This window comes from Lemur catta, chromosome 5 (genome assembly GCF_020740605.2).
Source record: "Lemur catta isolate mLemCat1 chromosome 5, mLemCat1.pri, whole genome shotgun sequence".
NCBI classification, from domain to species: Eukaryota; Metazoa; Chordata; class Mammalia; order Primates; family Lemuridae; genus Lemur; species Lemur catta.
Genome location: NC_059132.1, coordinates 50,813,836 through 51,102,193, shown reverse-complemented (window position 1 = coordinate 51,102,193; position 288,358 = coordinate 50,813,836). Strand labels below are relative to the sequence as shown.

The window sequence follows — 288,358 nt, the reverse complement described above, 5'->3', positions numbered from 1 at the left end:
AAGTCTGCCATACGGGAGACCATGGTCCATTTTGCAGCAAGTCTAGACTTTTAGTGTTGTCAGTGTTGGCGAAGTGTGGCCCAAGGTCCATTCGTATTAGCATCACTGCGGTGCATGTCACAAAAACAAATTAGTGGCTGCCTCTCAGCCTGGAGACCCTAATCTCTAGGAGAATGACCTGGTGATCTCAGTTTTAATAAACTCCCAAGTGATTCGTGTGCACAGTAAAGTTTGAAAACTCCTACCCTAGTTTTTTTAATCTATCAGCAGTGGCAACATGAAAATTACCTCTGCGATAGTTTTCTATCACTGTGAAAAATCCATTCCCGTAATTTATGGGTAATGTAGCTGCTTTTAAATGTAAAAGTTATGTAAGTAATTACAGTAATGGGAGAATTTTAACTAGTTGGAGTTGAATGCGATATAGGGAAAATTGAAGGAATTTCAAACATACTTTGTACCTAATCATTCATTTTGAATGTCTTTCTTTATTTAAATCAGTTGTTCTTAACCTTGGCTTCATGACAGCTTTTTAAAAGGCTGCTGTTAGGCCACACTCCAGAAAGATGAATTCAGAATCTCCGAGGATGGGACTTGGACATTAGTATTGGAGGAACTGTGGCTAGCCCATGGGTATGAGCTGGCTAGACAAAGGCCATAAAGAAAATTATTCTCAAGACTGTAGATGCAAAGCTAATTCTTAAGAAGATGCCAGACCTGAAAATAACCCAAAAGAAGACAAAAATCCATTGAACTGGAGATCCTAGTCTATCTCCCTTACTGTAATCCCTTCCATGTTCTCCAAAATATCTCTATGCTTCTGTATGCCTTTTCAAACCCTGTTTTTATGAGACTATTAAGGTAGATTTCATAGCTAGTTAACACATCAATTTCCCAAGGCCATAATCGAATCAGGACAAATTTGTTTTTTTGTGATTTACTATTCCCTTATCCAATTACATTCATATTGCAGAAATATACAGTTGACCCTTGAACAACACAGGGCTTAGGAGCACTGACCCCTGTAGCCAAAAGTCTGCCTACAACTTTGGACTCCCCAAAAACTTAACTACATATGGCCTACTGTGGACCGGAAGCCTTACTGATGATAACATAAACTGTGGATTAACACATACATTGTATATGTATTATATACTGTATTCTTGCAGTAAAGTAATCTAGAGAAAAGAAAATGTGATGAAAATAATAAAGAAAAGAAAATATATTTATTATCCATTAAGTGGAAGTGGATCATCATAAAGTCTTCATCCTCCTCGTCTTCACGTTGAGTCGGCTGAGCAGGAAGAGGAGGAGGAAGAGGAGGGGTTGGTCTTGCTGTCTCAGGGCAGCAGCAGAAAAATATCCGTGTATAAGTGGACTTGCACAGTTCATATCTGTGTTGTTCAGGGTCAACTGTATATCTAGACAGTCCCCAACTTACAATGATTTGACTTATGATTGTTCAACTTTTATAATGGTGCAAAAGCAATACACCTTCAGTAGAAACTGTACTTCAAGTACCCATACAACCATTCTGGTTTTTACTTTCAGTACAGTATTCAATAAATTGCATGAAATATTCAACATTTTATTTAAAAATAGGCTTTGTGTTAGATGATTTTGCCAAACTGTAGGCTAATATAAGTGTCTGAGCATGTTTAAGGTAGGCTAGACTGAGCTATGGTGTTCAGTAGGTTAGGTATATTAAATACAGTTTCAACTTAGGATATTTTCAATTTATGATAGGTATATTGGGACATAATCCCATCATAAGTCAAGGATCATCTGTATTTTTTAATTCACAATACCTACTTTAGCAAGCCAAAACCAGAGGAAAAGAACCAGCCTTTCTTGTATCCATTTTGGGAAGCTGAAGTTGTTACACAGATAAGATTCCTATCAAGGACCTAATGGCCTTAATGAGCTCAGCAGTGTGAAACTATGTGGGCAAAAATTGCACAGAATACACAAGTAGTTCCTTTTTCCTTGTATCAGAATATTGCAGCATTATAGCTGAGCTGTGGCTTGATTAATCAATTCAGAATGATACCTGGTGAACAATTGTCTTCTCTAAGGGAATGCCAATGCAATCTACTAATAACTGTCCCTTTATATCAAGTGTGAATTATGCTGTATAATGGGTTCAGGTGCTCATGCAAATTGACTGTCATAAAATCTTTTTGTGTGATGTTTCAGTGAAATCGTTTCATTCAGATGATGAAAACAAAGGAACAGAATAGTGGCATGAATATAAATGTGTTAACCACCCAACTGTTGACGAAAAAAAAAAAACAGTATCTAAAAACTGGTACTGATTTATAGTTCACCTAGCTCAGGAATTAGCAACCTTACCACCCAAATAATATTGGACACAGTGATGATGTTATGAGAAAAGAAAGGATAGAAAACTCTCATGCACTATTTGTCTGAATTGGTTACAACTAATGTCAATATGTATCAAAATATATATCAAGGTGTAGTATTGTGTATAACCTTTGAGCCAGTAATTTCCACTTCTAGGAATTTACTCCAAGGACATAATATCACAACTGCAAAAAATTATATGCATATGAGTCTTATAGTATTGTTTAGATTAGTACAAATTGAGAAACAACATAAATGTTTACAACAAAGTATTATATACAGAATATACGTATCATGATATGAAAACATTAAAAATGATGATGAATATCTGGTAAATGTATTGACATGAAAAGATGTACATTTAACTGACCACAAATACTATTTATAGAACAGTGTATATAGTTATGCTTCATTTATGTAAAATTACATGCCCCTATCTACATGTGTATGTAAAGTAGAGAAATGTCTAGAAGAGTGTTCGTTGAAATTTTAATGATAGAGTCTAGGGCAATTTTTTACTTCCTTTGTTATACTTTTCTAGGTTGCTTGAATTTTTACAATGAACATTCAGCAATTTTATAAAAACAACAAAGCTATTTAAAAAGAAATGAATATGATAAGAAACCTCATGTGAGTACAAATGAGGCTGAGGAATTTGAAAAATTTCTTAAGATTACACCTCCATTCAGAGAGGATGATAATGATGATGATGGGTGAATTGCATAATGATTATGTATGATAGCAAAAACATTAATTTACAATTTATTGGGGATAGCGATATGCACTCAGCACTGTAGAAACAATAGTAATAAATGGACTTGAAATTAAATAAACAAGCACAGAAGCATTTGCAAGCAGATTACATGGGGAGACTGAGGCCATTTTGTGGGGAAAATAGTACAAAACATCTGAGAACTGCAGTGTTGGAGTAACTAGCAGGGTTTAACCCAATTCCAGGGAGTTTATCTTGGCTTAGGAAGAGCTTTTGGGAGGCAATGAATGTGAGAGGTGAATATGAAAGTGTGAGGTAGATAGCTTTTGGAGAGGAAGGCAAACAGAATATTTCACAGAGCCCAAAGTAAGGAAGAAGAATGATTTTGCCTAGGGATTTCCAAAGAATAAATGTGAAATGTGTCCCCATTCTGTGGTTACTGCCAAAGTCTGCAGCCTAGTTCTGTCGGGTAGTCATACTTCCCTCAAAATGCTTTGGCAGGTGCATTGTGTAGAAACTGCCGCAGAGCCCCAGAAAAATCGCACGAGCAAATCCTTTGGGAAGCCCATGTTATCGCTTTCAGACCACGGAGATATTACGGAACGTGTAGCCGAAGCACTAAAGGAATGCTTTGCGTTACCATACAACAGTGTCACAAGCAGGCTTCACCCCGTCTGCTTATATGATGCTATTTTGACATGTCAACCAGTTCTTCCCATCCCCATCTGTCATCTGCTAGCACCTGAAATTCCTTTAAATATCCCTCTTTCTGTGTGTGTGATATTATTGCTTCTCTTGACAACGGTCAACAAAACAGTTCTTTATAGCCAATAATGACTCAACACACTTTCCTTTGCGAGATAATCAGTAGTCCTCCCTTATCCATGGTTTCACTTTCTGTGGTTTCAGGTACCTGGGGTCATCCGTGGTCTGAAACATTAAATGGAAAATTCCAGAAATAAACAATTCATTAGTTTTAAGTTCCACGTTGCTCTGAGTAGCATGATGAAGTCTTGCTGTGGGCTGCCCAGGACATGAATCAACAGTGGGTCCGCGCTGTACATGCCACCTGCCACCCGCCCATGCGTCTCTTAGCAGCTGTATAGGTGATCAGATTGAAAACACATAATAGATTTAGGATTTGGGACTATCCACAGTTTCAGGCATCCACAGGGGGTCTTGGAACACATCTCCTCAGATAAGGGAGGATACTGAATCAGAGGAATTGGGATACAAGAAACATACTTTGGTGGAGATGGAGGAAAATGGCCAGTCCTTTGAGTGCTGCCTGGCTAGGCCTGTACAGGGAACTATAGTGGGAGGTAAGTGTAGTTTTTTTAAATATATAATGTTTAAATATATAAAATATATTTTTAAATGTTACATGTATATAATATAATTTTTTCAAACGTCAAAAATGGACAAATTAGTTTAGCATCTCATATCCTATCCAGACACAACACTCACCATAGTTTGTAGCTACGTATTTTTATATGATGATAGCTGTGGTTATTTGTCCTCTGCCTTCCCCTGCAGTCAGTAAGCTCCACACAGGCTGCACCACACCCGCCTCGCTCACCTCCACACCCCCTGCAGAGTGCACGTGGCACACAGTAGGTGCTCAGTAACATGCAGGGAGTGACAGTAGAACGAATGAGACGTTGGGCAAAGAAGAGAAGAAATATTCAGGAAGTGAGAGAAGTTGAGAGAAAAACAGTTGGTGGAAAGAGAGACCCCAAAGTAAAATGACCTACTTTTGGGTTTAACCTACCTTACATTACATATATATGATATATATGTATATATTACATACATATATATGTGATATATATATATATATATATGTATCTCTCATCCTGGTGGTTTTTTTTTTTTTTTTTGAGACAGAATCTCACTCTTTTGCCCAGTCTAGAGTGCCCTGGCATCAGCCTAGCTCACAACAACCTCAAACTCCTGGGCTCAAGTGATCCTCTCACTTCAGCCTCCCAGAATGCTAGGGTTACAGGTGTGAGCCACTGCGCCCAGCCTTCATCCTGATCTTTTAAAGAGAAAATCTCTTTCTCTTCTTGTATTACTCCTAGTTTTCCTACCATGCAACTTCGAAATGACAATTGTACTTCCCCTACAAAAAGCCCAGTGAATTAAATTTACAGAGTAGAATTATAATAGGTCAAGGTCAAAGAAAATATGAGGCTACTCAACAATGGTAGTTCTTAACTTTTATTTATTTAATTTTTATTTTATTTTTTAATTTACTTATTCATTTTGAGACAGGGTCTCACTGTGTTGCCTGGGCTAGAGTACAGTGGCATCATCACTATGTAGCTCAGGCTAGTCTCAAACTCCTGGCCTTAAGCAATCCTCCTGCCTTGACCTCTCAAAACGCTAGGATTACAGGCATGGGCCTCCATGCTCGGCCTTAACTTCCCTTTCAGATTTGTGTTAGCTGTATATAAGTTTCAAAAGTATTCCTCTTCTTTCTTATATTTTAGATCAAAATTTTGTTAAAGTAAATATTTAACAGTTTATTTCCTGTATGTTAAGAATATGGATATCAGCTTTTTCTATGTTTTAAGTACTCCATCAGTATCAAAAATAATTATTTCTATTTTCCTATAGCATACCTTTATTCCCTGCTATATTACCTGCAAAATGGTGTGTGGGGGCGGGTAGGGGGTATGGGAAGGGAGCTATGGCAGTGCTATCCTTGTTACCCCTCCCCAAAATACAGAGATTCATTATTTAACAAGTTTTCATTAAGTGTCTACTATGTGCTGGGTCTTGGCTCTTGGCACTTAGGGACACAGCTGGGAACAAAGTCCCTGAGAGCTAACATCCCAATCCACTTGGAGCTAGTTTTCTCAGGACTGAGATTTATTTCTTATATAAAAGTTTGCTAAAATATGACATTCACTTATGCATAGTACGGTTGTGTTTCATGTACATTTGCTAATGCAGAGATTAAAACAATACAACAAAACCCTGTCATCAGCATCACACGCCTAAGTTATTAGTCACCATCTTCGGGATGGGACACGCATTTTTTGTCCAAGAGACGGATAAGAGCAGTATTTGTAGTGAATCTCCCCAGCCTCTTTGTGGAGAGCAACTCACAGTGCTGTCTCCAAGGTGGGGGCGTTCAAGAGGATGTGCCCAGCATTCCAGTTCCCAGGGTGCCGTCCAGGGGAGAAAAGGAGACTCAGGAGGCATTCCTTCCCTGACATTCCTCACCCCCAGCCACTGAGTTTACCCTGAGGGCTGTAAAGTTGGGAAAAAAGAGCAAGTTGTTCTGTTTCTCTCCTCTGCCCCCTAGTCCCACACACAGCTTTCAACTGACCAGAACTATGAGTGCTTCTCATTTATGCCTTAAATATCCTTAATCCCCAGTGTCTAGGCTTGAGCTTCCCCGGAAGCAGACCCTGAGAAAAAGAGGTTTATTTGGGAGGTGATCTCAAGGAACGTGGCTAAGGGAGGGAGGAAGTGAGACGGGAGTGGCAGAAGTCAGTGGGTTCCCCTCCTGCTTCCGCTGTGGAGTCAGTGCACACAGTAGGCCCCTGAAAGGAGTCCGACCTCATGGTCGAGGGAGCTAGACATCGATACCCCGTGGAAGGTGGTCTCCACATGTGACAGCCACGATTCCTCCCGGCCTGTATGCACGGGCCTGCCGTTCCTCGCCACAAGAAATGGAGTCTGTGACATGCTTTTAACCACAGAAGGTGGCAAAAGATCCGGGCCCATTCTAAGTCAGGAAGACACCTGGAGGCTTCCACTTTCACGCTCCATGGAAAGGCCAGCTGTCATCTTGTTAAGAACGTATACTCATCTACTAAAAAATAAGACATCAAGTAGAAAGAAAGAGACCACTTAGAGGAACACCCAAGTGCTGAACATGTGTACGAAGCCTTCTTGGGCCCTCCAGTCCCCCTGGTGCCGACTGAATGCAAAGAGCCCCCAAGTCACATAAAACTGAAGCCGACCCAGGTGAGCCCTGCCCACATTTCTGACCCAGAGAATCATGAGAAATAATAAGCTGTTGTTGTTTTACAAAGTCACTGTGCATTTTTTTTAGAAAGCCTAGATATCTGATACACGTACCAACGGTCAGCCATTGGTTGAGAGTGGATCCCAGGAGTGTTAATTTCCTGGAACTTGTGGCCTGATTCACAGGTGGGCAAAGCAGCTTTCACTACTCAGAGAAAGATTTAGGCAAAGAAAGGAAGATTCTCTGGCCCTCAGAGGGAGGGCTGGTGTGCATTATGGAGGCAAAGACGCAGGGATGCAGGTGGGTTCCGGAAAGCCAGAGATCTCTACAGCTTCTGTTGTCAAAACTTATCTTTTCCAATTGGCCAACTACACTGTCAGTGTTCCAAAGCAAATTCTTGCTTCCCTAGAGACAAAAATGTGCCTTCTCCCTACACCTGATCCCTTGAAGCTTTTAAGCTGTCCATGTTTTCTTGAAACATTTAACATTTCTATGCCAATCGGTTTAAAGAAAAACAAATCCTAATTCAGCATAAAGAAGTGTATTAGGTAATGTGGAATGTGTGTGCATGTGTGTGTGTTGGAAGAGCAGAGAATTCCAAAGAAAAAAATACCATCTCTTTCCTAAAGCAGTTCGAATTCTACAAAGAGACAGAAGCCAATCCAGAAGCAGTTATCATCCAGCCACGTTATCAAGACAGAGTCACTCCATAAATGTGCTGTCTTCATAGATAAAAAGCAATGCTCCATCTAAGACAGAACGCCTGCTATTTTCCTTGTTTTTCTGTTGCTGGTGATGAGGTCACCCAGAGGACCCAGTCTCTCCCCTCGTTGCCCTGGTAATCAAAAGCATGTAATTAAAAGCTGGCTGGTGAGAGCAACGAATGTGATTCTGTGACCCAAGAACAGCTTTTTCCTAAGCAAAGCTCATTAGACCACATTAAATTCACAATAGGTTTAAATTCACAAAGTGTATGCTAGAATGATCATAAGCAGGGGGTTTTAACTAGAGAATTCCCTAAACACAGAGGAGGCTGTTTTTCATAAATGTGAGGAACCTGTGCAGAGGTCGGCCTCCTCTAGCACTTATGGGGGACAGGAATGGGGACCCTTGCAGGGACACCTACTATCTGAGGCTGGAGATGGGGGTGAGGAGGAGAGAGGCGGGACAAGAGACTGTTAGCTGTCCTTGCTGAGAGGATCCACAGTGAGGGGACATCTGGCAGGTGACACAATGAGTCTGGACTGAAAATGACTTATTCTTATGTCACCTTTGTGTCTAGATGACCAGGTCAAATCACAGTTAATTTAGTATTTTTCTATCACCTAAACAGCTGGTTCAGGCCACTGAGCCCAAGGATGGGATATATGTGATGTTTTTAAAAATGGCTCTGAAATGTCAGTGCTAGCCATCCACTTCTGTCACTGAGACAGTAGCCCCCATCTTTTGTTGTAGTGCAGGTTGAGCATCTCTAATCCAAAACTTCAAAATCCTAAGTGCTCCAAAATCCAAAACTGTTTGAGCACCAATATGGCACCACAAGTGGAAAATCCCACACCAGACCTCACGTGGTGAGTCGTGGTCAACATGCAAGCACATAAACACACGGTTTATTCAGCATCCCCAAGGGAAAAATAAAATTATTAATACTTGCAGGCTTTGTGTACATGAGGTGATATGAAACATAAATGAATTTCCTCTTTAGACGTGGGTCCCATCCCCAAGATATCTTATGTTATATACATATGCAAATATTCCAAAAATCCCCACCAAAACACAAAATCTGAATCTGAACACTTCTGGTCTCAAGCATTTCAAATAAGGGATAATTCACATCAAGTTGTTTTGAAGGAAAATTTTGAGGGGAAAGAGGCTGTGTAAATTCCACATGCTTTCTAAGTGGATCCAAACTCTTCTGTGTGAACCAGGTTTTGGAGATCTCTCTAATCATTTTCCTAAATGCTCCCCAAAACTAACACCCTCAAACAGCCCCTGGATTTTCTCTTCACCAGATGTTTGTCTAGAGGGCAGAAAAGTAGGACGGTGAGTGGGCTGGGCGGATGTTGCAGCCTGCTGCCGCTAAACCTAGTGCTGTAACCGAACCTTCAAAGGGACCCTGGTGGCCTCCTCACGGAAGTCAGTGGATAATAAGGCAGCTTTGTACCCTCCTGGGTTTGAAACTGCTTTATTTTGAGCCAGTCATTTACTCTCTCTCAGCTTCCGTGGTCCCACCTGCAAAAAGGGGTCGATAACAACACTGCCTCACAGAGGTGTTGTCAAAGTTCCTTGCACGGTGCCTGCCACATAGCAAGCACTTGCTGAATGCTGCCTGCTGTTGTCACAGTCTGCACCAGCAGTATGGGGTTCATGTCATCATGTGCTCTGAGAGGTGCAGGGAAATTTCCAGGCAGCCTGTTCGCAATGCCTGAAGTCCCTTATTAGAGAAGGTCCCTGGCTTCCTAAACATTGTTCCTTATTTTATTTAAAATGCAACTTAGCCCTTCCAGAAGTGCCTTGTAGTGCTCCCCTCCCCATGAATGAGTGTGTTGTGTCCCACCCTGGGTGAGTGTCCCGTGCTCTTCAGGATACATGCTTCCTTGTCAGGGCATGTGTGCACACGTGGTTTTGGTAGGGCCCCGACCTGCATGTAGAGATCAGTGCATAAGCATAGTGTGACACAGAGGTGCTTAACCTGTGGGTCCAAAAATAGGGCACCAGGAACTCTATGCGTCCCTGAAATTAGATCCAAAATTGCCTTGGTGCATTTGTATCCTTTCAAGTCTAGAAAATCTTAGCTTTTATTGGATTCTCAAGAGGCTCAATGGTTAAAGAGCCACTATAATGGGACAGCTACCTGGAACCAGCCCTCCCCAGCCTCTTTCAGATATAGTGGGTTTGCTGAGGGCCTGGAAAGATCTTGGGGTATATTCCAGCTTGGGAGGAGGGAGAGATGGGTGGAGAACCAAAATGATGAGATCAGTGGCAGATAAGCCCAGTGGCCCTGGGTGCCCTGGTGTGTCATTGTGAGAGAGCAGAAACACGTGCACAGCCAGACCAAACCCTGCTGACTCACGTCTTTCCTCTGGAAGCTGCCCTGGGGGGAGCATAGACAGACGCTCCCAACAGCCAGAGGGGGAACAAGCGCTTTCTCAGCAGGCAAGGGCTGGCCTGGGTGGAGGGCAGAGCTTTGGGCCTCTGGACCTCCGTGATCTTAGGCCTCAGGAACACTGAGTTCCAGGCCCAGCTGTCTGTCCAATCTCAGGCCAGTTCCTCCATCTACAAATGAGGGGGCTGGGGGATTACACTACAGGTTCCTTAAAGTTTCTTCCAATTCTAAAAGAATTATTCTAATGATTCTTTAAGTTTCCTCATTGGATACTTCTCCTTGCACAAGAGGAAAACCTGGTAGATTTGGTTTTCGTGGAGCCTAAAACATATATAATTTGGGGATAGGGTTACTGGAGAAATTCCTGATGCCCAGTTAAATTTGAATTTCAGCCAAACAATGAGTAAATTTTTATTATACGTGTGTCCCAAATGTTGCAGGGGACATGCCTATACTAAAAGATTATTTGCCGTTTATCTGAAATTCACATTTAACTGGGAGTCTTGTACTTTTATTTGCTAATTCTGGCAACTTTACTTGGAAAGCACTCTAAGTAAAAAAAAAAAAAAAAAAAGGATTACAGAATTAAGCACAAACGTGAAGATTTATACTTATTTGGGCAATTTGAATGTCTTACAACTCCTGGAACTCACAGGGATCCCCAAGTGAGGGGCCCTCAAGCGTAAGGTTTATATGCCTCACAGCCAATTCAATCTGCTGACATGTTTATGTCTTTTCTAAAGCCTTCTCTTTATTTCCCTGGTTCCGCTTGGTTTTCGTGGCAGTCTCTCAAATTATACAATTGGGTATTTTTGTAACTCCATCTCTTCATCTTTCATTTTTTATCTCTTTTCTCTCTTCTGGGGATTGGATTTTTATCTCCTCCATTTCATGGAATAACAAATCTTAAATATTGTTTATAAAACAGTATAAGCTTTTTAGTTTAGACTATTTTGGAAACATCATATTATTATATTAATTATATGGGTAATTTTAGTAACTTCTATTTTCTACATTTTAGGAAGTCTGAAAAGAGAAGGAATGATAAATTTTTCTTTCACATAAAAACTCTTTTATAGAAACATTTAATTTTGACTGTAGCTCGCAGCTATATAAAGATACGCGTATATAAATACTTATGCATATGTATATGTTTCTGAATGCTACACAGAATTATCCTAAAAGCATTACTAAGTCCACCAAAATGATTGACCAGTAGGAAATTAGTCAATGTAGATAAAATTGTTCTGTCAGAACCATACGTAAATTTTTTTGTGAATAAAATGTATGTATGTTTTAAATATCATATATAAAGCACCAAAGGAATACATCTTGTTTTTCATGTTAAATTTAAACTACTAGGTTCAATTTTTCTCTTACTGAAAGAAGGTATTTTGAGGATTATTACACAGATTTCACATTATTATAGCACATAATATTTTTGACCTTGAAAATTCTTAATCGCTTCCTAATAGTGCTAGAAATTGACTTCAAATGTAATATGATAGAAAATTAAAATGATTATAAAAGAAAGTAAAAGTAATTTAAGATGGATAAAACAAGCCATAAGGGAAGAAGAATGCAGAACAAGATAAGCAGAAAGAAATCAGATGAAATATCAAGAAGTGAAATCTATTTTGCAATTAAAAATAATGGTTTGAAATAAGCTGTGTAACGTACGGATGGATTGACAATGGTAATCGAATAAACTAGCTCACGATTCTGGATGTACCAGTCTCACGGTGTGATAATTTGCGCAGCTTTTTGCTTGCTTTTCCTCTCTGAAATATTTGAGGAGTATGAGTGTATGTGTACAGAAGCGTGTGATGACGGTGGTCACAGTGCTGCAGTGTGTGCCTTGCATGTGTGTGTGCAAACATGTGGTGGCAGTGATGGTAGCGACCGTGCATGTGTGTCTCTGTGTGCTCATAGTAATCGTGCTGGGGTGGCAGGGCTAGTGGTGAATACCATATGACTGCTACAACTACTTCATCATATGCATCTCACCTTTTATTGTATAAATTAATAATTATAGGTAAGAATTACTAAGGCTTTCTTTTCCCAAAATATTTAATAAGGACTAGGATTACATTACAGTTTAATCTTTAAATCTGCCTTTCTTTTTGAGAAGGGTTAATTAAATGCCCAGTAGTTATTTATACTATTTTAAGGTTTCCACTTTTTCTTCCTGCTTTAAATTAGCTTATTTCTTGTGGAGGCAATTGTTTGGGTATCTTCTATTCATGTATATGTAATGCTTGGGAATTTTTTTTTCTTGAAATTAAATATGTAACTGCTGATGACATTTTTATACATGTCTACAGCCTTGGCTAGAGGGAAAGTAAATAACACATATGGCCTGTCCAAAGGTCCTTTTCCTTATTGTCTGACACAAAGATTATTCTACAGCTTAAAAGTTACTGGAAATAGCCCCATCTTCTTTTAGGAATATTGTCTCTTTACTTGCTATGCTGCTAATATATTTGTTCATTTTCTGAGTGTATCTACCCCAAATTCACTTGGTTATTATTTAATAGCCCCTTATAGTTTGAGGGAACTGTATTTTCAAACTCATCCTAATTACAGTTATTCAACTTTCCACAGAACAGACTTCTAGATATCCTATTCTCCAACTTTGCACAGTAAATCCTGGAATAAATTAGCTGCAATAAATTATGCTTCACAGAAAGGCTCATACATATATTTAACTGAAGGCAGTGATTGCAAAATACACTTTCTATCTTTTGGAAATATGCAAAAGTCTAATTGGAAGGTAACTATTTACACCCACAAAGATATGTTGTTTCAATAATTGGTCAATAAAGAAAGCATTATGCAGCATTTGAAAACGACAATGAACATTACATTTAGCAGTAAGAGAAAGTGTGCATCACTCTTGAAAACATAATGTTTTTTATTTGCCATTGATTTTTTTTCAGGTGCAAGAAAACTTTTTTGAATGGATGAAAGCTACTTGAAGGTGCAGGAAAGAACAGTTAAAGAAATTGACAGTTTTTTATGGCCATCAGATTGGTGCAATGTTAACATGTAACCATTCTAATCTCAAGAGGACTCTCATCCATTGCTGGTGGGAATGTAACTAGAACAATTACTTTAGGGATAATTTGACAATTATTTAACCAATAATTACCAAATCAAGTTGAAGATGCACGAATCCTAGGGCCCAGCCATACTACTGCTAGGTATGCCCTAGAGCAGCTGTCCCCAACATTTTTGGCACCAACGACCAGTTTCATGTAAGACAATTTTTCCACAGACTGGTTGGGCAGGGCGGGATGGCTTGGGATGATTCAAGCACATTACAGTTATTGTGCAGTCAGACCTCTCTGCTAATGATAATCTGTATTTGCAGCCACTCCTTAGCGCCAGCCTCACTGCCTCAGCTCCACCTCAGGTCATCAGGCATTAGATTCTCATAAGGAACACACAACCTAGATCTCTAGCAGTTTACAGTAGGACTCATGCTCCTACGAAAATCTAATGTCACCGCAGATCTGACAGGAGGCAGAGCTTATGCAGTGATGCCAGCGATGAGGAGTGGATGTAAATACAGATGAAGCTTTGCTGGCTCAACTGCTGCTCACCTCCTGCTGTGTGGCCTGGTTCCTAACAGGCCATGGGCTGGTACAGGTCCTGTGGCCTGGGCGTTGGGGACCACATCCCTAGAGAAACTGTGTGCTCAGGGAGATAAAATATTCATTACAGCTATTTTGGTAATGTTCAAATAGCTACTTTTACTGTTTTTAAATAGCAAATTTGAAATGGATACTGAAATTAGATGTACAAGGATATTTAGTATATCCATATAATGGAATAGTACACAGCAGTTCATATGAATAAACTACATGCATTACTACATTGGAAATGTAATATTCAGGAAGAAAAGCAAGTTACAGAAGGCTCAGCTCCATGTGATAGCGGTTATATAAAGTTTAAATCAGCAAAACCAGTATTGGGTGTACATACATACAAGGACTTGTAGTTAAAGTATAAGCATGTGCAAGGGAAATAAAAACACAAAATTATAGTTATTCCTGGAGAAGAAAGGAAGGACATAGGATCAGGTACATGGGGTGTGTTAACTGGATCTGTGATATATGATTTCTTTTTTTGATAAAGAATATCTGACCATTGGTCAGAGGGGGAAAAATTGAAATGGTCTCCTTATTGCAGATGAATGAATGAATAATAAATAAGTTAAAAAATAAATACAGATAAAAGCAGAAATCATTGATAGAGATATATAACAATTCTCATACACTTAATACAACAGAGATAAAGGTGAATATTGCTCAGCCTGCTAAAAATGACGATTCTTTATTCACTTGATTTAACCTGACAGGCTGCATGCATTCAGTTGTGAAGGAGACAAAAAAAAAAGAGAATGACATGCTGGAAATATATTATCAAGCATTGTATCTAAAAGGTAAGAGATATTAAGGACTTTTTAAAATTGAATTTTCTTTGCATAATACTTTCCTGTTAACATGTAAATCTGTGGTTTGACTTTAACATGTTTGATTTTTTCAGATCTGTTTTCAGGTAACCTTTATGTCAGGAAAGTTTGCTTGCTCCCCAAAACGTTATTTTATTGGGAATCTTAATAAATACAACAAAATAATGATCGTCCTCCCCTCCCCCACCCTCAGCACTATTTCTCCTCCTTTTTTCCTGCCTCATCCTGTTACCTGGTTGGTATTTGCCCAGCCCCCCACCACCACTTCCCCTGGCCTCTGGGTGGCATTCCACAGCCATCCCAAAGATTTTGCCCCCTGGATCTGCCACTCCTTTCACCACAGCTCTCTCCCTTGAGGCACCAGCAGTGCTTGGTCACTTGCAGTAGAAGCCTCAGGAGGCTGGCCACACCTTGGGGCTCCTCCCCACTTGCCTCCCACACTAAGCCCGGTGGCTCCCTGCTGTGCTGTTTTGGGTCCCCCACTCCATCACACCGCACTGTGTCCTCTGTCTTTCCTCTCCCCTGGACCTGCGCTCCCTGAGGGCAGGAGTACCGTCTGAGACACCTTTGTCCCCATGTCTAATGCCTTGCAGGGAACACGTAGTGGGTGCTCGACAAGCTGAACTGAAGCATGATCCATAACCAAGATTTGGTACAAATTGTTACATTTTTTTAAATGTTGTGCCGTGCTCCTGGCAAAATCCTGAAGTGATCAAGCCTCCAGCTGGGTCCTGACTGCATCCTCCTCATTTTCTGTTGTCATTTTGGCTCCCTGTCATCTGGGATTCCCTCTGTTTTCTTTCTCTGGTCCACCCTCTACACTCATCTGGACTGAAACCATCATTTCCTTGTATCTGTGCTGAGAAAATAATTGCAAAGATTTTTCACACAATTAACTTGAGGAGTAGAGTTAACTGAGTATTGTGCTGGATTTTCCATAGCACCACGTACTGCTAAGTCTAATTTGCAACTACACAAATCCACAACATGTTGGAATTTGAGGAGATCCTTTAGCCTACAATGTTTACTCTGCAAAATGTTTGCTGGAATTGAAAAAATAAACTTCTCTGAGTCACAAAAATTATTGATTCCCTTTATGTTGTTTTAGGGCTATATCATCATATATATTCCCCTACTTTCAGTGTGGGAACCTGGAATTTCAGTTGTTTAATCCTTTCCAGATATTTATGAGTGGACTACAGTGGGGCAGACTTATCTGCAGACAGGTTACACAAAGATGTAACCTATGTGTGTCATGTTGGAAGGTCTTACTATCTGGCAGGACTTACTTTGGTTCCTGCCCCATTGCTTTGTCTATTCCCAAGAAATCTCTTTGGAAATGGAAAAATATATATGGAAGTGAAACTGCAGAATGCCACCGGTGTACCTATCGTTTGGAAGTCAGGGATGGACTGACTTTCCTGCTACCAGGAAAGCAGATTGCATTGCACCACAAAAATGATGCATCCTAACCCAAGGCACACACACACACAAGCACACACATGTTCTACAGGATGCATGCCAACCCTCCATCCATCCCTCCCATGCTTGTACACGGGTCTTGGAAGTGAGCCCGGGAGGAGATTTTTTGGGGGGTGTAGGGGGATTAAGAGTTAGGATCAGGCTCTGACAAGGGATGAAAAAAGATGAACAGAGACTAGTGATGAAATAGAACAATGGCAGAAAAGGAATCTGTTGAGTATGTGAGCAGAAGCACCAGGAAGTGTAAGAATGAAGGGGTACATAGGTGTCCGGGGGTCCTAACATAGCCACAGCAAGGAGATGCTCAGAGCTTCCATGGCCAGAGTTCCAACGTCAGTATTCTTATTTAAGAATGTATAAGGTTATTGAGATAATATATTATTATGGAACTAATAGTTGTGACATTTAATACTTCTGTTAAAATAATAATCAAGTCTCTGCATAATAATACATGAAGTAAATTTTTTAAAAAATCAAAGGCATTATTTTCAGTTAGGCTTTAAAATCAAAATGGAGAATTGTAGTCATTAACTATAAAGACATGGGCTGGGCACAGTGGCTCACGTCCGTAGTCCCAGCTACTTGGGAGACTGAGGCAGGAAGATTGCTTGAGCTCAGGAGTTCAAGGTTATAGTAAGCTATGATTATACCACAGCCGAGTGAGACCCTGTCTCTAAAAAACAAAACAAAATAAAAAAAATAACAATAAAGACATGAAGAAGGACCAACACTTCAAAATCTAAAACAAAAAAAAATCTTAATTTCACTTAATGTGTTAGAATATTCACATTCGGATTAGTTTCTGTCTACAAGTAAGTGAATTAGTTTTTAAATGTCGACACAGGTAAAATGAAAAGGTAAGCTTTTTATTACAGTTGTGTAACTAGAGAATGGTTGACTGAATCTAAACATCCGGGTATTTGTACGCGCACATTCACAATCAGGATGTGTTTGCCGTTGATATTGATTGAGGGACGGCTGTGCGCAGTGCCAAGACCCAGTTCTAACATGTACTTCATATTGCAATTCCCATTAAACCAGAGCACTGAGAATAAGACAACCTGACACAGAGAAACTTGTTTTTAATTGGAAAGGTAACTACAACCAAGAACTCTATACACGAGTATAGAGAGAGGAGGCAAGTTATTCCTAGGTTTGCCATTAGCATGTTACTAAGACTGAAGGGTTTTTGTGGGTTTTTTTGCCTTTTATTTTATTTTTTATTTTTATAAATTTATGAAGTACATGTGCAATTTTGTCACATGCATAGATTGTGTAATGGTGAAGTCAGAGCTTTCAGGGTATCCACCCAAATAACAAATACTGTAGTAAGTAATTAAGTAATTTCTCATCCTTCACGCCACTCCCAACTCCTTACCTTTCCAAATCTCCATTGTCTAGCATTCCACTCTCTATGTCCATGCATACACATATTTTAGCACCCACTGATGAGTGAGAACATGTGATATTTTTCTATGTCTGGCTTGTTTCACCTAAGATAACAGCCTCCAGTTCCATCCATGTCACTGTAGAAGACATGATTTTTGTTCCTTTATGGCTGAGTAGTATTCTGTTGTGTACATATACCACATTTTCTTTATTCGATTATCCATTGATGGACACTTAGATTGATTCCATATTTTTGATATTGTGAATAGTGCTGTGATAAACACAGGAGTGCAGGTATCTTTTTGACGTACTGATTTCTTTTCCTCTGGGAAGATACCCAGTAGTGAGATTTCAGGATCAAGTGGTAGGTCTACTTTTAGTTCTTTGAGAACTCTCCATACTGTCCATACAGGATGTACTAATTTACATTCCCACAAACAATGTATAAGTGTTCCCTTTTCCCTGCATCCTCGCCAACATAGAATAAACTATATTTTCCATATAACCATTGTGTTTATATCATAAATATGTATATATACATTACAATCTGGGAACCACTGCATCACACCCCTCAACACACACACACACACACACACACACACCATGCACACACCATCTATTCTCACATAGTCATTATATTAGCCACAAGGTCCATGACAGAATTCTGTTACCACTTTAGTCTTAATCTTCGGTGGACACTGTGTAAGGTATGTCCATCCACATCTGGCATTTATTTGATAAGCAAAATCCAGCTGCTGTTCCATGACACACCGTTTCAGCAATTCATCAAACTGCCCATTTCCAGAGTGAACTGTGTCCCCAGGAAGTCAAGTGGGTCTCACATTCCACCATCACTTGTACCAATTTCTAGATTCCTTATATTTCCAGAAAGTGCAGGCTTTTGGGAGTAGAAGATTGTTCTTGAAAGAATCAACATGAGATTAAATTTGACTCATGAAGATTATTCAACACATAAACATTTACAAAAGAAGACTATTCTCATGCTGCTTCGATGATGTATTTCTTTTAGAACATTCTTAAAAGTATTATTAAGAGCTACTATTGGTATGTTGTGTTCACGGAAGAAAAATATTCCACTATATCTGTACATAAAATCCTGTCCACGTAAGAACCAAAAAACAAGACAGGAAGGGAAGGAAGAGCTATCCTGGGGTTCTCAAAGTGGATGTGCCAAGGATCCCCATGACCTTGGAGAGGGTCCACAAGGTCAAAACTGTTTGATAATAATGCCAAGATGTTATTCACCTTTGCAAATGTCATTATCCCACAAGTATGTAATGATACTTCCCAAAGCCTACATGAAGTGCAGTATCACAACCAGTCAACTGCCTGAATATGGAAACAGATATAAGAATCAAGCTTTCTTCTCTTAAGTGAGACATTAAAGAGATATGTAGAAATGTAAAACAATGTCATTCTTCTCCTTCATTATTTTTGTCTTGGAATATACACATTTTTCGTAAAAATGTGTTATGGATGTTAATGTAATGGTTTATTATTATTATTTTAAATGGATGCATAAATAACTATTGAAAATACTTCTCAGTTTTAATTTCTAATACTGTAAATATTGATATATACAACCTGTGTTTTAAAAAGCTCTCTGGGGTTGTCAATCATTTTTAAGAGCATAGATTTCCTGAGACCAAAAAGTCTGAGGATGGCTGAACTACACAAATGGCTGGGTACATTACTGTCAATTCAGAAACATTGTCCCCTAAAAAATAATTTTTTCACAACAGTATTTTTAAAAAATGTGTTCTGTGGCTCAGAGGGGAGTTTTCTCTATATAGGCCTCTTGATTGGCTATCAGTCGGCTGCACCTGGGTGAGTTTCCACTCAGCCTTATCTGTAACATCCTCTGTGGCTCCTGCAGGCAAACAAAGCAGAAGGGCATTGGGGGAGGGGGGTCCCGGGCCAACAACATGTTATTCTTGGATAAGACTTGCCCTGGGTCCTGGGCCTCCTCGGAGCTTAATCAGTTTAAGCAAATGCTTCCAAAAAGGTCCCACCTTCTCTACCTGCCTATCTAAAATTCATCATATTTGAGCTCTCCTTGGAGTAAGAGCAGCCATTGGAAAATATATATCTGATTTCTGATTGCATAAGAATTACCTGGGACACTTTTTAAATACAAAGGTTCCCAGGCCCCACCCCAGACCTAAGGACTCAATAGCACAGGGCTGAAAGGAGCATGTTTGTTGTCCATCACGAGCTCCCCTCATGAGCCTAGATGCACGCTGTCTCTGGGAGGCCATGCTCTGCCTGGAGATTGAGGGAGGCCCCAGCACCTACCAGCCAAGTCAGGCCTGGGGGGAGCCCAAGCACACAGGAGCCCGTGCAAGGAGAGGTGGGCCAGATGCTGTAGTGCCTTGGAGGGTCTTTGATTAGGAATAGTGACTAATGGAAGGGAAGAGAAGGAAAAGGGGAATAAGATGGGAGAAATATCAGAAGTGAGGGCTCAAGAGTACTAAACTTGGAACCTTTCCCACCTCCAGTTTTGCTAAGAGCCAGCCCTAAGCCTTGATGTAGTGAAGGCTCGATGCAGATTTGATAAGTACCCAAAAGTCCAGCTCTGATGAAGATGCTCAGGAAATATAAATAGAGAACTGTTTAAAAGCCAGAGTGCTCACATAAATACGACCTAGAATGATTACCTAAATAAACATGGAAGTGGGCATGGAGAAAATCAGATAGAAGATCTAAAGTCAACAACATTTCCACCTAACACAGTGTGTTTGGAGGAAGTGTGTTTGGTGCCATGGATTAGTCAACGACACATTAATACAAAGTAGTTTAAGGCCCCAGCAGGGTCTAAATCCAAGGCTTCTCCCAATCTTTTCCATTGTCCTCAACTGCAAGTGTCTTTCAAAGAAGGCTTTGATGTGGAAGCTCTTGCCTTGGTTCCTTCTGTTCCTGAGCAGAATGTAAACATTTAGGCCATTCACATACTGATGGTCTTTAAGCCAAAACTATTGCATTTCAGCAAAGACCTAATGGATTTGGAATAGATGGCAAATAGGGTAAAATGTATTGGCATGATTTTGGCTTGCCAGAATGCTTTCAACCTTCACTTATTTTTATTGCACAAACAAGATTGGACTGCTCTAGCAAGTCTTACTCAGGTTTTGCAACACATTTACAAGTACACATCTGTGTGACAAAGAGCACAGTACCACGGGCAGCTGTGATAACAAGCAGAGGGAAGAGGAACTCAATTTAGCCCAATCTCTAGTGCCTTTGCAAAGGTCTTTGCTCTCTTTGCCTTAACCTTCCCCATTCTCAAAGATAAGGTAGGAAAAGGAAGAAATAGTTGCCTTGCACAGGCCTTTCCAAAGACAGGCTGCAGGATTACAGGATGCCTAGTGAGATGTACAATTCCTTTCTCATTGGCTTGCTGCTCATTTTTGGAAGATATAAGATGCTTTTGACTATGTCAAATCTATTTAATAAATGACCTTTTCAGGGCTTTCAGCAGTAGATTCTCTGAAAGCAGTACAGGACGTGTTCAATAAACCTTTTTTTCCTCTCCAAATCAGCTTTTAGTGTACTTTACATATTGGTAAGACAACACTAGCTTCATAAAAGTATGCAACACCAGTAATCCAGTTGGTTAGAGCCATCATATCTCACTTTAGGATGATTTTTTCCCCTTTTCTTCCTTTTTATTCCCTACTTTAAAGGATCTTTCGGAAAATAGGCACTTATTGAACAGCGTGGAACCCTGGAGCATCAAGAAGGAGACGGCATTTCCCAGCTGCTCTGCCCCTGAAACGGTGGGATGGGGAGGAACTGAATGCCATGTTCTGTCTCTTTTGAGATCACTCTAGAATTAGCTATATCATTCCTCCGATTTTGCACATGTAACGTTTTCCATGAAATTTTATTTCTGTTATTATGTATTTATATTTATATTTTATAACTTTTTAGCCAGGCATGAATTTATTCATCCACTCAACAAATATCTATTGTGCACCTGCCCTGCTATGATGGGAGATCTATTAATTTCTTAACAACTAAAGGATATGTTTGATTCATGTGGCATTCTACACTCATGTTCGTATCTATGCATGTGCTATTTGTTTGTTTGCATATTTAGTTAGTTACTTAGTTCTCTCTTTGTGAATTCATAATTGGCTTGAGGGCAGAGGCTGTTGTTTTACCTATCTTTGTATCTCCAGACCTCCTAGATAGCAGGTGTTTCATAAATGTTGAAATGATGTTAAACAAATCACATCAACTTCCACAGTGGAATTACAATTACAAATTACAATTAAAATGTATACCTCATTGATTCAAAATTCAAAGTATCAGGAAAAATCTCACAGAAGAAATGGGGAATGGCATTCAGTGCAAAGTACGCTATAAATTAGACTCTGAGCTTCCTGATAGCCAGGAAAAAAGGGAAATTTGCCAAGGCACATTGAAAATAGGGATTCTGCATCCAGAGATGTTGGGTCCTGGATTTTAATACATTTAAGTTACTAATAAATATTTTATTATTTTATGTTTATTATTATTATTATAGGACTTTCCCCACTATAATTCATTACACATTTTTCTTGGTATAATTAATATTGGTTCCACATACAAATTACTTTTTGTTTTTATATATACAGGGTACTTAATTATAGTAAAATGAGAAGCATATCAAATAATCTTATGCAAAAATAAAAGTTAATCATTTTCAAAATAAAACTTCCTTAGCCTTTTCCATTTAGAAATAATCAGATTACTGTTTGAAATTATAAACTTTACACATAAAATGTGCCTAAAGTAAACCAAAAACCTACCCTAAACCCCTATCAATGAAACATCCCAAGAGCAAGATCAAAATACCTGGAATGGTCAGGTAGACTGATCCCTAGAATAAACACGGGCATTATATATGAGAAATTTTCCACACGCACTGATGTAAAGCAACTCCTAAGTCATGTAGAACCATTTGTGAACACTCAAGTGAGAAAAATATCCAAACATTTTAATGAACAAATAGCTCTGGTGGCTAATTAAGAACTGACAGTTTTTCCTGTTTTTTGAACCCCTTGAACATGTATTTGGCATTGGATTTGGGCCCCAAGATTGTGTAATGTCCAGGTGATCCTAGGGAGGTCACTAACCTTATGAAGCCTCAGTTTCTTAACCAGAGAAATGAGAATCATAATACCTACCTCATAAGAAATAAATGTAAATAAATGAGATTATGTATATGGACAAACTTTATAAACTATAAAGGTATAATTTTGGTTCTATATATTCTTGCATTGATGGCAGTTAAGTTTGAGTTGCCAAGTAGTGGATTTCTTACAACCACACATATGTGATTAGTCCAATTCATGTCAGTGTAACTGATTCCAACTGCTACTGAGATCCACTTAATATTTTTTATGCTCCATAAATGTATACAACTTAAAAATCTATTGAGTTCAGTAGCCCAAATAAATCTGTATTGCCATGCTTATGACACAACTTGATTTTATATTTCAAAAGCTTTTCTCCTAGTAAGAAGCATGAATTCACAGTCTATAGTTTTAATACCTATTTATGTGCTGTCATACAGGACAGTTCTATGTGTGATAAAGTTCTACTTCTTTTTGTGGAATATTCTTTTCTTGGTTTTATTGACCGTTGACCTGGGTGCGGACCTGCAGCCTCAAAGCCACATGTGGGCCTCCAGATCCCCAAGTGTGGCCCCTCGACCAAATCCAACCTTCATGGAACAAATCCCTTTATTAATAAAAGGATTTGTTCTGTAAAGTGTGGATTCAGTCAAAAGGCCACACGCAAGGATCTACAAGGCCACATGTGGCCCAAGGCCACAGGTTCCCCACCCCTGGATGGTTCAAGTGATTACACCATGGTTTTGAGGTTTTTTGAGGAAATTGGAGTATATAATTATACTTGCAAGCAAACTGGTTTGACCATTCTCAAAAGAAAACAAAAGAGAAACCCTGACTCTCACCAATTCTTTAAATGGCTACCCCAGCATGTTTAGAAGCAATCAATCAGCAACAATCACATGTCAGATAAACCTCAAGGCTAAGATGGCACCATGGTGATTGGAAGCAAATGATCAGCTTCAGTGGACGTGCAAAAACAAATCTCTTAAATGAAGACAAAGATCACAGGGCCGCTCACCCATCCCCTTGGGCTACACAGTGAAAGGAAGTGGTGAAATTTGGAGAAATTGTATAAGAGGAACCAAGCTTTCCTTCCCTTCCAGTCTGCCAGGCTGGCACCCACAGAGAGCAAAGAAGCAGCTGCCAACATGGTGTAGGCAGAGCATGGACTCAAGAGTGTCCAATGGCAGGAAGGCAGGGAAATGAGCAATTACCTCATCCTGACAACATCTGAACAGGCCCCACCACCACAGGAAGAACAAGCACAGCAGTCGTGGTGTCTGGGCACCATGGGCTGTACACCTTGCCCCAAGTGCTTTTCCTCCCAAGCATCCACTGACCTCTTTTCTTGACAACTTCCTCTATAAGGCAGGGTGTAGATAGAACAATACTTCCCTGAGCCCTCATTTCATTCCTTGATTCTCATTCAGCTAGGGAGTAACAGCTCGGATTGCAAAAGTTTATTTTTCGTATTTCATTTCCTTTTACCTACTTGCTTGTGTCCAGCCAAAAAAAAAAGAAAACCTACACACCTATATGAAAGAAACCTACATACGTAATATCTCTTTTTGCATATACAACTAAAGTATGTGACTTCTGAAGCCAGTTCCCTTTACATGTATGAAGAAGGCAGAGATTAATCATAATGCTTAAACATGTTTATAGCCTGGCACCATGGTGTATGTATTCAAATATTTATATTTCTTAATCGGACTTATTAATCTTAAGGTACCATAAGTCACAAAAGGTATTTCTTAAACCATCATTTATGATGTTTCCAAAATTTCCCAGCCTGAGCGAGAGTGAGACCCCGTCTCTTCTAAAAATAGAAAAAATTAGCTGGGCGTGGTGGCACATGCCTGTAGTCCCAGCTACTTGGGAGGTTGAGGTAGCAGGATTGCTTGAGCCCAGGAGTTTGAGGTTGTTGTGAGCTATGATGATGCCATGGTACTCCAGCCCAGACAACAAAGCAAGACTCTCTGTCTCAAAAAAAAAACCACAAAAAAAAAAAAAAAAAAACAACGAAATCCTACTATTTATAAAGGTCATAGGTTTATGAATGACTAAAAGATTCTTAAGAAATTACCTTATTATAAATAGTATTCACCTGTGACTCTTCAACAATATTATTAGAGAATATATTTTTGGTTCCAGAGGGCTTTGAAGTGCTAGTCTTATTAAGACTCACACTCCAACAACATAGAAGTATGGTGGAGCTAATAGTATTCATAAATATTCTATTTGGTCACCTGCTTAGTTAGAGTCACATGACTGTTTCTGGCCCATGGATATAAGAGGAAATGAAGTATGTCACTTCCAGGCAGGGGCATGAAAAAACCTGAGCAATTCTCTAGTCTCTCTAAATCTGCAAGGTTGACGGAAGCATATGAGATGATAGACACTTTAGACTAAGGCAGACTCCATTGCAAACCGCTGCACTGAGCAGTCTCCCAGACCCACAGTAGATATCACATGAGTGAGAAATAGGATTTTACTGTGTTAAAATGCTGACGCTTGGGAGATGTTTGTTACTGCAGCATAGCCTAGCCCATGCCAACTAACATAGATGCAAGAATGAATATCGGTCTTGAGAGCCAAACAAAAAAATCTACAGTTAGACTCTTATACATTTTCAGCCTTTTCATTAAAGGATTGGCAAACTCTTCCTGTAAAGGACCAGACAGTAAATATTTTAGGTTTTTGTGGGCCAGAAAGTCTCTGTGATAACTACTCAACTCTTCCATTAGAGCATGCAAGAAGCCATGATAATTCCTAAAGTAATGATCATGGTTATCATGCAATAATTTCATATTTATGAAAACAAGTAATGAGCAGGATTTGGTTCACCAGTCATAGTTCACAGACCCCTGTGACATAACATCTGCTGTTAAACATAGCAATGTTGAATGCCTGGTGTACTAGTTTCCCAGGGCTGTTGTAACAAAGTAACACTGGATAGCTTAAAACAACGTTTTTTGTAAAATATTCTCTCATAGTTCTGGAAGCTGGAAGTCCAAAATCAAGGGGTGGCAGGATTGATTCCCTTTGAGGGTTTTGAGAGAAAATCTGTTCATGCCTCTAGCCCAGCTTCTGAGTGTTACCAGCGATCCTTGGCTTGTGGGAGCATCACTCTGATCCCTGTCCTGCCTTCACACTGCCAGGTCCTCCCTGTGTCTCTCTATTCTTCTTATACCAAGACCAGTGATGTTCCATTAAGGGTCCACCTTACTCCAGTATGAGCTTATCTTAATTATATCTGTAATAACCCTATTTCCAAATGAGGTCACATTCTGAAGTATTGGGGGTTAAGATTTCAACAACTCGTAAGGGATACACAATTCAATGCATAACACTTGGTTTCTTGAAGCACACATTTCACTTAGTAAATTGACAACACAAGTAAATTTCAAATAAGCTCATAGGCCTTGGCTTTACTCAGAGATGTCAATTCATCAATTTTCTTGACAGAATTGAAATTTTATATATCTTACAGAGCAGTTAAAAGAAAAACTATACTTGTAATTAAAATAATAAATAGAACTCTGTAATGAACATTTACAATTAGTATTATTGTTCAGGCTTCTACCTTTTCCATATCATTGATTGATGCTTTAGATGAGAAAATTAGATTTGATTTACATAATTTAAGTTATTTCTTAAGACTGTTATTAAAGCATAGGATTGATGAAATGATTATTCCTTAGAGTCTGAATGCAGACATCTCTAAGAACTTATTGAAGAAAGAAACCACAATTTCCTTGACAGGTGTTGGAACCCTAAAATGTGAAAAAGCAGCACACAGATGAGCTTTAGACAGTACGTACAAGGAGTTCAGAGGAAGGAGAGAGCACCTCGGCCTAGTGAGGGCTCCTTCATGGAGGAAGAGGTACTTCAGCTGGGCTCAAAAGGTGGCCGTGGCTTGAATAGTCTGGCCAGAGAGCATCTGATACAAGCAAAGGCAGGAAATGATGTATGTTTATAGAGAGAATCAGCCTGATTTAAGACAGCAGGGACATGTGGGGAAAAAACAGGTGTTATAATTGCAGAGTGGGTGAAACTGACCTGAAAGACTTGAATGTCAGCCTGAGAAGAGTCCAGATGACATTCGTGAGCAGGAAGTGTCTGAGCAAATCGCACAATCAAAGCTGTGCAACACAGTATACACGATAAATAAGGCAATGAATGGATGAGGAGTTATCACAGTAGTCCAGGCATTACAGAAAAGAGATGGTGGACATGTGGCAGAGTGGTGGGGTGGAGTTAGACGATCAGGAAGGGATCAATGAATTTTGATGGGTCTTGATGATTAGAGTTTTGGGACAGAGAAAATCATGAAAGAGAAGAAGATATACCAATGCAATCCCAAGAGTGAGGGAAAAGAGGGAGGAAGCAGACAAAAACACAAGGAAAGATTGCACATCAAATTGCAGCTAATCACAATTAGAGTGAAAAAGACTAATTCATCAATTCTACTTGAATTAGTCAGATGGAATAATATAACCACAGTTACAAATAAACACCCATATTTCAATAGCTTAACATGACAAAGATTTATTTCATGTTCATGCTATATATTCAGTGCTTATTGGAAGGGGACTCTGTTCCACTGATTCATTCAGGTAACCAGGATAATGAGCATCCATTGTCTTGCGATGCTGCTATCTCAATCTACAGCTGCACAAGGGGAAGAAGAGGATGGACAACTCGCCCCACTCTTAACTGCCTCCAGCCCATTTGCCAGAACTAGTCACTGAGCCCAAACCCAATTGCAAGAGAGATAATTAGAAAATTGGTAAATGGAAAAGGTAGGGAAGCTCATGGACTATATCAGGGGTGGGGAACCTGCAGCCTGAAGGCCACATGTGGCCTTCTAGGTCCTTAAATGTGACCTTTTGACTGAATCCAAATTTTATAGAACAAATCCTTTTACTTTTATTAATACATTTTGTTCATCTTCTATATTTTTATTTTATTTTTAAAATTAACATATTTAATATACCAAAGAATATAATAAATTTCCACAAAAGAATCCTCCCAGATAGATCAGCATAATTAGAACATTAGTAAACCATAAGGGCCAAATTGACGGCTGCTGCGCTCATGATTTAGTTCTAACTTCTCCCGCCTGACTGGTGCCACTACCTCACAAGTCTGGTTGGTGAAAGTTTATGGGGGTCAAGTATTCCAGTCTGTTATTAGCTTTTGACAATGGTGCACTGTGTTTCTGTTTGAAGTGAAGGAATTTGTGAATAGTTGCACAGCTCGACAGTATTTTTTAATTCTGTCTTCTTAAAAGCCCATCATGTCAAAAAAGACCAACAAAACGCTGAAGGAAGAAAACAGATTTTCTAATGAGAATTGGGAATTGCAATATTATCTTGTTTCTGCTAAAGACAAGATGATTTTCTTGCTTTGTGATACTGCAATATCCACATTAAAGAAATGCTCATCAGCATTATAACACTCATAAGTACCACAGTATTTTAAATTAGAGGGAAAGGCACAAAGGGTTATATTGCAGAAATGAAAAGATGAAAAGCAAAAGCAAAGACCATTCTTTCAAGCAGCAATAAGACCTGGAAATAATGCCACCGAAGCAACTTATAGAGTAGCTTATATACTCAGAAAAAAGGAAAGCCATTCAGTGATGTAGAAATTGTGAAAGAGTGCATTGTTGAAGTTGTAGGATGCTTAGATTCTGATAATGTTTCAAAGTACAAACAACTGCCTCTTTCAAGGAGAACAATAGCTGATTGGCAGCATGATTAGCCTTCGACTTAACAGAACAACTTCATGCAATACTTCAAAAGGAAAATATATATTATTCAATCGCTTTGGATGAATCAACTGATAGTACTGATTCAGCTCAGTTTTTAGACTTCATTCGGGTCATAACAGAAGATTTTTTCTTACTACGAAGGGTTACTCACTTTGGGCACTCTTGCAAACAGATGAGCAGGATGATATATGTGAATCACTTGAAGAATACGCAGCTGTTATAGACCTACTAATTGGAGAATATAATGAAAGGTTCACTGACTTTGAGAATCATGACATCACACACAAATTAACATTTCAGCCTCACCTAGTTGTTATCACCAAGGTGCCTAAAGAACTGCAGATGGGATTAATTGGGCCCTCAGTAGATGACATTTTAAAGTCATTGTTTGATGCTAAGAAAGACCCAATTGAAATATGGAGAAATGCAGTAGAATATTCATACATATTTCAAGGTACAATACAACATACAATTCAATTCAACATATTTCAAGGTAAATGTCTTGAAGTTGGACTGAATTTAGTGAGTATATGTACAGATGGTGCACCTTCCATGACAGGAAAACATGAAGGGTTTACTGCACAGATAAAAAAAATATTAACAGATCCAGATGCTGTCATTTCTTTTCATTGTGTCTTGCATCAGAAAAATCTCTGTGCTATAGCTACTATTTTAAGTGACACTTTGTGACGAGTTATAAGTATTGCTAACTATATTCCTGTATATGCAACATAGCATCATCAGTTTTGTAACATGCTAAAGTTGAACATTGAGGTATTCAGTGTGAATTTGCCGTATCATTCTGCATCTCAGAGACAGGTGTCAGCCAAAATTTTATCTCTGGGAGAACAGATAGTTACATTTTATGAAGAACAGAATCAGCAATGTGAATTATTGAGAGAAAACTTCTGTAAGAATACAGCATTTCTGTGTGATAGCATGTCAAATCAAAATGACTTGAACATTTTTTTGCAAGGTAACACCAGGTCTATATATAATATGTAGCAAAAAAAAAAAAAAAAAAAAGAGAGAAAAATCCAAGCATTTCAAAAAAAAAAGCTAACTTTTTTCAAAATGAAGTTCTTCTTCAAAAGGAAATTTTGGATGACCATTTTTCCCAGTTAACAAAGGTCACTGATGAGCAGGATGATATATGTGAATCACTTGAAGAATACGCAGCTGTTATAGACCTACTAATTGGAGAATATAATGAAAGGTTCACTGACTTTGAGAATCATGACATCACACACAAATTAACATTTCAGCCTCACCTAGTTGTTATCACCAAGGTGCCTAAAGAACTGCAGATGGGATTAATTGGGCCCTCAGTAGATGACATTTTAAAGTCATTGTTTGATGCTAAGAAAGACCCAATTGAAATATGGAGAAATGCAGTAGAATACCCATGCCTTCGGCAACATGCCCCAAAAATGCTTTCTTGCTTTTCAATCACTTATTGCTGTGAATCTATGTCTCCTACCTAACTCAAATCAAAACATCCTTAAGGTCACAAATGACTGATACCCATCTAGAGCAGCAACTGAAACCATGGATCTCCATGCTGCAACCAAATATTCAAATGCTATCCAACAAAAAGCAGACACAACAAAGTCATTGAAAGGCTAGTAAACTTGAAAATTAACAAATAGTTTCCATTTTTTGAAATTATTAAGTACATAGCAGTTAGATTTTTACAAAATAACATACATCTTTAAGTATATCTAAGTGAAATTTCTTGAATGTGGCCTTTTTTGATTATAGCTAAATTAATGTGAGCTTCCAACATGAAAAGTTTCTCCACCCCTGGAATATACAGTCAATTAGACCTGGGGAGGAAGAGAAATTCCAAATTTGTTGAGTAATCAGATTTGAACTAGAGAAGGATGAAAAGTTTCAAATTGCTTGAGAACTTGGCATTTTGACATCATACTGGCCTGGATATTCTTCCATCTGAAAGAAACAGAGAACTTGTTATTATCTCAATAATAAGGTTTTAATTTCAGTACATGCCAATACTTTACTCAGGAGCACAAAGACACGGATCCATAGAGCAAGGTTTACAGAAGCAGTATTAAGAAAAAAAGTTCTTTTTTTTTGTACTCTATTAAGTCTATCTTGTTCAATAAACCTATACATATAAATATTTCTGTGACACTAATAAATGTGTCATGGGTTGCTAAATATATTTGTTAGTTTATATTATAAATTAAAAATTATAATAGAATAATGAATCCTTGTGAATTGTTTTCAAGAGTGATTGGTTGATAGGTGATTTTAGTTTTAGGAACTATAAATAATCAATAACCCATTAACTGAAAACTATTTAATTGAATACCCATAGTACCTCCAAGATACTGTAGGATATGCAACAGACACTCATGCTACTTTTTCAAGCCTTTTACATATTAGTGAAAGACACAGACAAATAAATTATCTTCAGACAGTATGATAAGTGCCATAAGAGAAGAACATAGATAGTAATATTAGCTCAGAGAGTAAGGATGCTTTACCTCTCTGGAAGGATCTAGAAAGCTTCCCTACAAGGTGATACATCTGACATTCAATCTTCTTATTTAACCATTAACCAGAATGGGTTGACAAAGAGTGGAGGTTATTCTTGGAAGCAAAACAGCTTAACCCAAGGCACACAAGAGAAGGACCCAGCTTGCTCAGAGAGCTGTAAAAGTTCCAGATTGATCATAGCACCAAGTCCTACCCAACAGTGGTGGGGAAAGAGCCTGGAGATATTCGGAGAATGGATTGGGAACAGGCCTGTATGACATGTTAAGGAATTTGGAGATATTGTTTAAGCCACTGAGAATAGCTAAAAGATTTTATTGCTCTTATATTTATATATGTGCTTTAAAAATTGTATAAGATTTTTTTAAAATATTCCATAATTTTACTACCCAGAGAGGATTACCAAATATATTCTGGAGTATTTTCTTCCATCATTTACATATTTATCAATTTTTTTAATCTTACTTCAATTTTGTATCCTGTATTTTTTACTAGTATTATATTGTATCTTCCAGTGTCATTGAATAATTTTTGTCAACATGATTTCTAATGAGTGACCAATATTACAACAACTGACCCTACTATTTTTTATTTAACCCATTCTTTTACTATTAACAATTGGATTGTTCCAAATTCTTTGCAATAAACATCCATACACATAAATATTTTATAAATAAAAGTAGATTTTTATGGCTTTAAGATAGAGTCCAATAAATTGGTCAAAAAGAATAAATTCTTCTGAAGCTATTATTTACACATTTCTAAATTTATTTCCACAAAAATTTTGCTGACTTACATCCTTCTCCCTTGCCCCAGCAGCAGTGTAAAATATTGTGTTTCTTTATAGGTTTGTCAGCAAGAGAAATCATTTGCTTTTATAAATAATCTTTGCTGGTTTTTTTAATAAAGTAAGTTTTTAGCAGACATTTTTATAAATAATCTTTGTTAAATAAACTTTGTTTAATTTTTTAAACTAAAAGTATTTTTTTAAAAAAACGTCCACTGAAGAAATATTGGGGAATATAGAAAAATGCAAAGAGGGAAGTTAAATAATTTTAATCCTATATCCTATAACTAAGGACAGGTAATATATTGGTATTTAGCATTCCAATCTTTAAGCTCTCTGTTTAAATACATTTAACAAAATTGAGACCTTACTGTATTTGCAAGTATATATTTCTCATATAATACTGTAGAGCAGGTGATGTATGAAATTATTAATTAGTCTTCAAGCCATGCCTTGTAAGAGCTGCACGTTTCCTTATATGAACGGCCCATTGTAAGTAACCATTCCCATATTAATGGATAGTTAGTTTGGTTCAAATTTTTCATCTTCACTTTAACATCCTTGTGCGTACCTCTAATTAATTTCTTGAGATAAATTGTTAATAATGGAAATGTTGAGTAAAAAGATTTGAATATTTTTATGACTTCCAATTCATTTTGCAAAATAGATTTATAAAATAAAAAAAAGTATCTGTGAGTAGAATAAGTTATTGCTTCACAACACTGAGAGATTGTTAATATTTTAAATGTTCCTACTTGACAGATCGCAATGTTTTTTTCTAATTTTCTTTTATTATTTATGATATTAAATATCATTTTATGTCATTAAATATCATTTTATGTCTTTATAAGCAATCTTCATTTTGTCATCTTTTGAGGATTCAATGCCATTTTTGTTGCTGTTCAAAGTCTTTTTGAAGACCACTAACATTATTAGCCATCTAGCAGTAATATTTATTCACACTGTGCTTTTCTACTGTGTTTCATATTGCTGAGTTATTGAATTTTACTTGTGTCTCAGGTGGTTATCATCTATCTCTGAGGAAGTTTTTCAGGAAGCATGCAGGGGTCCTCTCTGTTGCCATCGTATGTGAACGACATCTTTCGAGATACAGAATTCTTGGGCCACAGCCTTCTTCCTCACAATCTATAGCTATCGTGTTCAGACATACAGTGGAATGGAGAAAAAGTCTGAGGTTGGTCTTTGGTCTTTTAAAAGTTCATAAGGTAAAAACGTTATAGTAAACTAAGACTAATTTATTATGGAAAAAAGATAACTATTTTTTATAAATTTCATGTAGCCTAAGTGCACAGTGTTTATAAAGTCTACAGCAGTGCATAGTAATGTCCTAGGCCTTCACACTCACTCACCTCTCACTCACTCACTCAGCCAGAGCAACTTCCAGTCCTGCAAGTTCTATTTATTGTACGTTCCCTATACAGGTGTGCCATTTTTACCTTTTATACTGTATTTTTACTGTACCTTTTCTGTGTGCAAACATGTTTAGATACACAAATACCACTGTGTTACAATTGCCTGTGGTATTCAGTACAGTAACATGCTGTACAGGTTTGTAGCCTAGGAGCAATAGGTTCCAGTGGTCCCCAACGTTTTTGGCACCAGGGACCGGTTTTATGGAAGACAATTTTTCCATGGACTGAGATTGGGGGGAATGGTGAGCGATGAGGAGTGGCTGTAAACACAGATGAAGCTTTGCTCACCCGCCCACTGCTCAACTCCTGCTGTGCAGCCCCCTGGTTCATAACAGGCCACAAACCGGCACCAGTCTGTGGCCCAAGGGTTGGGGACCACAGGGTTATACCATATAGCCCAAGTGTGTGGTAGGCTATACCATCTAGGTTTGTGTAAGTGCACTCTGTGTTTGCACAAGGGTGAAATCACCTCATGACACATTTCTCAGAATGTATCCCCATCTGTTAGGCGATGCATAACTGTGTTTAAGTCCTCTTTACCCAGACTCGAGCACAGGAATTATCTTATATGGACCTCACACTTAGTAGGCTTTTGGTAGTGTTTGTTCTCAGAGTTAAATTGAAAATAAAATGTGATATGTACAATAGAATATTATTCGGCCTTTAAAAAGAAGGAAATCCTACCACTTGGAACAACATGAATGAACCTGAAGGACATTATGCTGAGTGAAATAAGCCAGACACAGAAAAACAAATACTTTCACAATCAAACTCATGCATGGACTCTGAAATGTCAAACTCACAAAAGCAGAATAGAATGGCGGTTGCCAGGGGCAGGGGGTTGGGAGAAATGGGGAGATAGTCAAAGGGTGTAAAGGTTTAGTTATGCAGGATGAATAAGTTCTGCAGGTCTAATAATGTATAGCATGATGACTATAGTTAATAATAACATATTTTGTACTTGAAGTTTGCTGAGAGTTCATCTCAAGTGTTCTCACCACCAAAAAGAAAAAGAAAATCATAACTATCTGAGGTGATGGATATGTTAATTATCCTGATTTGGTAATCATTTCACAATGTGTATCTATATCAAAACATCACGTACATTTTAAATATATGCAATTTTTACTTGTCAAGTATGCTTTAATCAAGATGGAAAAAAATAAATTGAAAAGACCCACAAATATTACTCAACTGCAAAAATACATAGTTGCATATTTTAAAACTACTACCCTCTTTGGATTACTGTTGACAATAATCAAATTCCAGTTTTAGGTTGACCATTAGGCTTTGTTCTTTAAAAAAATTTATATATGCAAATATATGTATGGACTTGTCATAGACAAGGAGACCACAAAAATTAAAACCTTACTGAAAAATGCACCTCTTCTAATGCAAATGTTTTCAAAGTGATTTTATTAGAGGTATAGGGAGCATACAATTGGTTCATTGCTACTAAAATTCCACAGTTTAATATTTCTGCATAATATTCATCTATGAATATTTAATAATACCTACTATGTGTCAGGCACTGCAGTCTATGCAATTTATCAGTAGTCACAGTCATACAGAGTTTTGAATTTATGGTACCAAACCATGCTACCTGCACAGTACACAATAAAAAACACATCTCCCTGAATTTAATTTAGTATTCTATCAGTCACAATAAAATTACTGCTCTATGTAAATGATACTGTGCTTTATGATTAGTAGATACTTAAGCAGCTACAATTACTATAACTCTTATTCATCCAAACCATATTTTGTAGCTCATCTTTTCTCATTTTATTAAGATTGTTTCCATACACTCATTTCTTATGTACAGTATAATCCACAGGTAGGTATGTGGTATGTGCACACATCCATTCATAACCACAGTTCCTGAAAAATAACCTGAAGTGCTACATAATTCAATAGGAAATTTTGGGAGCTCTTGCTCCTGGAACACAATGCCCCATGTTCTAGCAATGTCGGTTCTTAGTGTTCTCCTGTCTACTTAACTTATTTTCATCTATCCAGCTTCTACCTCACTCCTGAGAGCCTTTAAGCAGAATCTAGCTGTTTCCCACACATGTACTTTTATGCATCCATCAGTTACTCAACCAGTGAACAAATATTTCCCAGAAGCCATGCACCACAAAACTGGATTTAGAGAGATGAATAAGGCTTGATCCTCGCTCACTCACTCTCTCTCTAAAACATCATGGTTCGGTGCCATCCAGGAGGGTTGTTTTCCAGTTTCCGGCATGCTAGGGTCCGAATATTTGTGTCCTCCTGAAATTTACATGCTGAAAGCCAACTCCCCAAAGTTATGGTATTAAGAGGTGGGGCCTTTGAGAGGTGGGCCTTTCCCCTCACGTATGGAATTAATGTCCTTATAAAAGAGGCCTGAGGGAGCCTGTTCTCCCCTTCCACCATGTGAAGACACAGAGAAGACACCATCTATGAGCCATAGGCCCTCACCAGACAATAAATCTGCTGGCACCTTGATCTTGGACTTCCTAGCTTCCAGAACTCTGAGGAATACATTTCTATTGTTTCTAAATTGCCCAGTCAACAGTATTTTACCATAGCAGCCCAAACAGGCTAAGACATTGGGTATCAGTGGAGTTGAGGCAATAGATGATCCAATCACTGAAAAATGGCCTCTGGCATCTATAGCAATAACTTCATGCTGTAAAGAGAGAGGGGAGAGTGAATAATGGATTTTAATTGCCAGAATCTGAGCCTTAGGAGACAAACGAAGGAAAGAGCATAAAAGGAGGTGGCTGGTTCTATGCTTGGGGGTAAGAACAGGAGAAAATAAAATTGGTAGTGCAGGAAGATTTATACAACGTAAGGCACTCTCTTAGTCCTGAGGCCGGAACTACAAAATAAACAAACAGACAAAACATTGAGCAACACCTCAACACTCCGGTCATTCCTGTTAATAGGCTTACAGTAAATCCAACTGGACCAGCCCGAAGATTTTTCTTCTAGAAGGAGCAAGGATAGAGCTGCACGTGGAAACAGGCACCATTTCTTCTGACACTGCAGTCTCCACATCACTCGAAAATGACTCATCCATCAACCTGTAAGTCCTCCCTCTAAGTAAGAGTGGTGTGATTTCCAGGACAACAAAAGGTTAAACAACCCAGCTTTATTTGAAAAAAAAAAGTTATATCCACTCTATTGTTAGTCTTTCATTACAAATTAGGAGTTCAGAGACTCAAAGTGAGAACAGTGTTGGGAAGCTACCTGCACTTAGGTGGAAGTCGGCAGCAGACCCCTATTGGGTCTTCGCAGGGCTTGGAGGTGAGACACAAGGAACGCAAAAGGTTGAAGAACTTGGAGCTTTGTGGTTCCAAAAGCCAACTCCACCTGCATCACAGTTTGAACCCCACACTATGGACTGTAAATTGCATATGGACATGTAGAAGCTGCTTCAAAACTATTTTAAATCACATTGAGTTCTGGATGCTTATTGAAAATACTGTTGGATGACCAAAGAGGCAGTGGCCAAAAGGAAGTTTAACCCCTTTGTGACTTCTGACTGAAGCAAGACCTGCAAAAGTGATTTCCACACACCTTCCCACATTCATAGGAAGATCAAGTCTTCCTCTCTTTCCAAAAAGCTGAGACAGAAGTATGATGCTCCATCTATGCCCATTCTAGAGGATGGTGAAGTTCAGTTTGAGTGCGGACACTATAAAGGTCAGCAAATTGGCCAAGTTGTCCAGGCTTACAGGAAGAAGTGTGTCATCTACACTGAACAGGTGCAGTGGGAAAAGGGTAATGGCACAACTGTCCCTGTGGGCATCAGCCCAGCAGGGTGGTTATCACTAGGCTAACACTGGACAAAGACTGCAAAAAGATCCTTGAACTGAAAGCCGAATCTTGCCAAGTAGGAAGGGAGAAGGGCAAACATAAAGAGGGAACAAATGAGAAGATGCCGGAATAAAGAAATGTTATCTATGACTTTTATTAAAAACAGTTAAAATGAAGAAAAAATTCTAAAAAAGAAAATATTGCTAAAGAATTTATATTAGTCTGCTCAGGCTAACCAAGTACCATAGACTGGGTGATTTAACAGAAATTTATTTCTCATCTTTCTAGAGGCCAGAAGTTCATGATCAAGGTTCTGGCTGATTCGATTTCTGGTGTGGGCTCTGTTCCTGGCTTGCGAGTGGCCACCTTCTTGGTGAGTTCTCACATGGCAGAGAGAGAGAGATACATACCGCTTTCTTTTCCACTTCTCACAAGGCCACCAATCCTATCAGATTAGGGCCTCACCCTTATAAACTCATTTAACCTTATCTACCTCCTAAAAGCCCCATCTCCAAATTCAGTCCCACTGGGGGCTAGGACTTTGACATACGAATTTAGAAAGGGACACAATTCAGTCCACAGTTCAGGTTATATAATTCCTTACCAAAATTTTGTTTCTATAACTAGAGTACTCATGGTTTTCTTAAATCAGTTTCAAGTTTGCAAGAAAACTGATGTATGGCTACTTAATAGTACTGAGCAGTCAAAAGAACACTAAGTATCTTAGTTGCCAGCCTCATCAATGAATGTGCTCAGCAGCATCCATTTAACCTGATTCATTGAAATCCCCAGTCTAAGAATATGTCTCATTTTCTGAAGCTAATATGCAGTGTCTTGACAAAACTTTATAGCTCTTTTTACTTCAAAAATGTTCTTTTGGGAAGTTTCCATTGCCATGATTGATGGATTTGAAAACTTAACACTATGGCTATGCTCTTGCATATCCACTGGTATACACTGTGCAAGAAAGCCCTGCGGTATGAGATAACTACTTTTCTACACTCCTCCCACCAACCCTGCCTAAATAATTAGGATAGAAAGTAGCACACTGTAAACTGCTTGTTTTTCTAGACTGGCACGTCTGTGGAGCGTCTGTAGGAAAGCTCATTATTAAGAATGTGTGCACCCTCTAGGGAATGGTCATGCTTGAAGGTGCAGACCCGGGGCAGTGGGGGGGGGGGGTAGGGGATGGAGGTATGACTACATGATGAGTGCCAGGCGCACTGTCTGGAGAATGAGAATGGACACGCTTGGGACTCTGACTCGGGGGGATGGGCGGGACATGGACAATGTATATGACCTGAACTTATGTACCCCCATGATGAGCTGAAATAAAAAAAAAAAAAAAAAAAAAAAAGAATGTGTGCACACTGGAGACCTCTTCAGAGTTGAATAGTTTCTTGAACCAACATAACTTATGGGACGCCAATTCTCCTTAGGTATTAAGAAGACTCTGATAGTCTCAGTTTTGTGTTATCTCTTGTGTACAACTTGTGACTGATGGTCTAATATCCCATAACAGAGACTCAGAACCTCCAAAGGTAACTTGTTTCATAACAAATTGAGCTGTGACCCGTGTGCTTCAGCCTAGTTGGGAGTAGCAACTGCGCTGTTCTGTTACATGTGCGGATGCTGAAGTTCAGCTTCACAGGGGCCCAGAAGGCTGGGAAACCAAATGAAATAAAATCTAGTGGAGCCAAGTTGTCAGGCTACCTAAATAATGGAGGAGAGGGGAAATTATATCAAACTTAAGTAATATATTAATATATAGTCCTTTAAAAACCAAAACGCATACACTTCAGTATAGACTTATATTCTCTTCATTATGTTATCTAAATACTTACAGATATAAAAGTAGGTAAAAAACCCTAATCTTTATATCTTGAATTCATCTATAAAACTATAAAAAGATAATAAGTAAATGCAAACAAAAATACAATATCAATACAATGAAAATTAAAGTACTCTTGCCAGACTACATGCTATTCTGTTAAATCATTGCTGGTAGGTAACATGATTATATGACTAACCGAGACAGCACAGGATTGCTTTATTCCTCAATTACAAAGATTTTGATGGTTTTATATTTTATAATTAAATAGTAATAAATCATTTTATTATATTTGATATAATAAAAGTATGCATTTTATAACATATTTTAGGTAAGATTATATATAATTAAATATATTTATATTTTATTATATAAACTAAATTATCATAACATTTATATTTTATAATTAATTTTTTAAAATATAAATTACAAAGGACATAAAACCAATTACAATTTTCCGAACTTCTCATACTCAGAGATCAGCCCAGTGTAGTGTATTTCTTTTCTCTCTTTTTAAATGCATGGTTGTGGAAAGTAGAAATAGAAGGAGCAGGCCAATTTATGCATGAACTTTTGTATGCTTTCAGCCTGGGTGAGCAACTGTCTCAGTTTGCTTGCAACTGTGGGACTCACTAGGACGTGGGACTTTCAGCACTAAAAGCAGGACAGTCCCACATGAACCAAGATGGTTGATCACCATACCTTGTATCTTACTCTCAGCCTTCTTCATACCTAAAACTGCATGTATTTTAAACTGTAGCTTCTTCTGCTTTCCTTCATCAGTCAACATTTTTCAGTCAATTTTCCAAAATTTGTGGAAATATCTTAACTTCAATATTGCCCCTCTTGTTCTCTTTAATGTTCAAGGTTGAGAATCATGTCTTGTCAAAATCCATTACTGACATTTTAATGAGCTCTCAGGAGAGAGAGCTGACAAACAGGTGTGGTCTTTCTACCCTCCCTGAACCAGAAGCTGCAAGATTCTTTTGCGTTTCTCATGCCTGTACTCCTGGGGATCAGTGACGATTCAGGCCTAGCCTCACTTCTCAAGAAAACTTCCTGTGTACAGCCTGGACTTCACTTGCCCTGAATGCATCATCTACCACCTCTGTTCAGTTTTTATTAGTTTTTAACAATTAATGTAGAACTCCTTGGCTCCAACACAGTTCTAAATCAAACAAAAACCCTTTAATAGTGAATACATATGATGCTTGTTTTTCCATTCTTGTGATGCTTCACTTAGGCGAATGGTCTCCAATTTACAGTCCCACCAGCAATATATAAGCATTCCTTTCTCTCTGCATCCACACCAGCATCTATTGTTTTTGGACTTTTTAATGAAAACCATTCTAACAGGGTAAGGTGATATCTCACTGTGGTTTTAATTTGCATTTCCCTGATGATGAGTGTACTAATGGGTATTATGAACACTATTTGGGTGACAGGCACACCTATAGCTAGGACTCAAGCATTATAAACGTGATCCATGTAACCTAAAACATTTGTACTCCCTTAATATTTTGAAAAAAAAAAAACAAACAAAAATACTGAGTTCACATTATGATATTTGATCATAAAAAAGTCAACCAAATAGTATTGAATAGTCACTTTTTAGAATATCATTAAAATAAACATACATAAAATTTAATGTTCATTTAAAAAAAACTCTCTTATATCCCCCCAAATATATCTGCAGATTCAAGATTGACTTCTTATAGATTATTTTAGCCCTGCATATTTATTAATATTTATAGAGAGCACTGTTCTAAAACACAGAAGAAATCATGATAGTGAGTTAGATTTTACTTGAAATATGCTAGAATTTTAGCAAGTCCTTCTTAATATAAACTGTAGAAGGTTCAGTCACTTAGATTTATTTCAGAGAACAATTTTCTAAGAAACGTTCTAAATGAGATCATATGATAACAAAGTAAAATGTTCCCTTGACTTCTCATCCCCAGGACCTCAATGCCAAGGCAAAATCTTTTTCCTTTTAGAACTTGAAATATTATTCACATTCTCCTCCTGAATATTTTCAACTAATTGTATCCTACCAGCTCTAGCTTTTTCAAGCGTCTGTGCTTCCCATCAACAGGTAGACTGTTTTTACAAATTTTTTTTTTACCATAACTTGATTTATCATTTCAGATGTGAAGTGGATCAAAAATGAGATTAGGTAATGAAGTAAAATTTATAGGACCCATTTCAGAGCGTCATTTAAATACACTCTGGGGACTATTCTTCTCTCACCATGAGGCCCATTGATGTGAATGCGAGTGATGGAATCGATTTAAATATTCTGAATCCTTGTAAAATTTAAAGAGAAACTTTCATCTTAACAGATGTGAAAAGAGAAAAACACATAAAATATAACCTATTTGGAGAATAATTTTTTGTTTATTCCATTATCACTACAAATGTACGTGTTTAAGTCAGTTTTTTACAACCCCCCACAATTCCTCTTGGTGGATTCCTCAAAATAACTGTTTTTTGTCTCAGACTTGTTTCTTTCATTATAAACGTTTTTACTTTGTTGGATTGGAAGAAAAAAAGGTCCTCTGAGAAATATTTTTGCCCTTGATAAGTAAGAAAAAGTGTTCAGTAAAATACTAACAATAAAAAATTAGTATATTTTCTGAAAAAGATTTATTGTAATGTCTCCTGCAATATAAAGACCCTTTTTAAAGAGACTACTGCTTATTGAGTGGTAAGAATTTTTGTTTTATGATTATTTAAGCAATAAACCCTTCAATGTTTTGTGAGGTGGCAATTTTATAGATCTCCTCTCAATCAAACAACTCAGAAATGATTTCCAATTCCTTAAATCACACAAAGCAAGAGCATATTTTCCACATCTCTAGTTTTAATGTCCATAAATATCTTGAATCAGGATAAAGATTCATGACTAACTCATATCCCCAGACTGTAGTCTCAGTTACAATCATTTTATACACTCTTCGCCACTTGAATATTTGATTATAGATGATGTGAAGTTAAAATATATACCAAATGCAAATAGAAAGGGAAAAAATTTGGAAGGGTAACTATGCAAATGTGAAACTGGGGAAAAGTAGTTGCTCTAAAAATAACGAGGATGTTCTGTGAGATTACTGTAGATGTATGAGTGTTTTTTTCTTGGGAACACTTAGGCTCTTCTCCCCACAGGAGAATCAGGCATTACTTACCAGCTTTGCAGAACTTCTCGAAGCCCAAAGTAATTATCCAATTTGCCATTTCCTCGAATCTGCCCAGAGTACAATTTAAGATTTAGGAATTAACAAATTATAAATATAGTAGGATAAAATTGCTGAAATTTAATATACACATGAATTCAATAGGGTGTCATCAATTTACAAGTTGAATTTTAACTGGACTTCTTGGAAATATTTTCCCACAGAAATAGGATAGGTGGAATTTAGGTTTTAACCCACAACGTACATTGTGTCATTAACAGGTAGTGGAGCCTGACCATCACATGTAACATAGTTTTACAGAAAAACACACTTCACGTTTCAATTCCCAGATGCTGTGGGCACCTCTTTCCATAGCCGCCTTGTCTAGGAGGGCAAACCCCTTCTCTTCTCCAGTGTAGCCCTGGGCCACCTGAAGAAAATCAGGATCCGAAGGCATCATTAATACAGGATCCCAAATCTCCATAGCAGAGGGGACACGGAACACTGAAGGGGTTTAAAAATTGTGGTTTCAACATGTGACATATGATCGTCAATTTGCAAGCTGAAAAAATAGATGGCTTTCTGGGAGGCTTACTGTTCTGTTCAGCTCCACTTTAGAAAGTTCAGTCACTGTGACTGACATTTAGCCATGAACGACAAGATGTTGATGATAGTTATGAGAGAAAGAAGAAATAAAACGTCCATTTCATGTAACGAGATCTATAAACTTTAATGACCTCTGAGGATTTGACTGTGTCCGTAATTGTGGAAATTGGACACGGTCATGGAACACTTGGTTCTTCCATTTCCCGGAGGCTGTCTTAACGCCACATGAGTAGCATGTCTAGTTTTTCAGGCTTTTGGCCATATTATATACACAAGCCATGCTGACCAAATGCTTTACTTTTGTAACCAGCATGGCCTCACTTAGATAATGATAGCGAAGAAAAAAGATGAATTAATGCCTCTTCTCAGCAGTGACCTGACATTACATTTCCTGTCCTTTTTAAACACTCCTGTGAAATATACACAATATTAAAATTTAAAATCCTGACATTTGTAATTCTTTTCTTTTAGTAATTTGCTTCTTCCCTTTGGCAACTTAATCGCTGTGGGCCTGGATTTTCTCATTTGTAAAATAAAGAAATTACACCTAATAATATCCCAGGGTTTTTCTAACTGAAAATGTCCGTAGTACTACTTATGTTTATACTAGGGTTGACATCTTTGTAAATATATTGTGGATAACAAGAGTCAGGTTTTTTACTTTTGGAGAAAAAAAGTTACAAATACGGGAAGGAGGGAGAATAGAATTGAAGTCTGTGGTGTTGGATTAAAACTAAAGGTATTAGTATGAATTCATGGTTTTTAATATATATATACAGATGCATAGACAAAGACATATAGGTATGTGCATTTGCATGGATTAATATACATATTATTTTTTAGCTCTGTCTGCTGAGAAGACCTAAAAACAGTGACAACCCAGTAGCAATTAGCATATCTGGAGCCCAGATACTGGTTCTAAATACCATTCCCTGATAAAAGGAACCAAGGTTCCTTGGAGAAAGTGTCGATTCCAAAGCTGTGGCAGGGAACGTATAAGATGAGCCCAGAATATTTGGTGGTGCCAAACAGTAAAGGTGCGTTTGACAAATGATGGAGCTCTGTTGAAAGAACAGAGGAGCCAATTCAGAGGAGTTCCCAATGGCCAGAGTGGGAACACTTTGAGTGATAAAATAAATAATGATAGTATCAGATTATAACCCATTGAATAAAATAAATATCTATGAGTCCATACTTATATCAATCTATCAATCACTAGCAAAGAAAAATATACTATTCCTTACAATAGAATTTCAACTCATAAATATGGAAGAAATGAGGGAGATTGAAAATGATCGTTAGGCAAACACAAGAACAACCCAATAATGTGAAAATTAGTGAGCAAAACCATGAATAGAAACTGAGATGAATATTTGCAAAACCTTAAAATATCTCCCCACAAGATACTTATTAATTAAAAAGGGAAAGTCCTAATTTTACAGTGGAGAAACCCAGAAAACACTGTGTTAACCAAGAAATGAAAGTTAACATCATCAGTGATAAGACATACTCACAGCGTGTATCCTTTGATACCATGCACTAAGAAGGGAAAAAATTAAGTTCATTTATTTATTCAACAAACATTTAAATGGCCACATATTTTAGAAATAGGAATTAGATCTCTAACCAACTCCATGTACAAAAACAGATCTTCAATGTAATAAAGAGCTAAGTAGTTTTTTAATCTACAGCAAGTATTAGGATAAAACACGGGAGAATAGTTTTTATAATCTGTGGCTGGGAAAGATGTTTTCACTAGCGTAAAAAATCTACAAGCTATAAGGGGAATAATTAAAAGATTTAATTTTATAAAATTTTAAATTATTACATGATAAAATATACCACAAACAAACTAAAAGATGTATGACAGGCTGAAAAACATTTTAGGTGTGTATAAAAGATCAATTAAAATATAAAATAAACAAATAATTCCTATAAATAAAAAGACAACAGAAAAATGGGAAAATAATGTAAGTTGGCAATTTACAAAAAAGGGCAATGGCAAATATATATGTTCAACCCCTTAATAAAAAAATAAATACAAATTAAAACAATATTGGGTACTTTCACCAAAGTGGCAAAAATGTTTGAAGGTTATTAATATCCACTGTTGATTGTTGTATGGATGTGAATAACTTACACAGATTTTTGGTGTAATGAGATACACATAACTTTTGGCCAATTTAATTTCTATGAAACTATCAAAAATATTCAATTGTGTACACAAGAAGCATGTATAGGAAAGATCATTTCAATTGTCTGTAACAGTAAAATATCAGAAACAACCTCAATATCCCTTAAAAAGGGAATGGTTAAAAAAATTATAGAACATCCAATGAAATACTTTCCAATTATTAAAAAAGGTTGAAATAGTGTTACATGTATAAATATGGAAAGATCTTCAAGATATTTTGTTACGTTTGTAATTAGTTGCATGTCAATGGATAGAGTATAATTACATACCTATATCTGCACACATACATATGTATAGACAAAGGAGAACTTACATATTTTAGTCTATATTTGCTTCAAATAATTCTTGGTTTGAATTTTTACATTGAGAATATATTCATTTATGATACATGTAACTAAAAATATAAAGTGGGGGAAAAAGCTTCCATATAATTTAGAGCAGCTCTATGTAAATATAGCTATTATGTCCAACTTTTAAGGTCAAATTTAAAAGGGAAACAAATGGGCTAAAAATAGAATACACAACCAAAAATATGTATTATTTAAACTAAGCAATAGGTTCTCTTAGTAAAACTTGAAAATGTAAATGATTTCCTCTTAAACATGACTTATTGAGCTATATGTCAGGTAAATGGTTGGAAGGAATATCTATGCAACTTTATATTTGGAGGGTGAAGTGGGGAGGGAGGGGTCAAGGATCCACCCAGCTCCCGTTAATAACCTAGTTGTTGATACAGTATGTTCTGAGGACTCGCGCAACCTAACTCCCAGAGCTCAAAAAATTAGAATGGTAGCACAAAAATGTATTATCCAGTTGAATGTATTCTTGCATATAATGGAAATAAATGTTATAGGCTAAATTAAGAAGCAAAAGATAGAGGTTCTACAAAGCCATGTGTAAGGAAACTGTTAGATAAAATGAAAAGTAGCGAGTAAGACCACAGAACCAACACATAGCTAGAGGAGATGCTTGAGATGCAATTAATGAATCTTGAAGCTTTGGGTCACATCATTTTAAAGCAAGCATTTGAATTCTGTAAGAAAACTTATGGCAGAAATCCAGAAACTTAATTTTCCACCCATTGCTCAAACCAAAACCTGGGGGGTCATTTTTTGTTTTCCCTCCTCTCTCCTGCACATCTAATCCATCACTACAAGAAAAATGATTCCATCTATTTAACTTCCAAAATGTCTCTCAAATCTTTCCACTGATTTCTACCTTCAATGTGTGGTCCCGCCAACAATATGTCTCCCCAGGACAACCATGACAACCTCCTAAGCCTTCTCCCAGCCTTCCCTCCTGCCCCTCTAGCCCATCCACTTAGCAGCTAGGGGGATCTTTTAAAAATTTAAACTGTCCTGTCCCTTCCTGTTCAAGGGAACTGCACTGCCATGACCTTCAAGACAGCAGTTCTTGCCACGACACACCTTCACCTCTCTGTCCCCATTGGGAGTTCACTAAGCCAGCCTTGCTGCCTTTCTTTCCCTGCATCCCTCCTCAACATGGCAGAAACACAATGTGGCCACCATGTCTGCACCTCATGTATTGGGTCTAGCAATAATTTTATAAATGCATCCATGCTGATTAGCAACTGACTCATACTGAATAAACTCATGACAGATTCATGTATACATTACAATGTCAACTCATTAATTTATAATAAAAAATATAACTATCAAGTCAACCTGATCTTCAATCCTCAGCTCAATCATTCCCTATAGGAGAGAGACAGAGAGCTAATTATATCCATATGGTTAACTGCAGCTCGGAAAAGATTCCTGTGCCATTTAGATGCCATCACCTTATACTAAGCCACTATTGTCTGATGTTTGGATTATTGCCACGGCCTCCTAATTTTTCTCTGCACTTCACCCTCTCAGATCCATAAAGCACACAGCATCAAAAGTGTTCGTTTTAAAACATACATCCAATCGCACTTCCCCTCTATTCAAAGCCCTCCAGTGGTTCCCCATTATATTAAAAGGAGATGCAACACCCTGCTAGTGGTTTACAAGGTTCTGTGTGATCTGGGCCCTGACCCCTCCTCCCCGCAGGGTGCCCCTCTCCCAACACTCCAGATTCCCCAACACAGCAGTGTGCTTTCAGATTGAGAGACTGAGTTTACAAATAAAAAAACGGCCAGACCATTAAAAAAAACAAAAAAACACTCGGACCCACAACCTGCAGCAACCAGCCCATGAAACCAGCCCATTATCTAGAGGAACCAACTCCTCTTACCTAACCTGTCTATCTCTCTATCGACCTATATCCTGTTGGTTCTCTCTCTCTGGAGAGCCCCGACTAATACAGATTCTGTCACTTAGAAATACGCACTTAGGTTTCTTCCATGTCCTTTAGTGGCTTGATGGCTCATTTCTTTTTAGCTCTGAATTGTATTCCCTTGTCTGTATATACCACAGTTTATTTATCCATTTATCTACTGAAGGACACCTTGTTTGCTTCCAAGTTTTGGCAATTATGAATAAAGCTGCTATAAACATCCTGTGTAGTTGTTTTTTTAATTTTTATTTCAAAATATTAAAGGAGTAGATATGTTTTTGTTACACGGATACTTTGTACAATGCTTAAGTCTGGGCTTTTGGTGTACCCATCACCATAATAGTGTTCATTTAAGTTTTTACCCCTCACTTTCCTCCCCGCCCCGCTTCTTGGTTTGCAATGTCCTTTATGTCTCTTTGTGCCTATGTGTGCCCTTTTTCTTAGCTCTCAATTATTAGTGAGTATATGTGGTGTTTGTTTTTCCATTCCTGAGATACTTCCCTTAGGATAATGGTCTCCAGTTCCATCCAAGTTGCTGCAAAAGACATTATTTCCTTCCTTTTTGTGGCTGAATAGTACTCCATGATATACATATCTTATTTATATACCATATTTCTTTATCCACTCATGAATTGATGGGCACTTGGGTAGATTCCACATCTTTGCAATTGTGAATTGTGCTGCAAAAAACAATTGAGTGCAGGTGGCTTGTTGATGAAATGACTTCTTTTCCTTTGGGTAGGTATCTGGTAATGGGAGTGCTGGATTAAATGGTGAATCTACACTTATTTCTTTGAGGAATCTCCGTAATGTTTTCCATAGAGGTTGTACTAATTTTCTGTCCCACCAACAGTATATAAATGTTCCTTTCTCTCTGCATCCACACCAGCTTCTATTGTGTTTTGACTTTTAAATAATGGCCATTCTGACGGGGGTAAGGTATCTCATTGTGGTTTTAATTTGTATTTCCCTGATGATTAGTGATGTTGAGCATTTTTTCATGTTTGGTGGCCATTTGTCTATTTTCTTTTGTAAAAGTTCTGTTCATGTCTTTTACCCACTTTTTAATGGGGTTGTTTGGGTTTTTCTTACTTAGTTGTTTGAATTCTTTGTATATTCTGGATATTAGTGCTTTACTAAATGCAAATATTTTATCCCAATCTGTAAGTTGTCTATTTACTCTGTTGATTATTTCCTTTGCTGCACAGAAGCTTTTTAATTTAATTAAATCCCATTTATTTATTTTTGTTGTTGCTGTATTTGTTTTTGGGGTCTCAGTCATAAATTCTTTGCTGAAGCTGATGTCTAGGAAAGTTTTCCCTACATTTTCTTCTGGAATTTTTATGGTTTGATGCCTTACATTTAAGTCTTTTATCTTGAATTAATTTTTGTATATGGTGAAAGATAGGGGTCTTTTATCATTCTTCTGTGTGTGGCTATCCAGTTTTCCCAGCACCATTTATTGAATAGGGCTTCTTTTCCGCAATGTATGCTGTTATTTGCTTTGTCAAAGACCAGTTGGTTGTAAGTAGATCATTTTATTTCTGGGTTCTCTATTCTGTTCCATTGGTCTATGTCTCTACTTTTATACCAGTACCATGCCATTTTGGTCACTATAGCTTGGTAGCATAATTTGAAGTCAGGTAATGTGATGCCTACAGATTGTTCTTTTTACTTAAGATTGCTTTGGCTATTTGGGCTCTTTTTTGGTTTCAAATGAAGCTTAGAATTATTTTCTCTAGATCTGTGAAATATTATATTGGTATTTTGATGGGGATTACATTGAATCTTTAAATCACTTTGCAGTATGGACATTTTAATGATGTTGATTCTACCAATCAATGAGCATGGATGTTTTTACATTTACTTATGCCATCTATGATTTCTTTCATCAGTGTTTTATAGTTCTCCTTATAGAGATCTTCCACTTTCTTGGTTAAGTATATTCCTAGGTATTTTATTTTCTATGTAGCTATTATAAATGGTACTGAGTCCTTGATCTGACTCTCAGCTTGACTGTTATTAGTATACAAAAATGCCACTGATTTGTGTACATTGATTTTGTAACCTGAGACTTCGCTGAATTTAGTTATCAATTCTAGGAGTCTTTTGGGTTTTCTAGATACAAGATTATATCATTATATCAGCAAACAGGGATAATTTGACCTCTTTTCTGATTTGGATACCATTTATTTCATTCTTTTGCCTGATTTCTCTGGCTAGGACTTCTAGTACTACGTTTGATAGTAGTGGTGACAGTGGGCATTCTTGTCTTGTTCCAGTTCTTAGGGGGAATGCTTTCAACTTTTCCCCATTCAGTATGACGTTAGCTGTGTGTTTGTCATATATGGCTTTTATAATTTTGAGGTATGTTCCTTATATGCCTGGTTTGTTGAGGGTTTTTATCATGAAAGGGTGCTGGATTTTATTGAATGTTTTTTCTACTTCTGTCAAGATGATTTTTATGGTCTTGCTCTTGCTTCTGTTTATGTGGTAAATTATGTTTATTGGTTTGCATATGTTGAACCACCCTTGAATACCTGATAAAATCCATTTGATCATGGTGAATTATCTTTTTGATGTGCTATTGAATTCAGTTTGCTAGTATTTTGTTGAGGATGTTGACATCTATGTTCTGTGTAGGTTTTTGTGTGGATGTAAGTTTTCAACCCATTTGGATAGGTATCAAGGTGTGTGATTGATGGATTATACAGTAAGTGTATGTTTAGTTTTATAGAAAACTGCCACATTGTCCTCCAAATTCACCGTACCATTTTGGATTCCCATCAGCAATGAATAAGAGTTTCTGTTGGTGCACAATCTCTCTGTTGTTTGGTGTTTTCGGTGTTCTGGATTTTGGCCATTCCAATTAGGTATATAGTAGTAGCTCATTGTTGTTTTAACTTGCATTTTCCTAATGATATATGGTGTTGAACATCTTTTCATATGCTTATTTGTCATCTATATGTTTTCTTTGATAAGGTGTCCATTTGGCTCTTTTGCCCCATTTTTTAATCGGGTTGTGTTCTTATTGTTGAGTTTTAAGAGTTCTTTGCATATTTTAGAAAATGTTCCTTTATCAAACATGTCTTTTGCAAACATTTTCTCCCACTCTGTGGCCTATCTTAGTATTCTCTTGATCTGGAGACATTTTTAATTGGCACAACTTGAGGACTGCCACAGGCATCTTGGGGATAGAGTTTAGGGATGCTGCTAAACAGCCTGTGATGCACAAGACATCCTTCTACAACAAAGAATTATCCAGCCAAAAATGTGAATAATAGCGCTGAGGTGGAGCAACTCCAAACTTCATAATTTCTTGGTTGAGATGGATGACAACTATTGAAGTCACCACCCATAGTTTTGTGTTTTTCATCTCTATAACTCAACATTTATCTTAGTAGCATTTGATGAAGTGGTTGCAGGATTTTCGGTGGACAAAAAATATGAGCCAGCCTAGATTTTAAAGGATCACTCTAGCTGCTGGGTTGAGAAAAGACCCAGAGGGGCAAAAACAGAAGCAGTAAGACCTGTTTGGAGGCTATTAGAGAAATTTGGGCAAGAATTAACGATATGTTGACTTTGGTTGCAGCAATGCAGGTAGTGAGATGCAGTCAGAATCTAAATATGTTTATCTGAAGATAGAATCAAAAGTATCTTCTGAACAATCAGATGTGGGGAGTGAAAGAAATGAAATCTATTATCCATGAATTTGGGGAAGACTGAGACAGAGCCAGCTTTGTGGTGAAGATCAGGAATTTGGTTTGGGGCATGTTGATCTTGACATCCAAGTAGTGAAGTCAACAGCATATTTGTTATAAACAGTCTCTGGTGGGAGCCATTGGGTGTGTAGAGAGGGAAGCCATGAGATTGGATGGATCAACAAGGGAGTGAGTGTGGACAGGGGAGAGAGCCAACACTGAGCCAGCAGGAAGAGGTCTGAAAAGAGCAGGAGCCAACTAAGGAGAAGGCAAGGGAACAATCAGGAGGGCAAAGGAAGAAACAAGAGAGTAGGGAGCCCTTAGCATTGTATTTAGCAAGGTGGAGACCCCTGGTGACCCCAACAAGAGAGGGTTAGGGGTAAAGGTCTATTTGGATGGTATCTTAGTCTATTTTGTGTGGCTATAACAATGCCACAGACTGGTAATTTATCAAAAAAATTATTTTTCATAATTCTGGAAGCTAGGAAGTTCAATATCAAGGTACCAGCAGATGGAAAGGGCCTTCTTGCTGTGTCACCCCATGGTGGAAGGCATGAGGGAGAGAGAATGAGAGACAGAGAGAGAAGGAGAGAGAGAGGAAGATTGATTAAAACTGCAGCCTCAAGCCCTTCTATAATTGGCATTGGTCTATTCATGAGGGTAGGGCCCTCGTGACCCAGATGCCTCCCATTAGGCCCTACCTCTCAACACTGTTGCATTGGGGATTTGGGGGACACATTCAAGCCACAACAGTTGGGTTAAAGAAGGAACTAGAGTAGAGGAATGGAAGGTAGGGAGTGACAATACTCTTCTAAAGAGTTTTGCTGCCAAAGGCAGCAAACAAATGAGGCAAGAGATGGGAAGGGAGGCCAGGAGAAGGCTTTTGTTAGGCAGGAGGAATGATGCAGATTAACTCAGAAGAAGGGGGAAATGATGAAGGGGAGTGAGAAGGGAGAATTGCTGGGCAGGAGCAGAAGGGTCGTTGTTACCCAAGAGCTTGGCTAGTTCAGCTGTGGTAAAGGGCAGTCACAGCAGTCAGAAATGTGCTGTCTTAACACTTTACATGCTCACCTGACAGACTGCAAAAGAGCTGATGGCCTTCTAGGGGCCAGGGCAGCCAGAAGCAAATGTTACTTTGGGACTTGTCCCTTGGTAACATTAAATGTTTCTTTGTTAATGTGGTCAGGGACCTGTCCTGTAGGTGGCCCTAGCCTTCATGGGGAGGCAAAGGACACATGTGTTTCTCCCTCAACTCCTCCAGACAGACAGACACCACAGTGGCATTTGAGGCAATCCCCTTGACCCTCTCACTGTTTGGCTTCTAACCTACCCTATTCCATCTCATGCTGCAAAGCTCCTGCCCTTAACTTTCATCTCACATTTTGGTCCTTTTCCAGCCCCTTAGAATTGGTACTTGGATTCTGGTTTCCTGGTTGGATTTCAGTACTCCCTTGCTAACTTGGCCAGGACTCCTCCCCGAGCTCCTGGTGCCTTGAGCTGCACCACCTGCTCTATTTCCAGCTCTTTGGGGGCCAGTCTCTGACTGCGGCTTGCCTGGCTAATGCCCTGGCCTGGATCCTCCATCAGGCCTCAAAAGGGAGTTGATATGTTCAGTAACAGCTTGGATTTTGTGGTGAAACACAAACTCAAAATAGCAAATGAATTGCCACTGATTAAATACATTTTTTTTTTGCATAATGTAGCTCAGGTTCATACCTCAATAACAGTTGGGAGCTACCTATTGATGAAACATATGGTTTGGGATGCTATGATAGGCAGAAGGTTAAGATGATCCCCAAATTTCCTGACCCTCATCCCCCATGTACATCTCCTGTGTATTCCCTGGGACTGTAAACATGGTGGAATTTACTCCTGAGATTAGGTTATACTATATGGCACAATTGACTTTAAGAAAAATGATTGCCCAGGTGGCATTTACTTTGTCACATAAGTCCTTTAAAAGCTCAAGGTTTTCTCCAGTTTCCTCTCAGAAGAGGAAGCCAAAGATTGAAAACACGAGAAGGATTCCACGGACATATTGTTAGCTTAAGGAAAGGATAGAGGGGCTACGTCTCAGTAACCGGGTTGGGGGCAGTCAGGGGTTGTGTCTGACAGCCCCCATCTGACAGCCAGCAAGGAAATGGAGGCCTCAGTTCAACAACTACCAGAAACTGAATTTTGTCAACAATGAGAATGAGCGTGGAAGTAGATTTTTACCCAGCGCCTCGAGATGAGAACTCAATCTGGCTAACATCTTGATTTCAGCCTTGTGAGACCCTGAGTCTGCTATACTTTTGACCTAAAGAACTGTGAGTTAATAAATCGGTGTTTTTTTTAAGCCTCTGAGTGTGTGATCATTTGTTACACAACAATAGAAAACGAACACAGATGCCCGTGGCTGACAACAATGGTGCTTGGCAATTGGGCCGTAGAATTCCCTTCCAGGTAAGGTAGGTAGCCTGTAGAAAGTAGCTACAGAAGGTTCCCGCAGCCTCTGGGAAGGGCAGACTTTACTCCAAAACCTCTGTCTCTGTGGTCTTGTCCTAGTTCACACTCACCCTCTGCCCTAACTCCTCTGATTAACTGGGATGGATGTTTTATGTGTTTGGGCTTTGGCTTCTTACGTGGATACTGCTACCTCCTGGGTCATCCTTGATTCCCCACTTTCCACACAAGGAGCAGTCTAGCCCCTCATCCATAACCACTGTCTCCTGCTTTCCTGACCCGAGGGCCAGGCTGGTGTTTCTTGAACTCTGAATCTCAGTCTGGATTCAGCACCTTGAGTTCCCGTTTGTCTGGGGTTGGGGGAAGAGGTTGAGACTGGTCAAGGCTTACTTTTATGGAAGGAAAGCATTCATGCTTTGCTATTTGAAGTAGCCTCACCTCTTCCTTACTGTAGAGAAATTAATACCGATAGCATGGATGTGATAGCCTAAAATGAGGACATTGGATGTTCCAACTTCATCTTCCTTCTCTTTATCTTGGGTATCTTTAAACTGACATAGAAATTCTTAGAGTTCCAGCTCTAGAAATAGATCCTTAGATATTTATAAAACTCTGAAACTATAGGGTCTTTTTCTATTCCTTGGGCTGGGCTAGAACTGGCTTGTGGAGAAAAGTTGCATGTAGAGGCTGTACGTTCAGCGTTGACAGTGCCCATCTGTGGCTGTGGCACAGCAAGATACTTGCTACTGCCAGACTCAGCAAGGTACTGAAAAGGAGCAGGCAGAGTGTGGAGAGGAAACACCCCAAATTCCTAAGGAGGAAGGGCTCTATGTCTTCAAAATTTCTTCCAAATCTGACATTCTATGAGTAAGAGAGGCCAGTGCTGGATGGGGCAGGTAGGAGGACTACAAGTGGTGAGCTGCATTGGGATGCAATGCTACGAGCTACCGAGTTGACTTATCAGGGTACAGTAACAAGGGAATAGCAGAGCTGGAAAGATTAGAGACCATGGAACAGTTGAGGAAAACCACAGGAAGTTATGATTGGAAGCATATTTATTGATTTTCAACATCCTACTATGTGTCATCACAGGTTCTTTTCACATGCATTTGCTTCTCAACTACCTTATGAAATTAGACACTGTCATAGTTTGGATGTTTGTCGCCTCAAACCTCATGTTGACATTTGATCCCCATTGTTGGAGGTGGGACCAAATAGGAAGTATTTGTGTAATAGGGGCAGATTCCTCATGAATGGCGTGGTGCCCTACTGGTGGTGATGAGTGAGTTCTCGCTCTAGTACCTCCCATGAGAGCTGATTGTTTAAAAGAGGCTGACACGTCCCCCTCACCTTGCTTCCCCTCTCTACATGTGATCTCCACACGCACCAGCTCCCCTGCACCTTCTGACATGAGTGGAAGCAGCCGGAGGCTTTCACCAGATGCCCAATCCTCCAGCCAGCAGAACTGTGAGCCAAAAATGCCTTTGTTCTTTATAAATTATCCAGTTTCAGGTATTCCTCTATAGCAAGACAGACTACCACAGGTACTAGCCTCTCCATTTTACAAATGCAGATGGAGAAGATTCAGAATCTGATATCCATTTATCAGAATGGATAAATGACTTGCCGTGCATACCTAGCAAGGTGAGAGTTAGGATTAGAATGCAAGTGATTTCAATTGACGTCACCTGCCATGCTATTTCCTGATGGCTCCTCTTATTTAACAGAGACATGGCTGACTCCATAACAAGTATGCCAATTGTACTGAGTGAAAATGTCTTGAGTACCTACTGCATACAAGACAGTATTCCCAGCTATCTGCTTCTCTTCGCTCTACAGTTCATGTTCCAGTGGGAGCTCATTATACAGTAGCAGTAGTGGCCAGCAAGGATTTTTGTGAGCTCTATGAATATGGTAGCAGCAATCAAGACATATCAGGCATACTGAATGCCTACTATGCTCCAGGCACTGTGCTAAATGTCAGAAATGCTATAGGCAGCGAAACAGTATTTTTATTTTATGCCTATGCTAATTCTCTGGGAAAGCTTTGGTAAACTTCAAGAATGATCATAAATGGTGTCACTATCTTTAAGTGAGGTATCCTAAGGACTTATTCTTATTTAAAAGTGAAAGTAGACCAGTTGGCCCAAATGGGATCAGCAGAAAGAAGCCAAGAGATTTCCAGTAAATATATGGCTGGAGAGTTTGAGCCAGATCCAAGCCCAAAAGCCTGTCTCCATGTCATCCAAAGAAAGTAGGGGACAAATACAATTGTAACTAAGAAAGCTGGAGCCTAATGAGTATATCCTGTCTGGGCAAATGTGTTAAAAGAGAAATGGTCTCAGTAGAGCTTTGAAAAGGGGATATTATAGTGGAGATCAAGAATTTATTAGTGTTAATCTGATCCTGCCAGCTTAAACGAGATATTGAAGTCACTAGAGAGGCATAAGATGCTAAAAGATGAGGATAATTTTTTTCCAGGTTCAGGTTGGGGAGGGTGGCTCACGCCTATAATCCTAGCACTCTGGGAGGCTGAGGCAGGAGGATTGCTGAGGTCAGGAGTTCAAGACCAGCCTGAGCAAGAGCAAGACCCCATCTCTACTAAAAATAGAAAAATTAGCCAGGCAGGGTGGTATGCACCTATAGTTCTAGCTACTTGGGAAGCTGAGGCAGGAGGATCACTTGAGCCCTGGAGATGGAGGTTGCTGTAAGCTAGGCTGATGCCATGGCCTTCTAGCCTGGGCAACAGAGTGAGACTCTGTCTCAAAAAAAAAAACAATTCCTGGTTCATATCTGTCTCTCTTAAGATAATCCTGTTCTCTTTATTTCTAATTTCATAAATACATAAGCAGTCTTCCAATTAATATTTTGACTTTGGTATCAGAAATTGAGGTCTGGATTCCAGACAAATTGTTAAATTGTAAATCTAATGTAAAGATCAGTCTTTTATAAATTTAATTAACATAAATCAATCTTAGAGAAGCTGAATGATCATCTAGAAAAAAATCCTAAAAATGATAATATCCAGGCATGGTCATTTCCCAGGGCCTTGTCCTTAGATTTCAAAGAACCAGAAAGTAAAGAAATTGGAACCTGAAGCTAAGGAGCAGACCTGGGAAATGGGGCCATACCTAGGTATTAGCATCACAAAAGGCACTTTTCAGAGCCTTTTTGTGACATCCTTGTGACTTTGCTAATTGCAAAAATCTCTAAGAGAAAATTCTTTGAAAGTGGGATTACTAGTAAACAATGGGTCATGACTGAAATTTACTTCCTTCTTAACCACTTAGGTGGTTAAGGCTTCTCCTCCTGGGACCTACAGGCGGAATACAACTCGTGGGGCTTCGCTACCAGGACTGCTTTAGTAGTCCCGGACTTTATTCTGGTTGATTGCGTAGGACATCTTTTTTACAAGCGTCATTCTTCTTAAAGAATCAGCTTTCCACATCCTTGAATTTGCAGTCTGAAAATTGAATCTACCTCCATGGAGCTGAAAGCAGAGCTGTCTGTGTTGATATACAAACCCTCTGAATTGTGTTTTTCTTGTAGCTTCCCAACCCTGTTGGAAGCTTTCTGTTTAAGAGGCAATATTTATATTAGAAACACCTGTTTCGATTTCCGTGGCAGGGAGTAAAGCACTTTCACTAGCTAGGGTCTTTCCTTGGATGCCCAAAATGAATAATTTAAGTGGCATTTGGGGGACATGAATTCTACACTTAGGGTGATCTGAAATGCCTTCCAGATGTCAAGGTTGAAGTAAATGACTACAACATAAGAGCAATGTTTACAACATGCTGTGGATTCTATCAATATTTTCATTATTAATAGAATATTATTATTCTATTAATTCTATAATTATTATTTTTATTATTTTAATAGTTGATAAATATAATGTCTAATGATGACTGATGGGGTTTATCAATAATATGTTTTTTAAAATATTTTGTTTTTAATTGTGGTTAAAAAAAAAACCATAATGTAAAATTTACCATCTTACCCATTTGCAATGTACAGTTCAGTAGGGTTAATTATATTCACATTGTTGTGCAACTGAACTCCAGTACTTTTTCATGGTACGAAACCAAAACTCTGTACCCATGAAACAATAACTCTTCCTTCCCCTCTCCTCCCAGCCCCTGGCAACCACCATTCCACTTTCTGTTTCAATGAATTTGACTACTCTAAATATCTCATGTAAGTGGAATCAGGCAGTATTTGTCTTTTTCATGACTGGCTAAGAATACACTTTGACGGATAAAACCAGTTCTTCAACTGTACATCCTTTCAGCTGAGAAGCAGCAGCAGAGTTTACTATTAAGTATGAAATGTCTGATTTCCTTAAGTTCTAAGTTTGACAGTTGATATCTCTGACATTTCAGTTTGACACTTCTTGTTTTTTTGTTGTGAAGGTACATCTTCAGTCTTTCAAACACATGGCTTATGATTATCTGTCAATTTTTTTAGAGCAACTTTTGTGAAACCATAGATAAGTCAAAAATTTGTGTTATTTTCTAACATTAGTTCCATCGTGGAACCAATGCAGCCCAGACAGCTCGAAATGTCAATAAAGTGTTTGGGAAGGATGTGGCTAATGAATGCATAGTATGTCGATAGTTTGAGAAGTTCTGTTCTGGTGATTTTAATCTTGAAAATGAGCCACATGGGTGACCTGAGATGATGGTGGAAAATGATGAGCTTAAAGATGTAGTGGAAACGAATTCATCTCAACCTATGCTGAATTAGCAGCAAGGTTTGACATTACTATTCCAGCAATATTGGACCATTTGAAATAAATCGGCGGGTAAAGAAGCTGGATAGATGGGTTTCACATGAATTAAACAAGCGTCAGCCGAGAAATAGTCTTGAAGCTTGCGTTTCTTTACTGTCATGACATAAAGTTGAACCATTTCTACACTGTATTGTTATGTGTGATGGAAAATGAATTCTTTTTGACAATTGCAAGCATTTGGCACAATGGTTGCCAAAACTACAGTCCAATACCGAATAGTCACCAAAAAAAGCTAATGGTGTCTACTCGGTGGTCCAGCGCTGGTATTATTCACTATAGCTTCATGAAAACTGGTCAATTGATGACAGAAGATGTCTACTGCAACCAATTGGATGAAATGATGAGGATGCTTGCAATTTAGCACCTGAGATTGGTCAATACAGACAACACTCCACCACATGTTGCACAAACAACGCTGCTCAAACTACAGAGGCTGGACTTGGAAACTCTCTGTCATCTACCATATTCACCAGACCTTGCACCAACTGACTACCAGTTCTTCCAGGGTTTGGACCACTTCTTGCAAGGAAAAGTATTCAATTCTCAACAAGCTGTGGAAAATGCCTTTTGTGATTTCATGGCCACTCGATCTCCAGGCTTCTTTGCTGCTGGCATAAACAAGCTACCAGCTTAGTTAACAACACAAATGGCAAAACTGTGTCTATAGTTGAGGTGCATTCTTTGATTAATTGTACTGCTTCTTGTCTGATGTATAATAAACTACACTTCTCGTTTGAAATCAAACATTTCATATTTAATGACCTAATACATCACCATGATAATAGTTAACCTTTGCTTCAGTGTGCTGGTTGGTGTGCTAAGAGTTTCAAATTTAGGATCTTAACTGGCCTCACAATAATCTGAGAGGTAGACATTCTGATTAGCTCCACTTTACAGGTGAGGGCCCAGGACTAGAGAGTTGACATAACTGGCTTGTTGTCACACAGGTAGTTAGGGTTAAAATTGGCATTCACACCCAGGCAGTCAAGCCCCTGAGCCTATGTTCTTAATCACTAGACCACACTGCTTCTCACCACTGTCTGTAAGATAGACATTTCTCAGATGAGAACCCTGGCAAAGCTCACAACCGATTTTGCAATATGTTTGCAGCAGTCATCCTAAGAACAAGACTTACCCAGGTTTCTGCAAGGAAGCCTGATGCTATCTGTGTAGCAGACACTCCATGTCCTTGCCGGGCCTGAGCTCACCTGCACCTGCAGGGGGCAGTTCCTGGGCACCTGACAGCTTCTCCCTCAGTGGCTCTGCCTGAAACTTTCCCAGGTGCCCAAGCCGTGCCAGCTGGCCCAGCCAGCGTGCTAGGCAGCTGGGAATACTGGGGGTGTAACACTCCTGGGATGGAGTAGGGGGTAAATGCCCTTGCTATCCTGGGCATTACTCTTCCCTTTGCTCCTTCCTCACTGCCATCCATCTTTTCCCCCATGCCCTCATTTGTATTTCCTGGGATGACTCAGTAAACTACCTTTCTAAGTCCTTGTCTCAAGTGCACTGGGGAACCCCAAACAGACAATCAGCAAATGTGAACTTGAACTTGCAAGGCCAACTACTCCCCCAGTGGTTGTGGTTGTTGCTGTTGTTGTTGTTTTTAACAGAATTGCATCCTCAGACCAGATGTTTGTTGGAATGTCAAGGGACACACAGTCTTGACAGTGGCACATTGGGCAAAGTGACTCTGAGCTAAACACCTAATTTATCATAGTATGGGAGTACTAGAATTCTTAAGAAACTGGCCAGCCTTGTTCAACAGTCCCCTGGTAAACAGAACAGATACTGTGTCATTTTAAACAACAAACAGCATAAATTAAGTTTGAACTAAAGTGTATGTGTCGTTGTTGGCTCTTTACAAAATAAATTAAGTACAAGCTGAGCAAATCTAAAAGGCAAATCATTTCCTCTCTTTCTGAGGAAGCCACCTGTGGGTCTCTGTTCACTGGCTCTAAGCCTCACCCTCAGAGCACCCTAAGTGCCTACACAATGGGTCTCCATGTATTTCCCATTTATACTACTACTGAGATAAATGAAGCATTCAAGAGGAAATAAAACAGTAAATGCACACTACAAATCGATTTTATTAAAGAGACATTTCACTTCATCCAAAACAAAACAAAACCAAAAAAAAAAAAAAAAGGAACAACCACGTTGAACTCATTAGAAAGTGATAAAAACACCATTTTGTCACAGTCTTAAGCAGCTGGTTCTAGTTTAAGTGACTAAGTGGAAATTAATCAATCATAAACAATCACGCAAATACCCTGTTGCATATTTGCCTTTAATAAGCAGTAATTCACAGCTCACGCTACAGAAACATGGCAGCCCACACTTTACATAGTGTGGGAGAGAAGATGCTTTTGGGTTTCAGGAGACCTGTACATAAACGATGCTGAACACATGAAGCTTGGCTCAAGAAACTCACAAGCAAAGATCAACTACTCAAACCAAATGCAACAAAGTCATTCCAGAATGAAAATTAGTGCTTTCGGTTTCTCAAAATAAGTTTGTTTCAAGGGGGAAATGTAAACAATAGGAAGGAAGACAAAAAAAATTAAAACAGAGGATGGTTCTAAATTATAATGAAGCTTTAAAAAAAAATCTAAGTTAGATGGAAAATTACCACATCATCATTTGCACTGAGAAATGTCCCTTAATCTCCTCCTGCCATGACAACCATAGAAGAAAGAATGATAGAGGAAGAATGGGATTAATCAAAAGGTGAGATCAAAATAAATGATTCTCTTCCCTTCTGTTCAAAGAAAAGAAAAACAATGAGAAGAAAGCTTTGAGAAAAAAGAGAGCTAGGAATTTCTTAATTTAGTCTGGAATGTTTCCACTGGAATGAAGTCAGAAAGACTCATTCTGTTTGTCTACATTCTTATCTATTTCTAGGTGTGTCCATCTTTTCTATTTTTAGAATAGAAAATTTTTGAGGATGAGAATTATGATTTATTTATGTGTAATAAATAAAACTCGGTGGATAAATCTAGAAACAATTCTCTTTACATTAATCTGAAGAGTTATTGATTTTTATCCTCTTCTACACAGTGCCGTGTAATTACTGAAATGAGCGTGTTCAAGAATTGGATGGTCTGAACATATTCCAACTAGAGAGGGCACCATCCGTGGCCTTAGGTGACATTTTGAGCCAATACCTGCCAGTAAACGAGGACATCTGGCCTGCCCAAGAAGCAGAGGAGTCTACTAGAACTCTACTGTACACAGCCACCAGGGAACCAACCATCATATACATAGGCCAAGATTGTCACTCTCTGAGTATTAACATTTTAAATCCTTGACCTTAAAAAAAAAAAAACATGAAAATGCTTGCATACCTAAATAGATTATGTGGTATAAAATTAAACCTTTTTAGTGTATGAAAGTATTATTTCAGATCACAAAACATGTATTGTTTTGTGTTCAAGATAATACAGAAGCATTAGATGTACAAAAATGGGAAGAAGGCTTTTTCTCAGTGAGCTCACACTCTGATGAAATAGACATAGCAATTTTTTATTGAAAGTAGTAAATAAAAATAATGTAATCTGTAGGTTAAAGGTGCAAAAGAGAGAGATACCTAGAATGACTCGTGGGTTTCTGGTCCAAGTTACGGTATAGATTGTGGTGCCATTTGCTGTGCTGGAAATGGGAATGCCCCACAAGGAATAAAGATGAAGGGGATGATGAAGCGCTCATTTGTGAGTTGCTACAAATGATGATGAAGATGGTATGGGACACGTGGCCCCAAGAGTGGCCCTAAAATTGGCTTAATATAATAAAAGGTCATTTGCCAGGTATGGAGGCTCACACCTGTAATCCCAGCACTTTAGGAGGCCAAGGTGGGAGGATCACTCGAAGCTAAGAGTTCAAGACCAGCTTGGCCAACATAGCAAGACTCTATCTCCACAAAAATAATTTTTAAAAAATTAGCTGGGTGTGGTGGCATGCACCTGTAGTCTCAGGTACTAAGGAGGCTGAGGTGGGAGGATCGCTAGAACACAGGAGTTTCAGAGCAGCCTGACCCCATCTCTACAAAATATTTAAAAATTATCTGAATGTGGTGATGTGCACGTATAGTCCCAGCTCCTTGGGAGCCCAGGCATTTGAGGATGCAGTGAGCTATAATCGCGCCACCACACTCCAGCCTGGGCAACACAGCAAGACCCTGTGTCAAAAGAAAAGAAACAAAAAAGTCGCTGATGTCAGCATGCATGTTTAGCCTCTGGCTTACTATTGTAAAAATGGAATGAAGTCTTTCATACAGCACACACACACATACAGACATTCAAACATTCCTCACTGTATCTACAGTTTAGTGCAGGTGGCTGTTTGTTCGCTTAGCAAAGCAGCTGTTCTCACTTCCGTGTCTTTGCCTAAGGTTGTCATCTCCTCAGAGCACAGTCTAGTCACTGCTTCCTCCACCACATCCAGTGTGCCGCCAGGGCCAAAGTCACCACTTACACCTCCTCAGCCCTCTACCAAGTTATTCTTTTTTTTCTTGACCTGTTTCTAGCCAAATCTTTAATGTTTCTTGGCCACCAAGCTCACAGGCCAATAAAAACTGGTCTTTTCTCAACACCAACATCCACCACAGGGCTTCTTTTCTCAGAGGCCAAGGGACCTACCTCAGCAACAGGGCTGTCCCCTCCACGTTTATGTGCAGAGCTGTGAGATGCGAGTTGAGAGTTGTGAGTTGCGGGTACTCAGCCGCTGCTCTCTTGCCTGCAGAGAGGCAGGGCTGGGGGGTTCTTTTCTGGCCATTCCCAATTTCATTTCCTAAGTCTGAAGTGTTCAAGTGCCTCAACTTCTGAAAACTATAGTTTTATAACATGTTAATTCTGAGTTTGGTGTTTGTATTAAAGGCAAGCATATTCGAATATAAGAGAGATTTTTTTTTACCTTAGTTTCTGCCAAGAAGTTCTTGAAATGATGATTCTCATGCCATAATAAATTTGGAAAAATAGCAAATAGATATAAAATAGTTTCACATTATGAAGGGACCTGAATGTGCTGTTTGAGGGGCTGGACTATATTTAGAAGGCAAACAAAAGCCTCAGAAGGTTCTGGATAGAGAACAATAGGGATCTTCCTCTTTCCCTTCCTCCCCTCCCCCCACAATAAAAGAAGCCAGTGTAAGAAATTTCACCCTGAGAATGAAGCTCTGTGCTCTGTTTCCGTTGTTTCTCCGAAGGTGGCTTCAGTGTGCTGTTCATTTCTGCAGGATTCAAGAGCATGACGACTCCAGATGACAGGGGCATTAGCCCCTGATTCATTTCTTTTTTGCTTCTTCCACACCAGATCATGCCCTGAGTGCACTGCGATCAGCCACTTCTCCTTGTTTTCCTGATACTTCCACTTCCTGCATGGCCTTCTTCCTCCTAGTAGATGTGTGATGTCTTATTCTTTCGACTCAGCTCATCTATGCCCCTTTGGGGAGAATCATTGCTTCCCTCATCTGACTTGTCATATCACTGATTAGATGTCTCCATCCTAGTTATCACACAGTACTGTGGTTATTATTAATATATGTGACCATCACATGTCCAGGGAGACCTGCTCTATGTATCCCTGGGAATCAGCAAAGAACTTGACACTTCTTAGATTCAATGTGCACTTGTTGACTAGAATGGAACTAATGGAATTAAATAAGGATAACAGCTGGCATTTTTCTTTCTTTGAGCATTTCAACTGCTTGTTGGAAGAGGTGACATTATCAGCATGATCAGACCAGAAGAGATGATGGACAAAGAAATATGAGAGAAGCAAATTCCAACTCTTTAAATTTCAGCAGTTGTGCTCCCTGCGATACTAAATGAAATGTAGCAAAAAGAGAAAACCAAGGGAGGAATCAGGATGTACACAAAGCAAATATCAGGAAAAGGAGTAACTTAAATATCGATGAATGGAAAAAGAAAAGAATTAGCTGCATGCTACCATTCACCCCATCTCAGGGCCTGTCTTTTCCCAAAATTTGCCTTTTTGGGAATGAGGTTCCCAAAAGAATGACATTCTTTCTGACACAGATCACAGGACAACTTGTGGCTAGGCCTGTGCTCCCTCTGATGTCAGACCAACAGCTCTCTTGGCCAAGCTGAGACCAGCACAGCGACTAGTGTGGTTCCATGTGCTCCTCTTCCTTCAGTTCCCCAGCTCTGGTGGTCTTTTACTGCACGTTCCTGAAATGCATTTTCTATTAGTCATTCTCTGTGACTTTGCCAGTTTCCCCTCTCTTTTGATGTGTTGTTGTCCATGCAGTAATTTATCTTATTTCAAATTGGTTGGAAAACTCAGCATTATCTATACATCATTTTTGAACAATGGTTCAAAACCAATTATAGTCAGGTGTATCTATTACTTTACACATGTTGCTTAGAAAAATGCAAATTAGTAATTTCTCAAATAATTTTAAAGGCAACCATATCATCACTTCTTTTTTATAAATAATTGTATTTCATTGTGTACCAGAAGATCTTTTAAACTTTTCATATGTTTGCTCTCTCTATATACACACACACACACATCCCAAACTAGAGAATAAGAGCAAAATATGAAACTTAAAAAATCTGTATGAAGCAATTGTCCATTTTTAATTGATGTGCTTGCTTCTGAATTGTATTATTTATACTCATATTATTGATATGAATTATTATTTGTTATATATATGGCAAAAGCTTTCATTTGTCATTTGCTTCTTAACTATAAATGTCATACTTGAGTTTCAGCTGTTTATAGTGCTTATGTTATTTAATTGATCGATATTATTCTTTACCGGCTTGCCTTTATGTCTTGGAGAAAGATTTATGATGAAGCTTTAAGTTCTAGGGCTCCTTACTTATATGGGCCCTTTTCAGGGCTCTAGATGGGTCCTAGTAATGTGTTATCCTGGTCATAAAACTTTCGAAAGTCAGATATTTTAATCACATTTAGTTTCTTTTCACTCTTGCTCCCCCTCCATTATGCTAAACTTCCTGTCAAATGGTATCAGACGATATCCCTGTGGGGAATCTAACTACGGGAAGTTGAGTTCAAGATACATGGAGTTTAGTAGGATGCATTTACGCAGTTTGCTCTCATTTCTGAGTACAGCTTAGTTCTTGCTAGCTGTGTCTCTGTAGGAATGACTTCCAGGAATAGGTACAATATGCTTGAAATGTATAGAGCCAGGAGCTAGTCTGCAAAATTATAAGCACAGGGTTTGGTTCTCATCAATGCCTAGTCATAACAGAAATTTTCTCCTGTTAATGCATAAAAATAATTAAGACTTGATAATACAGTGTATATAATTTTTTAAACGTTCATACACAATAAAAGTATTTGTTATATATTTTTATATATCCATAGAAACCATTCTGTCATGAAAAACAAATTGAAGCAAAAAAAAAAAAAACCTCAACTAATACTGAAAACATGATTCATTAAAATAAAGAGATAAATTTCAAATAGAAGTAGTGAATAAGCCGTAGAACTGTTTGATTTTCCAGTTAATGAAGAGGCGGGTGAGTGTAACAAATTGGAAAAAAAATCACACTTTTTGCTGATTTCTCAGTTTGTTAAATGAGTGTAACCTTAGAACTTGAAGTGTCCCAAGGTCTTCCAATTCATATGTGAAAGAAACTTGCTAGAGGCTTTCCCAATTTGGCAATAATACTAAAAATTTACATTATGAATTGTGAAGCTGTAAGAAACTCTTTTCGTCTATTAATTTAAAGAAAGTGCTTGGATCAACCATGAAGCAAAGGGTTTATTGTTTTATTTTCTTATTAGAAAAAATTTAAAAATTATTGTCATATGAGGAGACAATTGAATATATGGCCAAAAAATGTAGGGAAAAAAAGATTGTAGAGTGTGTTAATAAAAATATTACTTTTCTGGGATTTTGTGACGTCTGTGTTATTTATCAGCTTCATTTTCTCATCCTAAGCAACTATTCACTTTTATTTCTAATTTTGCATTCACGTTTTTAATTTTGCTTAATGAAAGTTAACAAAATGTGGATTCAACCCTTGTCTCATGTTTAGAAAATGCACCTTCACTATAAAAATGATTCATTTTCTGTGTTCAAAATCGTTAACCTATCTGGAATTTATTTTAGATTATGGTATGGGATGGGAAATTTGCCTTCTTTTTCAAAGAAAGCCAATTGTTGTCACCATTATTAAATAATGTGCATTTTTCGTATTGCTAATAAAGGTCATTTTATCATATATTAAATTCTTAAGTATGCTTGACATCCTTCTAGAATTTTATTCTGTTTATTGTTCCATCTATTCTAGTACCAGTTTTAATCATTATATTTTGATAATATATTTTGAAAACCACTAAAACAAATCTCTTCTCATTCTTAGTTTTCAAAAATTTCTTTATTATTGCAGTCTGTTTATTTTTCTAGTTGAACCTCAAAATCACTCTGCTACATGTTGTAAAAAAAATCCCATTAGAATTCTGACAACTTGTAATGACTTTAGTAAGAATTGATATTTTAACAATGCTGAGTCCTCTTATCTGGCGGCATTATTATTTTTTTTTTTTTTGTAGTTGTGTATGTCCCTTGGAAAATGTTATAAATGTTGCTGTATAAATTCTGTGTATTTCTAAGTACATGTCTAGGCTGTTGATGTTTGTTGTTAGAAACCTGTTTTGTAATTAATTTCTGTGTGTTTTGTAAATGGCCATTTTACTGAACTTTATTAAAGAATTTAGTAACTGCAAACGCTGAAACTCTTTTCCATTTGAACATTTGGAAACTTACTTAGCTTTTCTCATTATATTGGCCAAGATTCACAAAACAGTAGTAACTGTTTACACCAAGTATTTATGACTTTGATAGGAATACCTCTGGCGGGGGGGGGGGGGTGGGCAGAGATTGCGTGAGCGCCCAGGCGACATCTTGGTACCTATGTATTGATCTGTGTATATAGGAAACGTTGAAGAAATATTCTTTCTTGTTTCCTTAAATTCTCTATCAAGCATGGCTGTTGAACAAAATTGGGTACTTTTAGAGGGTATCTATTGATATGAACATTTTAAAAAATCATTTGTATCTATTACATTAACAGATTTCTTTATACTAAACCATCTTTGATTCCAAGAATAAACTCTAATATGGGGGTAATTTGTTGCTCTTTTAATACATCTGGGTTGATGATTTTATTTAGGATTTTTTTCCTCTCTATAATCATAAGTAAAATTTAGCTGTAGTTTTGTTTCATTGTGATAATTTTATCAGGTTTTGGTATAAGGTTAAAATAAACTGGGAAGATTTCCATCTTTCTTTATGTTCTGGGACATTTTAAATTGCAAGAGAAATCTATAATTTCAGAGTCTAAAATAACATCCATAAAATCATCTGGTTTTGGCAAATTTGAAGGGATAATTATCATCTTTTTCAATTTTATTCATGGTAGATCTTCTACATATTGAGCCAATTTTGGTTATTTATATATTCCAGGCAGACAATCTATTTCATCAAGATATTCTAACTCAGTTGCATCAAGTTTTATAGAGAAGTAGCTCCCAATGTTTTATCCTTGCATCCCATCAGTTAAAAATGTTTGAGTAAGCACCCCAATTTACTTATTTAATAACTGCATATATTTACTACTATACTCACAGATTGCATAAATTATAAAACAAAGTTGGAAAAGAAAAATTTAAAAGAGCTAAAGATGAAATAATTTTAAAATAATTTTAAAACCTTTTTGCTTCTCTATAATAGTTGTAATATTTATATTTCAGTAAAAGTTATATGATTAAATAGGCTTTATCATTTTTTAAAATCTTGGTTTCATACTTGGTGATACAATGATCAAATAACTTTTTTCTAAATTTAATTTATCTTTATACTTCTTTTAAAAAGCTGCCCTAGTTAAAAAGATACCTCAAAAATACACATAGATCCAAATTGGAAAAAATAAATGCATCACTGGCAGCCTTACTAAATCATTATATTTATTCTTTTCAAGCCCATTCACCAGTTATGTAGATATTGGTTCAAATATTAGGAAATGTTTGCCTTTGCTTTTCGTAATGTCAATCAGTTAGTCTTTTTAAATAATCAGAGTGTTCAATTTTTATATTTTTAACAAATAACTTTGAAAACCACTGGGACTATATATTACAGGTTACAAAGCAGGTTAGATATTTTGTGTCCATGTTTTTAGAGTATGCAGATTAAAAGAAATTTTATAAGTGACAAATACTGCTTTCAGCAACAAAATCAAATTATGATGGGAACATTTCCAAACTGTGATTCTCAAAATGCTGTCTACATTGCAGAAGTTTCTTTTGAAAGCAGTTATTTTTTATTTCCTTATAAAAATATATTATTATTATTATTATTATTATTATTTTAGAGATGAGGTCTCACTATGTTGCCCAGGCTGGTCTCAAACTCCTTGTCTCAAGACATCCTCCCTTCTCAGCCTCCCAAATAGCTGAGAGTACAGGCTCAAGCCACCATGCCTGGCTACTAGTTTTATTTTGAGTGGAAAATTGTGCTAACATTTTTTCAGTGCCTGCTAGGTTAATACAACTGGTAACCATTTATGTTCACAGAAATGGTCAGCAAATTTGGAATACTTATCTCTATAAAGGAAACATACATAACTCACCAATAGCTTAAATCTTTAAACGTAAATTAAAATAGCTTAAAATATACTTGAATTAAATCTCAGATATCTTGTAAGAGGAAATAAAATTTCATGTACTTCTTTATTGATTTTTTAGGTTGACATCGCCTAATTTTTATCAGAAGTTTATAAGTTTGTGAAGATGTAACTGGTGGAATTTGGTAACTACTAACATTTAAAAATTAAAACTTAAATCCTGTCACATCCAATGGTATCCCAATACCATAGCAATTTGATATTCACCACCCTCCAATTACTCACCCACAAAAAACAATGGTGATATAGCACCTCTTGTAGTATCCTGGATAGAGCTGGAGCCCATTCTACTAAGTGAAGTATCACAAGAATGGAAAAACAAGCACCATATGTACTCACCATCAAATTGGTATTGACTGACTTAACTGACCAACACTTAAGTGCTCATATAGTAATAATGTTCATAGAGTGTCAGGCAGATGGGGTGGGGGGATGGGTATATTCACACCTAATGGGTGTGATGTGCACCATCTGGGGGATGGACATGCTTGAAGCTCTGACTCAGGTGGGGCAAAGGCAATATATCCAACCAAAACATTCGTACCCCTCCCTCATATGCCGAAAAACAAACAAACAAAAAAAACATGAATCAGCTTCTATTTAACAATGGAAAATAGTACTTTATCCCTTTTTTGCCCTGGACTTGTATTCCTATCCCACTTCAAACCCCAAGAATTTATTTTAGTATATAGTCATCTTGAAACTTTATGTTAATCACCACTATTTTCTACTATAAAAATATGCATATAAATTGAACATTTAATTTTTTTAATTACCTGTGAACACAAGGCTCTAAGTGTTAATTGCCTCTTGGATAGAGTTATCATTGCAATTGTTAGTAGTATATAATTAGTCAAAACAGCATAATGATATTAAAAATTTTCATAGATAATTATTAAACCAAAATTTGAAAATTATTGTAAATAAAGCTCTTAATGAGATGAATGGGGCCAGGTTATTTTCATGTGTCCGTGGATAAATATTGTTTATGATTTGAATGAGACAGGGCTCACATCACTTCTATTCATCCATTTCATATTTCTAGATGTAAACCCTGAGAACTCTTGTTCATGCAAATAGATAGAAATGGAGGTTTTTTTAGAGCAGTGCTGCTCAATTTGTTTAACCACTTCTGGATCATATGCCAAAAAGTCACCCACTGATGAAATTACTTTTAATGATCTATCTTTTGAAATTTCTACTTCATTCTTCAATTGTGTTGAAAGCAAAGAATTAATATGTTACACAGTCATTAGAGTTCATTCACTTAGGCTTTATTGAGATTTATCAAATGATTATTAGCCAACTTTTGCTGTGTAACCAATAAAACCTCAGTGGTGTATAACAAAAAGCAGCTATTTTTCTCCCTAGCAAGTATGTTTGTCAACTGGGGCAAACCTGGTCCAGGCTGTAGATCCATTCTGGTCTGTTCGATGTCTCATTCTGAGGTGCAGGATGAAGTCACAGTGGCTCCCTGGGCTGTGGTCTCCTCACGTCTGAGGTCAAAGCACGCGGTACATCTGAAAGCCTAGGCTCAGAATGGGCACACGACCGTTGGCCAAAGACAGTCGACTGTTGGCCAAAGAAAGTCAGATGACTAAGCCCAGCATCAAAGGACTAGGATGAATATTCTTATCATGAATGTGTGGGATGGGGTGGGAACATTTGCTGAATAATCTAATCAACTACACCTATTACCTGTTCTCCTTATTTATGTTGTTTTCTTTTCAATGTAATTTTTGTTTAGCAATAACTTGTTCAAAACAATAAACTAAAAAGAGCTGGCAGATTAAGAAGAGAGATGAAGAAGATCTCCAAGATGCTGATAATGTTCTTTTATTTTTTCTGCCACCTGGGTAGTAGATAGGAGGGTTCACCTGACGATAATTCAGTGAACTGTACATTGATAATCTATGCACTTTTTCAGCAAGTAATGTTATACTCCAAATAGAAGCTTATTCTTAAAAAAAAAAAAGACTTGAGGAAGTAAAATTTTTTATCAAAACTTTTTTTAATCCAATATTTGTATAGTGATTCTTTTTACCTTATTATATGCTTTAAATATGTATTTTATCAATCTATTAAAAACTATAGGTTTAAAGCATTCAATTTATGGAAAATGTCTGCTATGAAACCTAAGTAGCAAAGCTGTTTCTTATTTTCAAATCTATCAACTAAACCAGATTTACTTTGCATCAGAAAATCACTCACTGTTATAAATAACATATTCAAATAAACATGTTTATATTTATTTCAAGGAATGTTATAAAAACATTGTGAAATAAGTAACGAAATACATTTTGTAATACAGTTTACTAAAGGTGATTAAGATTTAAATTGTATAAGTTCGATATAATGAAATTATCCACTTTACAAGTTAAAAAGCAAGAATAAATCTGTACACTGTTTCTTACATCTTAATTTCTAATAATGCAGTGTAATATATAGATAAAATGATGTTATTATGAAGGGAGGAATATGATAAAAACATGATATTTATTAAGTGTGTGTGCATGCATGTTTTTAACTTTGATATTTGGCCTTTTGGAATAATTAACTAAAAATCATGTGTAAAAATCCATAAATAGCTCCATTAATTTTGTTCACACCAAGAGAAAACATTTTCTACATTTCATGAAAGAAGATTTTAAACACTGCTCAAAAATCAATTATTCTAGCAGCTACTGTATAATTTAAATTTTTAATAATAGGTAGAAAAATGTAAACAATTTAGAATATGAAATAAATATTTTAAGTTATGAATTGATAAAACATATTTTGACCAATAATTGAATAATATACAGCAAATCTAAAAAGCAAAAAAATTGGCATCACTTGAAACATTTGGACTTCAGTTACTTTTAAAGCAACCAGTATCACCAGTCTGCACTGCGTGTCCTTTGAGTATACCCTTCTTCCCAGTCAATGATACATCCTAGGGAGGAGGACAGAGAGTAGCTGAAGAAAATTGCTTACATTTAAATAAAGAAAACAAAAGAAATAGTCATTTTTGGCATCCCTATGTTTTACCAATATCACCTTCATTTTGCCCACACTAAACTCTCCCTCAGAGAGCAACGCGCTTTTGGACAATGTTTGAGAGGAGGAAGAGGCAAGGCTGTAAAAGACAACTGCCATCATTGCCCTCTCTGAAATGTCAGATTTCAGGATGATCCATCAAGGGCAAAAGACTCTGTTTCCAATACAATGCTATACCTTTAGAAGAAATACATATAAGAGAGGGAAAGACCAGAAACCTTGTGGACTTTTATTAATCCATGGACTAGTCATAAAAAGAAGCTTCCTAGAAAACAGTATTTCCAGAAGTCCCTTAGTTTTGTTCTCTGGAGGTGTCTCACGCTATGGGGCCATAAACCACCATTTTAAAATCCAGGAGGAGCCAGGGGTAAATCTTTCATGATCTCAATGCTGCTCATTGAACCCATTTGGGCTCTCTACTTCCCCACTCAGGGTCGGTTCCCTGAGGCCAAGGGACTGTGTTGTACAAAGGAAAGGTGTGTCCCCTCTCCAGGTTAGAATATTAAGTGCCACTGCAAGACCCTCCTCTGCAAAGTTTCCTCTTCCTTCTGCCGTGATGACTGACAACTTCCATCCAGCCACTAGCTGAGTCACGGAGTACAACACAACAGAAAGACTCAACGCTCCCCTGGGTGGAGGCAAGGCATAACTAAGAAATAAACATCTGTGTCTGAAGCACTGACATTCTGGGCTGGTTTGTGTCCCACAGCATCCTGAACAACTCAGTTTTCTTTTGTAAAGTGGGACAAGGCCTACTTTGAAAGAGGATATAAGAAAGAAGAAAGCCCACATCATACTAAGGAAGAGTACATACCAAAGTTGTGCTGTGCACATGGAGACCTTTACAGTCCCCATGTTGTACTCCTTTTTAAAAAGTCTCCACTTAGCCGAGTAAGATCACTGGTCTAGGGGGAAAAATTCTTTTAAATAGTTTGCAAAAAAAATAGCTGGGAAATCTCTGTGGAAAATAAAATATACTTGTGATAATTCCTCATCTCATTTCAGATAATTGTGAAGAGTCTGTTATTTTAAATAATCTAGTCTGAATACTATTTAGCTAAGTGCATATAAAACAAATATGTTCCAATACACTAAAGCACCAAAGGTACCAACGTCGACAACTCGGTGTGGGGAAACCCTCCCTTCCCCTCCCCTACCAAGGAGACATAGGCCTGGTCTATAGACCAAGTGAAGGTCTGCTGAGTAGCTCCAATACTAGGAAAGCTTATTTTCAATCTTTTAAATAAAAAAAATAAAACAGATGTTTCAATATTTTATTTACATACCATCATTTACATACCATCATTCCTTAAGGATACATCCATCTCACTTCAGAGAAAACAAAGAGAATACTGTCTTCTCAATTCGAATTAAACTTCCTTTAAATCTGTGGTTAAACATTCTTTATTATTCCTAATTTGAGGTATTTGTGGTTTGGTTTTTGTTTCTGGACAGGGTGTTGCTCTGTCACCCAGGCTAGAGCGCAGTGGCATCATCGTAGCTCACTGCAACCTCCTAAGTTCAAGGGATCCTCCTGCCTCACTCCTGAGTAACTGGGACTACAGGCACATGCCAGGACACCCGGATAATTTTTGTATTTTTTGAAGAGATGAGGTCTTGCTCTTGCTCAGACTGGTCTCCAACTCCTGGCCTCAAGTGATCCTCCCCCTTTGGCCTCTGAAAGTGCTAGGATTACAGGTGTGCGTCACCATCCCTCGCCTGGTTCTTGTTTTTCTTAATTGAATGTGGCAGATATTTATCAATTTTAAGAAGCGGTTTTTCATATTTATCAATTTTTCTATTTTAATATATTATTGCAGTTTTATATATAAAATTGTTTTCCTCTTTCTTTTCTTAGGTTTATTTTATTGTGATATCAATTGTGATACTAGCTTCTTGAGTTAAATACTGTTGTGTTTTTTAAATTTTATTCTTTCTGGTTTAGTGACAATAAAATATTTAAGATGCTTTTTTGTTAAGGTATATTGACAAATAAAAATCGTATATATTTACAGTGTACAATGTGATGTTTTTATACATATGTACATTGTGAAATGGTTAAGTCAAGCTAATGAACATATCTGCTACCTCACATACTTGCCATTTGCTGTGGTGAGAATATTTAAGAGCTACTCTCTCAGTAATTTTCAAGTACGCAAAACACTATTATTAACTACCATCATCATACTATACTAGATCTTCCAAATTTATTCACCTTGTCTAACTAAAACTTCATACACTTTGACCAGCATCTTAAGATGATCATTTTTTTCCTCAAAGTATAGCTTTTGTTGTATTGATAAGAAATGTTTTCCTTATGGCAATGTCTGAATATACTAATAATGTTTAATTCTGTAATTACATATTTGATTTCTTTTTTAACTCAAATCTTATTTAGGAAGATGTTTTAATATTTCTAAATAGTTGGATTTAGGAGAAGAAAGAAAGGTTTTGGAATTGTTTTCTAATTTTAAATCTTTGGTTGCATTTATAGCACAGTGATCAAAAAATATATACCATTTCTGATTTGGAGAGTTTATTAAAGTTTTCTCAGTTATTGATTTGGAAAATAGTTTGTCATGGGCTGTGTGGAAGGGTCCTGGTTTTCAAATTGAATCTCTAATACTTTCTCACTAGGACTAAGGAGTGGCATAATTCTTAACCAAAATAGCCTCTCATAACCATTATTAAATTAGCTTCACTATAATTTATTGAAACCACCCTCAAAGAAAACGTTCATCCCAGAGAGAGTAAAGGTTACAAAATTCGAAGTACCACAGTCAGCAATGGTGTGGATTATTCTGCTTCTTGGAACAGGATAAGATAGTCCGTGGTTTCCTTGGAATTGTCACTCTGGCTGACAAACCAAGAGCAATAGCAGTTTTGCTTCAGAGTGGGTGGGGAATGGAGGCATGGGGTAAAATATTGGTAACTAGTGCGAAAGAACTGACCGTACTAGTTAGTTATCTCACCTACCCGCGGCTGGCGCCTCCCCAGCTGTGACCCAGATTGTGGTGACCTGGCCTTGGAAGTGGCACATTCCACAACGAAGACTACACAGGACACGAATGTTCTCGAAAACAGCTCCACTAAAGGCAACAAATACACAGGCTCTCCAAAAACACCTGCTTAAAACGCTGTGAACTAACTATAAAAAACAACTTTCATTTTATTGTTTCATCTGTTTTGGGCCAGGAGGATGAAGGTCATGAGGCCATTCCTCACCCAATGCCCAGCCTGAAGGAAAGCGCGGTGGCTCACAAGCCCAGGGTTTCTCTCCAGCATATCAGAAGGGTGACCTTATTTACGTAACCGGTGTAAATAATCTGTGATTCTGCGCATCCTAGGAAAGAAGAGACTGTCCCTCTGTCTAAGGGACAAAGTTTTTATTTCTATCCATTAATCTATCATTACTGATATATAATTAGATCCTCCACATTCATGCTTGTGTATTGCCTGTTCGATGTTAATACTTGCCTCAACTTAAAGACAGAATTGAGGATTTTATTTGAATTACAAGAGTAATGAAGCTCATTGTAAAAGGTCAATGAAATAACAGAAAATTTAAACACCTTTGCCTCAGCCCCATCCAGTTCTCTCCTCCTGAAATACTAACTCAATGTGAGAAATTTTGGTGTGCATTCACACCTTCCCCTTTTAACAAACACAGACAAACAAATATTGAGGGGTTTTTTACTGCAATCATGTGATAGATATTAATTCCACAATTTTGTTTGAAAGATGAATATTTCTAATATTCTTTATCTATATATTTTATGCAGTGCTGTTTAGCTTATAACACTGACTGTAAAAGTTTTATTGTATCAGTATAAAATAATCTATTTGGGTCCCATTTTATGCTTATCATCTTAAATTGATGTTTTTGAAAACAGTTTCATTGAGATATAATTTACATATCATAAAGTTAACCTGTGTTAATTATATAATTAATGCATTTTAGTATGTTTACAGAGTTGTTCAACCATCAACAAAATGTAATTTTAAAACATTTCCATTGTCCTAAAAAAGAAATCTCATGCCATCATCATTCTCCATTCCCATTCCCAGCCTTAGACAACGACTAATGTAGTTTCTGTCTCTAATTATTTGCCTTTCTTTTGGGCATTTCATATAAATGAGATCATACATGTATGTTTGGCTTCTTCCACTGAGCATAATGTTTTTGAAGTTCATCCATATTGCAGTATTTATCAGTCCTTCATGCCTTTTTTCTTGCCAAATTACATTCCATAATCTTTACCTGGCATATATTTAGTCATTTTTTAAATTTTTACCCTTAATACATCATTATGTTTTAGGGGTCTTGTTAAACAGTAAAAGATTAAATTTTGTATTTAATCCAATTTGAGAACCTCTTTTTTCCTTTTTAACATTGTAATTTAATCCATTTACATTTTTGTTTTGATACTAATAAATTTTCCTTTGTTTCTGTTGTCTTGTTTTATGCTTTCTGCTTGATAGCTGATATTTATTATTTTTCTTTTTCTAGTATTTTCTTGCATTGAATAACATTTTTTCCCTTTTTCTAGAATTTCCCTATATTGGACAACTTTTTCTCTTTTTTTTCCTGCTAAATACTACAAAGTATATAGCTACTTTAATTCTATGAATACTTACCTTAAAGATGAATTTATATTTCTCTATGTTCATGAGCAAGATTGGACTATAATTTTTCCTCATATTTTCTTTGTTTTTTTTTTTTGTTGTTGTTGTTCTTGCTTTTTGTTTTTTGGACTGAGGTTTTTTTGGGCCTCATAAAATGAGGTCTTTTTTCTATTCTTGTTTAAGATTTGATTAAAAAATGTGTCATTATTTTCTTAAATGATTGGGAGTTTTCTTTATGGGAAGACTTTTTTTTTTTTTTTTTTTTTTTTTTTTTTTTTTTTTTTGAGACAGAGTCTCACTTTGTTGCCTGGGCTAGAGTGAGTGCCGTGGCATCAGCCTAGCTCACAGCAACCTCAGACTCCTGGGCTTAAGCGATCCTACTGCCTCAGCCTCCCGAGTAGCTGGGACTACAGGCATGAGCCACCATGCCCGGCTAATTTTTTTGTATATATATTTTTAGTTGGCCAGATAATTTCTTTCTATTTTTAGTAGAGACGGGGTCTCACTCTTGCTCAGGCTGGTCTCGAACTCCTGACCTCGAGCGATCCACCCGCCTCGGCCTCCCAGAGCTAGGATTACAGGCGTGAGCCACCGCGCCCGGCCAAGACTTTTAATTATGGATTCAATTTGTTTCATAGAAAAAGGATTACATAGATGTTCTATTTCTTTTTGTGTCTATTTTATCTTTTCTCTAGGAATTTGTCCATTTCATCCACATTTTCAAAAGTATTGGGATAATGTTTTTCTTAATGTTCCCATAATCACTGTCATTTTTCAAAGTTGAATTATGTTGCCTTTTTTCACTCTTGACAATGGTTATTACTGCCTTCTTTTATTCTTGATCAAAGAACAAACTCTTGGCTTTATTGATTTTCTTCACATTAATAGCATGGTTTTCTATGTTGTTCATATCTGCTGTTTCTTTTGTTATTTGAGAAACAAAAAATGTCAGAATCGTGTACCATTTCCAAGACCGTTGGAAGAGGTCTTATGCACTTTGATTTTTTCTCTTGAATTTGTCACAGCCACCAAATAAAAATCATGAAACCTCCCAATAAAAGAATAAAAAATATATATATGATAAACCTTCAGATGGTGATTTTTTGTGCTACAAGTACTTTCACCCTAAGTCATCCCTACAATGCAATACAGCAGAAAAGTCTGACAGCTAAAGGTTTGGAGCCTCTTACTCATCATATTTCACTGAGGGCTCACTATTTGTAAGCCGTTATAGGAGACATTAAAAAATCATAATGAATCAGAAGTAGGTGCTTTCCTCAAGGGACAAGTATACTAGTAGGGAGTAAAGCAAGTCTGTGAGTGATGGTGAAACATCTTCAAAAGTGATGGGTACCATCTGAAAGTGTGAACGAAATTCTACATGAGTTCAGAGGAGAGTGGGGTCAGGCAATGCTTCATCCAAGGGGATCTTGGGGCATCATCTGCTCTTCAAGGAAAGGCAGAATTTGGATAAGAAGAGACTCCTCTGGTAGGAGAAGATGGAGGCTATTTCAACTTGGGACACTGAGTCGGAGGCAGCAGATCTTTTCTTTAGGAGGCAACACGAAGGCTGAAAGAACACCAAGCTGCAAGTGGCTAACCAGCTGTGTGACCAAAGAAAGCCGCCCAGTCTTGGTCTCCATTTCCTCACCTGTTAAGTCCAGGTGTTAAACTCCATCATCTCTAAGGTTCCTGCCAGTTTTAAAATTCTGCAGGGCTTGGAACAAAATATGATAGTATTTTAAATCATTAAAGAGAGTTGTAGTTGTAGTTTCACTTTTACAGGATATTGTCAGCCATATCCTTCCTTTATTTAACATCAAGTCCTGGTTTGGGAATTCAATAGCTAATTATAACACTAAAGCTGCAGAAAAATAGGACTTATTTACAGCAATATTTTTGACAGAAGTTCTTGGAAGCCCTTGTGTAAACAAAACAGTGATTTTATGCATTAGTAATGTGTACAGTAGAAATTTGGAAGATACCCTAGGAGGAACCGAATTGTTAGATATATCTATAAAACAAGAATTAAAAGTTCTAGGAAACTGTGCTTACAACTATCAGGAAAAAATAAGGATTTAAAAAAATAAAGTGACACATTAAGTGTAAAAATAAGAGATTACAGAAAGAGGAATGAGAGAAAGAAATGAAATTTTTGTTGAAATTTGTCTGGTGGCTTGGTTCTGCTGAAAAAAGGAAGTTTCAGAGCTTGGTAGTCATCTTCAGTTGTGCCTGAATAAGAATAAAATCAGAAAGAAGTGAAACTTTGAAGTTGTCCTCAGTAAGAACTGAGGCCCACTTGTATGCATAATGATTTAATAGTCTGCCTTAACTGCAGTAGTCTATAAAACTACAAAAATATATTCAATCATTATTATTCCGTACAAATGATTTTAAATCTTTAGAAGTATTTTTTGCATTTAAATTCAAGTGCAAAAGTTTGTGGTTTAGCTAAAGCAGTGGTCATTACCAGGATTTTCTCCAGAGACTATATCTAGGTATATGTAAGTCCTCATGTATGTTAAAATAAAGTATGATATAATTTTACATATTCTTGAATTCCCTCCTGAACCCTGACTTTCTTCCAATTGACTAAGAAGTCTGTTGTTGTCATTTCACATTAAAATGTACTATTGATTTTCCTTATTTCTTCCCTCATTGTCACTGACCCATCTCCCGCAAGAGAGCAAAAGAGCTCTGACATCAGAAGGAGGGTAAGGATAATAGAAAATCACTATGTTTTGGAAATTTCTATGCTGAAAAAAATGGATTAACCAACATGTAATTGATTAAAGGATAAATTCCTAGACTAGATAAGCTAGCATTTTATTTCAGGCACAAGTAAAGCATTACACAAAGGGGGTGGACTCATTTTTTAAAAAATCAGACATAGTTTTCCTATCCTAAAGCATATTTGTGTCTGCTAGCAGACAAGTACAAGTAATTGCCTCCAGGTGTTTGCCTGCAGGAAGTCATTGAAATTCAGTGCTAGTAATGGCAGTTTTCTCAGCAGCAAAAACTCACCTGCAGGAAGCTCATAGGCACAGGTATATTTTAGAACAGCAACGCCAAATCAGCTGAAAGTTTATAGACCCAGACTGCCCAGTTTAATAGGGCACAGATTAAGTAAAACAAGAATGAGGACATATATTTAAACTAGTAACAAAAATTTAAGTTGAAAAAATTTTCATTGGCTTTTTAAAAATTATTTATTTTTCTTTATATTTTACTTATTCATGATCACTGTCTAGCAGGCACTTTTTTCCCTCCCAGACAAAATAGGAATTATAAGAATAGTTATACTTTTCTTAAAGTTCAGTTTTTATGGGACCTCATGTTTAAAAATAATTTATTATTAAACAATAATCCAGATCTTTTTTTGCACTGTTAATAGATACCCTAGGCCATTTAATTAAGAATGGTAGATTAACCATTAGTATTCAGCTCAATACTATCACTCAAATGACAATAATATTTTTGAAAGGCACAGCTTACAAAGACAAAATAAACAAGAACGGAGATAACAGCAACAGAAATTTGGAAGCTGTAAGCATGTCTGAGAAAGCTGAATACTCAGCCAACTGCAGAGAGAACTGAGAAGCAGTCTGATTTTTTTTTTTTTTTTGAAAAATTTCAGTTAAAAACCCAAGAACGTACATCATCAGATACCTCTGGAAGTTCTGTTGCAAATGGGGTTAAGAAGCAGCTGGACCTCTGTACCCCCCACCTATACACACACACTCCCTGCAACAGGTCAACTACCACCTTACCAGAAGACTTAATGGGGACAGGCACAAAGAAGGTACAGTACTATAAAAACAGGGGAATTGAGCATATGTATACTAAGTAATAAAATTCCCAGAATTTCTTGTCTTTTTCTGGTCTGGAACACCAGAAGCTACATACACCTACTTGTACCTGTACATGTGTGCATGCACACACACACACACACCAGGCAGACAATTAGCAGTCTTTTCTGGGGAATTTGACAACTGCAAGAGAAAAAAAATCTGAAAATACTGACAATGAAGGCTCCACAAGGAAGAACAAAGCCAGATCACCATGCAATGAAGTCCCTGGTCACTAAAAACTAGTTACATGCTCCTCTTTTAATCAGCTTTTAGTGTGCCATTCCCAGTAGGAATAGCCAGACAAAGATCACTAAGATCTGATTCTAATATGAGAGACATTGAAACAAATAATCAGGGGAAAAGCAATGGGAGAAAACAAAGACTTTAGGGGATAATAAAATTTAAAAACTATTATTAATGCACTCAGATAAGATATTGCACATTTAAGACAAGAAAGGAGTGCTATTTTAGAAAAAGAATATGTAGAGGGGAAAGAGCTTTAAAATAGTTAAAATAGAATTGTGAAAATTTTAAAAACTCAATAGAAGAGTGGTAAGATCAATCAGAGGAAATCTTCCAAAAGTGAAGCAAAAATAGAAAATAAGGGATAAAAGGTAAGGAAAAAAAGAGGACCCATCCAGGAGATACAACACCTGTATGATAGGAGTTCAGCAAAGGAGAACTTGGGAAACAGACAAGAGGAAATCATCAGTGAAACAACTCAAGAATATTTCCCCAAATGAAAGAACATGAATTTTTAGGTCAAAGTAAATCATAGAAAGCCCAGCACCAGAGATGATAAAAAACCAGCTTTAAGATACATCATGGGGAAATTTCCAAATTCTGGGATAAAGACAGTATGTTATGAGCTTCTAGAAAGAAGAGACTTCACAACAAGAATCCAGACTCAGAGTGGCCTGACATTTCTTAAACAGAAATGCTGGAAGCTAGAGGACAATGAATATAAATGTCCTCAAAAGTATGTGAAAAATTCTTTTCACCCTAGAATTTTCTATCCAGCCAAACTATAAATTAAATGTGAAGGTAGAATCAGATTTACAAGGACTCAAAGTTCCTTGTTTTCTGTGGATCCTTTCTTAGGAAACCCTGGGAGTATGGACACCCCCCAAATGAGGGAATAAACTTGGAATGGAAAGCAAGGGATCCCGGAAATTGTGTTCCATGTGAGAAACAGGAGAAGACAATTCCCAGGATGATGGTGAAGGGAATCCCATGAAAACTGGCCAGTTGGCCAAAGATATGAATTTCACGTTGAGAATACAGGTGGCAATGCTCTGGAAGAGAGCTGTTGGGTAAGATCCACTTACCACTATATTGGGAAAGTTTCAATGTACTGAGATGATATTTACCCGTTTTAGGTTGAATTAATAAGTGTAATTATGCATTGCTCAATGACAGAGATATGTTCTGGGAAATGTGTCATTAGGTGATTTTGTCTTTGTGTGAACATCATGACCGAGTGTACTTACACAATCCTACATGGTGCAGCCTACTGCATACCTAGGCTAGCCTATGGTTCCTGGGCTACAAACCCAAAGCATGTTTCTGAACCGAGTACTATAGGCAATTGGAACACAATGGTAAGTGTTTGTGTCTCTAAACATAATCAAACATAGAAAAGGTACAGTAAAAGTAAGTATAAAACATAAAAGATGATACAACAGTACAGGGCACTTATCATGAATGGAGCTTTCAGGACTGGAATTTCCTCTGGGTAAGCCAGTGAGTGAGAGGTGAGTGAATGTGAAGGCCTAGGACATTGCTGTGCACTGCTGTAGACTTTATAAACACTGCACACTTAGGCTACACGAAATTTATATTTTAAATGTCTTTTTTCAATGATAAATTAACCTTAGCTTACTGTAAATTTTGTACTTTGTAAACTTTTTAATTTTTTCAACTTTTTGATTCATAATAACACAGCTTAAAACACAAACACATTGTACAGATGTACAATAGTATTTTCTTTCTTTATATCTTTATTCTATAAGCTTTTTTTTCTACTTTTAAATTTTTATTTTTTTTACTTCTTAAACATTTTTGTTGAAAACTAAGACAAACACACATGCATTATCCTTGGCTACACAGGCTTGGCATCAAGACATCACTAGGCGACAGGAATTTGTTAGCTCCATTAAAACCTTATGGGACCACCATCGTATATGTGGTCTGTTGTTGACTGAAATTTTGTTAAATGACACATGACTATACACAGAAAGCCAAGCCAATACACAAACTAAGCAATTATTTTCTCCAGGGAAACACAAAAAAGGAAAAATGATCATAATATATTAATAGCTTAGCTGTGAATAGTGTTCATAATAACACACATGGTCATGTGACAATGTGTCTAGAAACGTTCACTGTTGACCCAACCAAAAATATAATCTGTGGGGCACCCAGAGGGGTGGACAATGTGACCATGTGTGCTGGGAACAGAGAGGGGGGACAGGAAAGAGAGCCAAAGCTCGGCAGTTCAGAGGGAGAGGGCAATAGATAGTGTCTAAAACTGAAAAGTCAAAAATTAGCAACACATTATTGAGAGATACAAATGTAAATGTTAAACAGTTGGCTCAAAGCCTTGCAAATATTTGTGTCTAAGAAGTGGGAAAAGGTGAGAGTGGAGATGGCAAGTAACAGTCTTTTTCCTAACAACCATCTGACTCTTTCAACTTTGATGGAAAATTATGCATTGATTTAAACAAAAAACAAAACAAAACAAAATGTCCAGGTTAAAAGACATACTCCTAAAATCTTTGGGTGAATTATTCTAGGTGATATGGCTAAGGGAGATAACTTATCTGACAATGATTATACCTTTCTATTTGTTAATTCATTCATATTGTCATGCTGTGAATAAACATTTATTAAATGCCTACTGCATGCAAAATTCCATGGAAAGAGTAAATAGGAATAAACCATGATTTTCTTCCTTATGTTGCTTGCAAACCAGCATGAAAAATGTTGAAAAATACAAAAATATGTTTTATGTTTCCTATATGTTTCCAAATATGTTTCCTATTTGAGGATAGGATTGTCATGGTTCTAATTTTGACAGCTGAGTTCAGGATAAATTGGAAACATGAGAGATGTCAGGTCAGTTAGGAGAAAATGAAACATAAAGGTCTGAATTTTATTCATTAGCTACTAAATTAGAAAAGAAGAAACATAATCCAGTTATTGCAGAAGCAAGCCACGATCTTAAGGAAATCTACTAAATTTGAAGTCAGAAAAATCTCAGTATAAATCCTGTCTCTGTCTCTTAGTGCTGCGGTCCCCAACTTATTGTGGGGGGGAAATTGTCTTCCATGAAACTCAGTAGTGGTGGACGCCCCCTACCCCACTTCCACCCGCATAGGAAGGGCAGCAGGCAGCAGATGACTGGACAAGCTGCATCTGCATTTACAGCTGCTCCCCTCCCCATTGCTCACATCACCGCCTGAGCTCCGCCACACTCCCCCGAGACCCCGGGCCCCAGTCCGTGGAAAAATTGTCTTCCATGAAACCGGTTGGACCCTGGTGTCAAAAAGGTTAGGGACCGCTGCAATGGTTGTAAAGGTCTGGACAAGTCATAGAACCTCCTTTATGCATATCAGTTTCTTTATTAGTAAAATCAGCAATTTCTTTTAATACCTCATCTATTGTCTAAAGCACATCAGATAACTCAAGGATATGTATCTTAAATACGTTAAGGCAGTATAAAGTGAAGTGAGGACAGAAGAAGAGAAAAATGCAAGAAGGGGACATAAAACATAGCTAGGAATGGAGCTAAAAATCCACTATAATACACAAAATTATGGGAAAGCATTTTGTAAGCTGTAAAGAGCTACACAAACGTTAGGTTTGGTTGACCTACGACATTTCTGATTTAGTGGAAGCTTGAAAGACATTACCACTGGGTAAGAGGAAAGGGCATTATGCCCATGCACAGGGAATGAGTGTAGTTTAGGCTTTTAAGAAGCTTAGGGGTCAAGAGATAACTGGAAACAGACTATTTAGTGGGCTGGGAAACTGAGTTCAAGAAAAGCTTTTCTGAATCTAGGAGATGTTTGAGCAGAAAGAAAGAAGAGTTCATGGAGTAGGAGAAAGAAGAGTTCATGGAGTAGGAAAGATACAGAATAAAGAGAGTGGGAAACTGGTGGCCAAAGACCTGGGAGAAATAAAAGGAAGCACAGTGGCGGGGGGTGGGGGTGGGGGTGGGAGTTGGCCTTCAGTGGAGAATAGATCCCACTTGCTCGAGAGCAGAGAGCAGAGGGGTGAATGTGGAAGTCACAAAGTAAGTGTGCAGTATCAGGGAGTTAAGGAATTTCTCATTTCAATAGTTTTAATTTTTTCAGCACGATTGTCCAGAGCTTCGCAAAGCAAGGTAAGCAGGTGAGTGAGGGAAGGAGTTAAGGATGTGAGGAGAGCACATGAGTTTCCAAGTCATTGGAGGGCAGGGACACAGAGCCAACTATGAGTGAGAAGGGCTGTCACTTATAAATTTACCCATGTTCGTTGAGAGCAAATATACATATTAATATATTGCAGTTATAATGTATACAACATATTACGCTTTTTGAACAGTTGTTTTTAAAAGCATATCATCTCACTAGTGTTCATGTTGCCACTATATTACATACAAGAAAATAGAGGCTGAGAGAGAAGTTCTTGCCCAAGATGATGGGGCAAGTAGGTGCTTGCCTCGCTTATGGGAATTTTAAGAATCATCTTTAGTCATTAGTGGGAGGAAATCATGTTATTTAAGTTGTGAAATAAGTATTCTTTCTTGGATAGTGCCTTGTTCAACAAAAAAATTGAAAACTTAATAGGGCTGAGATTAAGTCAAGATTGTCCAAAATATTTTTTGGGTTAGTATTACAGGATGTATGTTTTGCAATGCATGAACATAGACTTCTAACAATTGGATGGAAAAAGAATTTTTTTAAAGATCATACAAACACCAATTAAGTAATTAAGTATGTATTAGAGTTTCATGTTGGCACAAAAATCATATTGTCATCTTTTCTACTTTTCAGTGCTTTGATGGTTAATCATATCCTGAGGACAGGAGCTATTGAAAGCACAGGTGTTTAATGTTAACCTACTTGTAGGTGACACCTCAGAGTTAAACTGGAGTAAAGGGAGGTACATTTACAGTAAAACAAGTTTAGAAAGATTTACTACAAAATGAGGCATTTTCTCTTGGAGAATAGGAGGGCTGTTTTCAGTTGGGAGTAAAAAGTGAAAAACTGGGTAAAAGAATGAGATAGAGAAAAATAGTGTGCTCTAAGACATTACAGGATAAATTCCATTGAGAAGGCAACAGTTTTATAAATGGTATATATAACATAAATTGGAACCTATAGCTATTTTTAATAAATAGACTTTATTTTTGAGGGCAGTTTTAGGTTTATAGAACAGAGAGTTCCTATATAGTCCCCTCTTTCTGCTAGCTCTCATTTTCCCCTATTATTAACATTTTGGAGGCTGGGTGTGGTGGTTCACGCCTGTAATCCTAGCACTCTGGGAGGCCGAGGTGGGTGGATTGTTTGAGCTCAGGAGTTTGAGACCAGCCTGAGCAAGAGGGAGACCTCATCTCTACTAAAAAAAATAGAAAGAAATTATATGGACAACTAAAAATATATATAGAAAAAATTAGCCGGGCATGGTGGCATATGCCTGTAGTCCCAGCTACTTGGGAGACTGAGGCAGGAGGGTTGCTTGAGCCCAGGAATTTGAGGTTGCTATGAGCTAGGCTGATGCCACGACACTGTAGCCCAGGCAACAGAGTGAGACTCTGTCTTAAAAACAAAAACAAAAAAAAATTTGCATTGGTGTGGCACATTTGTTATAGTTGATGGATTAATATTGATTTACTATTATTACCTAAAGTCCATAGTTCCTAACAGGGCTCACTCTTTGTGCTGTACAATTCTATGCAACGCACTACTTTTAATCTAATATTTATGATTGTTATCATCTAGAAAATTAGTTTTGATTTATTAATTTGTGAGTTGAGGAGCACATTCAAAGGATTAAATAAACATTTAGATTTTGAAGGTGTGGTACCTTTTCTAGCCAGGATTTCAGAGCAGTCACATAGACAAGACCACTTTTTGCATTTTTATTCAAACTTTTAAAAATGTTCCAATAAATTTTTACTCCCAATTGAAAAAAGCCCGTCTGTTCTCCAAGAGGAAAATTCCTCATTTTGTAGTAAATAAGTAGTCTCTACTCATGCTTCAATATTCCCTTAGAAAAGTCATATAAGAGATTTTCTTAACTTTACTTTTTACTGAAATACAATAGGTTTGGGGAAATTATCACATAATTCTTGGAGGTATAACAAAATTTTACACTACAGAAGAAAAGCTGAAGTGAAGGCTTTGTTTAGGGAAGCCGCTGAAGATATTGCCGGGGTGATCACTTGGATGGTGTTGAGGTTTGATGCCAGCCAGGGAATATGGACTGTGTCTTGTAGTTAGAGGAAAGCTATTCAATTTCTTTTGTAAGGGAGTTACATGACCACAGCATTATTTTTAGGGATAATTAGGGTGGCGTGCCTTTTAAAAGCAGCTAGGAATGCTTGGACTCCAGCCCTATCTTTTCCAAGTTAACATCACGGTGGACAACTGCATTCTTTCCCCAGACACCCTGAGATGTTAATATTGGCAACACTAGAGTACCATTGGAATAATCTATTGAACAGTTTTCATGAAATGTAACAGGGATATACTTGCTTTTCATTTTTAGCAATTTGTTGAAGAAGAGTAATGAAAAAAATTTGACATGTATCCCATTGGACCTCTACATCTTAGGGTAATAGTAATACAAGCCCAAATCTTCTTAAGTCTGAGAAAAAAAGCAACGAATGGAGTGAGAAAATAGACAGCAGACAGACTCTTGGTTAAGAGAAAAACTGAGGGGATTAGAAAAATTATGTCAGAACTTTAGGTTATGGGTGGTTGTAAAGAGATAATTCTGATTTTAATTAATCAGAGAAGCTGTATTCAAGAAGCCAAGCGTCAGGGTGATACAAACTAGAAGAAAAGGAGATTATGTATTATAGTAGTTTTCATCCAAGAATTCAATGCACTTGTAACTATTACTAGAAGAAGTAATTGTAAGTGAATTTAAGAGAGCAGGTGTCCAATTCATCATCTTCACAGATCTAAAAAAAGTATCATCCCAGGCTTAACAATAAGTCATTCACTTCAAATTAAGAATCGAAGAAGGAAAAGAAAATAGAGCAGCAGAATGGCAAGTAGTTACAAGCATGGAAATAAATGCTTACCTAAAAAGGAATCCAATTACTACGTGAGGTAAGAAAGGAGAATATATGAGGAGACGCGGAAGAATAAGATCAAGGAAACATTACACATAGTGGAAGGATAGAGGAAAGGTGTTATTTAGTTAGATACTTATAAATGTAGATACTTCCAGATTACACAGTAAGCATTCATTCCTCTTCTGTAAAGCATCCCTAGGGATAGCCGGGCATGGTGGTGCATGCCTGTAGTCCCAGCCACTCGGGAGGCTGAGGCAGGAGGATTGCTTAAGCCCAGGAGTTTGAGGTTGCTGTGAGCTAGGCTGACGCCACGGCACTCACTCTAGCCCGGGCAACAAAGTGAGACTCTGTCTCAAAAAAAAAAAAAAAAGCATCCCTAGGGAATAGGTTATTATTACCCCATTTTACAGATGAGAACACTGTAAAATGTCCCTTTGTACTTTAGCATATTAAACTTAGGTTGCTAATTAGCAATATATGGGAGATAGAATTTGGCTGTGGTAAGAAACATTAACATTTCTTTCTTTTTTCCAGGACCTTTAGTTTAACCCAGCAGAATGATGCCTTTGACTTACCTGCCAAAACACTGGTCAATATCACATAATGGCTTCTCAATATTACCATCCATTTCTGATTACCAGAAAAAATGGAGCATGTTTCAAGGAGATTTTAGTAGCAAGAAATCTATACCAATCAACATCTGCTATTATTTCTGCAGCATCCCAGAATTTGTCACTTAAGTACTGCCCAATCTTATTCTGGCTTTCTTTGAATTTGTGAGAACAGATACAAAATATTTTGTCGTGATTTATCACAGAGTGGCAGTTTGGCCTTTTGGGAATATGAATCACAGGCCACTGTCATAAAATAACTTACGTTTGGAAACTTTTTTGAATAATAATTCATTTGGGACAGTCATTTTTTTCTTAATGAAAAAATAGGAGATTTCTTAATAAGATCTCATTAGAAATTTGAATTTTAAAATTGTGTGAATTTGTTTTAATTGCATCAAAATGGATATAAGATCATCAGCTGCTCACAATAGATATCCAAAAGAAATGATTGTTGAGACAGTAGAAAAATATTTTTGGAGAAAATCATTAACTATCCTCCTCCCCCAAATCAAACCTTAGGTAATAGAAAATTATGCTTTCATAATAATAAAAATAAGAGAAGAGCTACTGATTTACCTTTCTGGAAATTACTTTATTTTGTTCCAGAGGGGTGGACTATGGAACTCTCTGAGAGAACATGGTTACGAAACTGTTGTATGATCAGAGCTCAGGAGGGAGGGACTGTTTTGACTCTCTTGTTACTATGTGAGGGATGGAATTTTGCAACCAGAAGGTTCCACAACAGTTGGGAACAACAGTTGTGTGAGTAGCGAGGAGAAGACAAATGTGTGTGTCCTGTTACTCCTGCTCTGAGCACTACATATTGCCACTGTGCCAAGATTTCCTGCTTGCGTCAATATTTTTTATATTTACCAAACCTCATGTGCAAAATCCATTAATAGCAAAAAAAAAAAATCTTACAAATAATATCTACACTGTCTTTAGGTCAGCCAGCCATCTGGCTAGCTGATATTGCACCACACACACACACACACACACACACACACACACACACAGCCTTATTTAGATGCCTTATTGTAATAACTCTTGCTCCATTTTCAATCATCTACCATAAATCAAGCTCGACCTCCTCTTGCAGAAATTAAAATAGCTGAAATTTAAAAATTTCATTTAAAATTTAAAATTTGAAAATTAAATTTAATTTTGAAATTTAAAAAGCACTCAAAACATGCTAAAGCTTACCATGAGCTATTATCGTCCTGTTATTAGTGGCTTACTTTTATCTTCCATTCTCTTGCTCATCTCTCTTATTTGTGAATTAATGTTACTTTCATTTTTCTTAGCTTCTGGAAACTCCATTGTGACTATTGCTCTTTCTCCAGCTTTTCTCAAGCTGGACTTTAGACTCTTGGGTTCCTTTATATTGATACCCATAGACATTTTGGCACAATAGGAACTACTATGAAAAGAAGATGTCAATAAATTTAACCATGAGCTTTTACAAACAGAAAATTAGACAAAATAGCACAGAATAGTACAGCAGAGGGTTTAGGGAAAGGAAAAATGGGCGGTTTAAGAGTTGTTTACCAGAAGCAATTCAGTTACAAAATTTGTTTCAATGGTCAGGTATCTTCTGAAAGCTTCTTAGAGCCCAACAACATTTTTACGGAGTCAGGAACTGGTCAGTTTAGGATCTGACACTGTCTGGGACAAGAGAGACATTCATGTAGGAGGTAGACATTGGAAGTTGAGCTGTATTTGCAAAAATGGGGGACTTGTAAAGCTGGTGGAAGTGGAGTTGCAGGGTTGGCAGTTTATTAACAAGAAGGTAAGTTTACTTATAACCAATGATTTAGAAGAGAAACTTGAAATGCTTTAATGTTGTGTTGAATCCTGTGCTATAGCCTGGTCCACACCTAGTATAGTCATTTGCTGATGTTGAAATTCCATATAGATATATCTTATTAAAATGAAAATATACCAAAGAGGATATCTTCATTTTATATATATGTACATATGTATATATATATATGCATTTGTGCCTATGTGAGTGCATGTTTATATATATATATACTCACAATAATCACCTCTTATCTACAGGGGATACATTTCAAGATTCTTCCAGCAGATGCCTGAAATCTCACATGGTACCAAACCTTATATATGTTAATACTATGTTTTTTCCTATATATACATACCTATGGTAAAGCTTAACTTATAAATTAGGTACAGTTAGAGATTAGCAATAATTAATAATAAAATAAAACAATTGTAACAATATACTCTAATAAAATTTACATAAATAAGGTCTTTCTTCCTCTCTCTCAAAATGCTGTAATACTTTTGGACTACAGTTAACCATAGGTGACTGAAACCTCTGAAAGAAAACCGAGGTTAAGAGGGGACTACTGTATGTATATGCATACATATGTGTATATACATTTTCATATATATTAATATATAATTTTTAAAAACTGAAATCAGGTTTTACTAGAAAGGCCACCTAGGTGGAAATTAAATCTCAAAGAAGAGAAAGGGAGCTTGAAGAAAAACACTGTCTGCTTCATACCTGTGTTTAGGCTCCACCTGCTTTTCCAGACCCTGGCCTGCTGCCAATGAGAATGTAAAGGAGTGCTCAGATTCATTGGGAGGCAGGGCGGCCTAGGGGGTGAGGATGTGGTCTCCTCTGCAGACAGGGTCCTTCTGAGGACATGTCTGGTTGTACCTTGGCCATGAGACTTAACCTCTCTAAGCCTGAGCTCCTTAATCCGTAAAAGATGGGTAACAACATTACCTGTAGCAGGTTATGATTTTTTTAAAAGAATAAGCTTGATTTTGCAAAACTTTTAGATTTACAGAAAATTTGCCAAGATCATACAGAGAGCTCCCATGTGCCTGTTTGCCCCATTGCTAACATCTTACATTACCATGATACATTTGTCAAAAATAAGAAATTGACATTGTTATATTACTATTAACTAAACTCTAGACTTTATTTGGATGTCACCAGTTTTCCCATTAATGTCTTCTCTCTATTGCAGGATACATGGGGGTACCATGTTACATTTAGTTGTCAGATCTGCTTTGAATAAGTCTTCAGAGACTTATTTCAAGGTTTCAAACGTAACAAATGTAAAGGACACTCATCATAGTGGGGGATGCAATGAGGCGTTGGTCACCACTTGGAGGTACAGTTAAACTTTTGTGGCAGGCACTGTTTCAAGGACTTTAGAAATACTATCTCATGTAGTCTTCATAACAATTCTACGAAGACCCCAATGACATTCACTTTAGAGATGAGAAAACTGACTTGACGTACAAAAAGGTAAAATAAATCACCTAAAATTCTGCACTTGGCAGAGCTTGTGGCTCTGAGCCCATGCCTTTAATCACTATTGTAAATACTTAATACAAACTACTTATTAGAATAGACTCTGGAAAGGTTGAATTCTCTCCAGGGCAGTAGGAATATTACTAACTAGTTGTTTTCTTTCTCCTTCTTCACTAAGAATATGCCTGCTTTTTAGCCCTCTTTAATTTAACAATTATAGCAACCCAGAAAGAAAAGATAAGGAACGTGTATTGAATGAGCCAGCAGCACTTGGTGTATAGGTTTTCTTAGAAATCACTTTTTGAACTCTTAACCCTGCCAAAAAATTTAAAAATTTTATCCAGATACCTCTCTCTCCTTCCTTCATCCCTCCCTCCCTTCCTCCTCCATTCTATACAACATATTTAGGCCATGAAAACCTCTATCAAAACTGTAGCAGAAGAGAAACATTTTATTTTTTTTTTTAAATCTAGGAATGAAGCTTAAGAGCAAGCAAAAGGCAGTGAAGTTGCTGGTAAAAACTGGGGAGGGTATAAAAGGGAAAGGATTTGGGAGCAGGAAGAAGGGGAGAGGAGGATGGAGTGAGAGTTCTCCAGTCAAGCTCTGCTGGTAGCCAGCTGGTGACGTTGTACGTGTAATACACACCACCACTCAATATTTGTGCTTCCCTGTCCACAAAATGAGCAGATCCCCTTTAAGTACATTATATAATGTTGAGTCCAGAAATTTAAAACAAAAAGATGTTTAAAGAAAAATATAAAAGCCAGAAAAGAGAATAAGTTGAGATGAAAGGCTTAACAACTAAACTGGAAGATGAGCTGGCCTCAGACTACAAGATTCATTCGATCAACATGTATTTCAGCACTGCTCTCGGTGCCGGGAGTGCTGGGGATACAATGAAAAACAAAACAAGACCACTTTGCTCATAGCTCTAATATTCTAGTTTAGGATTGAGAGATAATCAACATGGAAACCAATAAGGTGATTTTACAGCATTAGAAATCATAAAGGAAATTAATGGAGTGATGAGATAGAGAGTAGGAGGTAGGGGAGAGGATTGCCACACTTTAGATATGACAGATCATATTTGATTTACAAATGTTCAGATTGTGAATACAATAGGGAAAATGAGACCCATACATCCTTCGGCAATTGATAAAATGGCTTTATTGGTAGCATAATACATGTGTGTAGCAAGACAGCCATCCATAGGAAGTTTGAGAAGATTTTTTTTTTTTTACCAAAAATGCTAAAGAGTACACAACAATGTTTTAAGAGTTATTTAAGAGTCAGCCTTCCTGGAATAAGAAAGACTAGAATTAAGTCCTTTGGTCTTCTTCAAGCACCTGACAAGCCCTTTTGGTAGGATGCCATTAATTCAATCTGCAAGTTCATGTAAATATAATCTTGGTGTCTCTATGGACTGAATTGTGTGCCCCCACCCCCCACCCCCAATTCATATGTTGACATGCTAACCCCCAATGTTGCTGTATCTGGAGATAGGATGTTTGGGAGATAATTAGGTTAAATGAGATCATAAGGGTGGGGCCCTGATCCAATAGCATTGGTGACCTATAAGAAGAGACATCTGAGCCTACCCTCTCTTTCTCTTTCTCTCTTTCTCTCTGGCCTCTCTCTTCCCTTCCCCTTCCTTCCCTTTCCATGTATAAGCACCACACCTAGGAGAGGCCATGTGAAGACAGAAGGCAGCAGTTTGCAGACCAGGAAGAGAGCCCTCACCAGAAACTGACCTAGCCAGCACCTTGACCTTGAACTTCTAGCCTCCAGAACTGTGAGGAAATAAATATCTGTTGTTTAAGCCCCTCAGGCTACAGTATTTTGTTATGGTGCCCGGGCTGACTAATACAGTGTCTATGTTGCACTTGTTTCCACATTAAATCACAGATAAGGTTGGGTTATTTTCATTGAATGCTGTTCTTCTCTTTCTAGTGTTCTTCAGTATGATACTTGTGGATACTGCTTATGATGCAAGTGTCGCTTCCATCAATCACATCTAATCTTCTTTCCCCAGATGTACACCAAATAATACCCATTAAACTGTCATTACCTGCCATTGAACTAGGGGGCTTTTCAATGAACTTAGAGACCACACTCCCTCTAATAGTGTATCCTGTAAGGTTGGCAGCATCAACATTGGTGTAAATGTGAATTAAATCATTCTTCTTAAAACTAGACATGGTTAAAATGAAACACATTTCCTCTTTTCTCCCTTAAGCATCACACCATCCCAACACCCCCATTTTTATGACACAATCTACCAAGTTCTCAAAACTTGAAACTATGAACTTCTAAAAAATTCCCTTACTTCTTTGCTCTACAGATACAGAATATTATAAAGTTATAATCTGTTCTCACAAAATACAATCTTTAAGCTTTAAGCATCTGAATATTCTCTGGATTCTAATCATGGATCTATCATTTACTAGGTCTGTGGCTTCAGGTAGATTACTTAGAATTTCTAATTCCATTTCTTCCTCTACAATGTGGGTTTATGATGGGGATTAAATGAGATCATACAAGGCAGCCTGGCAAGTCAGAAAATCTCACTAATTGTTAATCACTGCCACTATCACTACTACCACCACTACTACGACTACTACTACAAATATTACTGCAGTTTTTGTAACCAGCCTCCATATCTATCCTAAATCCATCAGTGACAATAACTTTCCTTGAAAAGACCATTCTCAGTCCAGATGTCTCCAAATGACTACCAACTGTTTGCAATATCATATCTTAATTCCTTCCAAATGATGACTGAGTAGGCTCCTTTGGTTGCCAGTTGCCTGCCCATTCTGTCTTCATAGCTTCTTACTATTATAGTAAATCCACCCTTCCCATTCGCCTGGGACAGTCCAGGTGTATGTCTTTCATCTGGGTATAATTATTAATAGCCTCCCTTTCACTCTCAAAAGTGTTCTGGTGTGGGTGTTACTTGTTTCACATTTGCTTGGACTTTCTATTCTCGGCAGAAAAATCATCACACACAGTTCACTTGCTCTTACCTTCAAGATGTTTCCCTCCCCTGGCATGTTGTTGTTATACTGTTGCCAAATTGTGAACTTTCTCTCCTTCAAAATCCTACTGAGAACTCACCCTCAGGATGGAACTTTCTCCGATAGTCCTGTCCTCCATCCAACCAGAAACCTCTCAGCAATCATGTAAATAACTCTGTATAACTTTAATTGGTTCTGTTTATAAGCTGCTGCTTCTATCTTTTTTTCCCTCTAGGTATTTTTCCATGTGTTTATCCTGTCTCCATTAATTTGTAAACTCCCAGAGGGCAAGGCTGGAACACAAACTGGTGTTGGCATAAAGCGGATGCTGGGTAAAGCTGAATGGTACCGAGTGAATATCCTTCTTTATTGCTAATCTGTTAAAAAGAAAAGAATAATCCTTTGTTAGTGATGGTCCTGAGACTGCTAACCTAATGTAGAAATATATCCAGTTTCTGTTAGTTTCCAGACAAACAAGATAAAATCAATAGTTACAAGCATTCCATAATGTAAGGGGGAGGGTGTGCGGATATTTTGACCTATAAGGGAATTTATGGTATATGTTAGGCATGTCATTATAGAGGTCTTTTGCTTTTAGAGGTTTATTCTTGTCTTTTTAAGTCTGCAGGACTACCTCAGAAAAGAAATAATATTTACTTTCAAAACTGAGATCTAAAAACCGAACAAAGACTCAGGAAACATACGATACCACTGTATTATAAGTTTGTGCTGTGAGTGCAGGGAAAATGAATCTAATTTAGGAGGCCTCCTCCTATGTGTCTAAGAGAAAATACCACATGGTCCAGCTTTCCAAGATCACTACATGGGTGGATTGTCCATTTCTGCCCAGGTGACAAAGAGAACTCCTTGCGAATACTCCTTTCTCACTGCGGGGGTAAGAAATGGGGATCCTGTACAGCGACCACCTGCTCCCCTCTCTTGGACCCAGCACAGCAAGTGCCAAATATCTGTATGTCATCCTCCGTGCAGAGCCCAAGGTATAACCAACGTAGGCGGTGCACTAGATAACATCAAAGCCCCAGGCCGGGGCCAGAAAAGGGGGGGCAAAAGCAGCCGAGGGAACGAAGCGCCTCCCCCTAGCATTTCCTCTCACGCCCACTTCCAACCTAGGAGGCTTTTGGTTTCTGCTTTTGTTGTTTTTAAAATTAAAAGTTAAACCCAGGAAGCTTTGGATCAGACTTTTGCGTTGCAGTTCGGGTAAGTTTTTCTCTCGGTTCTTTTGTCTGGCGCCTGGCTTGGGAAGAGCCTGGGCGTGGGGCACGGTTGGCACGGCGTGCGGGGAAGGTTTGGTCGCCGGGTCGCCCGGAGGAGGAGGGGATTCGGCCGGTGGACGGGAAAGCCCGGCGCGCGCCGAGGAGGAGGGCGGAGGGGAGGGACGGGCGGCGTGACCCGGCGGCCAGCGGGGAGGAACCTCCGGGATCTCCGCGTGGCGGTGGCGGTGGCGGTGGCGCTGCCCGGCGGCGCGCAGGGCGGAGGGCCGGGGCCGCGGGGCCGCGCCAGGGGGGAGCCCGAGCCGGGCTGGGCCGGTGGCCGCGTGGGAACCCGGGCCGGGGACGCGCGGGCAAGGGGGAACGGTGGCGCCGGCCCGGTGGGAGGCGGCTCCGGAGTGGACTTGTGCTTTCTCAAAACTGATCGGCAAGAAAAATGTGTGCAGAGCCTTTCAGTGACATTATCCTCCGTCGAACCTCACTTCCCCCAGTGGAGTTCCAGAAGCGTTCACGCGGCCAGGAGGGCTGGAGCCGAGAGAATTGGCCCCCTAGGAACCCCCATCAGTGGCTTTTTTTTTTTTTTGGCAGCGAATGGTCACCTGCTCCCCCATTGTTCCAGGATTTTTAACAGTTCAAACTGCAGTTTTCCAATCACATTTATCCTCTGGTTCAATGTTTTTCCCCCATGTTCCGTTTATTTGAAAAATTTTGAGAAACTATATTGAATTAGCCACAAAACAATTAAGGCGGCACAATCTACTTTATATCCTAGCTGGATTTCCCTGCCTTCTGATATTTGGAAGTTAGAAGTGTAGGCAGAATTAGGAAAAGAAATATTTAGAAAATTCGAAAACATACTAGGAAAACTGCTCTGTATTGAATATATTTCAAAGAAAAGTTTAATATCAGTTTGCTGCTCAAAAAAGCCAAATAGAAATGACAGATTTTACCTATTATAATTCAAAATTTCATGTATATTTTTCTACAAAGTTTATGGCAATGCTAAATCCTGAATAAATATTGTGTTGACAGTATATATTTCTGTTGTGCTCAACAACTATTGGGTTAAAAAGTATTAATTCAGTTAGCATTGTTGACTTCCCAAGTGACATAAACTCGACTCATTATCAAGGTACCTTCATCCTGACAGGTTATTAGGTATACTTTCACATTTAAATGCATGTTTATTTTTTGATTCAAATAACCCAGTTAGGAAGTTACACTATATACTTTTTATGATCGCAACCCATTGGATATCATTTCATTTCATAAGAGAGATGGTTATGTCACAATGAAAATAAAAATTGCACTATTCCATTGTGGGATTAGCATTAGTATCCTGGACATCATTTCAGATTTACACAGTTGGATGATCTTTGCTCTTATAACCAAATTTACTTTTTAGTAGGCATATTTACCCCTTTATATGACATTATTTTTGGCTACAAATTCGCCATTACTGAGTATTCCATTTTTAATCATTCTCATTTTGCTGCTTTCAGCTCTTCTTAGCTCAAATGAGCTAGAGGTAGGATTTTCTCTGGGGAATTTTAGGGGTCGACCCTAGCAGGAAAAACCTAGACGCCTTTATGGAAGCGCAAGGGAACAGAACAGTTCAAGTTTGCACAGATGGCCAGCTGTCTTAGTGGGTGTATAGTCGTTTAGCATTTTTATTCCTTAAAAGGGGAAAACAGTTTGGTTTTACCAGAGAATTTTTTTGCATTTCAATTTTTACCTATTCCTCCTAAGTTCTGGGTGTCCCATTAAACCAGCCACTTTTGCCTGCTTCTTTAGGGGTACGCGTGGAATTTCTAAGCCCCTAATTACTGACGTTCTTTAGGTCTAAGCCTGAAAACCTTCGTTATTCTGGTGCAGCCCCTCCTAATTTCTTTGCCACAGATTTCCAGTCCTTGCTTCCTCTACTGCTTTCTAGCAGCCGGGATCAAACTCGGGTTTATGGTAATTACTCCCTCTTCCCCTTTCACTCCTCCCTGGCCTCCCAGGAGCCTGGTCAGCTGCCCAGCCCCGCACCCCACTTTTCTGTCCCCGAAATCCCCTCCCGTTTGCCCCAAGCTGTCAGGCGGGCAGGCAGGGGTTAATTGCGCTCGCTGCTTCGGCTCTGGGAAGCACCAACCGGCTTTGGAGCGGCCTCTGGAATAACCTTGGCTTTCCTCGCTCTTTTAATAGAACATCCGCACCAAAAAGTGGTTTCAGTTCAGGGTTAATACGTTCTCGTCCACTCTCCAAACCAACACCCCGCCCCCCTCTGGTTTTTTTAAAAGTTGTTTTTCAAAGTTAATGAGTTTCAAGTTTCACAATGACTTTCCCCTTCCTTATACGCGTTGCTGAGGAAACCCCCTTGGGGTCCCCCCTCCCCTATGTCTCCCCCTCCCCCATCCGGCCCGGACTAGGGGCGGGGCTGGGAGACCCCATGACGTCACCAGGCCGGCCCACATCCTGCTTTAGAAAGTAAAGAGACGGTAGAGAAACTACGGCCCCGCCCGTCCCCGCCCCTCTTCCCGAACCAACCGCCCCCAACTGCGCGACCCGGCCAGGCCTTCCCCGGGCCGCGTGACCGGCCGGGCCCGCCCCTCCGCCCCCGCCCCGCGCGAGTATCCCGGGCTGCGCGACCCGGGCCGCCCACCCCGGCCTCCCCGCCCCTCCCCGTCGGGCAGCGCCACCGCCTCCTTCCGAGCCCCCCTCCAGTCCCTGCGGCGGCCGGGCGGGGCGGAGCGGCTGGTGGGTGGTGGGGCCTGGCGAGCTCCCGGGCCCGCCCCGCAGGGGAGACCCGGAGCCCCAGCTCCGCTTCGGTGCGGGACTGGGGCACCCTGCTCGCCCCTACCCCCCGGGGCAGAGCTGGCGGCCCCGCCCGCCCAGCTGGGCCCCAGCGCCCGAGTGGCCCCCGCCCCTCGCCCCCGCCGGGGGACGCCTCCTCCCCCGCCCGCACGTCGCAGCCCGCGGCCTCCCCGCCTCCCGCCCCCGGGGATCCCCTGCCGTCCCGCCCACCCGCGGGAAAGCCTCTGACCTTCGCCCTCCCTCCCCCGCGCCGCCCGGCCCGCGCTTCTCCCGCCGTCCCTAAAGACGCTAAACGTGCCCTACTCTGTCCCGGGGGAGAGGTAAAGCCCGCGTCTGCCCTCCTCGCCCCGGGCCCCGCTACCCCAGGGTCCCCCCGCCCCGCCGGGGTGCGCGGCCGGGCCCCGCCGCCCGGCCCCCCGACGCCCCCTGCCCGGCGGCCGCTACCATGCCGTGGTCCCGGGCGCCGGCGAGCGCCGCCGCCGCCTCCCCCTCCCGGCGCCTGCGGCCCCCGCCCGCGCGCCCCGCGCTCCCCCCCGCCCCCCGGCCCGCTCCCCTGTTTAATATTTCAGCGCTGGGTGGTGTGAGCGCCAGTTGCCGGCCTTTAGTGTGGCTGCTGCTGGGGCGGCGGCGGGAGGCGACGGAGCAGGGCGCCGGGCGAGCAGCCGCAGCAGGAGGAGGTTATGTTTGTGTTTGGGGTTGTCAAGTGAAGGAGGGATCCCAGGCGCCGCCGCCGCCGCCGCCGCCGCGCGGGGGTCGAGGAGATTCCGAGCTGCGGCCGCCGCCATCAGCAGCGCAGCTCCGGGGCGGGCTGCGGCGGCAGCGGCTCCGCCGGGCGTCCTGGCAGCAGGTTCGGCGCGGGCTCCGCGGCGGGGGCGCTGCAGCTGGGGAGGGCAGCGGGGCGGAGCGGGGGCGCAGGACCACATCCCCCTCGGCGGGCGGGGGGCGTGCGGGCGCGCGTGTGTGTGTGTGTGCGCGTGTGTGTGCAACCGCCGACCTTGCAGAGGGGATGGCTGCGTGCGGGAGACACTTGCCACTTCTGGGCGCCCTCGCTGCGCGCCAGCCGAGCAGGTACGGAGGGACCCAGCCTCCCCGGCCGCTTTCCACCCGCAGACGCATTTTGCAAGAGGGTGGGGGGTGAGGGAGACCAGGCCTCGGCTTCCCAACCTCCCGGCTTTGTGGCTTTCTTTCCCTTTCGTTCTTTGCTCTAAGTGCCTGTTTACTCCCGGCCACCTGGGTAGTTTCTTTCCGGGTTGGGAGTGCGCGCCCGCAGCAGTTGGGAAGGGGGCCACGGGCTGGGGCGCGGGTCGGATCGGGCTCGCCTTGGGGTCGGGCTCGGGAAGGAGTTGCTGGCTGCAGAGGGGAGGGGGCGGTGGCGGAGCTGGCGGCGAGGAGGAGTCTCAGGGCTGCCGCGCTCGCCTCATCTCGTCGTCGTCCTCCTCCTCCTACTCCTCCTCCTCTTCCTCCTCCTCCTCCGGCTCTCTCCGCATCCACTCCAGGCTCCTTCCTGAGCTGGCACTTCCATTCCCCCCTCCTCCTGGCATGCGAAGCGCTTTGTTCAGTGCAGCGTTGCAGAGGGGTTTTCCCAGGCTCCGCCCTCCACATTCATTCATGTTTTTTCTCCTTGCAACTGTCTTTACGCTTTTTGATCGTGTCATGTTTTTGCTCCATATGTAGTATTTATTTCTTTCCCGTAAATGAGCGGTTTATCACTCGTCCCAGTCGCTACATTGCTGCTGTCTTTGGAAATACCCACTTCCCCCACAAGGATTTAAACATGGGATGGACAGCTAGGGACAGTGGGTAGACAGCGAACGGGGTAGCAAGAAGCCTTTACAGATTGGGAATTTGCATATTTTACATTTATGCTCCAGATCCTGTGGGATCACGTGATTGGATTACGATCGGAGTTCAAGCTTTAAAAACTTCCAGATAACCTGATTATTTAAAAGCTTTAAGTTTAATAAGGAACGTCATCAAGCATTCATGCAATTTATTTGGCCCTAATGTGGCTAAATTCTTTATTGAATCAGAGCCTTCCTGAATCAGTGGATTTTTCTTTAGTGCAAGGAGTTGAGGAACCATATCTTTCATAGATCATTTAGCACAGTGGTAGATGAGATACGTAGTTGGATCATCATATTTTATATTCTTTCCCATGCAGTTAAAATATTGCAATAATTTTATGTTGTGTTGGCATATGGCCATATCAGGGATAAAATGCCGAACTTAACTGCAGCCTTACTTATTTACCTTCTAGTTATTTGCTATAATGAAACCACAGATTTCTAAAACCTTATACTAGTATATTAGACACATTTTTTCCTATATAGGCTTTCTGTGGGAGAATTAATATTTTGTCATTTTTGTGTGGCAGGCAAAACCTCTACATTGTTTAATTTAGTTCTTGTAACAACCTTATGAGGTGGATTATATTTCTTAGTTTTACAGTTGGGAAATCTGATCTTCAGAGAGGTTAAATAATTTGAACAAGGCCACACAGTAAGGGGTAAAGCCTAACTTTGAACCCAGTCTGATTTGACACCAAAATATGTAGTCATGACTTGATATGAAGTACAGCCTCTTGGAAAAAACCCTGAGAGTAGGTATTATCATCTTCGCTACAGAAATAAGCACTGGAAATAACTGAGTCATGTGGTGCCACATTTCTTAGTTGCTGATCTTGGGCAGGTTACTTAATTTCTCCTCTATTAGTTTTCTTTTCTGTAAAGTGGATAAATGATAGCTACCTTCTCAGTTATTTTTAGGATTAAATTAGGTAATGTGTGTAGAAAGTACATAGGTGCAGAGGAGGTGCTTAGTAAGTATTCTCTCATTCTGTGGTGCCACATAGAACAAAAGTGTTAAAGCGTTCCATTCTCTTGTCTTTGCTTAGTGATTAAACATTGTTTCATGTTTAACAGCAACATAATGGTCTTTGCTTATCAGATTTCTTGCAGGAAGTTAACACTAAAATTTTAACTCTAGGATCCTTGAGAATCTTGTGGAAGAGGAGTCTGAGGTAGCTGATTTGGGGAGATAGATGATTAGGTCTTGGTTATTACTACTGTCTCGGCACATTGTATTTCAGATCACTGTTTTTAAAAATGTGTAAGTCAGGACAGGCTAGGATATGCTGCAGTAAGAAATAACTCCCAAACCTAACTGACTTTAAAGATTGAAAATCTGTTTCCTGTTTAAGTTGCATGAACATGTCAGGTTAGTGGGAGCCCAGCTCTGTGTTGTTAGATTCACTATCTGGAACAGTTCTGGTCCCACGGCAGAGGGGAAAGAGCTCTGGAGGACCTTGCTTTGATACTTCAATTTTCAGCCAGGAAGAGAAGCATGTCTTATCCACTTGCAGGTCACTAGCTACAACAGGTGACACATTCCAGCCAAACACATGAGGCAAAAAATACAGTCTTACCATGAGCCTAGAAGGGAGGTCTGTAATAAATGGGAAGCAGCCATAACAGTAACTACATATATTAACTGAAGTTGTTAAATCTAAAACAAGATGAGCAAGACATGGTCCCTGCCCTTATGCATGGGCAAATGTACTACATACAACATAACCCTCTTGTAGCCTGATGATATACTTTAATTGTACCTGGTAATGTTATATTAAAACACAAAGTGAAATTTTTCCACTCTTGTTTGATAAAGGGATGCTGATTTTTTTTTTCCTGTTTCCTTCATGAGAAGACCCAGATATTGGCAAGATGTGATACATCTATGTTTAATTAAAAGTTAGTAATCTAATCTTTTGCAGCAGTGCTTAGCATGGTTACCTTTTCTTGAGTTGAGATTGTGCCATGCTAGGCGGTAACTTTTAAAGTGTCTTTTTCCTTTGAAGATAATAAAATGTGCTTCTTTTTTTCTTTTTCAGCACATGGATTAATTGATATACATTGAGTTTATGGAGCTACCTTTTTGTGACCTGCTCTTCCTACAGTTTTTAAGAAGAAAAAGAAGCCCCTGAATCAAAGAAGATGCCTCGAACTAAACAGATCCATCCGAGAAATCTAAGAGGTAAGGCTCTGCATTAAGTAGAAGTAAGGCTTAAGATAAATTTTTTAATAAAGTATCTCTTTGGTGACAGGAGTGGCGGTTTGTTAGATGTTGACCCTGCTGTTCAGCTAGCTCTATTTCTTTTGTTCATTTCCATTTGTCCTGCACAATTCTTGTCTCTCAGGAGATACTTAATAAATATCTGCTGATGAATTAATTGAATTTGACAACATTATAGTGCTTTTCCAACCATTAGATGTGGGTATTGAAGGCTGAGATTTTCTATTTCTTGACAGGAACCATATTTGGATCAAGGAATCTGAAATGAAGGGTTGAATATTTGCCAACTGGATCATCATGAATTTTTGCGTTTGTTTTTTTCACCCCTCCATACTACTTTTGAGATTTATTTCTGTACTGCTTTATAAGTTATATTAACAAGATAAAAAATGAAGAGAGTTGTAGTTGGCATTTACTTAGACCACTATTTGCAGAAGTCAGAGGCAAATTATTTTCCGCAGGGAAGCAGTGGGTCAAAAACGTGCGTATAATACACATTTCACACAAAGACTAAAAAATGTGTGTTTTCTCCTTAACTGTCAACAGATATTTTAATATTAGAAAAGTAAGCTTCTTCTAGCTTATTGTTTTAAAAGGTTTGTATTGTTCTAATGTGTTTCATCATTTGGGAATAGCAATTATCTTTTATATTAACATATTGACTGCTACACCAAAAAACCAGAAACTTTTCCTTGGGACCACAGTGTTTTATTATGAAAATAGAATAAAAACTTTGAGTGTAATTTACAGGTAAACATAAATAGAAAAATGAAATTTACTGACTTCTATTCATTTAATCCACATTTTTAGAATTGTCAATATTAATTGTAACAATAAGAACATCAACGAATAAGATTTTACATATTCTTCCCACAGCCCTGGGGTCAAAACTAGAGTGAGTTAAATACAACTCTCATGGCAGTTAATGTGTTAAACTGCACTAGATAAGAATGTAGCAGTATTCAGCAAAGAGTTATTAAAGCAAATAATTCCAAACTGAGTAAAGTATTTTATGAAATATTTACCATTACAGAAAAAATTCCCAAGCATATGCAAGGTAAGAAATGACTTAAATATCAAATATATTAATTGAAAGTGTTCCTTAGTGAAATAAATTTGGCTAGTCACCATAAGATGGTATTTGAAAATGTGGTCAATTTTGTGGCCTTTGTGAATCTGGAAATAGTGCTTGTTTCCTGCCTGAAAAAGTACTAGAACTCTCTGTTGGCATAGGTAGATGCCTTGGCCTAAGTTCAAGTTGATGATTATAGTACCAGTGTTTAATGGGGTGGAGATTTAGACGAGAACATTAAGTGTAGTGTGTCACGGTCTGATTTTTCAGAGTCTTATAGGAAATGTTGAAAATTGAATGTGTATTTGTCCGTCTCCCTCACTAGAGTCTGAACTTCCTAAAGTAGAAACTTTCTCTCATTTATAAATGTAAGAAAGGCGTCCACACCCAAGGGCATTTGGAGCCATGGGCCCTGCTTTTACAATTTATCTGTCCAGGGGGTACCCTCTTCCAGTCTGCGTGAAGGCAGCATATAGACTCGCAGCTGCCCCGGCCCCCAGCGAGTTCCTGACAGCTCATGGGAACCCAGATACTTGTTGAAGGACTGAATACATGATTGATCTGATGAAGGTATTATTCATTAGGTCATAAATATTAAACGGTTTTCATATTTAACACATTGAGTGCCACACTAGGAAAAAAATTTTTTTCCTTGGTGCCACGGTGTTTTATTACAAAAATAGAATAAAAACTTCAAAAATAAAATGATCCCTTCTCATTTCATGAAAAATTTATTTTTTATTGTTTTCCGTGCATGAGTTATATGCAGTTAAATTGTCCGGATTAATTGTAACAAGAACATCAACAAGTAAGGTTTTCATGAACAAACTGCAGGGTTTTGCCCGGGAGGCCACTTATCCCGTGACATGTATGTTATAGCATGGCAGCGTGAGTTTCCTGTGCACCACACTGCTCCCACGGTAAAGAGATGTGTGAGTTACATGGCCCCGGACTCAAAACTGGCATGAGTTAAATACAACTCACATGGAAGTTAATGTGTTAAAATATATACTAAGATTTTAGAAAAAATGGCTATCTTGAGAAATGCGGATTTTCAGACCATAGACACTTCCTTTCTGTATTAAATAAATGTTCAACTCAGCAGATGTTTGTTGAATGACTTCATGCACCACTGTTCTAGGTGGTAGGGGTAAAATGATGATAAAACTGAGACCCTGAAGGGAGTCTGGTATTGAAGGTGGGCCTAGGTAAACGTATAACTGTGGTGCTATGGTGAGGGCAGAGCAGAGGTCTGGAGATTGCAGAGATACAGGATCATAGTCTGTGCCTGTTGTAGGGGGTGGTTTGGGGTGAGGCAAGGCGGTGATTTAGGGAAGGAAAGTTAACGTCTGAACTGGGTTCTTAAGGCTGGCAACTTATCCAGGAAGCTGACAAGACAGAGTAAGTGGGGTAGGAGCTGGTGAAGTAACTTGGGGACTCCGAGGTGCTCTATTACTAGAGTGTAAGAAGAAGGAGGCAGAGAAGCAGGAGATTGGAGTGGGAGAATTAGGAGGAATCACATGATGAAAGTCCATCAAATGTGAGTCCAAATTTAGTAAGTAGAGCTAAAAATTTTAATGGGAAAACTTGTTTCTTTTCTGAAATTATGATATTTTTGGAGTTTTCAAAGACAACTTGAAATGAATTGGGTCTGACCCATCAGTTAGAGTCTAGAAAGTTAACTAACTAAGGTCCTTATGAACTCCTAGCCACTAAGGAAAAGATGGAAGTAGATTCGCACTAGACAGGATACTAAAGCTACGTCAGTGGGACCACTGGAGACTCCCAAGGCCCAGGGAGGAGGGACTTCTGATGGGGAACGGGGAGGACTTCATGGAAGACATGGTATCTGAGCCACCTTAGTTCACTCAGCAGCAGTGGATGAGAGTGAAGCTTCCGTTTCTGGCTGGGAAAACCTGAGTAAGCAAAGGTACGCAAGGGAAGGTACTAAGGTATCACACCTTAAAATTTTCACTTTCCTTCTCAGAATGTATCCGGGCTCTATCCCTGGAAAGAATTTGGGCAGGTAAACATTAGCTACTGAAATTAATTTTTTAGTCTATCTTTTATGTCATCACTGTGACAAGTTGGACTGTTATGTTTGCTTTGTTTTAGCTGTGACCCACTGCTTTGGCTTACAGAAAATACCTCTAATAGAATTAGATTTGAAATGGGGAGAGAGGACATTGGAAAACCAGTAAAGAAGTTGTGGCTCAGCTTGCTCATGCTGTTTCTACTTTTAGCTAAGGGGTTTTCACAAAACCTATCTCCTCTTTTTAGGCTTTCTTGGAAAATAGTCTATAATGTATTTGTCTTGGGCTTGGTAATTAAGTCAATATTAAAAGATATAGACCTTAAAGATTCTCAGATTATATGTTTACTACATTTCCATGGCAGTTTCAATTCTTATAATCTTTCTTTGATTTAGTCTTGGTTCTTCTACTGGGGTAGGTATATTCCTATGTATGTGCAAGGCAGCAGGATAACATGTGTGTCTTTCTGGAATGTGACTTTTACTTGGGGAGAGTATGTATACTTTGTGTGTATGTGTATTAAAGTATTAGACAAGCATTAAAAAGTACAAAACCAGGATCTGTCATGGAAGAATATACAAAATTTGCATGGATTTTAGATTAGGTATGCACAGGCTACCTCCCACAATGAGGTAGAGTTACACTTCTTTGCTCTTCAAGTTCTTTAGTAGAAAAGTATGAGAAAAAAATGTCATCTTACGGGCAGTAAACAAATTTGGGACATAAATGAGACAGACCTGATGGGTGATCTGTATACTTTTTAGGACTGTGGTTTTGTTGAATTTGATCTCTTTACCCTTGGCATATAAGCCAGATAGAACTTTTGTCTTTGATGTTTGTTTCCCATTTGCACAGTGCAGATGAGGAGAGTTTTAACATTGATCATTCCTTTGTGAGGCTGAAGAAGAATTTTGGAAGAGCATGAGAGGAGCACTTGGTGTTCAGAGGTGAGGCTTTGTATGTTGTCCTAGGTTCCCTGGAAAAGGGTGTCTGGACCATGGTGTGGCAAACTCCAAAGCCCGAGCTCCTCCACATGTGCTTGGTGAACTGAGTGCAGGGCAGTGCCACCTTGCCCTGCAGTTTTTCCTTAGTGATCACTCCTCAGTGGAGGAGGTTGTCCCCGCCACCTTCCTAAGTCTTTGCTTGGACTTCAGTGACATGGAGTGGAGGAACCAGTGCCTTGCTGGGGGTTCCACGCCAGTTCTGTTATGATAAAGGGGTGTGTTAACTGGTATGATAAAGGGCTGTGACTTTTGCTTCGCAATCACTATTGTTAATATGTTTCAAAACTTTGGCAAAGAGGAAAAGAGATGTTACCTATTTTAGTTGTATTTGGGCCTAGGGTTTCAAATCCTTGTCTACTTTAAGATTGGAAGTCAGTGTGGAAAATACTAAGTATTAACCTTTTGCAAAACATATTTTGAGAATTTAGTGTAGCTGTTTTTCATTTCTATTGGTTGAGTGCATTTGGCTCTGAACACATTATGAGATTGAGAACTTTTTCCTCTCTGAGAGCCAGCTTTATTATAATGTGAGAAGTAGCACGGAGGAAGGTAATCAGATCACGGCCACGATCCACACATGGGGTCTGGAGGGCCCTCACCTCACAAGAGGAGGGCCAATGTCCTGAGTGGCCAGGGCTTCCGGTTCTCCTGTATCTCGTGAATAGTCAAATGCCATTGCAGGAGCTCAATGTGCAAATCCAGCATTTCTGTGCTTGTTCTTCTTTCTGGAAGGTACCTCTTCTTCCTCTCCATTTCTGCTCTGTTTTCTTACTCTGTATGGGAGATGGTGTCTGCCAAAGAAGATTTCACCTCTTTGAGTTTTTTTCCCCTTTTCCCTTCACTTCTCCCCTTGTCAGAGTACTCCCCGCACCTTCACAAACATACTCTAGGCCTCCATTGTTTGTGTTTGTGTGGCTTATTGCACTTATGATGTTGCATCATAATTTTTCTTCTATAGATCTCTCATCTTAGATGGATTCTAAATATATCAGAAGAGACTATTTTGGTTATCTGGCTTAACAAAAGAGTATTTGGTTGTGTTAGCTTTTTAGCAAACTAAAGGGTTAAGATGATTTGTACTCATGAAGTTCATGTTTTTGAACCTTGAGTACAAACTGCCTCTTCCCATATTTGGTTGCCTCTGATTAAGAAACTTGTGATAATTTTAATTGCCTGAACAGATAAACCAAGTGGTTATGACTAACTTTTGTTTCACCATCAGATTCCTGGAGTTTATGGGTTCAGTACATGCAATTGGTGTAAAGGTAACAAGTTTGGTCCCATGCTATCACTGACTAGCTGTGTGGTCTTGGGCAAGCTCTGAGTGTTGATTTCCTCGTCTGTAAAATGGAGATAATGTGTGAAGATTAGAAGATATGGCAAATGTAAGCGTTTGCCACAGTGTCTGACACAGGAAAAACAGTCCAGAGAGCTATTACTTTCTATAAAAAGCTGGTTTATGTCAAACTCTTGGGTTGCATGTGCTTCATAAACAGAGGAAACAGGAATACCAACATAGAACCTTTAATCACATTTGATGCTGCGTACAGGAAGCCACCTCTGTGCCCAGCGTTGATCCCTGACATGTCCCCTTCTTGTCCTGACTGCTCAAGGTTTAACATCTGGAGGAGAGAGGTCAGCGCAGAAAATAATTTGGGAAGGGAAATTCTGACCCATTTTGCCACTTCCTCAGTTTTTCCACTTAAACTCACTGAAACCTTGTCTTGGTTTTTGACAGTGTTGAAATGAGGTGAAACGGAGTATGTATTTGTCTTCATCTAATTCTCAGGAAACTTATTTTATTCTGTTGAACTGTTTTTAACAATGTTGACATCACGGATCATGCAAGATTGAAGTGAAGTTCTCTCCTTAGGTTCTGAGATGGCAGCCATCTCTCTGTCCCCCGTTCTGCTTCTGTGTGAGACAAAAACCCAGCCGGGGTTTCAGGATTAATCTGATTAAGATGAATGTTTTCATTGGCTTTCAATATGTGGGCCTTCTCCAGTGGTTGTTTTATAAAGCCTTCTACTATGAATAAAATCTTATGTTTACTTGTTATGTAGGGATTATCTTGTTGAGTTTATAAGTGCAATAGGTTTAATTTTGATGATGTTCAGATGGAATTCCAGCTGTTCAAGCATTGTTTTTCCCATTTGAATGTGAGGTCAGCAGTTCCATGCTGACAGCCTTAAGATCTGAGAAGTCAGAAATCTTGTAGTGAAAACAACCCCATGGCTTATTTAAAAAACAGAAAAGAAATTCTGTATACGACTATAGCCAGAAAGGAAATAGGTAATAATTAAAAAAATAGTTTTTGCTGATGTAAGTGAAAAAGTTATTATGTAAATAGCTGACATGATTTAGTTTAAGTAGGATAAAAATATGAGAATAGATTTTATATGGCAAGCCTCCCATTTTTTTTTGTAGATAATTATTTTTCAGCTCATGTTGAGAGCTTATTTGATGCTTTTTGAGTGCTTATTAACATCAGCCAAATGCTTTTTTCTTTTTAAAAGAAAATACAAAATGTAATAATATGATTAACCAGAGTAATGATTTTATTTTAGAACATCTTTGCACAAGATATGTTCTGATGAGGTACAAGTTTATCTTATCATAGAAAAAAAAATGTGCATAAAATCTCCTATCATATAAAAACATTTTTAAGCTTCACATTTAGAAGACAATAATTTGAACAAGTCTGGGCTAAAGTTTGTTCTTGTGTTATGTGGAAAAATATTTTATAAATAAATTAAGTGCTTTACTTTTTTATTCATATATTTAATTCTTTTCAAACATTTTAAGAGTACTGTTCTGCGTATTAATAATATGCTCATTGCAAATGACGCTATGGTGTTCTTATAAAGCACTTGATTTTTGTAATACTATTAGCAGTTTATTATAGCTCAAAAGCTTACGATCAGGATCCTTTCTTCTCAACATTCAAGTCATTCTTTCAGAAAGAAGGCCCTTTTGACCAGTTGGGTATATTTAGTGCAGGATTGCATTAATTTTAATTTTTTATTTTTTTTACAACTTTAAAATGAAAATTTTCAGAAGGTTCTTAGAAATTTTCTATGGTGAGTTTTGTTCTAGAGAATATTCTAAAGTTGTTCTGTGGTGTAAAAGTATTCAAAAAATATGAAATGATCACAAATTAGCTGGCCACTTTGTAGTTAACTAGAATTTCCATGTGGCTGTATGAATTTAACCACGTATACTTACTGTTTGTATTTTGAAGTATGCTTGTGTGTGCTTATCTTCCAACTCTTTCAGATTTGTCAGTGAAGAGCAAGATCAGCCTGTAACTGCTTAATAGTTATGGTATCCAAATAGAAATAGATTAAACATACAACACAGGGCAGTATTTGATTGTTTAAAAGTAAATAAAAAAGAAAAATGAACTGAGCTGATACACAGGGGCCTGGAGGGTGGTTAAGCTGTACGGGCTGTACCAGGGTGCTTTCCCTTGTGTCTCTGGTTTTTTGTGTGCCTCTCTGCAAGAATTATACAAATTTTACAGCAGGAAAGATGGACCTTGGAGGTTATTTAGTTCAGCCTCCTCATTTTACAGATGAGAAGTAAAGGTGGCCAGAGAAATTTAAGTGGATAGACTTTGAGCAGCTTTTTTGTATCTTGCTTGAGATGATATTTGTGAAATATTCTTTAGAAATTTTTTTAACTGTATTACTTCCTATAGTTATGGTTTTCTATGGGCCAGTGGCAAGAGAGAGGCTGTTTTATGTAGTTTTTGTGGTGATAAAAAGAGCTAACCTTTCCACGGGCCTGTACTGTGCTCTGTTCAAAGTGCTTTTTTACATATTAGCTCATTTCATCCCTACAGCCATATGAGATACGTACTGTTAATATTATGACCCCATTTTACAGATGTGGGAATGAGGCAGATAGAGATTGCTGTGTGGCCAGGGGCACACAGCTAGGAGTCTCTGGTGCCTTCACCCCTAACCGTCATGTTTATACTCACTCATGTTGATAGTAGAAAGAGCTTTCCTGATTATTAAGAGTTTGAAAATGCTCTCCATCCCAGTTACGAAATAAAACTTGTTAAGCGTAGTACATAGAGGTTACTCAGGAGGTCAGAATTTGAAGGATTATTTTTTTTCCCCATCCAACTCTTTAATTGTTGAGAATCCATTTCAGAGTTATGTATGTATGCCTTACTCCAAGTTGATTTGCTATCACAAACAATCAAGGGAATTTCCAGGCACTTCAAGAAAGAATAGTTGTTTCATCAAAGATGTTTGCTTACATGATCTGCTTAGTTTTAGGTAGCTGAAAGTAGAGATGTCTTCCTTAAAGTGGAGAATGGCAATATTTAAATGGGATCCTCAGTATAACTGTTGAAATTTCAGACATGAAGACTTAGAAAATATTTTTGGGGAAACTAATGTGAAAACATTACAATTTTAAGCAAAATAATAGAAGATAACATTCTATAATTTGTCTTCAGTAGAATGTAGAGAAAGTATGCCATTTTAGATGTATGTGGACCCTCCCACATTGCAGATGTAAATAAAGGACAAATTAAAGAACCACTTTTAAGGGATCAGGGTTAGGAGATTATGTTAGTCTTCCATTTGAATAGGAACAGTGAAAATGTTAGTAGATTATGCCTAGACATGAAATCTTGCACCTGCTCTGTTAGAGTTCTTATTATAATATGTCTCCAAACACAGGAGGGAAGAAAGATCTAAGAGCAATATAAAGCAGCAATATGATTTCAGATTACTATGGTATGTGCAGTGTGGAATTTCCAAAGGGAAAATGGAGCAAAAAATAATCTATGTGGGATAAAGCAACTAGGAATACCTCTTGGAGAAGTCACCTTTTTTCTCAGGGAAAACTTGAATGGGTAGGAATTTTAAGAGGGGTTCTTAAAGAAAGGAAGGATATATTGGCAGAGAAAATAAGTTCTTTTTAGACTTTGGTGGAAGAAAGAACAGGGGACAAATCACGTAGAAGTGATCGTTGCTCTAGCTTGCTTGGTTAGAATGGAATTCTCAATGAACTTGAAACTCTAAGGAAGAAAAGAGGGAAGGAAGCTTCTTAGATTTGATGTGTATAGTTTCTGTTTATGGTAATTATAAAATTACTAGGTTAAGTTCTTTTATGCTGCCAGGTAGGTCTTAAGTGTTTAAAGAAGCTATAGCAGAGGCTGGGCACTATCTTATAATACTTTAGAGTGAAAAACAACATTCATGTAGGGTCAGTATGATTTGTTGACATCAGGAAAGAGAGTAACAGGTTAAAAGAATGAGGTAGCCTTTTTTTGTTGTTTTCCTTATTTCAGAAAATCATCATGCATTTGAATAAACCAGCAACAGAATAATGTTTGACCTTGAGCAAATAACTTTAGTTTCTTTGAGAACAAGGCATTGGAGGGAACAGGGCTTGGTGGGAGTGATGTTGCTCTTTTTACCTCTAAATAGCTGTTATTCTAGGGCAGGGGTCAGCGAACTATAGTCCATTGGTTAAATCCAGTCTTCTACCTGTTTTTGTAAATAAAATTTTATAGAAACATAGCCATGCCCATGTATTTATCTGATGTCTATCTGCTTTCATGCAGCAATGGCAAAGGCAAAGTTGAGTGGTTGCCTGTGGCTCATGAAGCCTAAACTGTGTACTATTTAACTCTTTACAGAAAAGTTGGCTGAACTCTCTCTAGGTAATAGAGGAGCATTGACTTCATTTGTAAACTCCTTTATGTTTGGGAATAAATAAGAATGCTCCATCTTTCTATTAGATATGTAGAAGACTGCTGCAGGAATGAATTTTAGGGGAATCTAGATCTACTGCTTTATGTGAGGGCCTGCTGTGCCAGCCATGATGAGGGAATTCACATATGTTTGGGAAGAAGTCCCTTTACTGGTGATTTTAAAATGAAGGGAGAGCCTTAGAGGTTGAGTTGTTCTTGTCAGAAAAATTCAATTGTTCTTGATCTGATACCGAGATCATGGGTCTCCACCCAGTAGGCCTAGGCCATTAGGGAGCCAACTGCCCTGTCAGATAGACTACTGTCCTTTTTCCAATTATGTTGTCTCCATTAGTCACCTCTATATTTAACTCAGAGTGGTAGAAACATATCAAAAGCAATCCATTTTAACGTGAAGGATTGTTCTTCAGCAGAATAGAGCTGCCTTCTGAATAATGAGTCCTGAGAGAAGCTCCTCCCCTCGCGAGCAGTGCTGGGCTGGGACTGGGCCATCTGGGTGGTGACGGCTGTCAACACATCAGCATTAGAATCTGTACTTAGGTTTTGGGGAACACAATTAAACTTCTGGTGTCTGAATTCTCAGTATTCCGTACAATACTTTCTTTAATATCCTAATAATTCTTAATTTCTGGTGGTTTTAGGGTAATGGGATGAGAGGAGGTAGGGAAAATGATATTTTTGTGTTGTAGTTTTGTTTTGCTTTATTTTGCTTAAGTTTAAATTTCAGGAAAGGCTCAGTTGAGTTCATGGTAGCTACTGAGTAGTTTGAGAAGTACTCTTGAAAGCAATGTTCATTCTCCACTGCCACGTTGGATTGTTAGCCTCTTTATTTTGGTACATGCCAATGTTAGCACATGACTCAAAAATAGAGAATTGGTACTGTTAACATGTTTCCTTTCTCAGCTCACTCTCCCGCTCTCACTCAGAGAGCGGTCGTGAAGTATGGTGGAAACAAGGGGCCCCTTGGGTGGCCGACACTCAGGAGCCTCTGTTGGGACTTGTGTGGCCCTGCTGTGATGAGGTGGACATGTCGTGAAGTTCAGCAACTCTGTTTTGTCTTCTAGGAAATTTATAGCTGAAGATGTAAAAAGACCATAATGGCTTATACCTGAAAGTCCAGGCAGCTTGGCAAATATTTGATGAGTGAACATTTAAGTATATATTCAATTACCATATATGAGGAGATGTCTGACTGCATAGCCAAGGGGGTAAATGCATTATTTGGCATTCTGTATGTTGATCGTTTAAGTGGACCTGCTGTGTTTTGACGGAATTAATGCCACATGTATGATGAGTTACGTGTTGAGCATTCACACTGACATCTTGGAGGAGCTAGAGTTTGCAGTAATTTTGTATTTGATGATTTGCTCTTTGATGGAAAGATTACCTTTTCCAGTCTCCAGATATAGTAGCTTACTGCCTCAGTCATACTACTGCATAGTGCATGTTTTCTTTTACAACTTTGTTAAGATATAACTTATGTGCAGTAAAATTCACTCATCATAAGTATACGATTCAATGATATTTAGTAAATTTATAGAATTGGGCAACCTTTACCATAGTGCAGTTTGGGAACACGTCTGTCACCTGCAGTATTTCCTTGTGCCTATTTGCAGTCAATCCTCATTCCCACTGTCGGCCCCACCAACTGCCGGGCTGTTTTCTGACTCTCTTCTGGACACTTAATAAATGGAATTGTACAATACAGGGTGTTTACATTTAGTGTTTTTCATTTGGCATAATGTGTTTGAGATTCATCTACATGATAGCATATATCAGGATCTTTGTTATCTTTTGTTACCAAGTAATATTCTCTTACATTTTATTGATCCATTCATCAGTTGACAGACATTTGGGTTGTTTTCAGTGTTTGGCTAGTATGAATAATGTTAACCATAAGGAGTCTTGTACAAATTTGAGTTAGGTGGAGTGTTCTATAAATCTCAGTTAGGTCAAGTTGATTGTTAACGTGTGTCTCACCTCCAGCTCTCTTAGAGTTACTATTTGCATGGCATATGTTTTCCTGCCCTTTTACTTTGAAGTTGTTGTTTCTTTGGAAATAGGGTATGTTTGTTGTGGGCAGCGTGTTGTTGCAATTGGTTTTATATCCATTCTGACAACCTACCATTTGGGTGTTCATTCCATCATGTTGATGTGATTATTGTTATTGTTGGATTTATGTCTGCCATTCTGCTATTTCTTTTCTGTTTGCTTCATAATTTTGTTCCTCTGTAAGTCCTTCATTGTCTTTTGTGTTAAATTTTTTTAGTGTAAGATTTGATTTCTTTTTATTTTTTAATATACTTTTGAGTAATTTCCTGGTGGCTGCTCTAGAGATTATAATATTTATCTCAATGTATCACTATCTACTTGAAAATAGTACTAAATGAACTGTGGTAAAATGTGGAAACTTTGTTCTAGTATCTCCTTTTCCTTCTCCTTTTATGCTATTAATTGTCATATATGTTTGATCCTTAAGTGTTATAAAGCCAGCTATACAGTGTTAAATCAATGCTTTATGCAATTTTGTTTTAAAACAATTTAAGATAAGAAATGAGAAAAAGAAAAAAGAAGGGAAAAAAAGAAAAGAAAAAAAAGAAATGAGAAAAAATACTAACGAGTTTTATATCTACCTACGTATTTATCATCTCCAGCATTCCTCAGTTTTCCCTGTGGATTCATGTTATCTCTTGTGTCACTTTTATTCAACCTGAAGGATTTCTTACAGCATTTTTTGTAAGGCAGATTTTCTAGTAACAAAGCCACTTTTAAAAAGTTCATGAAATGTCTTTATTTCAGTTTTGAAGAATAGTTTTCTGGATATAGAAATCTTGGTTGATAGGGTTTTTTAGATGGATGGAAAGTCCAGCGTGAGGAAGTAACCACTTGAGCTATTGCCGACCCATTATTGTTTTTCTTTCTGCGCTCTGAGTCTTCCTCTGGCCTCTGTTGTTTTTGATGAGAAATCAGCTGTTTATGTTAGTGTGGTGTGTGTGTGTTTGTTTGTTTTCCTGTGTGAGATGAATTGTTTTTTGCATGGTGCTTTCAAGGTTTTTCTCTTCATCTTTCAACAGTTTGAGTGTGATGGTTTAGTGTGGCTCTCACTGTTTGGTTGATTTCCAGAGCACTGACAGTGGTTGTTCTTGACAGTTTTGTCTGGCTTCATGGTTGTGTTTTGGGGACTTCTCGCCTCCTCACTTTGTCCTAGCTGTGTTTCCTATAAATGGGTACAGAGCATCCCCCTCCGGCACCCAAGAACATCAGGTTGCACAAATTAACAGGCTTGTCGCTTAAGACTTCTCATAGAGACCCATCAAGTTGGCAGAATATATAGATGCTGTTTAAAAAGTAGAAATAGTGAGATGATTGTGCCTTTAAGATATTATTGCAGGTATTACTGATATTTAAAATCCATACTACTGATGCAAATATTAGCCCACTGATTAATAACTAAGCTTCTCTCACTGAAACTGTAGTTTAATTGGAAAAAAAAGCAAGGGTTGTGAAATTGGGATGAATCCTGGTTCTATGACTTATTACATCTGTGATTGACAGAATGTTACTTAATCTCTCTGAACTTGTTTTCTCACCTTAATTTGGATAAAATAAAACCTACTTTTGGGTTATTTTGAAGGCCAAATATAGCATAGGTAAAACATATGGCACTTAGTAGATATTCAACAAATGTTTACTCACCTGACAAGTTTCTGCTGGGGAGGTAGTTTTGGTAACTTTTTCCTAACCAGATTTATCTCCTTCTTGCTATACCTAGCTTTGCTGCTTACATTTTTCTCCTCTTTGTAGAATAATTTTGGTACTTTATGCAGTATTTGAAACACACAGTGTATTTTTCTCAGAGTACATTTTGGTTGAATGCTCTTTGCAGGTATCCAAAAGTTGCAGGTATTTCCTAGCAATGCGTTGGTGGTACAGTAGTGAGCATAGCTGCCTCCGATATTTCATAGTGATCCCCTTTCTAAAGTCTAAATTTTATGTGCTTATAAGTGACAATGAAACATTTTACTGCCAGTTTATGGTGAATGAGTTCATATATAGACAGTCCCCGACTTAGGATGGCTCGCCTTGTGATTTTTTGACTTTACAATGGTACCCATACAGCCATTCTGTTTTTTCCTTTATAGTACATTATTCAATACATGAGATATCTAACATTTTATTATAAAATAGGCTTTGTGTTAGATGATTTTGCCCAACTGTGGGCTAACGTAAGTGTTCTGAGCACATTTAAGGTAGCCTAGGCTAAGCTATGATGTTTGGTAGATTAGGTGTGTTAAATGCATTTTTTTTTTACTTAATATTTTCACCTTATGATGGGTTTATCAGGATGTAACCACATCATAAGTAGAGGAGCATCTATGTGTGTGTGTGTGAGAGAGAGAGAGAGAGGGAGGGAGATAAGCTCATCCTGTGGAAGGGGTCTGCGTGAGAAGAGAAAGTAGCCTTGTTATGTAGACATCCTCAGGCCGTCATTAGAAGGGGCAAAACAGGCTTCTAATAGAGATTATCAAAGATTTTACAAAGAAATATTCTTCGACCTTGCTGGACCAGAGCCTACTCTGCTCAACCTAGGAGGTTCTCTCCTGTGACATTTAAGAAGTGGTAATTTTGGTTATGTTAGGTTTTAATGTCATCTTTAGTTTTGGGGAGGACATGATTGGACTCTGGTACATCTAGATCCTCTTAATAATAGCCGTATTTTCATATGATTCTTAGAACCAACAAGTTAATAATTTCTCTTCCTGTTTTACTTAACTCTGGTAGAATACCTTATTCTAGAATATCTTGTAAATATTTTTATTAAATTTTTTGAAATTACATTTCTAGACACTTCCTGTTCCTTGGAAGCCTTTAATTTTCTCCTGAAGAGTGTATTTGTTGTGGGTAGTGTTTATCAAGAGTAATTACTGAAAATAAAGTATTTGGATAGGTATAAATTTTGCAATATAGACATTGTGGGATTTAGACACATAGGAAATCAAGATTCACAGCTTATTTGTTGTAAAGCGAAATCAGGAAGTCGCTTGTTAAAGAGTGGACAGGATTATGGGGACATTTTATAGGCAGTTGCCTCACACTTGGAGTTGCAGCCATGTGCTGTCTGGAATGAGGTCTGATTTAACAACTCACACATGCCAGTAATGTACATGATATAGCCAAAGTGTTGTAGTTAAATAATGGATTTTGTAAACATTAAATGGTCTTTCAGCACCTGCATTTGTTGCAAGAGTCAAGCACAGAGTTATATATGTATGCATGTTGGTCTGACTTGTACTTCTATTAAACGCTGAGATAAATGTGTCTCTTGAGACAGGTCTATAACAGTTTATAAAAATGGTTACTTTTTCTTCCCTCAGGTTTTAAAAATTATATTTTTGGTAGCCATCTCTGATAAAAATTTTAGAAGAAATTTTTTAAATGAAGTAAAGATTTAGACTTTTACTCTTCGTAGATTGGATATTTTCCTTGTACACTTAGCAAATGTTTGGTGAATAGCCCCGCATGACACCGTGCCCGCTCAGTGCTGTGGGTGGGGATACCAGCGTGACCTGGCATATGTCTCAGCCTCAGCCACGCTGACCCTGCAGTGCAATACAGCAGTAAGACAAGCCCACAGGTGTAACACGTACCAAGTGATAAGGGCCCCGGAGCAAGGGAAGCTGTCAGGAGAGACCGGGAAGGGAGGCAGTGTTCTCTGATTCCTTGAGAAAGCCGTTCCTGAACCCCAAGAATTCTCTTTACTTTCTACGTCCACCTTGAGTTAGCTCTCCAAGTCCCAGCTTCATAAAACCTACGCTTACGTTTCTATCCCCCTCATTGTGGGCGCCTGAAGGAGAGGAAAGAGGAATTCCAGGTGAGAGACTTGGTTAAGGAGAGTGAGTTGGAAAAATGGTGTGGTTTCTTGACTTGCGGGTTGGACCTGGCTGCACGTGGCATCCTGACCTGATAAATGCCACTGGGAAGTGCAAGATCTCAATGAAAATATACTGGAAAAAATAACTCGGGTGAGCTTGGCGCTGGGAACATGTTAGATTTGGGAAAAATACCATTTATGTGAATCAAGTGCTTGGTACCAGATGTATGAAGAGCTACTGACACCTCATGGATGTGGATATTATGATTTTTGGTTGCAGACAGTGTGTATGTATATGTACCAGAGGGTATATATGGGTAAGTATATACACTTGGATAGTCTTGGCTAAAATTGATCTATGAGTTTAATCTGTGACATTGAAAGCTGTCCAGTATATTCCCAGTCCTCTTGAAATATGAAATAAAGTTGGAGCATATCTGTTCAGCAGAGTCACAAATTAATCTTTCTAAAAGTATCCTGATTTTTTCTATAGAATTGTACAGATTGGACTTAATAAAAGTGAAAACAAGATAGCATTTTAAGAAGTCTATTATCCTTTTCAAATTTACTTGCATTACTGTTTTAGGGAAAAATTGTAATCATATTTTTCTTTCTTTTTTGTGAAATAAGAACAGTTCAGAGAGGTGGAGTATGAGGACCCATTGATAGGGTAAATCTAGATAAATTTAATTTCAGCGAAAAATTGCCCCTAGTCCATTTTGGTTTTTGTGTAATCTTTTGCTCTCTAGACCTGTGTGTATATCTGCAAAGTTGGTTATTTCCAAAATCTATTTCTAAAATCTTATTTTCTAACATTTATAATTTTAGAATTATTCTTATATCCACATAAATGCACATACATAAACAGGGAAGGATCTTTTAAAAATGATATTGGGATTAACTGAGTGGATGTTTGAGGGGAAAGTACTGAAACTCATCCCCACAAATCAACATAAATTTTAGAGTGGACATAGAGAAAATCAAAATTTAGAAAGTAGGAAATACTGAAGAACGTCTTACACTTCTGGAGAGATTACATTCTCAGGTTTGGAGAATTAGAACTCAGAAATAAAAGGCATGACAGGTATAAAAATATAAAATATTTATTTTAGAACTGATAATATTTAAAAGGCAGCTTCTAATATATAGGAAAAGGTAATAGATAAATGGACAAAGGAAATTATAAATAAAAAAGTATTAATGATATATGGAAACATTCTCTGTAATAAGAAATAAAAGTGGGAATAATGTGGAGATAATTTGTATTTACCAGTGCATTTGATATTTTAAGGAAATAACATCCAGGGCTGCTGAGGTTGTATGGAATAAATATACTCATTTATTGATGACATAGTAGAGCTTTAAAGGGGTTTATACTAAGGTATAAAATCCCTTTGCCCAGGTGTACTATTTCTTGAAATTTATCCCAAGGAAATGACTCAACAGAAACAAAAAGATACTTGGTCAAAGATCTCCATTGTGGTGTTATTGTTAATAGCAAAATAGTGGAAGTGCCTTAGATGCCCTTTAATGTAGACTAGTGAATTGATCCCATGTTTTGGCAGACATTAAAAGTGATGATTTTTGAAATCCTGTGGAAACATGAAAAATACTGTGTAAAAATACAACTGTAGAGTGTAGAATATTGCAATTAGATACGATCTTTGTGGAAATACTTTTGTTAGGGTGGCAGCAATATTAGAATTTTAACTTACAGATCAATTGAGCATTTGTTCTGTGACGCTGGTTAATTCGTCAGGCTTTGTTCTAGGCCCTGTTGTAGGCCACAGGCATGCAGAGCTCCTCAGGGGATCTTACATGGTCCTGCAGATGGACGCATGAACAGCTAACGACACGGTTTGAAAGCGTAACTTCCCTGAGATGATGTGGGAGCTGGGTCTCGGAGAATGAGTAGGAGTTGGCCAGGTCCTTGGGGCGGAGATAGTCTGAGCAGAGGTGACACTGCAAATAAAAGAGCGGTGTTTGAGTTGTGGGCAAAATGTATGTTTACAAGGACTGGGTTATTTCCAGGGTTAATTTAACAGTGAGGGGCAGTGTTAGAGGGGACAGAGTGGGTTTTGGGGACCAGGTGATGGAGGAGGTGTGTGTCGTACTTAGGATGGAACAGGACCGCTTCATTTTCATTCTGGCAGCTTTGTCATCTCTCACAGTATGGTATGCATTATTTGTCTTGTTAGTCCTGCCCCATTCTCTTAATTGTTGAGGACTTTTGGTTGTCTGGCTATTTTGTAAACGTGAGGTAAAGTGCACAGAATAAAAAGAAATACTCATCTCTGTCCGTTTGTGTATTTGCTGTTATGGTCATTCGTAGATTGATTGTGGCTGATTTTCCTGAGACTGTACAGTGAATTGGTGGGAAAAATGAGATTTTCTGACTCCTGATCCATTAAACCATATTTCATTCTGAATTTCATTGCTGAGCTATAGGTTATGCTAAATATGCATGTATTTGTGGACAGTGTAGCTGTATGTGGTTGAGGAACATGTTTCATTGGATATTATAGGAAAACATTTTGTTTATGAAATAGATAGTAGCAGTGTTTTCTGTTTTGTTTTTAAATGTTCTTCAACATGAAGAACGAAATCTAAATGATAAATTCTGTTTATTGTTTTTCTTTTTTTAAAGCATCCTATGTAGAAAAAATTAAGGAATGTAGTATATCTCTTAGATGCTAATATCATGCAAGTTCACTATGTTTTAATATTTTGATCTATTAATGTGCATTCTGTTGAAGACAAAGAACAATAGTTATTAGGTGCTTTATTAGATCTTATTTAATGCTTTCATAAAGAAGCACAGATAGTTCTGTTTCTCAAATGTGTTTTTTAGTATTTGAGAACTGTATTTCGGTATAATTGTTTTCCTTTTTTATACTGTGTGTTTTATGCATTTAAAAACATTCTGAAAAGGGGTCCATAGATTTTACTAGACTGCAAAGGCACATAGCACACAGGAAAATTATGAACCACCTTCCTCCATTCTGCAAACCCAAAAGCTAGGAAAAGACCACACTGAACATTAGAAATTAACAAATAGAGTTTTGAGTCTGTACTCTGCCTCTTAGGAGCTCTGTAGATGAAGCATTTAACTTCTGAGTGTTATTGTGTATATTCTAAAATGAGTATAATGCATCCATCATAGATTTGTGATGAGGATTAAAATGGATTCCCTAGGTAATATACCTGGCAGAGTAGCTGGCACATAGAATAGATGTTGTTACCCCTCAGTCCTAACTCCTGCCAGGAACTAGCTGTATGCTTTTGGGCAAATTACCTATTGTTTCTTGATCTTTCTTATGTATTTATCTAAATGAATAGGACTTAGATTTGTCTGTTTCTACTTAAACAAAACAAAACAAAACAAAACAAAAAAAACAACCCAAACCTATGATTATATAAAAGAAACCAAGATTGCCTTTTTCAAATTGGAATACTTGGTCAGCTGAGCTGAAGGAGCATTGGTTGGTAGATTTGTCCTCATGTTGCAGCCCTGAAGGAAAGATGGTACAGGCCTTTATTTTGTTGATTAAAGACACCCATATATCAGTGGGCATTGTCGTTTATTTCTATGCCACTTAGCTTTTCTTTACCAGTTTCCTTTCCTTATGTGTTTGCCAGTCACCTTTGGTTGAAACCATGCTGTTTATCAAAGATCATGACTTAAAAGGACAATATACATAATTGCCTCAAATGCCAACAGAGCCACACGGAAGCTATCCTGGTAAACAAGCCTCTCTTTGGGGCTGTGTTGCAGGAATCCTACTTCAGGTCTAATAAAAGTGACATTCTTGCATGTTGCCACTGGTCATCACCTCTCCTTATCATCACTTCTAATAGCTCTTTAAATCTCATTTATTCCATTGTTTAGAAGGCCATAGGATTGGTTGGCTATGTGCGTATGGGGGTGGGTGGGGGTGGTCCTGGCAGAGGCTTGTAATAAAGTAGGAGTGTGCAGTCAGGGTTCTTGATTGCAAAGAGTGGAAGCAGACTCTTTAACTCAGAGAAAGAATTTACTGGAAAGATATCATGTTGCTGACATCATCCCCAACACAGGTAGATACCTGTGTTTAAAAGACAGCTAGGAACCAGGGGAAGCTGTGCAGCCAGAACATGGGCGGTTACTGCCCAGGAGCAGCTTGGATCCTGGCTGGCCCCTGAGTGGGAGGATCAGACCCCTCTGAGAGCCTGCAGTGGGTGCCTGGCCCGGCCGTGGCCTGGCCACAGTTGAGGGAAGGCAAGCATCCCGTCTGCCTGCCCCGCAGGACTCACACAAAAGTGTTTTCCTGACTGTGGGGCGAGGATTCTGATGCTGGGCAGCCAGAGGGAAATACAAGCCCAAAGACAGATGAATGTTTTCTACTGATGGGTGTAGGACTTAGCAAAACTGCTCATTATCTGTGTGTTTGTGCACCCGTGTGAGTGTGCATGCATGTGCCTGCTTTTTGGAGAGGAAAGGATCCTGTCTTTCATCAGAGTCCTAAAAGGGTCTTTGATCCAAAAGGAGATAAGAAACACTCTATAATAAAGAGATTTAACTGTGTTTGAATCTTTGCTTTTCCACCAGGTGGTGCAAATCTTTTATGATGTTCACAGAAGTTAAATCTTCTTAAAAGATGAGAAAAATTTAAAGTTAAATCATTTTCTCTGTTTAAGAGTTTAGTTTTACCACACAACAGTGAAGAGTTGTTGGTCTGATTCTTGCTTTCCTTCTGCCTTTAGTAAAGCTGTATGTGGATTTGTATATCTTTTTAAATAACTGACCATGGATCTAATTTATCTGTAGATTTTTGAGGCTGTACTACTTTGTTTTGTTCTTTGTAGAACGAAACTATAATGACTGGGAAAAAATAGTAATATATTCAGTGCACTAATTGTGTCATGCTCTTTATGGAGCTAAAAAACACCCAATTTTTATAACTTTTTGCTTGATACAGAAAACATGTGTGATTTAAATATTTGAAGATAAAAGTCATGTCATGATACTTTAACTGTCTTGAAATGCAGCCTCAGTGACAAGAGGGTTGTGACTAGATATAGCAAGGAAGTCTACTTAGTGGGACAGGTCCCTGGACTAGATTTTTCAGTATATGTGAGGCAGTAACAACTTAGGGTAGGGATCTGGTAAGCAAACAACTTAATATAAATGTTTCATGGCCAGGATAAAGATGGTAAGAGTGCATTTTGAGTTCAGATATGTTTTAGAATTGTCTTAGACTTGGAAGTTTTTCAGTTTGGAAATGCTTTGAATATTTTTGGGAAAAGTATTTGAATACACCTGCTAAATTTAGTTAAATATTATATATGTATTCGCCATTAACAGAGTTTAAAATATGTATCATTAAAATGAATTTTTAACAATTCAGAGGTAGTTTAACATTTAAATGTGACCATTAAATAGTTAGGATGTTATACCAATGGTTGTTAGGTAGTTATAGTTTTCATTTATACCTAAAAACAGTTAAAATATGCCAAGCCAAAAAGCTCAGGGCCATGCTGTGTGTCTAGAGCTTGTAACTCTGCTCTTTAGGAGTGCCCTAAACCAGTGTTTTTGAAACATTACTGCCCCTTTACGAAGGAAAAGTTAAGTTAATCATATATTTAAATTTAAATTTAATTTCTGCCTAATGAAAAGAATGAGAATACTAAGGAATAAGATGTTGTTGCATTCGGTTGAACTGTGGAAGTCCACAAACCCTGGTAATAGCCAAGATATTTTTCATCCCCACCGAAAACCATTTGTCTCCCCTTTGGGGGGATGCCCTGTAGAAAACGCACAGTCTAGGCTCTGCTCTACTTGCACCATTGCCTCATCTGTGGCTTGTCTGGAATAAAGTGAGTGGCTATGTGTCACTTCCGGAAGTGTCACAAGGGTGTTGTTCATAGGATGCATTTGTTTCTGGGGCTGGAAAATAAATACGCTTTTCAGTTGTACCTCACTGATGATCCTTGAACCCAGAGAGTAACATTGATGGTGTCAGATTCCCTGCCTCCCAAACCTGAATGCTGTCCCAAACAACTTAAATTTTTGGAGACATTTCCTCAGGTTAGAGATGAGTGAATTCCTTTATTTTCATTTCCATTTCGCTTGTACCTTCTTTGGTCTTCTGTTTAGAAGGAGAGAATAAAACAGAATTGTGTTCTCATCTATTTTGTCATAAACTTTGTGTTTTATTGAAGAATACAATCGTGTAAACAATGGAAAGGTCATGCTTTTCTTGCAGTTTTGTAAAAAAGCAGAGTAGAATATTGAAAATGGACTATTTAGTCCAATTTTCTCATTTTATGCATAAGAAAGAACTTCAGATGATGACATAGAAAAGATAGAACTGTCAGTAGCAGAATAGTGTCTCTAATCTAGAAGATCTGACTTGAGGAAGGTTTGCAGAGAATTGCCTCCTTCAAAGGCAGTGACAAATTCTGATTTTATTTGTTTGGACAAAGGATCTAATTGATGGGCTGTGGATCTGCGTGTTGGTCGGTCTGTCTTTCTGCTTTTTTCCACTGTGCTGTTAACAGTTTGCTCTGTTTCCTTCTATTTCTTTCTGGTTTTAGAAACAAATAGCCAGAGAGAGAATGGGTTGCTAATTTTTTTTTTAATTTTATTATTTTTTTTTTTACCAAAAGAATGGGCTACTATATACATTATACTCTAACTTACTTTTGTTTTTTCCTTTTGGTTTGTGTGTTCGCGAGTTTGGTATAGGCATCCTTCAGGTCACTATGTATAGATTTTAATTTGTTAAATCATCTATAATAAGAATTTACCTAATTCAGTTATCTCATTGATAGAACAAATTAATTGCTTTTGTTTTTGCTTTTTAAAAACTTTTGTTTTTGTTTTTGCCATTACAGACCCCTGCAGTAAAAAGACATCCTTGGTGCATAATTCTATTCATTGATTTTTTTTTATGCTTTCATTTTTATAAGATTTTACAGTGATTCTCTGAGTCTATATTTTAGTTATGTTTATGGTGCCTTTATCATACAGAATTTTAAAACTTTTTTATAGTTGAGTTTGTCAACATGCTTTCTATTGTGACTTGCAATTATACAAATATTCTCCTAAGGTTTCTTCTAAATTTCTAATAGGAATAGAAAGTTTAGGTTATCAGGCAACTTTCTGCTGATTCTAAAATACATAGTTGTTTTCAACACCTTCACATCTCTGAAGTTGTTTCTTATAATGGTATATCATAGCTTGGCTAGTACTTACTATCTTTTTCTTTCAGTGATATATAAAGTAATGGTTTGTATGACAGTTGATGCCTTGAATTCAATAAAATTGGTCTTTCTTGCATTTAGATCTTTAATCCACTTGTACTTATTTTTACGTATATTGTGAAGTAGGAAGTCCCTTTTTTTCCCCCAGAAATAAAGCCAGTTTGCCAGGATTATTTACTAAATGAAGAATCCTCTTCTCAAAGAATTGCCATGTAGCAACTTCCCATATGCTTTGACTCCTGGCCTGGTCCACTAATTTATTTATTGCTGTGCTAAAACTATACGATTTTGGCAACTGTACCTTTTTAGTGAGCTTTGAATTCCAAAAGGGTAAGTTTGGCTTTGCTGTTCTCTTTTTCTAAACATTTGTTAATGTTTACCTTAAATATTCTAACTTTTGATTCTGAAGTCTCTATTTTTATATATTCCCTTCACTCTCAAAGTAGGTTAATTGGGCAGGCATTTCACATGATACCTGTATGCACACGAGTGCTCATATAACGGTATTTCCCATTTTCCTAGGTTTGCTCTTAGCTGTGTGGGCATCAGTGGCTTCAGCATCAAGTGCAGAAGTTCTCATTGAGCCAGATGCTCACCAGCATTCCCTTGCTGGATTATGAGTGACACATCTAGAATTTGTATTTAGAGATTGTCCTGGGCTTCGTGGGATTTCTAGCAACTCTGATGTCTGTCCTCTAAATGCCAGTGGCGCTGCAATCACTATGCTGTACAAGATTACAGCAGAGCCTTACTTCAGGATGGTCTGAGGGGTGGATCTCTGGTGGCGGAAGAGTGTGAATAATTGTTGAAGATGGGTGAGAATGTGAAAGTGGAGTTATACTGGTCTCTCTTTTTAAAATGTGCACATGGAACTTTTTGTAATAAAAAGTTAATTTTTTTCAATGCCCCGCACACGTAAACAGTGCATTCTGGGGGGTAGGCCGGCTGTGCATGGTAGCCAGGGAGAATGAGTGTCTGGCTCCTGAATAAGAATTCTAAGTGACTCCTGCCCCCCAATAGAACATTGTTATTAGTATGGTCAATAATGGGGGGGGCAATTATTAATTTTTTATTGTGGGGGCAATTTTGAACTTTTATGGCAGACACCAACCAAACGTATAACTTTTTCTAAGTGAAATATTCTAATTTCTAAACAGCAAGAACAGCAGCTTTTTAATTAGGGACCCTGTGGGTAGGAGGACCAAAAGGTGCCTTGGGAAGCTTTAGGACCCTCTTAGCCTCCCTCTGAGCACACAGGGTCAGTGTACCCGAGCACAGCTGTGTGCTTGCTGGGCCAGTGCAAGTGCAGTTTGCAGCGAGTGCTCGGCCACCTCCTCCTCCCTTCCCCAAGCAAACTGGCTCCACATCTCTCTTGGGGAGACATTTTGGTGCCTCTACCACAATGCTGGCCTGTAATCCATCTGTAGAGCTAACTTAAATTTGCTTTGTAAGAAGGCTCCTGTTTATTTTTTGGTTCTAGGGCTTCTGTGACTGTTTAGATGAGTTGTTTTATAGCGGTCCCCAACCTTCTTGGCACCAGGGACCTGTTTCATGGAAGATAACTTTTCCACAGACCGGGGGTCGGGGGTGGCGTGTTGTGGGGGGGGTGTTGTGGGGGGGCCATGGTGCGGAGCTCAGGCGGTGATGCGAGGCCCATTTCCTAACAGGCCATGGACTGGTACCGGGCTACAGCCCGGGGGTTGAGGACTACAGGTAGAACAATAGACTAATGAGATCACCAGGGTGATGAAACATTGTATAGATCTTGGCTTTCTTTTTAGCACATACCCTAGTCATCTACTGGACCTTTCTAATTCCTACAGATGGTCAGAATTTGGATTGGGTGAATATATGTGTGGATCCAAATACATCTGTTATCCATCTTGGAGAAGCAGCTCGGCACCTGGGTCCTGGGAGGGTCCCATGTATCACTGAGTGGATGGAGGGGTAGGGCAGTTTTGTTCCACATTCAACATTGGCTTCTGATATGTTAAATTAATCTGAAAGGAAAGTGGAGTGTGTTGGGATTTATGTGGACATGTCAGGGCAGATTTATTTATTTCTTTGTATATTTCCTTTAACATCTCATGAGTTAGACATATTTTTAAAAGTACTGTCAGAGTGGAAAGGTGGCCCAGGACTACTGTGCTGTGAATGTTGTCCCCTGGGATTGTGCAATGGGCACAGCCTTGAGCTAGCTCATAAATTTCTTTAGTAAATTTATGTTGAGTTAGTGCTTGGTAAGGGAATGTTCCTTAGAGGTGATTGACCTTGGAGGTCTTGTTAGCACGATGATCGTAGCACATAGACTTTTTTTTATAACAAATCTCAAACCTTATTTATTAATAATTACACAATTAACAATTAAAATTGCATTATAATTTTAACAGTGCATACCTAATAAAATGCTCTGTCACATCCATAGTTGTACCAACATGCCTAATAAAAATTTGATAATGAGTATTTCCAAATATTGAGAAGCCATGTGTTATAATTGTCTTTAAAAGTCTACCAATTTGAAATCCCAGCTGTTAATTTATATTTTCAATACGTGGAAATTTTTTTATTAATGTGCTTTTCCAAAAAATGTTAGGTTTATCTTTTTTGAAATATCAAGTAAAGAGATGAAATATATATAATTTAGATCTCCCAGAATTTGAGAGAAAATTTTTAATAATTTTAGCAATATAGAAAGTAATGAGAAAAATTATCACCTTGATTATCCCAAGTACCTGATTTACCTTTGTGGATTTTATAGACTTTAAAATTGTGTTCAATAAATATTTCTGTGTATTTGTAAACACTTCGGTAGTCTAAACTTGAGTAGTCATCTAAAAATTAACCATATAGGAAGCTGGATGTGGTGGCTTGTGCCTGTAATCCCAGCACTTTGGGAGACCAAGGTTGGAGGATTGCTTGAGGCCAGGAGTTTGAAACCAGGCTGGGCAACATAGCGAGACCCCATCTCTACAAAAAATAAGCCCAGCATGGTGGCGCATACCTGCAGTCCTAGCTACTGAGGAGGCTGAGGCAGGAGGATTGCTCGAGCCCAGGAGTTTAAGGTTACAATAAACTGTGATCACATCACTGCACTCCAGCCTGGGCAACAGAGCAAGATCCTGTCTCAAAAAAAAAAAAATATGGTAATGATATCTTATATATGTTATTAGGGATAATGACCAACATTTATTGAGTTCTTACTGAATTTCTGGACTTGTTGTAATCTCATTACCTCATTTAATCCTACCCCCTAAAAAAAAAAAAAATCCTGTGGCAGGTTGGTACTTTCTTTGTCTTGTTTTAGAAAGAGGAAAGTTAAAGCCTACATGTGTGAGAAGCCACAGCCCCTCCAGGAGGTGAATGGTGCAGAGACTGGAGTTAGAATTCTGGTCTGTCTTATCCAAAGTGTTGCACTTCATCTTACTGCTGCTACATTGTTAAAGGCATAAAATGCTATTCAGATACTTTTAGCAATACTTTATAAATTAAATAAGGGTGACATAATTCTGAATGCCTACAAGATGTGTATAGGTCTTGTAAAATTTAATTTTGGGGACATGCTAGTGTAAAGTCTGACCCTTCTATAGTGATGTGCCAGGATGCTAAAAGATTGTGCAGTTTTAAACACTTGGAGGCACTTTGCCGATATAGTTGTCAGAGGAATCAGGAAGTTGTACGGTTGGCCAGTGGTGGAAATAGTGTTTTTGGACAAATGGAGGAAACCGGTATGACTGCCTGCTCACTGAGTGCCAGGAGCTGTGCTGGGCACTGTCACATGTGCTGCTGCCTGGTAATCTGCACAGTGCTGGGGTGACAGGTTCAGGATGGTTCCAGGCAGCCTAGGCCACTTGTCCCAGGTCACACAGCCACGGGGCAGAGCTGCTGCTCAGAAGCAGGTTTTCTGTCACAAACACATCTTCTTTCTTTCTACTTGCACACACTGCTGATCGCGGTTGCAGTTTGGCCTTCCCCCACTCTGCTCTTGGGGTGGGATTGGCTGAGGGTAAGAATGTTGCCTTCTCTTTTCATCCGTAAGTTTTTTAGGTACTTCCATGCAAGCCACCTTATTCCTATGGATGCATGCAGTAGGAAGCTTTTTAATTTACTGGTATCTCCATTGTAAGAGGTCCCGTGTAGTCATAGAACACTCTTAGTGGGAAAGAATTCCAGACCCTTGTTTTGAGTTCATTGAACTTGTCTGTTCAGATCAGTAACCTCGTTTTTCAAATCTGAGTACTGAGTTTGTAAATGAGCTGTGTGCTTGACTCTTGCCGTGCTCATTTAGCAGTTAGGATGTGTCTGGAACCTCCTTTTCTTGACCAGCTTTGGTGCTTATGGGCGTTTCTAGCTTGTCCAGTCATTCTGTTACTTTGGCATCTCCATTTCAGCCAGTTCTTTGTCCCCCTTAAAAAGTCATAGGTTTTAGGTACCATGGGGTCCAGTGGTAAGAGCGGGTGGGCCGTGGCAAAGCATAGACTGACCACAGGAAAGCATGTCAGTACTGTCTGAGAACTGCCTATGACAGGGGCTGCAGGGTCGGCATTTTCTCACTCCTTCAGATAAGGGAAGGAAACTTGGCTTGAGTAAAGAATTATGATAATATTTTTCTGAACTTTGTCACCTAGATAGTAAATGAACATTTAGGATTGAGAAGAGATGGTATGTATTTTTAATATTCCACCTCTCTACAAATACCTCTTGGCCTTCTAACCAAAAATGCCCACTACTCCTCTTAAAATCATAACTTTTTTTTTTCGTAATCAGGATGCTGCTTGTGAATCATAGGATATTTAAAAACATGCACAATCAATGTATTGTTAATGATGACCTGGTTTCACTCTGTTTGAAAATTCAACATTAAGATCTAGTAGAGAATGCTTGTTTTTAAAAAAAATATTTTTCTAGTTCAGTTAAAGAACTCGGGGTTAAGACCATATTTTCTCCTTTTTAATATTATTTAAATAAAAAGATCCTCAGTCTTTGTGAAACTGAGACACAGGCCCCAGGTACTGGCTCACCTTTGAGCAAAATGGTGAAGCTGTTCTTTCTGCCTGGGAACATTTTTGTATTATTTTCTCTCCACTAGTCTGTACAATTCAAGCCAAAATCAAGCCTCGAAATGTTTATGTGTTATTCACTGAGCACACTGGCTGCTTAATGCATTTTGTTACAATGTTAGTTAAAAGAAAATGTTAAGATAGCTATTCATTGGGTGCTATGAGATTCTCAGTTTCAGGGTATAGCTAATTCCTGGTTATCCAAAGAATAACAGAGCTGAGAATACAACAGAAAGTGTGTATGGGAGGGGCGGGGCAGTTTGGTGATTCTCTCAAACCATTTTAGCCATAACATTTATCATGGGTTTTAGGGTATCAAATAATATTAGCACCTTGAAACGGGTGCTAAAATGTAGAAATCTTTTTGGTACATAGAAGTTTGAGATTAATGATATTTATCATGGCAAGATTCATGGCATTTAAGGTGCAGAGTAATTTGGGCACACCCCCGTCATGAGCAGCCTCCCTGTGAAGGTGTTCTCTGTGTGCGTACTCCTCTCTAGCTCCCTCTCTGGGTCTGGCTGCTGGGTTGAGTCAGCACCACCAGGAAGAGGATCTGGGTGGTATTTGAGCTCCTCAGGGAGCCTGGGGGGTGACGGTGCAGGGTTTCTGTGCTTGGAGTGTGTAAGAGCTTGTGCAAGGAGGAGACCATCATGTCAGTCGCTCTGTGTGAATCGATTGCTTCTCTTTAAATGACTATAGAATATTAAAAATCTAACAAGGGCTCATGATATCTAAACTTCAGTCAGTTGTCTGTTCATGAATCAACACAAATAGCCAAAGAAGATATTTTCTGTCTGCTTGCTCAGATAATAAATGCTATTTATATGTAGAAAGAAAGATGGAAGGATGATTTACAGATGACTCAAGGTTATTTAAAAACAAGTTTGTGGATTTCCAACTAATAAGCTTATACTTTCCAGGCAAGTTTGAGTAGTTTTATTAAACAAGCTTCCTTCTTCTAGCATATCGTATTTGGGATATCAACAATTTTTATTATGTCCTGAGGGAATATTTCTTCTGTGAAGTTTTTCTTCCTTTTTTAATGTAACTGTTACAATGAGAAAGAGTTGGAGTTTGATGAACTGGATTGTAACATTAAAATGAGGATGAAAAATAACAAGGTGTTCACCAGGTGAATACTGATGCCCCAGCTGGTGCTGGGGCCAGTGAGCTCTCTGATGTGGGACGTATCTATCAGCAGGTGCTCAGAGTTTCTGCCCCTGTTGCTCCTGAGAAAGCTGAAGCCTCCTATCTGATCAGCTCAGTCCATGCCTCTGTAACCTGTCCTTGCATTGACGTCATTACCTGCCGCAAACTCCAAGGCACCTACTCCACCAGCCCAGTGGAAATAACCCTGAATGAGGAAACCCCAGCAGGGCTTAGAATCTGGGCTTTCACACATACTCTCTGTGTGCTAGACAGCATTACCATCCTCGTCTGTAAGTAATGAGAGGACCATGCCTGCCGCACGTGGGCATTGGAAAGATTAAATACCATCATTCGTAAAAGGAGCTGGCTGAGCTGCTGCCACCCTTTCCTCAGGAATCCGGAGTAGCTTCCTCTACTGTCAGGATAAGCTGCTCCTCCGGCTGTTGGTCTTCCTGCAGGTGTCCTCACTTTGCAGCCTCTGGCCAGGTGGGCCATTTGCTCATCTGAACCTGCTGTGTCCCTTCCTGCTTTCAAGACTGTGCTCCTACTTTTCCGTGGTCAGGTGTGCTCTTGCTCTTAGTCTCTGCCTATTACTGAAATGTTCTGTTGATGAAGCCAGAAATGCTGGGAGATGGTGTCTGGGAACCACCGGTGTGCTCGCTGCTGCTGGGGTGGCCGTTGCTTCTAGGCCTATTTAGTGAACACTGTGTGTGTGCACCTGTGCACATCCACAAGTGCACGTATGTGTTTTCAAATAAAAATTAGGACTACGGGGCTTTTACTTCACCTCTTTGATCTTATACATCTTCTTTCACTCACAATGAGAAACCTTGTTCTCAATGGCTCTTGGAATGATAGAATTACTTGTTTGTCTCATCTGATTATACACACACAGCAGTTTCAGAATAATAACATTAACACCACCATGAACATTTTTCAGCATTTTTTTTTTTGTCCTTAGGATATGTCCCACTAGGGAGATGTAGTTGAATCATTGTGTTTTAATATCACTTGTTTCTCTCTGAGGTTGTGCCACAACCCAATAAATATGAAATTAATTTTCCACATTTTGTGTTTGATTTTTAGAGGTTGTTTTTCTAAAAAAAATTTTAATAACATAAAATATTTGTTCATACATGGTTCCAAAGTGAAAGCTAGAAAACAAGATACTGTCAAAGAAGTCCTCCATCTCAGTTCTCTCCCCTCTAATAGGTAACCATCCAAAAATATTATGGTTTATCCTTCCATTTTTGGCTTTACTGTGTATATGCATGTTTATATGTGTGTATATATGAATACTATATAATTTATTGGTAAAATATGTATGTGTGTATATGTGTATATTGGCCTATACTTTATATTTCTAAAGGAGAGGAAACTAGTCTAGTTACACTTGCCATGTTAATGCGTAGATTTTACCCACTTTTTCTTTCCTAGGGAAAGGAGATTGTAGGGGTGTATGAATGGGTATTACTAAAATTACTTTATTAGATGTACTGAAGTTTTTATTTGTTTTTGTTGTTATTTTTTAACCTTCATAAACTCTTAGTGTGGTTTTTACTTTTAGTTAGCTTCTCTTTCCATAATTACACTTGCCCATAATTACACTTCAGCAGTCTTGGGAGAGAACCTCTGTGGCTTTCTGAAAAATTGTTCTTTTATATAAACTTGCCCAGATAAGTTATAGGAGGAACTGTCCTCACCAGTTTCAGAATGAGTTCAAACACCGTGTGGGGGACTTTCCGAATGAGCAAAGCATGCCATGGTGTGTGGTTAGCCAATACAAAGCTGAGAGCTGCAACAGCTGTTGCTAACTTGTGAAACATGCCTTCAGGTTAAAAGCAATATTTGGAAACTTGACTTCCATTTGTGCATAGCTTCAGATGAATAAAGAAGTGTCTTTTATGGTATCACATCCACGTTATGTATGTCCAGGCAGATTATGAATGTATATATTTCTTGCTCTAGGTTATGTTTAACTAACAAGGACACATCTAAATAATGAAATGCATTTTAAACCAGAAGCACCCAAAGTAAGCAAGTACATATTTCAAGGGCCACCTAGGGATAGGATTGTGTAGCATAATGTAATATTTGAGGGCTTTTAGCAATACATTTTAACTTTCTTAAACATCATTTTTAAAAAATTAATGTTCTAAATATACCTAAATATAGTACATGAAACAGTTACAATTGTGTCTGAACCTTATGTGTGTAAAGTTATTTGGTCAGTTTAAAAAATTTGTAGTATCTCTGAAGAAGCGTTGAGAGCTAACATACATTGAGTATCTACCGTGTATCTGGTAGATTACATCAGTGGTCTCTTTCAGTAATTAAAACCATCTTGTAAGGCAGATGGTACTATTAATAATTTAATTTTATTTTTTGTGATGAACGAAGCCGAGGTGTGAGAGTGGGGGGCCTGATGTCGTGCAGCTGGTGAGTGGCAGGACCAGGAACTGAGCCTCAGTTTGTCTGAAGACAAACCCTCGCTACTCCCAGCACACGGCATTGCCTCCAGTTTCTTTTCTTGTCCTAAACTGAGGCTCAAGGATCTCATTTCACCAGACTGAGACACAGTAGCCACTTGTAAACTACGAAGTTCAGTTGATATGACAATTGTTCCTGTGCTTTAAGATGCATGTTAACATGGTTAGGAAATGTTCACCTTTGGAAGATATAACAGATGCTCAGAAAGTAATTTCTTGGGGTGGGGGTAGGGATTCTCGTCATCACAGTTTTTAAAATAATTTGATTTTAGTTTTTGGAAAAGCTGGTAGTTCCTGTAATTGTTCTGTTTGCTTTTACACTTCACAGCTATAATTTTCTCCAGATCAGAAAACTTTCTGTGCAGCTGCTTTAATTTACATCTCTGTTTTTGGGAAAATCTAAAACATGTGTCCATGGTATATGGTGTTTCAGTATAAAGATTTGCAAGAGACAAGGTATAAAACTATTATAAATATTTCTCAATATGCTTTTTTTGTATAGGGATGTTTTATGACATATCTAGCCAAATTTTACATGCTACTCTTTAAACACGGGGAGTCCTGACTGTCAATTTATGGTTTATTTAAAAGAAGAATGGGGTTTTCTTCGAGTCAAGTTAGAAGATAAAGTTTACCAAAGGTAAAAATAAGAGAAGCAGCATAGAAACGTGTTATAAGCTATGGGAAAAAAAATTATCATAAGAAAATGCCATTAATTATAAATTAACCCAAATGTTAGGATGTAACAGGAAAACATTAATAGGTACCAGTGAGTACTATAAGGGGCAAGAGACTACTAGAAATATTGTAAGGCTCTAGGGAGATGGCGTGGGGAGTTTTCACACTCTGCAGCCCTAGATAAGGGCAGAATTGATTTCATGTTTTGACTAAAACCAAAGCGGAGGTGGGGTGGTGGATGCTATGTGTGAGGGTTATGTACTGCTTTGGCTAGGATGTATTTGGAGAGATGAGAAAACACTAATTTTCCTTTCCCAATCATATCCCCTTCCACTTCCTCCTCCCCAAATAGGATATGACACAAGAATACAAGAAATAACCATGAAAAGCTCTGTTGTATGGTGGTTTTCAGTTCTTTTTCAGAATAAATACTATTAGGATGAACATCCTGGTGTATAGTGATTGTTCTGTATTTAAGGTCATAATTGTTTTCAATCAAGATTCTCACAAGCAGGATAACAGAAAGGGAATGTACATTTCCATCCTTCTCCATGTAGAAATGTGAGCTACAACTTGTTAGTATCAGAAAAATGGGTTTTCTTTCCTTTCTTCATTTCAAGTAGACTCTACCATACTTGAAAGCTGATAGCGTTCATGGTTCATAGCCCTCAGCAACATATAAAAAGTGCCTGTCCTGTATTCATTTACTTGAATCTGTCAATTGTGATGCCAGTCTGAGGTATTTGGGATTATTATATCTGGTTCACTCATTTGCCTGATGACTGTGTAAATAATTGGATTGATACCAAGGTTTATGCTAGGGAAATTGTGGTGTGAAGAACAATCTATGTCTGTCTTTCTCTCCCCTTCCATAGGTAGATTTACAAGAAAGCATACTGTTTGTGAATATATGTTCATCGTAGAAAATTTGGAAGATCCACATACTCACAAAAATTATAGTCACTCATAACTCTATCATCCAGAAATAACTACTATTAGCAATTGGATATATTTCATTTATATGTGTACATGTAGATATATGTATGTATGTATACATGTATATGGACTTTATGGATGAATGCTTACAAATAGGAACATATACTTACACATGTATACATTTTTAAACATATTTGGCATCATACAGTATGTATTTGGTCATGCTCCTTGTCTGTCACTAGTGTTTCTCATTGTTCTTAAAATTGCTTATAAACATCAGTTTCAAATGACTATATAATATTGTACACATGACTTTACCATAACTAACATTCTCTTGCTGTTGTATGATTAGTTTGAACCTTATCAAATGATTATTGTGTAATCTCTCTCTTTTTTCACTTTTCTAATTAACGTGATTTGATGACATGGCATATTATTTGATCAAAATTGATGTGCTTCTAGTACATTAAAAAGTCTGAGCATTTGAGAACCTAATTCATGATTATAATATTCATTTTTATATTTATCCTGCAATACTTTTAAGGAAAAATTCTCTACATTTTAAATACTTACTTTAGAAAGTTATCCTTGTTAGCTTCCGTTTGATGTACTTTCATTCACTCTTTCATGAAATGGATATTGAGTGCTTTCATGCTACACAGGATAAGATGGACTTATTTCTGTTCTTGTAGACCTTTCTGCCTAGTGGAAAAGTAGAATATTAAATAATTACATAAATTATAGTAGAATTATACTTGGAATGAACGTTACAAACCAAAAGCTAATAGTATGCTATTATTAATAGAATGTATGCTGGAATCTAAGCTGAAAAGAAAAGGGAATTCTCCAATTAAAATCATTCTTTTTAATTTTATTATCTTTTATTGTTTCTATTTAAAATAGAAAACCTTCATATTTTATCTGAGAGCTGCCACAAACCAGAGGATACAGTATGGACACTCTATTTATGTTTTTCCTCTCACCAAATACTCACTCTAGGGAAGAAGAAATCATCAATCCTTTTGGTTGAATGTATGATTTCTGAGCTGGAATTTTTTCTGAGCTAGCAAATTTCAGGGTATAAATTGAGTTATTTCTGCTAGCATCCTGGATTTGAAGCATGAGATTTCATCATCATGATTAAAAAAGCCTTTCCCTGCCCACAAAGCAAGTTAAAGAAATCTAGGTAATCAGATTGATTCTAGTAACTATTGTATCTGTTTTAAAATGTGCTTTTGTGTCTTTGGGAGATGAGGATGTATTCCTTTCTCCTTTCTACAGAATCCACAAGACTGTATGTGTGGATTCTAGAAAGGAGACCATTGTTAAAACCCAAATGCTGTAATATAAGGGGTTTGATCTAAGAGCATTTGCCAGTGCCAATATTGTCAGTGATTTTGAAAATGAGCAAAATTTATATATATTGCATTTATATAAAGTGCTTAATGGCAATGCTGAAAATGGTTTTTGAAAATAGCATTCACCCAGTCATGCATTTAGGAAAATAGAAATAGTCAAAAGAAAGCGAAAGAAAGCAGTTGATGATATCATTTTCATTTTAGGCCCACTCCCAAGTTGGCTATCTCTTTTGAAGTTGACTCTTAACATTCTAGAATCATTGATCTTGTAACTGAAAGGAACCTGGATAATATTGGTTAAAAATGTTTTTTTTTCCCTTGGAACAAATATTGCACTGGATGTTAGGGATATACAAATGAATAAAATACAGCTCTAGCCTGGAAGACTGATAACCTAAAGAAATACTTTACTTTGGGGTAGTAAGTTCTGGAATGGAACCTTTAGGCAAGAGGTGAGTTACCCATGTTTTGTAGGTGTGGCTCCTGCAGGTGGGGGAAGGAGCCCAGGTGCGTACAGCTTGGTGATGGTAGTGGTACTGCTGGGACTAGACTCCTGGTCTCTTGACATATGTCACACCAAGTTGATCTGTTCAGCTTTGAAAAAGAAAGTTTGACCAAGCATGTACGTATGTATGTATTTATTTAATACTTTGTGCAGTTAACACCTATTTTTTTTGAGATGCATAGACATTCCTACTTTCTTATCCCATATATATATAGATAGATATAGATATATATATATATGTATGTATGTATATATATATTTTTTTTTTATGGCAGGGGTAGGGTAGAGATTCCCACTTAACATTTGGAACCAAAAGCAATTAATAATTTGAGTAATTTTTAATCCAGTTGTGTCATTGTGTTATCTAAAATCCTATACTCTAGCCCTAGACCTTGGGATAAAGGCTTAGATTCTTTAATGGCACTATGCCCATGATCTTGCCTGCTTCTCCCACCGCATCCCTCCCTGTGCTCCTTGCTCCTTGAACCTCAGAAACACTGAATACCTACTGACTTAGGGTTCTTCTCACTTACTGTGCTGTCTCTAGCCGTCATGCTTTGCCCTGAACCTCTTGATTCTTTTTCAGCCGTGTACTGACATTCATCCTGAGATTTGCCTCTGGTCCCTCTGGCCAGCCTCCCAGAACACTGGGCTGGGCCGGGCTGGGCTGCTTGAGATACAGCTCTCGCCATGGAAATGCCTCTTGTCTGTCTAGCCCTAAAACCATAGGGTACCTAGCACATTGGTAGGTACTTAGTAAATGTTTGCTGAATAATTAAAATTTTTAAATTGACCTTTTCATCAGACTATTAAAAAATGTGTGTGCACACACCTAGATATATTTTTTTTAAATTTACTGATTATTCTCTTGTATTGTTTTCCATGTTTTGGATTCCAGTTTGTTTTTGCTTGGAAAAATGCTTGTTTTGGAGGATAGTAAACCTACCTTATTTATAATGTTCACCAATAACATCTTGTTCCATGCTAATTCAGTTCTTATTAGACAGTCATATGTTGGATAACTTACAGAATTTGATATTTTGGTACATCCATGGATTAAAACATTTTAAAATCTAACATTTACATATTCATCAGTTATTGTGAGTCATGATTTTGTGGACAGGGATTATGTCCGATCTCCAATCTCTATAGCTATACAGAAATGTAAATTACCCATTATATTTGCTCTTTAAATATATATCTAAGAAATAAAAGTTCAAACAGTTACAGTATAAGCCAAACCTCATAGCAGTTGAAGGATAACCTGTTCACTTTCTCCCTCCTGTAGAATTATTACTAGATAATTGCCTATTTGTTTCAAAAGTAAAAAAAAAAATTAAAAAAAACCCTTGATTTTTTTCAAATAAATGAGAACCTGCAAAAAGAAACAATGCATATTGAGTACTGATTGTTTCTTTGTAATCATCATGGATGCCCCCCACCCCGCCCATCATTTTATAAGAAAGCCAAATTACAGGATAGTTAATATCTTAAAGGACTGTTATCTCAAAGACTAGGATACCCAGATACAAAGGGGCCTTGCCTAGATACTGGGTCAGTAAATGAAACTGAGCAAATCATAATCATCTTTGGATTCTCAGTCAGGTTATGTAAGTGGTCATACAAACGGATTTTTAACTCTGATTTTCCTAAGTTGCTTTTCTAGCCATTATGTGGTGGGGAAGGTACTCTCAAATGCAGAGAAGTGCGCTACTGTGACTTTAAGAAGGAAATTAAGTAGGGAGGGAAAAGGAGGATGTTGTGACTGCTGACATTTGTGGCCTCCTTTCATTTGCGTAAGAGGTGGACTGGCTTCTCCTGGCTGCGGTTGCCATGGAGAGGTAGTGGGGGAGGACTCCCAGGAGCAGCCGTGAGAGAGTCGCCTTAGAGCTGCTCCCGAATGTGACGTGAAGGGGCAGGGAGCTCAGGTGTGCCACGGCGGCACAGATAATGGGGATGGCTGACCTGTCATGGCTGGTAACGTGACTGTGCACATACCCCTGGGTGTGACGGATGTGTTTGTGCAAGTGCCTGTGGAGTCTCTATGTGAAGTGAAAGGATTGTAATGTTGTATGTGTTCTCACCCTTTGATGTGATTTCCTACGCTCTGTGTGATTTGATGAAAAGAGTTTAAACAATTAAAGCAAATGTACACCCTGGTTATAATGAGAAACTAACTTCAATTGGCATGTTTGCATATAGGTAAATGACATCAATAACAAGTCAAATAAATTACAGTGGGAATAGTACACTCAGAGAAATCTAATATGGTAGGTTAAACTGTCACCAGAAACAATGTGTTACTAACCTGGAATCATTAATGTACAGCTATTATAGAGTGATGTAGCTGGCTAATAGAGGAAAAACAAAACAATGAAAGTTGTAAGGTTTTTTTCTCCGTAACATGCAGAAGAAAATCATTTGTGTGTTTTGTAGATAAATATGCTTGTATCTTAGATGAATTTTGAGAATTTTGATCATTGCTATTAACATATTTTATTGGAAATACTTTTACATCAAACAGAAAATTGTTAGAATCTGTAGCATGATCATTTTATGACTTTTTTTCTCGACATAAGCGCTAAATTGAATATGATGATTATATTAGTCTTTTGTTTTTTGTGGATATTGTGGATAATGCCTTTGTTGAAAAACAAATGTGATGGGTAATTTTAACTTAAACTCTGAGCTACTGTTTAAAAAATATTTCTCTTGGAGAAATCATATCACGTTAAATTTACCAATTATCAGGAAACTTACTTGACTTTTCAGTTTTCTGATGAAATCCAAGTGAGAATTGAATATTAGTATTGTTTTATAGTAGAGTCAGAAATGGTTTAGGTGAATGAATACGTTGTAAGGTTGTTACAGACATTGGCTGCTTAATGCATATTACAATATAATTTATTTTAAGAAAAACTAGTTGCCTAATTTAATCCATGAAAAAAATGCCAAACCAGATCTTTTCTTTTTTTAAATATAGTGGTGTTATGTAAATTCTATGCAATAGTGATATATAGTACCACTGAACAGATTTGTAGAATGTAAAAATTTATTTTGGAATTAACTTGGAAGGTATTACATTAAGTGAAAGTATTTCAGAAGCTATTCAATAGGTACTGATGGTTATACATATAAAACTTCCTTTAATGGTAACTTTATTTGGCTTACTAAAAATTTCTATTTCTCTTGTGTTCAGAATATTGTATATTAAGAATAAATTTCTTTACTTTTTAAATATGATATTTGAATATATTAACATTTACAAGTATTAGATACAGATACTGATGAGGTTGACATTACTGATGAAGTTTTCATTATTTTTCTTAGTTTTTAAATAAATTCCAAGTTATATCTATTCAGTAAGGAAGCCAAAATTAGTTCTCTCAGTTACTCATGTAAGTGAAAGGGCTATGGGACATAAAATATTTGAGTATTTGTTAGGTAGTGATAGGTAATCTTTAAGTGCCAACTAGATGCTGAGTACTATTTTAAACACACTGTCTTTTCTGAATCTCACACAACTTTGTGAGGTAGGTTCTGTTTTCTAAGCCATTTTACAGATGAGGAAATTGAGGTTTAGATTACAAAGTAACTCACCCAATGTCATAGAAGTAGGAGGGTGTAGACCAGGATTTAAACTCAGGAAAGTTCTTAACTATCATACTTTACTGTTTCTTGCATATTAAAATTATAGGGTAGTCAGGCATAGTGGGAAAGCTTTCTATTCATGCATTCTGGGATGGAATCCCAGCCTTCCATGTCTTAGCTGAGTGAAAGAAGTTATACCTCCTCATGCCTCAGTTTTCTCATAGGTTCTTAAAGATGGAATACATGTGAGTACTTTAATTATGATGCTAAATGTGAAGACCCTCTCTGTGGTAGTAGTTATTGCCAACAGTGATTATTATTCATAATGTTAAAAATAAGACACTAATTCAAATTATGCTTGGACACAGTTAACAGAATAAAAGAAGGAATAAGGAGAATATGATTGCAGTCATATTGAACCCTTTTTCAGTCATCATTCAGGTATCTTGACTTATAGCAGGGTTTCCCAACCTTAGCCCTATTGATGATCTTTTTTTTTATGATTTGAGACAGGGTCTCACTCTGTTGCCTGTGCTAGCGTGCAGGACATCATCATAGTTCACTGCAACCTAAAACTGTTGGGCTCAAGCAATCCTCTTGCCTCAGCCTCCTGAGTAGCTGGGACTATAGGTGCATGCCACTATACTCACCTAATTTTTTTATTTTTTGCAGAGACATGATCTTGCTCAAGCCCCTCTCAAACTCCTGATCTCAAGTGATCCTCCACCTTGGCCTCCCAAAGTGTTAGGATTACAGGTGTGAGCCATCACACCTGGCCACTATTGATGATTTGGGCCAGATTATTCCTTATCTTGTACATTGTCCTGTGCATCATAGGATATTTGGCAGAATCCCTGGCCTGTACCTACTAGGTTCCAGTTGTAACTCCTCTCCTTTAGTTGTAGCAACCAAAAATATCTCCAGATATTGCCAAATGCCCTTTGGAGGGCAAAAATCACCCCTTGCTAAAAACCTCTAATAGAATTATATAGGCATTAAACAAGTAAATAAACATAATATAATTACAGATTGAGATGAGGACACTGATGGAAAAGATCCAGACAGGTGTTCTAAGAGAATAATGCCAGGGAGGGGCTGGCTTTTGTTGGCAGGCATGGCTATGCATGGGTAGGGAGGCAGTGAGGGCAGGTCCCAGAGTCTCGGTGGGGCTTGCACCTGGGTATCCCAGGTGGACAGCTTGGAGAGGTTTTTGGAGGGAGAATCAGAGGAATTGGAGATTGCCAGAGTATTACACTCCTGACAGCAAGGAATAAATAACAATGAAGGTTTTGAGAAGTGGGTACTGGGCAGTCTGCTAGACTGACTCACCAACCAAATGAAAACTCCTGTGTGTCGGCTTGGCCATGCACGAGTCACATGTGTTTGGTAGCAACGTTAGAAATCACAGAGTGTCCTAGACCTTCATGAATATTGCCAACCTTGGGTCTTAAGTCTGGGACTGCCAAGTGACTCCCATATTTAAAATTTCCATGATTTGTCTTGCTTTACAGATTAGGTGTGATCTTGGGACACGAGAGAGCTCGAATTTTGGCAAGGAGCATGTCTTGGTACACATTACTCCTTACTCCTGGGTTCTTGCTCCTGCCTACGCCTACCTAGGTGTCTGGCCTGTCCCCAGAGCTTTTTTCTCCAGTGCATCCACTTGTAAAGTAAATAATTATTGGACACCAAATAATTATTTTGGTTTTGAGTCACAATCTTGAAGTTTACAAATTTCTGGAAGCAGAGCATCCCTACAGTGGGTGCAGTTTATCTACTGTACATTTTACAAATGGTAAGGACTAAACATTCTACACCCTTTCTTTGGCACAGCATTCAAGGGAACCTGAGGAAATTTTTCCCTTTCTCAGCAAATGACCTCAACAGGCTGTTTTCTGGGGTTATTTCAGTAAGCTCATCATAAGCAGAACTTAATTTTTTGTTAATAGCAATAAGACATATCACCAAGAGTTGTAATTGCAGTTTAAATGATTGTATTGCAAGGCACTTTTAATGCTAATTACTTCAGCAATGGTGATAGAAACTTTTTTTTGCAAAATTATGTTGGTGAAACCATGTATATCTGAGTGTGTTTGTCTGTGATTTCCACCATGATAAAATGGAACTTCAGTTTTTGAGCCAGAACTGAGGCCTGTTGCTTCTTGGGTGTAGCCTAAGAGAAGGCAAAAAGGGAAGAGGAGAGGTTACCTTTCCTAAGCTTTGTGGTGTTTTCATTTCCTGTTTCCCGCCCCGTATGCATGCCCACTGTACTTCTTTTGGTAAGTTAGACCAATCATTGGCTGCTTTATTTTACCTGGGAAAATAAAGTTTTCAATTTTATTTTCCTTCCTGAGTCTTCCCAGTGGGCTTTGATGAAGCAGTCAAGACATTTTCAATATGTCCTTCCACTCCAGCAGGTAGGAATCCAGCCGTATTTGAGCATGCACTGTGCTGCTTGGGCTGTGCATGTGCTGGGGGGATTGGTTTTCCTATCTTCAGGCGGCTTACATCAGAGATGGAAAAAAGATTCACACATCATAGATAATTTAAGGGCTAAAGAACTAATAATGGACAAATGGGATACAATTAAATAGTATACAGTATGGAATCAATAATGTTCTGTGCGATGTGTAGGAAGGCAAGAAACTATTTTCTGGAATTACTAGTAGATGTTTCTGAGAGTTTGGATTCAAACTTGTCATGAAAACTGGTGCAGTGTAGATGAATGTCGGGGCCTGGTATAATAGAGTAACTGATAGATCCTGATCCTGGGGTTAGGTTGTAGAGAGTGATACAGACGTGAAACAAGCAATGTCACACAAGCGCACTTAACACAAGAGGAGGCAGGGTGCTGCTGGTGCATGCTGGAGTGGTGTCAGGAGTGCAGGGAAGGGCTTCAAAAGCATGTGAAGTTGAAGCTCACACGTGAAAGGTAAGGAGTTGCCAGGTCAGGCAGGAGGCCCTCTTGACGTACACAGAGAATGCAGAGAAGTAGCACAGCACAGTGTTAACAAGTTCGCCTTCTAGAATCAGCCTGCCTGGGGTCAAACCTGACGCTTCCCCTGACCAGCTCTCTGAAGTTTGCTTTGGTGTGCCACAGTTTGCTTCTCTGGAAAATGAAGACCAAGGGTGGTGGTCCCTTTCTCCCAGGTAGGTTTTTTGTGGGGGGATGTGTGAGGATTGAATAGTTAGTATACATCAAGTCCTAAGAACAGTGCCCGGCACCTAGGGGACCCTTAGGTTTCAGCTGTTGTTGATGGATTTCCCCCAGCAGGGCCCTGGAGATGTGGCTGTAAGGGAAGGGGGATGTGGGCTTCCCAGGCAGGTGTAAGGGAACCACTGGGGAGGCAACTCTTGGGAGAAGGAACACCATGAACTTGAAGCAGCAGTGGGAGGAAGGCAAGCAGTGTGCTGTGGGCATCCCCAAAAGGCAGCGCTGTTCATTCAGGAGGAGGGATTTTTATGATGGGTTACAACAGATCACTTGTGCTCTCTCCATCAGTTTTGAGATGTGTGCTAATTCTGTGTGTTGCTATGCACTTTACATATAAGGGAGTTTAAGAAATAGTTAATCTTGCTGTTTATCCAAAATAATTACATAGTGGATATCACTTATGTGCTATAGTATAGTAACTGAAAAGAGCTTTAAGTCTTCTTAATTCCAGTTATATTTTAGTGTATTTTCACTGTGATTTGCCTATCTGGGTCTCTGTGATGCAGTTAGCTTCTTAAGCAAATGATAGCAGTGATAAATGATCAGAAAGCTATTTTTGGTTTGACTAGTTCAGATCCATACATATGAAGTTACAAGCCTAATTACTGTTATTTTTGGCCAGAGTCCTTGGAAGTGTTGGAGTTAGCCAAGCACTTCCTCTGTGAAAGAAATGACACTCATTTATTGTTTCAGTTGTGATGATTTGTCCAAGTGTATGAATTTTTTGAGTGCCTGGATTATGAAGATTTAGATTGGGAATTATAATTAAGCATTGTAAATTTTATCAATAAATATTTGTTCAGAACCACTTAAATGTACTACTCTCATCTTCTATGAGTTGTTACTTCGAGATAACAGTGATGACAAATAGAGAACATATGCATGTATACAGATAATGAGATGGTGGATATATTTTAAGCAAAGCTATATACACACATTGTATATATATATATATATATATATATATATATATATAATACACACACAAAATGTGGGAACTGTTATTTGATTATTTAGACTAATGACTTTGAACAATAATGTGGATTTTCCTAAAATATAATTTCATATGTATGTTAATCAGCAGCTTTGGTAATGTGTTTTGTAAGTAGTAGTCATTGGAAGATCAGTTTAAGAAATTTATCTCTGAGTGTGTATTAAAAAGCTAACTTTTAAATTAATGATTAACCATTAACATTATGGATCACTCAGTTGACCACCTATAAATTTCTGCATTTTTTTTTACCATTTTCTATTGTTAATGAAGTATCACTTAGTAGTTAATATTATTTGCATTTAAAATTATAGCATAGAAATTTAGTAATTGGAAATAGCTCTATATTTAACCTATGCCTGTTTATCTCTGTGAAACTATGAAAAATTTGTGAACTTTTCTTGTGAGTTCTTGAAAGGAAGTTTGCCATTTAGCCATTTATTTTACAGAAAAGATAGGGCTGTTTAAACAGTGTAGTTAATTTTAAAGTTTTTGAGCTTGGATTTTTTTAAGATCTATTTTTCTTGTGGTTATAAAATTTTAATTCTTGCCTGCTTTTGGGTAGCCTTATATGGTATTGGTTAAGATGTATCATATTTATGTGATGCCAGTGTCAAGATTGTTGGGCACCTTGCTGCTGTGTGCCCAGCACTGTCCTGCAGGCAGAGGTGAGTGACATCTGCCTCTGCTCTGCCCTCGTGGCACGTGTGGTCTGGTGAGGAGTCGTTACTCACAATAAAAGAGAACAACTGCAATTGTAGAGCAAGCGTAAGGTATTATGCATTGTGGGGTACAAATCTGGGGCCCCCAGCATGTTCTTGATGAACTATAAAAGGTAAGGGTGTTTTGTTTATATTGATTACAATTCCCCGCATAAAAATCAGATCGTAGTTGATGACTAAAACTGTTAGACTGTATCTATTTTTTTCATCTTATTTTTCTCCCTTCCATCACCTACTTATTTTTCATGCCCTCTTAACTTCTGATTCTTAGTGGTGAGGGTTTACCCTTTGGAAGATGCAAATTGGGTTATTTTGAGACGAAGGAGCAGACTTCTTAACTGACCTCAGAATATTCTGACTAACATTTTGACTAAATTAAAGGAATGTAAAGGGCAAAGAATAATGTTTTGTCATAATTATAATGGTATTATTTTCAGTAAATGTTAAAATACCAATTTGAAAGGAGAAAACAGGCATCAAATAATTTGGAAGCATGGGATAATATATAGAGTTTAAGTGAGAATATGGGGAAAAAAGAATCTGAGAGTATGCCTATATATTCATATATGGACATATACACTAATATATAAAGATATGCATGTACATATACATATATGTAATATTTTTAAGCATGTAAGCAAGTGGGCACTTAGGTACTTTTAGAGAATTGAGGCATGTAAGTTTTTATTTGGCTATCCATAGTTATACATAGGCACTTATATGTTATACCTGCCTATATATTTAAATGAGTAAATAATGCATCTTCTTCAATATGAGTAATACATGCACTTAGTTTTTAAAAAAATCAACGAATACAGAAAGATATGTAATAAAAAATTAGCATTTTCCCCTTTTCTTGCCTCTGCTCTTTATCCTCATTATCAGCCATATCAATTTCTAGTCACTTTTGCCCAGAAATGTTTATGCAGATATGACACTATCATCCTTTAAAATGTGTATACATGTACACAAAAAGTGAATTATATAATATACAGTTATTCATCACTTGACAGGGATACATCCTGAGAGATGTATCATTAGGTGATTTTGTCACTGTGTGAACATCATGGCATGTACTCACAGACAGGCCTACTGTGGCCTACTGCTTCCTGAGGCTAGACGGTACAGCCTGCTGCCCCTGGGCTGCAACCCTGTACAGCGTGTCACTGTACTGAATACTGTAGGCACCTGGCACACAATGGTACATACTTGTGTATCTAAACATAGAAAAGGTACAGTAAAAATATAGTATACAAGGTAAAAAATGATACACCTATATAGGACTCTTCCTGTGAGTGGAGCTTGCAGGACTGGAAGTTGCTCTGGGTGAGTCATTGAGTGAGTAGTGAGTGCGTGCAAAGGCCTAGGACATTGCTGTACACTACTGTAGACTTTATGAGCACTGTGTACTTAGGCTACACTAAATTCATAAAAAAAATTTTGTTTCTTCAGTAATAAATTAACTGTAGCTTACTGTAACTTTTTTACTTTATAAACATAAATTTTAAAATTTTGCCTCTTTGGTAATAACACTTAGCTTAAAACAAATGCGCTGTATAGCTAAACAAATATTTTCTTTCTTTATATTCTTATTCTATACATTTTTTTCTATTTTTAAAATTTTTATTTTTTTACTTTTTAAACTTTTTTGTTAAGAACCAAGACACAAACACATACATTAGCCGAGGCCCACACAGGGTCAAGATCATCAATATCACTGTCTTCCACCTCCATATCTTGTCCCACTAGAAGGTCTTCAGGGGCAATAATATACATGGAGCTGTCATCTCCTGTGATAACAATGCCTTCTTCTACAGTATCTCCTGAAAGGCCTGCCTGGGGCTGTTTTACAGTTAACTTTTTTTATAAGTAGAAGGAGTACACTATAAAACAATAGTATAGTTACATAAACCAGTAACATAGTCATTTATTATCATTACCAAGTTTTAAGTACTGTACATAATTGTATGTGCTGTACTTTTACATGACTGGCAGTGCAGTAGGTTTGTTTACACCAGCATCAGCACAAACACATGAGTAACACATTGTGCTATGCAGTAAGAATTTTCAGTTCCATCATCATCTTATGGGACCACCATCGCATATGTGGTCCATTTTTGACTGAAGCATCATTGTGGAGCACATGACTGTTTATTGATTTGAACCTTTGTTGTTTTAAAAATTTAGGATCCTCATACTCCAAAAGGTCATTACCCAGATTCTTGTAGTTTTGAGCTTAAATTGAAAGTAAAAGCCATACCAGTAGGAGAACATCTGCTAGTGACCTGACCATTTATAAAACGTGGCTACACTCAAACCTCCTGCATGATTTTAGGTTACCATTTTTTCCCGTCTATCTGGTCAGTATCTTTGTTGTCTTGCTGATTTTTAATTTTCTTACTCATACTAATTTTATCTCCAGAATACACATTTGAAATAGAGTGAGAACAAAGCACTTTCAGTTTTCTCTAGTGACCAAACATGGTAAAACATAAACCAGTATCTGTTAAAATAAATAAGGAGTCTAGACTCTGAATTCCAAATCAGAATCCGTATGTCCAGCCTTGACCAGCCCAATGTGTTCTGTTTCAGCTTTTCTTTGAAGCATCTCTCTCCTGGAATAAGTCCCCACCCCTCAGTCTCATGTTCCAAACTCATGGTCATGCCTACACATTGGCTTCCTATCCTTCTAACATACCATTTCTGGCTCTTCGTTCATTTGTTCATTTAGTAGTTAAATCTGTTGATTCCAAACACTTCCTCAGTTATGTGTGTATGTTATGTGAGCTGCTGGATATACAGTGCTGAAAGCAGGTCACCTGCCTTGACAGTGGGTGAGTTGGTGTCATCATCCCTCCAGCCTCCAAGCTGGAACCTCTGATTACTGTCTTGATATGCTAACTCCTTAACACACTCCTGTCACCCTGCATGTTTACTTTCTGTCATGCACCCTTGTTCCCCAAATACTGTATACCTGTTCCTATTTTTTACCTTTCTTCATGTTCTTTCCTCCCAGAAGCTTTTCTTCTTCTAGAGTTTACATCAACTCTCAGACTCTGCCAATATTTAATAGAATGAAAGGGAATAAATTAATAATCTTTTAAAGCACTTTAAACAGAGAAGGTGTTTTCAGTTTTCCAAAAGATTTTCATAGCTGATAATATGCTTGCTGTTTGTAATGTGTATTAGAAAAGAGATTGGGAACAAACCATCTGTTTTATTTCAGTTTTGTGGTTTTTTTTAAAATAATTTCAGTCTAGTGTTTTAAGACTTATGTGAAGTAATGTGAAATAATGTGATGTTACTAAGATTCAGGGTATTAGTTCATTATTTACAGGCTGGCCGTAGGCTTGAAGGTATAATTTTTTGAAGGTTAATTTTTTGTCATATATTTTGTTTATACATATACTAAAAACTGTTTAATTCTTTGTCATTATTTTTGCTTTAGGCAGTCATTTGTCTTTTAAAGAATTGTAAAAAAGAAAAATGTGGTACTATATTTGCCTTCCCTCTTTCTCTGCTTTCTTCTTATAAATCAGGGATTGGCAAACTTTTTTTGTAAAGGACCAGATAGTAAATATTTTAGGCTTTGTGGGCCTCATGCAGTCTACAGCCTCTGTCACTTCTTCTTCTGCTTCTTTTCTGTTTGTTTCTTTGTTTTTGTTTTTTCATTAAAACATAATATACAGGCCTTATAAAAACAGCTATGGGCTAAATTTGCCCAGTGGGCCGTAATTTGCTGGCCCCTGCTATAGATACAAATTTTCGTGTTATAATTTCCTTTCAGCCTGAATCAGCCCCTTTTAGCATTACTTATAATATTGGTAAGAAATTTTTTCAAATTCTGTCTGTCTGAAAATATCTTCATTTTGTTTCAATTTTGAAGGATAATTTTGCTAGATATAGAATTCTAATTTGACATTTTTTTCTCTTTAGTATTTAAAAATTCTGTTGCCCTCTCTGCCCCCATCCCTTTTCCTCCTCCATTCATACTCACTCCTATGCCCCCTTCCTCATGCATGTTCTTCTCTGATTTTGCAGTTCCATGGTGGATGACATGTGTATGTATAATATCCTTTGTATTCATCATCCTTGGGGTTCACTGAGCTTCCTGCATCTGTAGGTCAATGTTTTTAGTCAAATTTGGGAAAAATTCAGCCATTATTTCTTCTTTCTTCTCAAGTCTATCTCTCTTCTCCTTCTGGGGCTTTGGTTACATCTGTGTTAGATTATTTGATACTGTTCTACAGTTCATTGAGACTATGTTCATTTCTTCCAGCCTTTTCTCTCTCTGTTTCAGTTTGGATAATTTCTGTTGACCTGTCTTCAAGTTCATTAATCTTTTCTTCTGCAGTGCCCCATCTGTTGTTGTTCTCACCCAGTGAATTTTTATTTCAGATATTGTACTATCCTGTTACAGTATTTTTATTCTTTTTAGACTTTATATCTCTTTTGGAATTCCTCTACTCCTCATCTTTTACTATATCCATCCTTTTTTCTGTAAATTCTCTCCTATGTATTATAGTTATTTCACTGTCCTTGTTTGCTGTTTTTCAACATCTTTGTCATCTGTAGGTCTAATTCTTTTTATTGCTTTCTTTGTGTCACATTTGTGTGATTTGCATGCCTAGTAATTTTTTATCATATAGAGAACAATGTGGATGATAGGTTTTGGAGGCTCTGTATTCTTTTATCTTTATCTGAAGATTATCAAGTTTTTTTCTCACTAGCAGTTAAATTACTAACAGATTATCTTTTAAACTGGTGGAGGCTTGGTTTATGGCTATATAGGGTAGATCTGTTTTCTTTGTCCCTATTCTGGGATGTGCTGTTAATCCGAAAGCATGGTCTTCTGAGATTTCACTGGAAATACAAGGTGTTTGGCCACTCTATCTTGACAGGACTTGAATTCCAAATTTTTTGTCCCTGCATTGGGTAGCTGCTGATGTTTTGCTTAGTTCTTGCAGCCTCCCTTTGGGCTGCTCTTCTGGGTGCCTTGGAGTCTTATCCTCCACACAGGGAGTTCAGAAGATAGCCAAGGATTTGAGAGTTTTATCTATAGATTCTAGGCTCCCCCTCTGAGGCTCCCTCTTTTCTGGGATTTCTCCCCTCAATTTCCAGCGGTTCTAGCAGCTGAGACTCCATCTCTGTCTCCTCAGCTCGGCAATACTGCTTTCTGCCTGAGGAGTGTACTCTGTGGACTGGTTATTTCCCTTGGGCAGAAAGGCCATTTAAACGTGTTCTCATCTCCTTTGCTTCTCATCCCTTAAGGGTCAGTCCATCAAGTTTCTGCTGGCTTTCTGTCACTTATAGTACCTTCATTTTTTTAAAAAATTCTTTGTCCCCAATTTTATTGTTATTGGTAGAAGAGTTAGTCTCACATAGGCTACTCTGCCAGGACTAGATGCCTGAGTCTTAAATGAGTAGATATGAAATTCTTGTGGAACCTTTACTATCCAGATTTTCATAATTTTAAACAGATAGTTCTCTGAAGAGTGAAGAGACTCTGTGAAGCCTTCTGAGCTGGCCGATGAAGGAAAAAGACAGTGCTTGGATCCTTTTGCTTCACGAATTTGGCCATCCTTGGTTGGCTGGCAGTAGTTGTAGGTGAGGTGGTGAGAGATTCCTGCACTCTGAACTCTCCATTGCCCTGCTGTTATGAACAAAAGTGGGTTGAGTGAAGCAGGCATCTATCTTGAGAGCCGTACTTCATTGTTTTTTCTTATTTGTGCTATTATAGAAGTTGTCACTGTTTACTGTATATTATAGATACTTATGTATTAATACATTTTATTTGATGCTATTTTCATCTCCTCTGAAGCCTCGGTTCTGAAGGGAGGGCACTATTTCACTCAAAGCTTGGCACGTGGTCGGTTCTGAGTTTGAGATGAGGTATACTTATGTCAAGCCTGATGCACTGATTTCAGTAATTTTTTCTTTCCTATCTACTCTCTTCTACTCCGTAAAGAGATGTTAAAAATAGTTGGACTAGTAAACTAACACATTGACTGCCACACTGGAAAAACTTTTTTTCCTTGGGGCCACGATGTTTTATTACGAAAATAGAATAAGAACTTCGAAAACAAAATGATCCTTTCTAATTTAATGAAAAATTTGTTATTTTTTTATTGTTTTCTGTGTGCGAGTTATATGCAACTTGAAAAATAGTTCACACAGCTTCCAAGCTAAAGAGACGTGCGAGTGAGTTACATATTCTTCACAAGGCCCCAGGGTCAAAACTAGCATGAGTTAAATACAGCTTATATGGCTGTTAATGTGTTAAGAAAAGTTATGGATTATATATTTCAATTACCTTTTTTCCCCCATCATTTTTTCATGTGGCTAAATAAAAATAGTTTGTACTAGTAAGAGCTATATTGTTATATTATTTGGGGAGAAATTTAACCACTGAAAAAATGAAAGCAAACAAAAAAGTGAATGTTTAATAGCACGGTAAAAATGCACCTTTGAATCCTCATTCAACATGTAAGAATACTGATAGAGTAGTGTAGGTCTATATCAGAGGTTCTTGCCCTGGGTTTAGGGGTCTCCATAGATTGCCGCAGTCCTTGAAATGATATGCAAAAGAGTGTGTGTCTGTGTGTGCGTCTGTCTCACTTCTTGGGAGAGGCTGTACACTGGTCATAAGTTTTTTTTTTAATGGAGATATTTGGAAATTTCGTTTTCTTTAAAAGTTAGCACTTTTTTAGATTGAAAAAGTGATCAATCAGCAATCAGTACTATAGTAGGATGGAGATGTTCTAAATTAAAAACAAAAAAGAACAGCATATCCATTTGTTTCTTATGTCTTTTTATTTTAAAATGTATATGTGTGTTTATATATATATGGATATACATACACAAACATGAAAAATAACCTGGAAACTAATGGGACAATATGTTAACATTGGCACATTTGGGTAGTCAAAATACCATATTCTTCTTCTATCATGTGTTGTTTAAATTTCAAAAACTAAAGTTAAATCTCATGAAGTTAACTAATTCAAACAGAAAAGATATTAAAAAAGTACAATGAACTGTGTCTTTGTCACCCAATCACCATTTCCTAGGAGTGACAGACACTAGTAGCAGTGACTTGTGAATCCTTTTATACTCTCCCCCCTGCCCCAGTGAAAATATACTATATATGTTGTTTCTTTGGGTTTTGCTTTTTTTATTTAATTAACTTTGTATCTTGAAAGTTTTCCAATCTCCAATTCTTAAAGGGGATCTGTGATGCTCCACTCCCAACCCCCCCAAAGGAATTAAGAACACTGGATATCACACTTCTAGAAATTGTTTTCTATTCTTTTTGTTACCCTTTCCACCTTTGGTGTATACAAACCTGACTCCTAGTGGTAGTTCAGAAATTATTTCATTTCCTTTTGGCTCAGAGTATTGTTAGGGGAGTGACCTTTATTGAATGCCCACTGTATGCTGGCCTCACTCACCTTACACTGTTATGTCATTTCTTCCCTAACACATAACAACAACACTCTAACAACACATGAATACTACTTTAAAAATCATTTAATTTTTTAAAAAATTTCAGATTGGGCTCCGTATTTGTTTCTTTTTTAAACTTTGATTGTGAAAGTTTTTAAATGATTACAAAATAAAATAGTATAATAAACCTCTGTTTGCCTGTCATCCAGCTTCCGTAATTAGCAGCTGATAGCCAGTCAGCTAGGTTGTGTTTACTCTCCTGGCCACGTCGCCCTTCTTGTTTTAAAGCCAACCTCAGAGATCATTTTATTCATTTGTTTTCATTATGTCAGCTCTAAAAGATAAGGAATATCTTTTCACATAATCACCATACCTTTATAAAGCCAAAAAAGTAATTCCTTAATGTGGTCAAATATCCTATCAGTGTTTGAATTTCCAGTTGTTTCCAATGTCATGATTTTTTAAGCATTTCGTTAGAATCAGGACAAATAAGTTCTGCATTTTTTTATAAGTTATGTATCTTTTATGTTCTTCTGATCTATGGGAAGGCTTTCCAATTCTCTCCTTGTTTCTTTGCAAATTATTTATCAAAGAAACTGAGTTAGTCGTCCCGTAAAGTTTCTGCCATTGGTCTTTGTATATAAATATATTTCATTACAAATTGTTTTGACTGGTTGCTTTTACGTTTGCAGATAGTCTTCATTAGAAGAATCATTAGATCATATCATTAGATTATATTTGAGTGCACATTTGTTACCCAACATATCTCTATTTATGGCTTTGACTTATGGGTCACTAAACACATGTTTGCAGATTTGAAATATGGGATGTTCTTTGAAATAAAAATTAACAAGAAAAAATAATTCAAAATAAGATAAACTTACTTTAAAGACAACTTTGAGGATGCTGTTTTATTCTGTTTGTGCTGCTATAACAGATGACCTGAGACCGGGTAATTTATAAGGAACAGAAATTTATTCTTCACAGTTCTGGAGGCTGGAAGTCCAAAATCAAGGCACCAGCATCTGGTGAGGGCCTCCTTGCCGAGTGCTCACATGGCAGGAGAACAGAAGACAGAACCCACTCCAGCAAGCCCTTTCCATAGTGCTGCTACTCCATTCATGAGTGGGGAGCCCTCCTGACCTCAACACCTCCCATTGGGTCCCACCTCGAAACACTGTTGCCGTGTGGATTAAGTTTCCAACACGTGAAGTTTGGAGGGGACGAAAACATTCAAACCATATCAGATGCCCATAGCTGTACAGTAGATAACGTGTGTATTGTGTATGCTTAATTTGTGGTAGGGGCTCAAGGAAGGAAAATTCTTGTTTCTTTTTAAATTACAGTGCAGTCAGCTGCTTAACATCACACAGAGAGAGGCCTTTTCAGACTCTCTGTGATATGAGCATGGATTACCTAGAGTCTTCCACAGAGATAATCTTGCTGAAGGGATGCTGTGTATCAAGTAGGAGGCCAAGTCTTGAACTCCCTGAACCTGTGGTCCCCAAGCCCCGGGCCATGGCCTGGTACTGCTCCGTGGCCTATTAGGAAATGGGCCGTGCATCACCGCCTGAGCTCCACACCACCCTCCTCCCACCCACGACACCCCACCCCCCATCCCTGGTCCGTGGAAAAACTGTCTTCCATGAAACCGGTCCCTGGTGCCAAAAAGGTTGGGGACCGCTGCCCTAAACCACAACATGTGAAGCGCCACGAGAAGCCCAAATGTTTCTCCTACTGATGTATAGATTTTCTCCCTAAGCGAATTATCTGAGGCATTGTGAACCAGAGTCACATGCAATCAGGTGCCAATTATAAATGGATTAGGTAACAAAAACTCAGTTGTAAATCTATAGTTTGGTGCTCAGACCACATTTGCCCTCCGTAATAATGTGTTGTGTTTGATTAGGTTTTCAGCCTTGCCCACAAAAGATGTTTAATTTTTAATGTCCCTAACTTCATTGTAACTGGTAATACAGAGCTCATGTTGTTATTGTAATGCCTGGTAACAGTGCCATTGTGTCCAGAGGGACAGTTTGTTCCAGTGTTCCAACTCAAGGTGCTAGGTGGGTGCTGTCGTGATGTGGGAGCCTGCGTAGGGTGCTCTGAAGTCCTTGGCCTGCGAGGCAGAAAGCACCTGCCCCTGTCACTTTTCCTAGCTTGTGATGGGGAAGTGAGAGCTCCCTGAAAGGAGCCTCTTCAGCAAATGTGCCAAATGTACTGGGGAGGGCAGGGCTGGGTGTCCACTGGCTGAGGGGGCCACGCCGGGTGATGAATCTCGTGCCTGGGGGCTGGGAGGTCCTAAGTGTTAGCCTTTTGCCGGGTCTGTTGCAGAAAACTGAGATATCAGAGTATTATTTACCTCAAACTGACACCTCATTCAGTTAGAGTTCTAGAAGAAATGTAGTTGCGTTCTTCCCTTTCCAGTCTTTACTTCTCTTCTTGTCCAAAAGAGAATTATCTGCACCATTTCTTTTCTTTGACTCTCTCATTTCTAATCTTCATCCTGCCCTTTTTCACTTCTCCGGGGATGTGGATTTATTGGCGTCTGTGGTAAGTGAGAGCGCGGAGGGTGTTCCAGTGCCGTAGGCCGTGTTGGTAAAGAGGCCCTGTCTTGCTGTTGCCCCCCACAGAGAATTACTGACTCTGAGAAGGATTACAAAGGAAGACACATAATTTAGGTAAGAAGATGACGAAGAGGTGTAATATGGCAGGTTCATGGGGTAGCTGTGAATACTGGCTGTAGCATGAGTACCCTGCAGGCAGTGCTGGGAGAAGCGAGGGCTGTGAAAGATGCTGTGCAGTGTTGATTTGGCCAAAAAGTTACTAAATTGTAATTGAACGTGTAGGAAAGCATGAGAGAGTCAGAGTGTTGTGTTTCTGTGGGCTTGGCCTGAGCAATCAGAGTGGCGCCTCCGTGCCTGTGCCCCGACCCGTCCCCCAGTGCCCACAGTCCAGCCTTTCCTCAGACCGTGTCTTGTTCCAGCGGAACCAGAAATCTGAAATATCAAAATACGCTTTGCCCCAGCCCACAGGGCAGTTCTCACGGCTGCCTGTGTGCTGTGAGCACACGGGACTGTTTCCGAGAGTGAGCGTGAGCAGGGTGCAGGGGAGGCGCGGGCTGCTCCACGAGGAGCAGGAGGCCTGGGGAGGCTGGTGGCAGCCGGGGTTCACGAAGCTGAGTGTCTGTATTTTACAAGATACAGAATAGCAACACCTTGTATCTAAATCCGCCCCCCCCGCCTTTTTTTAAAATAAGAAAGCCTCTTAAAATTTATTATGGGGAAGAATGGATGTAATATTTGCTGACAAGAGGTGGGGCAGTAGCCAGCCTGAGAAGCTGGAGGGACATGCTGGGGACTTTTTTTAGTCTTCAAGATCCACACCTCCTGGATCTCTCCCAACCATCTGTATATCTGCATCCTTAGCTCCCAAATCAGGGTGTGTATGTATGTGTGTGTGCATGTGTGTGCACGTGTGTGCATGTATTGACATGCACGGGGGCACACACATGCAGATTCTCACACACGTGAATCCATTACTAGGTTCGTAGCCCAAGGTCAGTGGACCCTGGCGTTTGATCTCTCAGGGTAAGAATGTTCAGTCTTTGCATTCCTTTCTCTCCCACCATAGTTACCATGACTACCTCCTTCTGTTGGCTACATCAGAAATCATCAAGTGGGAAGAGGAAACCAATATTGTCATACATATGCTAATAATAATATCCAACCCACAATGGGCAACGTATTTGTTGTGATTATTGGAAAACTATATCATTAGAAATGTGTGTTAGAAAACTTGTCAATTTTCAGCATCTTCATAACAATAGTTTATTATGTTTAAATAGTTCTTGTATTTTCAAACATTGAATTTTTAGCTAGAAATATTTTCTAGTTTAGGGCTGACATTAGTAATAATTATTAGATTTATTTTTGGTATAATACTAAGAACACGTGCTTTCATTTTGTATTTTAGAAGTATAATTTAATTGGGCATTCTCAGCCATGAAGTGTACATTGAACTTTCCCTCCCTTATCTTTTTAGTATTCACCAGCGTCAGCTGCTCCTTTGATAAGGCAGATGGATGATGTTGCTGCTGCTGCCCCTGGTACTAGATAAATGTTGCTGTGAAGAGGTGCTTGATAAGACTTTTCTCCCCTGACTATGCACATTTCATACAATTTTGAATCTTGACCTGATAATATCTATAATTTACAGAGCATTGATTCTCAAGGTTGGCTGCATGTTGGAATCACCTGGCATACTTTTTAAAATGCTGCTTTAATTGGTATGGGGTGCAGCCTCAGTATCAAGATTTTTTAAATGGCTCTAATATTAAGTGACTTGCATTTGCAGCAAAGGTTGGGTTCTGCTGTTTTAGGGATGTAAACGATCATCAAACCAAAAGCCGCAGGGTAGGCACTAAGCGAGTTGTCCTCGGGCTGCGTTGCTTTGATAAGCGGCTATTGAAGGAGCTTCTCAACTTGGAGCTCAACCCCTTGCCTGGGCTCCTGTGGGCTCCAAAATGGTGTGAGGTTTGAGGATGGAGACTTTGAGAGTTTGCTTTGCTTTTTACTTCTTAGGAAATGTGTACTCAGACATAAAAGCCAGTAGTCATTTTAGTATCTTCTAGGAGTAAAAAGATATTTAATAGAAGGGGGAACTTCTTTCCCCCACCATTAAAAGCGCAGTTTAGTAACAGTGTTCTCACACAGTTCTCAGCTGTGCTGTTCAAGGCTGCCAAGTGAAACCAGGGGATTGATACATGCAGCATGAATGAATATATTATTAAGGGACAAAAACAATTTCAGTCTTAGATGGCTCAGTGTAACACATTTGTGGCATGTCTACGTACATTTTATTATTTTCATGGTCAATTTTGATATCAAGATGATTTTCTTAAAGAAGAAACATAGCATAGATGATCCATGATTTTAAAAACATAATGGACCTGATATCTCCTTTTTTCTTTGAACTTTTTCAAGTTTTTCTCAGTATCACAATGGAAACATGCTTTCTGAAAAGAATATGCTAACAATTTTGCAAAGGGCAGGCCATAAAAGTAGAGCAAGGTTAGGCACTTCACATTTTAAATTTTATTATGGGATGTTTTTTTCCTCGCTGTGTTTGCTGTTCCCTAACTCATTATCATACTAGGATAGACATTGTTCATGTCCAGTTAACCTTTATCTCAACCCTACTTTATCCACAACCACTCTGGATCTTTTTAAAATCCCTGAACCCTTTATTAGAAATTGATCACAACCTGCAGCCCCCTCCATTTCTGGGGCCCTGAGACTCCTGGCTCCCCTCCTGTTTAGCCCTCTGCTCTTGGTACCTAAGTCCCCTTTCTCACTTGCTGTCTAGCCTCTACCCTCCTAAATGTTTGGTCGATCACATGCAGTACTCTCTGCTATTCTGTAGCACCTTCATCTTGCTGAATTCTTTGTCTTTCCTCCTGGAAAAACAAATCTTCCATCCCTTCTTCACTTCTTCTGTTTGTTTCTTTCTTTTTTTTTTTTTTTTTGAGACAGGGTCTCATTGTGTTGCCCTGGGCTAGGCAGTGGTGTCATCATAGCTCACAGCAATCTCAAACTCCTGGGCTCAAGCAATCCTCCTGCCTCAGCCTCCCAAGTAGCTGGGACTACAGGTGCGCACCACCACACCTGGCTACTTTTTCTATTTTTTGTAGACATAGGGTCTCACTCTTGCTCTTGAATTCCTAGGCTTAAGCAATCCTCCTCCCACCTCAGCCTCCGAAAATGCTGAGATTACAGGCGTGAGCCACTGCACCCAGACCCTTCTCCACTTCTTCATCCAGTTGTCAAACTTTGTTAGCAAAGGTTGGGTTGCAGCAAAGGTTGGGTTCTGCTGTTTTAGGGGATATAAACGATCATCAAATCGTTTATAATGACACTGCTGTGCATATTGGAACCACCAGAGGTGCTTGGGTTTCCACATTTACAGATGCGTAGTTGCCGTTCAACAGGGCTTTTATTTGTCCTTAAAATTGATCAGCTCTGTCATCCCCATCAATGACTTTGCCTTATTTTCACCAGTCTCTGTGGCCTCTTACACGTGTCTTACTCTTTTCATAGTCTCGGCATAGATTTCTAAATGTGTTTATAGGATGGAGATGGTTTTCAAAGATCTTAATACCTGTGGTCAAATTGCTTCATAGAAAAATTATATTTTTGCTTCTACCAACTCAGTGGTATGGTTTTACTACCAGTTATGTATGATAAGAAGGTGACTCCCAAATTGTGTATCTCTCGACCTGCTCTCTCTAGATTTATGTATCCAAACTGCTTTGAGTTCTCTGCAAACTCTTGTTTCCTGCTGCTCTGCCTGTCCGAGCCCCAGCGCTCCCCTGTTGAATGCCCTGCACTCTCTGGATACGGGGTCACAGGGTCACCACGTGGGTAGGAACTGCTTGTTTACTTACCTGAGTTCCTCCAAGCAGGATGTTGGGATTGTTCGTCTTTGAGTATCCTTAGTGCTGGCACTCAGGGGCTAATAAATACATTTGGATTGAACAAACCATGAGTATTAATGTTTTCATGTTTTAGGAGTTGTCCTGTAATCTTTCATTTGATCTGGAAATTTGGTCTTTAGAATTAATAGCTAACATTTTTTAAAAAGATAATTTTAGCACATTGTTAGGGTTTATTTTTATTGAGTTTAAATAATTTTTTATATTAAAATATTCATTATAGGTAAATCAGTAAATGTAAATGCTAACATGAAATCTATTAATGTACTACTCTCCAATAGCCACTTACATTTTGGCTTCCTTCTTCATAGACCTATTAGTATATATATATATCTGTGTGTGTGTATGTCTGTTCATATGTACATATTCCTCTTTGTGGCACAAAATGTTTAGAATGTTGATGGTTAAATAATATCCTGTTGTATGCAAGTATTTAATTTTCTGCTTCTCCAGTCACCTAATGTTTTACATGTAAAATTTCCCCCAAGTTATTATTGACATAAATGCTGCAGTAATATTGCAATAGTGGTTCATTTATTGGACAGCTGTGTGTCAAGGGGCCAGTGATCCGGGCATCTGTGCCATCTGCTGAGTGAGATCCAGTGTAATGAGGAGACCAGGCAGGTTCTCAGAGCTGTGAGGAGTGCTGCTGGGGCCGGGGTAGCGATGGGGGTGAGGGATGGGAATAGAGTGGGGGTGGCGGAGACAGGAGCTGTAGGGGACAGCCAACAAGGTCATTGGCTAATTTCTTTCTTTGGGGGTATTTATTAGAATAACATTTGGTTAATATGATGAAGAACATCCTTTCCTATTCAGTATTGAAGGTTTTTTTAAACACTAAAGATAAATGTGATTTCATCAAGTACATTTTGGGACATTATTTAAACTACCTTTACCCCCCTCCCTTGTTTGCTATTATAAATTATAATAACTTGCTTCTGAATATTGAAATAGCTTTGCATCCTTATTTTCTGTGAACATGCTTCTTGATATAGATTGTTAAATCCATACTCAGATAAGACTTGTCTGTCGTGTTGGTTTTTCTGCCCCTTGGGTTTTCATGTCAGGGTCATGCCAGCTTTGTAACATGATTTAGAACACCAGTGTCATGCTGCCTTCTGGAGCAGTTTTGAACATGCTTTCTTCTTAAAAGTTTGAAACAGTTTGAAAGTGAAACTGGGCCTGGAACCTTTAAAAAAGTGAATTTTATGTTGCTCTCTGGTACTTCCTCAGTTTTATCAGTGGTGGCTATTCTGGTCAAGTTTTCCTCTTCCTGGATCAATTTGGGAATTGTGTATTTTTCTAGAATGTTTACTAGTTCATCATGATTTTCAAATTCATTACCATGGAATTGAGTCTGATTTTTTTCACTTACTACAGCAGTGTTCTTCAGCATGAAGTGTGGTGGTTTAGACTGTCATTGTCAGCATTATTGTCGGGTGTCATCTCCCTCAAAGTCATAGGCAGGTCTGGAGGTATTTGAGATGTGCAACTTGTAGGTTAAAATGGCTTGCGAAGACAGGTTTATTTAGTTCACTTAGCAGCAAAGACTGGGGATAATCTTCATTTAGAAGAGCATGTGTAAATGGTTGTGTGTACTGGGTATAATTTTAGCATTGTGCCATTGTCATATATTTAGTGGTATTGAAATAGCTCTAGCAGTTCACAGTAAGAGTAAGGAGCTTGTGCTGACGTATAATGAGAGGAAGTAGGAATTATGCTTTATTCAGTAGTAAAAATAGTACAGTCACATATGGTGATCTTTTTTCAATCAGATGGTACCTCTTTCAGTAAACAGAGGTGCCTTTTACAGTTCATTAGGATCTACTTTATAAAATTTTACCAATTTGTGTTTTTAAAGCTAAATGAAGAGGAAGAATCTATGGGTGTGAGAGCAGAGGCCGTGTGGTGTCTAGCAGAACAGCAAGAGGGAAGGATGAGCTAATAGAATTAAGGGAGAAATAATTTAAATCTTTCATAAATTGAGTGGCATAATAGTTACTAATTCGAGTGCTTTCAGTGTGCTGATATGGTTTCCCAAATGTTGAAATCATTAATAATGTTAAAGATGTTAAAATGCTAGATTTTTAAGTGAAACCACCCAGTCCAGTTTTCAGTTTATGTGTCTGTGCTCCTTTTTCTCTTTTTCAGAGTGCATCCATGCTTCTGTGTCACTTGGCTGGTTATTACCCTGTTTATATGATCAGTAAGCCACGCAGCTCCATCTCTTTGCCATCATTACTAACGATCATAGATACGTAGCTATGGAGAAACGGCACTGTGCACAAGGTTTAGTGGTGCAGAGAGAAGGGAGAGACGGCTCTGACGAGGGTGGTGGGGAAGGTTTCCCAGGGAAGCCACATTTTGAAAGGAGGCCACACACAGCAGGGATGGTGTGGGAGGGGCCTTGGGGAAACTGACAGAGTGGCTGTTAAGTCCTAGGGGTCTGGTGTAGCCTGAACTTCACTGTGGCTGAGCCTGAAGAAAGAATGCAAGTGGGGAAGGGCAGAGAAGGTAACTAGATCACAAAGATTCTTGGTAACCACTCAGGGGAGCTTGGGTCTTATTTACCATTAAATTGATATTAAAATGATTATTTAAAGAATGTGATAAACTGGGAGCCCCTCTGGGAGAACCATTCTGTTTCCTTTGTCTCTGTAGCTCTTCCCATTGTGCCTGACACAGGGCAGGCATTCAGTATAGTAAAAAATACACAGCATTTGGTGAACCAAATCCTAGCAATTTAGTGGGCTGGTCCCCAAACTTGGAATGTACTAGATAGATCTCAAAACTCTTGAGGGTTAGTACTGAAGCCTCTGAGATTGTGAGCGAGGCCCTAACACTTCAGCATAGGGTGAAAAATGGTCAGAGAGCAGGGACTTACTGTGAATGCTTATTTTGAAGATCATTTCATTTTTATAAGTTATTTGTTTTTAGTTATCCAGTCTTCCAAAAACCCTGACTTTTTTTTTTTTTTTTGCTCAGTGGTTTCAGATTATGTTTCACAAATAAAGAGACTTTTTAAATAATTATTTGTGAATGATGAAAATGAGACATTTTTGCATTGTTTTCTTGTATAAACAAAATTTTTAAATTAAATTATGTAAAGCATTATACAAGATAGTTTTTAGCCTTTATCATTAACATTTTCTGTATTTTAAAGGTGAAGAAAGAAAACTGTAAAAATGTATAAATTTTTAGTAGTTGCAGAAAAAATATAACCTGTCCTATAAGTACCCTCTCCTACCTAGCCTATTTCTCCTTTAGCCACTGGCCCCTCTGCATCTGAGGAAGATTATGGATCCATTCATGTGTTGCTGGGATCTGTTCCAGGTGACAACTCCTCTGAGTATATTTAGTAAAAATTGAATGAATCAGGATTATGTCTTCATTTAAATACAGTAAGAACTCATTATAGTAAGAATGCATTATTAACTTTAGATTTATTGATACGGCACGTATGTCCATTATGTTTGTGGATCTATTTTTAGTTTTAGGAAACAGCAGCAAAGAAACTATTATTTATGTCTGAATGTGTGGTTCTTTGTGAAATTCTTAACCCACATCACATTGGTGGTGGGGAGGCCGTGTTAGAGGATAACTCAGAGTCTAAGATCCCATCCTTCCTCCTACCCCCACCTCCCCAGTCAAGACTTAATGAGAGATGTGATTGCTGGAAAGTGTTACCCTTGGTAAAGGGTTGGCAAAAGGATGTGTTGAACACTGTCCTTATCTTGGTGAGCTTCAAGCTGCAGGTTTACACGTCTAGCAGTGAGTCCTGAAATTAATGTAGTTGGTCTAGGGGCAGCATCTTTCATTTTTAATAGGAAAGGATAGAAAGTAGAGCATGAGTAAGTTTGCTTCTGAATTATGTGTTGTGTATAAATGCGTATTATGCATATACATGTGATATGGGTTGGAGTGTGGAAATATATTTTTTACTCTAGGCCATAGTGGAAAAAAAGGATAAATGTGCTTTAAGTATCAGTAAATTGCCTTGTATCAACCAATTAAGAACATACAATATTAACAAATGACTACGTTCTCTGTAATTTTGGAGAGTGTCTTTTAAATCATATTTACCAGGAGAATTATAAAACACAGGTTAATTACAAATAGAATTTTTAATAAAAATTGAAGTAAAAGCTTTTATAATGGCTGTTACAAGCTCTCTAATTAAAGATTGTATTTACTTGTTGAACTAGAGCTATAGGTAAAAGCATTTGAGTAGGTGTTTATTGTATCTAATGTAGGAGATGTCCTAAATCAGTAGTCCAAGTTTATGTACTGTTATTGTCAAGACAAAAAGATAACTCAATTGAAAATTTTAGAAACAAAGACTAGTATTTTGTGAGTAAATGTAAACAGTTCATTTTGGTAAGAGTTTGTTATGTTGAAGTGCAAACAGAAAGTGGCCAAACCTCAACTTTACTAAATAGTAGCTATTTTGTAAGTATTTGTAAAATTATGAGTTTTTGTTGCTTTGAGCCACAATTGGTTCTATTAATAAGAAGTGGTTTGTGTTATATAATGCCAAATTATGTGTGTATAAACTATTAGAGCACAGCCATTACTACTGTGAATATATATAATATATATGTATATATTATTTATGATTCTTAAGTTTGGGTGAATAGAATTAATAGTTTGGCATAGAATTAATAGTACTTTGGTAATAAAACTCCTTTTATGTGTTTCTCAAGGACTGTATGTTTAAATTATGTGATTTGTTTATTTACAGTTTGAATATCTGTAATGTACTCTGTATTTTATTTTTAAAAAGTGGGCCTTAGCTTTTTGTACTTATACTGTACTAATATAGATTTCTTCCATGCATGTGTTATTTTTCTCTTTGAAGTAAAATTACTATTGAATGCAAGATCCAGTTTCTGCATTTAATATGTTTTTTTTTCCAGGACTATATTTAATTTCACTCAACATTTCATAAGAAATAGCTATAATTTCTAAATCAGGAAGATTGTCTTAATTTCCAGCGGTTGCCTGTACTCCTGAAATTATATTCTGGATCTGATAATTAGCAGGAAGCCAGTAGGACATTGTTGTGGGGGATACATTTGTCAGAATGAAAATTCAGTTGTTTTTGACCATTGCTGAGATACAACGTCTCATATTTCAAACTAGCTCACTTCCTTTGTTCTGTGGCTCCTGCTCTGCCTTCGCAGGCTGGTTGGATCAATATGCAATTGAAGGACGTTTGATCAGTAAATCAAAGGTTCTCTTGAATTTCTGTTTTTTTCTGGCAAGATGGAGAAAGAGGCACGTAGACCAGAGTTTGAAGGGCCCATGGTACCGTGTGTCCCTTTTATTTATTTGGAGTAGGATGCCATATTGGAGATTTTGTCTTCCATGGCCAGTAAGTAGTGGTAGGGTTAGTATTGGGGACAATTTCTGGGGCTGATGGTGTATGTTAGAAGGCAGAGGCTAATAATCTACATTACTGAAGCAACAATATTTTGAAAGCATTTATCTAATCTATACTTTCATAGTTGGGATATCTAAAATGTTATGTAATTATCAGTACTAGGCCGAGGTAGGAGGATTGCTTGAGCCTAGGAGTTTGATGTTGCATTGGGCTATGCACTGCACTGCACTCAAACCTGGGTAACAGAGCAAGACCCTGTCTCTAAAAAAAAAAAAAAAAAAAAAAATTAAAAAAAAATTATTGATACTGTATTCAGTTCAGTGCAAAATAGTGGCCTGGGAATTTTGTCCTTTTATCACTTTAATAAGTGCCTAGCCTGGTGTTAACATTTGGAATTGATTATTGCCGTAGTCATCAAATATGTGTATTCTGGCAAAGTTTAAATTAATTGTTATCAAAGTAGAACACGCACATATTTACAAAATCCAGTTCTGCCCTGAGCCTCAGAGCAGAGAACAGTGGGACTGAGGCAGCACTCTCAACTCTGTTAGTTATTGCTTCTAGGTTATATCTGGCCTGCAAAACTGTGAGCCTATATAACAGTTGTCTAGTGAGTTTTATATAGTATCTCTTTAATGCAGTACTCTGCCCTCACGCTTCATAGATACTCTATGCTGTCATCAAGGGACAGATACTTTCTGCCATGCCACTCTTCAGCTCATCCTTTCCTTTGTTTTTCCATCCTATTCTTTCTTCTGTGTTTATCTTAGGTCTTAGACCATCTCTGAACTTTGCTTAGTCTTGGTTGTTTCTAAGCTAGTAGGTATTTGTTATATCTGTAATAAAAAAATTTCTTTTGGGCACCTCTTATGTAAAGAAACTATTATTTTTAGATACCTTTATTAGGCAACTGAACTTTTTTTTTAAACTATAGTTCAGTATTTAAAGTACACTAATTGTTTGCATTATGGAAAAAATTGGAAGTAGTCCTTGTGACTAAGAAATGATAAGAATTATAAATATAAATTTAAAAGAGAACAGATCCTTTATATACAAATGTTTATTTCATAAATCATTCAACAAATATTTATTACTATATGTCTGATCTTGTCTAAAAGTAGTTTGTTTGCTCTAGTTTATTGTTATTTGTCTATGATTAATTGATTTATAAAATTTTGTTTTGTTTCTTTTAGACAAAATTGAAGAAGCACAAAAAGAACTTAATGGGGCAGAAGTTTCAAAGAAAGGTAAGTTAAAATCGACTTGAATATAGACTTTGTTTTTGCACAGATGCCTATCCAGGTGCCTTATAATTGCAGCCTTACTGAATCAATTGATGTAAACAAAAGTAGAAATCACCTTAAACTTATTGACACTTAAAATTTTATGGACTTTGCTTTATGAAATATTTTAGTTACATAACACATTCTATAACTGTTTCCCACATATTAATATATTGCTGGCAGGAGTGTGAAAGATTGTTGCAGCTCTTTTTATTTTTTTGAGGCAGGATCTTGCTCTGTCACCAGGGCTAGAGTGCAGTGGTTCATCATAGCTCACTGCAACCTCAAATTCCTGGGCTTAAGCAATCCTGCTGCCTTAGCCTCCTGAGTAGCTGGGACTACAGACATGCACTACCACACCCAGCTAATTTTTCTATTTTTTGTAGAGATGCAGTCTCGCTCTTACTCAGGCTGGTCTCGAACTCCTAGCCTCAAACAATCCTCCTGTCTCGGCCTCCCAAAGTGCTAGGATTACATGCGTGAGCCACCACACATGGCTATTGCAGCTCTTTTGAAAGTCCTGTTTGTGGGTCTGTCCATGGGAAAAGTGCCAGTATAATGATGGATGCTGTTGGCTATGGTCATGCATGTGTGTGTTCATGGGATGCAGTATATTTTTGTAGTGACAAAAACCTAAGACAGCTAAAACAGCCTGAATGCCAGTCAGTGGAAAAATGGTTGAATGAATTGCAGTACATTCATAATTTGGGTATATCATAGAGCCTTAAAAAATGTTAATTACTTCAATTGATGGTGACGACTTATTATTAAATAAGAAAAACAAAATTGCAATGTAGCATGTAAAATATCCTATCTTTTGTTAAAACAAATAACAAAGTCAAATACATGTACAGATATATACATGTATATATATGTATGTTTATATGCATATGCTTATGGGATTGGACGGAGTTTGAAAGGATTTATATACAGATATGTTTATAATGGTTGGAGAAGGGGCAGGGGAAGATGACTCTTTTATTTATATGTCTTTGTATTATTTCACTAGCTACAATGGGTATAATTTTGTATTAAAAATTAAAACTTTAAAGGCAAAAATTAGTTTTCATCATAGAATGTGTATTGATTATCTTTCCAAGTAATATGAAAAAATAACATGAGATGCAGAACAGTGTGCAGGAAGGGGCAGATAGCGAGGTAGATAGTGTTTCAATTTTAATGAGTAAAATTGATTACATTCTATAATACAGGGTGTCCCAAAAGTTTCCATACAAAGGAAAAATTTTGTAATGAATATTTTGTAAATGAAGGTACATTTAGCTGCAGTTTCCCATTTTCCCTATGTATGGTGACTTTTGGGATACCCTGTATAAATCAAAGTTTAATATAAAAATAAAGTTCTCTTTATGGCATTTATGTTTCATGTTTTACATTTTTCCTTGTTCGTACTATATCTTCTAATTACAGTGGAATATTTTGACAAGAGTAATCTACCTAAATAGGATTCTAATTGAAAGCCTTTTTTTAAATTTTTTTTTTTTTTTAAATCCAGTTAGATTGCTGGCTAGGTATCTTTAGGGGGAATAATTTCTTGCTTTCCCAGTTCTTCATCACTTGGACCAGTCTGTGAAGCCTCTGAGATTGTTCTGTTTGGTCTTAATATTTCTGTGGTGCTGTGCAGCTGCCTTCGAGTGTCCTCCTCCTCAGCCCCTCCCCTTCCTCCCTGGGAGCTCTGGAAGGGCCACATCAAATCTGACCCTCTACTAATGACATTCTTGCAGGAAAGCAAGGCTAGAAAGAGTAGAGATGTCTCTGTAGCCAGGCTGTCTGTTTGAAAGATTGGCTGAAAATCCTGTGCATAAGGCGGTTAAGACACCCCAGTTATAAGAGGCCTTGTTTTTTAAACTTCCTTTATCATAGTCAGCCTTTTTTACATCAGTCATGATTTAGAGCTGCTTCAAGTAGCAAAATAAGTGTGAGCTTGTCTTCCTTTTCCCTTCTTAACTCCTGTGGCAAAGAGTTTTCAGAACAGTGAACTAAATGCCTGATAGAAAGGAGGAAATGGAACAAAGGTTCTAGAAAAAGAAATTGGATAATGAGGTTCAGAATAATTGAGTGGGCTACAGTTGGCAGGCTACACTTATTTAAGACCTAGGATGAATACCAAGTGAGCACTGTTCTGTGCAGTTCACTGCATAGAATTACTACTTGGCGTTCATTTTTACACAGAAATTCTGGGCAAATTAAAAATAAACTAAATTTCCTTCCAAATATAAGTAAGGAATAATATCAGTTCCCCTTTAACAACATGAGAGAAAAGTCTGTGAATAATAGAAGTGTTGAGATTTCGCAAATCTTTCCTTGCTCAGGTACTTTTTTTTTTTTTTAAAGGAAATTCATTTCTTTTGTCAAAGAGTATACTTTAAAAATAGTCATTTGTTTTTAGATTATGATGAATCATCTGTGATAGATCGCTTTTTCACTATTTTTCTGACATGCTTTTGTGTTTTTTCATCCTGTAAAATTGACCAAATCTGGCTTTTTTTTTTTTAAAGCACTGCTAATGGTTCTAAGGCTTTGTTTTCACTCAAGATTCTGTGATCCTTAACTTACTTGAGATTCTGTCTCCCTCTTCTCTCCTTTTTTGTAATTATTAGGACAAGTAACTAATTTATTTTCAGAAGTATGTAGCATAGGGGTAGGCTCTAAAAGAAAACATGCGCATTAATAGATTGAAAAAGACATTTTTTTCCCCTATATTTTAACATTTCAGGGCAGGATAAATCTGTTTAGTATAACAAACAGACTTTGCCCATCATACACCAATAGAATAAAGTGCACTGAATTATGTTAATGTATTTATTTTATTCTTTTTCTCTACTTATGAATGAAAATCAGAAGACTTTGATTTATTTTGATTTTAATAAATTTGGGGGTAGATACAAGCATGCAACACTCACACAATTCTCCATAAGGTCATTATGTCTTTACATTGCTATATACTTATTCTTAACATGGATTATGCTTGACACTATTTTTAAAATTATTGAGCGGGATTTAAGTGAAATAGTGACTGTCACAGATGTGGTAAGGGAATGTGAATAAAATTAACTGGGAAGAAATAAATAGATCAATTAGGAGAGCTTTTACATTCTGTCTCTTGGATAAGCTTTAATTTTAATACTTTGTTTTAAATTTTGATCATAAAATGTTTGATATAAAACTTAATCAATTTAATATGTTAAATTATACAGAATAAAAATAACATGGTAATCTTTGACTTCAGCACCTAATTTAAGAACTACAATATTTCTAATACTATTATATCCACCCACATGCTGGTCTCACCATCTCCTCTGTAAAGGTATTTACTGTCCTCAATTTTGTGTTCATAATTCCAGTGCTCTTAAAAATAAGTATGTATCTTCAAACAATATGTTTTCTAGTTTTCCCTGCATTTGAGCTTTAAAAATAAAACAATGTTATATATAGTCTTCTGTAGCTTTTTTGCTCAACCTTGTTCCTAAGATACATCCTTGTTGTTGCATGTAGCTATTTCATTTCATTGCTGTAATAATATTTCATTGTATGAAATGATTTCTTCACCCAAATCATCTTCTGTTGATGGATTTGAGTTTTTTCTATGTTTTTGCTATTGCAAACAATGCAGCTACGAATATTTTCAAATCCTGGTGCCCATGTGTGAGTTTTGTAGAGCATGTATAGGGAATGTGGATGTTCAGCTTCATAAAGTGTTGCTAAATTGTTTTCCAGAGTTTTTTGGAGGAAACTTTGTATAATACATTTGCACTGTGAGTGTTTAACAATTCATTTTGTGCTATCAAGCACATGGTATTTCAGTCTTTTTAATTTTTTCCAATTGAATGGGCATAAAATAAATAGTATTTTATTCTGCTCTTGATTTATGTTTCCCAGATTACTAATGTTAAAAGAAACATTAAGTTTAAACAGAGTTTATTTGAGCCAAGAATGATTCATGAATCAGACGGCATTCAGAACCAGAAGAGGCTCAGAGAGCTCTACCCAACAGTGTGAGCAACACACTTTCATAGGCCAAACATGGAAGCAAAGTAGAGAAATCATGTGATTGGCTACAGCTGGACTCTGCCTTATTTGGGCATATTGTGATGAGGCATTTGCCTTGTTTGGGCATGGTCTGATAAGTTGGTGACCTAGGATTGGCTGAAAACAGGCTGTTTGTTACCAAAAATATCCTCCTAAATTAGGTTTCAGTTTGTTTACATACTAAGTTAGGTTGTAGTTTGTTAGGTAGTAAGGAGACAGCTTCAGGCTAATGGCCTTCTATTTATTTAATGTAACATTAACAGTGTCAAACATGTCTCCATTTATATTTCTCCTTGCAAAAATGTTTGCTGCTATCTTTTATCCATTTTTTTTAAAAAAATGAGTTCTTTATTGTTTTCTTAATATATTTTGGATAACAACTCTGTTTTATATCTTTTAGATTCTCTCTCTCTCTCTCTCTACTTGTATAAATTTAAGGGTGCATGTGCAATTTTATTACATAAATAAATTGCATAGTGGTGAAGTCTGGGCTTTTAGTGTATCCATCACTCAAATGTACATAGTACTCATTAAATGATTTCTCATTACCCATGCTCCCCCACCCTTCTGAGTCTCCAGTGTCTATCCCACACTCTATGTCCATATGTACACATTATCTAGATCCCACATACAAGTGAGAACATGCAGTATTTGACTTTCTGAGTTGTTTCCTTACAATAATGGCCTCCAGTTCCATCCATGCTACAGTGGAAATGGTTTCATTCCTTCTTATGGCTGGGTAGTATTCCATTGTGTATCTATACCACATTTTCTTTCCCCAGTCATCCACTGATGGACACTTTGGTTGATTCCATATCTTTGCTATTGTAAATAGTTCTGTGATAAACATAAGAGTGCAGGTATCTTTTGGATATGTTGATTTCTTTTCCTTTGGGTAGATACCCAGTAGTGGGATTGCTGGATCGAATGATAGACCTATTTTTAGTTCTTTGAGAAATTTCCAAACTGTTTTCCATAGAGATTGTATTAATTTACATTCCTACCAACAGTGTATAAGTGTTTCTTTTTCTCCCCATCCTCACCAACATAAGTTATTTTTTGACTTTTTAATATTAGCCATTTGGACTGGTGTCAAATACCATTTCATTATGGTTTTGATTGCACATTTCTCTGATGATTAGTGATTTTTTTCATATGCTTATTGCCATCTGTATGTCTTCTTTTAGAAAATGTCTGTTCGTGTTCTTTGCCCACTTCTTAATGGGATTATTTGGTTTTTGTTGTTGTTGAGTTGCTTGAGTTCCTCATAAATTCTGGATAGTAGTCCCCATTGGTTGAATAGTTTGCATATACTTTCTCCAATTCTGCAGGTTGTCTGTTTACTCTTTTGATTATTTCTTTTGCTGTGTAGAAGCTTTTTAGTTTAAGTGCCATTTCTCTATTTTTGGTTTTGTTACTTTTGCCTTTGAGGTCTTAATCGTGAATTCTCTGCCTAGACCAATATTCAGAAGAGTTTTTCCTAGATATTCTTCTAGAATTTTTATAGTTTCAGGTCTTACATTTAAGTTTTTTATCCATCTTGAGTTGATTTTTGTATGAGGTGAGAGATAGGGATCCAGTTTTATTCTTCTGCGTATGGCGATCCAGTTTTCCCAGCAGCATTTATTGAAAATGATGTCCTTTCCCCAGTGTATGTTTTTGTCACCTTTGCCAAAGATCAGTTGACTGTAGATATGAGGCTATATTTCTGGTTTCTCTATTCTATTCCATTGATTTTTGTGTCTGTTTTTATACCAGTACCATGCTGTGTTAGTTACAGTAGCCGTGTAGCATAATTTGAAGCCTGGTAATGTGATGCCTCCAGCTTTGTAATTTTTGCTAGTATTGCTTTGGCTATTTGAGCTCTTTTTTAGTTCCATATGAATCTTAGGATTGTTTTTTCTAATTTTGTGAAAAATGATATTCGTATTATGATAGAGATTGCATTGAATCTGTAGATTGGTTTGAGCAGTATGATCATTTTAACAGTATTATTAATAATCCTGATCCATGAGTATTAATTCTTCTGATCTGTTTTCCATTTATTTGGGTCATCTGTAATTTCTTTCATCAGTTTATATTAATAGTTCTCTTTGTAGAGATCTTTCACCTCCTTGGTTAAAATATTAATATATCCCCACATATTTTATTTTTCTTACAGTTATTATAAGCGGAATTGCCTTCTTGATTTAGTCCTCAGCTTGACTGTTATTGGTTCATAGAAATGCTACTGATTTTTATATGCTGATTTTGTATCCTGAAACTTTACTGAATTCATTTATCAATCCTTAGAGTTTTTTGGTGGAGTCTTTAGGATTTTCTAGATACAAGATTGTATTGTCAGCAAACAGAGATAATTTGACTTTCTCTTTTCCAATTTGGATGTTTTTTATTTCTTTCTCTTGCCTGATTGCTCTGGCTAGGACTTTTAGTACTATGTTGAATGGGAGAGGTAAAAAAGTGGGCATCCTGTATTGTTCCAGTTCTTAGAGGGATTGCTTTCAACCTTTTCCCATTCAATATGATGTTGGCTGAGGATTTGTCATATTAACATTTTGAGGTATATTCCTTCTTCTATCTCTCGTTTGTTGGGGGTTTTTATCATGAAGAGGTGCTGGATTTTATTAGATGCCTTTTTTTTTTTTGCATTTGTTGAGGTGATTACATGGTTTTTTGTCCTAAAATTCTGTTTATGTGATGAATTACATTTATTGATTTATGTATGTTGAACTATCTTTGCATTACTGGAATAAAATCTACATGATCATGGTGGATTGTATTTTTGATGGGCTGTTGGATTTTGGTTTGCTAATATTTAGTTGAGGATTTTTCCATCTGTTTTCATCAGGGATGTTGGGCTGTAGTTTTCTTGTGTTTTTATCTGGTTTTGGTATCAGGGTAATACTGGCCTCATAGAATGAGTTGGGGAGAATTCCCTCCTCTTTGATTTTTTGGAATCGTTTCAGGAGAATGGGTATTAGTTCTTTGTATGTTTGGTAGAATTTGGCTTTGAATCCATCTGGTCCTGGCCTTTTTTGGGTGGGAGATTTTTTATTACTGATTCAATGTCTTTTACTCATTATTGGTCTGTTCAGGATTTCTGTATTCTCCTGGTTCAATCTTGGGAGGTCATATTTTTCCAGGAATTCTCCATTTCCTCTAGCTTATGAGCATATAGTTGTTTATAATAGTATCTGATGATCTTTTGTATTTTTGTGGTATCATTTGTAATGTCTCTTTTTTCATTTCTGATTTAGTTTATTTGCATCTTCTTTCCTTGGTTAGTTTAGCTAGTGATTTATCAATTTTGTTTACCTTTTCAAAGAACCAACTTTTTATTTCATTGATCCTTTGTTTTATATTTTCTTTGGTCTCTATTTCATTTACTTCTGCTCTGATCTTTGTTATTTCTTTTCTTTTACTAGCTTTGAGTTTAGTTCTTGTTTTTCTAGCTTTTTGAGGTGCAACATTAGGTTGTTAATTTGTGATTTTTATTTCTTTTATGTATACATTTATGCTATAAATTTCCCTCTTAGTACTGCTTTTACTGTATCCCAGAGGATTTGATGTTTCTATTTTCATTCATTTAAAAAAATTAATTTGTCTTAATTTTCTCATTGACCCAAAAATCCTTCAGGAAAATATTGTTTAATTACATGTATTTATATAGTTTCTGAAGTTCCTGTTAGTATTGATTTCTAGTTTTATTCTACTGTGGTCTGAGAAGATAACTGATATGATTTTAGTTTTTAAAAAATCTTATTGAGACTTTTTTGTGGCCTAACATATGATCTATTTGCACAATGTTCTGTGTGCTGATGGGAGGAGAAATGTATATTCTGCAGTTGTTGGGTATAATGTTCTGTAAATGTCTCTCAGTTTCATTTAGTCTAAAGTCTAATTTAAGTCCAGTATTTCTTTGTTGAATTTTCTGTGTCAGTGATCTGTCTAGTTTTATGAGTGGGGTGTTGAAGTCCCCCATTACTGTTTTCAAGCACTGTGTACTGTGTTAGTCTATCTCTTTCTTGAGGTCTAGCAATATTTATTTTATGAATCTGGGTGCTCCAGTGTTGGATACATACATATTTAGAAATGTTATATCCTCTTAATTGATCTAATTGATCTCTTTATCATCATATAATGATATTCTTTGTCTATTTTTATTGTTTTTGATTCAAAGTCTATTTTATTTGATGTAAGTATAGCTACTCTTGCTTGCTTTGGCTTCCATTTGCATGGACTGTGTTTTTCCACCCACTTTACTTTCAGTCTTATGTATCTTTACAGATAAGGTAAATTTCTTGTAAGCAGCATATAGTTGGCTCGTGGTTTTTTGTTTTGTTTTTTTTTTCCATTCCACCGATCTGTTTCTTTTAAGTGGAATATCTAATCCATTTATGTTCAAGGTTAATATTGATATGTAAGGTTTTGTTTCTGTCATATTTTTAATTGTTATCTAGTTGTTTTGTAAATTCTTTGTTTATTTTTTCTCTGTCTTCATGATTTGGTGGAGTTCTAATGTGCTTCCATTTGATTCCTTTCTTTTCCTCCTTTTTGTAATTGTTTTAGAAGACCTGTGAGTTTATGATGGTAAATATCGACCGTTCACATCCATGTTTGGAACTTCTTTAAGCATTTCCTTTAGGGCTTGTCTAATGTAGTGAATTTTCTCAGCATTTGCTTGTCTGGGAAAGACTTTATTTCTCCTTCATTTATGAAGCTTATGCTAGCTGGATATAAAATTCTTGGCTGGCGGTTCTTTCTTTTAGGACTTCGGAAATAGGAGCCCAGTCTCTTCTGGCTTGCAAGGTTTCTGCTGAGAAGTCTGCTGTTAGTCTGATGGGCTTTGCTTTGTAGGTGACTAGACACTTTTGCTTATTTTAGGATTTTTTTCCTTCACACTAACTTTAGACAGTCTGATGACTATATGGCATGGTGAAGTCCATCTTGCAATGTATTTTTCTTGTGTTCATTGAGCCTCCTGTATGTGGATGTCTAAATCTCTTGCTAGAGTAGGTAAGTTTTTATGAATTAGTTCCTTAAATAAGTTTTCTAAACTTTTTGCTTTTTCTTCCTTGGGAGTACTGATGATTCATATGTTTGGTCACTTTATGTATTAATAGTCCCATATATCCTGAAGGCTTTGCTCATTCTTTTTCATTCTTTTTTATTTTTCTCTGACTGGATTAATTCAAAAGACCTGTGTTCAGGTTCTGAGATTCTCTCTTCTCATTGGCCTAGACTATTGTCAAACCTTTCGAATGTATTTTGTAATTCCTTCAATTTTTCATCTTCAGAAGTTCTGTTTGTTTGTTTGTTTGTTTGTTTTTTAAGATACCCATTCCTTGGTAAATTTCTTGTTCATATCCAGAATTGATTTTCTCATTTCTTTGTATTGGTTTTTCAGATTTTTCCTAGATCTCATTGATCCTTGTTAAAATCAATATTTCACTTTCTTTATCTGGAATTTTGAGGATTTCTTTTTGGTTAGGACCCATTGGTAGAGAATTACTCTGTTCCTTTGTGGGTATCATTATACCTTTCTTTTTCATACTTCCTGTATATTTGTGTTGATTCCTTCGCATTTGGAGAAACTGTCACTTCTTTTTATTTTTGAATTTACTTTTGTTGGAGCAGGACTTTTTTGTTCTTGAGGATATGCTTGTAATGTACATTGAGTTAGGGCCATTTGGCTTTGCTCCTGGATGCATTCAGCGGTGAAGACTTTATATGATTTCCTTGGTTATAAATAGCCTTAGTGTGTTGGCTTTCTCAAATGCTGATTCTGGTAGCAGTGTGGCTTCAGTGGGCTCACAACCTCCTGAGTAGCCAGGGTGATGTGGGCACTAGTGGAAGCAGAGGTCATAAAAAGCTTCTCTTGTTTCCAAGCATTGAGTACTGTGTCAGTGGACGTTGTGGGCGGTGCAGGTCAATCTCCTGGCCAGTAGGTGATGCTTGCAGGCAAGAGCCAGCTGCCATGGTAGCAGTAAGGGTTATGCTTGACCTTTGTTAACAAGCGGAAGTACTCAGGTGTCCCGGGCGATGGGTTGGGCCATGGAATGCTTAGTGGTCTGGGTCCCTTGCTCTGTCTCTGAGGCAGGGAGCAAAGCTGCAGGGAGGTGGGAGGCTAGCCTGCATTCGGACCTCCCGATGGTGGGCAAAGTACCAGCGCTGCAGGGATCTGCGGGCAGTCCTCAGGCTCCTGGAGAAATGCTCATGCAGGGAGTGGAGCAACTGCTGCTGCCCCAAGGTCTCCGCACAGGAACGGAGGGGCGTTCCCAGCACCACAGCCGAGTGAGTGGGAGTGGGACCTGCTTTGCTCTCATGCTCCAGACCTGGTGAAGCTCACTCCCCCGTCCTGACTTTGCTAGCCAGTTGTTACAGTTTGTTACATTAGATGCATTTTTCTTTAAGTCTGCAAAATTGCCCAATTCCAGTGCCCACGCCTAGAGCACACCCAACACTCATTTCCCAGTCTGGCTGTGGGGCCCTTCCCCCGCTTGAGACCCGGATCCCCAGCCGGAGACTCCGTTGCCAGCAACTGCCGCCCCTGCTGGCTTGCTCCACAGTTCTGTGCAGCCTGTTGGGAGCTAGGACCAAGAGCGATGTACGGCGGGGCGCGGTGGCTCACGCCTGTAATCCTAGCACTCTGGGAGGCCGAGGCGGGTGGATCGCTCGAGGTCAGGAGTTCGAGACCAGCCTGAGCAAGAGCAAGACCTCGTCTCTACTAAAAATAGAAAGAAATTATCTGGCCAACTAAATATATATAGAGAAAAAACGCATGCTTGTAGTCCCAGCTACTCGGGAGGCTGAGGCAGGAGGATCGCTTGAGCCCAGGAGTTTGAGGTTGCTGTGAGCTAGGCTGACGCCAGGGCACTCGGCCCGGGCCACAGAGCGAGACTCTGTCTCCAAAAAAAAAAAGAAGAAGAAGAAGAAGAATGATGTACTATCAGCGCCCAGGTCTGTGAATGGACCTGAGACGCTCCCTGGGGCCAGTCCTTCTCACAGTCTCCCAGCCACCGCTCGTGTTAGATCAAGACATGGGAGAGTCGAGGTGCTCTCCTGGGGCCTGGATTGTGCGGTTTCCCAGTGGGAAGGTGGATCGCAGAGGCCCCCCCCCCCCATATTGGGGATTCACTCTTGGTTTTCAGCCAGATGTCGCCTTGCAGGCTGCCTGCCCACCTCTCTTTCCCAGTATCTGAGGCTTTCTTTCGCTTTTCTGCTGAACTCCCATGTTCCTTCTTGGGTTAAACTTCACAGTGTGAGTCTCTACATGCTAATTAATATTTTGCTACTTCCAAGTGGATGAGGCATGCTGGAGAAGCCTCTAGTCTGCCATCTTGGAAAAAAAGGACTGTTCTAGATATTTGGCTTAATTTTTCACATTCTTTAAAATGTCTTTTAGTAAACAGAAGCTCTTCATTTTAATATTGTCAGCCTGTCTCTTTCTTTTATGATTGATTTAATTTTTTTATAATTTTGTTTGTCCTGAGAAGTTCTTCTTTTACATATTTTTCTATATTTTTTTCTAAAAGACTTCCACATTTCAGATTAAAGAATCCATTGGGAGTTGAATTTTTAAAATATATTTAGTTTTTAAACATAGTGTAGTTTCTTTTCTTTTCTTAAGTGGATAACAATTGCTAATATTGTTAAATGTTCCCTGAAACATTATTGAGTGGTTTCTCCTTTTACTATCTGTTTAGTATTAATTTTCCTATATATATGTATAGATTTGCTTCTTAATTCTTTGTTCTGTTAATTTGTTTACCCATGTGCTAATATCACAGTACATCGATTGCTGTCACTTAATTGTCTTGATATACAGTATGCAATATGCACTATACACTATAAACAGTAGGGCAAATTCCTGAAGTTGTTTGTCTTTATGAAGACAATCTATTTGATTATTTTGAGGTTTTGCTCACTTGTTTAAATTTTAGAATCAGTTTTTTAAAAAACTTATTGAAATTTTGTTTGAGGTTGATTGAATTTAGGGCAAACTGACCACCTTTGCAGTTTTTAGGCTTTCTATTTATAAAGATGATATACATGTTTTCTTTAATGTTTTATAGTTTTCTCCATATGAATTTTATATATATTTTGTTGGATTTAGTTCTTGGAACTTTATTTTCTTGCTCATTTCATTGGTTTTGTTTTTTTTTTTTTTTTAATAAAAACTGGTTTCTAGTTCTTTTTGGCAAATAAAAATGCAATATATTTTTGAATATTGATTTTATATCCAACCACCTGGATGAATTCTTATTCATTCTGAAAATTTGCTGATATTTTCAGATTTTCTTGTCATATCTATTGGGAACAATGAAAATTTGTTTCTTCCTTTTAAAGTCATTGTTTGTTTAAAATTTATTTTCCTTGTCAGACTCAGTTGGGCACAATAAAATCCATCCCACACAAAAATGTTGGCATCCTTGACTTGTTCTTGAGTTTAAAAAAATGCTTCTAACACCATTAAAATGTTTGCTTTTTTGTAGGAGGGAGGTTGCCGTGTTTTTTAGTTGCTTAAAGAGGTTATCTTCTATTTTTGATTTATTGACATTTTTTAAAAATCATAAATGATTATCATTCTTATTAAATATATCTCCTTTGTATATCAAGGTGATCATATTATGATCTTTACTCTTTCATTGTAATGTTTAAACCTGACTTACGTTCCTTTGATAAAACCAATTTGGTCATTATGTTTAATCTTTTTAATCACACTTTTAGATTTTATTTGTTAATATTTTATTGAAGAATTTTGAATCCATGTTTAAGACATACTGATCTATAATTTCATTTTTTAATAATTGTTTTGCCTGATTTTGTTTTAAGGTTATACTAGTTCAATAGAGTGATCCGAGGACTATATGCTTCTACTTCCCTGGAGGTGTTTAATGTTGGAATGATACCTTTGTAGGCAAGTCTTAGAACACGTTTTGACTTTTGGGAGATGGAGAGTAGATTTTTAACTACCAATTCAAAGTGTTTGATAATATAGGATTATTCAGACTTTGTTTGCTCTTTAGCAAACAGAAAGTTTTAGGAAGTTTTAAATTATCCATCTTATAAATATTCACATTTACTGGCAAAATGTCATTTGTCGTACTCTCTTACCCTCCTTCATTGCAGCCGGATCTGTAGTTACTTCATTTTTCATTGCTAATATTGTTGTTTGTGCATTTTCTTTCTTTCTTGATTAGTGTTGCCAGAAAGCTATATATTTTTCTCTCTTTTTGTTATGCCAACTTGTGGCTTCCTTCATACTCTCTTGTATCATCTTTTTCAGTTTCATTAAATTTTGTTCTTTGTTACCTTTTCCCATCTTTTTCTTTGGATTTATTCTGTTATTCAAATTTTGTAAGTTGGAATGTTCATTTATTTTTAAACTTTTATTCTTTTGTATTGAAATCATTAAAGCTGTTAATTTCCTTCTAAGTAATTCTTTAGATGTATCATCCACAATTTTATATTTGCTAGTTTCATTAATTTCTGTACTGGTTTCTTCTCTGACCCCCATGTTAGAATTTTTTTCTTCACATGAATAGGGATTTTGTTTATTTATTTTTAGTGATTTTTGACTTACTTGCATTGTGATGTTAGTTGTTTTTTTAAAACCATTTAGGGTATCTAAAATTATTTTTTCCCTGTTTCTGAATACTATGTAATCAAAATTTTCAGGGAATGTTCTACGAAAATACTCCTAGATTTTATTAATCTATTAGAAATTTAGCATTTTATAAATAAATGCACCATTTTGCGAAGATGAAAAAGCTAAAGTTGAAAGATGTTGAACAACCTTTCCCAAGGGAGTTCAACCAGAAAGTGGCAGGAGAGGATTCAAGCCCAAGTCTTGGACTGTTTCGGTATTTATTATTCCACGGTGTAACCCCGTAAGAGCTGTGTTCAGTGATAGTTTTTTGTTCATCTATTTAAATTTTAGGATCAGTTTTACTCCTGAATTACCCTTTTGAATAATGAGATTTTAATGACAGTCATCTCCAAAAATGTTGTGATGATTCAGGAGAAAATAAGATTCAGACAGTGGGCATAGAGAAAGGTGTAGATTTTAGGTAAGCTTGCATGGTGATTTTTTTTGTTGTTGTAGTTGTTTTTGTTTTTTACATTATTCTGTCTCAACAAAAACCTGCAGTTGCCACCGTTATTACCAGTCATTTCTTTTCAGCAGCAGTGGTGTCGCTCTGACGTTATATCCTTCAGCCCTCAGGAAGCTTTTATTTAAAAAATAATTTCTGTTAATTTTACCACGTATACGAGAGTAAAAGAGTCTAATTATATATAGGTAGTTTATATGGGTTAAGAAATATAGTAAGGTCATCTGTACTAGTAATAACTGAGTGATATTCAGATTTGCTCTGAGGAGTCAGTTGATGAGTAGGATTTTTGTTAACATAGGCACAGTTTATGCCCTGGAATACCCTTTTGTTATCTGGGGATGTTTGAGGGAAGTTAGGTTTCTGTATAAAACTAGACTGAATAATTCAGAAGTGAGAGAGACATTAGATCATGAACTTTAATTAGTGTGTAAATAAGAAAGCCACAGTTTGCTCACCTACTTTCCTACGTGTTTTTTGTTTTGTTTTGTTTTGTTGTTTTGTTTTTGTTTTTTTGAGGGGAAAGCTCCTCATATTATGAATGAATTTCCAAGGGGAAATATGGTGACTGATTTATTTTTATTTTTAAGTATCACACATGGTATTTTTAAAAATGAAAGCTATTTTGCAATAATATTTTATGTTAATAAGTTTATGCTTTAATGCTAAGGATAATCTCTCTCTTAAAAATTCTTCTGTATATAATCATTAAGAAAATACAAGAGCATTTTCTTATAATTAGGGGTGATGAAGTCCTTCCTAGGTAACACTAAAATTTAGGTGGCATAGGGGGGAAATTGGGCAGATCTTATTAAATTAAAATGAATAATTGCAATACATTACTTCGTAAGATGAAAATGTTTTAAAACAGTCTGGGAAAAAATTTGTGCAATAAAACAGAACTTGGTGAGCTTAGTTAAAAATGTTATTATTGTGAAACAGCAATTGACAATTTACAAAATGAAAGTTCACTTTGATATAGCTAGAGGAAAGGCTAGTGTAATACTTTAGTGAGATGTCGGAACAATAGAGTATTTTTAAAGGGATGCAGTTTTATTATTTTAGTATTATTTCAATACTAACTAGTTTATGTATTTTTAACAAGTTGTGGCCTTAGGTTTACTAATTATTAGAGAATAATGTATTTTAATGAGCATGTTTAATGGAGGTTTATTATAAATAACAGTATTTGTAAATTCTACTCCCTTAATGTGCAATGTCCTAAAAAAGTCATGTTTTCCCTTTTAAAGTTCATTTATTTCTTCAATAAGTTGTTATTATGTGTCAGCCATTCTTTTAAGCTGTGGGGAAATAGATACAAAAGAAAAAATCAAAACCCAAAAGTATCTCACAAACTGTAACCCAGCCCTTGCCCAAATCATAAAATCTGAATTGGTAGAGTAAAAATTCCTGAGGTGTTACGTAGACTGGCAGCAGTGCTAACAAATTTCCATTGGGAAGACAGCAACAGATTTTCTATTTTTTAGAAAAAAAAGTCTTCATTTTCTTTTACTATTATATTACTCAGAATTTTAAATTTAAATATTCAAGCCTCATGAAGTGTTCCCTTAGTGTAATAGACAACGAATGCTATGAGCTTGAATTACAGGGAAATTAGTATTGTTTTAGTTGTTTGTGGCATATATATAAGTTAAAGGTATCATATGTCAACCGGGTCAATATTTTGAAATTTAAAAATGCCAAATCCCAAGAGATCATTGCCTTTCAGGTAGACTGCCAGCTTTATAAAAGATGATTTGCATAGGATATAAACAAAACATTTTTAGTACTTTAGTGTAAAATAAATGTATTTAAATATTCTATCCTCAATGTATTTAAGTTCACAATCCTAAAACTTTGCTTGCCATGACATGTGAGAGGCAAAAATCCTCATTATTTCCTAACGATGTTACTTATTACTATATATTGAGCAATTTATTAATTAGAGACAAAATAACTAACATGATTTTAATTTTATAAGATGATTCATAGAAAGGCTTGTATTGTGGATTTTTATATTAATAGCATATTTCATTGACTTCAAAATATTTATTATAAGATGCACAATAATTTTATGAACCCTTTAGCAAGGAAAAAAGTCACTGCCAATTAAGTTATGACACAATGCTCTTACAACTGATTAGAACATGCATCCTGATTTTAGAGAGTTTAAAATGTTAAAAATATTCTCTTAGATTATATTGAATACATATTTATATTGTAAATATGTTTCATTTTTGTTTCATTTTTTAACAAGAAAGATAAAGTAATTAAGGTAATGATGTGTGGTTTTGAGCTGCTTTGAGGACAGTGTCCCTGAGGGGGGACACTTTTGTTTGTGAAAAACAAAGGAATGGATCTTATTCTAGAAGTTCATTTGGGGATTCATGGAAGGATGATACAGGGGAATAAAACTCAGGTTTTGTTTGTTTCTCTTCAGTTCTGAGGTCATTGACCTCGTGCCATATACCTCAGTATTTTCTCTATAGATAATGTTATAGGGTGACTTAAAAGGATAATGGGAGCTGCTGTTGATTTATTGAGGCATTTCTCCAGCTTTGCTGCTGTATTCTCTGTATTAAGGGCAAAAGGGGGAGGGAGTGAGGGAACCTAAGATACCTATTGCCTATGCAGAGACTTGTTCTTTTTCTCATGTTTCCTGAGAGGAGGCAGCAGAGGACAAGTGTGAAACTGAAGAATATAATTTGAGGGGAGAAAGAACAGAAAATAAAAATGAGAGGCATCAGATAAATTGAAGAGAGATAAAGAACTGGGAGAAAGTCTAGAAAACGAATTTTTTGAAAATGAAAAAGCAAAGCAGATAGAGAAATAACAAAGTCCTATTTCACCAAAAATGTGGTGTTTTTTTTTTTTTTTTGTTATTCCACTATTCAGAGGGTATTGTATGGGTCTATGCTGCCTGCAAGAAGTTTATCAAACTTTGAAGGCTATATCTTAGAATTTTTCCCTGACCGCCAAGTATGAGGTATAAAATTCTTTTCATTCAAGAAAAGACTTGGAAGCAGCAAATGAGATCGTGTGGGTGAGTGGAGAAGGGCGGGGAGAGGACTGAAGAACATCTCAGTGAAAATGCATGTCCATGGTGCCGTTTATGCACAGCCTGGTGTTTGGAGGGAGATGGATTGGAAGAGCCTGTGTTGAGAGTCCAGCCTGCCATGCAGGAGTGGGAGGGAAATGTCCCTGAGTTTCTGGCTTGTTGGAGGAGTGTGTTTATTTCAGCAGCCTTCTCCCCTAGCCCCCTCCAGCATGAGTAACTGTTTAACAAAACCCTTTAATGTGAAGACAAAACTTCATAAAATGGCCTCATCTCACTGCTTCCCCACCTTCACCCTGTCACCTTTACCACACGAGTCTCCTAAGTCCTCCAGTTCAGTTTTGCCCACGATCATATTCCAGCACCTACTGCAGTTCCTGGTGTATACAGTAGGAGTTTGTCAAGTACTGAGTCAGTGACAGTGGATTGGGGGTGGGGGGAGGATGGCTTCCTTTACATCACAGGCAGGATTTGTAAGCAATGTCTGCTATTGCTTTATTTTCCAAGTGTGATTAAATATTTATTTCTCCTGCTGTAACCTACATTGCATATCTGAAGTAAATTGTGTCTTTCATTATATTACTTTATCCAGTGCAATGATATATACAGATAGTTTATGTATGTCACAGTAACAAAAATAAAAGCTTCATTCTTTTAACCTTTCATAAAGACTATGAACAGCTACAAACGGATCTTAATGATTATATTTAATCACAAAGACTATGATTACTCTGTGTACTTATTTTGTAATACTGTAGCATCTTTGTTAGCTTAGTAGAAGGTTGTGATATTCTGAAGAATTGAAGTTCCAGGTTTCTGTATGTTTAACACTACAATCCAAATGCTTTGGTGGTAGAAATATTTATCAAGGAGAGTTCACATTTTCCTATCTGGGTAATAGACAGTCTAACCCTCAATTGAGACTTATTTTATTGACTTAAGTCTGTGGTGTGCTGCTAAACTATTAAGGTTATTAAATATGAAATGTCTGATTTTGAATCAAAAGTTTAGTTTATTATATCTCAAACAAGAAGCAGTACAGTTAATCAAAGTATGCACCTAAACTATCAACACAGTTTTGCCGTCTTAACAGTAGCATGTTTATGCCAGCAGTGAAGAAGCCTGGAAAGCGAGTGGCCATGAAATCACGAAAGGCATTTTCTACAGCTTGTTGAGAATTTAGTATTTTTCCTTGTAAGAAGTGGTCCAAAGCCTGAAAGAAGTGGTAGTCAGTTGGTGCAAGGTCTGGTGAATACGGTGGATGACAGAGTTTCCAAGTCCAGCCTGTGTAGTTGAAGCAACATTGTTTGTGCAGTATGTGGTCAAGAGTTGTCTTGCAAGAGCATTGGCCTGTCTGTATTGACCAATATCAGCTGCTTAATTGTGAGCATCCTCATCATTTCATCCCGTTGGTTACATTAGTCAACTGACCAGGTTTCACGAAGCTATAGTGGATTTTACCAGCCCTAGACCACCAAACAGACACTATTAACTTTTTGTGATGAATATTTAGTTATGGATTGTGTTTTAGCGCTTCATTTTTATCCAACCATTGTGCTGAATGCTTGCGATTGTCAAAAAGAATCCATTTTTCATCACATGTAACAATACGGTAGAGAAATGGTTTGCCTTTATATGGTGATAACAAAGAAAGGCAAGCTTTAAGGTGATTTCTCTTCTGACGCTCACTTAATTCATGGGGTACCCATCTATCCAGCTTCTTTACCTTGCTGATTTGTTTCAAATGGTCCAATGTTGTTAGAACAGTAATGTCAAACCTTGCTGATAATTCATGCGTAGGTTGAGATGGACCTGCTTTCAGTACAGCTTTCAGCTCATCATTGTCCACCTTGTTCTCAGGTTGCCCATGTAGCTCATTTTCAAGATTAAAATCACCAGAATGGAACCACTCATGTACTTATGCGTTCATTAGTCACATCCTTGCCAAACATTTCATTGGTATTTCGAGCTGTCTGTGCAGCATTGGTTCTACGATGGAACTCGTAGTAGAAAATAAGATGAATTTTTGACTTATCCATGGTTTCACAAAAATTGCTCCAAAAATTTTTTGAAAGATAATCACAAGCCAAACTGTGCATTTGAAAGAACAAAGTAAAATAAAAAGTGTCAAAGTGAAATGTCAGAGATATCAACTGTCAAACTTAGTACTTAAGGAAACTGGACATTTCATGCTCAGTAACCTAATAGTTTAGGCAGGCTTGGAATAGGGAGGCTGAGGAGATAGGCAACAATTTGTAGCATTTGCCACAGTGGTAAAAATACTCCCCACCGTGGTTGATCTCAAGCTACCAATGGTTGTGCCTTGCAGAATTCCTGAATATTTAATAGTAGAATGGTCTTCAGCACACATTGCTTGGAGAAATCATTACCATATTGTGTTCTTACTGTGCATTCAACTACTGTGTACTGCAGTCCCCGGCCCCTGGGCCATAGATGGGTACTGGTCTGTGGTCTGTTAGGAACTGGGCCACACAGCAAAGCTTCTTCCATATTTACAGCCGCTCTACATCCCTTGCATCATTGCATAAGCTCCGCCTCCTGTCACATCAGCAGTGGCATTAGATTCTCACAGGAGGAGGAACCCTATTGTAAACTGTGCATGCGAGGGATCTAGGTCACATGCTCCTTACGAGAATCTACTGCCTGATGATCTGAGGTGGAGCTGAGGCAGTGATGTTAGCACTGGGGAGTGGCTGCAAATACAAATTATCATTAGCAGAGAGGTTTAACTGCACAGTAAATGGAATACACTTGAATCATCCCAAAACCTTTTCATTCCCCGAGTCCATGGAAAAATTGTCTTCCATGAAACAGGTCCCTTGTGCCAAAAAGGTTGGGGACCACTGTTCTAGTAGGAGAAAGACATAGCACTGAATGGATCCTAATCCCTAGAATATTTTGAATTTTCCTTGAAAAATCACCAAGGTCTTTGGAATCTTTCTGGTGAAAGTGCAACAAAGGATGTAAATTTGAAAGACTTCCTCTCGTGGCAGGGAAATGTGACTTATTCTGTAAACTTAGTGTTTTAATCAAAGACTGAATCAGCCTTCTATCATTTTCTTAAACCTACAAAAGTACATCAGAATACAGGTTGAGTTTCCCTAATCTAAAAATCTGAAACCCAAAATACTCTAAAATCTAAAACTTTTTGAGCACCAACATGGTGCTCCAAAGAAATGCTCACTGGAGCATTTCAGATTTTGGGTTTTTGTATTAAGTATGCTCAACTAGTAAGAATAATACAGATATTCCAAAATTTGGGAAAAAATTCAAAATCTGAAACACTTCTGGTACCAAGCATTTCCAGTAAGGGATATTCAACCTATGTTTGGTTTTATTATCAGTGTCAGCCATCTTGTTAGTAACAATGAGATTTTTCTCTTTTATGCTATTTTTGTACAAACCTTATTATACAACATTAGAACAAACTTAAATAGAAAATGTAGTTAGTTCATGATACCTCATATGAATTGTCACTTTTTTATTACCTTCTTTGCTAGCCCAAGCATAGCATAGTCAAAGAGGACCTATTATGAGGTACAAAGTTGCTTTTATCACTTTCTCTGAAGTGCTTGGCAGAAGTCAGGCAAAGTGCTTATGGAAAAGGTAAACAAGAAAGTTATAACAAATGCTATAAGTATATACTTGCTTTCCTTCTCTTAGTGGAAAGCATTTTAGAAAACAAAGTTATATAAAGTAATAATTATAACAGTGTATTGTTGGGCTGTTACATTTATAGATGTATTAATAATATGTGCAACAGTTATACCACAAAAAGGGGGAAAGGGAATAGAGCTGTAATGTTTCCATTTCTCACTGGAATTAAGTTAGTGTAAATCCAAAGAGACTCTAATAAGATGTGAGGTAAGCCCTAGAACAACCACAAAGGAAATATATATATATGTGTATATATATATATGTGTGTGTATATATATATGTGTGTGTATATATATATATATGTATGTAGAGAGCGAGAGAGAATAATTAAAGAAATTAAAATGTTATATCAGAAAATGTTCACTTAATATAAAAGAAAACAATAAAGGAGAAGTAGAGGAACAAAAAATAGACACAAGACATACAGAAAATAAAAAGTTAAACAGACATAAATCTAGCTATGTCAATAACAACAGTAATGTGAGTGGATTCAACAGTCCAATCAAAAGGCAGAAATTGTCAGACTAGATTAAAGAAACAAGATCCAACTATGTATGTGCTGTCTACACTGAGACTTTAGATTCAAAGACACAAATATATTGAAAGTAAAAGGATAGAAAAAGATACGTTGTGCAAGTAACAAACAAGCATGAGAAAGCTGGAGTGGCTATACTATATCAAAAGAGACTTTAAAATAAAAAATGTTACTAGAGATAAAGAGGGGCATTTTCTAATGATGAAAGGTCAATCCATCAGGAAGAAATAAAAGTTATAAACATATATCCACCTAATAACAGAACCCCAAAATACATGAAACAAAAACTGACAGAAATAAAGGGAGAAATAGACAGTTAATAACAAGTGGAGATTTAAACACCCCACTTTCAGTAACGGATGGAAACTTCTAGGCAGAAGGTCAACAAGGAAATAGAAAACTTGAACAACACTATAAAGCAGCCAGACCTAAGCACTCCACCAAACAACTGCAGAATACACATTATTTTCTAATACATGCAGAGTATTCTCCAGGACAGACCACAACCTAGACCATAAAACAGTCTATGAATAAATCAGAGAGGGTTGAAGTAATACAAAGTTTGTTCTAGCCACCATGGACTAAAATTAGAAATCAGTAAGAGAATAATGTACTGGCCTGGAAAAGTTCTCTGAATCCCACCTCATCCCTAAAAGGAGGAGAAATGACAGTCAGCAAAGCAAAACTGACTATACAAACACTAATGGCTTTCCAAATAAGTAAGACTAGCAACATTGCTGTGATATTCATACAGGTAATTCTACATTAGAATTTTCTACGTGAGGAAACTAACAAAGATAAATGCCCCTGGAAATACTTTCTTCTAAATAAAAATACAGCTTGATATATGTTTATGTGTGTATGTATAAAAATATGACCATAATTCCTCCAGAACACCCCTAAAAGTTGTTCAAAAGCATCTTAAGTATCAAGCAAGAAGGGGATTATTTGAAGATACAGAGAAATACATTTGATCTCATTTCCTTTCTTTTAAATAGAGTCAGAGCATTTTAAGAGTTGAAACTTTTACTATAGAAATATACTTGTAACCCATTGTTGTTACATTGTCATTTCTTAAGGATGTACGTATAAAAAAGATTAAGTATTATTTTGTTTTTATGTTAATTTAATTTTCTTTATTTTAATGGTGTTCAGTCTATTTTTATTATTTACTAATTTTATATTCTAATAATTAGAATGTTAGCCTTTTTAGAAAATTATTTTAAAACATCAAATAAAATATATGTTTATGTTTTTTTTTCAATTAGAAGGGTATGAAAAGTTTAGTTTCACAGAAGCTAAAGTACCAATGTTAATCCTGGCCATTTAGTATTGTAGAAATAGACATACTGAAATAATGGTGTGGCCATTTTGTCTTAGTATTGCAATTGCAGCCAGCAATGATGTTGATTATATAATAATCATAATATCAACAGTAGCAATATTAATGAACTAAAATTGAAATTTGGGCACCATGCTAGGCTGTCTACATAAAATATCTCAACTAATCCTCATAATCCCATGAGGTGCCATTATCTGTGTTTTGCAGATAATGAAGGCATCACAAAACTTACAAGGACACATAGCTAGTAAGTGGCAGAGCCAGGACTTAAACCCAGGCTTCCTTGTCTTCAGAGTCCACATACCTAAGCAATGATGATTTGGAGAAAGCACGAGCACAAGTGGACTCCTGGCAGAGTCCAGGATAGTGTCTGGTTTTGATAGCTCTGTGAACGGCTGTGCCATGCACCGAGATTGCCCTGTAATTGCTTATTCTTTTTTGATCTGCTGGATTTAATTGTATTAGGTAGCTTTCCTTATATTTAATAATCTATAAAAGTTAATATATGTTACTTGAAAGTATGAATGCTTTCAAGGGAAGGAAGAAGAGTTTTGTGTAGGTCTTGAATAATGTATTCTTACTTTCCTCACTTAAACACGAGATTTTGACTTATCTGTGGTTTTACAAAAGTTGTTTAAAAAAATTTTGAAAGATAATCACAAGTCAAACTGTGTATTTGAAAGAATGAGGAGGTACCTTCATAATAAAAATAAAACAAGAAGTGTCAAAGCGAAATGTCAGAGATATCAACTATCAAATTTAGTACTTAAGAAAATCGGACATTTCATACTTAATAACTTAATATTATGTATTTGAATTCTATAGGCTTAATATTTTTATACAATTGTTATTCATTTTGATTTATCCACATGTTAATCACTTTTTAAAATTTATTCTGTCTTAACTCTCTAGCTTTTCATCTGGGATACTTGAATAGTCTTTAGTTTTCCGTTAGTACAGATCTGTTGTGATGAATTCTTTCAAGTGTCATTTGTTCAAAAGTGTCTGTTTGCTTTCATTCTTGAGAAATATTCTTGCTAAATATGGAAGCTTAGAATTTTAGGTTGGCAGTTTGAGTACATTGACCTTGAGTACATTGTTGGTATAGAAATGTCAGTCTAACTTTTGTTTCTTTGAAGATAGTGTGATTTTTTAAATTATCATTAATATATTTTTTGCATTACTGTTAAGATTTTTGACTTTTTTCAGTTTCTGAGTAATGTGTATGGGTATAACTTCTTTGTATTTATCTTGCTTGTTATTTATAGTGCTCTCGAATATGTAGATTGATGTGTTTCACTAGTTTTTGAAAATTTTTAGAGCTTGTCTCCTCAGATATTGCTTCTGCACCCGTATTTATCTCTTCACTTTCAGAGAGTCCAAAAGGCCTTTGGTAACTTATCCTTTTTGTTTTTTTACCTTACTTCTAGATGTTGCATTCTTTGGTCTCCTCATACTTTATTCTGTGTTATTTCTTCTGATTTATCTTTCAATTCACAATCTTTTTTCAATTGCTCTAACATAAATTTAAATCCATCCAGTGAGTTCTAAGTTTTATGGTATTTTTTTCAATTGTGTAATTTATATTTGATTTTCCAAATCTACGTCTCTTATACCTTCTGGTTCTCCTCTGGAATTTTCAGTATTCTTGGTCATTAAACAGAATAAGCACATTTATTTTAAAGTCTTTGTATATTCATGCCAATATACTGAATCCCTGTAAATAGGTTCCTAATGTTGGTTCTTTAATGTTGAATTCTTTTCTCAAAAGCTGGATTATCTTTGAATATGTGTTGGGCATTTTATTTAAAAAATTACAGAAATGTTCTGAAGCCTAAGCTGGCGATGTCTTACTTCCGAGAAGATTTTATTAATAATTTTCTCCTGTCAGGCTTCTGGGAGAACTAGCAATCTAAGATCATCTCAATCAAGTTTTGGGGTTTAAGAATTTTTGGGCCACTAAAAGTGAGTTGCAGTTCATGCGAACGAAGCTTGGTCTACATCCAGACTTATTCCTAGAATGGAGCCCCTTAGGCTCCCAGCTAAAAGCACGAAGGTTTTAATATAGACTCCATGCATGCCATGCCCTGGACTATGTGATTTGTACCCTTCGCTCCTTTAGATTGTAAGGACTGCTTAGCCTTTTAGTGGTTCTTTTGGATAGGCAGACCTTCCCTGAGCAAAAGGAGCTCCAAATGCTGATCTTAACATTTTGGACTTTTGTCTTCTCCTGGATCTTGGCCCAGTAACTTTTTACTATCATTAAAATGCTTCAGTGCCTTTAAGCTGGCAACGTTTATATTTTGTCTAGCTAATCTGTTGTCCTCAGAGGGGGATCATCTGCATTACTTAATGCTCCATTACCATAAGTCCCTTGTAAACATTCTTCATACATTATTATATCTGTGTTGCAGATGCTTTTCTCAGTTTGTCCTTTGCTTTTTAACACTGAAGTTTATATATGTATGTAAGTTTATGTGTACGTATGTGTACACACACACATCCCCAGAGAGTTTAATGTATTCAAATAGTTTTTCTTTTGCTTGCTTTATTGCTTATAAAGTATGTTCCCAGCCCAAGATGAGTTGAATATTCATCCATATTTTTCTAGTTTCTGCTGTGGTTTTATTTCTTTTTTTTTTTTTTTTTTTTTTTTTTTGAGACAGAGTCTCACTTTGTTGCCCGGGCTAGAGTGAGTGCCGTGGCGTCAGCCTAGCTCACAGCAACCTCAGACTCCTGGGCTTAAGCGATCCTACTGCCTCAGCCTCCCGAGTAGCTGGGACTACAGGCATGAGCCACCATGCCCGGCTAATTTTTTTGTATATATATTTTTAGTTGGCCAGATAATTTCTTTCTATTTTTAGTAGAGACGGGGTCTCCCTCTTGCTCAGGCTGGTCTCGAACTCCTGACCTCGAGCGATCCACCCTCCTCGGCCTCCCAGAGCTAGGATTACAGGCGTGAGCCACCGCGCCTGGCCATGCTGTGGTTTTATTTCTTATATTAAATCGTTGAACTTATTTGGAGTATTTGGTGTTTGGTTAAGATCTACTTTATCATACCATGACTGAGACCAGAATCACATTTTTTAAAACTTTACCATCTTTGCCTCAAGATTTTACAATAATGTTACTTTTTTCATATACTAAGTACATATAATGATGGGGTCTTTTTATGGACTTTTGGTTTAACCATTAATCTGATCTCAAGAAAATACTATTTTAATCACTTGATATCTTCCATGAAGTTGTCTTCATATAATTTTTTAAAGGATTTTATTGTCTAATTTAGAATGTTTATTCTCCCAAGTGAAGATTAGAATCATGTCACATTTGTAAAGAGCAAATAATTTTTTTTGGTTGAGATTTTATAAAATTTAGAAATTTGAGAAAAATTGACTTCTTCAAAATATTGATTTTGTTTCTTCATTCTATAAGCCTTTTTAAAAAAAATTGTACCAGAAACTTTAAATTTTTTGTGTATTTTGAATATTTTGTGCTAAATTTATTTCTAGGCATTTTTTTTCTTTTTTCTTTTTTTTTGCTTTTATAAATAGAACAGTTTCCATTATATTTTCTAACTAATTATTTCTGGTATAAGGCAAAAGACTAATATTTGTATGTTTTTGGTAAGTGGTTACCTTACTGAACTCTTGTTAGGTATAATAGATTTTTGGTGATTTCTTTTGGATTCTCTACAAGACCATTATATTTTCATTAGTAAATAATGCTATTTTCTTCCTTACCATCATTTATATCTTACTTCTTTTTATTCTTCCATTGTATTAATATTAGCTAGATAGCCTAGAGAAGTAATTAAAAATAAAAATAACAGTGGTTATTGCAGGAATCTTCTCATTGTCCCAGACTTCAGAGGAGATTTTTCTAAGTGTTTGATTTTGAGTGTTACATGTCATTGGCATGAGATACATATTCTTTTTTTTTTTTAACCTAGTTTTCTGGTTTTGTTTTGATTTTTCTAATTTCCCTTGTGACTTCCTTTTTCACCCCCAGGCTATTTAGAAATGCATTGTTTAATTTCTAAATATGTGGGGATTTTCCAGATGTCTATTTGCTATTCATTTCTAGTTTAATTTTGTTGTGGTCAGAGGACACACTTTGTTCTTTTAACTTTTTTGAGCAGCATATTTTGTTTTTAAATTTAAATAGCCACATTTGCCTAGTGGCTACTTCTATGGGCATCCCCCAGACATACTGCAGGTTTGATTCTAGACCACCGCAATAAAGCCAACATCACAGTAAGGCAAGTCACATGAATCTTTGGTTTCCCAGTGCATATCAAAGTTGTGTTTACCTTATTAAATGTGCAAAAGCATTATGTCTAAAGAACAACGTATATACCTCAATTAAAAAATACTTTATCACTAAAAAAGGCTAATGATCATCTGAGCCTTCAGTTGAGTCATAATCTTTTGCTGGTGGAGGGTCTTGCCTTGATGTTAATGGTGGTTACTGAAGGTGGGTGGCTGTGGCAACTTCTTAAAATAAGACAACAATGAAGTTTGCTACATACATTGACCCTTCCTTTCACAAAACATTTCTTTATCCTGCAGTGCTGTTTGATAGCATTTTACCCACAGTAGCACTTTTTTCAAAATTGGAGTCAATCTTCTGAAACCCTGCCACTGCTATAATCTGCTAAGTTTGAGTAATATTCTAAATCTTTCATTGTCATTTCAATAATGTCCACAGCATCTTTATCTGGAGTAGAGTCCATCTCAAGAAACCATTTTCTTTGCTCATGCGTAAGAAGCAACTCTTCATCTATTCAAGTTTTATCATGAGATTGCAGCATTTGAGTCACATCTTCAGGTCCCATTCCTAATTCTAGTTTTTTGTTGTTGTTGTTTTTGCCATTTCTACCATATGTACAATAATTTTCCCCACTGAAGTCTTGAACCCCTCAAAGTCATCCATGAGAGTTGAAATCAGATTCTTCCAAACTCTTGTTAATATTGATATTTTGACCTCCTCCCATGAATCATGAATGTTCTAAATGGCATCTAGAATGATGAATCCTTTTCAGAAGATTTTCAGTTTACCTTGCTCAGATCCATCATTGGAATCCCTCTCTATGGCACGATAGCCTTACAAAATGTATTTCTTAAATGCTAAGACTTGAAAGTTGAAATTACTTTTTGAGCCATGGGCTGCAGAGTGGATGTTGTATTAGCAGGCATGAAAACAACACTAATCTCATACATCACCATCAGAGGTCTTGGGTAACCAGGTACCTTGTCAATGAACAATAATATTTTGAAAGGAATCTTTTTTTTTTCTGGACAGTATGTCTCAATAGTGGGCTTAAAATAGTCAGTAAACCATGGTGTAAACAGATGTCATCCAGGCTTTGTTGTTCCATTGATAGAGCATAGGCAGAGTTTATTTAGCATAATTCTTTTTTTTTTTTTTTTTTTTTAGAGACTATGTCTTATCTCATCCTGTCACCTAGGCTGGAGTGCAGTGGCATGATCATAGCTCACTGTAACCTCGAACTCATGGGCTCAAGCAATCCTCCCACCTCAGCTTCCTGAGTAGTGAGGACTTATTTTTATTTTTATTTTGTAGAGATGGGGGTCTCCCTATGTTGCCCAGGCTGATCTTGAACTCCTGGCCTCAAGTGATCCTCCTACCTTGGCCTCTCAAAGTACTGGGAATATAGGTGTGAGTCACCACGCCCAGCCTATTTAGCTTAATTTATAAGGGCCCTAAGAGTCTTCCACTCTACTAATATATGAAAAACAAGGTTTACTTACTGTTCTTTATGTATGTCTTATGTATTTTCCTGCATACCTTGTTCATGTCGTTTCCTTAACTTGAAAGTAATTCCTTCTGCCCATCAAGGTAGGCTCAAGTCAGGTGTGCTGCATTGATAAAACCCTTCCCAGTCATTTCCTCACCTTCATCACAACTAGTTGGTCCCATGTCTGTGTGCCAGCTTCCTGGGTATACCTCTTTATCACACATTAATTTATTTGTCATCTCTCTTGCATCTTCAGTCTCGTTCTCTCTTCTGACTTCAGTTTCCTGTTCGTAAACAATCTGAACCCTCCGTTATCCTAAAGAAACCTTTCCTTAATCTCCTCTTCACCTGACACTGACATCTTGTCTTTCTCTTTTCCTTCACAGCCAAATTTCCAGGCCCTTGTACGCCAGCAAGCTCTCTCTCCCTCCTTACCTGTGTGTGATAGTGTTTGTACCCCTGGGAACCACTGACACCCCTGTCAGAGATAATGCTGTCCTCCAAATCTCGGTGACCCCAAACCCGGTGACCACTTGTTAATTTCCATCCTGTGTATCTGAGTGTGATGTCTAACAGTATTGGCTACATCTTCTTCCTGAAAGTCTCTAAATCCTGATGTTCTGGACACTTCACTGTCACATGTTTTGTCTCATCTTTCTGATTTCCTCCTTGTTTTTATTTCTGGCTCATTCTTAAGTATAAAGGATCACCCAGGCCTCTGGATGTCAGACCTCTTCTCTCTCCACAGCATATTCTCCTCTGCATACCAATTATGTACTTTTATAAAAACAGCTTTCACTATGAATTCCCAGATCTGTTCCTCTAGCCCAGACCTCTCTTGGGGGGTGTGTAAGGGGGGGTGTGGGAGAATGTTCATGTATACTTAATGTATCATAATTTTCATATTGCTGTGTAATCTTCATAATTATTTTAAATGGATGTATAATGTTAAGTGGCTGTGCCATAATTAGCCTAACCATTTTTCTATTGAAAATTTCTTGTCCTGAATTTCCAGCTCCAGTTTACAATTCTGTGCATGCATATTGAGTTTGAGGTTGGTGGAACGGAAAGTGAATGGATTTTTTTCCCTCCCAAGCTAGCTCAGTGCTTCCATGTAAAGATGGGAAAGCTCAGCAGAATCTTGGGCAAACCTTTTGCAGGCTTTCTGGTTTTGAATCAGTCAAGAGGCCCACTGTCACTACCTGAGTTCAGGGTAGCATTCTAACTCTTGCAGAAACTGCTGAAAGATGCCATCTAAATGGTCTCCTTGTCTCTGATCTCTTGACTCTCAGAACCAACGTGCTCTCAGTTGTCAGTAAACAGGTAGTTCTTGTGTCTTTACGGCCCAAGAAATCTCAAGTTTTTCACACTGATATGTCTCTGAATACATCTGAAAAAGAGATTTACTCAGAGATTCACCTTCAATCAAGACAGGACTTTAAACGCACAGTGAGGTTGTAGTTTACCGTACCTACTACCTACCTTAAGAATCTTCTTAGCCACACCTAGCTAGCAACGCAGATGCTCTCTTGAGCCAGGAAACTTGTTTTTAATCTGTTATTCTCCAGAAGTAATCCTGAAAACCAGCTAATCGTGTTAGTTTAATCTCCTTGGTGCTCTTCTCTAAAGAAACATAGGAGCCTATTGATTAGGTTTGTGCCTTAGAAAATAACACCCCAGTGCCTGCTGTATGTAGAACCTAGGAACCTGAGCTCATACTTCTCCAGTCACTCAACTGTTTCCAGTTAAGTGGCCTTTGTGCTCTTTCTGAGCTGTTGTTGAGTGCCTAACTGATGGAGAACTGGAGAACTCTGGCTGTTTTTATGAAACCCAACAAGTCAATGATTCTGACAGTGGCAACACTACCATTTTTGGTCCCTTCCATAATTGTGATTTGTATCTGTTAAATGAACTCATATTTGGATTTTTGCCCTGTTGTTGTCTCAGTTTCTGCCTGATTTTCAGCCAATACCAGTAGCACGCTGATGAGTTGGGGAATATAATTTTCAGCAGTTGGCTGACTCCTTTTTTAAATCTTTCTTCTCCCTTCCCAATCTGACTATATGTTCTCCGTGTCAGGAGAGAGGGTTGTGTTTCAGCCCTGGTACACGCCAAGCATGTCCAACCTTAGTAGTAATAAAAACCCAGCATTTCCAAATTGTAGGGTGGTAAATATTAAGCAGTGTCTTTACTCTGAGGCACAGGGTAGGCCTGTGCACTGGTTGGTAGGGGAGTGAGCTTGTTAAATCACACCCTCCTTGGACTGTCTTCTACTATGTGTCTTTTCTCTAATGTATTTTCATTGTAGTCCACCATAACAACAAATTGCCTTTAAAATTATGGAAAAGCACAAGTACTGATGGTAAACAGCTGTTCCCCTCCCTCCTTTCATGCCAGTTATATTTCTGCTTTCAGGTGTTGTGGTCTATACATACTCTTAACTCTGTGGCTTTGGTAACTATTATACATGCCAGATATTATAGATATAGCCACAAGGTTTGATGATTGCACTCTTTTTTGTAAATAAGAAGGCAAGAGAAATAACTCCAGTCACTCTCTAATAGATGGATTTGAAATTAATCAAGATTAAGGTAAATTTAAAAACCTACCCCAGGTATATCATTCTCTGAAAGGCCAGTGGTCTGCCACCTTCTACTGCGGGGCACTGGTTCCCAAGAGAAGGTGTCTCTCTATAATTCCCAGCCATGTGGCTTAGCCAGACACTGAGGATTTCAGCCCCAAATCTTGAGAATCAAGGACAGTGAAAATCTCTAGGGAGGTGTGAAGCTTGCTTCACTTCCATCTCTACAATGACAGTGTGGTATTTATCTCACATATGCTTGGGACCCTCCCTCTACTCCTCTCATCCTCTCCACCAACCTCTCCCCTCCTAACAACCACAAAAAAAGTCCTTGAGGTTAGAGACTGTTCCAGGATGCGGGGTCGTCCCACTACCCCCTCTCCTCCCAAACACCCGTAATAGCATGGGCTTTATGCCTTGAACAAGGAGAGTGAACCCTGTTAAAGAAAAGGGAGCCAACAAACCTGGAAGAATGAACACAGCTCAGAAAAAGACTGTGAGGAGCATGTCTCACTATAGTGCCACGCCAGCCCTTGCCACTACCCGTGGTCTCAGGCAATAGAAGAGCCTTAAGAACATGAAAGACTGAAACCTGAGCCTTAAAGGAAATACTACCTCAGAAACAGAAGTGTTCTTAAGTGCAAAACCTAATAAGATCATACATCTATTGAAGCAAGAGCTCAAACTTAATAGGAGACAACATAATGAGGTGAAATGAGAAATATGGAACTAAGGGAATAAAATCAGAGCAAAGCAACATCAGTCTAAAACTAATAAATAATTTTGAAACAGTAAGGAATGTAATGGTTTGAAAATCGAATTATTGACACAAGGGAAAAAGCTTTAAATAATTGTCGAGAAAACAAAAAGTAAAAACCCAAAGAGATGAAAGCAATTTAAATCAACATAAGGGCAATGCAGGAAAAACATAATTGACGTCCCTAAAGAAAAGAACCTTATCCCAAAGAAAAAAAATGGACCAGAAAATATATTTGAAGATATCATAGAAGAAAAGTATTCTGAAATAAACTATTTTGCCAAAAAATGAAGGAATATGCAAAGTTTTGAAGGGAAAAATTGGTGTACTAGCACGAGTCAAGTGTTAAGATTCAAATAGAGAACTAAGAGTAAACAATAATGTGGCTATAATGTAAATGTTATAAACTCTGACAAATAAGGTGAATCTGTCTATATCTACAATTGAAATGTAGTTCAGAAAATCTGTTTAAAATATATGTTTTTCCAGTTCTTGACTCCCAGTGGATGTTTTAGGAAATAGTTTCTCTTATGAAGAAATACGGATCTTAAGTTTAGTAATTCCTTTATCTTCATCTCAGCTTCATTTTTTTTAAAGTACAAAGTTAAATTTTATTCTTTTTGTTTAAAACATGTATAATATTTCTGGATGTTCTACCTGTGGGTTGAATTTTTGCATTTTCCTTTGGAGTACATCGTTTAACTTTACAAAAGAGATAACTTTATCTAAAAATAAAAGTTTATTCTAAACCATATGTAAAACAGCACAAAACCTCAGCCAAGAGTCTGGTTGAATAGGTCCTGGGTAGAACCTGGCAGAGGCAGACTTTTTTTTAGTCTCTGGTGTTTCAGCTCTGCCAGCTTCTCCTCCACGTGGTTTCTCATCTCTGTTTTTATATTCATTTTAGTAGCCCAGCAGCTTTCAATTTTATGGCAGCCCACCTCCCAGCTTTTGGAAGTGGGTGGGGAAACTACTCGCCCCAGATAATGGTCAGCATTTTTCACACTTGCCTGGTAGAGTTAATGAGAGGCAAAAAGTATATTATTGACTTCATTACATTCATCTTGAGGAAGGAAAATATCATTTCTTAAGTGAGTAGATTGAAGAATAAAAAAAGATTTGCTCAACATCATTTCATAAACGTTAACAATACTTATACTTTTTTCTGTTATTCTTTAGGTCAATATTTTAGTTATGAGACCCCTCTCTTTTTTTTTTTTCTGATTATGGTGGGTAAGTGTATCTTTAGTGGAATAGTATTGTAATTTTTTCACTAAACTATTATAAGAGAGCACATAAGCTGACATCACAAGAGGACTAGATTATTTTTTATTGTAAGAAATTTTTGTTCTCAATAAGAAGTTATTACAGTGTAGACATTTTGGTCTAATATGAATTTCAAATAGGTACATTGCAATAGCTATTTGAAAATAATGAGGAATTAAAGTGTTTGGCTTTTCTACAAAAAGTAATACAAAGTTGAATAATTTTTGTTCATATGCCCAAGGATCCAACAAATGAAAACAAAACTAAATTATGGCAAGTAATTATTGCTCAAAAATATAATAGTTGACAGAGATTGTGGGTGGTTGATACCACTTAAATACTGATTTATTTCCGACATAGCTAGAAATGAAGGTGGTTTCTGCTCTCCCGTAGTAAGTTTTACCTGTCTTTCTGTCTCTCTCTCTATCTGCCTGCCTACATACCTGGCCTACCTATCGTTAATGACAAAGAAACATAGCCATTGAATATTTTGTTCAGTTAAAATGGTGATTTTTTTCCTAAACCATGGGCCATTAAAACATGACTTTCTAATTTTGTTGGTGAGAAACCACAAAGAAGTAGATTATTTTACTTTCTTAATTTTCTGTTCATTGATACAGTTGCTATAGTAGTAATACTTCATGGTTCTACCAACTAATATTTCGTAATTGTCTGAGGTATGTTTGCTTTAAAACATTGTACAGCAGGTCTTTTTCTCATGAGAATTTCAGTTTTGTTTAATTAGAAACTTGCTGAAAAGTTTTCTTGAAAAGATCCTTAATGTGCCAAGACAGTCAAATACTCAGCATGAAGGGGTTGAATTTGCTTCTTCCTTGGCCAGCCTTCTCAGACTGTTGTGTAGACAGAGTTCTCAGATATGAGAGTAAAAGGAAGAGGATAATTCAGTTTGCAAAGATCTGGTTCCAGGACCTCAGTTCCTGAAAAAAGGAACATAGCATTCTAGAAATGCACACTAAGATCTTTGCATGTTTCAATAGATTTTGATTGGTAACGTTTTTCAAATTGCCACAATGTTAGAATATAGTTTTATTAAAAATAGGCTTTCCTTAAACTACCTTCTTCAATTGTCATAACAACCTCAGCATGGTAATCTTTATTTTTTAAATATTATGGTTGGTATATGTATAGTTTTACCAATTGGTTTCCTTTTTTTTATTTTAACAGAAATCTTAGAGGCTGGTGTTAAAGGAACTTCAGAATCCCTTAAAGGTGTGAAACGAAAAAAGATTGTAGCTGAGAATCACCTAAAAAAAATACCGAAATCCCCACTGAGAAATCCTCTTCAGGCAAAACATAAACAAAATCCAGAAGAATCATCTTTTGCTGTGCTTCAGAGTGCTTCAGAATCTCACAAGAAACAGAATTATATTCCCATAAAAAATGGGAAGCAGTTTACCAAGCAAAATGGAGAAGCACCTGGGATAATTGCTGAAGCCTCCAAATCCGAAGAATCTGTCTCTCCAAAGAAGCCCTCATTTCTGCAGCATCCGTCTGAACTGCGCAGGTGGAGATCAGAAGGCGCTGACCCCGCCAAAATCAGCGTCCTCGATGGAAAATGTGACTCGAGTTCTTTGTCAAGTAAAAGCAGGACTGACAATAGTGAATGTATCTCTTCTCATTGTAGTACTACATCCCCCTCCTATACAAATACCGCATTTGATGTCTTACTGAAAGCAATGGAGCCAGAACTGAGTACCTTGTCACAAAAGGGCTCATCTTGTGCAATTAAGGCAGAAAAACCGAGACCAAATAGAACTGTACGATCCCCTTCAAAATTAAAAACCAGTTCAGTGGATGCCCCAACTCAGATTTTGCAGGAATTTGTTGCTGAGTCCCAGTCTTCTCCTTGCACCTCCTACACGGTGCATGTGTCTGCTACTCAGAGGAATGGGCACGGGGCAGTGCAGCCGGTTTCTCATTCGTATAATCAACATGAAGACTTTGTTTCCACACCCAACCAATATAATCAGCAACTTCCAGGGGGGTCAGGTTTCACAGGATCACTGACGAATCTGCAAAATCAAGAGGGCTCCAAACTTGAACAAGTGTATAATATAGCAGTGACGTCAACCCTAGGTCTGATTTCACCTTCTAGTAGAACTCAGGTTACTCCTCAAAACCAGCAAATGGATTCTGCGTCACCTTTGTCAATAAGTCCAGCCAATTCTACACAGTCACCCCCCATGCCAATTTATAACTCAACTCATGTTGCCTCTGTTGTTAATCAAAGCGTAGAACAAATGTGCAATCTTCTTCTGAAAGATCAGAAGCCAAAAAAACAAGGAAAATATATTTGTGAGTATTGCAATAGAGCATGTGCAAAGCCCAGCGTGCTTTTAAAGCATATCCGCTCCCACACTGGAGAGCGACCCTACCCCTGTGTGACTTGTGGATTTTCATTTAAGACTAAAAGTAATCTTTATAAGCACAAAAAATCCCACGCACATACTATCAAACTGGGTCTCGTCTTGCAACCAGATGCTGGTGGCTTGTTCTTGTCCCATGAGTCCCCCAAAGCACTTAGCATCCATTCAGATGCAGAAGACAGTGGGGACAGCGAGGAGGAGGGTGCCAGTGATGAGAGACAGAACCACCCGGGTGCCATGGAGCTGCAGCCCGTGCACATAATGAAGGGGATGTCAAGTGTTGAAACTTTACCAAAATCTAGTCCCATTCCAAGCAATCCAGATCATGTAGTAGGTGACTTTTCACTACAGGACAAGTCTTCAGACTCCCAGGCGGTGACAGAGTTACCTAAAGTGGTGGTCCATCCTGTCAGCCTGTCTCCCTTAAGAACTAACAGTCCAAAGGTTGTCGATTCCAAGCCTGAACTTCCAAGTGCACAAAAACAGAAAGACCTTCAGGTAACAAATATACTGTCACTTTCAGCCAGTGTGTCCCCGCTGGAGACGGAAGAGAAGTCTTACCAGAAGGAGGACACGAGCCAGCTGGACGGAAAGCAAGACTGTCACGTGGGCACAGCGCACGCCCAACTACAAAGGCAGCAGGCTACGGATTACTCCCAAGAGCAGCAAGGAAAACTGCTCCTGAGTCCTCGAAGCTTAGGAAGTACAGATTCTGGTTACTTTTCACGTTCTGAAAGTGCCGATCAAACAGTGAGTCCACCAACGCCCTTTGCCAGGACATTGCCCTCCACGGAGCAAGACTCGATGAAGAATAATGGGCCCTCTGCGCCTCGTAGCAATACGGCAGCACCGGCCGCTTCACCGACAGGGGAAAAGGCGTTGGTTTTACCAGGTCAGATGCGCCCACCCTTGGCCACAAAAACCCTTGAGGAACGGATATCGAAGCTCATCTCAGACAATGAAGCCTTGGTAGATGACAAGCAACTGGACAGTGTAAAGCCACGGAGAACCTCTCTCTCAAGACGTGGAAGTATCGATTCCCCCAAGTCGTACATATTTAAAGATTCTTTCCAGTTTGATTTAAAACCAGTGGGACGGAGAACAAGTTCAAGTTCTGATATACCAAAGTCCCCCTTCACCCCTACTGAGAAATCAAAACAAGTGTTTCTTCTGTCCGTACCTTCCCTTGACTGTTTACCTATTACAAGAAGTAATTCCATGCCTACCACAGGTTATTCAGCGGTCCCTACAAATATAATACCTCCCCCTCATCCACTGAGAGGAACCCAGTCATTTGATGACAAAATTGTAGCTTTATATGATGATGTCTTTGTATCAGGACCTAACACTCCTGTGCCCCAAAGTGGCCATCCCCGTACACTTGTCAGACAAGCAGCAATAGAAGACTCTTCAACAAGTGAAAATCATGTTCTGGGGACCGGGCAGTCCTTGGATGAAGGCTATCAAGGATGCCATGCCGCTGGCGAGAGTGCGTCAGCCAGGAGCAAGGCGTTGGCACAGGGCCCACATTTAGAAAAAAAGAAGTCCCATCAAGGGCGAGGGACAATGTTTGAGTGTGAAACTTGTAGAAACAGGTACAGGAAACTGGAAAATTTCGAAAACCACAAGAAATTTTACTGTTCAGAGTTACACGGACCAAAGACAAAGGTAGCCATGAGAGAACCTGAACACAGCCCCATGCCTGGCGGTACCCAGCCCCAGATTCTACACTACAGAGTCGCTGGTTCCACGGGTGTCTGGGAACAGACACCCCAGATAAGAAAAAGGAGGAAAATGAAGAGCGTTGGAGATGATGATGAACTTCAGCAGAATGACAGTGGAGCATCTCCAAAAAGCTCCGAAGGTCTTCAGTTTCACAATACCCTGGGCTCTACTCCCGGTCTGTCTAAACATAATGTCACCATTACAAGTGACCACCAGCACAGAAATATGCAGCTACAAACCTCCCAAATCCAGCTGGTTGCCAGGGGCCCCAGCCAGACCGTGGATCCAAAGGTGTCTGCCGTCACAGAGCAACAGATGAGTTCAGCTGCCCCGGACAAAGCAGAGCTGAAGAGACACGGGACTGGGATCTCGGTCATCCAGCACACAAACTCCCTGAGCAGACCCAATTCATTCGACAAGCTCGAGCCTTTTGAAAGAGGCTCCCCGATTTCTTTCCAGGAGCTGAGTAGGACAGGGAAGCCCGAGTCGCTGAAAGTAATAGGAATGTCCCAAGAAGAAAGTCACCCTTCTCGCAACGCATCCCAGCCTCACCAGCTTGCACCGCCAGACGCTCTCAGAGGAGAACTTCAGGAAAGCTCAAGAAAGATTTCCAGCGACCGGCACGTGTTAGGGCAGCCCTCAAGGCTTGTCCGGCAGCACAACATCCAAGTCCCTGAGATTCTGGTCACGGAAGAACCAGATCGGGACCTGGAAGGGCATGATCAGGAAAGATCGGAGAAGTTCAGTTGGCCTCAGCGTAGTGAAACCTTGTCAAAATTGCCAACGGAGAAACTGCCTCCCAAAAAGAAGAGGCTGCGGCTGGCCGAGATCGAGCATTCCTCCACCGAGTCGAGCTTTGAGTCCACTCTCTCCAGGAGCCTCAGCAGGGAGAGCAGCTTATCACACACTTCGAGTTTCTCAGCCTCGCTAGACATAGAGGACAGTTCTAAAACTGAGGCTTCCCCCAAAATTGATTTTCTAAATAAAGCCGAGTTCCTTGTGATTCCAGCTGGTTCAAATACACTGAATGTTCCTGGAAGTCACCGGGAGATGAGGCGTGCTGCCTCAGAACAGATTAATTGCACGCAGACCTCGATGGAGGTGTCTGATTTCAGGAGTAAATCATTCGACTGTGGAAGCATAACCCCGCCCCAGACGACACCACTTCTTGAATTGCAGCCTCCCACTTCCCCTTCTGGCATGGGAGTCGCTGGGCATGTGCCTCTCTTAGAAAGAAGGAGAGGCCCATTGATGCGGCAGATATCTTTAAACATAGCTGCAGACAGTCATCTGTCTCCTGTAAACCCAACTTCTTTCCAAAATATTGCTCTTCCCAGTGTGAGTGCAGTGCCGTTTCAGGGGCCCCAGCTCACTAATACATCTTTACCTGAATTTCCTGCAAATACTTTGCACTCCCAGATTCAAGTTAAGGATCTACAAGCAGAGATGTCAAACTCCAGCTCCACTAACCTCTTTCCTGTTCAACAGCTTTGTGGTATCAATTTGTTAAATCACATCCATGTACCCCTTAGCCAGCAGAACACGCATCTGTCTCTGCAAGTGTCTGCACAGGGTGACAAATCAGGTACAAGTTCTGCTTTATGTGTGTCTTCGAAAAGTGAGGATTGCTTTGCTCCCAAGTATCAACTGCAGTGTCAGGTTTTCACTTCAAGCCAGTCTTGCTCTTCGAAACCTGTACATTCTTTGCCAAATCAAGTTGCTTCAGATCCAGTTGCAGCAGATTGTTGCACGACATCAGCAGCATTACCAACGAAACTAGTAGATACCATGTCAACTTCATGTCCTCTGCCACCGCTGGAGCTTGGGTCCCTTGGGGTTCCGGTGCAAAAAGTGCCGTCATCATTTATGCTGCCCGTGTGCCTGCAAAGGAATGTGCCTGCTTACTGTTTTGCCACATTCACGTCCCTGCCACAAATCCTAGTGACCCAAGATCTATCCAATCAGCCAATTTGCCAGGCTAATCGTAGTATAGTGCCAATCAGTGAAGAACAAAATCCTGTGCCAGAATCACGAAAAGATCATCAGAATGCTTTGCCAAACCCAGAGAAAGAACCTGTTTGTGAAAATGTCCTTTCAGAAATGGGCCAAAATTCTTCTCTGTCCGAATCCTTGCCCATATCTCAGAAAATGTCTATTGGTAGACTTTCCCCCCAGCAAGAATCTTCAGCTTCGAGTAAAAGGATGCTTTCCCCAGCAAATAGCTTAGACATTGCCATGGAAAAGCACCAGAAGCGGGCCAAAGATGAAAATGGAGCTGTCTGCGCAACAGATAGTAGACTGGTAGAGCCACTGAGTTCAAGAGCTAATGAAGCTAATAAACAGAAGAAACCTGTTTTAGTGAGGCAGGTTTGTACTACAGAGCCCCTGGAAGGTGTGATATTGGAACAGGATATTTTTTCTCAGCCTGAAATTAGTAGTGAGTCTGTTAATTTGGCAGATGTTTTACCGGCAGATAATCCATCATCAGGACACTCCAAGTTTGTAATGGTGGAATCCATAAATGAATTGCAAGAATTTGAAAACACTGAGTCATCCACATCCTTAACTCTTACAGTTCGAAATTCACCTGCCCCTTCAGAAAATACTCACATTTCTCCTCTGAAATGTATAGACAATAACCAGGAAGGGAAGTCTCCAGGGGCTAAGAATCAGGGTGACAAAGTGAACATCCAAGAGCAAAGTCAACCACCAACCACTACCGTTCCATTGTTTAATGTCAGGGACACACAGCAGGTGGCTTTCCCCAGCCTGAAGACTGCGACCAGCTTTACATGGTGTTATCTCTTAAGACAGAAGTCATTGCATTTGCCTCAGAAGGACCAGAAAACTTCGGCCTATACCAATTGGATAGTAAGCTCCAGTAATCCAAATCCACTTGGTTTGCCCACAAAAGTTGCTCTTTCTCTCCTGAATTCAAAGCAGAATACTAGAAAATCACTATATTGTCAAGCAATAACTACCCATTCGAAATCAGATCTATTGGTCTACTCAAGCAAGTGGAAAAACAGCTTAAGCAAGGTACTTGAAATGTATTTTATCTTCAAATATGGTTTATGCAAATTAGTTTTAGCATGTCTCAATATTTTTAAACATGTTAATTGAATATTGAATGACAAATTGCCCTTTGTGTGTGTGGATATTTGAAAGAAAGGGTGGTATATTTACCCTGGGGGTTTCCCTGATGAGGGTTACCTGGAGTCCTTTCAGTGATTCTATCTTGAAACATTTTGGAAATGAAGACTTGCCCTGAGTGTTTATTTTTTCCCTCGGCCGACTATACGAAGTCTTTACTTAATGGTACAGATAATCATAGTTTTACTTTGATCCTTCTCTTATATTAAGATTTTATTGTTCTTGTTAAGTAAGAGGAGACATACACTTTGTCCCTACTAATGCAGGGAAACAGAGGTATGGATAATGAAATGCAGTTATATTTCACTCTGGAATATAAGCAAAGAGCCATCCACACTGTCTTGTGCGCACTAACTACCCTTCCCCTCACCAGGCCCATCCCAAACTCTTCCAGTGAAGCTCCCAGAATCCTTAGTACTAGTGAGGAGATTCACGAAATAATTAACTCATACACTTGAGAAGTTGATTTGGTCAGGATTTATAGAGTCATGTAAGGTCATTAAATTATAATTTTGGATAATTTGTGGAATCAGTCTCATTAGGATTGTCGGTTTTATAAAATGGGCAAAATCATTTAAGTGGTTAATAAATAGATAAGGGGGTATCACATTGGATGGTGGGCATTGAGAATTATAGGTTAAGTCTTTGGCTTCTGCAGGTTTACAAGCATATATACAGGTTCATAAGCATTTACAAACCTATCAGTAAGAAAATATCCCAGAATCAGTACCATAGTAGAAGTATGAAGAATTCTAAAAGAAGGAAGTTTCTAACATTGCCAATAGGTGGAGGTATGGATACAAGGATTTTACTCCGAAGGTGGTGAGACTTTAGCTGCGTCTTCAAAAGAAAAAAAATAAGGATTTTTCAGGCAAACTAGAATAAATTTTAATACATTAAATAACATGTAAGTGATAACAAACTTGCACATTTAAAGAACTCTAAGGAGCCTGGCATAGTTAGAAAGTTTTATAAATTTGAAACACTAACATACTTTGAAGTTGGAAATGTAGGTATAAAAACCAAAGCATATGCAGGATGGTGGTGAACCATTGATACTTTCTCAGTGAAGGAGGGTGTATCCAAACCCGTTGTGGAATATATTTTTTTAAATGTTCTGACTCTAAATCTACTAAATTAGAATACTGGAAGATGAGACCTAATCAGTAGAATCTAAACAGAGCTTCGTGTACATTCCTGAAGTACCTATGGAAAGTGGCTCTCCAAGTTACCAAGTACCTTGGAGGAAATGTTTGGAAATGCATATCTAGATTTGGATCTTAGGAGAGAGCTCCAGGTGAAAGGTGTAGACATTGTTCAGTACATAGGTATAATTCATGAGCTTGCTCAGGAAGAGTATAAACAAGAGGAGAGGGCCTAGAATTGATCTTAGAGATCACTATTCTTTAAAGGATTGAATAGACAAAGGAAGCCCACACAGGAAACTAAAAGAGATTTTTCATAAAAGGAGGAGGAAAACCAAGAGAAAGTGGTATCACACAGAACGTGGAAGAAGATATTTCAAGGAGAGAGTTAAGTAGAGGTCAAAGAAAGAGGAAGGCAAACAGGTGTCTGGACTGAGCTGCTCTGATGTCACTGGAGTCGGGCGTCTGTGAGCAGGTGGCCGTGGGGGGCAGGGTGCTGGGCTGTGCCAGTCGCAACACAAATGTGAACGCGTTTATGATTCAAAATGGAAAGGAACAGATAGATGCTATAAAGTAAGAGAATTTCTAAGAAAAATAAGGCATTCACAGCATATAATACCATAGAGTGAGCATATAAAGACTAAGATTCTGGCATTTTGCTCATTGATAACTTTGGTGAACAGAAGCCAGATTTGATAGTAAGAAAGTGAACAAACCATAAAGGGAAATTTGATGTTGAAAAGAAAGTAAGCAAGAGGATTAGTGTTAAAAGGATAAAGTCAAGAAAGGGTGTGTGCATATATTCCAAATCATGAGGAAGCCTGATCTGTTTGCCAGGAAAAGAGAAGGCGATGGTTGCATTTTTACCTCCGTAGTAGTCGGCCTCAGTCCCTCTTCACACGACCTTTTTGAGGAATGTGGGCTGCAGCTGTTCTTTACTCCTGCCTTTCGCAAGGACAAGAGCTGCCCAAAGTACTTTTCTGAGGCCACGCGGATTCTCCTTCCATGATGTACACTCTTTCATCACACGGATATTAAGTCATCTCAGCATGATCACTGTTTACTTGGTGATGTAACTGTTTAAAGGAGGTTTGTATAAAAGAAGTCCTTGATCAGAAAAGTTGCACCTGGTGTTGGATCCCACCAGCGGACTAGAGTTTGAGCCTTTGCTGCTAACACTTGACCTTGGAAAGTAACTTAAACCTAAGTGTATCCTTTCTCAGTATATAGCGAGAAGATACATAGTTCACCTGTGCTGCCTGCTCCAAAAAAACATGTGAGAATAGGATGACCTGATGAGTGAGCAAACATACTGTTAACAGTACAGTTGTATAAAATTTTGTATAAAATCATAAAGTGGCATTATTGTTTCTATAGGAAAACCACATATTATGTATCATTTGGATGTCCATTACCTTTTCCAGAGATTTACTTATCCAGCCAAAACTGGGTTTTTGACCTGACCTGGATCTCACAGTTATCACTATTCAGGGAACTTTTGAGAAGATACAAAGAATTATGGTTTAAAGTAATTGGGGGAAGGGAAAGGAAAATATTGGGAAATGATGCTTCCGTATTACCTTTATAGTGTACTTATGGTGAAGGAGATTTAGTGATGTTTCTCAGGGGCATGAGACATTATTTTATGAATAGTTCTTTTCCATCTCCGAAGAATAAATTCTTCAAGGAATATATTTAAACTATAGTATGAATGGTTAGTTAAATATAAGAAAGAATATTTAGTCTGTTAAAAAAATTTCTGTTAAACTCATGAAGTACCACAGTGGGAAGTTGTAAAGCCTTTATTTGGGGGTGTCAGTAGACTATGGTGGGATTTTAAAGTACCATAAGATTAATCAGTTTGCTATAGTTTGTATAGTAACCGTTTGTTACTTGAGATTAGTGATAATGAAGGAGATAAAGCAAATGCCCTTTGAACCTGTGAGTTCTTTGAAATGTATTTTATTAAGTTGACTATATGCTCTGTACTCTGCCATGTTTTAATTTCCAGTAAAACATTAGCATGTTTGTGTTTTCAGTTTTATTAAATTAGTTTCTCTTTTTTTTTTTCCTTTCAGAGAGCATTAGGTAATCAAAAGTCCACAGTAGTTGAATTCAGCAATAAAGATGCCTCTGAAATTAACAGTGAGCAAGATAAAGAAAATTCCTTAATCAAAAGTGAACCAAGAAGAATTAAAATATTTGATGGAGGGCAAGTACAAATTTTACTTCTTAAATGTACATTTAAACTTAGTTTTTAAATGTACATTTGCTTTCTTGGGAATGAAGATTTAGTGCCAACTTTATATAAATGTTGCAAGATTTCTCCGTTTATTAACAGAATCGTCGTGGCAAAATGTATCTTAGTATTATGTTAAATTATTCCATTTTGATGGAGGAAATGATGACTATTGAGGAAACATTCTAGGGCCCAGAAAGCAGCTAAGAACTAAATTTTCAGAGTGATCCCTGGGTTTCATGTTGACTTACGAGGAGGAATGACTTGGAAAATCTGCTCTCAGATAATTCATTGCCTATTAGATGTCTTTGTGTATTATGTTAGAAAACAAATTGTAAAAGCGAATTTTTTAGTTATGGTGAAGCTTAGAAATATTTCATTACTTACACTTGTGATCGAATTTAGCAATGAAGAAAACTTTCTAACCAATCACTTAGAAACAGGGAAATATTTTAAATTAAACATAATATTGAATAAATTTGTTTGATTAGAATTAGCTATTAGAATATTAAGTATAGGCCGGGCGCGGTGGCTCATGCCTGTAATCCTAGCCCTCTGGGAGGCCGAGGCGGGTGGATCGTTTGAGATCAGGAGTTCGAAACCAGCCTGAGGGAGACCCCGTCTCTACTAAAAATAGAAATAAAAATTATCTGGACAACTAGAAATATATATAGAAAAAATTAGCCGGGCATGGTGGTGCATGCCTGTAGTCCCAGCTACTCAGGAGGCTGAGGCAGTAGGATCGCTTAAGCCCAGGAGTTTGAGGTTGCTGTGAGCTAGGCTGATGCCATGGCACTCACTCTAGCTGGGACAACAAAGTGAGACTCTGTCTCAAAAAAAAAAAAAAAAAAAAAAAAGAATATTAAGTATTGATGTAAAAAAGCTGGAATATTCTGTTACATTTGCATAAAATTTTTTGGTTGAGTATAAAATTTGTGCTTTATTTTTTTAGGTTGATATTTAATCATGATTTATTTTCTCAAAGATATAGTGTCCAATCTCCCTATTGGTTTTTTTTTCTTTAAATCAGATATAAATCAAATGAAGAGTATGTATATGTCCGAGGCAGGGGAAGAGGAAAGTACATTTGTGAAGAATGTGGAATACGTTGTAAGAAACCTAGCATGTTAAAGAAACACATACGAACCCATACAGATGTCCGCCCCTACCACTGCACTTACTGTAACTTCTCCTTTAAGACTAAAGGTATGAGATGCACATTGTTTCAAGGTCCTTTTTATATGCATTTAGGTAGTAGAGCTAAAACCCAACTTTGCATTCTTTGACCAAGGATATAGTAGCTTAAATAGACTAATATAAATTATATCTTGTCAACATTATTTCTTTATATGCTTCTAGACCCTTTGGTAAAAAATTTTTAATTACACACTTTTAAAATATATATAATAAATATTAACATTTTAAAAGAAGCAAATGCCCTTTTTTTATTATTTTGTTCCTCTAAATTATAGTTGCATAACATGGTGACTAATATACATTTTCAAAAATATTTACTTTGAGGATGAAGAAAAAAATTTTCATGATCACAAGTAAATTCATTTGGGTGCTAAAAGTTTGAAGAAAGATTTAAAATAATAACCATAATAAACAATAAACTTTTATAATAATTGCACTCATGTCTTATTATCTAATTTTAGGCATGCTTAGCCATTTTTCTTCGTGTTAGATTTGTTTACCCAGATACTGTTGAATTTCAGCTTCAAAAATTTTCTAAAGTTTCTACTATTTAATGTTTATAAAGAAATCTCGGAACTAATCATTAAAATTATATTTAGCACCCTTTCTGTTTTCTTTGTTTTTATTTAAATATATGCCTTTATTATATATAAAGTAATTTTACCCTGTATAAGTTTCCTATTACATATTATGGATACACTACTATAAAATGTTTTTTTCTCCATTCCTTATTCATGAATCATTATATAATAACCGTTTGTTACTTGAGATTTTAATTACATATACCACCCTTTAAAAAGTTAAGAATCTCTCTTTAACAAATCTCTCTTTAATATATATCTGAAAGAATAATATCTGTAAGAAAAAAAAGTCAATTTTAAATACAAACTATTTTTATCCATTTTGAGTTAACATTTGCTTTTTTCTGATTATATTGGTTGTCTTTGCAGTTTTTGTTTTAAAGATTGATCAACTCTTTAGCAAAATTTATTACATTTTTGGCTAATATTTATTGGCATTTAAAGAGAGTTATAACATGTAACAACTACTAAATAGCTTCACATTAGCTCTCTTCAAATGCCAATCATATCTGAAACAAGAATAATAGAAAAACAAAATGTTCTTCAGATAGCTTTGAATATTTCCAAAAGTTTCAAGAAATTGGAGGGGTTGAGAGGGGTGCCCATTCTGTAGCTCTGTGATTGTGATGTAGAACCTTCTGGAGATGGACGATGAATTTCAGGATGATTTTCGGGGTCTTGAGTGAGGACTCTGATAAGATAAGGTGCTTTGATCTTTTAACTGAATTTATTGCTTTTTCACTGGTTTTCGTCCTATGATTAATAAAATCTGTTAATTTCCAACATAAGACCAGGAGTATGTTTAAAAGACAAATATTACTAATAAAAGATTACCACTTACAGAATGATGTTACCAAATACAAGAAGATCAAAATACAATGTGAAATGAGTATTCTCAATAGTAGAAGAAAAGGAATCAGGGTATTTTTTAAATTATATTCATAAAATAAGGATAAGAAAGGAAAGACAACCTAGATGTGGAAAACCTAATGAAATTACAGAGATTTCTTGGCAAGGAAAAATATTATAAATCACAAAGTATCAGTGAAATAACTCAAAACATCATGCAAGATTTTAGATAAGTATTAACTAAGTGGTGGACAGAGCATAGTGACTCCTGAGCAGCGAGTGTTGTCTGGTAGCATTTTTCACGTCTTACATTTCTCTAATATGCTGTATATCTGAATTTGCATTAAATTTTTTGTTTTGTAAGATAAGTCATGTGAAATTACATGATAAATATTTATTTGAAAGAAGCTACCCGAGCTAAGGAGACTGGTGAAGAAAACATCAGAAATTCATTATTTCTTTATCCTTAGCATGACAGTTCTCTTATTTTACAGTCAGCTTCCTTTCAGAAGTCTACCTTTTGTGGACCTGTGTAAAACAGATTCCACAGAACCTTTTAAAGGTAGCTAAATAATGGTAGAAAGACCTGTTTTTCGATTAGGCTGTAGATTTTAAGCTCCTGATTTACTTTGGTATCCTAACCAATGCAGCGCTACTTCTTATTGAAAGTGTCTGGTTATTAACAGAAGGAAATAGTGATGTGTTGGCAAGCTATGTAATAAATATGGTGTTCAGAGACAGGAAAACACTATTAAAAGTAGAGCTAGAAATCAGTATTTCTGATGGTAATGATCACAAATCTGTAATTCATTTTTTGTCTTCAGTTTATTTTATGAGTGCACTTTCAAAATAATTTTAATTGATTTGTTTTCATAATTCTACTTTAAAGGTCCTTCAGCAGAAAATATACAGTGAGCTTGTGTCTCTGCAAGGTTTAGTCTCTTTTATATCACAGAAAGCTACAGGAATCCAGAAACAAAACCCTTTTGCTTTCCAGAGGATTTAGATAAATGTTCATTAAATCAGTCAGAAAATTTATCTATTAAATTAATACACAAGTTTTATAACATTACATATTTTGCATATTTAAGATGCAAATTTCTTTATTTAGGAAGTTGGTTGGCAGTAATAGCTCAAGTTGAAAAAATATTCTTATTAAAAACTTATATTCCCAAATTTGCCTAGCTATAATACAAATATATTAACTTCTTAGACAGTAAATAACTTGCTGTGGCTGTCTATGTAAGAAGCAAGCATTTTGAAAGAACTATTAGTGGACCTTATAAATCAGTTTGTAATATTGTTATATTGAAAATATTTTGACTTACAAGTAAAGTTTTCAGCTATACCAAGATGACTAAACCATTTTTATAACTTTTTAATGTGAAAACTTTGAAGCTCTTATAGAAAAGCAGAGATTTGTATAATAAACACCAATGTGCCTATAATCTTTTACTACTTGTTAACATTTTGTCAGATCTGCTCCACATTTTATAAGTATTATTAGCATAAATATCAAATATAGCCAGTGTTAAGGCAGGAGTTATCTCCAGAATCACAGAAGTAAGGGTTTGATGGATCTTAGATATCATCTGGTCTAGGCAGCCTATTACACTTGAACTCCTTAAGCACTACGTTCCAGGGTGCTGCTGTGGTTGGCTCAGACAGCAATGCACACTATCTAGTGCAAGAATCAGCTTGTACAGGTGTGATCAGTTTCACAGGCTTCGTGCATTTATTAAGGAATTGAAGTTCTGTAAATATAGCAATTCTGCATGTGCTTCAGCTACTGTAAGCCCCAAATTTGGACCAATGATTCAGACGTTTCGAGCTCTTCTAAAGGCTTATGCTCAAATGCTACTTTGCTGCTGTCCACCAAACTCAGTATTTAGAGTGGTTTTTTGTTTTCCCAAGAGAGTTGATTTGCCCTTGTCGGCAACGTGCTTGTGTGTGGCATTGTCCACTGAAGATGCTCGGTGTCCTCAGAAGAAGCTGAGCTGTCCCCCTGCATTCATGATCACTGGGACAAGTACGCCTAGTGGCCCTCAGTTAGTCTAATAATACTTACAGAGGTCAGTACAACAGCTGACAGAGGAAGCACTCCTTTGGTGATACTATTACGAGACTTCTAGTCAATAGGTAAAGTAAAATTAATGCAGGAAATTCCTTCTCCTGTTCCAAACACCCAGAAATAGTGTTTATAATATTACAATGACCAAAAAATAGTTTTTCATCGATAGTCAAGCTTGAAATTTAAAAAGGTAAATTCCAAGGTACCAGAAATGAAGAAGAAACTCAAAACTATAATGGCATGGTGAGCAGATACTAAAAAAATTTAAAAGTCCTTAGGGGAATCAAAACCAGATATATGTCAACAGGCCTGGTGTTTTAATGCCTGTCCCGAGACAGGCCTCTGAGATAAGCCTAGCTCTCTTGTCCAGTGACTTTGGGCCTTGTGGGATTTAATAAGCTGTCTGCTTAAAAGCAAAACTGTATACCATGTCAAAACAAAACAAAACAAAAAAACTGGTTCAGAATCAGTGATCTGAAACCTATGAAACTATGAAGATCCCAGGCAGAAGCAATTGGGAAACTGGCTTATAGAGATGTTTCTACAACCCAGGGTACTTAGGACTCCGTGGAAAACAATCTTGCTGAAGATAAGCTTACAATTAAAACTAAAAAGTGTGCAAGGAAACAAACTACTATGAGAGAGCGCCAGCAGACCAGCAGACGTAGCTAGTAGAAAATTCACACTACGTGAACTACAGATCACAGTGCAATGCAATCTGAAAGGGACTTTCAATTAAATATGCATAAAATATTCTAAGAGATAAATAAGGACTAGAGAATAGAAACTACAAGGCAGAAAGTAGATATCAAAGTAGAGGAGGCAGATTTGAAAAACAGAAATTATTACTAATGAATAACAAGGTTATTTTAACATATAGATACCAGTATTTTCTTTTGTCCAAATTTTAGTCATTGGAATTGTATGACCACAAACTGTACTTTTGCTTGAAATAGGGATGGAATGCCAGTTTTGACAATTGCAATAGCAAAATAATACTATGTAAGCTTAGTAAACATTCTTTTCCCTTAAGGAAATCTGACAAAACACATGAAGTCCAAGGCACATAGCAAGAAATGTGTGGATTTAGGCGTCTCAGTAGGTTTAATAGATGAACAAGATACAGAAGAATCAGGTAAGGCTTTATACCATATTTTTCATAAGTGCTATATACGATGTACAGTTGTTTTTTTTTTTTGCATCCATACTCTTCTTTCCATCCCCACAGATCCTGCTTAATTCCTGTTTTCATTACCTCTTATTTGTACTACGTGATAGCCTTCCGGCTCAGTTTTCCCATCTCTAGATTGCCATCCTTCCTCTCCATCTATCCCCACTGATGTTAAAGTAGTCTTCCTGAAGCATGTGACTGATCATACTACTCCTCTGCTCAAAGTCTTTCATCGGTGCCCATTTATCCACAAAATAAAGACTGTGATCACTTGACCTTAACATCCTTGGTAATCTGCTGCCTACCTGCTTCCTCACCCTTCTCACTTCTCTTTCACCTACCCTCATGCTTGAATTTCCTGCTTACCTGACATCGATCCACTCTTTACCTTCACATCCCTCCCTTAAAACCCCTCCCTCACTCCCCACACAAACGCAGCTCCCACTCTGCGCTGGTCAGAATGTCACTTTCCTTCCAGATCTAGCGCAAATCCACTGCTGTCATGAAGCCTTCTCTGATTTTCCCTTCCCACACCTTTGCAGAAAACAATTTTTCCCCTCTCTGAACTCCTACAGTATAGTATTTTAGACTTTCCTCTCTGAGAGCATTTAATCCCTTTTCACCTTATTTTGTGATATTTACATGCTTGCCTTAGCTCCCCACTGAGACTCTTCAGCACCTCTGAGCAGAGTCAATGACCCAGTGATATTTGCTTCACCCTCAGCACTTAGCGCAGTGCCTTGCGCACAGCAGCTGCTCCGTAAATATTGGTGGAATAAACATTCATTTGCTTCTCCAAAATGTTTACTATTTTGAAAAAGTTAACTGGTTGTTTTTTTTTTTAAACAGTGTTAACAAATATAAGAATTTATCTCTGACCAATTTTAAGGGAAAATCTGTCCATGTTTTCTGACTAATCAGAGAATAGAAACACCTTTCTGTAAAAATTTTTTTAAACCCAAGGATTTATCAAAAAAGAATTAAAAAGAAGGCATCCCACTGCTTTTTGGAAAGGCCCTAAATTAAACATTTACCTGCTTGCTGTGTTTCCTTAATATATATCAGTTTGGTATAAACAAAATTTCCAAAGAGAAAATGATGAAGACCTCATTGAAAATATAGGTTCTACCCAAAGGAAAAAAAGACATTCTATTAAAAAAGACATCTGCACTAGAATGTTTATAGCAGCACAATTCACAATTGCAAAGATGTAGAAAGAACCCAAGTGCCCATCAATACATGAGTGGATTAATGAAATGTGGTATATGTATGCCATGGAGTTCTACTCAGCCACAAAAAACAATGGTGATCTAGCACCTCTTGTGCTGGAGCCCATTCTACTAAGTATCACAAGAATGAAAAAACAAGCACCACATGTACTCACCATCAAATTGGCATTAACTGATCAACCCATATGTGCACATATAGTAGTAACATTCACTGGGTGTTGGGCAGATCGGAGAGGGGAGGAGGGGATAGGTATGTACACACCTAATGGTGTACACTGTCTGGGGGATGGACACGCTTGAAGCTCTGACTCAGGTGGGGCAAAGGCAGTAAATGTAACCTAAACATTTGTACCCCTGTAACATGCTGAAATAAAAAGATTTAAAAAAAACATGATAAGTAGAAAGAAAATATAGGTTAAAAATAAAATGCATTTAATCCCACCTGACAACCAGTAACACACTACATTGAATCAGCCTGAATTTCTTTCTAAATAATGCCAGAGAAATGAGTTATATCTTAAGTGGTACAGAGCAATTCAGATGTAAAAAGCTAGGAAAAATGTGTAAGAGTTTCAGCAAGTATATTTTACCCACTGACGAGAAAACACACAAGGTAAAATAAAGGTTATAATATGAAACACTGATGTCTGAAAAATGTGTAAATATCAAAGGCATGTTATATACTCTTACGTGTTTTCCTTCTTGAAGATGAGTTTTATAAAAATTAACATGTCTGCAGAGTCCTCTAAATTGTTAAGAGAAGGCAGTACCTAAGTCCTCAATTTACATAGGATAATTAATTGTAGTTTCCATTGAGTATCATGGATTGTTTAGATTGATTAGCTGATTGACTTACTATCTAGCCATAAATTTTGTATTTTTTTTATCTCATTCTAAAAGCATTTGAAGCTGGTCTTAGATTATTACTCAAGGTTGATGGCCTAATTCCCAGTTTGGGTTAGATCTTCTCATAAAACAATCTAGTTTTCTTTCAGTTTAATTTTTTTCGATTACCATATTTATGGGTAATGTGCTCAAAATTTCTAAATGACATTTATCAAATAGTGTAACATACTGGTGGCCTTTTGCCAAGTGCTATGTCATACCATACTAGAGACCTCAAATTCTTTATTGCTGTGCCAGTAAAATTCATTCCTCTCCTTTTGTTTTATTATAGGCTTGCAGTGTAGGCATAAATACAGTGAACAGTAGTTGTTTTAAAAAAAGTCTTGTTTTCCATTTATTATTCTCTTTTGTGCTTTTAAAAAGGAGGTTTTTTAAATACAACAAGAGTACAAAGAATTTTATTGCATGCACTCTTGTACTCACAGCAGAGTTAGTGATTTAAATATTTTCTGTATTTGCTTCAAGTTCTTTTTGTAAACTCAATATTCTTTTTAAACCAGCTCAGTCAGGCAGTACACCTGAGGGCAGCTTCCCCCACCTGCCTCCCCAGCCCTCCCCCCCACTCAGAGGCAGCCACCAACCGCATCACAGCTTTTCCTTTCGAGTCACTTAACATGCGTGTGTATCCATGAATAGTATGGGGTTTTGTTTCTGTCTGTATTTTAAATTTGCATGAACAATACCACTTCGTATGGAGATCCCTAGAAAATTAGTTTTACATTGTTCTCTGGATGAGACTTTGCATTTCCTCACCTCCTTAATTATACCTAATATGGTCAGAATTTTAATTTTTGGCCAATTGGATGGATGATAGTTTGTTGTCTTTGTGGTTTCTTGATTACTGTACTAAGGTTGGGTCTCATTATTCTTTAAAAAGAACTTTTGCTCCATGACATCGATGCTAGTTAGGGATGCAGTTTTGCTTAGCAGTTCTTCAGACGTCCGTGTTGGTAGGGGGAGAGCCCGGAGCCTGCAGTACGAGGCCGTGTGTCTGGAGGGCGTCCTGCTCTCCAGCCCAGCGCTGGCCCAGAACACAGTGGCTGTTCGTTGCTGGCTCCTCCTCATGTCCGCAGCCACTCTGTGTAGGCCCAGGCTGTGGTCTCTGATGTCCTCTCTTTCCGGTCTGTGCTCAGCCCTCGGCAGTCTCACCCAGCCCTTCCTCCCCAGCTCCCTCCGGGCCTGCCTGTCCCTCCCACCCCCGTCTCCTCTGGGATGTTGGACGGGCACCTCAGGTTTACCTCTGAGCAGCACACGGCCCTCGTGGTCTTCTGCCATCCTGCCAGATGCTGATGCCCCAAATCTCAAGCTTATCCTCATGCCCACCTTTCTCTCATTTTCCCTCTAATCTACCGGTAGAACCTCTCGGCTCTTCCTTCCAAATGTCTTCCGAGTCCAGCCCCTTCTAACCACCTCCACTACCCTACCCCAGTCAGAGCCACCACATTGCTTTAGAAGCTCCCAGTTGATCTCTGTAGTCGAACCCTGCTCCTTTTTAGCATAGCAGCCCAAGTGGTCTTGTAAAAGTTGTGTCATTCCTTTGCTGAAAACCTTCTAGTGACTTCCTGTCTATTCAGAACACTGGTCTGCACAGCCAGGGAGCTCTCCTGCCCACTCACCCACCCTTCCTCGCCACCATCTGTGCACTGGGCTCCCGCGCCTCCTGCCCTCGCCCACTCAGCTGCAGCCACACTGGTCCCCTGCGCTTTAGTGAGTGCACCCGGCAGGCCGTCTCAGGGGCTTGGTACCCCTTTCCTGTTTGCAGTGCCCTCCACCAGCTACGGGAGACGCATCCCGTCCTGCCTGCCGCTGTCTACGCAAATGTGCCTGATCATCGGGGCCTTCCTGAACCTCTGTCTGTCTGTCTGTACACATACAAAGACACCCACTTTCTTACTGCCAGCATCACTTATGCCCTTTATCCTGTTTTCCTTTTCCTCATAGCACTTATCACCTCCAGACATGTGTGTGTGTGTGTGTGTGTTTATTGTCTATTTCTTCCAACTAGAAATAAATTACAGGAGAGGGATTTTGTTTTGCTCACTGCTCTATCTCCAGCTCCTTTAAACTGTGCCTATCACATAGTAGGTAGTAAGCAGTTTGTGACTGAATGAATGACTGGAAATAAATTCTCTATAATCTAATAAGAAACAATTCATTATTATTTTTAGAATTTGATATATTAATTTTCCATTAAATTCCTTCACTAAAATGGTAGCTATGTTTTGTAGCTTTACCTATAAATAGCGTCTGTTGGGTTTATGTTATATGGCCAAGGAAGGCCCATGCAGGTATTATCAATACCTACATAATGGCATTGGTTTGTTAACTTGTGGTTTATTGGTCATTGGATCAGAAGACTAGAAGGTAATTTAAGTTTCCTGACTATTCCATATTCTCATCCTTGGTAATGATCTTTCCAGATTGATAAAGATCTGTTTTTCAATAGTTCTCTTGTCGATTGATTCATTTATCTATTATTCACTTCAGCAGCTATTTAATACGTGCACAGTGACTGTCCTCCAGGGGCTCCCAGCCATGGCTGTGATGTGGGGTGAGCCTGCATTCGGCAGGGTTCACTTCCCAAGGCTGGGATCCAAGAAAGATCATCGAGGGCCAAGTCGGTTGCAGAAGGATGACTGAGGGTATCCCAGAAGGCAGGGAAGGGAAGGGATTGATTTATTCTTACATTTCTATATTTGAAAAAGAATTGGTGAGGAGGTGGGGTAAGAGTGAGCAAGGATTCTAGACCGAGAGAGTTTTTTGGGCAAAGGCCCATGGGTTGGGAAGGCAGAACAGAGCATAAAAATGGGACAAAGAGAAGGAAAGAATGGCCCAGGGCCCCCGCTCCTACAGAGGGGCTGGGGGACAGGTCAGACTGTACAAGGGAGTTTGAGCGTGGGGAGCGTCATTCTAAGTTTAAACCCTACTCACTGATCCTAAGATACAATCAGCATCTCTCCTATGGAAGTTTATACCAAATTCTTCATGTTTTGGCACTTGAAAATTATTATTTTTTAGATATGATTCTTTCAGTATTTTTATTTTTCTAAATAGTCAATGACATGTATAGTGTTTCTTTGATTAAGGAAGTCTGGATTTTTTTTATATCAACTAAAGTTGTTTAAAGCCATTACCTTTTTAGAACCACATATATCTGACTTTTACCCCAGATTATTTTCTCAAATGTTCTGGAAATGAGACAAAAGATACTAAGGCTTTTAATCTGTGACCCTGGAATTTTCATTGTCGAGGTTTGTTTTTTGTTTGCTTTTCGCTGTTGCTGCTGTTTTATTTTTTAGTGGGAATTCACACAATAATGACTGAAAAAAAGCATAATTTTATTAAGTGGATATCCCATTCAGTAGCACTAGTATTAAATAATACCTCAGAGCAAAATCTTTTTTTTCTGAATTGGTGAGTATTTGTACACACAAAATACCTTGGGGGCTTCAACATCCCTCATTCTCCACCAGATGGAGGTTAAGTTTTGGTGGATGGAAAGCCTGCTGATTTTCCATAGTGACGTCCAGTTTTGTATGAATATGTGTAAATATAGAATAACTAATTTGGGAACCTTGCTCTTCATTCATTAAATTAGGGAGCATTACTTTCCCTGTAATTAATTCCTACTTTGGCCCAGCATTGCCGTGATATAGAATTTTTGCCATAGAATAGGCGATGGTAAAAGATAAGACCCTGACTCGTTCCTACTCTAATGCTTTTGTAATATATTTTAAAACCTTGCCCTTACCAGTTTCATAAGGATCTTATAAGGAGAGCAGCATATGTTATAAAGTTTCAAATTACTATCAGTTTTATTTTGCAAGGAAAATGCAAGTTATTAGACATGTATTAGCAGATAAAGTGGCTGAATTAAAAAATGATGGCAAACAAATATTTCCAATACCACACTTTTAAGTTGTGAAGTGTACCCCCCCAGTAGAACAGAGCTAGGGCAGTGCAGAGGCTGGCCAGTGTGGCGGTCTCCTGTGCTGGGTCCTCCTCCTCTCTCCATCCTCGCTCCCTGGGGTGTCTCCACCTCCCCGCTCACCGGGGCAGGCTGCACCTCCTACAGATCAGGCTCTTGGCAGCAGCTCCTTTGGAGACTTCAGCCACCATGTAGATCCTCTGCTGTTTTTGAGAGTCCTGCCTGACAGTGTATTTTCAATTTCTTGGCCCAATAAATGAAGATAAGTGATAATATTGTATTGTATAACATGGGGTCTGTTTAGTACATCACTTGCCATCTTTTCTTTTTAATGGTGAACATCCTTATCAAATGCCTTTGTGGTGTCCTGGGGTCTTAATATCATTTCTCATATTCTTAATCTAACACAAATCTAATATTAAGCCTGCAACACAAATATACTGCTAGAAACCATGCTGGGATTTCATTTGCTGCATGTCTACGTTAAAAATTCAGAAAAATACTCAGGGTTTTCCAGCAGTAAGGTATCACAGCAGTTACCACAGTTAGCTTTCTTACCTTTATTCCAAACGTAGTAATTACGGTGGCTTTTCAGATGCGTTTCATTATGGCTTCACAACTACGGTTATTGAGGGGTGCCTGGTCTAGCTAAATGAAAATTGAAAATCTGAAATAACCCGGTAAACTGCTTTATCTTCTAGGTTTTCCCAAACATTAGAAATCTGTCATTTACTCATGCTGACAGCTTACAAAAGCCTACTAGATAATACAGTGCTTAAAGCAAAATAAGTAGCCCAAATCAGGAGCTACGTGTCTTTTCAGAAACCAGTACCTATTTCATACTAATGGGATGGTAGTGTTCTCTCTGTAGAGGAGTCCTGCTGTACCTTAAGAAAGACTATTAGATTTGGCACACTTTTCTGAAAGTCACATACACTTAAACGGTTAAAAGCTCATAGGATATGCAAGAACTTGCCACGTATATTTAAATCTTGATTATTTCAGACATATAGGAAATAAGAGAAATCTTTAAAAAAAATAAACAAATCAAGGACATAATTTGGGAGACCTGATTCTAAATCTAGCAAAAAAAGTCACAACCCTTGCCAGTGTTTGCAGAACAGCACCCAAAAACCTAAGGATAGTGTTTTTAGGTTATAGGACACATTTGGGGGCTTAGTCATTTAGTGGGTCTTTTCTGTAGCATAAACATAATCATCACCAGGAAATGTCTCTGAGCTTTCATTCATTAAACAAAATATTAAATGCTCACAAGAGGCCAGTGTTACTACAAAACATCCCAGCCACAGTATTTATTTGATAAACATCATTACCATTTGGTAGCATCTTGGTCAGCTCATGGCTTTCTGGGGAAAGCCCAGATCTTATGCTGTTTGTAATATAGTTATTCTTTTATTGCTGCCTTGTTTTGTTTTTCACTAAAGGTTTTCTCCAGGTTTGTTCCTAATTAACTCCAGTATTACTTTTCCAGGCATTATCTTCAATCTTTTCTTTTTTTAAGGGTCCTAAACCTGTTCTCTACTCGGCCAGCCACACCATACCCAGGTTGTCATTCAGCACAGTGTATGTGTTTCCTGGTAAAGAGTGTTCATGAAAGGATCATGTTAAAATGATGTGATGAGGGCCAAAGACCCTTGCTCTTTTAACTCTTCACCGCCCTTAGCAACAGCAAGGCTACATGGCTGTCTTGGTCTTTTGGCAGATGAATTCTTGTTCTAACTCAATGGAGTAAATTTGGGGATGTTGGGAAATGTTTATTTTGAACTGAGCAGAGGGAATTATAAATTTTTATAAGCCAGCCATTAAAATTTAGATCCTTGGTATTTAAAAGAAGTTGCCATTTAGTTTAAAACTAGCAACTGAAGCTATAATTATAGTATATGCTCATGAAAAGCCTAATCTCTCCAGCCACACTGCACATTCCCTGGTATTCTTACAATACAAAATTATATACCCTCAGAGCCTCAGGAATTTTGTTCTTGGGGTATTACATTTTAGTTTTCACCTTTTGTGTCAGAAATCATGCCGCTAGCTATTTGCTTTTCATCCTTTGATCCAAAGAATGTTTTTGTCAACAGCATGCTGGACTTCAATGCAAGGAATGTTAATGTGTACCCTCAACTGCCAAACTGGGAGAACCATTTAATATGGAAAAGTGCAATGAGAAACATTCTTGTTGGAGTTTAAGTACTTACAGTAATGTGTGTGAGAAGATGATGTTAGATCACAAGTTTTAAAACCTGTATCACATTTACCCTTAAAAATAATTTAAGTGAATTTCATAAAAATACCAGCAAAGCTTTCTTTCTCACCTGTACAATGTCATCACTGAGGTTTTTACAGAAAACATTATTATTCTTTCTAAGAATAATAGAAAGTTTTTCTAAGAAAAACTTTCATGTAGAATATGAAAGCATAATAGACCTTAGGATTTGTGCTTAAATAAAGCAATGTTAATATCCTTTGTGAATGATACAGAGATGAGTCTTTGGCTTTACTTCCTAAAGGTAACAAACATTAAACTCTGCCCCATTATGTTCTTAATAATGTTTTTATCTTTCAAAAAAAAATACCATAGTATTTGCATGCTCTAAAAAAAAAAATTTCTCCAGGTTGCAGTTGTTTGTCTGGATTTCATACTAGTATTTCTAAACGTTTATATGAGAAAAACAAAAGCAGACAAACTCCAACAACAAAAGAATGTTGATACTGAGTGTGGGTTGAGGGTGGGGATAGCTAGCCTCAATGGAGCACCATCTCTCAAGGAATCTTTCCTGCCGTTTCCTGACTCCAACTCTTCCAGCAGGTGTCACTCTCTGGCAGCAATGGGAAGGCAGGTTGCAGTTCATCTAACTGACCTTCAAAAGATTACTTTTGAAATACATCTTCAGGGAAGTTGCTTGACATAAATTTATCAAAACCTTTACTTTTGAAAAAAATATAGCTGTGTCTTGTGCTTCTTTTTCCCTCATGAGTTGAAATTCACAGGAAAAAAATGAATTAATCTCGTGCTGATATAAAATTTTATTGAGTATTAGAAACATTTATGATAAGTAAGGAGTATGTTTAGGAGGACATAAAGTAAATGGAACTTTTAAGGGCCATTTATTTGTTAATTTATTAGGCAAGTATGGATTCCTTATGTCTGTTCTAGAGTCTCTGATAGCTGCAGAGAGATAAGCCACAGTGTTCTCTGTCCTGGAGTAATAGTCAATATTATGTATACCAAGAACAATTGTAATATAATAGAAAAAAGTCAGTATATCTTATTAGGATAATGATAGGACTCCCAGATGCATAAATATCTGGCTTCCTATCCTGGCTTTTATACATTCTAGCCATATACAGTGTAAGTTTCTTAACTTCCTTGTGTAAGGTGGGGTTGATATCAACTCTGTCTGTCATGGGGTGGTTGTTAAGTTTAAACCTGGTAGGCAATATAGATGTTCTCCAACTTTTTCTGTAAAGGGCCAGACAGTAAATATTTTGAGCTTTGCAGGCCATGCATTTTCTGTCATGACTACTAGACTTTGAAACTGTAGCACAAAAGCAGCCATAAATGATATGTAAATGGATGAGCCTGGCTGTCTTCCAGTCAGACTTTACTCACGGTAACAGGTGGAGAGCCGCATGTGGCCAGCGACCATAGTTTGCCAATCCCTGATTATAATGTTATAGGTATTCAGGATAGTATCATAGTTATTAAGTGACATGCAGTAGCAAAATGAGCAATATCACAACGTCATACATGGTAAGTTTTTGGAGTCAACGGCAAGTCCTTGTTCTCATCCTCACTGGCATGTTGCTCATAGGCAAAGCACTCTTCCTTTCTGGATCTTCTATCAGCACAACTTCTGATTCAGTAGCAATAGTCTGCTTTAGGGGATAGGGGTAGTAGTTAAGAGGACAGGAGAGTAATACAAAGAATTTTTACTTTGTTGCTGCTGCGATTGCTTTGGGAGTCTTCTTCAAAAATTCTTTGCCTAGGCTAATGTCTGAAAGGGTCTTCCCAATATCTTCTAGGATTCTTAAGGTTTCATGCATTAGGTTTAAGTCTGTTATCCATCTTGAATTGATTTTTGTGAGAGGTGGGGATCCAGTTTCAATCTTCTGCATGTAGCTATCCAGTTTTCCCAGCACCATTTATTGAAAAGAGATTCTTTTCCCCAGTGTATATTTTTTGCCTGCTTTGTCAAAGATTAGCTTACCATATGTGGATGGTTTCATCTCTGGATTCTCAGTCCTGTTCCAAAGGTTTATATCTCTGTTCTTGTGCCAGTACCATGCTGTTTTAGTTACTGTAGCCTTGTTAGTACAGCTTGAACTCTGGTAGACTTATACCTCCCAGTTTATTCTTTTTACTTAAGATTGCTTTGGCTATACGAGGTCTTCTCTGGTTCCATACAAAGTGTAGAATTTCTTTTTCTAGATCTGTAAAGAATGATGATGGTACTTTGATAGGGATTGCATTAATTCTGTAGATCACTAGGTAGTATGGACATTTTAATGATGTGGATTCTACCAATCCATGAGCATGGTAGATTTTTCCATCTGTTTACATCTTCTACAATTTCTTTTCTTAGTGTTTCGTAGTTCTCCCTGTATATATCTCTCATGTCTTTTGTTAAATGTATTCCTAAATATTTAATTTTCTTTAGTGTTATTGTGAAAGGTGTTGCGTCTTTGATTTGATTTTCGGCTTGACTGTTATTGGTGTATATGAATGCCTCTGGTTTATGTGTATTGACTTTGTATCCTGAGACTTTACTGAATTCATTTATCAATTCCAGGAGTCTCTTGGTTGAATCCTTGGGGTTTTCTAGGTATAATGTCATATCATCGGCAAAGAGCGAGAGTTTGATCTTATCTGCCCCCATTTGGACGCCCTTAATTCCCCTTTCTTGTCTAATTGCTCTGGCAAGGACTTCTAGCACTATGTTGAATAGAAGTGGAGATAGTGGGCACCCTTGTCTGGTTCCAGTCACTATTGCAAGGATGTGGAAACAACCCAAGTGCCTGTCAATTCATGAGTGGATTATTAACTCTTGATTTATGAATACAATGGAATATTATTCAATTCTTAGAAATGATGGTGATCTAGCACCTCTTATATTTTCCTGGATAGAGCTTGAGCCCATCTTCCAAAGTGAGGTATCATAAGAACAGAAGAATAGGCTCCACATGTACTCACCATCAAATTGGTACTAACTGATCAACACTGTGGTGCTCACACGGTAGTAATATTCTCCAGGAATTAAGGGATTGGGTAGGGTAAACTCACAACTAATGGAAACGGTAAGCATTGTAGAGGGGAAGGGCATGCCTCTAATCCTCACTTGGGTGAGGCAAAGCCATAAAATGTAACCAAAATGTTTGTACCCTCATAATATCCTGAAATACAAAAAAAATTAAACATGTAAACAAAGATTATACATATATCTATATCTATATATCTCTCACACATATATAATGTGATACTAATGAAATATTGATTAATTCTGGTAAGAAAATAATAAATATAATCAGAAATATAAAAAAAAATTTACTAGCATGAATCAGAACAGAGCAAGGCTTTATTTTGGTGCTGTGAATATTTAAAAGGATACCATTGTCCTCATTTTATCTTTTTTTCTATCACCCAAGAATATCAACCCTGTTTAACAAATATGTAGTGATTCAAAATTCATTTGCAGATTTTTTAAACTGCAAATGATCTTTGCAGTGGTTTTCCCCTTCAGGAGATTCCAGACCCAGACTCTTTGCATTCAAAGAGAGAATCATCATTCTCTCCTTATCTCAGGGAAGGAAACTCAGGAAAGGAATCCTGGCCCGTGTAAGTTCTCTCTAAGCTGCAGGCATGTGGTTCTGTCCAAGAAGGAAGAAAAGTCCAGGAAGCCACCTTGTGTCTCTTCCCACCCATACTGCTACTAATTCTGATCTGAAATTTGGCATTATGAAGGCAAAATCAGATTAAAATGGAGCCAAATAGTTTTACACCCTCCCTTTAAAAATGTATGATGTTATCTTTAAATACTTCATATAAATTGCATATACTAAAAAAGAAATCAGGATGCTTTTTGAAAAAAAATAAAAATTTAAAAATATTTCTAATATAACTGATTCTTGAACTTTTATAGTTACTATAAAACGTATACTTGTGAAATTTAAAAATTTCAATTATTTAAATTCTCCTTGGGGAATATATTTTATATGTTCTATTCATAATCAAATAATTATATGAAGCTTTTAATGCCTGTGTCTATAAACATTGAACTCATACATACGTATAAGCTAGCTTATTGACTGTAATTCATTGTTTACCTTCTTTCCGATTTTTCGGTGGTTAGATTTTAAAAATATGATTAAATGTGGAATCTTTAGCACAGATAAACATGGGCTAGAATCTCAGCTCTGACACTCGTGAGCTGTGGGGTCAACACTTTAAAAATAATTAATGGTGTTTTTTATTTTTTTATTTTTTTAATCATTCTTGGAGAAAAAGTTAAATCCTTAAGTAGTCCTTATTTTAATTATGATCAAATGGTGTTGGTTTGTTCACAGCACAAGCTAGCATCTTTTAAGGAACTGGAGTAGAGCCATTTAGTCATCACATGTATGAAAGAACAAGAAAGGCAAAAATAGATACAAAATAAGAGCACTTCTAGGGAGTAAAAATGTAAAACATGTATCTAGGTTAGGGTAGATTTAGGAGAAGTTTCCTGTGGTTCTAAATTAACCAGTAGAAGTTTTGGAATTGGTTTCAATAATTGATAGTGTCCTATTAAACAATAGGAAATTTAAAAAATGCTTATCAGAAGAAAAGTCTTGATTTACTCTGAGGATAAAGGGGAAGTGGACATTGTGTAAGCTTATCTGGAAGACAGAATATTGTTATCAGTAGAGCAAAATAAAGACCCTAGAGCGTGACAGATAGGTTTTTTTCCTAACTCTGTCTTTTAAAGGATAATTTTGGTCTTACAGAGAAGTTGCAAAACCTAGCATAAAGAGTCCCCGTCTGCGGTTTACCCAGCTTCTCCTGTGCCAGCCTCTTACATACCCATAGGATGTTTGTCAACACTCAGAAGGTAACCTCGGCTCAGTGTTACTAACTGAAGGACAGAACTCATTCGGATTTCAACGGTTTTCCCACCAAGTCCACTTTCTGTCCCCAGATTCCACATGGTGTTTCGTCGTCATGTCTCCATTGGCCCCTTCATTGTGTGTCTCAGTCTTTCTTGTCTTTCATGACCTTGACACTTTTTTTTTTAAAGAGTATTGACCAGTTACTTTGAAGAATGTTTCTCAATTTGGGCTTTTCTGATGTATTTCGTTCTTAGATTGAGGTTGTGCATTATTGGAAAATAGCACAGGGTGATATGCTTTTCTTAGTGCATCATAATGGTGATGTCAATATGTATTATCAGTCATGGTAACCTTTATCACTTGGCTAAAGAAGTATCTGTCAGGACTCCACACTGTAAATGTACCTTTTTGGGTTCCCCCCCCCCAAGACAAGGTTTTGCTCTGTTGCCCAGGTTAGAGTGCAGTGGCATCATCATAGCTCACAGCAACCTCAAACTCCTGGGCTCAAGCGATCCTCCTGCCTCAGCCTCCTGAGTAGTTGAGTCTACACTTGCACACCACCACACGTGGTTAATTTTTTCTTCTTTTTTTTTTTTTGTAGAGACGGGCTTTTGCTCAGGCTAGTCTCGAACTCCTGAGCTCAAGAGATCCTCCCTCCTCAGCCTCCCAGAGTTCTCAGAGTGCTAGGATTACAGGAGAGAACCACCATGCCTGGCTACCCCCATCTTTTCTTTTAAGCAGTTTCTTGTTTTCTGGCACCTCAAAATGTCCCACCCTTGGAATCAGCCATTTCTCTAAGGACTCTTGATGCCTTTCACTGGAGAATGGTTTTTAGAAACCAAGATCTGGCTGCTAGCTCGTGAGCTCATTGCTGCTGTCCTGCCACTGCTTCTAGTGCCTGTCACTGGATAGAGCTAGGAAATACATGTACACATGCCAACACACACACACGTGCACACACACACATGCACACGGGTGTGCCATATATGTAAATGGAAGCACGAGTCCATACCAATACTTCCAGTTCCAATCCAGCACCACTAAGTTATTCTGGCCTTTTTCATTTCCTTTTTTAAATTTCTTTCACCCATAGTAAGAAGCCTGGTTCTCACCTACAATAGAGTTACATATTTACTCTAGTATACATATAAACTAGTTTCAGAAATCCTAACCTATACCCCTGTAAGAAACAGACTTGTAATTACAGAACAGAGCATGCACTGCTTGCCTTTAGCCTTCTCAGTATGCAGTCAGACCCCTCTTTGCTAAGGTTAACTGGGACAAGACCTTTCTTCCCACACCGTTCACTGTGGTTTTATGCTTCATCTGCACTGCAGTTAGAGTCATCTGTCTCTGCTTGGGTTCCATCTTGGGTTCACCCCACATCCTGTCAATTGTGTTTTTATTTACTTACAGTGAAATGCAGTTTGTAGGGTACAGTACTGTGATTTTTGACAAATACATGGAATTGTATGTTCGCCCCACAGTTCCATACAGAACGTTTCTGTCATCTCACAAATTACCCTGTGCCAATCCTTTATAGACCACTCCCTCCACCCAACAACCTCTAGCAACCACTGATCCATTTTCTTCCCTGTAGTTTTGCCTTTTCCAGAATGTCATAAAATGAATCATAAAATATGTAGCTTTTGGAGTATGGCTTCTTTGATTGAGCAAAATGCATGTAAGATTCATCTATGTTGTGGGAATCAATAGTTCAGTCCTTGTTATTGCTGAGTAATATTCCATTGTACTGTTGTGCCATAGTTTGTTATCCACTGACCAATTGAAAGATATCAGGGTTGCTTCCAATTGTTGACAGTCATAAATAATGTTGCTATAAAAATTCTTGTACAGGCTTTTATGTGAATGTAAGTGAACACTTCTCTATAATTCGATACCGAGGAGTTATATCTCTGGGTTGTATGGTAGGTAAATGTTTAGTTTTGGAAGAAACTGTTGAACTGTTTTCCAAAGTGGCTGTACCGTTTTACCTTTCCACCAGCAGTACATGAGAGTTCCACTTACTCAACATTACCAGGACATGGTCTTGCTAGTTTTGTCTTGTTTTGTTTTTATATTATATAATAATATGTATGTAGTGGTATTTCATTCGTATTTCTCTAATGATTAATAATGTTCAATTTCTTTTCATGTGCTATTTGCTTTCCAAATATCTTCTTTAGTGAAACCTCTGTTCGGAAATTTTTCCCATTTTTAAAATTGGATTGTTTTATTTAAAAATATTATTGTAAGCATTTAAAGTATACAGTATGTTTTGATGTACATATAGATACTAAAATTGTTGCTGTAGTCAAGCAAATTAACATACATCAATAACATAATTACCCTTTTGTGGAAAGCGCACCTAAAATCTACTCTTTTAGCAAAAATTTTAAATGCAACATTAACTGTGTATTAGATCTCTAGACTTCATCCTACGCATCTGCTACTTTGTATCCTTTGACCTACATCTCCCTGTTGCCTCCCCCATACCCTATCACCCCTGGTAACTACTGTTTTATTCTCTGTCTCTGTGTATTCAACTTTTCTTTTTTCTTTTTCTTCTTTTTAAGATTCTACCTATAAGAGAGATCATGCAGTATTTTTCTTTCCTTTTTGTGTCTGGCTTTACTTAGTATAATGTCCTCCAGGTTCATCTGTTTTGTGGTGAATGGCAGGGTTTCCTTTCTTTAGGACTGGACTAATATCTCTGTGTGTGTGTGCACAGTTCATTTCTTACTGTTTATTTCTTATTGTTGAGCTGTGATAATTCTCTGTATGTTCTGGATATAATACTTCCCTTTGTCAGAAATGTGATTTGCAAATGTTTTCTCCCAGTCTATAGCTTGTCATTTTGTTTTACCGTGTCTTTTACGGAGCAAGTTTTTTTTTAATGTTAATAAAGCCCAGTTTATCAATTTTCTTTTGTTGATTGTGCTTTTGGTATCATATGTAAGAGATTATTGATGAATCCAAACTCACACAGATTTTCTAGTTTTATTCTACAAGTTTTATAGTTCACATTTTACATTAGTTCTATGTCCATTTTGAGTTACTGTTTGTGTCAGCTGAAGGTGCAAGGTTTGTGTCAGTGTTTATTTTTTTGGTATGTGAGAGTCCATTTGTTTCAGCACCATTAATTGAAAAAACTATCCTTCTTCCATGAAATTGGCTTTGTCAAAATTCCGTTAACATTATCTGTGTGGTTTTTATCTCTGGGCTCTCTGTTCTGATCTGTTGATCCTGTATCTTATCTTTTTGCCAATACTATACTGCCTTGAGTGTGAGTCATTCAACTTTTTTCCTTTTTCAAAATTATTTTGGCTTGGCTATTCTAGTTTCTTTTCTATAAAAATTTTAGGATTAACTTGTCAATATCTGCAAAATGCTTGTGGTATTATTAATGGAATTATACAGCGTCTGTAGATCAAATTAGGGAGAAATGATAACAATATTGAGATTTCTAGTCTATGAACATGGTATGTCTTTGTTTATTTCTTATCTTTGAAATTTTTAACTAGGTTTTATAGTTTTCAGCATACATATATATATCCTGCATGTATATATTTTTTATTTGTACTTAAGTATTTTATTCTTTTGGTGCTACTGTAAATAATATTGTGTTTTTAATTTCAAATTCCAATTGTTCATTGGTAGTATGTAGAACTATAATTGATTTGTATTCTTCCTTTCCTATCTGTATGTCTTATTTGTTTGTTTATATTAGCCTTGCTGTACTGGCTAGGAGTTGGGTATAATGTTGCGTAGGAATGGCAAGAGGGACATCCTTTCCTTATTTCCAGGTTCTTTTTAGATGTCTTTTACTAGGTTAAGGAAGTTCTCTTCTAATCCTAGTTGAGAGTTTTTATCAGGAATGAATGTTGAATTTTATCAAATGCTTTCTCTGCATCTACTGAGATGATAATATGGTTTTTCTTCTTTAGTAATATGTTAAAGTATATCTCCAGCAAGTGTTGAACCAGCCTTTCATTTCTGAGGTAAACCCCACTTGGTGTCATGATAGATTATATTTTTTTTTGTTGCTGGACTTAATTTGTTCTTATTTTGTTGATGATTTTTGCATTTCTGTTTATGAAAGATATTGGTCTATAGTTTTCTTGTGAATTCTTTGAGTAATGCTTCATAAAATAAGTTGGGAAGTGCTCCCTCCTCTTCTATTCTCTGGAAGACACTGTGTAGTTAGGATAATTTTTTCCTTAAATGTTTGGTAGTCTTCCACAGTGAAACCATCTGGGCCTCGTGTTTTAGTTTTTGATTTGGGGAGGAAGTTTTTAACTGTGAATTCAATTTCTTCAGTAAATAAAGGACCACTCAGGTTATCTATTTCTTTTGTGTGTGTTTTGATAGTTTGTATCTTTCAGGGACTTGGTGCATTCCATCTAAGTTGTCCAATATATGGACATAGTGTTTTTTGTGGATTCCCTTATTTTTATCTTAATGTCTGTGGGGTCTGTAGTAATATCCCCTCTTTCTTTCCTAATATTGGAGATTTGTATCTTCCTTCTTTTTTTTTTTTTTTTTGGCTAGTATTACCAGAGGTTTATTAATTTCATTGATTTTTTTTCCCCAAAAGACCCAGCTTTTGGTTTCATTGGCTTTCTCCATTTTTCTTTTTCCAGTTTCATTATTTCTGTTCTCATCTTTATCATTTTCTTCCCTTTCCTTGTGTCAGATTTAGTTTGATCTTCTTTTTCTAATTTCTAAAGGTGAGAATTTATATTACTGATTTGAGACCTTTCTTTTCTAATAAAAATGTTGAATTGAATGTAGAAACTTTCCTACTATAACCACTGCATTAGTTACATCCCACAAATGTTGAATGTGATATTTTAATTTCCATCCAGTTTAAAATATTTTGACATTTTCTTTGAGACTTTTTCATTGACCCAATGAATATTTAAAAATGTGTTTATTCTGAAATATTTTAGGGTTTTTTAGATATCTTCCAATTAATTGTTTTTTATTTAATTGTTTTCATGTAAAAATATGTTATATAATTTCTATTCATTTAAATTAATTGAGGTTTCTTTTATAGCTCAAAATATGGTATATATTGGTGAATGTTCCATGTACACTTATAAGAAAAGTATATTCTGCTGTTGAGTGAAACATTGTATAAATTCTATTAGATCTTATTGGTTGATAGTGTTTTTCAGGTCTTTTATGTTTTTCCTGATTTTCTGTTTACTTGTTCCATCAATTACTGTGAGTGGAGTGTTGGAAGTCTTCAACCATGATTTTAGATTTATTTTTTCAGTTTTTATCCCATTTATTCTGAAGCTCTATTTAGTTGCATACACACAGGGTTGTTATGTTCATAGGAAGTAACCCTTTTATCATTATGCAATGCTCCTGTTCATCCCTGATGATACTCTTTTTTTCTAAAGTCTATTTTGTCTGGTATTAGTATAGTTTCTGCAGCTATATTTTAGTGGGTGATTTATGGTATATTTTAATCCAAACTTTTCCTTTCAACCTATTTATGTCTTTATATGTAAAATGCATTTTTTTTACATAGTGTATACTGGAGACGTGCTTTTTTATCCAATCCTAGCAATTTCATTGTTTAATTTATGTGTTAGACCATTTCTTTTAATATTATTATCTGTGTAGTTAGATTAAAATCTTTCACTTGGCAGCTGTTTTCTGTTTGTTTCATTTTTTTTGTTTGTTTTAGTTTTCTTCCTTTTATGCCTTCTCTAGTATAAATCATTTTTCATGATTCTATTTTATTTCTTCTATTGACTTTAAAAAATTTTAGTTATCTACCTTCAAATAATATATTGCTTTACATGTATTACTATAAAGACTTTACTACAGTATATGCACAGTTCCTCCTTTCCATGTTTTATCCTATTGTCATACTTCTTATGTTTACATTTACTGCCAATATACAATACATTGTTACTATTTTTGTTTTAGACATTAAATTATCTTTCAGAGCAATTAAAAATAAGAAAAAATAATTATATCCTCATCTATTCCATTTTCCATGCTCTCTGTTTCTTTGGGTAGATCCAGCGTTCCATTGCTATTATGTTCCTTCTGCCTGAAGAACTTCCTTTAAGGTTTATTGTCCAGTAAGTAGGTCAAGTAGCTGGCAATGAATCCCTTTAGTTTTTGTTTTTCTAAGAAAGTCTGTATTTCTCTTTCATCTTTGAAAATATTTTCAAGGGGCATAGAATTCTGGATTTGAGAGTTTTCTTATTTTTCTTTTTTTCTTGTGTTTTTCATTTGCAACATTTTCATTTCATGCTTTTTTATAGTTTCTATCTCTCAACTGCAAGTCCCATCTATTATTGCATGTTGTCTACCTTTCCCCTTAGAGCCTTTAACGTAATCATAATTATTTTAAATTCTCAGTTCTAGCATCTGTGCCATACCTTACCTAACACCAGTTCTGATGATTGCCTTCTCTCTTTGCATTTTTTTTTCTTGCCTTCTTGTATGCCTTGTAATTTTCTGTTGAAAGCTGTACATCTTGTGTGAGACAATAGACACTTGTGTAAATTGCTTTTATGCTTAGAAATGGGCATCTCTGTCCTTTCTATAGACCTTTAATGTGGGAGTTAGAGTTTATCTAGTGAGGAACAAGGCTGGATTTGAGAGATTTGTTGTTGCTCTGGCTGTCCTCACTGCACACAGAGGCTTCAAATTCCTGTAGAGATACTTCATGTCCCGCATGGGGGTTGGATTACAAGGACAGCATCCGTACAGTTCTAGTTTTCAGTCTCCCTTTTGTGCCCTGCCTCAGAGAGGATCTCTCTGCACATTCTTGTTCTTCTCCTGGCCTTCTCCCAATAGTATTTTGCTGTTACCTATAATTCAGAGCTCCGTAGCTTGGCTTTGGGGGGTCAGGAGGAGGATAGGTACCATCTCTGTTCTGAGCTTGCCTCCTGCGTGCATTGTGTTCCTAGGTTTCTGAGCCTTCTCACTTCTCCTGGCCTCAGTTGTGGTGGGCCCTGCGGTAATGTCCCTCCCCAAAAAGTCAAGTTGTACTTTTTCTCCTTTTTCCTTCCCCCCCTGTAGTGAGTTTTCACCAGCGTTCCCCTCACAGGATATGGCTTTGTTTTCCCTAGTGGAGAGAGGGGAGATGGATCCAGGTGAGGTTCTTCCACTCCTACATAGCTACTGCTCTTCTCTCCCAGATCTGGGCCACAGTGGGCACTTCCTCACGTGCTTTACGCTGAGTGCCTGGGGTGGGGGCTCATGCAAGAGAGTGTGGCCCCCAGAGCTTTCACACAATCCTGCCAACCCACTCTTGGCTCGAACTGACCACTCTAGACAAAAGCTGGTGTCTCGTCTTTGGCCGCAGACCCTGCCTTTCCTTAGATTTTAGACTGTTGATTATCTGGGACCTCGACTTTTTGATGGGCTTGGAAAAAGTTGTAAATTGAAAGTTAGGTCCACTCTTTTTTAATATGTAAAGTAATAGATTTTAAAGTAAAGCAAGTCCACCCTAGTTAGACTTTGCAACAAGGTCGGCCTTGGATGGAATCAGCCAGGAACCTGTTCTCCCAGTCATCCAGCTCCCTCCAGTCTTTTCTATTTTTCTCCTTTAAAAGGAGATGCGTCTCTAAAAAACAAAATCTGACTTGGCACTAGCATGGCAAATTCAGATTAAATTGAGGATGACTCTAATTTTAGAATGTCAAACATCAGACAAAATATAAGAGAAATATCTGAGCCAGGAGTCTAGGCATTTGCCCAGAAAATCACCCATTCTGTCTCCAGCCCTGGCCCTAGTGGGATTCAAAAATTTGGTATTATTCTATTTTATTATTTATTTTATAACATACTAGTAGAAGCCTAAAAGAAAAAGGCCTACAAAATCTCATACTGAAGGAACTGAAATGCATATATTTTATCTTTGTGTTGTTTAATTATAAAACTAACACATATTCGTAATAAATAATAATTCTAGTCCTTTTTATCCTCTAGAAATAATCACCCTCAAATGTTTTGGTGTAGGTGTTCTGAGACTTTTTTCTAAGAACTTACCTTTATTATATAGAAAGAAAGAGTAGTAAAATAAATTAATGTATAGACTGTTTGGGAAAGCCAGGAAAAATATCTATGGCTTATTTCTCTATTTATATTTTTTCACACTTCAAAAAATATTTGTAGATGCAAAATGCATCACAACTAAATCCTGTGTTGTCTGATGTCATCTTTATTATATCTCAGTGGCAAAGAAATGAGGTAAATGTTTTGCGTTTCTCCCCCCTAATAAACTTTTTAGCTTTCTAAGGGAGAGAGCCTCTAATTTGCAAGATTTTGAATAGGTGAAGCTTTTAAACCAAGTCTCACATGAGCTTATAAGAATTTTGAAACTGTTTCCTGAACCATCTTGAATATTCCTTGTTAAACTCAGTCTCACGTGATGTTATAAGGCTGATATTAATGGCTTTAAGACAATATCCCCCTTCTGTGAGGGATGAGTTTTAGTCATATTACAGAAAAAATTGACAGGAAACTTTAGCACCTCTCTCAGTAAGTAAAAAAAGAAGAAAAAGAAAGCAGATTAAATATTAGATGAATATTTCTACACAGAGGGCAATTGAAACATGTCTACAATACTATTCAAGGATTAAGAAAAATTATTTTGCTCACAAATACCAAATGTCATCGTTTGTATTTGTTTTAATTTGTCCAATAAAAGAAAGATTCAAAGAAGTAGATAGAGAAAAAGAGCTTAGGAAAAGAGTTGAAGTGAACTCTTTATTAATTTTTCATATAAAAATATAAATTAATAAATAAAAAATACATAAAAATATATTCAGCTGTGTTTTAGGAATTTTTCAAGTATAGTATTTGAGGCCTTCATTTCTGAGTTTCTTTGTATATTACTCTCTGCCTGTCTGATTCCTCTTTCGAGGCTCATTTCATTCTCCTCATCCTTACGGCAGCCTGCCTGGCCATTCCCCTCTCCCAGCGCCTCACTCCTCTGAATCCTGTTGGACTGACCGACTCTTCTCCGCGTCATCCTCCTCGACTAGAGTGTGGGTTTTTTGTGGGCAGGGTTCTTGTGTTTTATATTCCTCACAGTGTTGCCAAGCTTATAAAAAATTGCATTTGTCCACTTTCAAAGCATTCCGTAACATACTCTCTTGGTTGTTTTTATTAGATGAAAAACAAAGATTCGGTTATGAGCGGTCTGGATATGATCTTGAAGAATCTGATGGCCCCGACGAGGACGATAATGAAAATGAAGACGATGATGAAGACAGCCAGACGGAATCAGTCCTGTCAGCCGCACCCTCAGTCACAGCCAGCCCGCAGCACCTTCCGTCCAGAGGTGGCCTCCAGGACCCTGTGGGTGCTGATGAGGACATTAGGATTAGCGATTGCTTTTCCGGGGCACATCCCGACCCGATGGACGTTCTGCCGAGAGCCTTGCTCACCAAGATGACAGTCCTGAGCACGGTGCAGTCTGACTGCAGCAGGAAGGCAGACTCGCCGGGCAAGGCCAGGCCACACGCCACCAGGGATGAGGAGGAGGTGATTCCTCCTGCAGACTCTTCCGGGTCACCAGAAGCTGCGCCCAGATCCCCATGTCATCAGATGTCTGTGGACTACCCTGAATCAGAGGAGGTTCTGAGAAGTTCTGTGGCAGGAAAGGCTATTGCTTTAACACAGGTAAATGATTGGAGGTGGTTCTGTTCTTTTTCCTTTTCTCTTCTCTTCTCTTCTCTTCTCTTCTCTTCTCTTCTCTTCTCTTCTCTTTTCTTTCCTTTTCTTTTCTTAACCTACTAAAGAAGAGAACCTAATGGCTTAAGAAAATAATGCACCTAAATGATTTACTTATGCCCAAATCAGTTTACATGACTTTATTTCTTTTTTGTTATATTTAAGAGCAGGGGACATTAATGTCCTTTGGGGTCTCGTTGGGTATTTTAATCAGAGTTCACATATTATAGTGTAAATCTGTGAAAGAACCAAATGGTTCTTGAAAAATATACTCATTTATTATTATTTACTTATTTAAAAATGTTTTGTAATGAAAAAATATGTATGTGCCAATTGAGAAGACAGATCCTGGGACTGGTTCATTCCATGGCCCCCCGTGACTCATTTTTCCATTGTTGATGCGATGGATTCCCACTACGTTAACGGCACATTTAGCACTTTGCCCCCGTTGGCAAGACTGCTGCTAGTTTCCGTGGCAAAGTTAACGTGACCCAGAAACATATCAAGAAGTTCACTTTGCTGGAATGATCAAATTGCTGTAGCAGCCTGGGAGAGCTTTCTCCCCGAGCACTAGCTGAAGGCAGACACAGGCCTCCGGAAGGGCCCGCTCCATGCGCTGAGCGATTCCCTGCCCTAGCTCTGGCTGGCTGTGACAAGTGATTAATTCCGGGAGGAATGCATTCTCCTCTCGTTGACAGTTCTCTTACCTCTGGTACATATTGAATATTACAATAGAATTTTTTTCTAAATGCGGAAGATTTTGATTTGCTAGGTAACGGAGAAAAATAAAAAGACTGTAAAAACTTGGATTTTTATAGACAGTCTAGCCTAAATTAATAGAACTTAGTTAAATTATACTAATATTTAAATTAAATTATTAACATAGAAATTAAGTTAATATGTAAATCAATGTAGCTCTAAAGTATAGCGCTAGATATTATCAAGGAAAAGCTTATATTTAGATAATAATCTTGGATGGGAGGGAGGATGGGCCAGATGTGTCCCTTCCAATAACAGTTCATGACTTTAATATTGGCCACCCATGCTCTAAGCTGCTTTATCCCAAAATCTTTTGCCCACTCACCGGATCCTGGAAATCTGGTTTTCAGTAGACATTTCGTAAAATACAGATGAATGAATAAATGAACGTACAACTGCAGACCTTTTTCTTAATGATGCCTCTTTACTTCATAAGCAAATAATCCTTCAGTTAATTTTTTCCCCAATGAGTTGACACTCACAGCCAACTAATACCTCAGTTCCCTAGCAACTCCTAATCTCTGAAATAAGGTGGAGCTGTTGGCATCAGGAACAATAACAGCAACAACATGAGAATATAACTGTGCCCACCTCTCAGGTTTATGCTCAGCAGATGAGGATAGCCAGGAAATTGGTTTGAAAAATGCAAAGGACCATACAAAATGTGTTCCTGTTATTTCTACTAGAAAAGAAAGAAATTATATATGTAATACTGTTTTTAATCGGAAATTCATTCTTAAAGATCACAATATAATTTTTTAGCAACCTTCTCCTTTTTATAAAATACAAATATATGCACTTTTGCCTCAGGGGAAGGAATAGATTTAGCACTAGCATTTTAGCGCAGTGATGAAGGAAGCCCTGCAGTAAAGGGACTGTTCTCTCGTGTTTAGAGCTGGTCACCCACAGGACTTGCTCCTGCCGCCGCCAAGCGCAGCCCTCAGACGGCAGCGGGGACGCCTTCGGTGGCCTCGCCTCACCGCCACCCTCAGGAACAGAAGCCGCAGACAGCTCTGCAGCCGACCCCGGGCTCGCCCTCGCCGCAGACGCATCTGTTCAGCCACCTGCCTTTGCATTCCCAGCAGCAATCGAGGACACCTTATAACATGGTTCCAGTTGGGGGAATCCACGTGGTACCCGCCGGCCTCACCTACTCCACGTTTGTGCCCCTTCAGGCTGGGCCCGTGCAGCTTACGATCCCGGCTGTCAGTGTCGTCCAAAGAACCACGGGCGCTCCCGGGGACACGGCCACAGGGGTGTCTGGCACTACAAACCCCGCTGGAGTGGCTGAATTAAGCAGCGTTGTGCCATGTATTCCCATTGGCCAAATCCGTGTGCCCGGCCTTCAGAACCTCAGTACGCCGGGCTTGCGGCCCCTTCCGTCGTTAAGCATGGAAGCGGTCAAGATCGTCGGCCTCGCCAACGCGAACGGGGCCCCGCCGGTGCACCCCCCGGGACTGGCGCTCAGCGCCGTGGGCCTGCAGGTCCTGACTGCGAACCCTCCCCCCCAAAGCAGCCCCGGCCCCCCGGCCCACCTTCCAGGCCTCCAGATCCTGAACATAGCGCTGCCCGCTTTGATCCCCCCGGCCGGCCAGGTTACCGTCGATGCGCAGGGAGCCCCCGAAATACCTGCCTCACACAGCCAAGCGTGCGAGACACAGCCCGCGCAGACTTCTGCGGCCGACGCCAACCCGGTCGGCAGGACCGAGTCTCCTCAGGGGTCACCGAAGGTCCAGCGGGAAAATGCAAAAAAGGTTCTGGATCCACCTGCCCCTGCAGGTGACCACGCCGGGCTGGATGGCTCAAGCAGAATGGACACAGAGAAGGCAGCCTCGGCGAATCATGTGAAGCCCAAGCCCGAACTCGCCTGCGTGCAGGGCCAGCTGGCGTCGGTGGCAGAACCGCTGCTGAAGGCACATTCGGAAGGTGTCACCAGGCCGCCAGGCCGGCAGAGCCTCTCTCCGGACAGGCAGGTGCTCAGGCCCACAGCGCTGCCCCGAAGGCAGCGCCCCGTGCAGTTCAGCGACGTGAGCAGCGATGATGATGAGGACAGGCTCGTGATAGCAACCTAGTGGGGTTTATTTTTTATTGTTTCTTTTTTTAATAACACTTAAAGGTTTCTTTGAAAACCCTCCTTTCCTTAAAGCACATTTTTCTGACATAAACTCATGACTAATCTTTGTGCAATCATGAACTTTTGACCAATAATTGTTGTTTTGTGTCAGCTCCAGCCATTTTTGTACATGTTGTATAGACAATTGTGCCTTTTAGGAGTTTTATGTTTAGAAACTGTACAAATTGTTGAATATCTATATACATAAAAAATATATTATATATGTATATGAAAACCAGGTAGTTATTTGTGTTTTAGTAAGGAAAACCTGTCAAATAAATCAAATGATTAAATTATATGTTGCACTGTTCAATATAAATTTTATGGCTGTGGGGCAGAGTTTCTGTGTGTAAATTAGTATGTAAACTTCATATTTATTGTATTCATATTAGTCTTTGAAAATAGGTCTGTTCTCCTCCTTGTGTAAGGCTGTAACTTTACACTTCAGACAGATTTTTCTGTGTTATGAAATGTTTCAGTAAAATATTGTTTACTGACTTTACAATTGCTTTAATTGTGCCTTTTTTATGTCATGTAGTCATCAGTACTCTGCATTTGGAAAACAGCCCTAGGTTCCATTCTCTCCGCTCCTCGCCCCTCCCACTCCACCTCACCATGTTGCCCAGGCTGGTCCCAGACTCTTGACTCCTGGACTCAAGCCATCCCCCCACCTCAGCCTCCTGAATAGCTCATGGGACTGTGCAGCACCGCAGCACCTGGCTTTTAGTAGCCTTTCTATGTTGTGAAACTATCTGAAATCGATACAACTGAGAGGCCTATTTTTATTTGTTGAGAAGTCACTTTGTAGTTATTATTAGATGAAATATTTAAGAACACTTGCTGTAAGTACATATAGCATAGAACCTGAAACGTACAAAGTTCCTAAATGTGGGTATGGAAATTTCTAGTAAATGTGAAATAAGTTACACAACAATGATCCTGAGAGCTTGGCATGTGATTATCTCCTGCCCTGGGAGGTTTAACTGTCCTTACTCAATTCAGAAAAGTGGGATGTGGGGAGCCCACCATTACCACTGCAGTGATTTGCATTATTACCTAAGGATTACAGATGATAGGTTTGTGAGAAAAATTTTTAATGCTGGAGTTTGAATATTTAGCACATCATTAAGGCAATGTACTCACATTCTTAAAGGCCTACTTCATGAAGATTGTGGATGTGGATTTGATGAGACAATAGCATGGCCTGTGGGTGGGGAATGGCATATACTAGGGGGTTTAGAGACCCCACCGCTAGCCAGCCCCCTGCCTCATGTCTGTGACGTTGGCAAAGGCACCTGCATCTCAACCTGCATGTCCTGATCTAAATCAAGATCCCAAGCTGCGCAGCAGGCTCTGATGGATCTGTGGGGCTTTAGATGCCTGTTTCTATTTACATTTACACCTTTCCACAGACTTAAGTATCAAAATTCTCAAGAACAATAAAACTACATTTTATATTTTAAGAGATTTGAAAAGAATTTTGGAAACTTTGACCATAGGAATTGCAATGGCCTATTGATATAGTTGTTGAAAAATGAAGTCCATTATCTGTCCAATTTCTCAAAATTAATGTTTTAACTTTGTGTCATGACCTTATGGTAAGCTTTTATTACCTCAAACTTTAAACCAGTATAATAAACATATTCTTAAATCCATAACCATACTTTATATATATGACTCCTCTAAATTCAAAAGTAATGCTCAGAATTTTATAATAGCTTTTGGGTTCTTTTTTAATTTGTATAGAATTTTCTTAATTTTAGGAATTCCTACATTTAACCAAAGATGAAGTGTGATATGCTTAGATGTTCCCTTGGAAATGTCGTAAGACTGTAATTTCCCTTACTCTTATACTTCAGGCTTTTCAAGATTCATTACATTATGCACATACCTTTAATATTAGTGACTGTTGTGCTTTTATGTGGCTTCTCAAATATTTTGCTAGTATTTGAAATGTGCAGCTACATAAATATTACTAAAGTATGGACTATTATGTTTTGAAATAATCACATGGACAAAATAGATAAGGGAATAGTTAATTTTGAACTGCTTCTCCAAAGTCATCTTTTCCCAAAGAGCACCAAAAACTTAATACTCTCAAATACAAATGATTTGCAAATAATATAATTCAGAGACCTGGTGAGACTGCATTTGACTTTTTATTCTGTTGTGCTGTCATGAAAGACCCAGCTCAGTAGAAAACTAGGGTGCAGTGTCATAGCAAGTCTCTTTGATAAATTATTGACAAAACAGGTGAAAAGCATAATGTGTAACAATTTCAGTATTTTCTTGTATGAATCCACTGCAATGCCATCAACAGAAGTGTTAGAAAAAATAGCTGAAGAACCAAAGGTCACTTTGCTAGTTTTCAAAGATTAGTGTATCTGTTTTATGAAAATTTGTTATGCATTAACATAAATCAAGGGCATTCATGTAACTTATTTTCATTTCCCAAACTTTAGGCCACAGTGATAATTATTTCTTTCAGAATGATAATTATCTGATGATATTTTAATGTAGAGATTTTGTTTCTAATTTTTTTTATATAATACAACCATGATATTCTTTTCACAGAAAAAGTATAAACAACACTTTTCTGATTAGTTAATCCCTGACCTGAATTTTAAATGATGGCTTTTAATAAGGATTATAGAATATGATTGTTATTTTTGTTGGAAAGACTGTCAAGATAGTTCATTATTTCTTTCTTGATACGTGCTCAGATCAAATTATAACATCAGTGCTCTTTGTGACTTTCTTGTTTTTAACCTTACATTTTGAGATCAACTTCAACATCAGAAAGGTAATTTTCATTAATTTTGTTTCAAAACCATCTGTAAATTCTAGACACAGTATGTTAAATATCCTTAAGACAAAAATCTCTCAAAGTGATTTCCCATGACTTTGGAGAATTATTTAATATTCAAAGAAGGTTATTAGCTATATATTTATTAATATATTTTAATGGCAGTAACTCCCTGCTGTCATGACCAAAAAAAAAAAAAAAAAACAGATTTAAAGCAAAAATAGTAAAACCTTTTTCTCTACAAATTATTACTCTATACAGACAGTCCCTGACTTACGATGTTTCAACATAGAATTTTTTACTTTAGGATAGTGAGAAAGTTATACACATTCAGTAGAAGCCATACTTTGATTTTGAATTTTAATCTTTCTCTGGCTAGTAATATGGGGTATACAATACTCCTGCAATGCTGGGTGGTGGCAGGGAGCCTGGATCCCAGTCAGCTACGCCATCACAAAGGTAAGCACCTGGTACTATACCATGTACTGTATCTAATAAATTATATGAGATATTCAAGACTTTATTTCAAAATAGGCTTTGTGTTAGATGGTGTTGCCCAACTGTAGGTTAATGTAAGTTTCTGAGCACAGTTAAGGTAAGCTACACTAAGGTAAGTTAGGTGAATTAAATGCATTTTCAACTTAAAAAAATTTTAGCTTACTATGGGTTTATGGGAACATAACCCCACTGTAAATCAAGGAGCATCTGTAATCTGAAAATCATGAGGCATTTACTTAAATATATTGGGTTCCTATTTATAGTCATTGCACACGCAGGCTTATCTGGAACCTTGCTCATACAAGGTTCTGCAAAAGGCACAGAGACATAACCTGCTCTTAGGTATTTCATGTCTTCTGAATCAGGCTTGGATCTGAAAAAGACTCTTGGGCGTCCAAAATCTAGTAAAGATTTAAGTACCAACCAACTCCAATATACTATGCAAGATGCGAAAGAAATTAGAAGGTATGCTTTCTACCCCAAAGGAGCATGTCTGCTTAATACAGATCACATAAACTAGGGAATAATACTAGACTACATACATCATAGAAACCACAGACTATAAATGTATGAGAGTTAAGAAAATTATTGCCTTCAGGAATTAAAACATGGTTTGTGTATGTTGGGGATTGCCGTGTTTTGAAGGAGGTGCAGGATTTGGGACTTTGGAATAGACATGATGCCAAGTAGTGGAACAAAAATAGAGTCACGGAGGCTAAGATGAGCATGTGCCGGGACCAGTCTAGGTGGAAGAGAAGATTCACTCATAGTTCAAAACATACTTATTTAGCACCAACAATGTAGAAAACACCTTGGGAATGCAAATTTAATGCAAATTAAATGCTGTCTTCCCTCCAGGAGCTTAAGTTCTAGTAGAAGAGTAAGTAAGCAAGATGCAAAGTATATTGAGTGGCATAAAAACTGATACAACCAAGTGTGGTAGGATTGCCAGTGAGGGAGAGCTCCTGGCTGAGTTGATCAGGGAATGTTTCAAAGAGAATGTGGTGTCTAAATTTGGCCTTGAAGGGACTTTGTTAAGCAGAGACTGTAGATGGGACGTTATAGATGGAATGTGGAGGAGAATCAGCATTTATCTCTACTATATGCCACCTATAATCTTATTTAATCCTTCTGAGTGTTAAGGGAAAAAAAACTCACACTCTGTAAAATAAAGAGCTTATTCTGAGCCAAGAGTGTATGACCAACAGCCTAGAGCCCATGGCCTCAAGAGGTCCTGAGAAAATGTGCCTGAGGTGGCCAGGTTAGTTTGGTTTTATACATTCACGGAGACAGTAATTACATATAAAATCATAAATCAGTACATGGAAGGTGTACATTGGTTTGGCCTGAAAAGGCTGGATCTCTGGTGGGGGTCGGGGGGTGGCTTGGCATGTTTTAAGTTTAGATAAGGAAGTTTGTTAATCATGGACAAGCCACCAGGCACATGGACAGATACTGAGACTCAAAGTGATCTGTTAAGTAAATGGATGGTTTCCTGCAGGTGTGGTTTAACCTTTGTCTTGCATGGCCTTAGGTCTTGTTAATGATTTAGTATCTTATTGTTATAAACAGTTAACTTCAAAAGGGAGGGGGCATGACAAGTTGTGTCCAATCTCCCTTCTCTTCATGGCCAGCACCTCAGCTTTAAGGTTTTCTGGGGTCCCCTTGGCCAAGAGGGGGTCCATTCAGTCAGCTGGGGGGCTTAAGGTTTTATTTTAGTTCATAGGAACAGGAAGGATTATCTTCCCATTTTATAGGTGAGGAGGTTGCCTCTCCCAAATGTTACGAACCCTTGTCCTGCAGTTGCTGGAGCTGATATCTGAAACCAGGATTGTGTGATGCACCAGCACCGCACTTACACAAAGGTGCAGGAAACGTGAAAGCACTGAGACCAAGGGAATAAACAATGTCATGATAACATTATGGGCTGGATTTAAGGATGATTAGTACTGTGTGAGCTCGTCATATGGAAAGGGCACTCTGTGGGTCAGAGTCATGTAAGGAAAGGAGCACAGGCTTTAGATTCAAAAGACCTTCTACAACATCATTTCTCTAATGTGCTAATAATTTATGGAGGGGGGTGGCAATCACAGGACAGCAAAAGTAAGGAGGAAAGGAAAGTAATGCAGAGGAGAATTGAAAGCAAACAGGTTATCCATTGCCAAGTTGGCCACAGTATCCTTTCTTTTTAATTGGTAAATGCAATAGGAGACGTTTGTTGATGCCCAAATAGATGAGTCTCAGTGTACAAGACGATTCAACCAACTGGAGAGACGGGCTGGATATGAGTAAGGCAGACTTTAACAGGAAAGCAGCTCTGGTTCTTGGGCTGAAAACTTAACTGTACTAAGAAACACAGCAGTTTCATTTATACAAAGTTCAGTATGTGCCATCCTCCTCCCCTTTCTCTCCCCACCTCAAGAAAAAGCATAATCTTGGGAATATTAGAAATACATTATTTAGACCCAGGTAAAAGATAGCCATGTTCTAGTCCCTCATGATCAGCAGCCTGGGAGCTTCCTTCAAAACTGGGATTTGTGAACTCCTAGCTTGAATAAGGTACAGACAAATGAGCACGTTTTGAGGCCAGGCACAGAAGGCTGGAGACAGGACAACCTGATGATTCCTCATGATGGCTAAGAAAGCACCTAGGGAGAGTCACAGAGCAGAAATAATATGGAGGAAGTTGTCTTTCCAGTGGGGGAGCGAGAGTTCAGGGATTATGAAGGAAGGGCAGGTGGGCATTTGTAAGGGACACTCCATGCCCCCATTAATGTCTCCATTAATTTTTATGTGAAACCAGTTTTAACCTAACAGCAGGAAGCTAGTGGGAATTCATGGTTCACAAATAAAACTCATTTTTGCATAATAACCAGACATAAACATGGAGGAACATACTCATCTTTAAGGAAGACTGCAAGACTGCAAGATCTAGTATTATTCACACCAGTCCTTCAAGACTGTGGTCCCCAACCCCCAGGCCACAGACCTGTCCCATGGTCTGTTCGGAACCCAGGCCACACAGCAGGAGGTGAGCGGTAGGGGAGTGAGCAAAGCTTCATCTGTATTTACAGCCACTCCCCATTGCTCGCATCACCGCCTGAGCTCTGCCTCCTGTCAGATCAGCGATGGCATTAGATTCTGCATTATGGTGAGTTGTATAATTACTGCATTATATATTACAATGTAATAATAACAGAAATACAGTGCACAATAAACGTAATACACTTAAATCAGCCCAAAACCATCCCCCCTGAACCTAGTCTGTGGAAAAATTGTCTTCCTTAAAACCAGTCCCTGGTGCCAGAAAGGTTGGAGACCACTGCTTTAAGCTATCACGATCAGTGAGGGGAGGAGATGCTTAAATGTCCTTCCCTCCACTTGATTCTGAAGCAGTGAACACTGAGAGTTTGGATTCTGGGAACAGGATCTGCTCTGAGGAAGCTGACAGGGGCAGCTGAGATGAGCCCAAGGCTGGGATCCATGATCCACCCACATTCTACAGGGTGTCCCAAAAGTCTCCATACAAAGGATAAATTTTGGAAAATTTTGTAATGAATATTTGGTAAACAAAGGTACATTCAGCTACAATTCCCCATTTTCCCAATGTATGGCAAATTTGGAGACACCCTGTATTATCAAGAAGAAGGATCAGGCAGACATTTTTCTCAAAGTCATGAATCAAGTTTTGCTCAGTTTGGAGTTTTGGCCTTTTAGACATAATTAAAATAAATAGTCCCTGTGACATTTAACAAAGGTTTTCTAATTATTAAGACTTTGCTTTTATTCTCTGAGAAGCTAGGGTTGTCTCATTCCATCATGCCTGAGGCTTACATTAGATACTGAAGGATTATATTTTTGAGGTGTCAGATAGTTTTGGTGGAAGTGGGTATTACATATTGAGGTAATGATGGAAGAATGGAAGTTAAGGATCTAAGTAAGCTTTTATTTTTATTTCCCCCCCACCTCGGCCATAAATCTAATTCTGAAAAGATGTAACTGATTTAGGTGATTGTTATGGCACTTCAAACTAAATAAGAAAATATCCTGGCTTAAAGAGATATCTATAAATCAGTTTTCAAATTAGGTAAGTTTTCTTAGTTACTTAAACTGACAAGATATTCTTACTAGATAGAAGCTTTGAGATTATATGCAGGTCATGCTCTGTTGGTATGATAGAGTATTTTATGAACAAGTCACATTATATATGATGCAGCATCTTTAGTTTTAACAATTACAACAAATGCGGTACTATATGATGTTATCCCCATTTTATGGTTGAGAAAATTGCTCAGGATTACAAAGCTAGTTTAGTAGCAAGGCTGGGATTTAAAACTAGGTCCATTTTTTTCCATTGTAGGATGCTGCTTTTTCGGCAATGATTTACAGTAATTGGGTTGTATTGTATTCATTTTTAGGTGACAGTCTATTTAGCATTCATAAAGCATTCCATTTAAATTTTCTACTGAAATGAGTCTGTCCAGTATATTTGTGTAGATAATAGATTTTATAACCTTTTTCTATGCCCTTTCTCACAATTGATATAATATTAGGCATAAAAATATTTAGTGAAGAAACATTTAATTTAAATAGCAGGAGATAAAAGGGCTATCCAAAGTGACAATTCTAATCAAGCATAAAATGTGTATATTTCCAAGTATATTAGGTTTCAATTATGAATCATTATTCAGAAAAATGTCTTTGTTACATATCGCATGATGATATGTTAGGTTGAAGGGAGGAAAGTTGAGCATAGATTCACATTGTTTCGGGTATAACCATGGTTTGAACACAGCACAACATATAACAATATTTTAAGTCCCTGAGTTTAATACTTTCAGAAATATTTCCAAAAAGAAATGAAGCAATTTTCCATTGCATTTGAGAGCAAAGATAGTTATTTAACATATTTCTCCTAGGAAAGGTGGCATCAAATTGTACTGCTTTTTTATGCACAGATTTAAATATAATGGAAAGAAAGCAATAATAGGAATTTCAATGGAAAGGAAGATGTTTATAAATTTTATGTACAAAGGCAGTGAAAGAGAAAAAGAAATATTTGTTTTATTTAGCAAGTGAATCCATAGCGGTATAAGCCAATAGAGGTCACTATACAGAAGTTAACTTTTTTTCTTCTTCTAATTCTTACTTTTGGTTCCTGAAATGTGGAAGTGAATCATTAAATATCTTTTATGTTGTCCATGTATTTGTGGGCTCTAAAAAGATATTTCATGACAACCAATAGACATTTGTTATGTAGTTGGTTTTGCTTGAGACAAGACATCTTTCATTTGTTTTCAGTTACTTAAAAGACAGTATGTTTAGTTACCTATGAATGTTGCCGACTGGGATCTAAAGAAAGCATGTTAGGTGAAAGACATCAAGGCTTTACATTCCTGGAGGTCAGTCATGGAAAGAAAAGCCAGCTTTGAGATCAGTCAATTAGCCAGGCATGCTTAGTTTTCTTTGCTAATAGCAAGGCTTATTTTTGTCCAGTAGGGTCAAATGTTAAGACTGGTTTTGATTCAGCAGTTGTACCCTTTGATATATTTGAATTTAGTTGTTTGGGGACATCTCTATACATTCCTTATACAGCAAGACATTTTCCCTTATTTCAGCATTCATATTCGCTAGGAATAGTTTACAATTTCATGCAGAGTCTACTTATTTATAATCAACCACATGCAATCATAATAATTATTGACTGAAAAATCCAGTCTTCATTAAAAGGATGCTAACTATTCTAATGAAATAACTTGCATTATTTCATAGTCTACAAATCTTTTGAATCCATGTAGATTAGAAGAAACTGAACTTTAAAAAATCATCTACGGGGTGAAAAATAAAATAATTTTAAAAATTTACTTAAAAAAATCAGACCCAAATTATTAAGGACTTCTTTTTGTTAATGGCCATGAAGTTAGATACCTAATAAAAAATAATTTTCGTGGTCTCAGCCTCCATTGGAAATAGTTGTAAAATACTCACTACTGTGGTGTATCAACCCTCTTTGATGCTTAAAGCAACCCCGAGTGCCTCCAGGTCAGTGCTCTGATGGTCCTTTAAATGGAGATAAAGATCAGAGTTGACACAGGGACCCCAGGGACCAATCCTAGAAAAATGTTTTGTTTGTTTTGTTTTGTAACTAAACAAATTCCTGCGAACACTTTGTTGTCATTTTTCTAAATCCTTCAAAAAAAGAGGGATTTGGGAGACACAATAGATTCAGGCATCAAAACCCTTAAAAGTTTCTGCTATAGGTAGAGTCATATGTTCTTCAGAATTTCAGTTGAAAAAGATAAAATATTTTCATGACAGACTTTTATTATCTCTTAGAAGCACTTAAAGTTTTCTGTTTCTGTTACTTTTATTGTAGCTATTTAAATAACTGTCTCTTCACCATGAAGAATACGTGCTTGATGTATTTGTAAATAATTTGTAATGTAAATGATTTGTAAAAACTGTACATTTTGTTAATTCAATCCAGAGTGGGGGTCCACTTAGATCTGTCGGCTGGAATGTGGTGAACTTTAGTTCAATCTCTGCACAAGGATTATTTCAATGGCTATAGATTGTATCCCTAATTGTTATGTCATCTCACAAATTTATGACCAAATGGGGTATGGACAAAAGAGAATAGATTTGCAAAAAATATGTCAAGGTTTATAATTTACACATTGCAGCAATATTATTAGTATCTGATTAATGATTAATTCACAAATTATTAACTACTTATTAGCATCTAATTACTATTAGTGTCTAATTAATACTAGTGCTGATGTTTTATAGTTTATCTTTTTGTCAAATCAAAATATAAGTTTAATTTTAGGTTCTTTTAAGTATTGCGTATGGAAACAAGTAACATAGTGCTTAAGAACAGATTGCCTGGATCTCAAATCCCAGGTCGACAACTTACCAGCTAATTGTCAAATTATTTATTTTGGGGGTTTCAGTTTTCTCACCTGTAAGTTAGGGCAAAAGTAAGTACCCATGTGACAGAATTTTGGGGGAAGATTAAAGCTGTAAAAGATTAAAGTATGTAAGGTAGTTCACAATTCCTGGTGCACAGTAATATCTCAAGAAATGTTAGCACTAATTATTAGAGTTTTTCAATCATTCTGAATGCTTTACAATGGAACAGATACTAATGAGGCAGTTACCACATGCAAGACCATGGTGAGATCTTTATCTGTGATTCTGTTAAAAACTCCTTACACCCTGTTATTAAATGCGGTGCTATGTTTAAAATGTTTTCTAAGTGCTTTGCAGAAAAGCCAGACTAAGCGGAACTAAAATGAATAAACCAACAGTCATCTCTAACAGCTTGCGTGAACTCTTCTTTCTTAAAGTTCAAAAAAGTCAAGTCTTCCTGTGCATTCTCAAAAAGAAGATAGGCTGTCGGTTGGCGGGAGAGTGTGTGCAATCTTTGTGGATGATGAAGGATAATCTGGAAAGGAGTGTACACATTTCCTGGGCTCTGCTGGGGTTGGCTTTATTCTTGGTGGAACCTAGCAGGGAGTGGACACAGAGAGGCGTTTTCTTCACAGGGGATCACAGCTGGGCCCTCCATAGAGCCTGGGCCTGCCCAGAGACCAGCCCTAGATAACAAACCTCTTGACGCTACCAGGAGCCCAAGTCAGCCGCTTAGTCTGATGCGTCTCTAGTAATGCTGGAACCCATTGCCTGGCAACGTCCAGGTGAGCCCCGACGACAGGATATCTGAATTAGAACGTTAGGCGGTGATTAGAAATAGTTGATAACTCAGAGTGGTATATGGTTTGACACTAGGTAGTTTCATTTTTTTAAGTCTTGGGTGTGTTTTGAGAATCAGAGGACTTTAGGAATAAAAAGCAAACTTGAGCTCACTCCTCCATTTAATAAATGAAGAAAGTGATGTCCAAAGAGGGTAAATACTCTCCATTCTTCAAAAGTGATACAAAGGGGCCACGTTCATGGTAGGAACCAGCACAGGCTCTGGAGACACAGTGCCTGGGATCATATCCTTCCTCCTCTGCCTACAAGCTTTCTAAACTAGAGGAAGTCATCAAACCTCCCTGTACCTCAATTTCCCCATCTATAAAATGGGCATAATAATCCCAACCTCAGAAATCAGTGTGAGGATTAAATGAGATCTCATATAGGGTGTTTAGTAGAGGACCTACATAGCCCATAGTAAGCACTCAAATTCCCTCTTATTTCTATTACATTAATTGTTATTAATTTGGGGAGACAAAAGTTGGAAATCTGAAACCAGAAGATAGTGGCTGACAATCAGACATCCCTTCATGCTCTCTAATTTTTGACTTTAAACCACAATGTGTCTTTCTAATGCACTAGCTAAGCAATAGGGAGAATTTTTGTGTTTGGTAATATTTGTTTTTGTTTTTAATTTGTATGTCTCCCATGTCAGCATTCAAAGCACTCGAGAGAACCAGATAGTGTTTGAAAGGCTTTGATTTGTTGGGTTTATGTTTCTTGTGACTTTAATTTGAATCACCTAAGATAACATTTCAAAGCATAACTACAAAACAGGAAGCTATAAGCTTATAAGGAAATACATAGAATGCTACTTTTATGACATTGAGGTAGAAAGGGCTTGCAGGTAGGAAACAAAAACCAAAAATCATGAAGGTTCATAAATTCAAGTTCATCAAGAGGTGAAACATTGGTGCTATACAAAAACATTAATATGTTCCAAAGACAAGTTAGATTGGGAAAAGACATTTGCTTTTATATATCTGACAGAGGCTTCTCATCCAGAACATATTTAAAGTATTTTACAAGTCAGTAAGAAAAAGTCAAACTACCCAGTAGGAAAATGTTCAAAAGGTAAGAATACATGATCATAGTAGAAAAAATACAATTGTTCAACAGATACAAGGAAAAAAATGTACATCTTCAACAGAAATGAGAGAAATGCAAATTAAAATGAAATAAGGTTTTTTTATAACCAGATAGGCAAATATTAAAAATCTAAGCACATCTGGTGTGGGTGAGGTTGTGGAGGGAGCAGTGTCTTCAGACTGGCAGAGAGAGGTCTGAGTCGATGGAGCTGTTCCAAAGCACAATTTAGTGGCGTTTATTAGAACTAAAAATGCAGAGTCTATGTATCAGCAATCCCCACTTCCCCATATCAGCCCTATAGGAACACTGACCAGCAGGACATGAACAAAAAAATTCATTGTGTGATTTTGTTGTTGTTGTATTGAAAAATTGTAAACAACCTAAATGTCTTTCAATAGAGTAATGCCTGAATAAACTATAGCATTTTCCTTCTCTGGAATACTAGGTGTGACTAAAAAGAAAGCATCAGAGGGATGGATCGATCTCCAAGACATATTTTGAGATAAAAATAACCAGCTGCAGAAGAATTCATACTATACGATACAATTTATATTAGAAATACAGAGAGACATAAACAAATGGAGTATAGAATTATGCAGTCATATATCTTTATGCAAATGCACAGGACAAGGCATGAAATGGCACAACTCCTAGCACTGGACGTCGCCAGGGAGGCACTGAAGTTTGTGGGAAAGGCATTCAGGGTCTGGTTGCATTTTATGGGGCAAATGAATAATACATACACTTGTTTTCTACCGGAGCTGAGAACGAATCAATATGTAGATGGAGACCCAAATGCCAGTGTTGTGACTGATGAAGGCTATAATGGAGCAGGTGGCTTAGTTCACGACCAAATGGGCTTGTAGTGGTTGTTCCCTCACCTGCTATCATTTTTGCCTTCCCTGCATTCATTCCCATGCCAGCCCCACCCCTGCCACCAGGCCAAGCTTTGGGACAGTTCACGAGAAGGGGAGTTTAGTTCTGGGTAACTCCACATTGGTCGGAGCCAGAAAGTAGAGATCGATTTCTCAATCTTGTAGTTTTTTGTAGGTTGGCTCTACCGTACTTAAAAATGTGCACCAGTGGTGGTCACCACCAATTAGATAATGTGTTTCTCCATGTCATCCCTGGCAGCGGTGAGGATGGAAGGCATAGAGCACGAGAAGCCCAAGGCCAAGATTGCTCTTGTTATTCTGCTTTTACTGCTACAGTCAGTATTGTTCCATGAAGACGAGGAGTGTATCCCCTAACAGTATTATCTACAAGTAATGTTTTCATGTTTTTTTAAAACAAGAAATGTATTCAGGTAACCAATTAAACAAGACCAAAATTTAAATAGAAATCTACAATGAAGTTAGGCATTTACCCTAACACTAGGTACTTATAAATAATGTTTTAATGCTTCCAAAAAGGAGCATGTCATCATATGCTACATTTTGTGTAATAAAACAAAAATTAAGATTGAAAACATCATGGGAAACTACATAACTATGACATGAATTTTCTTTAAAAAGGATAGAAAGCATTTCTATGAAATTTATGGTGTAGAATTTTAATAAGCTTTACATAAACATCAAGGTACACTAAAGATATTCAACAGCATTTGTGAAATAATGAGAAATAATAATTATTAAAATGTATGACAATCTACCATGTGCCAAGTATTCTGCTAAACACTTTACATCTTTTTTTTTTCATTTAATTATCTTATTAACACTATGAGGTCAGCACTCCTTTTCAGCTAAGGAAACCGAGGCTGAGAATGGGTAAATATTTTTCCAAAGTCCCAGAAAATTTAAGCCCATTTCCATTGTGTATTTATCTTGCTTTTTCTTTATCCATACCCATTATTGAATAAGCTGACTATATGCATTTTAAATTAAAATAAATTCAGCTGTTTTCTTGGCATATGTACTTGCAATGATTCACAAACTTCAATCGTCATCTACTGAGGAGAAAGAGTTCTTTATTCTTATAAGCTATAATTATAAGCATTCAATATTTTTAGAGGGAAAAATGCATCTGTTTATACTGGGTATTTAAAAATCACCTACAGATTTACTCTAATTGTCAGCCTCTCCAAAATTATTATTGTTTCTAAATCCCTTAACAAGTAATTATAAATAGATATTTGGGTATGAAAACCAAGAAAGATATCCAGTGTTTCCTGTATTTCATAAATACCGCATAATTTCCTTCCATCAAAATTTCCATTAGAATACTGTTAATAGTGTTAGGCTACACTCTGCGCTCCAGTATATATGGGAAGAATCCACAAGTTCTTTTCCTTCTGGGCTACCTTAGATCTTACTCTACAGTGTTAGAAGTTTACACAAGAGATTAATAATCAAAAATACGAACATATTTTGTTTTCATTTGCCACAAAGGATCTTTTATTAAAAATGCTGCTTCATGCTGAAGAGGCTTGGGAGGCTCTATCAAGTATGGGGGTAAACAGCACTGATTTCATTAGAATACATTGTACGTGGCTGTACCACAGTGACAGCAGTGTGGTCAGACTCACAGGCTGACAAAGACATGTCCAGGTAAGAGCTGGCGCTATGAATGTGCAGACAGTTTTATAATTCTGATTATACATATGTCTAGCTTGGCTCATAAACTCTATCCAATCTGTTATTGCACAGAACCGAGATAATCCAAAAGAAAAAGTATGTGGGGACTTCCAGTAGAGTCTCTAGACAGAGAAATACACCCGAATGCTGGAACATTTACTTCCTCACTAAAGTCAGTAGTTGAAAATGTGCGTATTACTCTGGGTGCCATTATACTAACCCAAGTGTGCGAAGGTGAGCACTTGGCTCTGTCAGTGTGTAGATTTGGTTTTTCTCATGTCTTAAAACATGGAAGCTGACATCTTGATGACACAGCTTAAAATCCTTTTTTTTCTCTTTTGATTGTGATAATGCATTTCGTGGTACAAACAAAAGAAGCTACTGTTTTATCTGCAAAAATAGACTGAGATTATGATCAGAGCCAAGATATAGAAACTATAGAACACCTCACGTTTGTTCTCCCAAAACCTGATTCCCCAGATATACAAATTCATCATTCTATAGTTTATTCTCACTGCATTTTCCTAGGATTTGGAAATTAGACAAGTCCATACATGGGGTGCACAATTTCAAGCACTTGTTGTATTAAAAATAGGTTACAAAGATAGCATGAAAAAGAAGAAAGCAATTTAAGATGCTAATTAAAGCACCTAAAAATAAATTTTATTAACTTGTCATGTGGCAAAGTCAAAGAGAAAATAATTCACACATATTATCAGTACAATTTTTTCTTTTTGTTTTTAAAACAAAAATTTTCTTTTTATTTAAAGAAAAACTAAGAGAAAGGAAAGGACATGAGGAATCGCACTCAGAAACTGCTGCTTCATGCCATGCCTCAAGGATTTAAAGCAAAAGGATGAAAACAACAGCATATAGATCATAGAGCTAGCAGATTATTGGCAACTCTAAGAGATTTATTGCTCCCTGCCCCTTCTTCCAACTAGTATTAATAGCAAAAGTTCTGATGGCGTGTGAATTAATGTGAAATCAGGTTTTGTAGTGATTTCAAATAAAATTTTCACTTTCATTTAGGGCTGAAGGAAATGCCTGTTTCTTTGAAGAAGAAAGATGAGGTGACATTGTGGCTGAGTCTTGGACCAGGGGCCAGGGTTCAACATGGGTTCTCCCCCTAGCTCCACCACTTGCATTCTTGGTAACTTGTTCTCTCTGATCTTCCATTTCTTCCTCATCAAAGAATGACACATAGCCAGGCTTGGTGGTGCACGCCTGTAGCCCCAGCTACGCAGGAGGCTGAGGCAGGAGGATCACTTGAGCCCAGGGGTTTGAGGTTGCTGTGAGCCATGATCATATCACGTACTCTAGCCCCAAAAACAGAGCTAAACCTTTTCTAGAAAAAAATAAAATAAAATAAGACACATGTCACTCCTGCCTCAAAAGAGCCTTGTGAGGAAGATCCAATGAAGAAAATGCGGTAGAATAACCTAATAATATAAATAGTACTGTGCAAGTAGGTTTCATTATTAATATCAGGATTTCTTTATGGTTACTAATGGGGGTGACGCTGTGTTTGCTTACTGGACGTGTGGTCTCCATCAGGTGGTGGCCCTACCCAGTGACTCAGGAAAGTATGCACATCTTAGCACTGAAGGAAACCTAATTTTTCTTAAAGTGAGGAAGCAAAAATGATGCCAGCAACCAAACTGCCATATAATATTATTTATGGGGGAGTCTGTGTCACAGGACATTTAAAAGGAGAAAACTTATATATGAAAATGCTCTTTCAACTAAAACAGCTAAGAAAAAATGATTTTTTACAAAAATTCCAGAAAAAATTTAAGCCAAAATGAAACACTAGAATCTTTAGAAGCCTACCAAGCTTAGTTTTAATCCTTTTGAATAAAAACAGGAAACAATGAGAACAAATGAATTCCTAAACAAGGTAAAACAAAGCTGTTGTTTTTACTGGGCTTAACATCCTCTGCAGTACTCACATGAAACAGGAGAGAGAGAGAGAGAGAGAGAGAGAGAGAGAGAGAGAAGGAAAGGCATATTTAAAGGATACGACTCCTCTTCTGTGGAGCAAACTCTGGCTCCAGCACCCTCTTGTGTTTATTAAATATTCTGTGCAAACGTCTGGGTTGCCAGCTACGTTATGGAGTCTGGGAGATGTACTCTTCACTGATCTTTCAGATAAAAGCCCTCGTTTTTTAGATGAGACGTTTGACTGAGATAACTAAGTTTTAATCACTTAATTCAATCTTGTCCTACTTGGACTAGAATTCAGATGTCCTGATTTCTAATCTTCTTGCCACTTTTTATGGTTTTTCACATTTACAAGATAGGATCATTTAATTATTGGACAATGATTTCAACTCATTTTTGGATTCTGTCTAGCCACCTACACTGGAAATCATATTGAAGCACATGCCTTCGAAAGACAGACATGCATCCAAACTAACTGTGTCTTACAAATGTGTTATAACCCTTGAGATAGGAGATACAAAAACAAGGGGTGGAATCTATGCTTACATTTGTCCATGTGAAGTGAATAAAGTTTGAACTATAAATAGCTAACAAAACTAAATTTAAAAGAATTTCAGATTATTAAACTCAATAATACTTAAGGAACTATAGTGGCAGAGATTCTAGACCAAATCACGTTGCTGATATGTATACTTGTATAGATAGATAGTTTCAGGGGGAGGAAGTCTGTCAAAATATAAAAGGGGACTTTTCAAATTCTTCTGTCAGGTCATTTTATTTGAGGGAAGACTTATAGATGATATGCAGTTGCCTTTCTTTTTTGGCTTCAAGAGACTATAGGCAGAGTGTTTTCAGCAAATATGGTTTTCTCAAAGCCTTTGTACTGAGAATGCAGCTAATTATTTGTCTCCACTTTGTGGTCTGATCTCGAATTTTCTAGAATGTTAACTACAAAAGGTTTAGATATTAATACCTTTAAGAACTTTTGACACAAATGTCAATTTTTTTTTCTTTATCATCTACTTACAATTATAGTATCATCATACTAAATACGGACTCAAACAAAATTCTCTTTATTCTACTGTTCCAGAACTGTACACAAAAATGATATATTTTGATCTGTAGTCATTGCCATCTATTAATGTGGCCTTCATAACCAATCCCATTTCAACAGACTATATTTGCATTTTAATTTCATTATGCTCAGAATAATGAAGCAATTGATGGTTTCTTCCATTTTCCTTTTTATTAGTCCTCTTAAATTTGAACTCCAGCCCTTTTGCGCATCAATCTGTTGTCACAGATGGCATTTTTTTAGAATGCATTTTCTATTTCTATGAAGCAGTTTGAATAGAAAAAAAAAATCCCTTCATATCATAAGTTTAAATTCCACCAACACAAACAAAACTTTTTTAAGTGATTATTTGTCTCATGGAGTAAAGGGTTCAGCTGGAAAGTGATATGTATTATAATATTATTTTATTGCAACATTATAAAAATCTTTGTAGAAGGAGTCATTATTTATTTAAAAATAAAAAGCACTAGAAGTCTTTGAAATATTTTTATAAAATTTCAGGCTTAAGTTTAATATACATATATATGCACGTGCTATAAATATATCTATTTAGAGGTAAAATTTCTGAGATAAACATTTTGGTATGAAAAAAAAAGGAACTTCTGGTTGTGGACATGACCAAATAACAGGTTTGGGATTTAACTACTCAAACTAATCAACTCTTAAATGGGACAAAAATTATGAAGTAACTGTTTTTAAACACTGGACAATTTACCACAAAGGTCTGCCATCCTTTTTTTCTTTTTAAGGCAAGCATGAAAATGAGGTTTATTGGGGAGAGAAGGGTAAGATCGTAGAGCAAGAGCAAGATAAGGGTTTACGGAGCAAGATCCATACACCACAGACGGTGACGGGGCCCACTGTTGTAGCAAAAGAGAGAGCGCACGGGGGCCTGGCATGGTCGGAGTCTGTTTGATAGTGCCTGCATTGCGACATCCTTCGTGGCTCAGACATCCCCGTGGAACCACTTTGATTTGACAGTTGGGCGTTATGTGACCTGAGTCTTGCTGTGCACGCGGATCTCTCCATCCTTAAGAGAAAGAAATTACAAGCGCGTAGATGTATCTTAACTTCACCTCAGCTTTCTGCCTGGGCCACTTTTCCAAACTGTGGTACAGGGGGGTTAACCCAGACTGAGAGCAGTGGTCTGGATGGCTGGGTGGAGGAAACATATTAGAGTTCAAGGCTGCTGAGGCAGCTATAATTTATGGAGAAGCCTATCCAGAGAGGAAAAAGCTGCACAGAAAAGTGGCTCTAGAAATCTGCATATAGGTTCCTTTGAGTCGCCGGCACACAGTGTGAAACTCCATGATTCCTGGCAGAGAGGAGCTACAAAGAGGCTATGAGTTGAACTGGGACACTGGGGGCCACACAGTGTCACTGCAGGTCTGACCAGGCAGAATGCAGTCATTTCATTCAGTACGTCAGGCATTCTGTTGAAATCACCAAAAACCCACACCTTAAAAGTAGGGCTAACAACCAAATTTAAAAGTGAGCAAAAGATTTGAATAGATATTTCATCTTAAAAAGATATACATATACATGTGCAAATGGTTAATAAGCACATGGAAATTTGTTCAATATCATTAGTCATTTGGGAAATGTGAATTAAAACAACATTGACCCTACCACTGCACACCCACTGGAATGGCTGTAATAAGAAATCAGATGATACCAAATGTTAACAAGGATATGGAGTAACAGGAACCTTCATGCATTCAGGTGGGAATGAAAATGGTATAGCCACTTTGGAAAACATTTTGCCAGTTTCTTAAAGTGTTAAACATAAATTTATCATTCAATCATGCAAATCCACTTTTAGAATCTACCTAAGAGAGTTAAAAACATACGTCTACACAAGGATAGATCCATGAATGTTCACAGCAACATTATTTATAACGGCCAAAAACAAGTAGCAACCTAAATGCTAGTCAGCTAGTGATTGGATAAACAATATGTGCATATCCATAGGATGGAATTGTATATTCAGCAAGTAAAAGGAATGACAACTGATATACACTACAAAATGTACTAAGCTCAAAATTATGCTAAATGAAAGAAGCTAGACACAAAAGACTATTAGATTTACATGCAATGTCTACAAAAAGAAAATTTATGGAGTCAGATAGCAGGTCAGTGGTTGACTGGAGGAGCTGGAATTGGCTATAGACAGCATGAAGGAACTTTTGGGGATGTTCTTAAACAGGATTGTTGGTGATGGTGAAACAATTCTACAAATTTTCTAAAATCATTGAATTGTTAAAAAAAAAAAAAACAGGAGTATACTCACCATAGAGTAAGTGCTACATCATAAAGCCTAAAGTCAGTTGATCCACCAGTAAATTAACTGCCTGCCAAAATAAAACTCCACATGAAAGAAAGGCAACAAAACCCAGACTCTCAGCAACACAGCAGCTGCAATATTCAGTGTGTGATTAAGTTACTAGACGTGCAAAGAAGCAAGAAAACGTGACCAATACCCAGGAGACAATAAAATCAAAAGAAATAGACCTGAGATGACCCAGATGATAGAATGATAAAATACTTTCAAAGAGTATTATGAAATTTGTTTGAGGATTAAAAGGAAAGCATGGGCATTTTGAGGGAAGAGATGATGAATTTCAGCAGAGAAATCAGAACCATAAAAATTAAACACATGGAAAATCTGGAACTAAAAAAAGTCAGAAATGAAAAATTCACTGGATGGGCTGAATAGCAGATTGGAAAATGCAGAAGAAAGAAACTGAAAACTTAAATATGGAGCAACATAACATCTAAATTTAAATATAGAGACGAAAGATTCCTTAAAAACAAATTTCAGTGGTCTGTTAAGACATTATTAAATGGTAACTAGGGCCGCAGAAGGAGCATAAAAAGAGTTTGGGGCAGAGGAAACATTTATAAAAATCATGGCTGAAAACTTCCCAAAGGTAAAAATGACCACTAACTTCTCATTAAAAATAACACAAGACAGCCAACCAGGAACTTGCATCTTTAAAGAATGGAATGGTTAACCTAAAATTCCATATCTAGAAAATTATTCTTTAAAAATAAAGTTGAGGACATTTTCAGTTAAACAAATTTGAGATCGTATATCCCTCATGGATAGCAATATAAAAGTCAGAAATAAAATATTAGCTAATAAAATCAAAGTCCATCTTTAGGCTGAGTGCCGTGGCTCATGCCTGTAACCCTAGCACTCTGAGAGGCTGAGGCTGAAGGATCACTTGAGCTCAGGAGTTCGAGATCAGCCTGAGCAAGAGCCAGACCCCCCCCATCTCTATAAAAAATATAGAAAAATTAGCCAGACGTGGTGGCAGGCTTGTAGTCCCAGCTACTCGGGAGACTGAGGCAGGAAGATGGCTTGAGCCCAGGAGTATGAGGTTGCAGTGAGCTACTGCACTCAAGCCAGGGCAACAGAGCGAGATTCTGCCTCAAAAAAAAAAAAAAAAATGGATCTTTAAAGAATTGCAAACCACAACCAAGTGGGGTTTGTACCAGCGATGCAAGGAAAACTCCATATGAGCTATCAGATATGAGACAATCAGTTGTTTTACCATATTAACATTACGAAGATGAAAACTCATCATCTTCAGAGATGCTATAAAGGTATTGGATATGTTCTGTGATCTTTAAAAATGAAGTATTCACAAATCATGAATAGATGGATAGTTTCTTAACAAACATACAAGCATTTCTAGGATCATGACCATGCATAACACTATTCTGAAGCATATGTGCATTTAGGCAGGAAAAAGAAATGAGAAATAAAATTTAGGAAAGCAAGAAGCAACTATATTGATATTTGTAAATTCTACAATTGTATACCTGGAAAACATATAAAACAATAAATGAATTTAATAAGATAAAGTTAATATTAAAAATCAATTACTTATATAAACATTATTTAAAACACATAAAGAAAATAAGTCCATTTATAATAGCTATAAAATTACAAGAAACAAATATAAGAAATGTCAAAGATAGATATGAAGAAATTTTTCAAGTGCTACTGAGTAACAAAAATAATATTTGTCCAACTAGAAAGGTATACCCTATTCTTGGGTAGAAATATTCAATAATGTAAAGTTTGATTTTCTTAAAATTAAATCATGAGTTTAATGTGATCTCAATAAAAATACCAGAGAAAATTGTTTTTGGAAATATATGAACTAATTCTAAGTTTAATGGATAAATAAGCAAGCAAAAAACCCCACGCAAATTCTGAAGAAAGATTAATAAAAATTTCCTATTTCTACCAGATATTATAAAGAGTAATTAAAACATTTTATTATCAGTGGGCAAGACTACAGATTATAAAAATAGACAAATATATATTGAATCTATATTTTGTATACAATAATATTTGAATTTCATATCACTAGAGAAATGATCACTTATTTAGTAGATAATAGTGGTAATAATTTAGTAGCCCATCTGGAAAAAAATTAATTAGAACCCCCACCTTACTACTTTCACCAAAATAAATTCCAGATTGATTAAATATTTAGAAAATATTTCACAAACCATGAAAATGCTAATGAAAAAGATTAAATAATTTTAATAATAGAGTAAGAAAAACCCTTTTTAAACACTAAAAAAATTTGGCAACTATTAAAAACTAAACTAATGATTTTGATAACATAAAAATGAAAAGAAAATTTCCATGGATAAAAAATACAACATGCAAAGTGAGTTATAAACAACAAATGGATACAATATTTACATATCAATTAGAAAAGGCAGTAACTCAAAGGAAAATTTGATAAAACATGAAGAAACCGTTCACAGGTAGAGACATATAAATGAATTTTGCACCTTCCAAAAATGTTCTGCCTCATTCATAAGTGAAATGCCAACTTAAACTACTATATATCATTCATTCCCCACAAACAATTAGCAACAACAAGAATGTATGATAATGCACTATTTGAGGGTAGATACAAAGAAACAATTCATTTCATATACTGTTTATTGGAGTAAAATAATTGCTCCAACCAATTTGGAGGGTAATTGGCACTATCAATCGACATTAAAAATGCATTTTTCTAAGAATTTATTCTTATTGGCATAATCATACGTGGGGAAAAATTTCAACAAGCTTTTAAATAAATAAACTATGAGATATTTCTTGAATGGAATACTATGCGGCCACCGAAGGAAAAAAATAGGCAATTTTATATGTACTGATATGAACAGTTACTAAAATATATTAAGTAAAAAGGAAAGCAAATTGCAGAACAATGTAGGAGAAAAACTGTAAATACGTATGCACACATCTTTATACCTGTTCTTTACACAGATGACATTGGCAACATTTGTACCTTCCAGATAGAGCACTCGGGAGTCAGAATGGGAAGAAGTGGGAGTGGCTGACTCTTCACCCTATATTTAACTTTTTTATTCTTCCTGAATTATTTGCCATTTGTATGTATTCATTATTTAAAAAGTAGAAAATAAAAAATTTCAAAGTTGAAGAAGCAGGGGGTGGAGGTGGGGGTAGAAACATCTCAGTGGCTTTCCGTTGAACCTAGCTAGAATAAAAGTCAAACTTCTTTTCAGAGGTGCAAGCGTTTCTTGAACCAGCTCTTTCCACTTCTTCTTTTTTTTTGCCAGTTTTTTTTTTGTTGTTGTTGTTGTTGTTCTTATTTCAGCATATTGTGGCGGTACAAAAGTTTAGGTTAGGTATACTGCCCCTACCCCCCTACCCCACCCGCGAGTCAGAGCTTCAAGCGTGTCCATCCCCCAGACAGTGCGCATCGCACTCACTATGTATGTATACACCCATCCCCTCCCCCCCACATCTGCCTGACACCCGATTAATGTTATTCCTGAATGTGCTCTTAGGTGATGATCAGTGAAACCAATTTGATGGTGAGTACATGTGGTGCTTTTTTTTGCATTCTTGGGATACTTCACTTAGTAGAATGGGTTCCAGCTCTTTCCAGGAAAATACAAGAGGTGTTATATCACCATTGTTTCTTAGAGCTGAGTAGTACTCCACGGTATACATACATCACATTTTATTAATCCACTCATGTATTGATGGGCACTTCGGTTGTTTCCACATCTTGGCAGTTGTGAATTGTGCTGCTATAAACATTCGGGTGCAGATATCTTTGTTATAGAATGTCTTTTGTTCTTTTGGGTGGATGCCTAGTAATGGGATTGCTGGATCAAATGGTAGGTCTACTTGTATCTGTTTAAGGTATCTCCATATTGCTTTCCACGGGGGTTGCGCCCATCTTCTTCCTCTGTCCTCACACTCTGCAGTTTCCAGCGCTACTGATCTGCGCTTTCAGTTCCTTGAACAATGTCAGTCCCCGCCATGTGTGCCTTGGCCTGCTGCTCTCTACCTGCGATCCTTTTCTCCCAATCCCACGTGCTGTAGCTCCCTGTCTTATTCCCTCAACTCTGGTGGTCACTTATTCGGAGAGACCCCCCCTTAGCCATCTACTCCTAAGCAGGGCCCTTTTTTAGTGTCTTTTTGTGGCGACTAATTCCTTCTATTCATACGTACCACATACAGCAATTTTTTTTATTTCTTTATCTGTTGGCTTCCATAACCACACCCCTCCCCCGCCCCCGCCAAAATTGTAACCTCCCTGAGTTACCATTTCTATTTTATTCTCAGGTCAACACCTTTGATAGTGCCTGACACATTCCAGCTAGGTTGGAACGCTAACATCTCTTGGATACATTCATTCATTCATTCATTAAAAACCAAAAGTTTTATAACAAGTTAGCAGAATAAATGTCTTACTGATTGGTATATAAGTGTAAAAGTATGGCCCCTAGTTTTAGTATTTAAAACTCTCAAAATGCCCAATATTTTCTACTGCTTTTTACACTGAACATCCATGCACAGCTGGGATATGAGTTTCTCTTGGCAATCTCAGTGCTTTGATAACCAAATAGGAAAAAAAAAAAAAAAGCACAGAAAAATGTAATTTTAGCAGTTACTAAATGGACTAATAACTCCAGTAGTAGTTTTTTAAAAATTCTCAAATAGTATAATTCTTAAAATAACATTTTCTATAGCGGTAAGCTGATGTATGCAAGATATGAAGCAATCACACTTGTTTAAAAGCATTGTTATTTCATCTATATCAGTTTGTTGAAACATCTTCCATCATCAACCAATCTGAAAAGGAGACAATCAAATGTGTACACAAGTTGACAGTTAACATCGTTTGATTATTTTTGCGGAGTCTAGTTACAGAGCTGAGTTTACTAATAGTACCAATATAAAATGGCATAATGCTTTTCATATTTTAAGTCGCTTTCCTAAATAATATCTCATTTGATCCTCACTGAAAAACCATGAGAAAAATCATTTTGGCTTAAGCTTTTAAGAAGTTATAAAATTTTAGACACGGAGAATTTATAATATCATTTACTTCCATTTCTCATTTTATAGATGAGAAAACTGAGGCCAAGAAGCCTGAGAAAGGTGTGCTCAGGTCTCACAGCTACTTAGGGTGAAGATTGGGATCTTGGTCCTTTCTTGGGCCCCTGAAAATGACTGAACATACTTCTGCAACACTCTAATGTCAGACAAATGACTTTTTAAATGTACAAATTGATTTTAATTATTTAAGTAAATTGCAACATTTTTTCATAAAACATGGAGTATGGTTCAATACAAAAGATCCCCTACATCCTGCTACCCAAATAGAACCATTATTTTCATTTTTGGATATTTTTTCCAGTATCTTACACACACATATATGTATACACACACATATATATTAATCTGTTTGTGCTGTCATAACAAAATACCACAGACTGGCTTAAATAACACACATTTATTTTGTCACAGTTCTGGAGAAAACATTCTGTGTGTGTGTGTGTGTGTGTGTATAATATATATATATATATAAAATATATATACACACATATAATTTCATCATATGCTTTTCACTTAACATATTCTTATATTTTTATTATTATTGAAAACTTTTCCTAATCATAATTTTAGTACATATTCAATATACTACCTAATGAACATACTATAATTTACTTACCTTATTTTCCATTTTGGACATTGAGGTTGTTTTCACTCTTTGCTTTTTTATATACTTTTATATATATATATGCATTCCACATGAATATATGCATTCCATATGAATATCATGCTTAAATGGCTGATAATTTCTATAGAAGAGATTCACTGAAGGATGATTACAGGATCTAATGGGATAAATATTTTTGCCATTATTGATTCATATTGTCCAAGTGTTTTCTTAAAAGGATGTGACAATTACCACCAACAGTGTGGAAAAACAGTTTTCAAGGTTTTCTCCTCATTAGGGGTTGTCATTTAAAATGAAATTGCTAAATTAATAGGCTAAAATGGCTCCTAATTGTTCTTTCATTTTGCATTTATTTGCTTATTAATGAGATCAAACATCTTGCAGTTTTTTTGCTGGCTATCTTTTAAGGCTAAATTAATCTACTATGTTTTTTAATGACAAGCTAAGACTCTGAAGATGAAAAGCAAATGGGGAGCAGAGATGTTTAGTGACCCCCTACCAAGGTGCTGAGCATTTCAAATAATATTGTCAGGTATATTAATATGCAAGCGAGGAGGAAGCAAAAGTCATAAGATTTGAGCTCATAATAAAGACTATTTCAGACTGGCTCAATTTTACAACTTTTTTTTTTTTCTTTTTTTTTGAGACAGAGTCTCGCTTTGTTGCCCGGGCTAGAGTGAGTGCCGTGGCATCAGCCTAGCTCACAGCAACCTCAAACTCCTGGGCTCAAGCAATCCTTCTGCCTCAGCCTCCCAAGTAGCTGGGACTACAGGCATGCACCACCATGCCCGGCTAATTTTTTTTTTCTATATATATTTTAGTTGGCCAGATAATTTCTTTCTATTTTTAGTAGAGACGGGGTCTCACTGTTGCTCAGGCTGGTCTCAAACTCCTGACCTCGAGCGATCCACCCGCCTTGGCCTCCCAGAGTGCTAGGATTACAGGCGTGAGCCACCACGCCCGGCCTCAATTTTACAACTTAAGGGACTTTTATCCTTTGTCATAGTTTTTACAAACCAAATGCCTTAATCAGACATAATTAATTTAATATTGAAAGGAAATAATGGCTAGCACAAATAGCTCCTTCATAGTGAATCTAGAGCTGTGCTGGGCAATATGGTAGCCAGTAGGTGCATGTGGCAACTGAGTACTTGAAATGGAGCTAGTCTACCTTGAGATGTGCTGTAAGGACTAAAATGCACATTTGATTGTGAAAACTTGTTACCAATAAAATAATTTTGGATATATTGTGTTAAATAAATCCTATTAAATTTAATTTTGTCTATTTCATTTACTTTTTATAATGTGACATCTAGAAAATTTATAATTGCATATGAGGCTTCCGTTGGCCAGCATTGGTGTAGAGAATCATTGTGATCACAGATTTTAGAAAGGGTGTTACAAAATTTCAGCACTTTGGCCAGAGATCTAAAAGGGAATATAATTCAGGAGAGAAAGAGAATGAATGTACCGTATAATTAAGTCAAAGAAGTGGTACTGCAATAACAAATATGACCCGGCATGAGTCTCTGCTGAGCTCAGATATTTATTCAGAAACTCAGATTTCAAAGGACCCATTAATATTACAAAAGACAAACAGAAAGGAACATAAGCAGCTATTGTCAGGACTCTCATACCAGAATGAGGTAGGAGAAACCAAAAGAGCTTTGAAAACTAGGATGAGAGCAAAAAAAGAGCAAAGAAGAATAAACACTGCCTAGGGAAGCTGGGAAAATATTAACATATGAGAGAGAGGAGACAGAATTATTCAATTCTTATTTTGATCCTGACCTCTCTATAAAGAAAAATGATCTTCAAACTGGAAAACAGAGAAGAAATCTTCTCCCAAGAAAAACTGAATTCAAGATAGAAGAAATTCAAGGGAATAAATATCTAGGTATTATAAATAAGTTTTCATCTCTAGCTCCAGATAAACTATACTTCTAGGTAATGAAATCACTGGTAGTCTTCAGAACTTGACTTGTTCCAAAATTGAACTCATCTAGCTACTAGATTAGCAGTTCCCTGAAAGTGTGGATCTGATCTCTTTCATTCACTGCTGTTTCCCCATGTCTAAAACACTGCCTGGCATATAGTAAGTGTTCAATAAATACATACATAAAAATGAACAGAGAACAAAGAGTGGCCAGGTGATTGAAATGTGTAAATATTCTGATCTTTGAAATAGGGGAAATGAGGATTCTGACTTGTATAGGTACTCAAACATCATGCAGTAAGATGTCAATAGTTGAAACATTTTAGAATAAATTAATTTAAAAGTTCACAATGTGCCAAGCTTCCTCTAAAATTTCACATCTAGTTTGATGCACACAATAACACAATTGATTGGTGTTATGCCCATTTTTTCAGACAAGGAAACTGAGGCCCAAGTAAGTTCAGTAATTTGCTTGGGGATCAGAAAACTGGTAAGCAGAAAAGTTGGCACACAGAACACATCTATCTGACTCCAAAGTCTTTTACTTTTACTTTACTTTTTGTCCTTAGAAAGGAAAAATCATGATTACTTCGAACCAACCTGTATACAATAAGAATGATTATGCCACACTCTCCTAGTTCCCTTTTTCAATCAAACTTCTAAGTTGGTTGATGCCATAGATGCCAACTGATTTATATGCTTTTTTTCAAAAAATAAAGCAATGAGATCCTTACCCCAAATCTGAATATGTAAAGAAGTTCCTAGTAGAGCTACTCTGGATGAGACAGAAGTTCAGAGACTTGACCAAATAGCCATCCATTCACCTTTGTAGAACCCACTGCTGTAAATGTAGTGTAAGGGGATTTTAGCTGGCATTTGATAAGGTCTCTTGTAATAATCTTGCAATTAAGGCTGGATGGTGACAATCAGGCCAATTAGTAGTAAGTGAAACCCCTGGTCCCAAGTAGTATGAATTAATAAATTGATGCTAAACTAAAAGAAAGTTTCAGTCTTGTGGCACAGATCTCTGTCCTTGACCTTTTCATATTCAAATACCTGGCCAATGACTTGGAGAAAGTAATAGCATTGCCATTTTTAACTGATCACACAATTTTACACCAATCCCTACACTTGGAAAATTAACCCATACACTCCCATTTACATACATCCTCTTTTCTTACTCATGGTTGAGAAGCTTCCTCTAGTAGAATAAGACATAACCTTAATGGCATTCCAATGACAGATACGTTCTAGTTAGACATTTAATCCATGTGCCTGTATACACACATTATAAGGAATCTTTGGTTCTTTAGCCCTCAAGAAAGGAATCAACAGAATCTGTTTCCCCATTCCCATGATTATTCCAGAAGGGCTCTTGGGTGTGGACCAGGCATCCTCCGTGATAAACACTCAAGTTTTCCTCTGTAGCCACCAGTCCTGTTGTCTCTATCTCATGACTTTGAAATGTCTCTGCTGTTGCGTTATTCTCTCTGCTAAGGAGAATTTACATTAGGGTGACATGGGGTTAGTTGACATAACTCCCTGCTCCAAATCATTCCTTCCTTCTCATCATCACTTGCCATCCTAGTCATGGCCCTGAATTGTTCTTTCCATTTCTGACACATTGCCCTAGTAGAGACAGACAGGAGACTTCTCCAGCTGCCCCCACCCTTTTGTCAGAATCCTTTTCTAAGGCACCAGGTGAATATAGCCTCCGCCAATCTCAAGCTGCCCTGAATGTCCCATTCCATTTATTTCATTTGATTAAGATTTATTTAGGGATGGGCATGGCAGCTCATGCCTGTAATCCTAGCACTGTGGGAGGCCAAGGTGGGAGGATGGCTTGAGGTCAGGAGTTTGAGACCAGCCTGAGCAAGAGCGAGACCCCGTCTCTACAAAAAATAGAAAAGTTAGCCGGGCATCATGGCATGTGCCTGTAGTCTCAGCTACTCCAGAGGCTGAGGCAGGAGGATGGCTTGAGCCCAGGAGTTTGAGGTTGCAGTGAGCTACAATGATGCCACTGCACTCTACCCAGGGTGACAGAGCAAGACTCTGTCTCAAAAAAAAAAAAAAAAAGAAAAAAAAAACCGATTGATTTATTTAGCTTTATGCTATGCTAGGAACTGACAAGAAAATGATTATTGAATTTAAATAAGATTTATTGAGCACTTATTCTATGCCAGGAACTGAGCTAAGAATGAGAGTTTAAAAGATGTGTGAAGACATATTCCTTGCTCTCAAAAAATATAAAGTTTAGAAAGATGGAGGTAGTAAGTAAATCAATTCAGGGTAATACATGCTAGCAGATGTACTATATGTGTCATGCTGTGACTGCTCAAAGAAAGAGCATCTAAATCATCCTGAAGAGGAAGTTACACAAGGTGAGTCTGTAAGGAAAAGTACCAGCTAGCCTTGTAAATACAAAGGGAGGTGGGGTTCCAGGCAGAAGTGTCAGCAGGATAAAGGCAAGAAGGAATGATGGGGTGACGTGGGGGGAACTGTGTTCATTTTGTCATGGAGACAGTACAGGTCAAGAGGGAGGTGGCAGGAAACAAGGGGGGAAAGGGAGATTGGGCTTGGGTCCTTCGAGATTTTGGATTCTCTTCTGAACACTGTGGGAGCCAAGGAAGGGTTTCAAACTGAGGTGCGGAGTTTCAAACCTGATGCAGAGGGACGGCTTCCACTGCCACAGAGAATTAAAAAGGCAGGGAAAGATGAGAGGAAGGAAGGACCATTCATGGGACAGGGAGTAATATGAACAAAAAGTGGTGAGGGTCTGAACTGGGCCCCTACAAGAAGATGGGTGTGAGACCTGTTTAGGAGGTGAAATTGAAAGAACATCATGAAAATTTAGATATGAGGGTGAGGCAGAGAGAGGAGGCAAAAGGGAATCCGAGTTTCTGGGTTGGGCAAATTGGGTGGACAAGGGTACCATCTACAGGGAATACTTGAGAAGGGTTCTTACCTAAAAAGGGAGGTGATTAGGGGGATGGTGTTGGTTTTCACGTTGGAAAAGTTGAGTTTGAGATGCTTGTGAAGCATGCAAGAGATGTACACTCAGCAGTTGTCTGAAAGGACTTAGAGCTCCAGAAGGGTGGGCTGGGCTAAGGATCAGAGTTTATATCGAAGTCACCAGTGTGTCCTGGCTGAGATCCAGGGTCTCGATGAAGTCTCCTGGGGGCTGGTATAAAATGATCAGGGTAGAGGGCTAAGAATGGAACCATATGAAAACGTTCATGTTTGGTCTTTGTTGTCTTGTTTCATTTTGTTAAAATGGGGAACTTTTTATGCTGACAATAAAGGAGCCAAAGGAGAAAATTTGAAGATGCAAAGAGAACAGAGAAGTGACAGTAATTTTCCTGGGGGCATAAGTTATTTATTTATTCAATCATTCAATAGATATTTACTGAGTGCCTCCAGAAGGCTGAGAATAAAAGACCCCTGCCCTCATGCACTTGACGTTCTAGAAGAGATGACAGAGTCCCAACAAGAAATAAATGATAGAGTATGTTAGAAGGTGACAAGTGCTATAGAGAAAAATAAGGCTGCATAAGAAGGATGGAGAGTATAGCACGTGTATGATTTAAATAGTGATTAGGGAAGACTCTCCTGAGAAGGTGACAAAAACTCAAAGGAGATAAAGGAGAGAGTCATGTGGACTTCCAGGGGAAGAATGTTCCTGTGTTGATCTGCTTTACATGGATGGAATCTACTGATTAAATGTTAATCTCATCCAAAAAATACATTCATGAAATGTTTAGAATAGCATTTGATTAAATATCTGGGCACTGTGGCCTAGCCAAATTGACATGTAAAATTCACCATCACAGAGTCTAACAACAGAAGCAAGGAGACCAATTATAAAGCTATCATATTAACACAGGGGAGAGGTGATGGTGGCTTGAACCAGGATATTACAGTGGAGGTGGAGAGAAATGGCCAAAGCCTGGATACCTCTGCATGCAACGGTTACCTTGCTGGGAGTCCAAAGATGACAAAAAATGGTTCCTGTGGTCAAAGTCCTCATAGTCTGTAACAGTTATCAAAACTGTAATTACTTATGTATTCCTGGCATCTCTATTACCTTGATTATTACCTTCCTGTTTCAAATCATATTCAACATCTATCCTAACAGAATAGCATCAGAACCTTCCAAGAGAAAGAATGCCAGTCATGATGCCATATTGGTGCACACTTGCTCACTATTGGTCATGCTCCTAATTCACAATAATCCCAGTGAGTACTATTAAATCATTAAACCCGACATGGAGTGCCTTGGCTGCTAAACAAAGCTCAGTCAACTTTGAAAAGCAGGCCAGTATCCTACTCAGGAGATGACACAGGGTCCTTTATCAGGTAATAGCTAGAGTGCTATTCTCAGGTCTGGTCTCCATGTTTTAGGTGTGACATCAAGAAGCTAGAGCTAGTCCAAAGATGGGTAGCATAGGTGGTAGTGCTGGGAGTTTGGGAGATGGTGTGGTGACCTGGTTTCACAAATAAATCATAACGGTTAATTTAGTGAAAAGAAGATTTATTTATTCATGCATCTGACAAAATTTTTCTGTCCCTCCTATGTGTCTGATGGGGGTAGGTCTTAGAGAAATGAAAAGGAATAAAATTTAGCTCTTGTACTCAAAGAAGCTTATAGTAAAATAGAATAGAGATAAAGGTAAGAAATGGTCAATTTCCATACGGTGTGCTATGAGCTGTGATGGGGCTTGGTCTATGATGCTCTGTGAGCACACAGAGGAGACATCTAACCTAGACTTGGGGGATCTGAGAAGGCATCTTAAGATTGTCAAAATTTCAGGAACATAGAACTCAGCTGTTTAATGAGCAACTTTATCAAAAAGATACATTTAAAATTCAGAATTCTCCACCCAACTATAAACACAAGAAAAGTACACACTCTTATTCATCTTTTTTCTTAAGTTAATCATCTACCACAATTCCTAGTCCTTAATGGATTTGTACACACATTGGCTGGAATCAACTCACCAGAACAGCTGGAGCTGTCAGACAGTGGAGTGCATGGTCTCCGAAGGTGGCGAGCAATTTATGGACAGGGTGTTCCAACCCTAAGGAGCATTAAGGAGGCTAGAGGATCTGCCTGGACACTGTAGGAGGGATTTCTGTGTCATGTGAGATACAGAAGGCAAAGGGCCTCTAAGGATTTATTTATTTATTTGCTTTTAAGTCTTATCTGGGAACAAAAGAAAACCTGAGAATTGTTTTGGGGGAAGTGATATAATGTAGAAAGACCATAGATCTGGACTTTGGAGCCAGAGAGACCTGGATCGGAATCTCTTTTGATCTTTAGTTGATTGATCTGTGAGATGGTGTTAAAAATAAATTTTGGCTGTTGTTATGCTATGTGAGACACAATGCAGTGCTTAGTTCTTAGCACAGAGCATAGCACGTGGTAAAAATGCAGGCAATGTTAGTTCCCTTCCTACTGTTAAGGCACACATCATGGTGGCTACCTAAAAACAGCACTTCGTGAAATTCAAAGAAAATGATGTAAATACATTCCTGATGGATTTTCCAGTGCAGAGCTCAACCTTTGCTCACCGAATTCAGGATTGTACAGGCCTCAATCAAGAAGCTGGGTGCTGACCAGGCTATGGGGGGCATGGAAACCCATTTTACCTTCACTATAACAGAGAGTAGAGACAATAATCAAAGCTGTAGTCAAGAATCCCAAATCCGATTTGGAAGCTTCGGCTTGAGATGGGGGCTAAGATATCAGAAATGTTACAAAGATGGAGGCCAAAACTCCAGGAGAATTGAGTGAAACCACACATATGGGAGGTGGGGGGCAGGCTTTGGGAAAGTCTGGAGACTAGCATCTAGAAAGCCACTATGCGAGGTAGCTCTCTCTATGCATCTAGCATGCGTTTCCACTGAGACCCAGAGATATGCTTAAACTTTTCCACCAAAGCATCCCTCAAGCCAAAGAGAATGAATACGCAGCTTCAAATAGCCTGCCTCATGCCTGGAATATATTTGAAGCTTTTTTGCTCTATTTGAAAAATGCAATGGACTTTGCATTCTACTTTATAATATCGCCATTGTTTTAATAACCCTTCCTAAAAAAGTGTTGGCATAAAATTGAGCACTGCAAAAAATATCCTGTATTCATCCTTGGCCTTATGTAATCTTTGGCTCTTAACTCCAGCTATGGCATGCCTAGCCCAGACTGAGAGGCACGAACCTAGAGGTTACTATTGAACCGTTGACCAGATTAGTTATCACCTTCTGAGGCCTGGTATTTTGTATACCTGGAACAGAGATGGGCACCTAGGAGGTAGTCAATAAATCATGGCTGAATGATATATGCCTTCTCATGTTCTTATCTTAATCTAGGCATTTCCAAGCACACGCTTTTCTTTCTCTAGAAGCTTATTTCTATTTCTGTAAAATCAAACATTTTTTGAACATGTATAAGGCATGATCTGTAGTATTGAAAAATCCCAAAATGCATTCATTTAGATTCAGTGCTTATAATTTCAATTTTCACTAAAGACTTGGAGAGAAATCCCTAATAAACTTCTCTGATAATCTATTTTTTTCTCCTCTTTTGATCCTAATACTGTTCTGTGAATCATATACTCTTGGAGTTATTTTCATTTTATTTTGTTTTCATTAAGGAGTACTTGAAAAAAGCTTAGTTAGGCAGTTAAAAAAATAACATTTCTGTATATCCAGTATGAGAAGAAGTTACTTTTAAAAAGTTTTTCCTTTCTAAGATGTTTTTTGTAACCTTTTTATAGGTTGGTTTTATGGCTATGCATGAGGGTCTCTTGAGAATGCTGCTAAAATAGGCTTTTGCTGACTTGAAGGATAAAAGGAAATGGGAAGAAATCCAAATGTGTCCCACTACTGCATGAATGGTTCCCTCTATATATAAGAAATTATTTTTCTGTAACTCAGTGATTTGGAAAAACACATATTCACTAGTTTCCTAGGAGTAAAAAAAAAAAAAGACAACTTCAGATACTATAGGGGAAAACTTTAATTTTCTACTACCTTCTATTGTAGAGAGTTTTTTCTTCCATTTTATTTTTTATTTATTTATTTATTTATTTATTTATTTATTTATTTTTATTTCAGCTCTTCATGGGAGTACAAAAGCTCAGGTTATATACATTGTCCATGTCCCGCCCATCCCCCTGAGTCAGAGCCTCAAGCGTGTCCATTCTCCAGACAGTGCGCCTGGCATTCACCATGTAGTCATACCTCCATCCCCTCCCCTCCACCCCTCACCTCCCCGAGTCAGCACCTTCAAGCATGACCATCTCAGCATATTATGGGGGTACAAAAGTTTAGTTTACATATATTGCCCTTGCCCCCAACTTCCCTAAGGGACAGCTTCAAGCATGGCCATCCCCCAGGCAGTGCACATCGCACTCATTATGTATGTATACACCCATCTACTCCCCTGCATCTGCCCAACACCCGATTGATGTTATTCCTATATGTGCTCTTAGGTGATGATCAGTGAAACCAATTTGATGATGAGTACATGTGGTGCTTATTTTTCCATTCTTGGGATACTTCACTTAGTAGAATGGGTTCCAGCTCTACCCAGGAAAATGCAGGAGGTGCTATATCACCATTGTTTCTTATAGCTGAGTAGTACTCCATGGTATACATATACTACATTTTATTAATCCACTCATGTATTAATGGTAACTTGGGTTGTTTCCACATCTTTGCAATTGTGAATTGTGCTGCTATAAACATTTGAGTCCAGATGCCTTTTTTATAGAATGTCTTTTGTTCTTTTGGGTAGATGCCCAGTAATGGGATTGCTGGAGCAAATGGTAGATCTACTTGTATCTCTTTAAGGTATCTCCATATTGTTTTCCACAAAGGTTGCACTAGTTTGCAGTCCCACCAGCAGTGTATGAGTGTTCCTATCTCTCTGCAACCATGCCAACATTTATTGTTTTAGGACTTTTTGATAAAAGCCATTCTCACTGGAGCCAAGTGATACCTCATTGTGGTTTTGATTTGCATTTCCCTGATGACTAGAGATGCTGAGCATTTTTTCATATGGTTGTTGGCCATTGTTCTATCTTCTTTTGAAAAGTTTCTGTTCGTGTCCTTTGCCCACTTTTTTTTGATAGCATTGTTTGATTTTTTCTTGCTGATTTTCCTGAGTTCTAAATAGATTCTAGTTATCAGCCCTTTATCAGATGTGTAGCGTGCGAACATTTTTTCCCATTCTGTAGGCTGTCTGTTTGCTCTCATGACAGTTTCTTTGGCTGTGCAGAAGCTTTTTAATTTGATCAGGTCCCATTTATTTATTTTTGTTGTTGCTATGATTGCCTTTGGGGTCTTCTTCATAAATTGTTTGCCTACACCAATGTCTAGAAGAGTTTTTCCCACATTTTCTTCAAGAATTCTAATAGTTTCACACCTTAGGTCTGTTATCCACTGTGATTTGATTTTTGTGAGAGGTGAAAAGTGTGGGTCCTGTTTCAGTCTTCTACATGTGGCTATCCAGTTTTCCCAGTACCATTTATTGAATAACAATTCTTTTCCCCAGTGTATGTTTTTGTCTGCTTTGTCAAAGATTAGATGGCTATATGAGGATGGTTTTATATCTGGATTCTCAGTCCTGTTCCACTGGTCTGTGTCCCTGTTCTTGTGCCAATACCAAGCTGATTTAATAACCACAGTCTTGTAGTATAGTTTGAAGTCTAGTAAATTAATACCTCCCATTTTGTTCTTATTGCCTAAAATTGCTTTTGCAAAATGGGGTCTTCTCTGGTTCCATACAAAACGTAAAATTATTTTTTCTATATCTGTGAAAAATGATGTTGGTAATTTAATAGGGATTGCATTGGATCTGTAGGTCACTTTGGGTAGTAAAGACATTTTAACAATGTTGATTCTTCCAACCCATGAGCATGGTATGGTTTTCCACCTGTTTATGTGCTCTGCAATTTCCTTCCTCAGTGTTTCATAGTTCTCCCTGTAGAGGTCTTTTAACTCCTTAGCTAAATATATTCCTAGGTACTTTATTTTCCTTGTTGCTATTGTGAAGCGTATTGAGTCTTTGATTTGGTTCTCAGTTTGGCTGTTATTGGCGTATATGAATGCTTCTGATTTGTGTGTATTAATTTTGTATCCTGAGACTTTACAGGAGTCTCTTGGTTGAATCCTTAGGGTTTTCTAGATATAATATCATATCATCAGCAAAGAGTGAGAGTTTGATCTCTTCTGCCCCCATTTGAACGCCCTTAATTCTGCTCTCTTGTCTGATTGCTCTCGCAAGAACTTCCAGCACTATGTTGACTAGAAGTGGAGAAAGTGGGCAACCTTGTCTGGTTCCAGTTCTAAGTGGGAATGCTTTCAATTTTTCCCCATTCAGTATGATGTTGGCTGTGGGTTTGTCATATATGGCTTGTATCATTTTGGGGTAGGCTCCATCTATGCCTATTTTGTTAAGCGTTCTTATCATAACATTTTATTTATTTAGAGACAGAGTCTTGCTCTGTTGCCCGGGCTAGAGTGCCGTGGCATCAGCCTAGCTCACAACAACCTCAAACTCCTGGGCTCAAGCGATCCTCCTACCTCAGCTTCCCGAGTAGCTGGGACTACAGGCATGTGCAACCATGCCCAGATAATTTTTTCTATTTTTAGTTGCCTGGCTAATTTCTTTCTATTTTTATTAGAGACAGGATCTTGCTCTTGCTAAGGCTGGTCTCGAACTCCTGACCTCAAGTGATCCTCCTGCCTTGGCCTCCCAGAGTGCTAGGATTACAGGCATGAGCCATCATGCCCAGCCTTCCATATTTTATTATTTTAAGAGATTTATTCTATTTCATAATTCAGAGTACATCTCTCATTTTCTTATGATGTTTCCAGTAAGGCAAAATTATTGACTATTTTAGGTAGTGTCAGTTCTTAATTATCCCTTGATATTTGATTTAGGACATTTCTGGATCACTTTTCCTTTTCCTGTTCCTTCTCTCTTTCTTTCCAACTCTTTCATGTCAGTGGAGTATGTTGCAGATAAATGTTGGTTGGATAAACAAAGGAGTTGGTGCATATCCATAAAATGCAAATTAGTTTAATATTTAATTTAAAAACATGTCCCAAGGAAGGTAAATGCACTACCCCACCACCCACATCAAACAATGTAGATACTGGTTCCCTTTCTATCTTCTCTTGACCAATTCCCTGCAGTGAGCTTTAGTCAAATGTCAGAAAACTTAGTCACTAAAAAGTTACCTGGAAATCAGAATTCCCTCTGCCTTCAATTTTCTGAAAGTTAAGTCATCATAGGGCACACTTTCTCAAGTCTATAGCATATAGTAAGTGTAAATACAGAACGTGCATTTGTGTGCCGTGCTCCAAAGAGTTGGATTTCTAGGTCAGAAAAAAAGGACACAGATTTTCAGATGTTGAATGCACATAGACGGCAGACATCATTAATGCAAGCACATTTCTGCATTTTGTGGTCCGACTCTTAACTAAGTCAGCCAAGAAGTTTCTCCCTCTTGCCCTGGATTTGGTGGTAGAATGGTCTGACATGTGAAGCTTTGTCACGGAAAGAAGCACTTTGGCAGCTAGAAATAACCTTATATAGCAACACCACTTCAAGCTTCCAGTGCCAGAAAGATCCGTATGGAATGTGGTGACTTGTGATGCTGATAAGGACATTCCACAGGAGGATGCTGGGGTTGAGTTGAAGAGGGAGCACTGTAGCACAATTCCCATTAACCCTGGCTCTGCTTTCCGACCAGTGAAGAGTAGCAGCTGGCATAGGTCTCATTAGTCAGCAGTGACAACCTGGGCTTGGGCTATATTTGTTTGAAACATTTGGAATTGTCAAGCCAAAATGCATTTCCGATGGAGTGAATTTGCCTCTGCTAGCCTTTCAGGTAGTTTATTATTATAAAGGGGACACAGGCACCCAGAGTCACTGGCAAGCTATTGGTTTTCCTTTGTTGAGAATAGCAGGAACAGACAAAAAAAAAGCCCTTCAGAAAATAATTTACCTAGACTTTTGCAAGGCAATGAGAAGATGAATTGACATCAGGCTGAGAGATCTTCCCTGTGTCACAAAGGATAGAAAATGTCTCTGAAGGTCACTCATGTCTAAGAAGTTTCACTCTGATCTTGGTACAATTGTGGCTTAAAATGCAGAGATCATGGACTTTTATGATAAAAACTCTTAACAAAATAGGCGTAGATGAGACTTACCTTAAAATTATTAAGGCCACATATGATAAACTCACAACCAATATCAAACTGAATGGGGAAAAATTGAAAGCATTTCCGCTTAGAACTGGAACCAGACAAGGTTGCCCACTATCTCCACTTCTATTCAGCATAGTGCTGGAAGTCCTGCCAGAGCAATCAGACAAGAGAGTGGAATTAAGGGTGTCCAAATGGGGGCAGAAGAGGTCAAACTCTCACTCTTTGCTGACGATGTGATATTATGTCTAGAAAATCCCAAGGATTCAACCAAGAGATTCCTGGAATTGATAAATGAATTCAGTAAAGTCTCAGGATACAAAATGAATGCACACAAATCAGTGGCATTCATATATGCCAATAACAGTCAAGCCGAAAATTAAATCAAAGACGCAACACCTATCACAATAGCATCAAAGAAAATTAAATATTTAGGAATACATTTAACGAAGGAGGTGAGAGACATATATAGGGAGAACTAAGAAATACTGAGAAAAGAAATTGTAGAAGATGTAAACAGATGGAAAACCCTACCATGCTCATGAATTGGCAGAATCAATATTGTTAAAATGTCCATACTACCTAAAGTGATCTACAGAATTAATGCAATTCCTATCAAAATACCATTATAATTCTTTACAGATCTAGAAAAAATAATTCTAGGAGTCATATGGAACCAGGGAAGACCTTGTATAGCCAAAGCAATCTTAAGCAAAAAGACCAAATTGGGAGGCATCAGTCTACCAGACTTCAAGCTTTACAACAAGACTATAGTAACCAAAACAGCATGGTACTGGCACAGGAACAGAGATATAGACCTTTGGAACAGGACTGAGAACCCGGATATAAAACCATTCTCATATTGTCATCTAATCTTCGACAAAGCAGACAAAAATATACACTGGGGAGAAGAATCTCTATTCAATAAATGGTGCTGGGAAAACTGGATAACCACATGCAGAAGATTGAAATTAGATCCCCACCTCTCACCTCTCACAAAAATCAACTCATGTTGGATAACAGACTTAAACATAAGGCATGAAACCTTAAGAATTCTAGAAGAAAATGTTGGGAAAACTCTTATAGACATTGGCCTATGCAGAGAATTTATGAAGAAGACCCCCAAAGTAATCACAGCAGCAACAAAAACAAATAAATGGGACCTGAACAATTTAAAAAGCTTCTGCACAGCCAAGAAAACTGTCATTAGAGCAAATAGACAACCTACAGAATGGGAGAAAATGTTTGCATTCTACGCATTCAATAAAGGGCTGATAACAGGAATCTGTATAGAACTCAAGAAAATTAACAAGAAAAAAATCAAACAACCCCATCAATAAATGGGCAAAGGACATGAACAGAAACTTTTCAAAAGACAGAATAATGGTCAGCAAACCTATAAAAAAGTGCTCAACATCTCTAATCATTAGGAAAATGCAAACAAATCAAAACCACAATGAGATATCACCTAACTCCAGTGAGAATGGCCTTTATCAAAAAGTACCCAAACAACAAATGCTGACATGGATGTGGAGAGATTGGAACACTCTTAAAGTGCTGGTGGGACTGTAAATTAGTACAACCCCTGTGGAAAGTAATTTGGAGATATTGCAAGGAGCTAAAAATAGAAATACCATTTGATTCAGCAATCCCACTACTAGGCATCTACCCAAAGGAAAAAAGACATTCTATAATAAAGACACCTGCACTCAAATGTTTATGGCAGCAAAATTCACAATTACAAAGATGTGGAAACAACTCAAGTGCCTATCAATGCATGAGTGGATTAATAAAATGTGGTATATGTATACCAGGGAGTACTACTCAACTACAAAAAACAATTGTGAACTAGCACCTCTTATATTATCCTGGATAGAACTTGAGCTCATCCTTCGAAGTGAAGTATCACAAGAATGGAAAAACAAACACCACATGTACTCTCCATCAAATTGGTACTAACTGATCAACACTAAGGTGTTCACGTAGTAGTAATATTCATCGGGTGCCGGTCAGGTGGGAGGTGAGGGGTGGAGGTGGGTAAACTCACAACTAATGGGTGCGGAGCGCACTGTATGAGGGAAGGGCACGCTTGTAGCCCCGGCTTAGGTGAGGCAAAGGTATTATATGTAACCAAAATGTTTGTACCCCCATAATATTCTGAAATTAAAAAAAAGAAAATTCTCTCCCCTCTTAAATGAGGACTGAAAATGGAAGTACCTAGAGGCCACTTCTATGGAGACAGACTGACAAACTCAGCAGAGTGGCTTTGTCATATTGCATGTCTATCATGGGACACCGGGTACCAGACAGAGGGCTTCTCTTGGGCCCAATTTGCTTTTTCATCTTTGTGTTGCCAGCACCTTAGCATACTACCCAGCACATAATAGGTGTCAAACTTCCTTCCCTTCCTTCCTCTTCCTCCTTCCATTTCTCCCTCTGTTCTGTCCTTCCTTTCTCCTTCTCCTCATGGTTTTCTCAACCTTCATCCACCAAGAGCTTCTTATATCCCAGGCACTGTGCGCAGGCCTGATGGATGGTGAATTTCAGGGACATGCATCATCCTAAATATTATGAAAAAAAATTTCCCTAACCGAGATCATTTAATTTTCAACCTCATTCTGCACTACTTTTAATACATTGTGGTTTCTGCACTTAAAAAATTACAGTCATTATTTATTGAACATGACCTACAGACCAGGCCTAGCAGTAGTCACTAATTCATTAATTCACTTACCTATTCACAAACACTTGTTGTGTAGCTTCTGAGTCTCATATTATTACTTATACTATTCTTCATGTTATCCATAAGCCTCATGAAGCTCCTGGTGGGGTGTGGGAAGAGACGCAGTATGCAAACAAACAATCATCATATACGATGTCAGGTGGTAATGAATGACACAAACAAAAATGAACCAGTACAAGATGCAGAGATAGAGAGTGGCCAGGTGGAAAGGTGGGCGCATTTTTAGAAAGCACTGGAGCAGGTCCTATGGAAACTGGGGGAAAAGCATTGTAGCCAGAGGGAACAGCAAATGCAAAGGCCCTGAGGCAGACAGTGCCTACGTGTTTAAGATCTGGGGTTTGACTGGAGCAGAGGTGATGAGGAGGAAGTGGTAGGAGATGAGGTCACAGAGCTGGCAGGGGTGATGCTTCCTGCCTTCTTTGTGACATGTGTACCTACTCCCTAGGGTTGGTATCAGAAGAGTTATATAAGTTAATATTTGTAAAGTACATATTTGTATAAAACAAATGTATTTTTTTAAATCACTGAAAAATTTTCTAGGTAGTGATGACCTACCTGTCAACAATGAATCAAATGACTTCCCTAAGGCCACAGCTCACAGATGACCTGATCAGGATTTATAACCAGGTCTATATGACCCCGAAGCCCACATTTTTACCATATGACATGGTACTGCCTCTTGCCCTCTGCAACGTCAGCTGCTGAAACTGTCATCAATGAGATGGTAGCACTGCGTATTATGGGTTGAATTGCATCCCCTCCAAATTCGTGCATTGAAGTCCTATCTCCACTTAGCTCAGAATGTGACTTTATTTGGAGATAGGGCTTTTACAGAGGTAATCAAGTTAACATGAGGTCATTGGGTTGGGCCTTAATCCAATATGACTGGTGTTCTTATAAAACTGGGAAAATTTGGACACAGAGGTACACAGACACACACACACACACACACACACACACACACACACACACTCATACTCAGAAGGGCATGTGAAAATTGGAATTACGCTGCCATAAGCCAAGGAGTGGCAAGAAGCTATGAGAGAAGCCTGGAACAGATCCTATTTTGGCTTCTGTAGAGGGAGCATGGCCCTGCCACCACTTTGATCTTGGACTTTCAGCCTGCAGAACTGTGAGAGAATAAATTTGTGTTGTATAAGCCACCCAGTCTACGGTACTATGTTATGGCAGCTCTAGGGAACTAGAATGCTGTTTTTGGTTATCTTAAATATTTTATACACTCAAATAAATCCTTGCCAAATTTCTAGTGAAGACACAGTGCTAGACTCCTTCCCTAGTAAAGGGGGCTGAGCTTTGTGCAGCTTCTGTGTTGTCCAAACCCTTTGCCCAAGGGTGGGTTGGAAGCTGCAGAGAGTCATTTACAATTAAAGGTGATTGCAAGTAGGAGTGATCACCCAGGTCTCTGATGTGTGCTAATTTCCACCTATAATTAACCTGTCAACACCACCTGTTAATAAACCTAGGGGGTTGCCAACATTGATCAAATAAAACAGCAGAAAATTGAATCCAATGGAAAAAATGTCACATCAAAGTTTCAGAAGCATTTAAAAAAAAATTTGTTCTGATTTTGCTGACTTTTTAAGTAAGACAAATCATTCCTGATGAGTTGAGATTGCTAGCACCTGGACAGGCTGGTAAGGCACCTCATCTTGATTACCCGTTTTGTGTGGTTTCATTTCAGCCTGAGATCTTAATTCCAGCAAATGATTTCCCCAGCACACGCATTGAAAAGTTATGTGCCTGCTGAAGATGGTTTTAACCACATTCAGCTATTAGAAAGACTGTGTTGGGGGCCGTGTCTTTATTTATTTTTTAAACGTTTGTGCAGTGTAGTGGCAAATGAATGTTCAATAAATATAATCTTCGTGATCACACTTAATATTTTCCCTCAATCTTGATCTCTTCCCCTAGATTATTTAAATTCCCTATGTTAATAATACAAGAAGGATCCATAATTTCCACTGAATTTCTACAGTTTCCACACTCTTCTAGAAATACTTGGTAAATTTTCCCATAGCTGCTATAAAATAGCCTCAGAGGCTGGCAGCGCCACCAACTGATACATTGTTCAGCAACCTTGTAACTACTTCCCAACCAAGAATCTAGATTTAAAGATCATGGATGTGGAAGATCACAGACCTTGATTTGAATTCAGCTCTGGCACTCGCTGTAACATTTTTAGAAATACCTTCTGAGGCTGTGGCCCCCAAAGTAATTTTTAAAAGGAATAGAGACAGTTTACCTCTTAAGAAGCAATTGTTGATTACCTGAGAGAAGGAAAGTTCATAATGATTATTTAAATCAGTGCTTCATTAATGTTAATATTTCAATAGGAGAAGCAGGATAATAATAGTTATTTTTTGCTAGTTCTTGATTTACATATTCCATTAATTTAGATGGATGCTTTGCAGTACCTAATGAGAAATCTGAGCAATTTCTCAAAAAAAAAAATAAATAAACAATGATAATGACAACAAATAATTGATATTGAGCTTGCCATGGACCAGTCACTATTCTAAGTATTTATACATATTTACTCTTTTAAGCTTCCTAAATCATCCTAAGAAGCAGGCACATCTATCCCTATTTATCAGATGAGGTTACTGAGGCACAGAGAGCTCAAGGAACTTGCTCAATGTCACACAGGGCTAGTAAGTGGCAGAACACCAGAACCCAGAGGAGTCTGTGTGGGCCATAAAAACACACACACCTTTTACGACATGGTTAGGGAATAATGCAATTTGGGCACAAATCCACAGACATGGTTTACAAACTTGGCATTGTTTTTCCCTTCTAGCTTCTATTTAACTTGCCCCGAGACACTGAACATGTGCGGTGGGAATAGGGGTGAGGGTCTTTCTATTAATAATTAAGGAAGTAGTGATGAGGGAAAAAGAAACCCTGGTGTGGCCAATATGAGTTGAACTTTTAGGTTGACCTTAAGGTAGACCTAAGGCACTCGGTTGGGCCAAAAGTCACGCTAAGCCGAAGGTAATGTCTGCCAAAGAATGGTGTGATTTGGGTCAAGCTCCTCTGGATCATTAGCTCTGGTGGCTCCACTAACAGGGTGAAAAGCAATCCTCCTGCTAAAGAGGATGCCTCTCGACAAAGCCACATGAGGGAGACTATGGAAGATATAGAATTTGGGACGACTATTATTTCTCATTCAGAAGCATCTTTTTTAAAACTTAATTTAACTTTTTTAGTACTATCCTTAAATATAGAGAAATTGGAAAACCATCAAGTAGCTGTTTTCCCTTTTCATCACATTCTTTCTCGTCTCTCAACAGTTGTTCCTAGACTTTCCTACCTTTCTATTTTATTTTATTTTGTTTCCTACCTTTCTATTTTATAGAGGTTATAAGGTGGCTTCATTTCGTAGAGCCCGCACATCACGCCCAGCCTTTGCTGTTATGAGCCCTGGGAACACTTCTAAACTTGATGACAGTGGTCAGAAAACACATGCTAATGAGGCAATGGGGTCACCTGACACCAGAATCTCATAACCAGACTTGGCAAGTAGGAAGGAAGCCTCATGGTAAGGTGATTTCACCACCGTATGTGTGACCACGTGTGTGGGTGCTCTGGGCTGAACTGTGACTCCCACCCCCAAATCCGTAGTCCTAACTCCTAGTGCTTCAGGATGTGAATGTATTTGGAGATAGGGCCTTTAAAGAGATAATTAAGGTAAAATGAGGTCCCACGAGTGAGTAGACCCTAATCCAACATGCCTGGTGTCCATATAAGAAAAGGAGATGAGGACACAGATACACACACAGAGAAGACCATGTGAGGACACAGGGAGAAGACGGCCACCTACAAGCCGAAGAGAGAGGCCTCTGAAGTAACCAACCCTGCAGACACCTTGACCTTGGACTTCTATCCCCAGAACAATGAGAAAACAAACTTCTGTTGTTCAAGCCGCTCAGCCTGTGGCATTTGCTATTGCAGCCCTAGCTGACCAATCCAGAGGGTGTCGGGTTTTACAACCCTTTCATTCACAGAACGCAGAGTGGTTAATGTCCCCTACCCACCCCGTGTTCCCTCAACATTAGCCGTCCTGGCCTCCTCGCTGTTCCTCGCACATGCTGCTCCCTCAGCCCGGACACACTTCTCCCAGACACACTCCTGTTTCCTTCTCTCAGTTCCTTCCAGTCTGCTTGAATCTTCTCAGCAAGGCCCTCTTTGGCTACCTCATTCAAAGTGACAAACCACCTCCTCCCATCTCCTAGCACTCTTTATCCTTCTTTGCTACTTCATTGTCCTCTGTAGTGCTTGTCACCTCCAAACATCCTATGTCACGCATTTGTTTAATCAGTTAACTTCCCTATTAGAATATAAGCTCCATGAAAAAGAGAGATTTTTGTCTGTTTTATTCACTGATATATGCCCAGCACTGAGACAGTATTAGGCACATAGTAGGCACTCAAGAAATATTTGTTGGATGAATGTATAAATAATAATAATAATGAGTTAATGTGAGTTGAGTAATGTGTGCCAGATAATAAAGT

General features: G+C 37.8%; 1 protein-coding gene, 1 long non-coding RNA gene and 1 pseudogene across 7 annotated transcripts; all 3 read left to right on the top strand.

Moving 5' to 3' along the window:
• Positions 1–36,651: 36,651 nt before the first annotated feature.
• Positions 36,652–37,112, top strand: LOC123638772 (annotated as a pseudogene).
• A 58,392-nt stretch (positions 37,113–95,504) lies between these two features.
• Positions 95,505–242,659, top strand: HIVEP1 (HIVEP zinc finger 1). 6 transcript variants are annotated; one of them, XM_045551762.1, is made up of 10 exons: positions 98,730–98,746; positions 102,129–102,172; positions 102,313–102,455; positions 166,660–166,713; positions 201,072–207,037; positions 210,375–210,508; positions 211,566–211,741; positions 216,267–216,368; positions 238,723–239,234; positions 240,938–242,659. In XM_045551762.1, the coding sequence occupies exons 3-10, from the start codon at positions 102,416–102,418 to the stop codon at positions 242,114–242,116; spliced, it is 8,163 nt and encodes a 2,720-aa protein (XP_045407718.1). In that variant the 5' UTR covers positions 98,730–98,746; positions 102,129–102,172; positions 102,313–102,415; the 3' UTR covers positions 242,117–242,659. The 6 variants fall into 6 exon arrangements, with proteins under 6 accessions (XP_045407716.1, XP_045407720.1, XP_045407717.1 ...); XM_045551760.1 differs by lacking the exons at positions 98,730–98,746; positions 102,129–102,172 and adding an exon at positions 95,505–95,619; XM_045551761.1 differs by lacking the exon at positions 102,129–102,172 and having other exon boundaries at positions 98,641–98,746.
• On the top strand, positions 105,475–157,699 carry LOC123638264. The gene is made up of 3 exons (XR_006735264.1): positions 105,475–105,496; positions 106,455–106,546; positions 157,635–157,699. It is a non-coding gene; the product is annotated as an uncharacterized LOC123638264 (long non-coding RNA).
• Positions 242,660–288,358: the final 45,699 nt, after the last annotated feature.

Coding starts and splice junctions, on each gene's coding strand:
- HIVEP1 (XM_045551760.1), top strand. CDS start 102,416: ATGCCTCGAACTAAACAGATCCATCCGAGAAATCTAAGAG. Junction 166,714..201,071: donor GGCAGAAGTTTCAAAGAAAG/GTAAGTTAAAAT, acceptor TTATTTTAACAG/AAATCTTAGAGGCTGGTGTT. Junction 239,235..240,937: donor AGGCTATTGCTTTAACACAG/GTAAATGATTGG, acceptor TCTCGTGTTTAG/AGCTGGTCACCCACAGGACT.